At 48.7% G+C, this 244,879-nt stretch overlaps 11 protein-coding genes across 41 annotated transcripts; 5 read left to right on the forward strand and 6 right to left on the reverse strand.

Annotated features, from left to right (window-relative positions):
- Positions 1-543: 543 nt before the first annotated feature.
- On the reverse strand, positions 544-3,119 carry LOC105479762 (proline rich 30). Its single transcript, XM_011737997.2, has 3 exons — positions 2,982-3,119; positions 2,669-2,721; positions 544-2,394 (listed from the first exon to the last, which is right to left on the reverse strand). Exon 3 carries the CDS (start codon positions 2,027-2,029, stop codon positions 791-793), a length of 1,239 nt encoding a protein of 412 aa, XP_011736299.2. The 5' UTR covers positions 2,030-2,394; positions 2,669-2,721; positions 2,982-3,119; the 3' UTR covers positions 544-790.
- An 18,040-nt stretch (positions 3,120-21,159) lies between these two features.
- Positions 21,160-29,178, forward strand: LOC105479761 (transcription factor 23). 2 transcript variants are annotated; one of them, XM_011737996.3, is made up of 4 exons: positions 21,160-22,007; positions 22,747-22,989; positions 25,302-25,403; positions 25,507-29,178. In XM_011737996.3, the coding sequence occupies exons 1-4, from the start codon at positions 21,786-21,788 to the stop codon at positions 25,522-25,524; spliced, it is 585 nt and encodes a 194-aa protein (XP_011736298.1). In that variant the 5' UTR covers positions 21,160-21,785; the 3' UTR covers positions 25,525-29,178. The 2 variants fall into 2 exon arrangements, with proteins under 2 accessions (XP_011736298.1, XP_011736297.1); XM_011737995.3 differs by having other exon boundaries at positions 21,173-22,007; positions 25,302-29,177.
- A 48,138-nt stretch (positions 29,179-77,316) lies between these two features.
- On the reverse strand, positions 77,317-90,612 carry LOC105479758 (solute carrier family 5 member 6). 5 transcript variants are annotated; one of them, XM_011737987.3, is made up of 17 exons: positions 90,588-90,612; positions 89,195-89,261; positions 84,952-85,484; positions 84,569-84,634; positions 84,178-84,229; positions 83,721-83,788; positions 83,068-83,222; positions 82,514-82,654; positions 82,184-82,313; positions 81,506-81,594; positions 80,951-81,063; positions 80,531-80,598; positions 79,719-79,805; positions 79,397-79,578; positions 79,072-79,175; positions 78,713-78,828; positions 77,317-78,300 (listed from the first exon to the last, which is right to left on the reverse strand). In XM_011737987.3, the coding sequence occupies exons 3-17, from the start codon at positions 85,342-85,344 to the stop codon at positions 78,154-78,156; spliced, it is 1,911 nt and encodes a 636-aa protein (XP_011736289.2). In that variant the 5' UTR covers positions 85,345-85,484; positions 89,195-89,261; positions 90,588-90,612; the 3' UTR covers positions 77,317-78,153. The 5 variants fall into 5 exon arrangements, with proteins under 5 accessions (XP_011736289.2, XP_011736287.2, XP_011736288.2 ...); XM_011737985.3 differs by lacking the exon at positions 90,588-90,612 and adding an exon at positions 89,774-89,908; XM_011737986.3 differs by lacking the exon at positions 90,588-90,612 and adding an exon at positions 89,653-89,719.
- On the forward strand, positions 89,957-95,270 carry LOC105479759 (all-trans retinoic acid induced differentiation factor). 2 transcript variants are annotated; one of them, XM_011737988.2, is made up of 7 exons: positions 89,957-90,220; positions 90,928-91,049; positions 93,069-93,140; positions 93,222-93,293; positions 93,381-93,502; positions 94,635-94,732; positions 94,956-95,270. In XM_011737988.2, exons 1-7 carry the CDS (start codon positions 89,957-89,959, stop codon positions 95,058-95,060), a joined length of 855 nt encoding a protein of 284 aa, XP_011736290.1. In that variant the 3' UTR covers positions 95,061-95,270. The 2 variants fall into 2 exon arrangements, with proteins under 2 accessions (XP_011736290.1, XP_011736291.1); XM_011737989.3 differs by lacking the exon at positions 89,957-90,220 and adding an exon at positions 90,243-90,784.
- Positions 95,271-95,399: 129 nt separating this feature from the next.
- Positions 95,400-124,603, forward strand: LOC105479760 (carbamoyl-phosphate synthetase 2, aspartate transcarbamylase, and dihydroorotase). 2 transcript variants are annotated; one of them, XM_011737992.3, is made up of 45 exons: positions 95,400-95,737; positions 95,981-96,120; positions 99,320-99,449; positions 100,270-100,412; positions 100,595-100,736; positions 100,930-101,101; positions 101,624-101,809; positions 101,969-102,081; positions 102,389-102,534; positions 102,789-102,920; positions 103,056-103,289; positions 104,048-104,269; positions 104,474-104,662; positions 104,924-105,048; positions 105,231-105,361; positions 111,765-111,877; positions 112,277-112,521; positions 112,744-112,990; positions 113,319-113,417; positions 113,590-113,814; positions 113,904-114,086; positions 114,286-114,504; positions 114,771-114,938; positions 115,526-115,708; positions 115,817-115,921; positions 116,571-116,810; positions 117,029-117,110; positions 117,624-117,790; positions 117,966-118,130; positions 118,599-118,730; positions 118,974-119,175; positions 119,584-119,774; positions 119,873-120,013; positions 120,239-120,340; positions 121,056-121,152; positions 121,357-121,407; positions 121,710-121,754; positions 121,857-122,026; positions 122,121-122,195; positions 122,706-122,918; positions 123,110-123,235; positions 123,438-123,593; positions 123,690-123,791; positions 124,016-124,110; positions 124,224-124,603. In XM_011737992.3, exons 1-45 carry the CDS (start codon positions 95,656-95,658, stop codon positions 124,324-124,326), a joined length of 6,729 nt encoding a protein of 2,242 aa, XP_011736294.2. In that variant the 5' UTR covers positions 95,400-95,655; the 3' UTR covers positions 124,327-124,603. The 2 variants fall into 2 exon arrangements, with proteins under 2 accessions (XP_011736294.2, XP_011736296.2); XM_011737994.3 differs by lacking the exon at positions 121,357-121,407.
- An 11,067-nt stretch (positions 124,604-135,670) lies between these two features.
- On the reverse strand, positions 135,671-157,992 carry LOC105479757 (solute carrier family 30 member 3). Of its 10 annotated transcripts, XM_011737980.3 has the most exons (9): positions 157,814-157,982; positions 146,420-146,492; positions 140,206-140,387; positions 139,604-139,750; positions 139,348-139,501; positions 138,589-138,787; positions 138,222-138,327; positions 137,821-137,955; positions 135,671-136,556 (listed from the first exon to the last, which is right to left on the reverse strand). In XM_011737980.3, exons 1-9 carry the CDS (start codon positions 157,818-157,820, stop codon positions 136,408-136,410), a joined length of 1,152 nt encoding a protein of 383 aa, XP_011736282.1. In that variant the 5' UTR covers positions 157,821-157,982; the 3' UTR covers positions 135,671-136,407. The 10 variants fall into 10 exon arrangements, with proteins under 10 accessions (XP_011736282.1, XP_024647983.1, XP_011736279.2 ...); XM_024792215.2 differs by lacking the exon at positions 146,420-146,492 and having other exon boundaries at positions 157,814-157,988; XM_011737977.2 differs by lacking the exon at positions 139,348-139,501 and having other exon boundaries at positions 157,814-157,952.
- A 48-nt stretch (positions 157,993-158,040) lies between these two features.
- LOC105479756 (DnaJ heat shock protein family (Hsp40) member C5 gamma) lies at positions 158,041-164,005 on the forward strand. Of its 11 annotated transcripts, none has more exons than XM_011737970.2 (6): positions 158,043-158,184; positions 159,301-159,439; positions 160,282-160,543; positions 160,716-160,860; positions 162,739-162,806; positions 163,000-164,005. In XM_011737970.2, the coding sequence occupies exons 2-5, from the start codon at positions 159,327-159,329 to the stop codon at positions 162,786-162,788; spliced, it is 570 nt and encodes a 189-aa protein (XP_011736272.1). In that variant the 5' UTR covers positions 158,043-158,184; positions 159,301-159,326; the 3' UTR covers positions 162,789-162,806; positions 163,000-164,005. The 11 variants fall into 11 exon arrangements, with proteins under 11 accessions (XP_011736268.1, XP_011736272.1, XP_011736273.1 ...); XM_011737972.2 differs by having other exon boundaries at positions 158,045-158,184; positions 160,330-160,543; XM_011737966.2 differs by lacking the exon at positions 162,739-162,806 and having other exon boundaries at positions 158,041-158,184.
- Positions 164,006-164,921: 916 nt separating this feature from the next.
- Positions 164,922-190,268, forward strand: LOC105479754 (tripartite motif containing 54). The gene is made up of 9 exons (XM_011737963.3): positions 164,922-165,487; positions 180,422-180,594; positions 181,098-181,269; positions 187,823-187,918; positions 188,449-188,682; positions 188,944-188,966; positions 189,078-189,202; positions 189,323-189,415; positions 189,719-190,268. Exons 1-8 carry the CDS (start codon positions 165,320-165,322, stop codon positions 189,412-189,414), a joined length of 1,083 nt encoding a protein of 360 aa, XP_011736265.1. The 5' UTR covers positions 164,922-165,319; the 3' UTR covers position 189,415; positions 189,719-190,268.
- Positions 190,233-192,204, reverse strand: LOC105479755 (urocortin). The gene is made up of 2 exons (XM_011737965.3): positions 190,991-192,204; positions 190,233-190,740 (listed from the first exon to the last, which is right to left on the reverse strand). Exon 2 carries the CDS (start codon positions 190,725-190,727, stop codon positions 190,353-190,355), a length of 375 nt encoding a protein of 124 aa, XP_011736267.2. The 5' UTR covers positions 190,728-190,740; positions 190,991-192,204; the 3' UTR covers positions 190,233-190,352.
- An 87-nt stretch (positions 192,205-192,291) lies between these two features.
- On the reverse strand, positions 192,292-206,793 carry LOC105479753 (mitochondrial inner membrane protein MPV17). Its single transcript, XM_011737960.2, has 8 exons — positions 206,692-206,793; positions 206,095-206,169; positions 196,082-196,197; positions 195,765-195,857; positions 195,579-195,674; positions 195,305-195,337; positions 194,991-195,043; positions 192,292-192,776 (listed from the first exon to the last, which is right to left on the reverse strand). The coding sequence occupies exons 2-8, from the start codon at positions 206,162-206,164 to the stop codon at positions 192,707-192,709; spliced, it is 531 nt and encodes a 176-aa protein (XP_011736262.1). The 5' UTR covers positions 206,165-206,169; positions 206,692-206,793; the 3' UTR covers positions 192,292-192,706.
- Positions 206,794-209,423: 2,630 nt separating this feature from the next.
- LOC105479752 (general transcription factor IIIC subunit 2) lies at positions 209,424-238,417 on the reverse strand. Of its 5 annotated transcripts, XM_011737957.3 has the most exons (20): positions 238,146-238,417; positions 233,488-233,802; positions 226,502-226,772; positions 226,018-226,339; positions 225,135-225,420; positions 221,451-221,545; positions 221,005-221,082; positions 220,768-220,866; positions 219,751-219,978; positions 219,470-219,581; positions 219,150-219,258; positions 217,554-217,579; positions 217,242-217,371; positions 212,950-213,094; positions 212,690-212,851; positions 212,412-212,499; positions 212,028-212,156; positions 211,598-211,750; positions 210,733-210,840; positions 209,424-210,461 (listed from the first exon to the last, which is right to left on the reverse strand). In XM_011737957.3, the coding sequence occupies exons 3-20, from the start codon at positions 226,746-226,748 to the stop codon at positions 210,243-210,245; spliced, it is 2,736 nt and encodes a 911-aa protein (XP_011736259.1). In that variant the 5' UTR covers positions 226,749-226,772; positions 233,488-233,802; positions 238,146-238,417; the 3' UTR covers positions 209,424-210,242. The 5 variants fall into 5 exon arrangements, with proteins under 5 accessions (XP_011736259.1, XP_011736258.1, XP_011736257.1 ...); XM_011737956.3 differs by lacking the exon at positions 233,488-233,802 and having other exon boundaries at positions 237,739-238,417; XM_011737955.3 differs by lacking the exon at positions 233,488-233,802 and having other exon boundaries at positions 237,491-238,417.
- Between the last annotated feature and the right edge of the window lie 6,462 nt (positions 238,418-244,879).

Here is a 244,879-nt window from a genome sequence, read left to right on the forward strand (position 1 = left end):
CGCCCGGCTAATTTTTGTATTTTTAGTGGAGACGGAGTTTTACCATGTTGGCCAGGCTGGTCTCGTACTCCTGACCTTAAATGATATGCCCACCTTGGCCTCCCAAAGTGCTGGGATTACAGGCTTGAGCCACCACACCCTGCCCTTTTTTTTTTTTTTTTTTTTTTTTTTTTTGAGATAGGGTCTCTGTCACCCAGGCTGGAGTGCAATGACATGATATAGCTCATTGTAACCTCGAACTCCTGGACTCAAGTGATCCTCCCACTTCAGCCTCTTGAGTAGCTTGAGTAGCTGATAGTACAGGCACACCCCACCATACTCAGCTGATTTTTTTATATTTTTATTTTTGGAGAGACAGGGTCTTGCTATGTTGCCCAGGCTGGTCTCAAACTCCTGGCTTCAAGCGATCCTCCTACCTCAGCCTCCCAGTGTGTTGGGATTATAGGCGTGAACCACCCCCTCCCCGCCACCAAGGGTCTTGTTGGAGACTGGCACTCCTGTAGTTATAGCTACCTATTCTGTGGACTCAGCAGGACACAAACACAAGTTTCACAGGGTCAGATTTTATTAGCTACACGGAGGGCTGAATGGGGTCTTGGTGCCCTTGGTCCTCTTCAGCCTGGAGACAGCAGACTCCACAAGGGGCTCCCAGGGTTCAGAGCAGGAGAACACACCTGACTTCCTGCCAGCCAGCCCTTCAGGGTGTCTCGGGGACTCCCCGAGATCTGGGGCCTGGTTGGGAGGGTGGGGTTTGGAGGGGGTGTTCCAGGGGGCCTCCGTGGCTCTGGAACTAAACTGATGACTTTTGGAGAATGAGCTCCAGAGAAACTGGCCTCTTTGGGGCAGGGCAAGGCCTGGGCTTCGGGGAGGTAGTGGCCTGTTTTGGTGCCCGAGGTGGAGGCCCGGAGAAACATCGTGGAGAGTTTGGTGATTGAAGGCCTGCAGACCTGAAGCTCCTGGTCTGGGAGGGTGTGCCTGGGGCTGGGTCGGCCCGGGCCTGAGCTGCTGGAGGCTGAAATGCTGGCGATGGATGCCCACAGGCCTGAGGATCCTTGCCCTGAGGCCCTACTTCCTTCGGCCTTTTTTCTGGCAGCAGATGCAAGGCCCTGGCCTGGCCCTGGGGGAGGCGGAGGCCGAAGCCGATGCCTATCCGGAGTGGCCCAGATTCCTGGCCTTCCACACAGGGCAGTAGTTGGGGGAAGGCAAGCAGCCGGGGTCCAGTCCTGTACTTGGGGAGGGGGCAGGAGGGGCTGCGGGGCCGGAGGCACACCAGGCATATAGGATACTCCACGACTGGGGCCTGGCCGGTTCTGCCTAGCCACAGGTGCTGCAAAAGCAGGAGCCGCAGGTCGTGTGCGATGCGGCGGTGCCCCAGCTGGACCACCAGGGCCTGGGCCAGGGCCCCTGGGTCCCTGAACTGTGCAGGATCCTTCTCGCTTGGCACGCATCTCTCCACTACCCCAGGGGACCCGGACCCGGTGTCCCTGTACTGATGCCAGCGCCATGTCTGCCTGTTAGAGTGGAGCCTTTGAGAAGGTGGACTTGGGCCTGGGGAAGTGAGCGTGGAGCTATGCAGGTCCTCGGGGTGGGAAGGAGACTGGCAAGGTGAGTGGGGAAGGGAGGAGTTCTGGGGCTGGGAGGGACAGAAGGAAGGGGTCAGAGAAGGAGAGGGGTACAGCCAGTGGTTGGAGGGAGACGATGCACGTGGATTGGGGAGAGAGAGGTAGTTCTGGTGAAAGAAAGTGGGGGAACTTGGGAGAGAGGGAGAACAGGGATGTGGCACAAAGTCAGAATTTGGGTCACAAGAGCCAAATTGGAAGCCAGGAGAGGGGGATGCTGGTGGAGAGAAGGAAGGATGATGGGACTGAGTGGAAAAGAACGGTGGGTGAGAGGGACGGAGGGACTGATGGGCAGAGAGAGGCTGTAGGTTGTGAGGAGAGGAGTCTACAAGTTGTGAGAAGCCCCAAGGGGGGCACCCGGGGAGCACTGAGGTCTGTGGCAGAACCTGGTCCTTGTTTTGAGGCAACATCGCCTTGAATCCAGAAGGAACTGGGGCAACAAGACTAGGTATGAGAGAACTGGCAGAGTCAGGACCAGTATCTCTGAGGTCAGCTGTGCCTGAGAAATCAAGGCCACCTTCTGTGCGCAGAGCTTGGCTCCAGCCTGGTGTGGTTGCAGGTGCTAGTGGCAGGCCAAGGGGACACCCAGACCTCCAGCACCAGGCTCTCTGGGTGTTCAGGCATGAGCATGAACCTAAGCTTGGCTTCTCACTTCTTTGCAGTCAGCCATTGATGAGGGATGTGTGGGGATGGAGAATCACAGCTGCCTCTTGAGAGCGGAGGGGCAACAGCGATTATCTGGGCGGGGCAGAGAGGAAGACAAAGCCCATAGGACCTGGAGAGAAAAGACAGAACCCAAGACACTGAGAGAATTGGTCCATTTCTGGCTCTGCCTCATGTCCCTAGTTCCAAGCTGAACTCACCAAGACTTTAAATCCATGTCACCTTTGGGATCAAAAGAGCTGGCAAAATGCTCCAGGGAAGGTGAGAAGTGGGGAGGAGAGGAATAAGGAGGAAGGGAGGGTAGGATGGATTGGAGGAGGGGTTTGGGGGCTAGGGGCTGAGATAGAAACAAGAATTAAGGGTGTTCTGGTGCCGGGAGCTCTTACCAATGAGAATTCCTCTGGGCTGTGTTTCACAGGCACTTCAGCATTGAGCAGACCTGGGAGAGAGGAGCAGAGTCACCAAATGGTGGATATACCTTTCTCTGTCCCCAGCATCTAACACTAAACGCACTGTGAGCCGGGTTTCTGTCTGAGCCGTGAGTTTTGCCCTCAGTCCTCCTTCAGTCATTTGGAGGCCTGTGGTACAGGTTTTCATTCTCCTAATCCTGACTCGGGGGTTCTGCAAGCATCCTAGTGTCCTGCCACTCTGGTTCCTCTGACCCCTTGTTGCCCCTAGTGCTGATATCCTCTAGCTCACCCTGGCCCAGACAGAGATGGCTCATTACACCCAGCAGCAGAAGGAATGGGGCCAGCTGGTAAAAGCCTCTGGGAGACTGGGACTTTGTCTAAGAGGTGGCACCAGGGTTGCCGCCCCCAATGGGAGCTGGGGTCCCCATTCCCTGAGTTCAGTTCTCCCTGGCAGCATGTGGGTATGTCACAAAGGTCAGGTGCTGACATCATAGAATCTCCTCCTTGAGGCTCTGGGACCTTCTTCCAGAGATCATCCAAAGGCTGGCCCTTGATAATGCTGTGAAGCAGGCAGAATTCTTCAGTGCACTCAGTTTCTCCTTCAAGACCCAGCCCCCACCTCTACTCTTGGCCTATGCACTTTACAGCTCCAACCAGCTCCTTCATCCATTGCTCTCCCCACTCAACACAGCCTGTCTGGGCTGAGCTCATGCACCACACCTTTCTCCCCCTTGGGATATACCTATTATATGTTTTAATAACTATTTTCTTAACTGCTTTATTGGGATATAATTCACATACCATACAATCTACCCATTTAAAATGTACCATTCAATGTCTTCTAGTATATTCACAGGGGTGTAGAACCATCTCCACAATCTAGTTGTAGAATATTTTTGTCCCCCCAAAAATAAGTACTGTACCCATTAGCAGTTGGTCCCCACTTTTCCCCCAGCCTCTGGAAACCACCAATCTACTCTGTTTCTATAGGTTTTCATATTCTAGACATTTCATATAAGTGGAATTATACAATATATGGTCTTTTGTTGACTTCTTTTAACATGTTTGCAAAGTTCATTCATGTTGTAGCATGTATCATTGCTTTATTTTTATTGCCAGATAATATTCCTTTGTATGGATATGCCATATTTTGTTTATCCATTAATTAATTGGTGGACATTTTGGTTCTTTCTACTTATTTATTTTTATTATTATTATTTTTTTTGAGACGAATTCTCACTCTGTTGCTCAAGCTGGAGTGAAGTGGCGCAATCTTGGTTCACTGCAACCTCCACCTCCTGGGTTCAAGCAATTCTCCTGCCTCAGTCTCCCGAGTAGCTGGGGCTACAGGCACAGGCCACCATGCCCAGCTAATTTTTGTATTTTTAGTAGAGATAGGGTTTTGTCATGTTGGCCAGGCTGGTCTCAAACTCCTAACCTCTGGTGATCCGCCCACCTCAGCTTCCCAAAGTGCTGGGATTACAGGCATGAGCCACTGCGCCTGGCATGGTTCTTTCTACTTTTTAGCAATTATGAATAGTGCTATGAACATTCTTTTTTTTTTTTTTTTTTTTTTTTTTTGAGACGGAGTCTTGCTCTGTCGCCCAGGCTGGAGTGCAGTGGCGCGATCTCCGCTCACTGCAAGCTCCGGCCCCCCGGGTTCACGCCATTCTCCTGCTTCAGCCTCCCGAGTAGCTGGGACTACAGGCGCCCGCCACCTCGCCCGGCTAGTTTTTTTGTATTTTTTAGTAGAGACGGGGTTTCACCGTGTTAGCCAGGATGGTCTCGATCTCCTGGCCTCGTGATCCGCCCGCCTCGGCCTCCCAAAGTGCTGGGATTACAGGCTTGAGCCACCGCGCCCGGCCGCTATGAACATTCTTCTACAAGTTTTATGTGGACATATGGTTTCATTTATCTTTAGATACATAGGAGCAGAATTACTGAGTTACATGGTAAATCTATATTTAACATTTTGAGGAACTACCAAACTGTCTTCCAAGTTGGCTGTACCAATTTTCAATCCCATCAGCGAGGTATAAGGGTTCCAATGTTTCTTTAATCCTTACCAACACATGTTGTTGCCTGTCTTTTTTATTTTAGCAATCCTAGTGGGTGTGAAACAGTATGATATTGTGGTTTTTATTTACATTTTCCTAATGATTGATGATGTTGAGCATCTTTTCATGTGCTATGGGATATTTATCTTCTTTGAAGAACTGTATATTCAAATCCTTAGCCTATCTTTTTTTTTTTTTTTTTTTTTTTTTTTTTGAGACGGAGTCTCGCTCTGTCGCCCGGGCTGGAGTGCAGTGGCCGGATCTCAGCTCACTGCAAGCTCCGCCTCCCGGGTTTACGCCATTCTCCTGCCTCAGCCTCCCGAATAGCTGGGACTACAGGCGCCCGCCACCTCGCCCGGCTAGTTTTTTGTATTTTTTTTAGTAGAGACGGGGTTTCACCGTGTTAGCCAGGATGGTCTCGATCTCCTGACCTCGTGATCCGCCCGCCTCGGCCTCCCAGAGTGCTGGGATTACAGGCTTGAGCCACCGCGCCCGGCCCTTAGCCTATCTTTTTAAAAGCCAGTCAAATTTAGCAGTGGGGTGTTGTATACCAACTTAGGGACCTATCTTTTTTTTGAGATGGAGTTTTGCTCTTGTGGCCCAGGCTGGAGTGCAATGGCACGATCTTAGCTCGCCGCAACCTCTGCCTCCCGAGTTCAAGCGATTCTCCTGCCTCAGCCTCCCAAGTAGCTGGGATTACAGGTGCCCGCCACCACACTCAGCTAATTTTGTGTTTTTAGTAGAGATGGGGTTTTTCCCTGTTGGCCAGGCTGGTCTCAAACTCCTGACCTCAGGTGATCCGCCTGCCTTGGCCTTCCAAAGTACTGGGATTACAGGCATGAGCCACCAACCTACAGGCACCTGATCAACCTATCTTTTAATTAGGTTCTTGTCTTCATATCATTGAATTATAAAAGTTGTTATATATTCTGGATGTAGGTCCCTTATCAGATACATGTTTTACAAATATTTTCCCTGATTCTGTGGGTTATTTTTTTTACTTTCTTGATGGTTTCCTTTGATGCACAAAAGCTTCCAAATTTGATAAAGTCCAATTTACCTGTTTTGTCTTTTCTTGCTTGCTTTTTGTGTCTTATCTAAGAAACCATTGCCTAACCCAAGGTCACAGAGATTTGCTCTGTGTTTTCTTCTTAGACTTTTATAGTTTTTGCTCTTACATTTAAGTTTGTTATCTATTTTGAGAGGTTTTATTTTGTTTTGTTTTAGAGGCAGTGTCTCACTTTGTCACCCAGGCTGGAATGCAGTGGTGTAATCATAGCTCACTGCCACTTTGAACTCCCAAGCTCAAGGAATCCTCCTGCCTTGGCCTTCCCAAGTGCTGGGATTATAGTCATGAACCACCACACCTGGTCTATTTCAAGTTAATTTTTATATATGGTGAGAGGTGGAAGTTCAACTTAATTCTTTTGTATGTGGATATCCAGTTGTCCCAACACCATTTGTTGAAAAGACTTTTCCACTAGCCTGGGCAACATAGTGAGGCCCATCTTTCCCAAAAAACAAGAAAGAAAGAAATTAGCCTGGCGTTGTGGTGCATGTCTGTAGTCTCAGCTACTTGAGAGGCTGAGGCGGGAGGATGGGTTGAGCCTAGGAGTTGGAGGATGCAGTGAGCCAAGATCACACCACTGCACTCCAGCCTGGGCAACAGAAGGAGACCCTCTTTCAAAAACAAACAAACAAAAAGGCTATTCCTTCCCCCCATGGAATTGTCTTGGCACTCGTGTGAAAAATCAGTTGACTAGTGTTATTAGTTTGCTGTTGCTCCCATAACAAATTACCTCATACTTAGCAGCTTAAAACAACACAAATTCATTATTTTACACTTCTCTAGATTAGAAGTCCAACATGGGTCTCACTGGGCTAACAATCCAGATGTCGGCAGGCTGCCTTCCTTTCTGGAGGCTGTAAGGGAGAGTACATTTCCTTACCTCTTCCATCTTCTGGTGGTTTGTGGTCCCTGGTTTGTGGTCCCCCTCTTACAGCTTCAAAGCCAGTATCCTTGTATCTCTATGACCATTCCGCCATAGTCACATCTCCCTCTGACTCTGAACTATTCTGCCTCCCTCTCCAACTTTTAGGGACCTTTGTGATTACATTGGGCCCAGCCAGATAATCTGGGATAATCTCTCTATTTTTTTTTTTTTTTTGGAGACGGAGTCTTGCTTTGTCACCCAGGCTAGAGTGCAGTGCCCGGATCTCAGCTCACTGCAAGCTCCGCCTCCCAGGTTCACGCCATTCTCCTGGCTCAGCCTCCCGCGTAGCTGGGACTACAGGCGCCCGCCACCTCGCCCGGCTAGTTTTTTGTATGTTTTAGTAGAGACGGCGTTTCACCATGTTAGCCAGGATGGTCTCGATCTCCTGACCTCGTGATCCGCCCGTCTCGGCCTCCCAAAGTGCTGGGATTACAGGCTTGAGCCACCGCGCCCGGCCTTAATCTCTCTATTTTTAAGTCAGCTGAGCAGAGCACAGTGGCTCACACTTGTAATCCTAGCAATTCAGGAGGGGGAGGTGGAAGAATCCCTTGAGCACAGGAGTTTGAGGCTACACTGAGCCATGATTATGCCACCTCACTGCAGCCTGAGTAACAGAGCAAGACTCTGACTTTCTTTTTTGTTTGTTTGTTTGTTTGTTTGTTTTGAGATGGAGTCTCGCTTTGTCGCCCAGGTTGGAGTGCAGTGGCACAATCTTGGCTCAGTGCAACTTCCACCTCTGTAGTTCAAGTGATTCTCCTGCCTCAGCCTCCCCAGTAGCTGGGACTACAGGCACTCACTACCATGCCCAGATAATTTTTGTAGTTTTAGTAGAGACGAGGTTTCACCATGTGGGCCAGGCTGATCTCGAACTCCTGACCTCCTGGTCTACCCCCGCCACCGGCCTTCCAAAGTGCTGAGATTACAAGCATGAGTCACCGCGTCTATTATGGACTGTTTCAAACACATACAAAAGTAAAGACTAAAATAAAATGAACTCCCATGTGCCTGTCACCCAGCTTCAACAGTTACCAGTCATGGAAAATTTTTCTCTATGTCCCGCCTACTTTCCTTGTGGGTAATTTCCAAACAAATCCCAGCCATCACACCATTTTATTCATAACTGTTGCAGAATATATCTCAAAAATTTAATTCTTTTTTTCTTTTGAGTCGGAGTTTTGCCCAGGCTGGAGCGCAATGGCAGGATCTCAGCTCACCACAACCTCCGCCTCCCAGGTTCAAGCAATTCTCCTGCCTTAGCCTCCTGAGTAGCTGGGATTATAGGCATGAGACATCACGCCCGGCTAATTTTTGTATTTTTAGTAGACACAGGGTTTCTCCATGTTGGTCAGGCTGGTTTCGAACTCCTGACCTCAGGTGATCTGCCTGCCTCGGTCTCCCAAAGTGCGGGGATTACAGGCGTGAGCCACTGCACCCAGCCAGAAATGTAAGTTATTTTAAATCATAAGCACAATTTTTTCACACCTAAAATAAATATAAATTTCTAGTCAATGTTTAAATATCCTATATTGTCTTACAAATGCTTACCAATTTGTTTGAATCAAGAGCCAAATGTAGGCCAGGTAGGGTGGCTCATGCCTATAATCCCAGCACTTTGGGAGGCCAAGGCAGGATGATTGTTTGAGCCCAGGAGTTCAAGACCAGCCCAGGCAACATGGTAATACCCCATCTCAATTTAATATTATTTCAGCATTTTAAAACAAAACAAGTCAAATGTGCCCCATGCATTTTGTGAATCCTTGATAAATCCCTTAACTTTATTTTAATGGATAGGTGCCACCTCGGTCTTTTTCCTTGGAGCCATTCTGTGGACGGACTTGCTCATTTGTCTTTGTAGAGTTTGCCACTGTCTACATCACCATATTCTTACTTATCCTTGTAAACCAAAAAGTGATGCCGGCAGATCTCAATCAATTAGAGGTTTATTTTGCTGAAGATGAGGACCTACTAGGGGAAAAGAAACACAAGTCACAGTAGGATCTGAGACCTGTGCACAGTGGGATCTGAGGGTTTGGGGAACTTCAATATTTACAAGAGAAAGAACAAGCAGAAGCTGGGTACTGTAGCTCACGCCTGTAATCCCAGCACTTTGGGAGGCCAAGGCAAGATCATTGCTTGAACCCAGGAGTTCAGGCAACAAAACAAGACCCTGTCTTAAAAAAGAAAGAGAGACAGAGGCGGAGAGAGACAGAGAGGGGGAGGCCAAAAACAAAAAAAAAAAAAAAGAAAAACAAAAAAAACAAAGGAGGCTGGGTAGGCAATGAGGCAAGTGGTTGCATTGTTTTGAAGTTCTGATTAGCACTCAGTGAAGGACCAGGGAAGTAAATCAGTAAATCTACATTTTTAGTAAATCTACATACCAGTAAATCTACATTTTTACATAAGTTAAAGTATGTGAAATTACAGCTATCTGTTTGGGAACAAAAGGAAGGCAGTTTTTTGCAGACTCAGTTCTCATGCTTAACTTCCCCTTAGTTTCACTCGAATCTGTGTGAAGAGACACCAAACAGGGTTTGTGTGAGGAACAAGGCTGTTTATTTCACCTGGGTGCAGGTGGACTGAGTCCGAAAAGAGAGTCAGCAAAGGGAGATGGGGTGGGGCCGTTTTATAAGATTTGGGTAGGTAAAGGAAAATTACAGTCAAAGGGGGTTGTTCTCTGGTGGGCAGGGGTGGGGGTCACAAGCTGCTCAGTGGGGGAGCTCTTTGAGCCAGGGTGAGCCAGGAGAAGGAATTTCACAAGGTAATGTCATCAGTTAAGGCTAGGACCGGCCATTTTTACTTATTTTGTGGTGGAATGCCATCAGTTAAGGCAGGAACAGGCCATTTAAATTTCACTTCTTTTGTGATTCTTCAGTTACTTCAGGCCATCTGGATGTATACGTGCAAGTCACAGGGGATATGATGGCTTAGCTTGGGCTCAGAGGCCTGATACTTAGGTGTTGTAAGTTTAGAGAACCAAGTTTCTGTTTTTCTTTCACATCCTTTTCCCTATCATTTTTATAATTTGGTAGTTATCTCTAGTAAGTAGATTCTGAAGACAATTTTTCCTTTCATTTTGAAAATCTGCTATTCAAAAATGTCAACATATACAAAAGTAGAAATAAGAGTATAATATAATGAAACCCCGTGTACATATCACCAGCTTCAATAATTACTAGATCGTAGTCCATTATGTTTCATCTGTATTTTCCACCCTCTCCCTCAAATTATTTGGAAACAAATTCAAGACATCAGATATCGTCTGGAAATATTTCTGTAATTATCTCTAAAAAGGGTCTTTTGAAGAAGTAAGATCACAATAACAGAATTACAATAAAACGTACAATGCCTATATTCAGTCACTGCCCATATTATTGCAATTGCTTTGTAATTGTTCTCAGTTTGTTCGTTTGAGTTAAGATTCAAAGGTCCATAACATGGAATTGCTTGTTAGGTATCAATTTTAGGAATCGCGTTAAATTTTTTTTTAAGTTACGCAAAATATTTCCATGAGTCCACGGTCAAACGTACCAGAAAGGTTCTGTGTATCCACCACCCTCCATTCTAGAAGCTGCCTCCTCCAGAGGTGATTTGTTTTTGATTTAATGGTTTCTCTTCCACACTGCACTGCAGAGCCGTCTCCTCCTCCAGGTGAGCTGGTACTTCGGGCTTTTCCCAGGTGGCTCCCTTGCTCCCTCTGCTCCTTTTGGAGAAATCACTGAGAACCCTCTTCCTCCTTCCTTTTCTTCTCTCCTTCCCCACTTCTTCCTGCCTGGGCAGACCGAACTGCGCTGACTGCACTTGCCAAGCAGGTACCTCCCATGGGTGACATTCCAGCAGGCGGGCGGCACTTCCACCTCGGCACCTGGAGACCCACGTCTGGCCACTGACCCCCCGGGTCACACGGCCCCAGACTCCCCGACCCTGGACCCTCACCTCCAGCGACCAGTCCCTGGGTGGGGCATGGACACATGGGCCCACGACCCCAGGCCTCGGCAACATGTCCCCTTACCCTGCCCCCACCCTACCCCTACCCCAGGAAGTTTTCGCTGGCAACTCTTAGCTCCTTGCTTTCCCTTTTTTTTTTCTCTGAGACAGAGTCTCCCTCTGTCACCCAGACTGGAGTGCAGTGGTACCATCTCAGCTCACTGCAGCCTCTGCCTCCCAGGTTCAAGCAATTCTCCTGCCTCAGCATCCTGAGTAACTAGGATTACAGGTGTACGCCACTGCTCCTGGCTAACTTTTGTATTTTCTGTAGAGGCTGGGTCTCCGTGTGTTGCCCAGGCTGGTCTTGAACTCCTGGACTCAAGTGATCCTCCCACCTCGGCCTCCTCAAGTGCTGGGATTACGGGCCTGCACCAAAGTGCTGGGCAGTCTCTGCATTTCTTTAGGTCTTCTTTAACTTCTCTCAACAGTGTTTGTAGTTTTCAGTGCACAAATCTTGAACTTCTTTTATTACATTTACTACACTTACTTTTAGGTATTTTATTGTTTTTGATATTATTGTTAAGTGGAATTATTTTAATTTCATTTTTGGGTTGTTTATTACTAGTGTGGAAAAATACAATCGTTATTTGTGTTCTTGTATTCTTCAACTTTGTTAAACTTGCTTATTCATGCTAATGTTTTCTTTTTTCTTTTCTTTTCTTTTTTTTTTTTACTAGATTGCTTGTGGTTTTCTATATACAAGACCATGTCATCTGTCAGTAGAGATAGTTTTACTCCTTGTGGTTTTGATTTGCATTTCTCTGATGGCCAGTGATGATGAGCATTTTTTCATGTGTCTGTTGGCTGCATAATTGTCTTCTTTCGAGAAATGTCTGTTCATATCCTTCACCCACTTTTTGATGGGGTTGTTTGGTTTCTTCTTGTAAATTTGTTTGATTCTTTGTAGATTCTGGATATTAGCCCTTTGTCAGATGAGTAGATTGCAAAAATTTTCTCCCATTCTGTAGGTTGCCTATTCACTCTGATGGTAGTTTATTTTGCTGTGCAGGAGCTCTTTAGTTTAATTAAATCCCATTTGTCAATTTTGGCTTTTGTTGCCATTGCTTTTGATGTTTTAGACATGAAGTTCTTGCACATGCCTATGTCCTGAATGGTATTGCCTAGGTTTTCTTCTAGGGTTTTTATGGTTTTAGGTCTAACATTTAAGTCTCTAATCCATCTTGAATTAATTTTTGTATAAGGTGTAAGGAAGGAATCCAATTTCAGCTTTCTACATATGGCTAGCCAGTTTTCCCAGCACCATTTATTAAATGGGGAATCCTTTCTGCATTTCTTGTTTTTGTCAGGTTTGTCAAAGATCAGATGGTTGTAGATGTGTGGTATTATTTCTGGGGCTCTGTTCTGTTCCATTGGGCTATATCTCTGTTTTGGTACAAGTATCATGCTGTTTTGGTTACTGTAGCCTTGTAGTATAGTTTGAAGTCAGGTAGCATGATGCCTCCAGCTTTGTTCTTTTGGCTTAGGATTGTCTTGGCAATGCGGGCTCTTTTTTGGTTCCATATGAACTTTAAAGTAGTTTTTTCCAATTCTGTGAAGAAAGTCATTGGTAGCTTGATGGGGATGGCACTGAATCTATAAATTACCTTGGGCAGTATGGCCATTTTCACGATATTGATTCTTCATATCCATGAGCATGGAATGTTCTTCTATTTGTTTTTGTCTTCTTTTATTTTGTTGAGCAGTGGTTTGTAATTCTCCTTGAAGAGGTCCTTCACATCCCTTGTAAGTTGGATTCCTAGGTATTTTATTCTTTTTGAAGCAATTGTGAATGGGAGTTCACTCATGATTTGGCTCTCTGTTTGTCTGTATTGGTGTATAAGAATGCTTGTGATTTTTGCACATTGATTTTGTATCCTGAGACTTTGCTGAAGTTGCTTATCAGCTTAAGGAGATTTTGGGCTGAGGAAATGGGGTTTTCTAAATATGCAATTATGTCATCTGCAAACAGGGACAATTTGACTTCCTCTTTTCCTAATTGAATACACTTTATTTCTTTCTCCTGCCTGATTGCCCTGGCCAGAACTTCCAACACTATGTTGAATAGGAGTGGTGAGAGAGGGCATCCCTGTCTTGTGTCAGTTTTCAAAGGGAATGCTTCCAGTTTTTGCCCATTCAGTATGATATTGGCTGTGGGTTTGTCATAAATAGCTCTTATTATTTTGAGATACGTTCCATCAATACCGAATTTATTGAGAGTTTTTAGCATGAAGGGCTGTTGAATTTTGTCAAAGGCCTTTTCTGCATCTATTGAGATATTCATGTGGTTTTATCATTGATTCTTTTTTTTTTTTTTTTTTTTTTTTTTGAGACGGAGTCTCGCTCTGTAGCCCAGGCTAGAGTGCAGTGGCCGGATCTCAGCTCACTGCAAGCTCCGCCTCCCGGGTTCACGCCATTCTCCGGCCTCACGCCATTCTCCGGCCTCAGCCTCCCGAGTAGCTGGGACTACAGGCGCCTGCCACCTCGCCCGGCTAGTTTTTTGTATTTCTTAGTAGAGACGGGGTTTCACCATGTTAGCCAGGATGGTCTCGATCTCCTGACCTTGTGATCCGCCCGTCTCGGCCTCCCAAAGTGCTGGGATTACAGGCTTGAGCCACCGCGCCCGGCCTATCATTGGTTCTTTTTATATGCTGGATTACGTTTATTGATTTGTGTATGTTGAATCAGCCTTGCATCCCAGGGATGAAGCCCACTTGATCATGGTGGATAAGCTTTTTGATGTGCTGCTGGATTCGGTTTGCCAGTATTTTATTGAGGATTTTTGCATCGATGTTCATCAGGGATATTGGTCTAAACTTCTCTTTTTTGTTGTATCTCTGACAGGCTTTGGTATCAGAATGATGCTGGCCTCATAAAATGAGTTAGGGAGAATTCCCCCTTTTTCTATTGATTGGAATAGTTTCAGAAGGAATGTTACCAGCTCCTCCTTGTACCTCTGGTAGAATTTGGCTGTGAATCCATCTAGTCCTGGACTTTTTTTGGTTGGTAGACTATTAATTATTGCCTCAATTTCAGACCCTGTTATTGGTCTATACAGGGATTCAACTTCTTCCTGATTTAGTCTTGGGAGGGTGTTCGTGTCCAGGAATTTATCCATTTCTTCTAGATTTTCTAGTTTATTTGCATAGAGGTGTTTGTAGTATTCTCTGATGGTAGTTTGTATTTCTGTGGGATCGGTGGTGATATCCCCTTTATCATTTTTTATTGCATCTATTTGATTCTTCTCTCTTTTCTTCTTTATTAGTCTTGCTAGTGGTCTATCAATTTTGTTGATCTTTTCAAAAAACCAGCTCCTTGATTCATTGATTTTTTTGAAGGGTTTTTTGTGTCTGTATCTCCTGGGTTCAATCAATTCTCCTGCCTCAGCCTCCTGAGTAGCTGGGAACTGCATCAGGCAAAACTGCTTCCCATTTTATTCCTAAATAAGATAGCTACAAAGATTTTTAAAAAGTGGCCAGGCGCAGTGGCTTACACCTGTAATCCTAGCACTTTGGGAGGCTGAGGCGGGTGGGTTACTTGAGTCCAGGAGTTCGAGATCAGCCTGGCCAACATGGTGAAACCCCATCTCTACAAAAAAAAAAAAAAAAATTAGCTGGGCATGGTGTCGTGAGCCTGTAATTCCAGCTACTTGGGAGGCTGAGGCAGGAGAATCGCTTGAACCTGGGAGGCAGAGGTTGCAGTGAGCCGAGATCACGCCACTGTACTCCAAGCTGGGCAACAGAGCAAGACTCCATCTCAAAAAGAAAAACGAAAGAAAAAGATTTTTAAAAAGCTACCTACCTCCTTCACAGTTTGCCCGCAAGGAAATTCCTTGTAGGTCAAACATTTCTGTTGAATTTCACCTTGGCAATGTAAATCCATAGCTTATCTTCACAGGTGCAGGCTAAAGGACAGAACTCAAAGTCATCATCCCTCTGCTCACCTGATACTAACACATACCTGATTTGCTTCCTCTGTCCTATTGTTTATGTAAAAATGCAGATTCACTGATCCAGACTAAGGCTTAAGTGACTGTTCCTTTAGCCCCCTCTCACATGTAAATTGTATATTCAGTGAAAGGCTGATCAAAGATTCAAAAGTGGCTGGGCATGGGTGCTCACACCTATACTCCTAGCACTTTGGGAGACCAAGACAGGCAGATCACTTGAGCTCAGGAGCTCGGGACCAACTGGCCAACATGGCAAAAACCTGTCTTTACAAAAAATACAAAAAAAGTAACTGAGCATGGTGGCACACATCTGTAGTCCCAGCTAGTTGGGGGCTGAGGCAGGAGGCTTACTTGAACCCTGGAGGTGGAGGCTGCAGTGAGCCAAGATTGCACCACTGCACTTCAGCCTAGGTGACAAAGTGATACCCTGTCTAAAAAAAAAAAAAACAAAAAACAAAAAACCACTCAAAAGAATGCAGCTGTTTGTCTCATCTACCTATAAACTGAAAGCCCCCACTTCAAGTTGTCTCGACTTTCTGGACAAAAGCAATGTGCATCTTACACTATTGATTGATGTCTCATGTCTCCCTAATATGTATAAAATCAAGCTGTACTCCAACCACCTTGGACACATGTCATTAGGACCTCCTAGGCTGTGTCACAAGCATGTCCTTAACCTTGGTAAAATAAATTTTTCTAAATTGATTGACACCTGTCTTAGATACTTTTGGGCTCACATCAAATTGAGAAAGTTCTCTTCTGTTTCTGGTTTGCTGAATGATTTTATCATTAAGGGGTATTGAATTTTGTCAAACAACTTTTTCTGCGTCCGTTGAGATAATTATGTAGTTGTTGTCCTTTATTCTAGCAATATAGTGTATAAATTAGTTGATTTTGGGGTATTAAGCCAACCCTGCATTCCTGGTATAAATCCCACTCAGACATGGTGTATAGTTCTTTCGATATGTTGCTGGATTCTGTTTGTTAGTGTTTTGTTTAGGATTTTTGTGTAAATATTCATAAGGGATATTGGTCTGTAGTTTTCTTGTGAGGTCTTTGATTTTTGTGTAAAACTGACATTATTGTGGGGACAAGAGTGACTTTATTTTAAATGCTAATCTGTCATGTAACTTCTGACTAACCCTGAGTCTGGGAATGACTCCAAAATATCTAATTGATGTATTACTCTTTATGTAGGAACACCTATTCTTTGTAAATTTTGCCTTTTCTCCAAAACAACCCTTGGTGCTGTGGCATCTGTCATAGGGTGTGATGCCTGCAGCCTTCTCTGAGCCACCTACACATTCCTTCCAGACTATGTGTCTATTTTCCCCCATGATATAAGCCCTGGGTCTTGGGGGTTGAGGTTCAGAGATCTACTTGTCTTGCAGCCACCCAAGACCATGCTTCCATCTGTAAGTTCCTCCTAATTAATCACCCTATACTGACAAACTGGATTTGTCTGCCTTCTTTGGCTTCTCGGCTCCTTCAGCATTTGAGGGTCACTTTACATATACAGTTTTTTTCAGGGAACAATCATAGAATGAGTTGGAAGTGTTCTTTCCTATTTGTTGGTAGAGTTTGTGAAGGGTTGGTATTAATTCTTTATTATTTCAATATTTGGTGGAATTCACCAGTGAAGCCATCTGGTTCTGGGCTTTTCTTTGTGGAAAGTTTTAAAGTTACTAATTTGATCTCTTGTTTTATTTCTTTTCAGATTTTTTATATCTTCTTGAGTCAGTTTTCGTACTTTATATCTCTCTAGGAAATTGTTTCATGTAAATTATCTGTTGGCCTATACTGTTGATCATAGTATTTCCTTGAAATCCTTTTCATTGGCCGGGCGCGGTGGCTCAAGCCTGTAATCCCAGCACTTTGGGAGGCCGAGACGGGCGGATCACGAGGTCAGGAGATCGAGACCATCCTGGCTAACACCGTGAAACCCCGTCTCTACTAAAAATACAAAAAACTAGCCGGGCGAGGTGGCGGGCGCCTGTGGTCCCAGCTACTCCGGAGGCTGAGGCAGGAGAATGGCCTGAACCCGGGAGGCGGAGCTTGCAGTGAGCTGAGATCCGGCCACTGCACTCCAGCCCGGGCTACAGAGCAAGACTCCGTCTCAAAAAAAAAAAAAAAAAAAAAAGAAATCCTTTTCATTTATGTATGGTCAGTAGTGATTTCCCCTCTTTAATTCTTTATTTTAATAATTTAAGGCCGGGCAGGGTAGCTCACGCCTGTAATCCCAGCACTTCGGGAGGCCGAGGCAGGCAGATCACAAGGTCAGGAGTCAAGACTGGCCTGGCCAATATGGTGAAACCCCATCTCTACTAAAAATACAAAAATTAGCCGGGCGTGGTAGTGTGCGCCTGTAGTCCCAGCTACTCGGGAGGCTGAGGCAGGAGAATCGCCTGAACCTGGGAGGCGGAGGTTGCAGTGAACCAAGATCATGCCACTGCACTGCAGCCTGGGCGACAGAATGAGGCTCTGTCTCCAAAAAAAAAAAAAAAAAAAAAAATTTATTTAAGTCTCCTCTCCTTTATTCCTTGTCAATCTAGCTAAAGTTTTATCAATTCTGTTGATCTTTCCAAAGAACCAATTTGTGGTTTTGCTCATTTTCTCTATTGTTTTTCTTTTTCTTTTTTTTTTTCTGAGACAGAGTTTTGCTCTTGTTGCCCAGACTGGAATGCAACAGCACTATCTCAGCTCACTGCAACCTCCGCATCCCGGATTCAAGCAATTCTGTCTCAGTCTCCAAAGTAGCTGGGATTACAGGCATGCACCACCACACCTGGCTAACTTTTTTTTTTTTTTTTTGAGACAGAGTTTCGCTCTTGTCAGTGGCGCAATCTTGGCTGGAGTGCAGTGGTGCAATCTCAGCTCATTGCAAGTGATTCTTCTGCCTCAGCCTCCCGAGTAGCTGAGATTACAGGTGCCTGACACCACACCCAGCTAATTTTTTTGTATTTTTAGTAGAGATGGGGTTTTGCCATGTTGGGCAGGCTGGTCTCAAACTCCTGACCTCAGGTGATCTGCCCGCCTCGGCCTCCCAAAGTCCTGGGATTACAGGCGTGAGCCACTGTGCCTGGCCTTTTTTTTTTTTTTTTTTTTTAATATAAGCATTTACAGCTATAAATTTTCCTTCTTTTTCACTGCTTTAGCTGTATCTCATAATTTTGGTATGTTGTGTTTTTGTTTACATTCATCTCAAAGTATTTTCTAATTTTCCTTGCAATATCTTCTTTAACTTACTGATTATTTAAGGATGTGTTGTTTAATTTCTGTATATTTGTGAATTTCCAAAAGTTAGTTCTGTTATTGGTTTCTAATTTAATTCTATTGTGGTTGGAGAATATTCTTTGTATGACTTCAGTCCTTTTAAATCTACTGAGGCTTGTTTTATTCATTTTATTTTATTTTGAGATGGAGTTTCACTCTTGTTGCCCAGGCTGGAGTGCAATGGAGCTATCTCGGCTCACTGCAACCTCCGCCTCCCGGGTACAAGCGATTCTCCTGCCTCAGCCTCTCAAGTAGCTAGGATTAAAGGCATGTGCCACCACGCCTGGTTAATTTTGTATTTTTAGTAGAGATGAGGTTTCTCCATGTTGGTCAGGCTGGTCTTGAACTCCCAACCTCAGGTGATCTGCACACCTCGGCCTCCCAAAGTGCTGGGATTACAGGCATGAGCCACCATGCCCGTTGAGGATTGTTTTATGATCCATTCTGGAGACTCTAACATGTGATCCATTCTGGAGAATCTTCCATGTGCAATTTAGAAGAATGTGTAGTATTGTGTTGTTGAGTGTTATTTGATGTCTGTTAGGTTTAGTAGGTTTATAATGTTTCCCATGTCTTTTTTTTTTTTTTTTTTTTTTTTGAGGCAGAGTCTCGCTCTGTCCCCCAGGCTGGAGTGCAGTGGCCGGATCTCGGCTCACTGCAAGCTCCGCCTCCCGGGTTCACGCCATTCTCCTGCCTCAGCCTCCTGAGTAGCTGGGACTACAGGCGCCCGCCACCGCGCCCGGCTAATTTTTGTATTTTTTTAGTAGAGACGGGGTTTCACCGTGTTAGCCAGGATGGTTTCCCATGTCTTCTATATCCTTATTGATTTTCTACCTAATTGCTTGAAACCTGTAATTTTAAGATAGGTGGGAGGATTGCTTGAGTCAGATTCTATCTCTGTTGCCCAGGCTGGAGTGCAGTGGCGCGATCATAGCTCACTATAACCTGGAACTCCTGGGCTCAAGTGATCTTCCCCTCTGCCCCAACAACCTCTTGAGAAGCTAGGATCACAGGCATGCACCCCTGCACCTGGCTAATACAATTATCATTTGTGTAAATTTAAAATTTATTCATACAACAATGCACAGGTTTCAGTAACACATATTACATTAGTTATCTATAGCTGCTTCCAAATTACCCCCAAACTTAAACAGCAATAAACATTTATTATCTTCTATGGCTTCTATAAATCAGGAATTCTACGGGCGAGAACAATTTAGCTGGGTGTTCTTGGCTCAGGGTCTCTCATGGGTTGTACTCAAACCGATAGCCAGGGCTGCAGTCATCTGGACGTCAAACTGGAGCTGGAGGATCCATTTCCGAGGTGGCTCACTCCCATGGGTGGCAAGTTGTGGTGGCTGTCAGTGAGAGGCCTCAGTTCCTCACTATATGAGCCTCTCCACAGGGCTGCTTGGATATCATCACGACAGCAGCTGGCTTCCCCCAGAGTGAGCGATCCAAGAGGGAGCAAAGGGGTAGCTGCACTGCTTTTATTTTATTTTATTTTATTTTGAGACAGTCTCACTTTGTCACCCAGGCTGAAGTGCAGTGGCACGATCTCAGCCTACTGTAACCTCTACCTCCTGGGTTCAAGTGATTCCTGCCTCAACCTCCCGAGTATCTGGGAGTACACGCATGCATCACCATGCCCGGATAATTTTTGGGTTTTGTTGTTGTTGTTGTTGTTGTTGTTTGTTTGTTTTTTGAGATGGAGTTTCGCTCTTCTGCCCAGTCTGGAGTGAAGTGGCGTGATCTCGGTTCATTGCAATCTCCGCCCCCTGGTTCAAGCAATTCTTCTGCCTCAGCATCCCGAGTAACTGGGATTATAGGCACCTGCCACCACACCTGGCTAATTTGTGTATTTTTAGTAGAGACAGGGGTTCGCCATGTTGGCCAGGCTAGTTTTGAACTCCTGACCACAGGTGATCCACCTGCCTCGGCCTCCCAAAGTGCTGGAATTATGGGCGTGAGCCACCGCACCCGGCCTGATGCACATCTTTTCCATCTCCTTTTTCATATGTTCACATAAGCACAAAAAACTTTACATTTCTATTTTTTATTTTTTGGTGTGTTTTTTTTTATGCGGCTGGGATCTTACTGTATATATTGATCTACAACTAGCTTTTTTCACAACTCTATGTTTTGAAGAGTTTTTCATGTCATTTAAGAAAGGTCTGTCATTATTTTTATTCCTGTACATTATTTCATAGTATGGAGATGCCAGAATTTATTTAATGACTTCCCTACTGATGGACATGCAGGTTGTTTCTACTGATCTTTCTTTTTTCTCTTCTCTTCTCTTCTCTTTTCTTTCGATGTCTTGTTCTGTCACCCAGGCTGGAATGTGGTTGCGCGATCTCAGCTCACTGCAACCTCTGCCTCTCCGGTTCAAGCAATTCTCTGGCCTCAGCCTCCCAAGTAGCTGGGACTACAGGCACGCGCCACCACAGCCAGCTAATTTTTTGTATTTTTAGTAAAGACAGAGTTTCATCAAGTTGGCCAGGATGGTCTCCATCTCTTGACCTCATGATCTGCCTGCCTCCGCTTCCCAAAGTGCTGGGATTATAGGCGTGAGCCACCACACCTGGCCTCTTTTTCCCTTTCTCTGTGATGGGCTGCATATCTTTCTCACTGTTCATCCACCTTTTTACTTTCTCTTCACTTATTTGATCTCCCCTGGGGTTCAAGAATGGGGGACAAGGGACATGCAGACTGGATTCTGCTACAGGCAGAGGTCCTTGAAAGACAGAAGGGGCTGCTGTGGCAGATTCGCGATTCCTTCAGCCCACCTTCTCCTAGCTAGCTCTTGGAGGATGTGATGCAACTCAGGAACGCCATGGTCCTTGCCTTCAGAGACCTCATGTCTAGCACAGGGACAGACATGTGAGTAACCTATGGGAGGCAGGCTAGCATCAGGTGAGGGGCAGCCTTCCAAGTCCAACTGACGGCTTGGGTTTTCATCCCACCCCACCACTTAACAGATATTTGACAATGGGCAAGTTATTTCACTTCCCAATATCTCAGTTCCCACACATCTAAACTGAGTCTCTTTTTTTATTAAAAGGTTGCTCTGATAAATAAATAAGATGCTTAGCACAGTGCCTGGCACACAGTAATCTACGAACATTGAACTGTTGGGAAACTAGCCAGGCTGTGATCCTACCAATCACAAAGGAACCCATGGACTCTGGGCCTGCGGGATTTGAAGAGGTCTTCATGAATGAAAGGCGGAGACCTGAAGAATGGGCAGTACCTCCTGGTGGAGCTGGAGGAAGGTATTCTGGGGCATGGAAAGGTAAATGTAAACGCACAGTAGAAATCGGAGGCATATTTAGGGCATGGCAAATCGCACCCTGTGGCTGGAATGTCACGTTCATTGGCGGGGGAGGAAAGGCCTTTCAGGGATGTATGCAGGCAGCCTTCTGACAGAGGAAGGAGGTTCAAGTCTTCTCCATGGACCAGAGCTCCAAAGCTGAAGTCACAGGTCCACCATAGGACCACTGTTGAGGTTAGGCATGGCCGGAAAGGAGCTCCCTTCCCCACTATCCTCCTGCCTTCTTCAGCATGGGCCTCCTCCCAAGGCTTGGCCACTCCCAGCATCCAGCACCCCCACCTCTCAGCCGGGTTGGGAGGCAGGCGGAGGCTTTTCGCGGGGGCTGTGCCTGGTGGGCGGTTTTCCCAGAGCAGGGAGCACACAGGACTGAGTTGGCGCCTGCTTCCTCGGATGTAGACATTACTGGCTGGATGACCAGCCTAAGCCAGCTAGCTTGAGTCCAGGGCCTCCTCAGGCACTGTGTTTCTGCTCTGTGGGCTGCAGCCCCATAACCCAGTGGGGTGGCATGTCACAGAGGAAGGCCAGAGGGCCGCCAGCCATGCCAGGGGTGGGCCACAGCCAGACTCAGGCCAAAGCACGGTTGCTGCCAGGCGCTGACAGGAAGAGGAGCCGCCTCAGCAGGACAAGGCAGGACCCGTGGGAAGAAAGAAGCTGGAGCAATCAGAGATGGAGCAGAGCTACCCCTGGCCCTCGAGGGACCAGGGCTGGGGGCCTGGCTCTTGGCAGGGTAAGGAAATCCTGGACCTGCAGAGGGGTCCAAGGGAGGAAGGGGTTGGAGGGTGGGGAGATGCCACCTCCGATGGCAGAGCCTCACTCAGTATTACCGTTCCTGCCCAAGAGAGGGGACACTGGCCCCTTAGACTCCAAGGTGTCATGCTTTGGGTGGATGGGATAGATCAGAGCTCTCTGAGCTGCACTCACTCACTTCTCTTGAGGAAACTGAGGCCAGGAAGAGGGACGTGAATTTCCCAAGGTCACTGAGCAGCAGCCAGTGGTAGGACTGGGACTTCAGCCTTGTGCTTTGACCCCGGTTCTGTGTCTTTCCTCTTTCCCACAGCAGCCTCGTCGTCTCAGGACCTGGCTAGGTCAAGGGTCAGCCCTCCCAAACAGGGTGTGCCTCTGAACTGCCCCTGGCCCCAGCGCACTCTGATAAGCAGGATTCAGATTGGGCTTAGGACAAAGGCTCTGAGGAGGCATGAGTGGAGTAGTAGAGAGAACACAGGACTCTGGGTTCTGAGCCAAGCTCTGCCATCCTGCAGCCATCTGACCCCTGCCCAGGCCTTCTCTCAACTTCCTCGGCTGTGAAACAGGGCAGGGCTGAAGATGACAAAGGAGGGCAGAGGCCCTCTGGCGCCTGCTGTTAGACACCCTCCTACTCTGGCAGGAGACCTTTCACTCAAATGCTCTCAGAAGTCAGGGCAGTTGGGAGTCCAAGTCACACACACTCACTGGGGCCCTTTGTGCAGAGTGAGGCCTGTCCTGAGAACGCCGCGCGGGAGCGGAGCCGGGTCAGGACGCTGCGCCAGGCCTTCTTGGCCTTGCAGGCTGCTCTGCCTGCCGTGCCGCCCGACACCAAGCTCTCCAAGTTGGATGTGCTGGTGCTCGCCGCCAGCTACATAGCCCACCTCACCCGCACGCTCGGCCACGAGTTGCCTGGCCCCGCCTGGCCACCCTTCCTGCGTGGACTCCGCTACTTGCACCCTCTCAAGGTAGGTCACAAGCCCTGGGACTTGAGAGGCAGATCTTAATGCCCAGGGCCTTGGAGAAAGGGATTGGAATGAGGGGGACTTTGGTCTTGGGCTCCCTGCCTTGCGCAGAACTGACATCGGGGCCAATTTCTTCTGCTGTCTCAGAGAGAGAGGAGCCAAGGCTGGCCCTTGGGGCTGCGCTGACCCTGGGTTTCTCATGGGGTGGTGGCTGGAAATGACTTCATGGGAATGTACCTCCTTGAAGAGGAGGGAAAGACTCTGGGGTTCTTAGAGTCATGGGGAAAAAAAGAGCAGGTTCCAAGTCTGGGTCCTAGGAAAGGAAATTGTACCAAGGAGAGTCCTAGATCCCCATGCAGCTTCACCCCATTGTGCCTGCCTTGGTGCTTTCTGGGCTTCTGTTGCAGGAGAGATCTGCCCTCCAGGAGAACAATGGTCTGAGGGACCATCATTCTAGAAGCAACCAAGCTGGGGGAGTTAGCAGGGAGCAGTACAGGGAAGGTGTGCACTGCTTGCCAGACTGCAACCTAGCTTTTCTCAACCTCAGTTTTGTTACACGTAAAATAGAAGCTAACATGAGCCTTACTTCTCTTCCAAGGTACAAAATGGAAAGTCTAATGAACATTAATCATCTTTGCAATAACAGCTAACAGTTGAGTGCTAAAGATAGGCCAGGAGCTGGGTTAAGTACGTTAGTGTATTTTTGTCTTTTAATCCATGCAAAAGCCAAATGAGGATTACTTTACAGATGAGGAAACTGAGCTTAGGGAGGTTATGAGGCTGAACGCTGTTTGAACCCAGGGGTGTCTGACTTCAGACCCCATGCTCATAGCCACTAAACAGACTACAGGGACAGCGCCATAAGGAGGTGAAGAGTGCACTGTGTTAAAAAGGAAGGGTCATCTTTGCCCTCTGAGGATAACATTGCAGTGGTATCAACTTATTTATTTATTTATTTATTTACTATTATTTTTTTGAGACAGAGTTTCACTCTGTTGCTAAGGCTGGAGTGCAGTGGTGCAATCTCGGCTTACTGCAACCTCAGCCTCCCGGTTCAAGTGATTCTCCTGCCTCAGCCTCCTGAGTAGGTGGGATTATAGGCATGTACCACCACACCCAGCTAATTTTTGTATTTTCAGTAGAGACAGCATTTCACCACGTTTCCCAGGTTGGTCTCAAACTCCCGACCTCAGGTGATCCACCCACTTCGGCCTCCCAAAGTGCTGGGATTACAGGTGTGAGCCACCACACCCAGCTATTTATTTATTTACTTACTTATTTTTGGGACAGGGTCTCACTGTCACCCATGCTAGAGTGCAGTAGTGCAATCATAGCTTACTGTAACCTCAAACTCCTGGGCTCAAGGAATCCTCCCACCTCAGCTTCCCCAGTAGCTGGGACTACAAGCGCATGCCACCACACCTGGCCTTCTTTTTTTTTTTTTTTTTTTGTAGAGACGGTGTCTCACTTTGTTCCACAGGCTGGTCTCAAACTCTAAGCTCAAGTGATCCTCTCACCTCTCAACTTTATTTTTATGATACTTTTCACCATCTCTTTCCCCTAAATGTCATAGTTCTGAAATGTCTTGCAACTTGATTTTTTTTCTTCAATGCAAATATAGCTAAAATGTGCGAATTTGAGACTAAGTGGGGGAACTCTGAAATGTCAGTGGTGGTGCAGGGTCCTGGCGTGGTATAGTAGTTTCCTTAGCTGTAAAATAGTGACCAAGGCAAGGCCCTTGCTTGTAGTAGGTGATCAACAGCTAAGCTGAAGGATGAACCAAGGAGGGCCCGGTTAGGTCCAGCACTCCAGCACATCCACAGGGTGGAGCAGTTGGCCAGGAAGTAGCTCCCTCAGCCCCCAGGTGGAGAGGTTGTGAAGAGGAGAGCGACCTCAGGGCAGTCAACCTGGTACATTCTGGGACTGCTCATGCTTCTGCTGGAAAGATGGGCAATCCTTGGAGGGCCCAGCTTGGAGTTTTTCCTGGCTCTGCTGCTCTGCCCATTGCCCAGCCTCTGGCTGTTGCCAGCTCTGCCCAGGCCACCTGATCTTCTGTTCACCTCCCTCCCAACAGAGGGCTGCTATTTTTGGGGCCCTCTCCCTCAGATGGCTCCTCCTGTGTCTCTCATCCAGGCTCTGGGTGATCAGGAAAACGTGTGGGGCTGTACATGAGGATGACCCTGATCAGAGCAGTGATGGCTGGGGAAGGTATCAGGGAGGGATGCTGGAGAAGGCTGGGTTTTGGGTGTCAAGGATCCTGGACTACGACGGGCTGCAAGAGCAGCATTTCTCACTTCTCAATCTCTGTCTTGCAGAAGTGGCCGATGCGATCTCGTCTCTATGCTGGAGGCCTGGGGTACTCTGATCTTGACTCCACCACAGCAAGCACCCCCAGCCAAAGAACAAGAGACGTAGAGGTGGGATCCCAAGTCCCTGGAGAGGCAGATGCTCTCTTTTCTGCCATGCCACTCTCACCAGCTCTTGGTGACAAATAATTATCACACTTGCCTTTTCTCCTAGACTGTGATTCATGCTTAGGGACCTGGATTTTCTGCCAGCCCCCACCTGTCTTCACTCTGATTCTCAGCCATCAGACTTGATTCAGACTCAGCTCCCAAGTTCCAGCATGCAGACCAAGAGAAACAGTAACACTTCTGTGACGGACAGTACCCAGAGGGGCATAGGATGGAGAGCCTCCTCCTTGGTCCCCAAGAGGGGACTTCCCTATGGCTCTTCTGTGACAGCTACTGGGAAGTGGGAGAGAAAGAGGTATAATTGGGCTCAAAGTTGAGCTAGGGAACCATCCTAACTTTCTTCCCCTAAGGTTTCTACAAACCCTCTGCAGATAGCGAAGACAGGTGCAGAGGGAGGGGCCTGGGATGGCACCAGCCCCAGGTGCTGATGGGAAAGCCAGGTGACCAGATAGGCTCTTGGTAGCTGCAAGTGTAAACAGATCTGGGCTGGGTCACACAGCCAGAAGAAAACTGAAGAAGGGAATGTGCTTTCTAACGGCATCATGAGATGCTTACCTGATGTTAGAGAGATAGTGGGGAATTCAGGATTCTTGCCTCTGTAGTATCTGTAGTATGGGCCTCTCTAGAAGCTGCCCCTCACCACTACATTTTCTCTCTCTCTTGGCTCCTGCACTCTTCCACTCTTTTCTTCTTCTTTTTATGTAGAGATGGGGTCTTGATATGTTGCCTAGGCTGGCCTTGAACCCCTGGCCTCAAGTGATCCTCCCACCTCAGCCTCCTAAAGTGCTGGGATTGCAGGCATCATCTCTGGCCCTAAAGAAATAACTTGAGAACTAATCATAGAATCTACACACACTGAAAATAATTTTCCAGATCAGATATAGCCTCAAACCTTGCACCTGAAGTCCAGACAGGGAACAAATTACCTTTCGGTTAAATTTCAGCCCTTCAGAGTGAGAGGGAATGGGCATGACCAACTAGAGTCCCAACAAGGTTATCCTTAGACACACACCATTGTTGTCATCATGAATGTAAGTGAGCTCTAGGCAGGCTGGGAATGGTTGGGGTCTGGGTTCTGGCATGACAGGACCCTGTACCTCCATAGGGCTGGCCAGGGCAGAGCTGAAATAGGGCTGGGGGTGCAACTGAGCCACTTGTGGTAGAGGTAGAAAAAGAGACACAGAACATTCCAGCCCCGAGCTGCCTGGGATGTGGGAGAACAGCTGGAATGTGGCCGGGAGCCATGGGGAGAAGGCCTCGGCCAAGGCTGAACTCATAAATCTGCCTTGAACCAAATCTCCACAGAGGGACCCTGGAAAACTTGTGCAGAGCTGATGTGGGCAGCTGCACAGGGCCAGGCAGGGGCAGAGGCCAGGTGTGGGAGGGCGTGAGCACAGTGTTCTTCACAAGACCATAAAAGTCCAGCTAGAATGTACTATTTTTAAAGCCAAACAGCAGTATCTCCCTGGTTGAGTTCACAGAGGTGGTAGGATGAGAAGCAGATACATTTCCTCCTCAGTTGGTGGCACACTGTTGTCCTGGGGATGAAGGGAAATTGGCTTGGGGGGTGTGTCGGGGTTCTTCGGATAGCATAGAACTTCCCCTGATGATAGAGTAGACTTTGGGTTGGAGCTTGCCCCACCCTGCCCTGCTCAGACTCAGGCCTTTGCTTAGTAACATTAGAGCCCTCTGGAGCGACTGCATGGCCCTGGTGGAGACAAGGAGGGCACAGGAAGGATGACGCAGGTGGAGGGCTGCAGGAGGCGGGTCCCATCACAACAAGTGTCTCAGGCTGTCTTGGGCCCTTTCCAGGCAAAGCTGTTCTCATTTGTGCCCAGGACAGTCGTGGGGGGCAGGGCAGAGGCCATCTCCTCCAGCCACAGAGACCCAGCCCCATCAGGCCAGCAAGCAAAGAGGCCTGGAAGAGGGCAGGGTGAGCCAAGGGGATGAATGGGTATAACCAGAGGATGGACTGGGCCCTCCCTCCCTGACAAGCACAGTAATGCCCTTGAGACATGTCAGGACTTGGATTCGCCAATGAACCAGAACCAGGAGTAGCCCCTTTGTCTCTGCAGCGAGAAAGAAAAACACGGCCCAGTTCGGTGGCTCATGCCTGTAATCCCAGCACTTTGGGAGGCCGAGGCGGGCAGATCATGAGGTCAGGAGTTCGAGACCAGCCTTGCCAACATGATGAAAACCCTTCTCTACTAAAAATACAAAAATTTGCCAGATGTCATGGTGGGCACCCGTAATCCTAGCTACTTGGGAGGCTGAGGCAGGAGAATTGCTTGAACCCGGGAGGCAGATTGCAGTGAGCCAAGATCGCGCCACTGCACTCCAGCCTGGGCGAAGAGAAAGACTCCATCTAGGAAAAAAAAGAAAACAAAAAAAAGAAGTAAAATAAAATATGGATGAAAACATTTGAGTATGGATGACAAATGACACTAGGGTGGCCTGGCTCAGGAGTTGGAGGCTCAGCTGCTCCACAGGGGACTGGCCTGGCCCACTTGGTCTTCCTGTACCACCTGCCCCATCCCCAGGACTTGGGACTGGGATGGAGGTAGAGGTGGGGAACAAGACTTCCCTGCTGGCTCCCTCCACAGAGCATGTGCTTTCTGAGGAACAGGATGGCAGGGTGGAGGCTTCGATGGGGCTGTGGGGCTGAGTGTGGTGGCTGATGCCTGTAATCCCAGCACTTTGGGAGGCCAAGGGGGCGGATCATCTGAGGTCAGGAGTTCAAGACCAGCCTGACCAACGTGGTGAAACCCTGTCTCTACTAAAAATATGAAATTAGCTGGGCATGGAAATATGTCTCTACTAAAAATATGAAATTAGCTGGGCATGGTGGCACATACCTATAATCCCAGCTGCTCGGGAGGCTGAGGCAGGAGAATCGCTTGATCCCAGGAGGTGGAGGTTGCATTGAGCTGAGATCATGCCATTGCACTCCAGCCTGGGTGACAAGAGTGAAACTCCATCTAAAAAAAAAAAAAAGATGGGGCTGTGGGAGAAGCAGAGCTGGCCCGGTGATTTCTAAGTAATACAGTGGACACTGGATTTTACCAAATTGGGAACTGGAGAAGTAGAGGATCTAGCTTTCTCTGAGACTCTTTTTCTCTTCCTCTGGGAGGAGCCTGGCTAGGGTGAGTCAGGTGGCACTGTCCTCTCCCTTTGGTGGCATGAGCTCTAAACCTAGGGCCCCTAAACGCTTATTGTATTCTAGATCAAGGTAGGCAAACTATGGCCAGTAGGCCAAACCCAGCCCCCCGTGTACTTTTGTAAATAAAGTTTTATTGGAACGCATCCACACCCAAGTGTTTACATGTTATTTATGGCTGCCTTTCTGATAGCATTGCAGAGTCAAATAGCTGCACTAGAGACTGAAAAGCCTAAAATATTTACTTTCTGGCCCTTAATAGAAGTTTGCTAACTCCTGCTCCAGCTCAGAGGTATTCAAAGTATGGTCTAGGAACCCTGGGAGTCTCTGAGGCCCTTAAGGTGGTCTAAGTGGCCAAAACTACTTTGATAGTTTTATATTTTTAGGCCGCACACGGTGGCTTGCACCTGTAATCCAGCACTTTGGAAGGCGGAGGCGAGTGGATCTCTTGAACCCAGGAGTTCAAAACCAGCCTGGGCAACGTGGCAAAACCCTGTCTCTACTAAAAATAGAAAAATTGGCCAGATGTGGTGGTAGCTGTAATCCCAGCTACTGGGAGGCTGAGGCATGAGAATCGCTTGAACCCAGGAGGCAGAGGTTGCAGTGAGCCAAGATCGCACCACTGCACTCTGGCCTGGGTGACAGAGCGAGACTCCATCTCAAAAAAACAAAACAAGGTGGGCATGGTGGCTCACGCCTGTAATCCCAACACTTTGGGAGGCTGAGGAGGGCAGATCGCTTGAGGTCAGGAGTTTGAGCCCAGCCTGGGCAATAGGTGAAACCCCGTCTCTACCAAAAATACAGAACAATTAGCCGGGCATGGTGGTGGGCATCTGTAGTTCCAGCTACTCAGGAGGCTGAGGCAGGAGAATCGCTTGAACCCCGGAGGCAAAGGTTGCGGTGAGCCGAGATCGTACCACTGCACTCCAGCCTAGGTGAAAGAGAAAGACTCCATCTCAAAAAATAAAAACAAAATGAAACAAAAAATTAGCTGGGCTTGGTGGTGCACACATGTAGTCCCAGCTACTCGAGAAGCTGAGATGGAGAATCACCTGAGCCTGGGAGGTCAAGGCTGCAGTGAATGGTGTTCTTACCACTTCTCACCACAGCACTCCAGCTTGGGCAACAGGAGTGAGACCCTCTCTCAAACAAACAAACAAAAAATAAGTTACTTATATTTTTTACTCGCACTCTCTCAAGAGTGTAGTGGAATTTTCCAGGAGCCACATGACATGTGATATTGCAACGAATGGAGTGAAGAAGCAGATAAGAGACTCCAGCTGTCTACTACAACAGACATTAAAGATATTTTCAAAAACTGTAAAGCACTGCCATTCTCACTAAATATTTTCTTCTTATATGGAAAACAATAATATTGCATAAAAATTTTATATATGTTCACATAAAATGGGTTCATCAATTAGTGTTATTTTAAAATAAATATTTTTAAAATTCTCTATTTTAATTTATAATGTGATGGTTATGGATAGATATAACCCACATAAGCAAAAGCTCTTCAGGGTCGTACTTTTTTTAAGAATGTAAAGGGGTCCTGAGAACAAAAATTATGAGAACATCAACTCTAGAATAGCTTGTCGATGGTCTAGGAAAGCCCCTGGCCTGCCCGCCGGCTCACCCCTGTACTGAGACAGCTCTACTTGGTCCAGAGACAGAGGACTTGGGTTGAGGGGGAGTGCCTGGCACAGTGAGGACAGAGGCGGAGTCCTGAGTCAATATCACAGGGAGGTCTCCTGGAGGACACAGGGTGGGCTGCTCCCCTGATGGGCTGTGCCAGCCAGAGTTATGGCCTCCTTGTCTCTGCTGTACTCCAGCACACCATTCCTCAGCTTCTCAGGAAACAGGCCGGTGTCCACAAGGTGGTCCTGCAAACACAGAGCTGGTGAAGGTGAACGACAGGTGGTGATAGGATTCATGCAGAAAAGGTCCCTGCTTGGCCGGGCGCGGTGGCTCAAGCCTGTAATCCCAGCACTTTGGGAGGCCGAGATGGGCGGATCACGAGGTCAGGAGATCGAGACCATCCTGGCTAACACGGTGAAACCCCGTCTCTACTAAAAAATACAAAAAACTAGCCGGGCGCGGTGGCGGGCGCCTGTAGTCCCAGCTACTCGGGAGGCTGAGGCAGGAGAATGGCGTGAACCCGGGAGGCGGAGCTTGCAGTGAGCTGAGATCCGGCCACTGCACTCCAGCCTGGGCGGCAGAGCGAGACTCCGTCTCAAAAAAAAAAAAAAAAAAAAAAAAGAAAAGGTCCCCGCTAGAAGGAAGCCCAGCAAGGCTGGGTGCAGGAGGGAGAGCACAGCCTAGTGGGGAGCACAGGGTGGGTTGGGGAGGGGAGTTGACCAGCCCAGGCCGGGACTGAGCTCCTCTGAGCCCTGAGATCCTTCTGCCCCTCAAGCCAGTGCAGCCCTGTGGGTAGAACCTGAGACAGCCGTGTGGGACACATGCTTAGCTGATCCTGAGAGAGAGAAAGAGGCACTAGGGGCAGGGGGAGAGAAAAGGGGTGGAAGGGAACCTGAAGAGTCGGTGGCATCTGCGGAGAAAGGCAGGGAGGCGCCACTTGGACAGCAGGTACTACCTGGCCGTAGCTCCTGCCGTGGAGCCTCTTCTGACACGACAAGGGAAGGAGGAACAGGAGCTTCGGCAACACTGGGTTCCCAGTGTTCGGCAACACTGGGAGTGCGAGGCAACACCGGCCTCGCATTCCCCCTGAAGGCAGAGGTGCTTCTGAGTCTCTGCGTGGAACCATCCACAGCAGTGAGCCCCATGTCCTCCCTTGGGCCCCAGAAGCCCCAGCCCCCGACCCCCTCCTAAATCCCAGCAGAAAAGCCTGACAGCTACTGACACCCAAGAGCTGAGGGCAGGAGCCTTTCCCCCCAGGCGACAGAGTCCCTTAAAGCCCTCTTTCAGCCCCTTGGTAGTCCTCTGCACTGCAATCCCACACCCTCACCCACACCCTCACCCACACCCTCATCGGTGAGCTGATTCCAGGTCCTCCGACCCCCACAAGGCTGCCTATCAGCTGCAGCTCCACAGGCCCTGGCTGGCAAGTGGCCTCCAAAAAACCTCCACCTTCCCAGCTTTGTGGATGGGCAGCCCCAGGGTGAGGATCTGTGGCCTCTTGGTAGACTCTAGGTTTCCTACTTTCCCTACTTCCCCCAACTCTGTGCTCCAGGCTGCCTTGGGAATGTGGTAGGCGCCTCCCCTCTCCTGGGTTCTACCTCCCACACTTTGCCACGGGAGAGAAAGTTTGATCCCCAACACAGCAAGAGGGTCAGCTGCTGAGCAGCGGAACAGAGGGCAAGGGCCCACTCCAGGGTTCTGAGTAACCCCAGGAGATACTCAAAAGAGGTAGGAGCTGAGCTCTGGTGAGACGATGGGGAGAGAAGAAGGAACTAAGAACCTCTGCCATTAAATACGCCAGAAGTTACGTAGGGCCAAAGACAATTGCTTTTTCTTTAAACTTGGAAAAGTTACCAAAAAGTACGATCCAGTAATCAGAACAGAAACAACCCTCCACATTGATGATGGTGAAAGCAGAAAAGCAAGTTGAGTATATCGAGTCGGCCTAAATCACTTGACAGTTGTATCATGCTTTAGTGCCTCAGCAGCTCTGGGTCCAGGGCCAGTTGGATGAAAATGGATTGTATTAGTCTGTACTTATGCTGCTAATAAAGACATACCCGAGACTGGGTAATTTAGTAAGGAAAGAGGTTTAATTGACTCACAGTTCCACAGGGCTGGGAGGCCTTGGGAAACTTACAATCATGTTGGAAGGGGAAGCAAACACGTCCTTCTGCACAAGGTGGCAGCAAGGAGAAGTACAGAGCAAAAGCGGGAAAGCCCCTTATAAAACCATCAGATCTCATGAGAACTCACTCACTATCACAAGAACAGCCTGAGGGTAAACACTCCCATGATTAAATTACCTCCTGCCGGGTCCCTCCCACGACACGTGGGGATTATGAGAACTACAATTGAGGATGATATTTGGGTGGGGAGAGAGCCAAACCATGTCACAGATTCTGTGTCACATATCAGCTAACTGCATAATGGCTGACTGGGCCCCTGGAGCTCTGGGGTCCTTGAGAAGGAACAGGTACATTCTTTTTTTTTTTTTTTTTTGAGATGGAGTCTTTTGTCACCCAGGCTGGAATGCAGTGGCATGACCCTGGCTCACTGCAACCTCCATCTCCTGGGTTCATGCAATTCTCCTGCCTCAGCTTCCCAAGTAGCTGGGATTACAGGCATGTGCCAGTATGCCTGGCTAATTTTTGTATTTTCAGTAGAGACAGTTTCACCATATCGGTCAGGCTGGTCTTGAACTCCTGACCTCAAGTGATCCACCCACCTTAGCCTCCCAAAGTGCTGGGATTACAGGTGTGAGCCACCATGCCCAGTCTTTTTTTTTTTTTCTGAGACGGAGTTACTCTCTTGTCACCCAGGCTGGACTACAATGGTGCAATCTTGGCTCACTGCAACCTCTGCCTCCCAGGTTCAAGCGATTCTCCTGCCTCAACCTCCTGAGTAGCTGGGATTACAGGTGCCCAGCACCATGCCTGGCTAATTTTTTTTTTTTTTTTTTTTTTTTGAGGTGGAGTTTTGCTCTTGTTGCCCAGGCATGATCTGGGCTCACCACAACCTCTGCCTCACAGGTTCAAGCGATTCTCCTACCTCAGCCTCTCGAGTAGCTGGGACTACAGGGATGTGACACCACGCCTGGCTAATTTTTTTGTATTTTTAGTAGAGACAGGGTTTCACCATGTTGTCTAGGCTGGTTTCGAGCTGCTGACTTCAGGTGATCCACCTGCCTCAGCCTCCCAAAGTGCTGGGATTACAGGCGTGAGCCACTACACCCGGCCCTTTGTTTTTTTTTGTTTGTTTGTTTTGTTTTGTTTTGTTTTTGAGATGGGAGTCTCACTATGTTGCCCAGGCTAGCTTCAAACTGCTAGGCTCCAGCAATTCCCCTGCCTTCCAAAAGCAGAGTAGCTGAGACTATAGGCCTGTGCCACCATGCTTGGCTTTGTTGAAATATCCTCTTTGGCTTCTTTACCAGAACCTTTTCTGCTTAAATTTACATCCCAAGCCAAGGAGATCATCTAGTCTGAAAGAACTCATAGCTCTTCCTAAATTGCAAAATTGTGAAAAAAAAAAGTCTTAACAGAAGAGTATTGGTAAGATTGCTCAGTTCTCTCAAAGCCTTTATTTTTCCCAATTTGACATGGTCCTGGGCAATGGTCGCATTACCTAATGCAATAACTGCCATTCTTTCTGCAGAGCTTTCATTCAATTTGTGCTCAGTTATGGCAACCATGAAATCTATAGGTGTTTCCCCAGAGACAGTCTAAGCAGACATGAAGAAACAGTGCAGGAAAGAGAACACTCAGGGTTTGTAAAGCATACTTGACCAACTGCTGGAGTAAAAATGACTTTTGCACAAATGACATTTGGTTTTTGTATGATTTTTTATTTTTTTATTTTTGTGTTTTGAGACAGGGTCTCCCTTTGTTGCCCAGGCTGGAGTGGAGTAGCATTATCTCAGCCCACTGCAGCCTTGACCTCCCAGGCTCAAGTGATACTCCTACCTCCTCAGCCTCCTGAGTAGCTGGGACTACAGGTGTGTGCCACCACTCCTGGCTAATTTTTTAAAAAATTTTTTTGTAGAAACGGGGTCTAACTATGTTACCTAGGCTGGTCTCAAACTCTAAGACTCAAGTGATCCTCCCTCCTCAGCTTCCCAAAGTGCTGAGATTACAGGCGTGAGCCACCACTCCTGGCCTACAAATGACATATTTTTTGGAAATATTGAGGAAAAAATTGAGGCAAAATTAATACAAGTAGAGAGTTTATTTGGGCCAAGTTTGAGGACTGCAACCTGGGACATTGGATTCAAATTGCCCTGAATACACACTCCCGGGTTGCCTTCCTCAAACTTGGTCCCACAAAACTCTCTACTTATGTAATTTTGCCTCAGTTTTTTCCTTTGGATCAACATATCTGACACAGTAGGATTTGGAGTGACTCAGCCCTGACCACCTGCTGTTTCTCTCTGGAAGTGGTGCTCAGTACCTGCACAAATCCACTGTGGTCTCAGTCTTCAGAAGTCCCATCTGGCATTGCAAGTGAGTTCTGAATCTGGACCTCCCTTTCTTTGGTTAAGTCCAAATTTTAATTTGGGCTGTTTCTCTTTTGACTCTCTCAGAATGAAAGTCTCTGTCTCCGACTTTCCGATTGAAGACAGGGGATCAAGATTTTGTTTTCTGCCAACACATAGAACTGTGGTTTGCTTTCATTTTCAGTTGAGGTCTTGTTGCATTGTGACCTTTCATTTTGGAAATTGGACGTGTTTCACCTATGACCAACTTCTTTTGAAGCTATTTTTCCTAATTAACGAGAGTGAATGGATTCTTCACTCTAAAGATGAAAGGTTCTTGTTCCCTCTGAACTGTGAGAGTGCTCTAAATAATTAGAGACCTGGTGGAGGTGTTGGACTCTTGTCCATGATATCTAGTGGCCTTACAGGGTTTCCTCTCTCAGAGGAACATCTGCAATCTCTTGCTCTGCCAGCAAATGCACGTGAAGCCTGGTCACCTAGCACTAGTGAGCCCTCTGTGACCTTCCAGGGACTCCAAGTTTCTAAGACACATAAAGAGTGGACCCAACTCATTGGTGACATGTTGAGGAGCTACACTCACAAGCAGCATGTTTTGAACCACAACATTCCCCAGAGCTTAGTCCTGAGTGATTCAGCTCTCTAAATTATGGGTGTTAAAGCAAACTAAATATGGCCTGAGAAGGACTCCATACTTCTACATTTGAGTCCTTGTGGACGAACTGTAACCTAGCCTAATAGGCAGACAAGGCTGGTTTGCAGTGGCTCACGCCTGTAACCCCAGCACTTTGGGAGGCCAAGGCCAGTGAATCATTTGAGGTCAGGAGTTTGAGACCAGCTTGGCCAATATGGTGAGACCCCATCTCTACTAAAAGTACAAAAATTAGCTAGGCATGGTGGCACACACCTGTAATCTCAGCTACTCGGGAGGCTGAGGCAGAAGAATCGCTTGAGCCTGGGAGGCGGAGGTTGTGGTGAGCCGAGATCGTGTCACTGCACTCCAGTCTAGGCAACAGAGTGAGACTCTGTCTCAAAAAAAAAAAAAAAAAAAAATGCAGACAAGATTGAAAATCTAACTTCGGAGTATGTGCCTGTAACAATAGCTGAGTCTTGGCCAATCCCAGCAGCCATACTTCAACCACTCATAGACTGCTAAGTGTTCAAACTGTGTTCAAATAAGGTAAACACCAACCTGCAACCAATCCAGCTGTTTCTGTACCTCACTGTGATTTCTGTATGTCACTTCCCTTTTTTTGTCTATAAATTTGTTCTGACCACAAGGCATCCCTGGAGTCTTTCTGAATCTGCTGTGATTCTGGGGATTGCCTGATTCACAAACCGTTCCTCGCTCAATTAAACTCCTTAAAATTTAATTCGGCTGAAGTTTTTCTTTTGACGTGGGGTAACAAATCATCCAACTCCAAAGACTCTCTAAGGAGGCAGCCTTTCTTGGAGACACCAACTGGGTTTATGTACAACACCTAATGGGGTGTCCTCTTGTAAATATCTAGGAAAATGGACCCATAACCCAGGATAGTCATAAGCAACAGTGATCAAAATGCGGGTCCTTCGAAACGCCTAAAATAATTCATTTGCATGCACTATTGGAAAAAGCTGGTTTTAAAACCATGCAAATTAAATGACAGACCTACTTTCTCTTTGTCCTGGATGAAATCTAGTAATAATAGATTTGAAAAAAAATGTTTTAAGAGCTCCGTGGTCAGAAGTCAGCCTAACTAGAAGTTTGTAAACGAAAAATAAAATCCTAAGTCCCCCAACTGACTGAATAGATCCCCTCTTGGCCAAGGGGACCCCAGAGAAACCTGAAAAACTGAATTCCCAGCCATAATGATGTTGAGGAATAGAGTCAAACTCTGTAAAATATTTGAAGAGATTTATTCTGAGCCAAATATGAGTGACCTGTGCCTGTGGCACAGCCCTCAGGAGATCCTGAGAATATGGTGGTTGGGCCACAACTTGGCTTTACACATTTTAGGGAGACATGAGACATCACTCAATACATGTAAGATGTACACTGGTTTAGTCCAGAAAGGCGGGGCAACTAGAAGCTGGTGGAGGGCTTCTAGGTCATAGGTAGATTTAAAGATTTTCTGATTGGCAATTGGTTGAAAGAGTTAAGTTACTGTCTAAAGGCTTAGAAATGTCCAGGTTAAGATAAGGGGTTGTAGAGACCAAGGTTTTATGATGCAGGTGAAGCCTCCAGGTTTGGAGAGAATAGATTATAAATGTTTCTTATCAAACTTAAAGATCCTGTTCTATCAGTAAATCCAAAAGGGAGGAGGGTACCATGAGGCATGTCTGAACCCCCTTCCCATCATGGCCTGAACTAGTGTTTCAGGTTAACTTTGGAATGCCCTTTACAGACAGGAGGAGTCCATTCAGATGGCTGGGGGTTTAGACTTTTATTTTTGGTTTACAGTGGGACGTGAGGTCAGATGCAACTTGTTATACCCCTCTCCCTTTTGGTGTTTAGACAAAACTGACAAGCATTGTGGTTAAAATAGGGATTATAAGACTGGCAAAAGAGAGTTTTTGTGGCAATAAGATACCAATTTTTTTTTTTTGAGACGGAGTCTAGCTCTGTTGCTCAGGCTGGAGTGCAGTGGCACGATCTCAGCTCACTGCAAGCCTCACCTCCCAGGTTCATGCCATTCTCCTGCCTCAGCCTCCTGAGTAGCTGGGACTAGAGGCACCCGCCACCAGGCCCGGCTAATTTTTTTTGTATTTTTAGTAGAGACAGGGTTTCACCATGTTAGCCAGGATGGTCTCAATCTCCTGACCTGGTGATCTGCCCACCTCAGCCTCCCAAAGTGCTGGGATTACAGGTGTGAGCCACCACGCCTGGCCTAAGATACCAAATTTTGAACAAGAATCTGTTAGGTACAAACAGTTTCTCTTCAAAGGTTTCGGTTCCTGATTCTTTGCTCTTTTTCTTTTCTTTTTTTTTTTTTTTTTTTGAGACGGAGTCTTGCTCTGTCGCCCAGGCTGGAGTGCAGTGGCGCGATCTCGGCTCACTGCAAGCTCCGCCTCCTGGGTTCACGCCATTCTCCTGCCTCAGCCTCCCGAGTAGCTGGGACTACAGGCGCCCACAACCGCGCCCGGCTAATTTTTTGTATTTTTAGTAGAGACGGGGTTTCACCGTGGTCTCGATCTCCTGACCTTGTGATCCGCCCGCCTCGGCCTCCCAAAGCGCTGGGATTACAGGCGTGAGCCACCACCCCCGGCAATTCTTTGTTCTATTCTGAAAGTAACCTTACCCGTCTATTCATCAGCCCTCCCTATCTCTGTTGCACCCAAACACATCCAAGCATGTCCTGTCACCTATGTACCGTCCTTCCCGTCAAGTGGCCACTCTTTCCTCCTTCGATGAGGTCAATACTAGCCAATTGGAATTAGCTTAGATTGTGTGGTCTGACCCCAGACAATGCGGGGAGGACACAGGAACAGGGTCTGCGTTAGGGATAAAAACGCCTGCTTTCCTTTGTTCAGTGTGCTCCCTTGCCTCTGCCTTGCATGCAGTAGCACCCTTCTATAGAAGTAAAATTTTGCCTTGACTGGGTGCGGTGGCTCATGCCTGTAATCCCAGCACTTTGGGAGGCCGAGGCAGCTGGATCACAAGGTCAGGAGATCGAGACCATCCTGGCTAACACAGTGAAACTGTGTCTCTACTAAAAATACAAAAAATTAGTTGGGTGCGGTGGCGGGCACCTGTAGTCCCAGCTACTCAGGAGGCTGAGGCAGGAGAATGGCATGAACCTGGGAGGTGGAGTTTGCAGTGAGCCGAGATCACGCCACTGCACTCCAGCCTGGGCAATAGAACGAGACTCTATCTGCAAAAAAAAAAAAAAAAAAAACGAAGTAAAATTTGCCTTGCTGAGAAGTTCTCTGAGTGCTCATTTCCTTTGTGACTTGAGCTTTATTTCCAACAAATCTAATAACCAGGCAGAACTAGGGGAAAAATAGAATTTCCAGAAATTAAAAATATGATATATATATATATATATATATATATATATTTTTTTTTTTTTTGAGACGGAGTCTCGCTCTGTCGCCCAGGCTGGAGTGCAGTGGCCGGATCTCAGCTCACTGCAAGCTCCGCCTCCCGGGTTCACGCCATTCTCCTGCCTCAGCCTCCCAAGTAGCTGGGACTACAGGCGCCCGCCACCTCGCCCGGCTAGTTTTTTGTAGTTTTAGTAGAGACGGGGTTTCACTGTGTTCACCAGGATGGTCTCGATCTCCTGACCTCGTGATCCACCCGTCTCGGCCTCCCAAAGTGCTGGGATTACAGGCTTGAGCCACCGTGCCCGGCCAAAATTTGATATTTTAATTAAAGACTCAGTGAAGGATTAGAAACTGCTAGAGGCCAGGAAAGGTAAGGGTTAAATCATACCCAGCAAACCATAAAATCTCATTAACTGAGTTTTTTAAATTAATGCAGTATACTATGGCATACTTTCCAACCTGACTGTGGCTTAGCACCACATGGCAGATAACAGGCCCTGAAGGAAATAAAAATATTTTACTCCAAAATATATTTGTTTGGCATATTTTGAAATGGCCCTGCAAAGCTGTCTTTTGTGGGGAAAATTTGTATCTGTAGAGAATCTCCATCACTGCAACTAGGTCTTTCTTTTCTAGGCCTTTCCAAAATCTAGGAGAGATTAACTGAGAGGCTGACACTTTTAAAAATCTGAAAAGAGACATTTACCATCTATTCTTTCTGAGGACTGCTCCCTGTGAGGCTTCATCTCCATAATAAGGGCCTGGGCACCAATGACTCCCTTTTTTATTTGTTGTTGTTGTTTTTAGACAGAGTCTCACTCTGTTGCCCAAGTTAGAGTGCAGCGGCATGATCTCAGCTCACTGCAACCTCCACCTTTCAGGTTCAAGGGATTCTCATGCATCAGCCTCCCAAGTAGCTGGGATTACAGGCGTGCACCACCAGGCCTGGCTAATTTTTGTATTTTTAGTAGAGAGGGTGCTTCACCGTGTTGGCCAAGCTGGTCTTGAACTCCTGACCTCAAGTGATTCACCCACCTCAGCCTGCAAAAGTGCTGGGATTACAGGTGTGAGCCACCAAGCTGGTCTGACCCTTTTCCCTTAACTCAAGTATTCTTTTCTACTGACTTCAAGTCTTTAAGCAATAGCTTAACTCTCTCAACCATCAACTAAAGAATTTCTAAAACCCATCCATGACTTGCAAGCTCCCACTTCAAGATGTCCCAACTTTTCAGGCCAAATCAATGTACACCTTTTATGTATTGATTTATATCTTTGCCTGTAACTCCTGTCCCTCAAAAATGTATAAAGCCAAAGTGTAACCTGACTCCTCAGGCACACTTTCTCAGGACCTCTTGAGACTATTCCCCTGGCCATGGTCACTCATGTCGGCTCAGAATCAACCTCTTTAATATATTTCAGAGTTTGGTTTTTCTGTTTACAAGCCAATACCCAGGCTATATTTGGGGCTGGGGGCTTTTTGCTTTTTCTGTTTTGGATTCTGTTTCTGGGAATTTTTTTCAGTCGATTGACACCCCTTTTAAAAAAAACGTTCGATCCCTGTTTGCTTTCTTGTTGGCATGATTTTGCTGATGAAAATGTAAAACTTAACTGGCTTTTTAGAAAGCTTAAAATCTCCCCAAATTGGCTCCTCTAAGATTTGTTCTTCCATTTCCTGCCACTTCTGGTCCTCTATAACCCACATGCTATAGCTCAACACTGTACAGCCAATCATTAATCAATGTTATTTCTGTAAACCAATGAGAATTCCTGACAAACAACTTTGTATCAGCCCACTCCTTGTCCCCTTTTTTGCCTTTAAAAACTGCTTGTAACAAAGCCCAAGCCTACACCCATTTCTGACACTATGGCAGACTAGATGTTCAGAGAAACCCTCCTGGTACAGAACACTCAAAGTGATGGCTAAAATCGTAAAAACATATTTTTAAATGTGTTGCTGGGCTGGCAGAAAAGTAAAGGAAAAGAATAAGAGAAAGAATAAGGAGGTCAGGCGCGGTGGCTCACGCCTGTAATCCCAGCACTTTGGGAGGCCGAGGCGGGCAGATCATGAGGTCAGGAGATCGAGACCATCCTGGCTAACACGGTGAAACCCCATCTCTACTAGAAAAAAAAAAAATAGCCGGGCGTGGTGGCTGGCACCTGTAGTCCCAGTTAATTGGGAGACTGAGGGAGGAGAATGTCACGAACTCGGGAGGCGGAGCTTGCAGTGAGCCAAGATAGCGCCACTGCACTCCAGCCTGGGTGACAGAGCGAGACTCCATCTCAAAAAAAAAAAAAAAAAGAAAAGAAAAGAAAAAGGAGGCATATAGCCAAAAATGGTAAGCCAGCACTCAAGTCAGTGCTGCCTTTGCGATATCTGCAAATTCCTGGTGCCCAAGGCCTGGGTCTTAACAGGCCACACATGGGGACAGGAGACAATGCCTAGGGCCCATTCAAAATGGGAAGTTGGATCAGAGACTGTCACAAAGTTGGGATTCTCAAAAGGCAACACTCTCAGTGAGGCAAAGACGGATGGGGATAATTGCTCAGAGAGGTCTTGACTCTGGGTAGGGAGGAGAAAAGTCTCCAAACCCTTACATTTTTTGTTGTTGGGGAGGCCAAAAATTTAAAGTGGGCTCGCTTTAGTAGTGTTTCCAGGCACAAGCAGGTGCAAACCTTCTCTGGAGGAACACGTTTTAAACCCATGCAGTGGCCAGGCACGGCCACTCACGCCTTAATTCCAGCACTTTGGGAGGCTGAAACAGACCGATGATGGCTTGAGCCCAGGAGTCTAAGACCAGCCTGGGCAACATGGTGAAACCTTACCTCTACAAGAAATACAAAAATTTGCCGGGCGTGGTGGCACATGCCTGTAGTCCCAGCTACCCAGGGGGCTGAGGCAGGATGACTGCTTGAGCCGCGGGGGTTAAGATTGCAGTGACCCATGATCACGCCACTGCACTCCAGCCTGGGTGACAGAGTGAGACCTTGGCTCAAAACAATAAAAATAAGTAATAAATACATCCATGCTTTGGAGGATTCCCATGGATACAATTCCAACAAACTCGAGCTTACAGCAAACAATTATAAGTCAGAAGGAGGCACGCCACTCTAAATGAGCCATAGCCGTACTACTGAACTCTAGAATCACACTTGAGAGGACTGCAAATCATGTAATGTTTTGGCATGGAATATACAGTAAAGATGTTTAACAGGTTTAAGGAAAGAGAATTTTGAAAATACAATTCAGGAATAAGAGGCTGTCAAAAATAACCCAGCAGAATTGGGAAAAAATAGAATTTCTAGGAATTAAAAATATGATATTTTAATTAGAGACTCGGTGGATGATTAGAAACTACTAGAAATAGATCTAGCAGCCTGTGCACAGTGGCTCACGCCTGTAATCCCAGCACTTTGGGAGGCTGAAGAGGGCGGATCACTTGAGGTCAAGAGTTCAAGCCCAGCCTGGGCAATATGGTGAAACCCTGTCTCTACCAAAAATACAGAAAAATTAGCCGGGCATGGTGGCACACACCTGTAGTCCCAGCTATTCTGGAGGCTCAGGCAGGAGGATCACTTGAGCCTAGGAAATAGAAGTTGCAGTTAGCCAAGATCATGCCACTGCACTCCAGCCTGGGTGACAGAAAAGAAAAAAAGAAAAAAGAAATAGATCTAGCAAATCAGAAGACGAATCTTTAGAAAGTAACCAGAATTCAGTTCATAGGGAGAAGGAGATGAAAAATATAACAAGAAGAATAGATTATAAGCAAGACCTTCATGTCCTTGGAATACGGAAATTTTTTTTAGAGAAGACACAAAAAGCATTAACTCTAAAGGACAAGAGTGATAAATTATACTACATAAAGTTAGGAGCACCTTTTTTTTTTTTTTTTTTGAGATGGAATCTTGCTCTGTCACCCAGGCTGGAGTGCAGTGGCGATCTCAGCTCACTGCAAGTTCTGCCTCCTGGGTTCACGCCATTCTCCTGCCTCAGCCTTCTGAGTAGCTGGGACTACAGGCGCCTGCCACCAAACCCAGCTAATTTTTTGTATTTTTAGTAGAGATGGGGTTTCACAGTGTTAGCCAAGATGGTCTCCATATGCTGACCTCGTGATCCGCGCACCTTGGCCTCCCAAAGTGCTGGGATTACAGGCATGAGTCACTGCGCCTGGCCAAGGAGCACCTATTCATCACAAGATACCATTGAGAGAGTGAAAAAGACAAGTTCACAGACTGGGAGAAGATACTATTTGCCATATAATTCACATATTTAAAAGGGCTTCTATCAAGAATGTATTAAAAATCCCCACAGAGCAATAAGGCAGAGACTGGTAATTCAATAGTAAATAGCTAAATGGGCTAGAAACACAGTTTTTTGTTTGCTTGTTTGTTTGTTTTTGAAGAGACAGAGTCTCTCTTTGTCACCCAGGTTGGAGTGCAGTAGCACCTTCATAGCTCACTGCAACCTCGACCTCCTGGGCTCAAGGGATCCTCCTGCCTCAGTCTCCCAAAGTGCAGGGATTACAGGCGGGAGCCACCGCATCCGGCCTTAGGCACCTTTCTAAAGAGGATATCCAAATGGCTGAACATACTCAACTTCATTAGTTATTAGAAAAATGCAAACTGAAACCTTGAGATACTACGACACACCCACCAAAATGGTTAATATCTGTATCTGTTAAATCCAGGGTATAAACACGCCTAGGGCCGGGCGCTGTGGTTCACACCTATAATCCCAGCATTTTGGGAGGCCTAGGCGGGCGGATCACTTGAGGTCAGGAGTTCTAGACCAGCCTGGCCAACATGAAGAAACCCCATCTCTACTAAAAAATACAAAAAATAAGGCCGGGCGCGGTGGCTCACGCCTGTAATCCCAGCGCTTTGGGAGGCCGAGGCGGGCGGATCACAAGGTCAGGAGATCGAGACCACGGTGAAACCCCGTCTCTACTAAAAATACAAAAAATTAGCCGGGCGCGGTTGTGGGCGCCTGTAGTCCCAGCTACTCGGGAGGCTGAGGCAGGAGAATGGCGTGAACCCGGGAGGCGGAGCTTGCAGTGAGCCGAGATCGCGCCACTGCACTCCAGCCTGGGCTGGGCGACAGAGCGAGACTCCGTCTCAAAAAAAAAAAAAAAAAAAAATACAAAAAATAAGCCAAGCGTGGTGATGCACACCTTTAGTCCCAGCTACCCAGGAGACTGAGGCAGGAGAATCGCTTGAGTCCCGGAGGCACAGGTTGCAGTGAGCTGAGATTGCGCCACCACCGCACTCCAACCTGGTCGACAGTGAGACTCTGTCTCAAACAAAAAAAAAAAAAAAAGGAAAAAAAAAAGAAAGAAAAAGATATGCATGACAGCACTCATAACAGCGTTATTTCTGATAGCCCCAAGCTGGAACCCTGCTTTTATTTCCTGTGGTGCTGGGGCTGAGGTTCTGCTAACCACTTTCTGCTTTGCCAGCCGGCACTTCGCTGGGCTCCACCAATAGAGGGTGCTAGAGGAAGCCCGCAAGACGGGAGGGGGGAGCGGGGATTTGCTTCTTGCATTTTCCTTCTGCCACTGTCGAAGTGGCAACAGTTCTTTAACCCGGCAGCCTCACTTGGTTTAAGTTTTCAACTTTTTCCCCATTCTCAGAACCAGCCTTGGCTGGGAGCGGTGGCTCACGCCTGTAATCCCAGCACTTTGGGAGGCCGAGTCGGGTGGATCACTTGAGGTCAGGAGTTGGAGACCAGCCTGGCGACCACGACGAAACCCTGTCTCTACTAAAAATACAAAAATTAGCAGGACATGGTAGCACGTGTCTGTAATCCCAGCTACTCAGGTAACTGAGGCAGGAGAATCGCTTGAACCTAGGAGGTGGAGGTCGCAGTGAGCCAAGATCGTACCAAAGCACTCCAACCTGGGTGACAGAGCGAAATTCCGTCTCAAAAAAAAAAAAAAAAAAAAAGTACAAGCCTTTAGTCTGCCCCCTCAAAGATGCCAGCACCAGTTATACAGCATTCTGTGCTCTAAAGCCTGTGTCCGCTTCTGCAGGGCTCCTCCAAGCTTCTAGCTTCCCGTAACTCCCTCCTTTTTCTTTCGTTAACTCCCACCGCTCTGGGGAGGTCACTACGTCCTTCAGTTGCCGCCTCTGCGTTCCTTGGAATTTCTCTTTTGCCTTTGCAGTCCTTATCATTAAATTCCCTTTGTTATAATAACTGGTGTGGTTTTTATGTTCATAATTGGACCTTGACTCATACAACAGCCCAGATAAGATTCTTTTGGCATCTGACCTGCTTCTGGACTGGATGCACAATCGGCTCACTGCAGCCTCAAACTGCTAGACTCAAGGGATCCTCCCACCTCAGCCTCCCAAGTAGCTGGTATTACAGGCGCGTGCCACCATGCCCAGTTATTTCCCTTTTAAGTAGGGAAGCTGAGGGCTGCAATAGTTTGCAGATCCTCACAGTCTCGCTTGGTTGATTGTCCGTGGCATCTTGGCATGGTTACAGAAACAAATCAGAGCCAAAGAGAGCTGAGAGTCTTGGGTGTGACTATTTGCCATGGGACAGCTAGGGTCAGGCCAATCTTTATGAACACGGTACCTGCTGGACTTTTTTTCTCTCCTATGAATGTGCATGGGAACAGTAGTGTCTTTCCTAGAGTCTTCATGACCCTCCCCAGTTGCTGGGGCAACTGAACTTGAAAATTTCCAGCTCCAGAGGCACTTTTTTTTTTTTTTGAGACGGGGTGTTGCTCTGTTGTCCCTAAGGCACAATCACAGCTCACTGCACCCTCAACCTCCCAGGCTCAAGTGATCCTCCCACGTTAACCTCCTGAGTAGCTGGAACTACAGGGACACCACCGTGCCCAGCTGATTTTTTATTTTTTTGTAGAGACGGAATCTCACTATATTGCTTAGGCTGGTCTCGAACTCCTAGGCTCAAGGAATTCTCCTTCCTCGGTCTCCCAAAGTGTTGGGACTACAGGCGTGAGCCACTGCACCTGGCTCAGAGACACCTTGTTGTTACTATGGCACCATTGTGTATGTGTGCATTTAATGACACCATTCCAAGAGCTGATTCTTTAACCAGATTGTAAACATGCGTAGAGAAGTTGCCCAGCAAATTAACAGGAAAGTTGTGCAATTTGCAAGCAGAGCAGCATGACCTAAGGCCTTGATGGGCCATGATCTTTCAGTGTCCTTCGCCTGACAGGTGGGTAGCAAACATTATGTTATCACAAACCCAGTCCATCCTCCCCAACCCAAAAAAACGCCTCATGATGTAAATTTTCCTAACCAGGTTAAATACATGATTCCTACCATTTAAATCTATGTCTAAATAAAGCAGAAGAATACAAGCTGCTTATTTTAAAGTCTATTTTTATTTATTCTTAGAGCCAGAATATTTTCTTAAGATTTTCCTAGTGTATAAATTCTAGATTTTGCCAGGTTTTTTGTTCTGCTCAGAGGCACTAGATTGGGCAGAAATGGATAGAAATTTCCTCTATCTCCATTCAGATGCATGTTTTATCACCCCAGTTGTATTCTGTGAGCTTGTTTTCTGATTGATTGATTGATTGGTTGATTGATTGATTTTTTTGAGACAGACTCTCGCTTTCTTGCCCAGGCTGGAGTGCAGTGGTGCTATCTCGGCTCACTGCAAGCTCTGCCTCCTGGGTTCACGCCATTCTCCTGCCTCGGCCTCCCCAATAGCTGGGACTACAGGTGCCTGCAACCGCGCCCAGCTAATTTTTTGTAGTTTTAGTAGAGACGGGGTTTCACCGTGTTAGCCAGGATGGTCTCGATCTCCTGACCTCGTGATCCGCCCGCCTCAGCCTCCCAAAGTGCTGGGATTACAGGTGTGAGCCACTGTTCCTGGCCTGATTTATCTTTTTAAGTGGGACCCATTCAGTTCCATTAAGACCCTCAGGAACACTATCTGGGCTGGGGCTTGGCTGTGCCTATCTTGGGGCAGAGTAGGCTCTATTAACCGGAAGAGCTCCTGGCTTGATGTCTTATCTTTGCATTGTCAAATGTATTCAGCAGGCATTCATGTTATACCTGTGACAGTGGTACATCATGTCACCTCCAGATCTGGACCAGATATCTCCTGGGATCCTGTTTGTATAGCCTGGCTATCATATCTCCCTCAGGAAAAACGAGTGTTATCAGCTCCCTTTCTTGCTTCTTTTAAGGACCTACATGGATTTTTCTGAAGTGCCACTGCACAATGCTTCCTCTTTCCAACACCTGTTAGATCCGAAAGGGGAATTGAGTCTTCTGTGGGTGCTGGGGTATGGCTGAGGGGTAGGTGTGGTCTGCTGGGCACCACGTGCAGCTTGTCTGTAGGCTCCATTAAAGACCAGCCAGGGCCGAGCACGGTGGCTCACGCCTGTAATCCTAGCACTTTGGGAGGCCAAGGTGGGCAGATCACGAGGTCAGGAGTTCGAGACCAGCCTGGCCAACATGGTGAAATGTTGTCTCTACTAAAAATACAAAATAAGCCAAGCGTGGTGGCACGTGCCTGTAGTCCCAGCTATTAGGGAGGCTGAGGCAGGAGAATCGCTTGAAACTGGAAGGCAGAAGTTGCAGTGAGCCAAGATCACGCCACTGCACTCTAGCCTGGGTGAAAAAGTGAAACTCCAACTCAAAAAAAAAAAAAAACAAACAAAACCAGTCAGATGTGCAGGGATGGGAAGATGCTGGCCTGCATGTACTCTTCATCCCCTACCTTTCCCGACATCCTCCCAGGAGCCATGGGAGAGCCAAAGTGAACATTCTAGCAGTGCCTCAGGCCACGCCTTCTCTCAAGATCCATATGCCACTTTCCTTTTTATGCCCCTGAGCATGAACACAAGGATCACAGTGGAGACAAGTTTTCTTCTCCTAGAAGCCTGGGACAAAGGCTGCAAGCCTCAGGTTCCCTGAGGGAACTCACCTGGCAGGCCTCCGTGGATCCCCTTGGAGAGGGAACTCCAAAGGTCTGCCCCACCACCAGCTGTATCATGGGGGAGTCCCCCATGCTGCCACACAGACATGAGGAGGGACTGCTCTGACTGATTCATGAGCCCCCCAATGCATGCACTAAGGGAGACCCCTTCCTTGCCCCCTCCCCACACAGTGGAGGGTCATGACGGGGCAGCTTTTTAACTGTGTCCCACCAGGATGAAACATTCATCTTCCAATTCCTGGTGTTTCACCCTGGTCCAAGAGACCCTGGCTGCCTGTTCTGAATGGGAATATCCCATCATTAGTAAGTTAGAGAAAAATGACTCAATAATCTGCAGAAGGAAAACTAAACCGAACAACTCAAACAAGTGGTTTTTAATGAGACCGAACCAAAAGAAGTAATGGAAATGATTCTTAGCATCAACACAAAACTGTACAAGAAATTAACATACTGTAAGACTTCCCTCCCCTTCCAGCAATAATACCTCAACGTCCTCTCCCAGCTAAGTCCGCGTGGTTTCAGAGGGACGAACCGCACCCCAGATCTCGATTTAGACATGATCCCATTTATGCCAAGGAGAGTCAAACCCAGGATTTTGTGGGCATGGAAGTGAGTAAGTGTCCATCTGACTCCTCGTTGCTGCTTTTCAATGATTTCTTCTCCCTCCTATTTCAAAAACACCAGGGGCTTTAGAGTTTGTACCCTCTGGTTTGTCCCCCAATATCCTTTGTTGGTGGCAACTTCTACTAAATTCTGAGTCATTCCCTATCTTTCACTGAAGATTTTTTTTTTTTTTTTTTTTTTTTTTTTTTTTTTTTTTTTTAAGACGGAGTCTCGCTCCATCGCCCAGGCTGGAGTGCAGTGGCTGGATCTCAGCTCACTGCAAGCTCCGCCTCCCGGGTTTACGCCATTCTCCTGCCTCAGCCTCCCGAGTAGCTGGGACTACAGGCGCCCACCACCTCGCCTGGCTAGTTTTTTTGTATTTTTTAGTAGAGACGGGGTTTCACCGTGTTAGCCAGGATGGTCTCAATCTCCTGACCTCGTGATGCGCCCGTCTCGGCCTCCCAAAGTGCTGGGATTACAGGCTTGAGCCACCGCGCCCAGCCATTTCACTGAAGATTTTAGCATCTGACTGTCTTTCTCTCTATCCTATTCTTGTCATCATTTTTTAGTTTCAACACCCAAATGGATGATTTATCCAATATCTTGGGATCTTAGATTCTGACCTCCTCAAATGTAATTTTCTATTTTCTTCAGCCACCCATTTCTATGGTCATACCCTTAACCTTGTCAAAACCAATAATACACCATTTTCAGAATCCCTATTTTAAGCATTCTGATTTGATATTGTGATCCCTATCTCTTACCCTTCCATCTCAGGCTCATGCCTGCAGTCCAGTATTTCTTCAGTCTTCTTGAGGCCCTTTAATTCATTTACTTCTTTCTGTCTTTCTACCATCTTCCCTGTGTCCTTACTTCCTCTTTATTCATCCCAGATTCTATGTTCATTGTTGTAATTGCTCCTTTGCAAATATCCTTATCCCTTACCCCTCCTCTCCCACTGTTTTTGCATCGCAACGTCCGGACGCTGCACGGTCTTCCCAGTCTACGCTTCCACTGAACGCTGCTGGAAATGAACGCACGATTGTGTTCACTGGCCTGACTCAAAATTCTCAACCAAAAATCTCAAATAGGCACTCAACACTCTGTGACAATCTTCCCTGATATGTTTTCTTTCTTACATTCTAACACATTTATTTCTCGCCGTCTTTTCTCTCCTCAGAACCTCTCAGCTTGCCATCACCACGTACTTCATGACGAAAACAAGAGCAGTCAGGCAGGAATCCCCCGTTTTCAGACCAGGCTGCAGTGAGCTGTGGTCGCACAAGGCTGCAGTGAGCTATGATTTCACCAAGGTGCAGTGTGGCTGCTACCACAGCTGCCCATTTCCCAGCTGGCATGTCCAGGCTCATCATGGGTGATGCATCCCTTCCCACCAGAGGCCTGTTTTCTTCCAGGGCCAGAATTCCACCCCCTCTTGCTCTTCCAAAGGGTCTCACTCCTAAAATTATTCCCTCTGCCTTCCGTATCCTCAGCTTCTCTCCCTCCACTGGATCATTTCTCCATGTATATTAGCATGCAAACACTCTCGAGTATGGTATCTCCCATTAAACAAAACTCCTGACCCCCCTTCCCCAGCTTAACTACCACCACATTTCCCTGGCCTGCTGCATAGCAAGAAAATTTTAAGTGTTCTCTATTGTTGCTGTCTCCATTGTCTTTCCTCACTCACTCACTCCAATCAAGAGCCCATCTCCAGCTCACTCCTAAAACAGCACTGGTAAGGTTATTGGTGGTCTCCCTTTTGCCAAAGCTGACGTCGATTTCTGTGGTCCCGTGTCACTGTTTTTGTGTTTTTAGCATCATTTGATTTGACTACTCCATCTTTTCTTTCCTTTCTTTCTTTCTTTCTTTCTTTCTTTTTTTTTTTTTTTTTTTGAGAGGCGGGGCCTCACTCTGTTGCCCAGGCTGGAGCGCAGTGGTGTGATCATAGCTCACTCCAGCCTGGCAGCTCACTCCTGGCCTCAAGCGATCCTTCCACTTTGGCCTCTGGCATTACTCCCAGCTCCATCCTTCTTGAAACACTTCTTCTCTAGGTTTCCTAATCAACTGTTTTTTCTCAGTCTTTTTCCTGGCTCCTTCTTCCTGTTCTACTTCTTTGTTTTTTGTTTTTGTTTTGAGGTGGAGTTACACTCTCTTTACCCAGGCTGGAGTGCAACGGTGCGATCTTGGCTCGCCAAAACGTCCACCTTCCGAGTTCAAGCGATTCTCCTGCCTAAGCCTCCTGAGTAGCTGGGATTACAGGCATGTGCTACCATGCCCGACTGATTTTCTATTTTTAGTAGAGATGGGGTTTCTCAATGTTGGTCAGGCTGGTCTCAAACTCCCAACCTCAGGTGATCGACCTGCCTTGGCCTCCAAAAGTGTTGTGATTACAGGCATGAGCCACTGCGCCCAGCCCTCCCTGTTCTACTTCTAAACCTAAAAATAGTGTGAGGAAAATCAGCAAGGCAAAAATCACTATCCGCATAATCAAAAGGCAAGTGTCAGACTGGACAAGAGTATTTGAGCTCAGGTCATAAACATAGGGATAATCTTGCTAATATTTAAAGAGCTCCTAGAAATCATTAAGAAAAAGACCAATAACCCCATAGAAAAATGGAGAAAGAATATAAACAGACAGATCTCAGAAAGGGAATACAAATGGCCAGTTAGCAACACAGGGAGAGAGGCCAGCTCATTAATAATAAAGGGAAGTGTAGATTAAAGCTACACTGAAATACCATCTTATAGCCAGGTGCAGTGGCTTACACCTGTAATCCCAGGACGTTGGGAGGCCGAGACGGGTGTATGACTTGAGGTCAGGAGTTCAAGACCAGCCTGGTGACCACAACAAAACCCTGTCTCTACTAAAAATACAAAAATTAGCTGGGCACAGTGGCGCATGCCTGTAGCCCCAGCTACTTGGGAGGCTGAGGCAGGAGAATCACTTGAACCTGGGAGGTGGAGATTGCAGTGAGCTGTGATAGTGCCACTGCACTCCAGCCTGGGCGACAGAGTGAGACTCCTTCTAAAAAAAAACCCATCTCCCTTATTATATGGATAAAAACTCAAAGTTTCACAACATGCTCTATGGGAAACAATTCTTTCTCATATTTTGCTGTGAGAGTAATGTGAAAGATTTTAAATGGGTAAGAAGAAAAGTACAAAGCTGTGTGTATTTTATGCTACCAGACCATACGTCATTTCTGTTTTATTTGCATAGGATACACACACACACACAAACAACAAACAATAAAAAGCAGTTACTTGTTCTAGTGGAAACTGGAGCAGATGGGGGATAGGTGAAAGTGAGTCTTGTTTTTTATTTTTTTGAGATGGAGTCTTACTGTGTTGCCCAGGCTAGAGTGCAGTGGCATGATCACAGCTCTCTGCAGCCTTGAACTCCTGGGCTCAAGCAGTCCTTCTGTCTCAGTCTCCCAAGTAGCTGGGACTATAGGCGCTATGCACCACCAAGAGAGTGAATCTTTCTTTCTTTTTTTTTTTTTTTAGACGGAGTCTCGCTCTGCCACCCAGGCTGGAGTGCAGTGGCCGGATCTCAGCTCACTGCAAGCTCCGCCTCCCGGGTTCACGCCATTCTCCTGCCTCAGCCTCCCAAGTAGCTGGGACTACAGGCGCCCGCCACCTCGCCCGGCTAGTTTTTTGTATTTTTTAGTGGAGACGGGGTTTCACCGTGTCAGCCAGGATGGTCTCGATCTCCTGACCTCGTGATCCGCCCGTCTCGGCCTCCCAAAGTGCTGGGATTACAGGCTTGAGCCACCGCGCCCGGCCGAGAGTGAATCTTTCAAGTGTATGCCTTTTTAGGTTATTTGACTTGTAAACTATATGAAATGTATTAAAATTTTTTTTTTTTTTTTTTTTTTTTGAGACAGAGTCTCGTCCTGTCGCCCAGGCTGGAATGCAGTGGCCGGATCTCAGCTCACTGCAAGTTCTGCCTCCCGGGTTTACGCCATTCTCCTGCTTCAGCCTCTCGAGTAGCTGGGACTACAGGCGCCCGCCACCTCGCCCGGCTAGTTTTTTGTATTTTTTAGTAGAGATGGGGTTTCACCGGGTTAGCCAGGATGGTCTCGATCTCCTGACCTCATGATCCGCCCATCTCGGCCTCCCAAAGTGCTGGGATTACAGGCTTGAGCCACCACGCCTGGCCAGTTTTTGTATTTTCAGTAAGACAGGGGTTCACCATGTTGGCCAGGCTGGTCTCAAACTCCTGACCTCAGGCGATCTGCCCACATCAGCCTTCCAAAGTGGTAGGGTTACAGACATGAGCCACCATGCCTGGCCGGTTTTTAAATTTTTTATCTTTATGAGACAGTCTCACTCTGTTGCACAGGCTGGAGTGCAGTGGTGCGATCTCAGCTCACTGCAACGTCTGACTCCTGGGCTCAAGTGATCCTCTCACCTCAGCCTCCTGTAGCCTCCCTCCTATACCTAGTACTACAGGCACATGCCACCACACCCAGCTAATTTTTGTATTTTTTGTAGAAACAGTGTTTCATCATGTTGCCCCGGCTGGCCTTGAACTCCTGGGCTCAAGCAATCCGCCCACCTCAGCCGCCCAAAGTGCTGGGATTACAGGCATGAACAACCGCACACAGCCAGTTTTTCTGTTTGTTTGTTTAATGAGAAGCAAACAAATATGAGTTCAAAGAGTTTCCTGGGGAAGTTTTTCTGTACAGTAGTTGAAAGAACACAGAGAAATGTGTTTCATCTTCAAAGGAAGTTAGGGCATTATTATAAGCAGGGTGTGTAGATCCTGAGTTGGACTTCAGTCCTGTACCATTCGGAGATGATCATGATGGCCTGGATGGATGTTTTTGATGACAGGCACCAGCATCACCAAGCATGCATTGATCTATTTGAATACTTTCCACCAGAACCATGACTTGGCTATGTACTGATTCCAATTTTATCAGCACGTCAGCTAACACCATTATCTGCTTTAATCACGACTTTTACCAGAAGCATTGGCATCAGTTGGATGCTTCTAGCTGCTAGGCAGAACATACTCAAACCAAATAGCTTACACAATAAGGACAGCCATCGTTTCACACAAGATGATGTCTGGAGGCTAGGTGGTCCACAATTGGCTCAGAGCCTTGATGAGGCAATCACAGATCCAGGTCCACTGATGAGTTTGTCTTTCTGCCTTGCTATCCTCAGCAGGTTGGATGACTTGATCTAGCAAAGGAGAACAGGAGAAAAGGGGGTGCTTCTTCTCATGCATCTGTTTTTATTGGAATAGAAATAAAAACTTCAGGCCGGGCGCAGTGGGTCAAGCCTGTAATCCCAGCACTTTGGGAGGCCGAGACAGGCGCATCACGAGGTCAGGAGATCGAGACCATCCTGGCTAACCCGGTGAAACCCCGTCTCTACTAAAAAATACAAAAAACTAGCTGGGCGAGGTGGCGAGCGCCTGTAGTCCCAGCTACTCGGGAGGCTGAAGCAGGAGAATGGCGTAAACCCGGGAGGCAGAGCTTGCAGTGAGCTGAGATCCAGCCACTGCACTCCAGCCTGGGCGACAGAGCGAGACTCCATCTCAAAAAAAAAAAAAAAAAAAAAAAAAAACTTCCTAACGTGATTTTAAGACAAAAATATGCTATATGAGTAATTGTATTACTAATTTTTATTTCTTCTTTTTTTGTCTTTTGAGACAGGATACCCCTTTGTCACCCAGATTGGAATGCAATAGAGTGATCTCAGCTCACTGCAGCGTCCACCTTATAGGCTCAAGCAATCCTCCCATCTCAGCCTCCAGAGCAGCTGGGATTACAGGTGTGCACCACTATGCCCAGCTAATTTTCAAAAAATTTTTTGTAGAAATGGGGTCTTGCTTGTTGCCCAGGCTGGTCTCAAACTCCTGATCTCAAGTTATCCACCCATTTCCACCTCTCAAAGTGTTGGGATTACAGGTGTGAGCTACCTGCCTGGCCTGTTTCTTAGTTTTAATAGTCTTTTTGGTGTATTCTTTGGGATTTTCTATGTACAAAATCATGTTGTATGCAAATGCAGGTGGTTTTACTTCTTCCTTTCCAATTTGGATGACTTCTCTATATATTTTTCTTGCCTAATTGTTCTGGCTAGAACTGCCAGTACAAGGTTGAATAAAAGTGACAGTAACAGGCATCTTTGTTTTATTCCTGATCTTAGGAAGAAAACTTCAGTCTTTCATCATTAATTATAATAGTGTTAACTGTGAGTTTTTCCTAAGTGCCTTTCATCAGGTTGAGGAATGTCCCTTCTATTCTTAGTTTGTTGAGTGTTTTTATCATGAAAGGGTGTTGGATTTTGTAAAATGCTTTACTGCATCTATTAGGATGATCATATGGTTTTCCCCCTTCATTTCATTAATGTGGCATAGCACATAAATTGATTTTCATAGGCCGAACCACAGTTGCAATCCTGGGATAAATCCCACTCAGTCATGGTGTAAAATCCTTTTTGTGTGCTGCTAGTGTTTTGTTGTTGTTGTTGTTGTTTTGTTTGTTTTTAGAACCTGTGTTCAGTCAAGCTGCTAATTTTTGTTTACTAACATTTTTTGAAGATTTTTGCACTGTATTCACAGGGGATGATGTTCTGTAGATTTCTTTTCTCGTGATGTCTTTGTCTGGTTTGGGGCAGGGGGCAGGGAACTCACAAATGTCAGCAGGGGAACACCTTCAGATTTGTTTCTGTTGCCCTAAGTCATAGAATAATAAATCACAGCTGGTAAGATCAATATACAATAATTATTTTTTTGGTTTAATTTCTTTTTCTTTTTTCTTTGTTTTGTTTTGTTTTTGGTTTTTTTTTGAGACAGAAATCTCGCTCTGTCACCCAGGCTGGAGTGTAGTGGTATAATCACGGTTCACTGCAGCCTTGACCTGTTCTGCCCTAGCCTCCCAAGTGGCTGGGACTACAGGCACATGCCACCATGCCTGGATACATTTTTTGCTGAATTTCTAGTAGAGATGAGGTCTCACTATGTTGCCCAGGCTGGTCTCAAACTCCTGGGCTCAAGCGAACTTCCCACCTCAGCCTCCCAAAGTGCTGGGATTACAGGCATGAGCCATCTTGCCCAGCCAGTACAAGGATTCTTATTTGAATGTTGGATATGACATCAAATGTCAATTTGGACAGCTTGAAAGACCCTGCAATTAACCACTGCTCAGTTTGAGAAGCTGAACCAACAAAGATAGTTATGTACAAAGGAACATTACATATGAAAAGAGACAAAGTGGCTAAAAAAACAGAGTACTGTTTTTAAAAAGTATCCAAAAGTTTTGAAATGCACCCTTATGGCTACTGAGTCCTTATATGTTCAACTGAAGCAATATTTTGTGTGTGTCCATATCCTGGCATGACTATCAATTTTGGAGAAAAACTAATTTGAAGAGAATTTTTTTTACATTGGAAAGGTGATTAAAGAGTATTTAGCTGGGCTTGGGGGCTCACCCCTATAATCCCAGCACTTTGGGAGGCCAAGGCAGGCGAATCACCTGAGGTCAGGCATTCGAGACCAGTCTGCCCAACATGGTGAAACCCTGTCTCTATTAAAATTACAAAATTTAACCACGCATGGTGGCAGGTACCTGTAATCCCAGCTAGTTGGGAGGCTGAGGCAGGAGAATCACTTGAGCCCGGGAAATGGAGGTTGCAGTGAGCCGAGATTGCACCACTGCACTCCAGCCTAGGTGACAGAGTGAAACTCTGTCTCAAAAAAAAAAAAAAAAAAAAAGTATCTAAAGTGCCAGAAAAAATAATCTGGCGCAATGGCTGTTTGGCAACCCTCGTTCAGAATGTTACCACACATTTCCCAAATATTCTGCTAATGGGAATCTTCCTGGCAATACAGACAATGAGTTTATCTCATGCAAAATATATGAGCATGGTTGTTGTGGATGACCTGCAAGGCACAGAGGGGATGGAGGTGAAAGAAAAATACTCTCACTAAACATTTCCAGCATCAGAATTTAATGTCCTTTCCATCACTTAAAACATGTTCTGGCCAAGCCAGTGACACCACATGATCAATGAAGGAATCCCAAATACGTGGTTTGTAAAATCAAAACAAGACCTTTAGACCCACCACAGTTGACTCTGATTTGTCCTTTGTGCCCCCTGGACCAATCTGCAGATGCATTTCTACTGTTCCATGATGCCTGAAAGAACCTAAAGACGCTAGTGGGCAGACATGAACTCGGCCACATCTGACAGACACTCCCCAAGAACCATCTTTCCTACTTGGAAGAGTCAACTGTCTCTGCCTCAAGAACAGGCTTCCGTCAGGAAGTCAACCCATGGGAAACTGACTTTTTTTTTTTTTTGAGACAGAGTCTCACTCTTTCGCCCAGTCTAGAGTGCAGAGGTGTGATCTCAGTGCACTGCAACCTCCACCTCCCAGATTCAAGCAATTCTCTTGCCTCAGCCTCCCAAGTAGCTGGGATTACAGGCACGTTCCACCATGCCCAACTAATTTGTATATTTCCATTAGAGGTGAGATTTCACCAGGTTGGCCAGGCAGGTCTCAGGCTCCTGACCTCAGGTGATCTGCCTACCTCAGCCTCCCAAAGTGCTGGGATTACAGGCGTGAGCCCCCATGCCCAGCCTGACACTGACTTCTAATGGTGCTGAAAACTTGTCCCTGTGTGTCCTAGGAACTTTGAACTGTTGCAGCTGCTTGTCTAGTCCAGCCTTGCTAGGAGAAAGAGCTTGTGGCAACCTCATCTCCACAGGTGTGGAGCTTCATGCATGCCCCTGACCTTTAAAGAATAATATACTTCTCCTGTCACAAAGATCCCTGTCTTTAAAAGATGTTTCAAGACCAGCACAGTGACCGAGCATGGTGGCTAATGCCTATAATCCCAACACTTTGGGAGGCCAAGGCAGGCAGATCACCTGAGGTCAGGACTTCGAGACCAGCCTGACCAACATGGTGAAACCCTGTCTCTACTAAAAATACAAAAATTAACCAGGCATGGTGGTGGGAACCTGTAATCCCAGCTACTCCAGAGGCTGAAGCAGGAGAATCATTTGAACTCGGGAGGCGGAGGTTGCAGTGAGCTGAGATCACGCCATTGCACTCCAGCCTGGGTGACAGAATAAGACCCTCAAAAAATATATATATTTTTCCATTAAGCATTATTTCATTTATCTATTTGCTTTGTTTCCAGCCTTGGCATGAATTTAAATGCTACCTTGTCAGATACTCATTCTCTCTCCATGTTTACATCTGTTTCTGGACTTCCCTGTGTGCTACTCATCTGTCTGTTCTACCATAGAGTAAGGCAAAGACCACCTCACTATTCTTCTATAAAATGTGTCCATCTATTCTCAGACTTATTCTTCCATGTGAGTCTTCAAAACACTTCGTTCAGTTCTCTCTCCCTCTCCCCAAAACCTGTTGGGTATTATTTGAAATGTTATTCTATTCATTTGTTTATTTGTGATGTGGAAATCCCGGACATGAGACAGATGGAGAAGAGTATCTCAAATTCTGTGTACAAACTAATCTAAGTTCCAAGGTTCACCCCTAAACTATGCATGTGCAGAACATGCCCAAAGACGCATAGCAAAGGCTCTGAGAATGAAACTAAAATGTAAATATAAATCAACATCCAAGTCCCAGACCAACCCCTGAGTGGTGCACGGAGGGACAGACCCAAACAGCAGAGCAAAGTCTTCCAAAACTGAACTGACTGATGTGGGAATCCATAGAACTTGTGGTCTGAATCTCACTGTGTGGGTGGCCTGTTAAAACAAAGAAACAAACGAAAATCAACATTAACCAGCTCAGCGCTGTGGCTCACGCCTGTAATCCCAACATTTTGGGACACTGAGGTGGGTGGATGGCTTAGGCCCAGGAGTTAGAGACCAGCTTGGGCAACAAAGTGAGACTCCCATCTCTACCAAAAGATAAAAAATTTAAAAAAATTAGACAGGAGTGGTGGCTTGCACCTGTGGTCCCAGCTACTCAGGAGGCTGAGGAGGGAGAACTGTTTGTAGCCAAGGAGGCAGAGGTTGCAATGAGCCAAGATCTCGCCACTGCTCTCTAGCTCTGACAACAGAGCTAGACCCTGTGTAAGAAAAAAAAAGAGGCCGGGCGCGGTGGCTCAAGCCTGTAATCCCAGCACTTTGGGAGGCCGAGACGGGCGGATCCCGAGGTCCCGAGATTGAGACCATCCTGGCTAACACAGTGAAATCCCGTCTCTACTAAAAAATACAAAAAACTAGCCGGGCGAGGTGGCGGCGCCTGTAGTCCCAGCTACTCGGGAGGCTGAGGCAGGAGAATGGCGTAAACCCGGGAGGTGGAGCTTGCAGTGAGCTGAGATGCTGAGATCCGGCCACTGCACTCCAGCCCGGGCAGCAGAGCGAGACTCCGTCTCAAAAAAAAAAAAAAAAAAAAAACAAGGAAGAAGAAAAGAAAAGAAAAAGGAAAATCAACACTATCCAGAAGGTATAACAGAACTCAGAGCCTCAGAACAAAATATTCAGAATATAAAGAACCAGGAAAATCTGATCAGTTCTATCAGTTCTCAAGGGGAAAGACAATCAACAGATGCCAGCCCCAATGTTGGGATTACCAAAGACTTTAAAGCTGCTATTAAAATCATTCTCCAAGGAGAAAAGGTGAACATTCTTGAAATGAATGAAAAGGTAGACATTTAAGAGATGATTAGGTCATGACAGTCTGCCCTCATGAATAGATTAATGTCACTATCATGGGAGTGGGTTCATTATCCCAAGAGTGGGTTTGTTATAAAAGTGAGTTCAGGGCTGGGTGCGGTGGCTTATGCCTGTAATCCCAGCACTTTGGAAGGCTGAGGTCAGCGAGGATCACCTGAGATCAGGGGTTTGAGACCACCCTGGCCAACATGGAGAAACCTCGTCTCTACTAAAAATACAAAATTAACCAGGCGTGATGGTGCACACCTGTAATCCCAGCTACTCAGGAGGCTGAGGCACAAGAATTGCTTGAGCCTGGGAGGCAGAGGTTGCAGTGAGCCGATATCGTACCACAGCACGCCAGCCTGCGACAGGGTGAGACTCTGTCTCAAAAAAAAAAAAAAAAAAGAGTTCAACGAGTTCAGCCCTCTCTTGGCTCCTTCCCTCCCTCCCCAACCATACACAAACATGCAACCACAAACTCTCTTGCCCTTCTGCCTTCCACCACAGGATGACAAAGCCAAAAAAGAGAAGGCCTTCACCAGAGGTGGCCCCTCAATCTTAGACTTCCCAGCCTCCAGAACCATGAGCCAAATAAATTTCTTCTTTTGATAAATCATGCAGTCACTGGTATTCTGTTATAGTAATTCAAAACAGACTAAGACAGCCCATATGCTTTCATTTTCCAAAATTGTGTTGACATATTTTGACTCCTGTCATAATTTTTCCCTTCTCTTTAACCCTGTGAGTTTATGGTCCTTTTATTTCTTTACTGTTATTACAGTGGGGATTTGGGAGGGAACAGATAAATGTATATTCAGTCTTTCGTGTTCACTTACACAAGCTCTTCTTTAATCAAGTCTACAACATAAATATAGTTTAGGAAATGAATACTACTTTTTCATGAATGCATATAAGTCTATCTCTGGGGCCAGGTTCTCTGACAGAAAATATAGGTGTTTACCAGTCACGTTCCCAATAATTGTCTCCATGAAAGCCATTGGATTTTTCGGTTCCAAGGGAGACACACTTAAAAGGACTGCCACATGGTTTCCCGTCCGGCTGCCAGAATTGCCAGTGCTACTTGGGCTGTGATGAAACAGAGTTCACACAGTCTGACAGACAAGTGGTTTTACGTGGGGGCTGTGAGAGCTGGGGCAGCCCACTGACAGTGGTAAGCTGGAGATCTGGCAAAAGGGTTGTGGGTTTCTGTATGTCTATGAGTAGCATCCCAGTATTCACACATATAATCAGCACCCAAAAAGGCCTTTTCATTACCTACATTGTAATCACCCCCTTATGGAAGCTCATAAAAATAGTGTTGAAATAGCATTGACTCCCATAGGAAACATTGCCTTTCCTCCTCATCATTTCTACAGCACCTTGATCTTCAGTCCCAAGGGGTCTTTGAAAAGGCAGTCATACTCAATTAAGTGTCTTCCAAACAGAGATAACTCCAGGGTCTCAGGAAGCAGCTGGCCTGTGTTTCACTCTCTTCTGGGTGCTGCAGCAAAGCTACAGAACACTAGGTGGTGGTTTTTAAAATTTTGGATGGCACAAATGTAAACTGGTAACATGCCCTATACACATCTTAGTTTTAAAAACACTGTCCCTGTTCATCTTAGTCAGCCGACTCTGAGCATTTTTATTTTATTCTGTAATATTATAAAACTGTGATCTTTGATCTCCCCCTGCTGCCTCCCTTCCAACCCCACCCCCAACCACTGCCTCCAAAAAGCACACACACACACAAACACACCCCCACACGCACACGATACTAGCCACCCTTATGCTTATGTGAAAATGCTGGGCTGTGTAAACTGGAACTCCCTTGAAAAGATGGAGGTGTTGTCCCCCTGTAGGGTTGGCCAGATTTAGAAATAAAAATATAGGATGTTGGCCGGGCGCGGCGGCTCACGCCTGTAATCCCAGCACTTTGGGAGGCCGAGGCGGGCAGATCACGAGGTCAGGAGATCGAGACCATCCTGGCTAACACGGTGAAATCCTGTCTCTACTAAAAATACAAAAAATTAGCCGGGTGCGGTGGCGGGCGCCTGTAGTCCCAGCTACTCAGGAGACTGAGGCGGAGAATGGTGTGAACCCGGGAGGCGGAGCATGCGGGATCGCGCCACTGCACTCTGGCCTGGGTGACAGAGCGAGACTCTGTCTCAAAAAACAAAAACAAAACAAAACAAAACAACAACAAAAAAAATACAGGATGCCCAATTGAAACTGAATTTCAGATAAACAATGAATAGGCAACCCCAGGCACTGAGGATGAACTTCGATTGAGCAGAGTGTTAATCCTCTCCTCGTTGCTAGTGATTGGTTTGGGGGTGGGCTCATAACAGAGTTCTGACCAATTGGAGTAGAGGAGAAATCTTCCAAGGGCTTCTGAGAAAGATTTTCCTCCCTAATTAAAAACAGAGAGAGTGTGTGTTCCTTATGCTTCCTGCCTTCAGTGATCATCACGTGAAGATATGGTGCTGGGAACAGCGGAGATCATCTTGTCACCGGGAAGGGAAAGTCACGAGAAAGTCAGAGAGACTGAGCCAGAACTCTGACATTGTGGAACTTCTGAATTAGGCAGCTCGGGGATTCTCTTTTCCAGGCCTTTTATGGGAAATAATGAATGTCCTCAGTTTGAGTCACTTTTAGTTGGGTGTTCTGTTTGTGCTGCTGAAAGCACCCTCAATGATTTAGCTGAAAGTTTTTGAAGCTCACTCAACAAGTATTAAATTGCTGTGGTTAGTAGACCCAGAACTCGGCTAAAGAAACTTATCTCACTCAAATAAACAAAATTATATTATTAGAAGATCCACTGGTCCAAAAGTGTTGCACGGGTCTGTCTCAACTTCTCACAGTTTAGGAATCACAGAAACCCTCCCACAGACTTTGAGAAGTGGGCAGGAGACAGGATGAATTGGCTGTTCTTGCTAACAGTTCTCTGTGTCCTCGCTGTCATTAACAGCTTCAGAGATCTGAACTGGCTTCATGAGGAAGTGCTAGCCAGGCAGGCCAATTCTGTGGGACAGATGGCTGCTGTTTCACAATTGTAGACATTAGAAGGGCAACCTTTAGCCCAGAAGCTGGGGTTGGTGATCCTGAGATATCATTAGCATCTATGGCATCTGTGCTGTCACTTTTGATCACAGTGTGGATAGTACCCACTGTTCATTTGTTTTATTTCTAAACACTCTAAAATGAATGCAATTTATCGAATGTTTAACAGCACAATTCTGACATATGGCAAACTTTTTTTTTTTTTTTTTTTGAGGAGTTTTTGCTTTGTCGCTCCGGCTGAAGTGCAATGGCGCCATATTGGCTCCCTGCAATCTCTGCCTACTGGGTTCAAGTGATTCTCCTGCCTCAGGCTCCCGAGTAGTTAGGATTACAGGCACCCGTCACCATGCCCAGCTAATTTTTGTATTTTTAGTAGAGATGAGGTTTCACCATGTTGGCCAGGCTGGTCTCCAACTCTTGACCTCAGGTGATCCACTCCCCTTGGCCTCCCAAAGTGCTAGGATTACATGTGTGAGCCACTAAGCCCGGCCACAAACATTTTATTTTAAAAAATTTTGCATAGATTATATATATACACAGCATATATAGAATTCACACCAATAAGTCTCCCTTCCCTTCTAGTCTCCCTTTTTCTTCTCTAGAAACAACCATTATTATCAGATTCTTGCATATCCTTCTAGGGTTTTGTATACGTGGACAACCATATAAATATGTATAGCTCCCTTTTTAATACCAATGGTAGAACATAATACGCATTGGCCAAACCTTGGAGATTCTCACACATCATCACTTTTAAAACTATCTCATTCTGTTCAAGGGCTGCCTGGGGTTCTGATGCATGGATGTGCGACAAGGTATTAGCCAATATCCTATTGAGAGACAGTGTGATGGACATGCGTCATGTTTCTTGCCTCACCAGCTCCTTTGGAATGCTTCTAATGTTTTTAGAAAAACTCACTCTCCAGTCTCCTTTGAAGCTCCCCAGATCTGTCCAGTTGCACCCTTGCCAGTCTCCAAATCAGAAGTAGTCCCTAGGAGGAAATGGGCTGTGGGAAGGGCATCCATTTTGCTGGCAAGAATGCACCACAAGCTATAGCTTTGAGAGCAGTAGGGGCTATAAAGCAAGTTCCTGCTGCAGAAGGGATATTGGTAGCCCCAGCATGAGTTACAGTTGTGGCTACAGTCAAGTTCTTGTCAGCAGTCCAAATTGCAGCTTGGAGTTCTTGGTGGCAGCTCAACATTCCGGGTGTTTTCTTCATCTGGCTATTTCTATGTGTGGTTTGCGGCTTTATTTCTTGAGGTTTAGCATCAAGTCTATGCTTCATCCCTCTCAACACTTGTCTTTATAGCAAGTCACTTTTAGCTCACCAACCAGAGTCACATCTGCCACTTGCAACCAAGAATACAGTCTGAGACAGACATGTCATTTTCCTCCCAATTTGTTATTTTTTTAGGACAAAAAGAACCTTGTCATAATTACCCTTCCATATACACCTTTGTGCCTGTGTGTGGGTAAGTCTGTGGCATAAAAATGCTAAAAACAGAATTGCCATATCTGAAGTACTGGGATATTGGGCCAGGCACGGTGGCTCATGCCTGTAATCCCAGCACTCTGGGAGGCCAAGACAGGGAAATCACCTGAGGTCAGGAGTTCAAGATCACCCTGGTCAACATGGTGAAACCCTGTCTCTACTAAAAATAGAAAAATTTGCCAGGCGTGGTGGTGCCCATCTGTAATCCCAGGTTGCAGCAGGAAAATTGCTTGAACCTGGGAGGCAGAAGTTGCAGTGATTTGAGATTGTGCCACTGTACTCCAGCCTGGGTGACAGAGCAAGACTCTGCCTCAAAAAAAAAAATACTGGGATGTTGATGGCTACTGCCAAATTGACCTCAATGCAATTTTACCAATTTGCACTCCTGCCAAAAATGCATTGCCACACCCTGGTCAGCAGTGTATTATCAAAATTTTTTTAACTTTGCCATTCTGAGAGGTGAAAGGAATATCTCATAGTAGTATGCTTTTCACTTGTCTTACTAGGGGATGAAGTTTTTATATACTAAAAGACATTTGTATTTTCTTTTCTGTGAACTGTCTACATTTTTGCCTATTATTTTATTAACTATAGGCCTTTTACTTGCTGATTTGTTGGAATTCTTTATATACTAAAATAATTAGTCTGATGTTTAATTTTTATATAGTGAAATTTAGAAATCACTTATTTTATGACTTCTGAGCTTCAAGCTGAGAAAGGACTTCCTGGCTGGGTGCAGTAGCTCACACCTATAATCCCAGCACTTTGGGAGGCTGAGGCCACTGGATGGCTTGAGCCCAGGAGTTTGAAAGCAGCCTGGGCAACAGAGGGGGAGTCATTTCTACTAAAAATAAAAAATTAGCCAGACATGGTGGCACTTGCCTGTGGTCCCAGCTACCGGGGAGGCTGAGGTGGGAGGATCGCTTGAGCCTAGGAGGTCAAAGCTGCAGTAAGTCATGATCATGCCACTGTACTACAGCTTAGGAGACGAAGTGATATCCTGTCTCAAAATAAAGAAAGGAAGGAAGGAAGGAAAGAAAGAAGGAAAGGAATGGCCAGGATGATGACTCACACCTGTAATCCCAGCACTTTGTGAGGTGGAGGCAGGCAGATGACCTGAAGTCAGGAATTTGAGACCAGCCTGGGCAACATAGCAAGACCTTGACTCTACAAAAATTAAATAAGCAAATTAGCCAGGTGTAGTGGTGTGCACCTGTAGTTCCCGCTACTTGGGAGGTTGGGGCAGGAGGATCTCTTGAGCCCAGGAGTTTGAGGCTACAGTGAGCTATGTTCTTGCCACTGCACTCCAGCCTGGGCAACAGAGAAAAACCCTGTCTTAAAAAAAAAAAAAAGACACAAGATTTAAATATAAAGACAAAGTGGCATTAAACGTTAGAAAAAACAGGGCCGGTGGTGGTGGCTCACGCCTGTAATCCTAGCACTTTGGGAGCCCAAGGCAAGCAGATCACAAGGTCAAGAGTTCAAGACCAGCCTGACCAACATAGAGAAATTCCATCTCTACTAAAAGTACAAAATTAGCCTGGCACGGTGGCGCATGCCTGCAATCCCAGTTACTCGGGAGGCTGAGGCAGGAGAATCTCTTGAACCTGGGAGGTGGAGGTTGTGGTGAGCTGAGATTGTGCCATTGCACTCCAGCCTGAGCAACAAGAGAGAAAACTCTGTCTCAAAAAAAGAAGAAGAAGAAGAAGAAGAGGAGGAGGAGGAAGAAGTAGTTAGAAAAACATACCAGGTAAACAACTAACCAAAGGGAAACATGTTACATTGATATTCAAAAATAAATCTTATCATCCCCTTTTCCTCTCTACCACAGAATAGAATTGAAAGTTCAGAAAGCAACCTTTTTGTGTATGGTCTACTGATTTTCAGTGAGGGTGCCAAGACTATTGAATGGGGAAAAATGGTCCCTTCAACAAATGGTTTTGGGACTGCCTTATACATGCTGGCCAAGAAATGAAGTTAGGTCACTACCTCACATCATATACAAAAATTAATTCAAAATAGGCCACAGGCAAGTGGATGGCTTGAATCCAGAAGTTCATGACCAGCGTAGGCAACATGGTGAACTATCTCCAAAAAATTTAAAAATTAGCCAGGCATGGTGGCATGCACTTGTGGTCCCAGCTACTCAGGAAGCTAAGGTGGGAAGATCACCTGAGCCCAGGAGGTTGAGGCTGCAGTGAGCCATGATCACATCACTGCACCCCAGCCGGAGCAACAGAGTGAAACTCTGTCTCAAAAAAAAAAAAAAAAAAAAAAAAAAAGGTCAGGCCCGGTGGCTCACGCCCGTAATCCTAGAACTTCGGGAGGCCGAGGCAGGAGGATCACAAGTTAAGGAGATTGAGACCAGCCTGACCAACATGGTGAAACCCCGTCTCTACTGAAAATACAAAAATTAGCTGGGTGTGGTGGCACATGCCTGTAGTCCCAGCTACTCAGGAGCTGAGGCAGGAGAATTGCTTAAACCCGTGAGGTGGAGGTTGCAGTGAGCTGAGATCACGCCAGTGCACTCCAGCCTGGGTGACAGAGTGAGACTCCACCTCAAAAAAACAAAAAAACAAACCAAAAAAAAAAAACAGTAAGGGAAATTGTGTGCCCAGGGAGAGAAGGTATATGGGAACTCCCTGTACTCTCCTATCAATTAAAAAAAAAACCAAAAAACTAAAACTGCTCTAAAATTAAAAATAAAATACAAGAAAGAAAACCTCTGCAATGAGAACAACTTCATACCTACTAAGATTAAAAAAAAAAAAAAAAAAAAAAAAAAAAAAAGATGGACACTAACAAGAGTTGACAAGAATTTGGAGAAATAGAAACTTTTTTTTTTTTTTTGAGACAGAGTCTCGGCCGGGCGCGGTGGCTCAAGCCTGTAATCCCAGCACTTTGGGAGGCCGAGACGGGCGGATCACGAGGTCAGGAGATCGAGACCATCCTGGCTAACACGGTGAAACCCCGTCTCTACTAAAAATACAAAAACTTAGCCGGGCGAGGTGGCAGGCGCCTGTAGTCCCAGCTACTCGGGAGGCTGAGGCAGGAGAATGGCGTGAACCCGGGAGGCGGAGCTTGCAGTGAGCTGAGATCCGGCCACTGCACTCCAGCCTGGGGGACAGGGCGAGACTCCATCTCAAAAAAAAAAAAAAAAAAAAAAAAGAGACAGAGTCTCGTTTTTTCGCCCAGGCTGGAGTGCAGTGGCGGGATCTCCGCTCACTGCAATCTCCGCCTCCCGGGTTCACACCATTCTCTTGCCTCAGACTCCCGAGTTGCTGGGACTACAAGCACCCGCCACCACGCCCAGCTAATTTTTTGTATTTTTAGTAGAGACAGAGTTTCACCATGTTAGCCAGGATGGTCTCGATCTCCTGACCTCGTGTTCCACCCACCTAGGCCTCCCAAAGGAAATAGGAACACTTGTAAGTTTGCTGCTGGGAATATAAAGTTTGCAACCACTCTGGAAAACAGTCTGCTAATTCCTTAAAAGGCTAAATGTAATTACCATATATCCCAGCAATTCCACTCCTAGGTATATAACTAAAAGAAATGAAAACATGTCCACACAAAAACTGGTACATGAATGTTCATTTTGGCATTATTCGTAACAGCCAAAAATGGAAACAATCCAAATGTCCATGAACTGATGAATAGATAAACAAAATGTAGTACATCCATGAACGGAAAATTATCAGTCAGGCGCAGTGGCTCACGCCTGTAATTCCAGCACTTTGGGAGGCCAAGGCAGGTGGATCATGAGGTCAAGAGATTGAGATCATCCTGGCCAACATGGTGAAACCCTGTCCCTACTAAAAATACAAAAATTAGCCGGGCGTGGTGGCACATGCCTATAATCCCAGCTACTCAGGAGCCTGAGACAGGAGAATCACTTGAACTCGAGAAGCAGAGGTTGCAGTGAGCCGAGATCACGCCATTGCACTCCAGCCTGGGTGACAGAGTGAGAATCCATCTCAAAAAAAAAGAAAACAGAAAAAAGAAAATTATCAAAATGTAGTACACCTTTTTTTTTTTTTTTTTTTTTTGAGATGGAGTCTTGCTCTTGTTGCCCAGGCTGGAGTGTGGTGGCATGCTCTCGGCTCACTGCAACCTCCACCTCTCAGGTTCAAGTGATTCTCCTGCCCCAGCCTCCCAAGTAGCTGGGATTACAGGCATCCACCACCACCTCTGGCTAATTTTTTGCATTTTTAGTAGAGACAGGGTTTCACCATGTTGGTCAGGCTGGTCTTGAACTCCTGACTTCAGGTGATCCACCCACCTCGGCCTCCCAAAGTGCTGGGATTACAGGCGTGAGCCACCACACCCGGCCCAAAATGTAGTACATCTACATTGTAAAGGAATGAAGTCCTGATGTATGCTACAACATGGATAAACCTTGAAAACATTATGGTAAGTGAAGAAGTCAGGCACAAAAGGCCACATATTTTATGATTCCATTTACATAAAATGTTCAGAATAGAAATCCCTAGCATCAGAAAGTACAGTCCCACACCACAGTGTCACTGGAGGCCACGTAGGAAGCACTCTTCCCCAGCCAGGGTGTGTCAGCAGAGACTAGTGGGGAGCCTGAACTTAACACCCCTGCCCAAACGTAATGAGGTGCTCTTCCCAGGGTGTTAACGGGGGCTCTGTGGGGAACCCGGCCTTCTGCTCCCACCTCATAACAAGGTGATTAGAATATCTGTACAATCAGCAAACCCAGATTTGAGAAAAAAACACAACTGATTCTTGGCAACACGGTAGGAGAGTCATGTGTGTGCGATTGCTTCAGAGTAGCCACTAGCTGTGGGATTTCAGTGGGCTTTGCCCACTAGTCAGTATGTTTTGCAGAGTAAATGCAAAGCTTCTTTCAATCTGTCAAGGTGATTAAACCAGGTTGGTTAGGATCACTACTGCATTTCTACGTGCAAATAATGCAAGTTAATTGAGCCTTAATAATCCAAGCCTGCTTGCCACTTTGAAATAACAGTGCCTATGCAAAGACAGAGGGGAGCTCACTATAAGCACCATCCATACTTTGGATATTGGGGACCCCTTGTGGACAATTCAGACAGAGCGAGGGCTCTCTGAGATTGCCTGTCAAAACTAAGCAACAAAAATTCACACATAAAAAACTGAATGGAAAGCCACACAGATGTGGCACTCACGTCGTCCAGGAAAAGCAGTTTCTCTGCTTTTGTCATGCAAGACAATCAGATTAGTCTGTAAGTTTAATACAATCCTAATAAAATCTTAATAGGGTTTTAAAATTAGAATTGGAGAATTCTGATTCTCTTTTGGAAGAGAAATGTTCAATAACAGCCAAAAAAAAAAAAAATCTTTAAAAAGATTATGAGTGGGAATTTTCCCTGCCATATATGAAAATGTAGATCTAAATATACAGAAAGTTTATAAATATAACTCGATTTTGCAATATAAATGTAGCTTATGATAGTGGTGGCATTTAAGGCCTTGAAGGAAAACTGGCTTTTTCAATAAATTGTGTGAGATAATTGGCTATCCACGGAAGGGGAAAAAAACATTAGATTGAATCTTATACCCCATCACATCAAACACAGGTGGTAAAATGATTAAACATTTAAAGACAAAAGTTTAAATATTAAATATTTAAACTGTATTTTAGTAATATTGGGGTGGCAAACGCCTTCCTCAACAAAATACAAAACCCAGGAGCTGGGTTGGGCACGGTGGCTGGGCCAGGCACAGTGGCTTACGCCTGTAATCCCAGCACTTTGGGAGGCCGAGGTGGGTGGATCACGAGGTCAGGAGATGGAGACCAGCCTGACCAACATGGTGAAATCTTGTCTCTACTAAAAATACAAAATTTAGCCAGGCATGGTGGTGTGTGCCTGTAATCCCAGCTACTCCAGACGCTGAGGCAGGAGAATCACTTGAACCCGGAAGGCAGAGGTTGCAGTGAGCCGAGATCGCTCCACTGCACTACAGCCTGAGCAACAGGGCAAGTCTCCATCTCAAAAACAAACAAACAACAGGAGCTATAAAAGACTGAGAGATTTGCGTTCATAAAATTTAAAAGTTACATTAAAAGAAACACTAAAATAATCAAATTTAAAGGAAAAGGGAGTGAGGGGAAAAAACTGTTGCACAAAATTACTATTCAGAACATACACAGAGTTCTGACAATGTTTTAAATTGATGAAGGATGTGATCAGGAAGTTCACAGAAAAATCTAAATCAAAAAAGAAGCAAAAGGAAGAGGAGAAAAGAAAGAGAAAAAGAGTGAAAGGTGCTCAAACTCAATACTAATCAAACAAAGCAAATTAAATGAGATTTTCTTTTTTGCCCATCAGATTATTCAACATTTAAGATAGTCCATCTAAAGCTACAGTTTTTGCTATGTGATGCTCTAGCTGTAGTACATTTTTTTTTTTTTTTTTTTTTTTTTGAGACGGAGTTTCTCTCTTTTTACCCAGGCTGGAGTGCAATGGTACAATCTCGGCTCACCGCAACCTCCGCCTCCCGGGTTCAAGCGATTCTCCTGCCTCAGCCTCCTGAGTAGCTGGGATTACAGGCACGTGCCACCGCGCCTGGCTAATTTTGTATTTTTAGTAGAGACGGGGTTTCTCCATGTTGGTCAGGCTGGTCTTGAACTCCCTACCTTAGGTGATCCACCTACCTCAGCCTCCCAAAGTGCTGGGATTACAGGCTGCTGCAGTACATTTTTAAAGGATTTATAATTTCCAGTGTGATTTTCTCTTTAATGCAGATGTTATTTAGGAGTATTTTTAAACTTCCAGATGTATAGGGCTTTAAGAAATACTTTGGCCGGGTGCAATGGCTCACACCTGTAATCCCGGCACGTTGGGAGGCCAAGGCGGGCAGATTGTTTGAGCCTAGGAGTCTGAGACCAGCCTGGGCAACATGGTAAGATAAGACCCGCATCTCTGCAAAGAAAATTCAAAAGAATTGGCCAAGAGTGGTGGTGTGCACCTGTAGTCCCAGGTACTCAGGAGGCTGAGGTATGAGGATCACTAGAGCCCAGGAGGTTGAGGCTGCAGTGAGTGATGATTTTTTTTTTTTTTTTTTTTTTTGAGACGGAGTCTCGCTCTGTCGCCCAGGCTGGAGTGCAATGGCCAGATCTCAGCTCACTGCAAGCTCTGCCTCCCGGGTTTACGCCATTCTCCTGCCTCAGCCTCCAGAGTAGCTGGGACTACAGGCGCCCGCCACCTCGCCCGGCGAGGTATTTTTTTTTTTAGTAGAGACAGGGTTTCACCGAGTTAGCCAGGATGGTCTCGATCTCCTGACCTCGTGATCCGCCCGTCTCGGCCTCCCATAGTGCTGGGATTACAGGCTTGAGCCACCGCGCCCGGCCCAAGTGATGATTGCACCATTGCACTCCAGTCTGGGCGACACAGTGAGACCCCGTCTCAGGAAAAAAGGAAAGATGGAAGGAGGGAAAGAAGGAAGGAAGGAAGGGAGGGAGGGAGGGAAGGATTTTAGTATTAGTAATACAGGAATTGTTCCTGTATTATTAATACTAAAATATTATCCTTTATAAATTGTATAAAAAGGCATAGAAATTCTGTGATAGCCATGTCTAAATCAAAAAGATTTAAAAAAAAAAAAAAAAGCATACAGAGATAAGAGATCAGGCCCCTCTTACCCCTGTCTCCCTTCCTGTTGGCCCCTCTCTCAGCCAGCCATCATTGTTAGTTTCTTCCATAGTACTCTAGAGATAGTTTATGCATATGCAAACAAGTACTGACATATTCTTTTGCTCATCATTTTTACTAGAAATGGTGGCATATTACATGTTATTCTGCATCTTGCTTTTTCTCCTTAATAATATATTGAAAATAGACAGCAATGCCAATGATCATCATATGATATCAATAGATTAAAAATATTTACCATGAGATACACGCATTTAATACATACACATTTGTAATGTTTAAAGTGAACCTCTAGGCTGGGCGCAGTGACTCATGCCTAAAATCCCAGCACTTTGGGAGGCTGAGGTAGGTGGATCACCTGAGGTCAGGAGTTCAAGACCAGCCTGGACAACGTGGTGAAACTCCGTCTGTACGAAAAACACAAAAATTAGCCTGGCATGGTGGCAGGTGCCTGTAATCCCAGCTACTCGGGAGGCTGAGGCCGAAGAATTGCTTGAACCCGGGAGGCAGAGGTTGCAGTAAACAGAGGTCGCGCCACTGCACTCCAGCCTGGGTGACAAGAGCGAAACTCTGTCTCAAAGAGAAAATAAATAAATAAATAAAGTGAACCGCTATGATGTCCACTACAATAGTGCTGGTACTTTTAAAGCAAATCCCTGACCACATCATCAACCCTCTTCCCTCAAGGAGCCACTATCCTGACCTTGGGGTTAATCATTGCCTTGCCTTTTTTCATGGTTTTACCACCTTCCTATGGGGCCAAGAATAATAGAACTTAATTTTTTCCATGTTGAACTTTAACGAAGAGAATCAGTGTTTCCTTCTGTGACTTGCTCTCTTTTGATCAACATTGTTCTGTCAATGTGTGTGGTTGTGGTTAATTTGTTTGCCATTGCTACATAGCACCCCTGTAAGCATGTAATACTACATTGTATGGACTTTTGGGTTGTCTCCAACTTGGAGTTGTTTTTGTTTTGTTTCTTTTTTCCTTTTTTTTTTTTTTTTTTTGGCAGAGTCTTGCTCTGTTGCTCAGCCTGGAGTGTAGTGGCGCGATCTCAGCTCACGCTGGGATCACAGACGTGCACCACCACCACGTGTGTTAATTTTTGTTGTTGTTGTAGTAGAAATGGGGTTTCTTCATGTTGGCCAGGCTGGTCTGGAACTCCTGAGCTCAAGTGATCTGCCCACCTCAGCCTCTCAAAGTGCTAGGATTACAGACGTGAGTTATGGTGCCTGGCCTGAGGTTAACATGTTATTATGACAGTTCTTGTATGTCTCCTGGTTTAGGGTGACAGTTCCCAAAGTGTGGTCCACAAAACCCTAGGGGTCCTTGAGATCTTTTTTTTTTTTTTTTGAGACAGAGTCTCGCTCTGTCGCCCAGGCTGGAGTGCAGTGGCCGGATCTCAGCTCACTGCAAGCTCCGCCTCCCGGGTTCACGCCATTCTCCTGCCTCAGCCTCCCGAGTAGTTGGGACTACAGGCACCCGCCACCTCGCCCGGCTAGTTTTTTGTATTTTTTAGTAGAGACAGGGTTTCACCGGGTTAGCCAGGATGGTCTCGATCTCCTGGCCTCGTGATCCGCCCGTCTCGGCCTCCCAAAGTGCTGGGATTACAGGCTTGAGCCACCGCGCCCGGCGGGGTCCTTGAGATCTTATCAGGGGGTCGCTAAAGTTAACACAGTTTTCTTATACAATAATACTAAAATGTAATTTGCCATTTTCATTCTATGGATATTTGCACTGATATTAGAAAAGCAATCTGGGTAAAACTGCAGCCGTCTTAGCATGAATCAAGTCAGTGGCTCCAAACTGTACCTTGTTTGTAACTGATGTGAGTTCTTCACATCATGTTATGGGTTGTTCCCTGGCTAACTACCTCCCCATGTAGTCCTGGCTGAGGTGAGAGGATGCTTGAGTTGAGCCTGGGAGACAGAAGTTGTGGTGAGCCAAGATGGTACCACTGCACTACAGCCAGGCCCTGTCTCAAAAAAGAGAAAAAAACATATGCAGTTCATGTGTGCGTTGGATCATGATGTAAAATGTATTTCTTACTGTGGGTCTCAGTCAAAAAAGTTTTCAAGCCACTGCTCCAGAAAGATTCTAGAATGATATAGTACCGTTGCCACCAACTTAATGCCTCACTGTACTAGGGACTGATGTCCCAGAAAACACTCTGTGAACACAGATAACAATATCCTATCCAAAAGGACATTGTTTTCATGATAACACAAATACAACTTGGTAGGCTACTGGGAGTCATAGACCCTCATTTTAGCTCTGCCTCAAGCACTTACCAGTCAAGCAATCCAGTTATTTTATATATTAAAAATGCAGATGATATGGGAAGTATTTCTTTCCCAAGGAATATTAGGTAGTATATGAAAAGTGCTTTAAAAACTACAAAGAATAATTATTACAATAACTGATATTTAAGGAATGCATATATATGTACATATATGCATGCAACATAGTTTTGAGTCCTTAACCCTGTGAATTTCACATTTAACAGATGAAGAAACTGAAGCTTAAGGTTAAATGTGTACCAGTATTTGAACCCAAGCCTTAGACTACACCCTCATAACTATCAAACAGTACTTTTTAAATGCTGCACTGCACGCAGAAAAAGGTTTACTATGTTAGAAATGAAAGAGCATCTTTGCTCTCTGTTACAAGGTTTGAAAGTTATACAGAGAATTGGACCTTTTTGCCACACTTAAATTATCGTAACTCCTGAAAATTTTTAATCCTGTGGCATTCTTAGTTCCTCTTCTATGCAAATATAGTTAAAATAAGAATTTCAGATTGACACCTCGTAGAGTCCTGGGGTGGCACAGCAGTTTCTTTAGCTGTATAAAAGGTGAGGCCTGGCTAGGCGCAGTGGCTCACACCTGTAACCCCAGCACTTTGGGAGGCCAAGGCAGGTGGACCACGAGGTCGAGTTCAAGACCAGCCTGGCCAAGATGGTGAAACCCTGTCCCTACCAAAAATACAAAAAATTAGTCAGGCATGGTGGTGGGCGCCTGTAATCCCAGCTACTCGGGAGGCTGAGGCAGAGAATTACTTGAACCCAGGAGGCGGAGGTTACAGTGAGCTGAGATTGCACCACTGCACTCCGGCCTAAGCAACAGAGTAACTCTTGTGGGGAAAAGAAAGAGATCAGCCTGTTACTGTGTCTATATAGAAAGAAGTAGACATAAGAGACTCCATTTTGTTCTGTATTTGAGATGCTGTTAATCTGTGACCCTACCCCCAACCTTGTCCTTGCAAGAGACACGTGCTGTGGTAACTCAAGGTTTAATGGATTTTGGGCGTGCAGGGTGTGTCTTTATTCCTAGAAAAGCTAGATATTGTCCAAGGTTTATCCCCATGTGATAGGATGAAACAATGCTGCTAAAAGGTTTATCTCAAGGCACAGGATTTTCCTTTAAACTTATTCATGTCACAGAGATCCTTGTTCTTATGTCTTACTGCTGATTTCCTCCCTAAAAACGATCCTATTGCCCTGCCACTCCCTTATCTTTAAGATGGTAAAGATAATTATCTATAAATACTAAGGGAACTCAGAGACTGGTGCTGGCGTGGGTCCTCTGTAAGTTGAGCGCCGGTCCCCTGGGCCCCCGCTTTTCTTTCTCTATACTTTGTCTCTGTGTCTTCTTTTCTCAAGTCTCTCGTTCCACCTAACGAGAAACACCCACAGGTGTGGAGGGGCAGGCCACCCCTTCAAACTCTGTCTCAAAAACAAAAAAAAAAGCTGAGGCCCTTGCATGTAGCAGGTGATTGATACATATACTGAACAAAGAGGGCCCCCTTTGGCAGATTGGTAGGATAAGGTAGTTAATAAGGAACAGTGCCCTTGGGTCCCAGGGGGAGGGACTACGGAGAATAGGGCAGACCTCGGGGCAGAGTCAACCTGGCACGTTCGGGGACTGTCTTCACTTCTACTGGAAGGATGGACAATTCTTGGAGGACTTAGAGAGAGTGCAGTTCTGGGGCCGGGCGCGGTGGCTCAAGCCTGTAATCCCAGCACTTTGGGAGGCCAAGACAGGTGGATCACAAGGTCAGGAGATCGAGACCATCCTGGCTAACACAGTGAAACCCCGTCTCTACTAAAAAATGCAAAAAAACTAGCCGAGCGAGGTGGCGGGCGCCTGTAGTCCCAGCTACTCGGGAGGCTGAGGCAGGAGAATGGCGTAAACCCGGGAGGCGGAGCTTGCAGTGAGCTGAGATCCGGCCCCTGCACCCCAGCCTGGGCGACAGAGCAAGACTCCGTCTCAAAAAAAAAAAAAAAAAAAAAAGAGAGAGTGCAGTTCTGGGCATTACTCACTTTACAATCCCCATGTTTGCAGATATGACCAATGTGGTTTTTTTTTTAATGTAAAGCCCTGGACCAAGGGCAGCAATGAGGGGCATCCTGCTCTCAACTCTCCCATAGACACTGGCTTGGCCAGAAAATGGGTTCAGAGGTCAGGCCCTAAGAATCCAGAGATGATCCCATTCCCTCAACAGTTCTTGGTGCCGTACAATCACCAGTCTCTCCTTCTTGTAGGGCTTGAGCTATAAATTGCCCACTTCTAGTTTTTACAGACATTCTTAGTTTCTGTTGCCTCCGTTGGTAAGACCTTGTCCTAGAAGCAGCTCTACCAGGGCACCTGAACCGGGAAACAAATAAGGCTTGAATTTGGGAGTCTGGCATGATAGATTCAATTACATTCCCCAAAAACAATCTATGAAGGAAAAGGGATTTTGTTTTGTTTTAGAGACAAGATCTTGCTCTGTTGCCCAGGCTGGAGTGCAGTGGTACAATCTTGGCTCACTGCAATCTCAAGCTCCTGGGCTCAAGCAATCCTCCCACCTCAGCCTCCCAAGTGGCTGGAACTACAGGCACATGACACCATGCTGGCTAGTTTGTTTGTTTTTGTAGAGACAGGCTCTGATTATGTTGCCCAGGCTGGTCTGGAACTCCTAGCCTCAAGCAACCCCCTTACCTCAGTCTCCCAAAGGAATCTTTTCTAAATAATAATTATAGGCTTCTTATCTTTCCATCATTGAAGTTTTAATTCACAAGACAAAACAAAATAGGCCTGAGTCCAAGGGCCCCTAGTAAAATGTCTCCATATCTTCTTACATAGACTCACTTCTACCCTACCTAATTCAGCTAATGAAACCCTGGGGATCATTCTCCCCAGCTCTCCCTGGAATACCACTCAGGCACGTCTGAAATATGGTAGATTCAGTGGACACACCTTTGGCCTGTCAAAGTACTTTCCCAGACAGAAAATAGATCATGACCAGATACCTAAGGTTCATACTGGAAGGAATGTTTATGTTCAAGACCAGAGCCTTGTGGAATGGAAAAAAAAAAAAAAAAATCCAGGGCAGCAGGTTTAAGACCCATTAAGGAGCCATTATTGTCATCATGAATATAAATGAGGCCTAGGCAGGTTAGGAGTGGCTAGGGTCTGGGCTCTGGCACAACCGGGCCCTGTTCTTCCACAGGGCTGGCCAGGGCAGAAGTGAAAGGGGCTGGGGCGTGACCGAGTGAGCTGGGGTAGAGGTAGAAAAAGGGACACAGAACATCCCAGGCCCGAGCTGCATGGAATGTGAGAGAACAGCTGGAATGTGCTCTAGAAGCCCCGGGAGGCCTCAGTTGAGGCTGAACTCAGATATGCCTGGGACCCGGTCTCTGTGAAGAGACCCCGGAGAGCTTGTGCAGAGCTGATGTGGGCAGCTGCACAGGGCCAGGCAGGGGCAGAGGCCAGGTGTGGGAGGGTGTGAGCACAGTGTTCTTCACAAGACCATAAAAGTCCAGCTAGAATGTTCCGTTTCTAAAATCAGATGGGAACATTCTTCCTCCAGTTCCAAAAGTAAAAATCTGAGAGCAAAAGGTTCTGGCAAAGGGAAAGTGGGGCCGGAGAAGGGAGTGACTAAGTAAGCCCCAGGGGATGAGAAGCCTTAGGAGAGGGTGTGTATCTTCCACCCTGGTGAGCACAACGCTGTCCCCTGCAGACACGGGGACAGCAGAGACTTGAAGCCGCAGCCCCCCTCCTGAGCACAGGAAGGTGACCTGTACATAGGATGGGACTCCTTATCCTCACCAGGGGATGCAGTGGGGTGGACAAGAGCAGGTGGAGACAGTACAGGAGCCCAAATTCTAGGTCCAATGGTAGTTTTTATTCCCCAGGAATAGATATGTGGGGAAGAAACTCCAAAAGGAAACGGAGCACAGATGACAGAAATGACACCACGGCAGCCTGGCTCAGGAGTCGGGTAGATAGATGGCTGCTCCACAGTGGACCCGGTCATGGCCCTGGTTTCTTGGACCCACATTTGCCCTGTCTCTAAGTGTCCATCTCAGAGGTGGAGGACGGAGAAAGTGAGGCAGAAAACTTGCTTGCTCTACACAAAGGAGACAAATGGACCTTCTATTCCCAGAGGCCCAGGGACACCAAAACCTCCCTCTTCAGAATGGAGGTAGACAGATAAAAATGAGAGGGGCTTGAGTGTCACAGACAATGTGAAAGTAGTAACGGGCTCACTGTGGCTGGCAGAACTGGTACTGAGATGCAGACTGACTACAAGGGAAGCAGCTTTCAGTTTTATGGTGGAGAGTCAGTCCTGAATCGGGCCCTGGGGCAGTTATAACCAGAGTGCTGTTTCTAGCCATTTACTTCAAAGGACTCTGGCTATGTTGAATCAGAAGTCATTATCTTTTTCCCAGAGGATGCACTTCTATCTCTATTTCTGGCATGATCCTGCTCCCTACGAGCCTCATCCTTTAAAAAAAGATTGGCAAGCGAGAGAGAAACGGTGCCTCACAGCTCGAGATGTGACAGCTTCTCCTGCAGGGAAGAACAAGGTCCTTTGGTACGAGCTAGATCATCCAGACCTGTCCCTGCAGAACACATCAAGACTCATCGCTGTGCTACAGGGTGGCCTCTGGCTATGGCCTGGCACAGTGAGGACAGAGGCAGGGTCCTGAGTCAACATCACAGGGAGGTCTCCTGGAGGATGCAGGTGGAGCTGCTCCCCTGATAAGCTGTGTCATCCAGGGCCATGGGCTCCTTGTCTCTGCTGTCCCCCAGCACACCATTCCTCGGCTTCTCAGGAAACACGCCGGTGTCCACGAGGTGGTCCTACAAACACAAAGCCAAAGGGGTGGAACTGGTGAAGATGGACGACAGGTGGTGACAGGATTCACACAGAAAACATCCCCGCTAGAAGGCAGCCCAGCAAGGCTGGGTGTGGGAGGGAGAATGGGGGGAAAAGAGGGAGAGCACAGCACAGTGGGGAGCGCAGAGTGGGCTGGGGAGGGGAGCTGACCAGCCCAGGCTGGGGCTGAGCTCCCCTGAGCCCTGAGATCCTTCTGCCCCACCAAGGGAGGGCAGCCCTGTGGGTAGAACCTGAGACAGCTGTGTGGGGACAGCCTAGGCTTAGCTGATCCTGAGAGGGGCACCGGGGGCAGGAGCAGAGAAAAGGGGTAGAAGGGGTAGAAGTCAGTGGCATCTGCAGAGGGATGGGAGGGGTCACTTGGACATTAGGTGCTACCTGGCCATAGCTCCTGCAGTGGAGCCGCTTCTGCCAGGACAAGGGCAAGAGGGCCAGGAGCTTCGGCAACACTGGGTAAATGGTCGCAGGGTTCAGGGACCGGCCTTGCATTCTCCCTGAAGGGAAACGTGCTTCTGAGTCTCTGCGTGGAACCATCCACAGCAGCGGGCCCCATGTCCTCCCTTGGCCCCCAGATACCCCAGCCCCCACCCACATCCTACATCCCAGTGGAAAAGCCTGACAGCTACTGACACCCAAAAGCTCAGAGGGCAGGAACATTTCTCCCTAGATGGTAGAGTCCCTTAGGGCCCTCTGTTAACCCCTCGGTGCTCGTCTGCACCACAATCCCACACCCTCACCAGTGAGTAGACTGACAATCAGGCCCACCACAATGACTGTGGTGGAGTTGTGAGCGCTGTACCATAAGTAGGACAAGGAATAGAACCGCCGCAGCCCTGTAGGCCTGGGAAGAGCAGAGGGGAAGACAATTAGCAATTCATTGGCAGGGCATTCCTTGGGCACCAGTTTCTCCTTGCCCGCATGGTCCCAGGGTCTTGGGACCCAATACCCAACATTTCCCTGGAGCCTCTGGTGGCCCATCCCTTAGAAGACCCCTGTGAAAGCCCTCAAACTCAAAGGAGGGCTTTGAGAAAACAAGGGGAAAGACAGCAAGCCCTGCCTTACTTGGAGACGGTAGTCAAGGGCATCAGTGTGGTCGCAGTGGCAACGGTTAGATTGGTGGGCAGGGAGAAGTTGGACCCATTAGTGGAAGAGGGTGGCATGCTGGAGCCCATGCTGGTCACGATGCTCCCGATGCCAATCCAGAAGGCCATGACAAGTCCAGACAACAGGCCCACGATAGCACCCTGACGAGACATGGTGCACACCTGTCACAAGGCCAGCCCTGCCAGCCCTCGCAGCAGTCCTCAGGTCTCCTGGTGAGAGCCCTGCCAACCCACAGGCCCATCCCGCTACACATGACTGTGGGTCCAGATGCATCACTCACAGGAGGGTTGGCACACGGAAAGAACATTCCAAGGCAAAACAGTCCCAGCAGCGGTCCCCCAACCATGCCAAAGATGCTGATTGCTGCCTAGGAGGACCGGGCAAGAAGAAAATAAAAAAGAATACAGACTCAGAAATGCCCATACTCACCATAGAGCACAGCCACCCGCCATGGCCTTGGAGCCCCACTCATCAGATCTATCTCTTCTATGGGAACAATCAGAACTCCAGAGGTTGCCGGGCAGTGGCTCACGCCTATCATTCCAGCAGTTTGGGAGGCCGAGGCGGGAGGATCACCTAAGGTCAGGAGTTCGAGACTAGCCTGGCCAACATGGTAAAACCCCATCTCTACTAAAAATACAAAAATTATACAGACATGCTGGCACATGTCTATAGTCCCTCAGCTACTTGGGAGGCTGAGACAGGAGAATCACTTGAACCCAGGAGGCGGAGGTTGCAGTCAGCCGAGATCGCACCACTGCACTCCAGCCTGAGCAACAGAATGAGACTCCATCTCAAAAAAAAAAAAAAAAAAGACTCTAGAGGGCAGGAAAGGCTGATGGGGGGCTGATGGAGAGGGATGTGTTTTGGGTTCTCCTCTGAGGCTCTCTCTTGGCCTACAATATCCCAGGAATGACCCTGGGTCCTCTGGCTGCTTGGAAGTCTGTTCACAGTAAAGATGGTCCATCAAAGGGGAATCTCTTACACCTGGCCCCCGGTCATTCCCCTCAATATAGCTGCCCTTCTCAACTTCCTGTTTCAATCAATCCCTTCTCTCCCTTAAAATCGCTTCCTACCCTCTACAGTTATTACCTGCAGCACAGGTCCCATCTGGGAGGAAATATAGGCCATTCCTAGACAAAGTAGCCCATAGCCAAAGGCTGGGGGTAAAGGAGAGGAGAGGAAACAAGAAGGTGTGAGTTAACACAAGCAATGGAATAAAGCAAGGCTCCCTGCGCAGCCAAACTACCATCTCTGTCTCCTTTGACACAAAAGGCATATTACATCATGCTGCAGCTTCCTCCCACCAAGTCCTCACTCCTATGTGACTCAGAAACCTCCCTAGGACATGCCTTGAGATGTAAACAACCATGCATGCAGGGAAGGTTGTGTGCCTCGTTAGGCAAGTGCTGAGCCCCGAATAAAGTGGGTGTTTTACAGCAGACTGATGACAGTGGTCAGGGTGTAGCTTAGAAAGACCCAGACTGAAGAGATGAGGAAGCATAACCCCACCGAGGCCTCTGGAAAGCATGATGGCCCGGGCTTCAGAGAACTCAGGGAACCAAGGTCGAATCAGGTCTTCCATCGTAACAGTTGCCAATGAATTAAAAGCAGAGGATATAGTGCTGAAAAAGAAGAGGATGAGAAGTTGAGCGAGGCAAAATTGTCAGCTCTGTGGGACTCTGTGGAGGAAATGGTATCCTAAAGGGGAGATGACAGGTACCACCAAGAAACCTCCTCATAGTTGGACTTGACACCACCTCAGAGCGGGCCTGGAAGGCAAGGACACAGTCCTTTTTTGAATGTGGATATGGGTTTCATTTGAGCAGATCAATTTCTGGTACCATAAAAGAACTCTTAACCAAAACAGGGGTATCTCTTAAGAGAAAATGTGCTCTGGCCTACAAAGATGAGCTATCCCTTGTCATCCACACAGATGGGACAGACACAGTGAGAGACTCACTGTGACTGGGACTCCCCGTCCGCCACCACCCCGCTCCACCCATCACCTTGTACCCAACAGGGGTCAGGTGCACCAGGTCTGAGGGAAATGGTCAAAGGGGGTACCTGAGGGAGCCGCTGAAGAGGCAGGCAATGAAGAGCCCTGGCAGGCCCGGCAGGCCTTTCAGGATATCCATCACAAAGTACAGGACGAACTGCAAGCAGAGCGGAGGTGCAGAGCAGTCATCAGAGAGGGGCCTTCCCAGGGCCGGCTCTGCAGAGAAGCTCCCTTTGCATGTGCACCAGCGAGTCTATTGAGACTGGGTGCGTTAGAAGGGAAGCCAGGGCCTGGGGCATCTCTGCTGACCCAAGTGTCTACACATTAAGTGGAGAGAAAATGGGCTCTACAGAGGGAATGACACAATTCGCCCGCAGCTCTGTTTCTGGCTACCAGTGTAACTTCTGCTTACTGACTACCTCATTGAGTCTGTTTTCTCCTCTGTGAAATGAGGCTGTTAGAGGTTAGGTGAGACCAAGTATGTGACAGCTCCCAGCAGATCACATGGAGCCCAGTGGGGAGTCAGTAAGGGTAGGTCCTCACCCCAGTAGGATGAGCACTGTGGTTAGATGCTAGGGACCAGGATCCTCACATGCTAGATTCCTAGCATCTTAGAGTGGGAAAGGATTTTACAATCATTTCCCACCCAGGGTGGGAGTCCTTTCTATAGTCAGTCCTTTCCTACCTAGACACTCCCATTGTGGGGCCGGGCCTGCCCTCAAGGGAACAGGACAGGGCCTTCTCACCTGGTCTGGGGCTGCCTGAGCCTGCTGAATGCTCATGGGATACTCCTGGTAATACGTGAACATGACCAGGCCAATGAGGCTGCCCACGCAGAGGGACACCTGCTGGAAGGGGAACACTGCATAACAGGAGCTGCAAAAGATGTCGGTGCCAGGAGGAGAGCCGGCATTAACAGACGCCCTCAGGCATGTGCCCCTGACCTCCAGAAAGGAGACCCACATCCTGAACACAGTGGATATGTATGTACTCTGGCATCCTGCCCCACCCCAATTATCTCTGGGGAACCCCTTCCCCTAGACCTTGCTCTGCTCCCTTCCTGTCGCTGCACTCACAGCATAGCAGCCTTCTCCGTGCGGGAACTGAGGTACCGCTGCACCTGAGCCTGGTTCACCCCGTATAAGGAGAGCATCATGAAGACACCCCCAATGGCCAAGGTCCAGAAGGTGTGCCGCACAAAGGGGTCCGGATTCAACCTGTAACAGACACCACCCAGTCATTGTGCAAAGCCCCAGAGATATAGCCTTCCTGCCCTCTTGGCAACAGGAGTCAGTGACAGGAGAGGAGACACCACTGCTAGGGCCAAGGGGATGACTGAAGGCAAGAAGCTGGGTGCACTCAAGAGACAGCACAGCCAGTTAGAGGGAGGCTCCATTCTTCCACCCCAGCCTCGTTCCAGGTACTCATCCCAGGTAATGTCCTGACTCTCCATAAACACTAGCCGAGCACCTGTAATCACCCTCCCTCTCTGCAGGACCAGTTTCCCGCTGTCTGCTGTTACACCTTAGGCTTCCCAGTTTGCACTCTGCTTACTATAGCCCTGAGCCCTCTAGGATGGGCTCAGCGCCCAGGCACTGCAGACCCCAGCCAGGAGTAGGGGTATACTTACTCAAACCCAGAGATGCGGCCGTGCTGGGAAGCCACAGCCCACACATGCCCCAAGCCGCCCACCTTGGCTGACCCCACGGTGATAACTGCCAGCTGCCCAAGGAACATGACCACTGTCTGGAACACATCTGTCCAGATGACGGCCTTCAGCCCACCCTGCAAGGAAAGCACAGCAAACCTGCCAGAGGCCTTCTAAACCCAGCTCGTCCAACCCGCCTTATTGTTGTTCCATTTTGTTTTGTTTTAGGCTTTTTGCAGCCGGAAGCCAGTTTTTAGTTTCTATCTCTGGTGTTAAGTATAAAAGAGAGATGAGGAAGGGGCTTTACTGACCCAATCAGAAACAGAAACTAAGAACCCATGACTATATTCTCTCCCTTGGACACTCCTGAAACCATCCGCTCTAAGGACATGCTACCAGTGAGGGGACTCTCCTGCCGTTAGGCACGTAATTGCTGTGACCCTGTTGACATCATTCCCATCCCATCCTCTACCTTCACATACCACCCCCACTGCTAAATCCTATTTCTTACCACCCTAGAATTTCACCTATATTCTCACCTATATTCTCAGCTTATCTCTTCTTTTCCTTCTCTTCCCATCTCCCCTCCTTACTTCATCCCTTCCCCTCCCCTCACCAGGGCTTACTGCACTTACCAGAGCTGTATAGATGGTACAGACAATGCCTAGGGCCAGCACGGACAGCCACAGATCAAAGCCAGTCACTGTAAGCATAGAAGCCACATTTTTATCCCTGGAAAAGGGTTCCCCAGGGGAGAAGCCCTGGTAGGGCAATCGTGTCATGCCACAGAGATAAAGCATTTGGTCATTAACAATGAAATAAATCATTCACCACAATGGAAAAAATTGTTTGCAGAGCTCCATCAAAAGGTGCTGATTAACCAGTTCGGATAGGCATGGTAACACGTTACTAGCTTTCAATAGAGGTGGACCAAGCCTTCCCCTGGTAGAGACCCACCCAAGGGCCCAAGCAGTGAATTAATTCCCCATCCAAGGTCAGATTCTTTTCCGTACACGCTCCTCCATCTGCCTCTCCCAAAGGTGCTTTCCTAGCCTGCCATGGCTGAAAGCCAGGGGCGCTGTGACTCCTCACCTGCATTGAGAGCCAATGACGGAGCATAGAGCACAACTCCCATGTAGATCACCTGTTGCATGTGGAAAAAATGTGAGGGGGCAGGAGGAGGGTGGGAAGAGAGAGGAAGAAAGATGGGCCTCAGTGCCAATATGCCCATGGCTTCCCCTCACCTAGGCGCACTTCCCTCTTCCTTCTCTCAAATTCTGGCTTGCTGCCACCATAGTATCTGTGCTGGAATTAGAAGGCATGGGCAGCAGGATGCCTCTGGGGGCCTCATAGATGCTGACCCTCTAGCAGGAATTTCAATCCTGCCAGTCTGAGAGCAGGGGAGACTCCAATTCCCGCAGCACACTTGGGTTCAGGTCCCCCAACATGCCCCAGGCTCGGTTCCTAGCCTCATTCTGCTTACCATCTGAAAGATGAAAGTCACAGTTCCACACACTCGAACAGTTTTATTGAATCGAAGCTCCAGGTACTGGGTATACAGAAAAAAGATTTTCCTCCTGACTTCACCCCGACAACTCACACACAACTTCCCTCAAGACGCTCAGGAACACGAGGGAATATCCAACCCACACCCACTCTGAGTCCCACTCGGCACAGCACCCTCCTCTCCAATCCTGCCCCTACTCCTGACATCACTGAGAAAGAATTACAAACACACAACTGAGTTTTCTGTCCCTCTCATTAGGTGGAGGAGGTCTAGGGTCCCAGGTCCTTCCTATGTCCCTGTTCCTCCTCTCCACTCCAACCCCAGTGTCCCACGTGCTTCTCCCTTCCGTCCCTGCTCACCTCATAGGCACTGGTGAGATGCAGGCGGTAGAAAACGGGGATGAAGATGTGTGCAGGTATGAGCAGCCCCAGAAAGTAGCAGCAGCCCAGGAACCAATACTGGGTCCCAAATCGGTAGATCTCTGACGGCACACCCAGGATGGCCACGGCTGACTGGAAGGTGGCCAGCAGGGACAGTGCCACCGGAAGGCAGCCCATTTTGCGGTTCGCCATCAGCAGCTCACCAACAGTATGCCGGCCCCAGCCACGACAAGCATGGTAGAGCCCAATGGCAAGAGAGAGAACCAGCAGCAGGACGAACACCACGTAGTCCACGAGGGAGAAGGCGGGCATGCTCACGCTTGTGCCCGAGGTTGGGGAAACGGGGGCTGAGGTGCTCACCCCTACACTCATATCCTCACTGTGTCTGTGATCTGCAGCCAGCTGCTGCTCCAGGGCTCTGGGGCAGGGCAGGGGCGGATGGGTGGCTACAATCTGGCTCCCAGCCACAGTCTCACAGTCTTCCTCCACGGAACGATACTGTCCAGGGTGAGCTGCAAAGGAATTAGCTCTTAGTGAGGCCTATCTTGCCTTGGTAGCCATTCACCCTTGGGCCTTGTACATCACATGCCATCAGAAGTGGACCAGTCAGCATAGGGGTAGCCCTTCAAGGTCTGGAGGCCCTGGTATGGGTTTGGTAGGGGACAGAAGTGAGGGAGAAGCATCAGAGTGAGACAGCCAGGAGACAATATAACTTGGCCAGGACCTTGGAGTATGCAGAGCTGTGAAATTCAAGAACCTTCTTAGGTCTCCACCCGAGTACCAAAAGAAAAATAAACTCTAGCCTAAGTTTCTTTGCAAAATTTCCTGACCCCACTTGAAGGCACAGACCCAGTCACTACAATACACTAAGCCAGCAGAGCCCAGCCTGGCGCCACAGCCCAGCAGGAAACACAACATGGAGACTAATGGCAGCAGGGCTTCCCCTACTGACCCTGGCCTCAGCCCTCGCTTCCTGAGATCCCCAGTGTCACCCTTCTAACTGATCATCAGTGAGACTGCCTCTGTGGCAGCCACAGACTCCATTTCAGGCATCCCTAGGCCAACCACTCCAAACCCCTTTCTTAAGGTTCTCCCCAACACCACTAGATAAGCACTCGCTGCCACCCACCTCTCAGCCCCTCTACCTGCAACACCACAGTCAACAGCAGATGCAGCAAGAGCGGCTGGATTCAAAAGTGAGACGGGAAAGGTGAGAGGACATCATGCTGGAGTCAGGGTTTCAGAGTTACGATTCTCCGTTTTGGAGAGAAGCAACCCAGCCAGGGAGCTGAGAGGCAAAGGGACCAGCCAAAGAGAGTGGTTGCATCCTGCTGGGGACAGACACCTACCTGGAGAAGCAATCCCTGTTCTGAGGCAGAGTTGCCTGGAGCTGCAGAGGCTGAGGATCTGGCTCTATGAGTAGCTGAGGTGAGAGATCAGGAACTGGGGGTGGGGTGAAGCTCAGCAGTCATTTGTTCTGGCCCCTTCAGGGAACCAATCGCTATGTTCCAAATGGCCCTATCACCCTATGGCCCCAAACTCCAACTCAGCCCTAGAGGCTCCAGAACAGGGAAGAGGGAGCTCACATTCAACAGCATTCCTAGATGGATTAGGCTTTCAGCCTAAAGTACTCTTGGCACTCTGTGCGGAAGGGAGTTGGAATGAAGGAACTGAAAAGATGGGAAAGTTGAAAGTTGATTTTCTAACTCCTACACAAGAAATGTTAATCCTCCAAGAATACACCATAATCCTCAGAGAAAGAGGGAAGGGATCATAGTATTTAAAATCTTAAATCTTTGGATACCACTATTACAACCAACTCCCCACCACTGACTATTTCACAGATAAACACACTAAGGCTCAGATGGTTCGAGTGACCTTTCCAAACAAAAGCACAGAGCCTACTATTGTTAGAGTGTAAATTAGAACCCAGGTCTAGGGATTCACCATCCACCCTGTCTGTTCTCCATGTGTATCGCATTATCTTCAGAGGCAATCCTCCGGGGTACTTACTGGTATGGGGGAAAAACACCAGAGAATGCCATGTAGTTAGACAGCCTAACATGACAACAGTTAACATTTGTTGAACACCTGCTATGTAACCCAGCAGTGTGTGAGGTGCTTTATAAACATTAGTAGTAACACATAATGAAGCTAACGCTTTCAAAACAGCATGTCTCAGGTTAAGACATGAATACTCTACAGTTATCACAAGAAAACTGAGAGATTAAATAACTTGCTCAAGGTTATGCAGCATGGTACAAAACAAGAGAGAAAGAAACAGTGCCGTCTGCAGCTATGACAGGTGTTCACCAACGGCCCTGTCCTCACTATTCCCAGAACCAGGGCAGGAGCACAGTGTTGTAGTCAGTCATTCACAGGACATAGTTTAGATTTCAGCTAATCAAGAGACAGACTAACATAAAGTGTGTCTTCTGCTTTTGCCCACTAGGAGAAAGATTAGGCTCTCTTTCGGCTCTCCCACAGTGTGTTCTTGGGCAGACACTGTCTGGCTGGCAAGATATGGCCTCATGCAGACTAAACCTGAACTCTGAACCTCTTGGGGCCAATAAAGAGGGAAAATAAGAGCTGGCAACTCTTGGATCACATGTCTACAAGATTCCCAACAGGCTTAAACTCTGGTTTAACCTAAACATGCCTTGGGCCTTTGCACATTGCAACACCCTGAGTTTTCTCATTGTCCTTGGCAAGTTTTTGCTGCTATGATAGAGATGATGGGAACCACTGGGGAGTAAGAGAAAACATGTCTGCTGTGTGCAAAGAACACAGAACACTATAGGGTTAGTGGTATAGATAGGTAGGTGGCCAGAGACAGGAAGGAAAGTCCCAGTGTGGGAAACGGAGGTACAGAAATAAAGACACTCTGCTGATGGGACTTCCTGATAAAATTCTATTTGCATGATGTATGGAGAATTCTCATGGATGGCCTGAGAGAGCCCCAGGGAAGACAGGAAAAACCTGACCTAGCAACAGACCAGATTCTGAGAACAGATCTATGGTTTTCTAAAAACTCTACATTGATCCAAACCTATGGACTTACATTTCTCCAGAAAGAGGGGGGCCAAGAGGAAGAGCTAGCTGTTGTTTCACTACAACTATAACACACTAAGGCACAAACAGCAGATTGTGGGAATGCCCCTTTTTTTTTGGAGACGGAGTCTCACTCTGTCACCCAGGCTGGAGTGCAGTGACACGATCTCGGCTCACTGCATACTCTTCATACTGAGTTCTTCAGTATGTTACTCTTCATACTGAGTTCAAGTGATTCTTCTGGCTCAGTCTCCTGAGTAGCTAGGACTACAGGCATGTGCTACCGCACCCAGCTAATTTTTTTTTTTTTTTTTTTTTTTGGTATTTTTAGTAGAGACGGGACTTCACCATATTGGCCAGGCTGATCTCAAACTCCTGACCTCACGATCCGCCTGCCTCGGCCTCCCGAAGTGCTGGGATTACACGCGTGATGTGGGACCCCTTTTAAAAACCCGAACTCGGCCAGGCGCCGTGGCTCACACTTGTAATCCTAGCACTTTGGGAGGCAAGGCGGGCGGATCACGAGGTCAGGAGATCAAGACCATCCTGGCTAACACGGTGAAACCCCATCTCTACTAAAAATACAATTTAGCCGGGCGCGGTGGCGGGCACCTGTAATCCCAGCTACTCGGGAGGTTGAGGCAGGAGAATGGCGTGAACCCGGGACGCGGAGCTTGCAGTGAGCCAAGATCGTGCCCCTGCACTCCAGCCTGGGCGACAGAGTGAGGCTCCTTCTCCAAAAAAAAAAAAAAAAAAAAACCTGAACTCACTTTGGTCACACACTGCAGTGGATCATACTGACTCCTACAAAACGCAATGAGACCACTGCAAGACTAACTGTTCCAAAAAGATTCCCTCAAAATCTATCCTGGAGCTTATAATTCCTCAAGGTGTGAAAGGCTTTAGGGGCCCTCAAAATGCTACTAGCTACTAACACCTTAGAAAACTTGCCAGTGAGCTAAACGTAAACCTTTCAGGAACTTCCAGGCAGACACCATGGGGGGAATGTGGAAGGGAAGCATGGGTCGGCTACTCGAGATGATCGCTTGGGTTGGCATTAAGGAGCTTTTTGGCTGGCCCTAACCAACACTGTCACTCCGGGAGCAGGGATCCCCTGGCGTCCTTCAGTCAGGGCGCTGGCCCACCCTGGGGCAGCGACGCACTCCCTTACCTCCGTGGTTTAGTCCGGGCTAGGAAGATCCCTTTGTGCTTCCTGAGATCAACATCGCACCCTTTTCCTGGGAAGGCAAAGAAAATGAATTAGGGAAGCGTCTATCCCGCTCCTACCTCCTCGCCAGGCTCCGGGACGCTACGCGCTATCAGGATTGAGGTGAAGGGGACTACGTGCCCGGGGCGATCCAGGCTCCTGCCCTCCCGCCGGAGTCTGCGATTTGCCCTTCCCTCCTCCATCACCCTCACCCTCGTTCTTTCCTGGTTTCCTGCTTCCCTCTACGCGGCGGAGACCACCACCTTACCGCGCACACTTCGTATCTTCTCAGTCCCACGCCGGAGGCCGGCTCGCTCCGCCCCTCCCCGCCCCTCCCCGCCCCCTTGCCCCTTTGCCCCCGCCCCAGCTCAGACGCCGCTCCCTGGGGCCTCTCTGCACCGTCTCACGCTCTGCAGGCCCACCTGCCCGGTCTCCACACGTGGGTAGCCAGAGCCGGGCCGCTGCGCCCTGGCCGGGAACCCGCGGGGGCCCCGCCCCCTGCCCGCCCCCTGCCCGCCCCGCTCGCTGCGCCGCCATGTTTACTGAGGGCGGATGGAGGAACCCGAGTCTCTTCGAAGGCGCGACCTTGGCTTCCGGACGCGGGGAACACCCGGCTGAGGGAGCCTGCAGTCGGCTCTGGGAAGCCGCGCGGCGACAGGGGTCGCCTTCATTAAAGGGGAAAAGGAATAAGGGGTAGCCAGTGTCCCCGAAAGAGGGCTGGGGCGCATGAAGACCAGCGCAGAGCTCCGCGAGCAGGAGAAACCCCCAGCCAGCCCCAGGGCGAATGGACCGGGTCGCTTAGGCCACGCCCGGGGAAGAGGGCCTGACCCGCTGCGGGGCGGGGCCGCGGGGCCGGGTCGCGTGAGCACGGGAGAACTAAGGGAGCGGAAAATGGCGCCTCACGGCCCGGGTAGTCTTACGACTCTGGTGCGCTGGGCTGCCGCCCTGCTCCTCGCTCTGGGCGTGGAAAGGGCTCTGGCGCTACCCGAGGTACAGAAGCAAGTTTGAGGTCGGGCTGAAGCAGGGTCGCTCGCCAGCCGTGCGTCTCGCTCGCCCGCGGCTCCCCCTTCCCCTCGGCCGGCCTGCGGCTCTCATTTCGTCCCTGACCCTTTCCGACCCTGCCCAGCCGGGTCCTGTTCCCGAGTGCTCACGTCGTGCAGGCCTTCGGCGCCCCAGTCCTGCCAACTTCCAAAGATCTGTGAAACTTGATCTCGTCCTTAATTTTTGAGTAACTTTAAGTTATTTCTACAGACGGGTCCTCTGGCTCTTGTGAAAGCTCTCTACGCCCGAACACCATATATCGTGCAGTGGTAGGGCTGTACTTTGTTTTGTAATGCTTGATGAGTTATTTACCTACCTCCGGTCCTTTTAAACCAGGCCAAACTGGGACTTGAGAAGTCTTTGCAGAGAGCATAATAAATATGTTTGAATAGTGATCTTCAGAGATGAGGACCTTCCCTGGCTGATGTCTGGTACTGAAAGTGTCTGGAGAGCTGATTCGGCGCCGGACTCTAGGGGAAGACATGGCATCTCCTAGCCTAGCCTGTTACAAGGGTAGGACACGAGCCATTTATCCATTTATCGGCCCCATGTTAGAGGAATTCTGGAAACGTGTACTGGCAGTTAATTCTTGATAGCCGTTTGTTCTTTTCTTGGCTTTTCTTTCAGGAGTTCTAATGTTTCTTTCTCTTCTGCAGATATGCACTCAATGTCCAGGGAGTGTGCAAAATTTGTCAAAAGTGGCTCTTTATTGTAAAACGACACGAGAACTAATGCTGCATGCCCGTTGCTGCCTGAATCAGAAGGGCACCATCTTGGGGTGAGGGGAAGACATCCCTAGATACTGGATACAGGCCATTCCTTAGTCTGGCTGCTTTTCTACCCTTATATTATTTTAAGAATCCACCTATTATGGTTTCAGCTGTAACCATCACGCAAATGTCTACCAAAACTAGATCTCTTTAGTGTCTTTTTACCTTTCCACACTCCAGGTACATGTGAGTACCTGTAGCTTCCTATTAAGCATTTCCTACTGAGTGCACCCTTACTTCAAACTCAAAATGTTTTGCTTCCATTCTCTTCTTTCCTTCATCTACCTAAATACCTCTCTATATTAAGCTTTCAGAAAACCGACATTTTTCATTATCACTCTCTTGCTTTAATACCACAGTTAGTAACTGTTGCTCTCAGGACAAAATTCAAACCATTAACTACCATACACTAGTCCCAACCCCCTTTTCCAACATTATTTCCAATTACTTGTCCACTGAAACCTCCATAATGGTCCGCACCAGCCAGATTTGCCTACCCTCAATGGCATTCCATCTTTGTTCAGGCCTCTCTCCATACCTGAAATTGCCTTCCTCCACCAAATTAGGACATATCCATCCTTCATTTCCAACATCTTTTGTGACTGTTTCCTACTACTATTAAGTTCCAGAGTAATACCTTTTTTTAATTATTATTTATTCATTTTTTTGAGATGGAGTTTCGCTTTTGTTGCCCAGACTGGAGTGCAGTGGCGTGATCTTGGCTCGCTGCACCCTCTGCCTCCTGGGTTCAAGCGATTCAGTAATACCTTCTTAAAAAACTTTCTGTAATCTTTAGTGTCCACTCAAATATATTTATACACTATCCTGTGGTTTCTTTTATATTGTAATGTTTACAGTGCTTTTATTTTGGGCAGCGGTCTTGTTCCTCTAACTACATTGTAAGCCACTCAAAGGCTAAGATACTGTGTTATATATTTTTTAACATTCTCCCAGTGTTTGCAGTTTGTAGGGACTCAGTAAATATTTGCAGAATAAAGGAATGGATAGCAGTTGATATTGAAGAAAAAAAATAATATGGCATGATCCAGCAGTTTACAACCAATCTGTGGTAGAAAATACATGTGGAAAAAACTTTCATTTATGTGACTTGCATTTTTTTTTTTTAATTTAAAGGCTTTCTGTGGATCTGAAAATCGTAATATGAGATTCACTAATGTAGACAAGAAACACAGATTTCTCCCAATAGATGCATAACCGATTAGAACAGTGCTGGCCAATAGAACTTTCTGTGATTATGAAAATGTTCTGGGCCAGGCGTGGTGGCTCACGCCTGTAATCCCAGCACTTTGGGAGCCAAGGCAGGCGGATCATGAGGTCAGGAGTTCGAGACCAACGTGACCAACATGGTGAAACCCCGTCTCTACTAAAAATACAAAAATTAGCCAGGCGTGGTGGCACGTGCCTGTAATCCCAGCTACTCAGGAGGCCGAGGCAGGAGAATTGCTTGAAACTGGGAATCAGAGGTTGCAGGGAGCCGAGATCATGCCACTGCACTCTAGCTTGGGCAACAGAGCAAGACTCCGTCTGAAGAAAGAAAAAAGAAAATGTTCCATATCTGTACTAACCAGTACAGTAGCTACTAACGTGGTTATTCCATTTGCACTTGAAATATGGCTAGTGCAAATGAGACACTGAATTTTTTGGTTAAATTAATTTTTCTCTATAGAGTGAGGGTCTCACTCATATTGCCCAGGCTGGTCTCAAATTCCTAGGTTCAAATGATCCTCCCCGCTTGGCCTCCCTAAGTGCTGGGATTACAGGAGTGAGCCACTACACCCAGCCTAAGGTATATTAACTTAAATTTAAGTAGTTACACGTGGCAAATGGTGATTCTATTGGATAATGCAGAATTAAAATGTCTACCACAGCTCCTAGTGTGTGACTCTGAACACAGCTGTGTTCAATTATTATTAGCTGAAAAGGGGGTTGTGTAGTCAAATACAAACCGTGCTGTGGTTGAAGAAAAAGAGGAACACACAGTTATATTGATTACTTTATTTCCTCAGGCTGGATCTCCAGAACTGTTCTCTGGAGGACCCTGGTCCAAACTTTCATCAGGCATATACCACTGTCATCATGTAAGTAGTTAGGTGCCTCCCACCCAAAAGGCTAACATAGTGTAGGTTGATGGGAAGGTGCTAATATTGTGTGCTTTGCAGAGACCTGCAAGCAAACCCCCTCAAAGGTGACTTGGCCAACACTTTCCATGGCTTTACTCAGCTCCAGACTCTGTGAGTAAGGGTATGGGGAAGAGAATCAAAGAAGGGTGATGCTGTGAGTTTAGCAACTTTGCATGTTATGACCACATTTCTCTTTAGGATACTGCCACAAGATGTCAACTGTCCTGGAGGAATTAATGCCTGGAATACTATCACCTCTTATATAGACAACCAAATCTGTCAAGGGCAAAAGAACCTTTGCAATAACACTGGGGACCCAGGTATGCTGTCTTACCTCCAAACTTCTGGGAATTGTCTTTTCTCCCTTGTGTTTTCCACTTTAGATCAGAAAGACAAAGTTACTTAAGTGCCTTTCATTCAGAGTTCTGGGGGTCTAACCCCTTTGAAAGAAAAGATATCTTAAGATATATTATTTGTCTCACACGTGTCCGTGTAAAGAGACCACCAAACAGGCTCGTGTGAGCAACAAGGCTTTATTTCACCTGGGCGCAGACTCACAGGGCTGAGTCTGAAAAGAGAGTCAGCAAAGGGTGGTGGGATTATCATTAGTTTTTTTTTTTTTTTTTTTTTTTTTTTTTTTTTTTTTTTTGAGACGGAGTCTCACTCTGCTGCCCAGGCTAGAGTGCAGTGGCCGGATCTCAGCTCACTGCAAGCTCCGCCTCCCGGGTTTACGCCATTCTCCTGCCTCAGCCTCCCGAGTAGCTGGGACTACAGGCGCCCGCCACGTCGCCCGGCTAGTTTTTTGTATTTTTTTTTTTAGTAGAGACGGGGTTTCACCGTGTTAGCCAGGATGGTCTCGATCTCCCGACCTCGTGATCCGCCCGTCTCGGCCTCCCAAAGTGCTGGGATTACAGGCTTGAGCCACCGCGCCCGGCCCTTATCATTAGTTCTTACAGGTTTTGGGATAGGCGGTGGAGTTAGGAGCAATGTTTTGCAGGCAGGAGGTGGATCTCCCAAAGTACATTCTCAAGGGTGGGGAGAATTACAAAGAAGCTTCTTAAGGGTCGGGGAGATTACAAAGAACCTTCTTCAGGGTAGGGAGAATTATAAAGAACCTTCTTAAGGGTGGGGGAGATTACAAAGTACATTGATCAGTTAGGGTGGGGCAGAAACAAATCAATGGTGGAATGTCATCAGTTAAGGCTATTTTCACCTTTGTGGATCTTCAGTTGCTTCAGGCCATCTGGATGTTTACGTGCAGGTCACAGGGGATATGATGGCTTAGCTTGGGCTCAGAGGCCTGACATTATTGTTACTGTTTTTATCTGTAATCTTCTTTCCTCTTCCTTTATCCTAGCAATGATTGAGAGACTCTAAGTTGAAATAGATATTTGAGAAATATGCCTAATGAGATGTATGCAGTGATGTTCTCTCTTTCTCTCTGGCTCACAGAAATGTGTCCTGAGAATGGATCTTGTGTACCTGATGGTCCAGGTCTTTTGCAGTGTGTTTGTGCTGATGGTTTCCACGGATACAAGTGTATGCGCCAGGTGAGGAATTAGGCCTTCTAACTAGGGATACAAGGAATGCATAGAGCAAGTCTTCTCAGAAAGGAGATCCACAAGACCAGGAGCTAATACAAATTACCTATAGGGGGAAAACTATAGAATTGCCCTAGACGAGGTGATAGGTATATTAGGAAAGAATTAGGTGTGAGGATGTGGCCCTCCGTGTAACGTTGTATGGGGATGTTTTTTGGTCTGTTGTTCACAGGGCTCGTTCTCACTGCTTATGTTCTTTGGGATTCTGGGATCCACCACTCTATCCATCTCCATTCTGCTTTGGGGGACCCAACGCCGAAAAGCCAAGACTTCATGAACCACATAGGTCTTACCATTGACCTAAGATCGATCTGATCTATCTTAGCCCAGACAGGGAGCTCTGCTTCCTAGAAAGGCATCTTTGGCCAGTGGATTCACCTCAAGGTTGAGGCCGCCATTGGAAGAGGAAAAATTGCACTCACCTGGTGTAGACAAATACCAGTTCCCATTTGTGTTGTTGCCTATAATAAACACTTTTTTTTCCCTCTCTCTTTCTTTTTAAGGAAAGGCGCCCTGCCTTTACGTGTTTCTTGCTTGGGGTGGGAGGGACTGCTTTATGGCAGCCGGTTTTTTCAGGTTCCCCCTGGTTTTGCAGTGCGGAGACCACGAGGGCTCACTCCCGGTGGCTTCGCCGACCCCGCCCCTTACGTGCCCGGCGCCGCCCCTCACGCCGCTTGTGTCCGCGCCGCCGCAGTCTCTGCCGCCGCCAAGCGCGCCGGAGGCTCTTGGGCTGCCGCGCCCGGCTTCTCCCCAGCGCCGCGCGCCGTTAGCCACGTGGACCGACTCCGGCGCGCCGTCCTCACGTGGTTCCAGTGGAGTTTGCAGTCCTTCCCGCTTCTCCGTACTCGCCCCCGCCTCTGAGCTCCCTTCCCATGGCGGCCCTAGTGTTGGAAGACGGGTCGGTCCTGCGGGGCCAGCCCTTTGGGGCCGCCGTGTCGACTGCCGGGGAAGTGGGTAAGCAAGCCCGGTTAGGCTGCAGACCTTATCCCACGCTCTGATGCGCCTCTCCTCCCAACCTTCCCCGTCCAGACCCCGCCATTTTCCCGCCAGCACACCCCCTCCCCCGATTCGGTGCCCATGGGCCCCAGCGCCGTAAACCCCTCGCGACCAAGGCAGCCTCCACTGGGGTGTGCTCGTCGCGCGGGGAGTGTTCCGAAGGGTGCCCTGCCGGAGCCCAGCCCTGCCTCTTTCTTGCAGTGTTTCAAACCGGCATGGTCGGCTACCCTGAGGCCCTCACTGACCCCTCCTACAAGGCACAGATCTTAGTGCTCACGTATCCTCTGATCGGCAACTATGGCATCCCCCCAGATGAAATGGATGAGTTCGGTCTCTGCAAGGTAGCCACACCCAGTGCTTTCTCTACATTCCTTTCAAATCAGTAATTGTTAACTATTAGAGAAGTAGGAGATGTTGACACCCCGCTGGGCATCGTGCAGAAAACATACCCACTGAAGTAATAAGTCAAGGACTGAGACTACTACTAATTGTAGTTAGGCAGGGGTTGTTAAGTACCTTGGGAGGCACAGAGTGTTGGAGGCCTCAGAGGGAAAAGCTATCGTCTTTGTTAAGGGCATCAAGGCTCTAGGCGTAGTTGAAAGCATTCTGTATGTAGTGAAGGCGTGGATCAAGGAATGTAAAAGAGGTGTAAGAGAAACAGCCTTGTCCAATTTGTTAGGAATGCAGAAGTCATGAGAAAAAAGCCTGCAGATAAGTTAGATACAGTAGGCATGGAGGGACTTGAAGCCAAAGCAGAGTCAGCTTAATTTGGTAAAGGATCCATTGAAGGTTTTTTTTAGCAGCAGAGTCAGACGGGAGCAGTGCTTTTTAGGACTACATAAATCAGTGGAAAGAGACTGGAAATTAGGGTCACATTCTTCGCAGTGACATTAAGTGCCAGTTTACCTACAAAACCAGTGATATTATCATTTTCTAGACCTACTGACATGGCCTTGCCTGATTTTCTGCTTTTCAGTTGTGTTCTTACCTCTAGGTGAGAAAACTGAGTTTCTTCCTACATTGAGATTTCCCCTATTCCTTCACCTCTGAAATTTGGAAACTAAGTTGCCCTCTGACAGTTCAAGCATTAAAAAAACCCAACATATAGTACTTAAGTTAATAGAGGAAGTCAATCTGGCCTAGAGTAGTAGTTCTCAAAATTTGTTTGGCCTCGTTGCAGGTGTCTAAGCCTTTAATTCTTAATTTGCCTTCCCATCCACCCTGACACTGGGGAAAGAGAGCTCCGGATAGAGGACATACATATTATTCTTCCTGGAAAGGAATTTATAGGTTCATCACAAACCTATAAATACACTGCATTCTAGTTGATAGTGCAGTGTCTTGTGAATTTGGTTAACCTATGTCAGTCATCACCTTTGTCAACTCTAGGCACACTGACAAAATTTGAGTTTATAAAACTACAAAATTGAGGCCCTATTAGTACCAGGATGGGAAAGGCCTCTTGGAGCCACTCACAGATATAAATGGATTACTCCACCTGGCCAGGGAGGGTTCTGCCAAACTATCCTTCAGATCCCTGGACAGTCTCAGAATGCAGGTTCCTTAAACTCTTCATCACCCAGCTGAATGCAGTTTAAATATGCTGATCCCTCCCACTTAAACTTTCTGTTTCTGTGTAGCTATTAAACGCTTATCTATTGAGTTTATTGAGTAACATGTTTTTGTTTTTTTGGGTGGGGGGGCGGACAAGGTCTCACTTTGTCACCCAGGCTGGAGTGCAGCGGCATAATCATGGCTCACTGCAGCCTCTGTCGCCTGAGCTCAAGCAGTCCTCCCACCTCAACCTCCCAAGTAGCTGGGACTACAGGCACCTGGCACCATGCCTGGCTACTTTTTTTGTATTTTTTGTAGAGACAAGGTTTCGTCACATTGCCCAGGCTGGTATATTATCTTTTTTTATTTAATTTTTTAAATTTGTATTTTTTTTTGAGATAGAGTTTTGCTCTTATTGCCCAGATTGGAGTGCAATGGCGCAATCTCGGCTCACTGCAACCTCCGCCTCCCGGGTTCAAGCTATTCTCCTGCCTCAACCTCCCGAGTAGCTGGGATTACAGGCGTGGGACACCACGCCCAGCTAATTTTGTATTTTTATTAGAGACAGGGTTTCTCCACGTTGATCAGGCTGGTCTTGAACTCCCGACCTCAGGTGATCCGCCCACCTTGGCCTCCCAAAGTGCTGGGATTACAGGCGTGAGCCACCATGCCCCGCCTTTTTTAAAAGTAATCCCAAATGAAGTTTGGGGGGCATGCTTAGTATTGTGCCCTGAACCTTTGTTTTTCATTTGGTATTGTATTTTGTACCTCCCTATCTTATTCAGTTTTTAATCACACTATATAATGAATATTTATATGGGTGTTACCTTGTTTTCTGGCTCCCTACATCAGAAATAAACATGAAGACAGGAACCTCATCTTTTTTTGTTCATTGCTCTTTTCTCAGCATCTTCTGCAATGCCTGCACCTCAATAAATGTCTGACTGACACCATGTGCCTTGCTCTTGAGTTCTGTTTCGTGACAAAGACACATACATATTCATAATACCATGTAAATAGCAAGAGAGGAAATAAAATATTAAGAGAGCTCTAAGATGGAGGCATAAGCTGTATTGGGTGAGTGGGAGGGGCTTCACAGAGAAGGGATTTGTGATTTCAGTTTTAGATAAAGGAAGAAAGAGGTGGGGCGTGTAGCTCATGACTTGTAATCCCAGCACTTTGGGAGGCTGAGGTGGGAGGATCACTTGAGCCCAGGAATTTGAGAGCAACCTGGCACCATGGTGAGATCCTATCACTACAAAAAAATACAAAAAATTAGCCAGATGCGATGATCCACACCTGTTTTCCCAGCTACTCGGGAGTCTGAGGTGGGAGAATCACTTGAGCCCAGGAGATTGAGGCTGCAGTGAACTGTGTGTTTGCACCACTGCACTCTGCACTCCAGCCTGGGTAACAGCAAGACCCTGTCTCAAAAAGGAAAAAAGGAATGGCTAGGTGTGGTGGCTCACTCCTGTAATCCCAGCACTTTGGGAGGCGGAGGCGGGCAGATCACAAGATCAGGAGATCTGAGACCGTCCTGGCTGACATGGTGAAACCCTCGTCTCTATTAAAAATACAAAAAATTAGCCGGGCATGGTGGCGGGCGCCTGTAGTCCCACCTACTTGGGAGGCTGAAACAGGAGAATTGCTTGAATCTGGGCGGCAGAGGTTGCAGTGAACTGAGATCTCACCACTGCACTCCAGCCTGGGCAACAAGTGAGACTCCATCTCAAAAAAACTAAATAAATAAATAGAAAGGAAAGTGTCATTTTCAGTGACCAACTGGGTACCCTGGGCCTGTGGGTTGTGTTTCATATAGAAGAGAGCATTGTTGGTAAATGGAAATATCTATGCAAAAGCACCAAAAGCTTGGTATATTGAAGGCCATTCAGTGTGGCTGAATATAGGGTCTGTGGCCACACAATGGGGAAAATGCTGTAAAAAAATAACTTGGCCTGAGGCTTCTCACAATCTTTCCATCTACAGTGGTTTGAATCCTCGGGCATCCACGTAGCAGGACTGGTGGTGGGAGAGTGCTGTCCTACTCCCAGCCACTGGAGTGCCACGTGCACCCTGCATGAGTGGCTGCAGCAGCATGGCATCCCTGGTTTGCAAGGTATGGTGGCAAGCATGGGCATATCTGGACAGAGCACAGCATGCCTGGATGGAAAGAATCAAGTTTCTGTAGTCTGCTGGGACCTGACTAAGACTATGATAGTTGGAAGATTTAGATTGGAGTTGGGCTGGGGGAAAGAATTGAACTGTCACTCAGAAGGAAAATTTCCAACACAGAAAGGATCTCCCAGCTTCCATAATCATCAGGTCAGGGCTAATCTTATTTCATCACCACCACTGGATTATTTTGAAGCAAATCTCAGACATCATATCATTTCATCTACAAATAGTTCAACATCTATGCAAAAGGAATCTTTAAAAAACATGACCATAATAACATCATACACTAAAAAAAATAATTTCTCAATACAAGTGTCCAATGTTTAAAATTTCCGCTAATTTTTTTTTTCTGTTTATTTGAATCTTGCTGTAAACAGGATTCATGCGTTGCATTTGGTTGATAAGTCTCTTAATCTGTGGACCTTGTAAGCTATTTGAAAACAAGTCTTTTTCCTGTATCTAGTATCCCATAGTCTGCACTTACTTGGTTACATTCCTGTAGTGTTACTTGGCGTATTCTTTTTTTCCCTTGATTTTATTTTCTATAAATGGATATATTTAGAGTTGTCCAATTCCGATGTGATATTTTCGGCAGGAATGCTTCATGGTAGTATACTTCTGTCACAATAGCCCAGGATTTTGATGCACATAGAACAGCTGTGTGTGACTAGGGCTCTGGAATGGAAGTGCTTCTGGAAGTCTGACCTCACAGATGACTGAGTTGGGGGAGTGTGATCCCTAAGACTGTGCTATTTTGACAGGAGTAGACACTCGGGAGCTGACCAAGAAGTTGCGGGAACAAGGGTCTCTGCTGGGGAAGCTGGTCCAGAATGGAACAGAACCTTCATCCCTGCCATTCTTGGACCCCAATGCCCGCCCCCTGGTACCAGAGGTCTCCATTAAGGTACAGAGGTAGAGTGGGAGAGTGTTGCAAGCTCTAGCACAGTAGTTATATTCTGCCCACAACTGGGGGGTAAACACAGGAGAGAATCAAAGGAGGCTTTGAAGGTAAGAGTTGGTGCAGGCATATCTTACACCCACTGAGCACAGCTGCTAACTGTTGCCCTTTATTCCTTTATTTCTCAGACTCCACGGGTATTCAATACAGGGGGTGCCCCTCGGATCCTTGCTTTGGACTGTGGCCTCAAGTATAATCAGATCCGATGCCTCTGCCGGCGTGGGGCTGAGGTCACTGTGGTACCCTGGGACCATGCACTAGACAGCCAAGGTGAGTAGCTGGGGCCTGTTCAGGGCCTCAGACAAACAGCTTGGGTGGAAGATCTATCCCTTGGTCCAATGAGTATGAGTTGCAGTGAAGAAGGTAGACATTGGGACTTACACTCTCATGGGTTGAGGGGCCACAGGTGTGCCTCCTGTAACTGAAATACTGATTTTGATGTCATCTTTTCTGCCCACTCCAGAGTATGAGGGTCTCTTCTTAAGTAATGGGCCTGGTGACCCTGCCTCCTATCCCAGTGTCGTATCCACGCTGAGCTGTGTTTTATCTGAGCCTAATCCTCGACCTGTCTTTGGGATCTGCCTGGGACACCAACTATTGGCCTTAGCCATTGGGGCCAAGACTTACAAGATGAGGTGGGACTTGTGGGGAGCAGAAGGGGCCCATACTTGTGGTATGAGGGGTGGGCTGTCTCAGGAATGAGAAGAGAGTTGGCGTTTATTCTTGTTGAAATAGGAGCGGGAGGTTGCAGGTGAGGTGGCTCATGCCTGTAATCCCAGCACTTTGGGAGGCCAAGGTGGGCGGATCACCTGAGGTCAGGAGTTCAAGACCAGCCTAGCCAACATGGTGAAACCCTGTCTCTACTGAAAATACAAAAATTGGCCGGGCATGGTGGCATGCACCTGTAATTCCAGCTACTCTGGAGGCTGAGGCAGGAGAATTGCTTGAACCTGGGAGGTGGAGGTTGCAGTGAGCCGAGATTGTGCCATTGCCCTCCGGCCTGGGCAACAGAGGGAGACTCCGTCTCAAAAAAACAAAAAAAAAAACAGAAACAGGAGCGGGGCTACTGAGAACAGGAGATCAGTGAGAGCTGGGATAGGTTCAGTAGTGAAGAGAGGGTGAGTGAGGCCTGTGACTCAGCATGCTTCTACCTCCAGATATGGGAACCGAGGCCATAACCAGCCCTGCTTGTTGGTGGGCTCTGGGCGCTGCTTTCTGACATCCCAGAACCATGGGTTTGCTGTGGAGACAGACTCACTGCCAGCAGACTGGGCTCCTCTCTTCACCAACGCCAATGATGGTTCCAATGAAGGCATTGTACACAACAGCTTGCCCTTCTTCAGGTGAGCCTAGTTGACTAGTTCTTTGCAACTTTGAAGCCCTGTGGCGCTTGATGATGGAAAAGTAAAGCACGGCAGTCCTCCTTCCCACTACCCACCTCCGAGGTTGCCAGTGTCATGCCAGGGACCATGATGGCTTTCATGATGCAATCTCTTTAACAGTGTCCAGTTTCACCCAGAGCACCAAGCTGGCCCTTCAGATATGGAACTGCTTTTCGATATCTTTCTGGAAACTGTGAAAGAGGCCACAGCTGGGAATCCTGGGGGCCAGACAGGTAAGATCCTGAGTAGAACTGGGTTGTGGACCTAAGAACAGGGTTGGCTCCAGGATGGGCATAAGGTGGACATACCCTGGGCAACTCCTAGATGTCTGGGACGTTAAGGGGATTGGGGGTGGGTGGCAGCCAACCCAAGATACCGTTTAAGCTTCTGTTGAAAGGAACTCCAGGGTCCTGGATTCTGGTCCTCCCTCTGCTACTCATTAGATGCGTAATTTGCTCTGGACTCTTCTGAACGTGAGGGAGCTAATCCAGTTGACCTCTTGGGTCCAGCTCAGCTCTATGACCTTCTTTGCTTCCACAGTTAGAGAGCGGCTGACTGAGCGCCTCTGTCCCCCTGGGATTCCCACTCCCAGCTCTGGGCTTCCACCACCACGAAAGGTTCTCATCCTGGGCTCAGGGGGCCTCTCCATTGGCCAAGCTGGAGAGTTTGACTACTCGGGCTCTCAGGTGAGGCATCCCCCTCCCCACCCTTCTGGGTGTGTGAGCCTCAAGAATGGAAACAGTCTTAAGGAGAAGGGCTGAGGTTGTAGGGAGGAAATGAATCAGATTTGGGGAATGTACAGAGAGATGTGGTAAGAAATAGAAGTCAATTATTAGGGGCCAAGAGTACAGGGAGGGAAAGAAGAGGAGAATGCTGCCCTGAGGCTGTTTGCATTCTTGCTTCTTCAGCAGAGGCTGAGATGCCATTCTTGTCCTTTTAGGCAATTAAGGCCCTGAAGGAGGAAAACATCCAGACATTGCTGATCAACCCCAATATTGCCACAGTGCAGACCTCCCAGGGGCTGGCCGACAAGGTCTATTTTCTTCCTATAACACCTCACTATGTAACCCAGGTATGACTGGGGCAAGGCTGGAATGAAAAGAGGACTGGGCAGGGGGCCCAGTGGTCACGCTGCATTATTAAACTTCTTTGATTGCCTCTCTACCCACAAGGTTCTGATGCCTGTAACTCCCCTCTCTGTTCTCAGGTGATACGTAATGAACGCCCTGATGGTGTGTTACTGACTTTTGGGGGCCAGACTGCTCTGAACTGTGGTGTAGAGCTGACCAAGGCCGGGGTGCTGGCTCGGTATGGGGTCCGGGTCCTGGGCACACCAGTAGAGACCATTGAGCTGACTGAGGATCGACGGGCCTTTGCTGCCAGAATGGCAGAGATCGGAGAGCATGTGGCCCCCAGCGAGGCAGCAAATTCTCTTGAACAGGTTGGAGGGGTGTTTGGGTAAAGGAAGAATGGTGGTGTTTTCTTTGGTAGTGTTATTTACTTTTTTTTTGAGACAGAGTTTCACTCTTGTTGCCCAGGCTGGAGTACAGTGGTGCGATCTCGGCTCACTGCAACCTCTGCCTCCCAGATTCAAGCGACTCTTCTGCCTCAGCCTCCTGAGTAGCTGGGATTACAGGCATGCGCCACTGTGCCTGGCTAATTTTGTATTTTTAGTAGAGATGGGGTTTCTCCATGTTGGTCAGGCTGGTCTCGAACTCCTGACCTCAGGTGATCCACCCTCCTCGGCCTCCCAAAGTGCTGGGATTATAGGCGTGAGCCACTGTGCCTGGCTGTGTTATTTTCTTTTTTTTTTTTTTTTTTTTTTTGAGACGGAGTCTCGCTATGTCGCCCAGGGTGGAGTGCAGTGGCCGGATCTCAGCTCACTGCAAGCTCCGCCTCCCGGGTTTTTGCGCCATTCTCCTGCCTCAGCCTCCCGAGTAGCCAGGACTACAGGCGCCCACCACCTCGCCCGGCTAGTTTTTTGTATTTTTTAGTAGAGACGGGGTTTCACCGTGTTAGCCAGGATGGTCTCGAACTCCTGACCTCGTGATCCGCCCGTCTCGGCCTCCCAAAGTGCTGGGATTACAGGCTTGAGCCACCGCGCCCGGCCTATTTTCTTCATATCGTTTTTTCTGTGGGTCAGGCACACCTTGGGCAGCGGGGAATAACCTGTTTGTTCATCTCTTCCACTCCTTGCAGGCCCAGGCAGCTGCTGAACGGCTGGGGTACCCTGTGCTGGTGCGTTCAGCCTTTGCCCTGGGTGGCCTGGGCTCTGGCTTTGCCTCTAACAGGGAGGAGCTCTCTGGTCTCGTGGCCTCAGCTTTTGCCCATACCAGCCAAGTGCTAGTAGACAAGTCTCTGAAGGGATGGAAGGAGATTGAGTACGAGGTGGTGAGAGATGCCTATGGAAACTGTGTCACGGTGAGTAAATGGGGGAAGGGTGGGAGTCATGTCAGGCAGGATGAGCTTTTGGAAGAGCAGAGGCCTGGGCTAAGGTCTTTGAGAGTTCTATGTCCCTCAGACCCAGGTTAGGTGCAGCCCCAGAGGTAACAGGACCCTGGAGTGCAGCCTTCTGCCTCTCCTGACTCTGCTTGGCAGTGACCTCCATGGCACCCTCCTTCACAGGTGTGTAACATGGAGAACTTGGACCCATTGGGCATCCACACCGGTGAGTCCATAGTGGTGGCCCCTAGCCAGACACTGAATGACAGGGAGTACCAGCTCCTCAGGCAGACGGCTATCAAGGTGACCCAGCACCTGGGAATTGTTGGGGAGTGCAATGTGCAGTATGCCTTGAACCCTGAGTCTGAGCAGGTAAGCTTTAGGCTCTGGAGCTGATAGTGTGGTTGTTACCCCCTCTGCTTGCATAATTTTTGGCACTTGAAGTTGAGGTCTTTTGGCCTTACAGTCCCTGGAGTAGAAGCTGGAATCTCCTTTACTGGGGTTGGGCCTTAGGGAGGGTGCTTTTGCTAGCCATCCCTCTGGAGAGGGCTTATTTTCTCTCCTTTCTGAGACCTCTGCTAGACAGGGGCTTCTAGGCCGGTGACTTTTTTTCTTTATTCTCCTTCTTTGCAGTATTACATCATTGAAGTGAATGCCAGGCTCTCTCGCAGCTCTGCCCTGGCCAGTAAGGCCACAGGTTATCCACTGGCTTATGTGGCAGCCAAGCTAGCATTGGGCATCCCTTTGCCTGAGCTCAGGTACGAGGATGAGGGAGAAATCACAGTGGGGAAGTGGGTCGGGGGCTGAAGAAAATATTGATGGCACAGGAAAGATGAAAAGGACATTGGCCTATATTTGTGGGAATGGAGAGAGCTATCTGGAAGCTCACCCTTTACACTTCCTTCACTGTCCTTCTGGCATCCCACCTGCTGGACCCCAGGAACTCTGTGACAGGGGGCACAGCAGCCTTTGAACCCAGCCTGGATTATTGTGTGGTGAAGATTCCTCGATGGGACCTTAGCAAGTTCCTGCGAGTCAGCACAAAGATCGGGAGCTGCATGAAGAGCGTTGGTGAGACTCATTCCCCGGGCACCCCCATGGGGCCCCCCATGACCAGTAATCTCAAATGTCCGAGTTCCCTGGCGTGGTCTTTTAGCCCCTATAGGAGCAGGTGCTTGAGACATTTCAAACTAAGATTATAGCCCTCGTCAGGAGTTGGGGAGGCATCTGGAAATCTGTGTTGGAATACAGAATCTCCGGGATAGGTGCAAGCCACCAGCCTACCTCATCTCATTTTTACAGTATCTCCTCCTCTGGTACTTTCTGCTTTGGCCACTAAATGACATTTTTTTTATTATGATGTTTACATCAGAGCAGGGCATTATAGACCTTTTTGGTAACAAGGAAATTTATTAGTGAATGATGAATGGCTGTAACAGTACCCAGCAGTGGCAGAGCATGTTGGAATTGAGTTAGTATGTTTCTTTGTGGTATCCCTTTAGTTGCCTAAGACCATACTCTAACACATTTCAACCAAAACAAAAATATACATGTATAGGCCGGGCGCGGTGGCTCAAGCCTGTAATCCCAGCACTTTGGGAGGCCGAGACGGGCGGATCACGAGGTCAGGAGATCGAGACCATCCTGGCTAACACGGTGAAACCCCATCTCTACTAAAAAATACAAAAAACTAGCCGGGCGAGGTGGCGGGCGCCTGTGGTCCCAGCTACTCGGGAGGCTGAGGCAGGAGAATGGCGTAAACCCGGGAGGCAGAGCTTGCAGTGAGCTGAGATCTGGCCACTGCACTCCAGCCTGGGCGACAGAGCCAGACTCAGTCTCAAAAAAAAAAAAAAAAAATATATATATATATATATATATATATACATGTACCAGACAGAGTGCCACCAGCCTGATAGATAAGAGCATTTTGTGGTGCTCCAGCTTTCCATTTAGAGCAGTAGTGGCCTTTAAACAAGTCTAAGCTCAGATATTATTTCAGAATTTTTAGAAATTCTGCAAGACTGCCAATTTGTTCCTTCTGGAGATGAATCTCTGTTATATGAAAATTAGAATAAACATGGGAATGAAGCCATAATTAAATTGTGGCAAAAAGAAGTGGATTGAAAATAGGCCAATGAAAGATTGGTTCCTAGATGAGACATTTAATTGTTTTGTATCTATTCAAGTATTCTTGGAATGTGGTCTTTGATAACTTTTTGTAACTTTTATTATACAAGTAAGTAAGAAACATGAATCATGGAAAACAAGAAAAGATAGTTTAACCAAAGAACAATAGTCACCTGTAATCTTGCCTTACAGAGATTGATTAATTCGGCCATGTGTCTATGACTGCATACATTTCTAGGCGTATGTGTATGCATGTGTTAGGTTTCTCTTTTTTTTTTTTTTTTTTTTTTTGAGACGGAGTCTCGCTCTGTCACCCAGGCTGGAGTGCAGTGGCCGGATCTCAGCTCACTGCAAGCTCCGCCTCCCGGGTTCACGCCATTCTCCTGCCTCAGCCTCCCGAGTAGCTGGGACTACAGGCGCCTGCCACCTCGCCCGGCTAAGTTTTTGTATTTTTAGTAGAGACGGGGTTTCACTGTGTTAGCCAGGATGGTCTCGATCTCCTGACCTCATGATCCGCCCGTCTCGGCCTCCCAAAGTGCTGGGATTACAGGCTTGAGCCACCTCGCCCGGCCTGGTTTCTCTTTTTTAACAAATCTCAAAATAAAAGGTCTTATAACCACAGTTACAAAGAAATCGAACAAAATAAGTCACAATCTGCTTTCTTTTTTTTTTTTTTTTTTTTGAGGCGGAGTCTTCACTCTGTCGCCCAGGCTGGAGTGCAGTGGCACCATCTCGGCTCACTGCAAGCTCCGCCTCCCGGGTTCGCGCCATTCTCCTGCCTCAGCCTCCCGAGTAGCTGGGACTACAGGCGCCCGCCACCTCGCCCGGCTAATTTTTTGTATTTTAGTAGAGACGGGGTTTCACCGTGTTAGCCAGGATGGTCTCGATCTCCTGACCTCGTGATCCGCCCGCCTCGGCCTCCCAAAGTGCAGGGATTACAGGCGTGAGCCACCGCGCCCGGCCTCAATCTGCTTTCTTAACACTGCTGTTAGCATCGTAGTGTTCTTAAAACTTTTTTAAAGAAACATAAATGTTAGAATTGTAAATAGAAAAATACAGTTGGTAAGAAATACTTAAGCCCCTAGAGTAAATGGTCAGAGGAGATGAACAAAACTTTACAGAAGAAGAAATCAATAAGCAAACCTGGAGAAAAGATGGTTCCTGTCATTAGTAAAAAGAAATTTAGTTAAATGAGATACTGTTTATGCCCACTTCTTAGAAGGTTGATTAAACTTTGTATGATAAAGCACAGACTTCTGTAAAGTTATTTGTACTTATCAAAGGCTGTAAAATTTGTGTTACCTATTGCCTCTACATTTCTAGAAATGTATCCTAAGGAGATTATCCAAAACAGAAAACATCATACCCAGTCCAGGCACGGTGGCTATAATTAATCCCAGCACTTTGGAAAGCTCAGGTGGGAGGATCACTTGAGCCCACGAGTTCAAGGTTGCAGTGAGCCGTAACTGTACCACTGCACTCCAGCCTGGGCAACAGGGTCTTTTTTGTTTGTTTTTGTTTTTGTTTGAAACGGAGTTTCGCTCTTGTTGCCCAGGCTGGAGTGCAATGGTGTGATCTCAGCTCACCACAACCTCTGCCTCCCGGGTTCAAGCGATTCTCCTGTCTCAGCCTCCCGAGTCACTGGGATTACAAGCATGTGCCACTATGCATGGCTAATTTTGTATTTTTAATAGAGACAGGGTTTCTCCCTGTTGGTCAGGCTGGTCTTGAATGCCCATGCTCAGGTTGATCTGCCTACCTCGGCCTCCCAAAGTGCTGGGATTATAGGCATGAGCCACTGTGCCTGGCCGAGACCCTGTCTCTTTTATCTTTTTTTTTTTTTTTTTTTTTGAGACGAAATCTTGCTCTGTCACCCAGGCTGGAGTGCAGTGGCACGATCTCGGCTCACTGCAAGCTCCGCCTCCTGGGTTCACGCCATTCTCCTGCCTCAGTGTCCTGAGTAGCTGGGACTACAGGCGTCCATCACCATGCCTGGCTAATTTTTTGTATTTTTAGTGGAGACAGGATTTCACCATGTTAGCCAGGATGGTCTCGATCTCCTGACCTCATAATCCGCCCGCCTCGGCCTCCCAAAGTGCTGGAATTACAGGCGTGAGCCACTGTGTCTGGCTTTTTTTTTTTTCTTTTATTAGACGGAGTCTTCCTCTGTCGCCAGGCAGGAGTGCAATGGCGCGATCTCGGCTCACTGCAACCTCCGCCTCCTGGGTTAAAATGATTCTCCTGCCTCAGCCTCCTGAGTAGCTAGGACTACAGGAACGCACCACCATGCCCAGCTAATTTTTGTATTTTTAGTAGAGATAGGGTTTCACCACATTGATGGTTTTGATCTCTTGATCTCGTGATCTGCCTGCCTTGGCCTCTCAAAGTGCTGGGATTACAGGCATGTGCCACCATGCCCAGCCAACCCTGTCTGTTTAAAAAATAAAGAATACATCACAGCCGGCCGGGCGCGGTGGCTCAAGCCTGTAATCCCAGCATTTTGGGAGGCCGAGACGGGCGGATCACGAGGTCAGGAGATCGAGACCATCCTGGCTAACACGGTGAAACCCCGTCTCTACTAAAAATTACAAAAAACTAGCCGGGCGAGGTGGCGGGTGCCTGTAGTCCCAGCTACTCGGGAGGCTGAGGCAGGAGAATGGCGTGAACCCAGGAGGCGGAGCTTGCAGTGAGCCGAGATCTGGCCACTGCACTCCAGCCTGGGTGACAGAGCAAGACTCCGTCTCAAAAAAAAAAATAAATAAATAAAGAATACATCACAGCCTAACTTATAATTATGAAAACTTTTTGTTTTGTTTTGTTTTGTTTTTGTTTTTGTTTTTTTTTTTGAGACGGAGTCTCGCTCTGTCGCCCGGGCTGGAGTGCAGTTGCCGGATCTCAGCTCACTGCAAGCTCCGCCTCCCGGGTTTACGCCATTCTCCTGCCTCAGCCTCCCAAATAGCTGGGACTACAGGCGCCCGCCACCTCGTCCGGCTAGTTTTTTTGTATTTTTTTTAGTAGAGACGGGGTTTCACCGTGTTAGCCAGGATGGTCTCGATCTCCTGACCTCGTGATCCGCCCGCCTCGGCCTCCCAGAGTGCTGGGATTACAGGCTTGAGCCACCGCGCCCAGCCGAAAACTTTTTTTTTAAATACAGAGTTTTATTCTGTCAGGGTGGAGTGCACTGGTGTGATTGTAGCTCACTGCTGCTTGCATCTCCTAGGCTTAAGTAATCTCCCACCCCATCCTCATGAGGAGTGAGACTACAGGTGTATACCACCACACCCTGCTAATTTTTTTTTTTTTTTAATTATTTTTTGTAGAGAGGGAGGTCTCACTATATTGTGCAAGCTGGTCTCAATCTGCCTCAAGTGATCCTTCTGCCTCAGCCTCCCAAAGTGTTGGATTACAGGTGTGAGCCACCAGGACTGCCTAATTGTAAACACTTAAAAGCTAAATGAGCCAAGTGCAGTGCCTCACGCCTGTAATCCCAGCACTTTGGGAGGCTGAGGTGGGCATATCCTGAGGTCAGGAGTTTGAGACCACCCTGGCCAATATGGTAAAACCCCATCTCTAAAAAATATACAAAACTTAGCCAGGCATGGTGGCACACACCTGTAGTCCCAGCTACTCAGGAGGCTGAGGCAGGAGAATCGCTTGAACCTGGGAGGCAGAGGTTGCAGTGAGCTGAGATTGCACCACAGACTCCAGCCTGGGTGACACAGTGAGACTACGTCTCAGGAAAAAAAAAAAAATGCTAAATGTCCTTCAGTTAGCAGTTAAATTATGGCAAATCATATAAGAATTAAGTTGGTGTTGGCCGGGCACAGTGGTGCACGCCTATAATCCCAGCACTTTGGGAGGCCAAGATGGGTGGATCACCTGAGGTTGGGAGTTCGAGACCAGCCTGGCCAACATGGTGAAACCCTGTCTGTACTAAAAATACAAAAATTAGCCGGGCATGGTGGTGGATGCCTGTAATCCCAGTTATTTGGGAGGTTGAGGCAGGAGAATCACTTGAACCCAGGAGGCGTTACACTGAGCTGAGATCACCATTGCACTCCAGCCTGGGTGACAAGAGCGAAACTCCATCTCATAAAAGAATTAAGTTGGTGTTTATAAGGCCATGTGGCAATGTGGGAAAATGTATGATGAAAAAACACAGGATGGAAATTATATGTATGCTGTGATCATATGTAAAACATACCTATGAAGGGCCCGGCACGGTGGCTCACGCCTATAATCCCAGCATTTTGGGAGGCCGAAGCGGGTGGGTCACGAGGTCAGGAGTTCGAGACCAGTTTGTCCAACATGGTGAAATCCCGTCTCTACTAAAAATACAAAAATTAGCCGGGCGTGGTGACATGCACCTGTAATCCCAGCTACTCAGGAGGCTGAGGCAGGAGAATCGCTTGAACCCGGGAGGCAGAGGTTGCAGTGAGTTGAGACTGCGCCATTGCATTCCAGCCTGTGCAACAAGAGTGAAACTCCATCTTACAAAAAAAAAAAAAAAAACCTACGAAGAAAAGTCCAGAAAGAGAAACTCTAAAATGATGGTTGTAAATGTGATTTACTTTGCGTGGATGAGTAGTAGGACTCATCTTCCTATTATCTACACTTTTTTAAAAAGTTTTAAAGAATTCCAGATGGTGTTATCATTATGTGAATAAATCAAGCCCAATAACTGGACAGCCATCAGTGGTTTGGGCCACTGTGATAAACTTCCAGTATCCAGTATATGGGGTATATTCCAGTATCCCCATGCCCGTTTTAGGCATATTGATTCTATATTGATTAATAAGCATAAAACCTGAGCTTATCCATGAAAATGGCAGGGAAAAGAGCTATAAGTGAAGATTTCTTTTTTTGTTTGTTTTATTTTGTTTTGTTTTGTTTTGTTTTGTTTGAGAGGGAGTCTCACTTTGTTCCCCAGGCTGGAGTGCAGTGGTGCGATCTCTGTTCACTGCAAACTCTGCCTCCTAGGTTCACACCATTCTCTTGCCGCAGCCTCCCGAGTAGCTGGGACTACAGGTGCCCGCCACCACGCCCAGCTAATTTCTTTGTGTTTTTAGTAGATTTGGGATTTCACCATGTTAGCCAGGATGGTCTCAACCTCCTGACCTTGTGATCCGCCTGCCTTGGCCTCCCAAAGTGCTGGGATTACAGGCGGGAGCCACCGCGCCCGGCCATTAAGATTTCTTAATCGTGAAACACCATGAATCCCACCATCATGTGATTTGCCTTGGGAATCTCCCAGAGTCTTGACTATAAACCATAGACATTATGGGCAGTGCCCTCCTTCCACCCTTTCCACCTCCACACCTTCAGTCCTTCCATTCTGTTCTTCCAGGTGAAGTCATGGGCATTGGGCGTTCATTTGAGGAGGCCTTCCAGAAGGCCCTGCGCATGGTGGATGAGAACTGTGTGGGCTTTGATCACACAGTGAAACCAGTCAGCGATGTGGTAAGTTGCTCCCCTCCCCTGGTAACACCCCTAAAATAGACCCTGCTTCTCATTGCCCCCAGACCATGAGCTTGTTACCAGTAACACTAGCAGCAGTTATCATTGGACATTTGCTTTGTTTTCACTTTGCTGAGAATTTTGAGATGTCTCATTATCACGCAAGGATGTATTATTAGATTTGTTTTTACAGATGAGGAAACTGAGACTTAGGTTCTAGAAATTACTCAAAGCCACATAGCCAGTGAGAGGTAGACCCAGGATTGGTATCCAGGTTTTTGCAATTATACAGCCTATGCTCTGGTGTACAGTTTCCCCTTCCTGAGACAATGGCAGCTACGCATGCTCAGGCTTTTAGATGGGCTGGCGGTAGCTTCCCTCTGTCTACCCTCTTTCTATCAGGAGTTGGAGACTCCAACAGATAAGCGGATTTTTGTGGTGGCAGCTGCTCTGTGGTCTGGTTATTCGGTGGACCGCCTGTATGAGCTCACACGCATCGACCGCTGGTTCCTGCACCGAATGAAGCGTATCATCACACATGCCCAGCTGCTAGAACAACACCGTGGACAGCCTTTGCCCCCAGACCTGCTGCAACAGGCCAAGTGTCTTGGCTTCTCAGACAAGCAGATTGCCCTTGCAGTTCTGAGGTCAGAGATGGCAATGAGAGCTTCCGGCTGAGAAATGTGGGGCAGAACCTTTGTATCAGTGAGGGACCCTTGGGAAGGAGGAAGGAGAGTGTGGGGAGCTTTAGAGGCTTCTGACCTTGGTTCCAAGGACATTTTCTCTCATCCCTGCCCTGGGGTCTCAACCGTCTATCAGTCTGTACCCTACTCCCTGGGCCTGTGTTTCAGACCCTTCTTCTATTTTAGCACAGAGCTGGCTGTTCGCAAGCTGCGTCAGGAACTGGGGATCTGTCCGGCAGTGAAACAGATTGACACAGTTGCAGCTGAATGGCCAGCCCAGACAAATTACCTGTACCTAACATACTGGGGCACCACCCACGACCTCACCTTTCGAACACCTCATGTCTTAGTCCTTGGCTCTGGCGTCTACCGTATTGGCTCCAGTGTTGAATTTGACTGGTGTGCTGTAGGCTGCATCCAGCAGCTCCGAAAGGTCAGAGAGTTCATTTTCATTCCAGTTTCTTTGCTGTTTTGTTTATCTCTAGCAATTGCTTGGCACTGATCCTGGCATTTCCTATTAATTGCCATCACTTACTTTGGTCATAGAGCTTTGGGGCGGGGGTCCTTTTAGGCCATCTCTCATGCCCCACATGGTGCATGAATCTCTTCCCCAACACTTTGTACCTCCTTCCCTCCCAAGGCAGGGGTCCTGTACAGCTCTTTCAGAGGAAGCTGTGCTGGCACTCTCTGAAGTAGGGGCTTTGGCTTAGTTTCTCCATGATTTTCCTGACTGCTAAGTACCCTTCCCCTCCCTCTTGCAGATGGGGTATAAGACCATCATGGTGAACTATAACCCAGAGACAGTCAGCACCGACTATGACATGTGTGATCGACTCTACTTTGATGAGATCTCTTTTGAGGTGAGGGGGAATGGGGGCTTCCTGGTAGCTTGGGTGGCCAGGGTCGAGTCGAACAGCTGGCTGACCTAAGATTCTTTTAAACTTGGTGGGGGCTGAGGGAAGCAGTGAGCAGGAAGGCTCAGATTCCTGCCCTCTTTTGCTGCCACCGCTTGTTTCTTCCCCTGCACTGTAGGTGGTGATGGACATCTATGAGCTCGAGAACCCTGAAGGTGTGATCCTATCCATGGGTGGACAGCTGCCCAACAACATGGCCATGGCTTTGCATCGGCAGCAGTGCCGGGTGCTGGGTACCTCCCCTGAAGCCATCGACTCAGCTGAGAACCGTTTCAAGTTTTCCCGGCTCCTTGACACCATTGGTATCAGCCAGCCTCAGTGGAGGGAGCTCAGTGACCTTGAGGTGGGCTGGGACCTGGTGGGATACCTGGAGGCTGGATGATTCTTGGGGGTGAGTGTGAACAACCCAGCTAAGCTCCCTGCCTCCTGTAGTCTGCTCGCCAGTTCTGCCAGACCGTGGGGTACCCCTGTGTGGTGCGCCCCTCCTATGTGCTGAGTGGTGCTGCTATGAATGTGGCCTACACGGATGGGGACCTGGAGCGCTTTCTGAGCAGCGCAGCAGCCGTCTCCAAAGAGCATCCTGTGGTCATCTCCAAGTTCATCCAGGAGGCTAAGGTGGGAGGCTGCAGACAGCGAAGTCTCTCAGGGCATGCTGCCAGCCCTGGAGGAGACTTCCTTCTCTGGTCCAGCAGAATCATAGGCACCAGGGCTGGGAACAGTGGGCTCTGTGGGGCTTGGTAAAGGAAGAGACAATCCTAGAGTAAGTGGGAGAAGAAAGTGGCCGTACATCACACTGTCTGTGTCCCCCCACTAGGAGATTGACGTGGATGCTGTGGCCTCTGATGGTGTGGTGGCAGCCATCGCCATCTCTGAGCATGTGGAGAATGCAGGTGTGCATTCAGGTGATGCCACGCTGGTGACCCCCCCACAAGATATCACTGCCAAAACCCTGGAGCGGATCAAAGCCATTGTGCATGCTGTGGGCCAGGAGCTACAGGTCACAGGACCCTTCAATCTGCAGCTCATTGCCAAGGTAATAAGGCTAAAGGAAAGAATTAAAGGGCCACAGTGCCATGAAACCCTGTACTGTCTCCTACCTTCATCTAAGTAGGCAGGGAAGCTTGAGGGAAGGGGCTATAGCTGGAGCTAATGGTGTTGGGGCTTATGACAGTTAGTCACCCTGAACCCTGCTCAGTCTGATTCCCCCAGAGACTGGTGACTGAGAGGAAGAGTCTAGGCCTATAGATAGTGTCAGCAAGGCCATCCTGCAGAAGGCCTGACCAGTCTTCTCTGCCCCAGGATGACCAGCTGAAAGTTATTGAATGCAACGTACGGGTCTCTCGCTCATTCCCCTTCGTTTCCAAGACACTGGGCGTGGACCTAGTAGCGTTGGCCACGCGGGTCATCATGGGGGAAGAAGTGGAACCTGTGGGGCTAATGACTGGTTCTGGAGTCGTGGGAGTAAAGGTAAGGAATATTGAAACCCTTGGGGTTAGCAGAAGAATAGCGGGAGAGAGGTCACTCACCACACAGAGCTGTCAATCAGCATGTAAACCAGGCACCGACCGCAAGGCGTTGCCGGATCATGGGGGTAATCAGGTGGTCATTGTCCCTTAGGAGCTTACTTTATGGTAATAGGAGGGAAGAGAAGTTGCATCCCCAAAAAAACTTTGGTATAGAACAGGCTGTGATAAAACTACATATTCGACCTATAAACAGAATGCTGCAGGAGTTCAGAGACAGGAGGTGCTGCTTCCAAAACGGGTGATCTGGGAAGACTTGAGAGAAGGGGTGCTATTTGAATTGAGTTTTGAAGGATGGTTAAGGTTTTTTATTTGCAGAGCTTGTAAGGTTTTTTATTTGCAAGGGCACATCCTAAGCAGAACCTGAGGGACAACCCCAAGTATGTTTGGAAAGCAGTAGGGCACACAGAGAGGGCAAGCTAACCCTGCCATTCAGATGAGCTCAAGAACAGGGGACCGTGTCCGTCTCTGCTGGTGAGGGAGGAGGTCCCCTCACACGTTGGCCCTCTCTCTTCCCTCCTGCTCCTTTAGGTGCCTCAGTTCTCCTTCTCCCGCTTGGCGGGTGCTGACGTGGTGTTGGGTGTGGAAATGACCAGTACTGGCGAGGTAGCCGGCTTTGGGGAGAGCCGCTGCGAGGCATACCTCAAGGCCATGCTAAGCACTGGCTTTAAGATCCCCAAGAAGAATATCCTGCTGACCATTGGCAGCTATAAGGTACCAGAATCCATGTGGACTTCCCGAGGGCCGTGGCTCCCCGAGCCAGGGCTGACCTTGAAATGGAAGACAGGAAGAAAACAATTTCATCCTTCTGTTTGGTTTCAGAACAAAAGTGAGCTACTCCCAACTGTGCGACTACTGGAGAGCCTGGGCTACAGCCTCTATGCCAGTCTCGGCACAGCTGACTTCTACACTGAGCATGGAGTCAAGGTACAGGAACTCTGGCAACCTACCCCACTGTTGCCCTTCCCCAAGGGGGTGAAAATACTGCACCAAAGAATTATCTGGGCTGAGCATGGTGGCATATGCCTGTAGTCCCAGATACTCAGGAGGTTAAGGCAGGAGACTTTCTTGAGCCCAGGAGGTAGAGGCTGCAGTGAGCTGTGAGTGTGCAGTGAATGCACCATTGCACTCCAGCCTGGGAAACAGTGAGATGCTGTCTCAAAAAAAAAAAAAAAAAAAAAAAAGGATTATCTCCTATTCCCCTGCTTTTATTATTACCATTATACTAATAAGCTATATTCCATGTAGAAAGCAGAATACACAGGAAGCAAAGAGAAAAGTCTCTTATAGTCTCTCTACCACTATTCTGATATTTTTCCTTCCAGAATTTTCTGTGTACACATGTGTGAGCTCATATTGCACCTAGTCCTTGGTAACCTATTTACTTAGTGTAGATATCTTTCCCGTTAAGAAATATACTTTGCCAATATCAAATAGTGGCAGCCCTCGGTCCCCACCCTATGGATCCTCAGTCTCCTCATCATGGGCTCCTCGGCCAGCTCCTCTCCCTTAAGGTTAGCTTTCCTGACCCCTGGCCAGGCTCAGCTTGGCCTTGACCTTGACTCCTGGTTGGCAGGTAACAGCTGTGGACTGGCACTTTGAGGAGGCCGTGGATGGTGAGTGCCCACCACAGCGGAGCATCCTGGAGCAGCTAGCTGAGAAAAACTTTGAGCTGGTGATTAACCTGTCCATGCGTGGAGCTGGGGGCCGGCGTCTGTCTTCCTTTGTCACCAAGGGCTACCGCACCCGGCGCTTGGCCGCTGACTTCTCTGTGCCCCTAATCATCGATATCAAGTGCACCAAACTCTTCGTGGAGGTAACTTAGACCCACGTGCTGGGAGGGAGAGACTGCCGGTGTTGATGGAGGAGTGAGTATGGAACAGTCATGCTAGTAATAAAGCTTCGTGGCTACAGAGGGAGAGACGGTGGGTATAGAGAGTACAGAGCCTGGTTTATGGGAAAACCTACGTCTCTCCCTACAACTCCCAGAATCACCCTTCCCTTAAATCAAAGCTGACTGCTTTCCACTTGCAGGCCCTAGGCCAGATCGGGCCAGCCCCTCCTTTGAAGGTGCATGTTGACTGTATGACCTCCCAAAAGCTTGTGCGACTGCCGGGTAAGTCTTTGGGGAGAACTTGGCTTTTGGACACTGGCAGCCGCTGGCATAGAGGCCCTCAGTGTGGTGAAGGATGGCTAGGGGGTCCACACTCTGTCCTGGACTGCACAGACTGTGAAGACCCCAAAATCTTTCTCAGTCTTTCATTCCTTGATCCACAGTGGCCTGTCTGAGGATCCCTTTTTGTTTGTTTGTTTGTTTGTTTGTTTGAGAGGGAGTGGTGTGCGATATCAGCTCACTGCAACTTCTGCCCCCCAGGTTCAAGCGATTCTCCTGCCTCAGCCTCCCAAGTAGATTACAGGCGCGTGCTACCATGCCAGGCTAATTTTTGTATTTTTGGTAGAGACGGGGTTTCACCATGTTGGTCAGGTTGGTCTCGAACTCCTGACCTCAGGTGATCCACCTGCCGCGGCTTCCCAAAGTGCTAGGATTATAGGCGTGAGCCACCGCGTCCAGCTTATCCTTCCTATTTCTGAATCTTCCTGTAATCTTGCTGCTTCCATTTTATCCTAGGATTGATTGATGTCCATGTGCACCTGCGGGAACCAGGTGGGACACATAAGGAGGACTTTGCCTCAGGCACAGCTGCTGCCCTGGCTGGGGGTATCACCATGGTGTGTGCTATGCCTAATACCCGGCCCCCCATCATTGACGCCCCTGCTCTGGCCCTGGCCCAGAAGGTGAGCCACTGCACCTCTCTTCCTGGTATTGGAGACCCACATGCCCCCACCAGCCACCCTTGCTTCCCTGAGCCCTTTTCATTCTGCCTCTCCCCATGGGCCCAGGCCACTGGTGCCAGACTAGCCTGTGTGGGCATGGGTGCCAATGAGCCTTACCTCTGTGTATCCTCTCCAGCTGGCAGAGGCTAGCGCCCGCTGCGACTTTGCCTTATTCCTTGGGGCCTCGTCTGAAAATGCAGGAATGTTGGGCACCGTGGCCGGGTCTGCAGCTGGGCTGAAGCTTTACCTCAATGAGACCTTCTCTGAGCTGCGGCTGGACAGCGTGGTCCAGTGGATGGAGGTAGGGAGTGTGCATGTGGCAGGAGGCCACCACCCAGTGTCTCCTGGCTTGTGGGCCCCTAGCAGTGAGGATTCAGGGTATCTCCTGGAGGTTCTGGGCTCTGATGAGCACAGTAAAAAGTTCTGCACCGGCCGGGCGCGGTGGCTCACGCCTGTAATCCCAGCACTTTGGGAGGCCGAGGCGGGCGGATCACAAGGTCAGGAGATCGAGACCATCCTGGCTAACACTGTGAAACCCCGTCTCTACTAAAAATGCAAAAAATTAGCCGGGCGAGGTGGCGGGCGCCTGTAGTCCCAGCTACTCGGGAGGCTGAGGCAGGAGAATGGCGTGAACCCGGGAGGCGGAGCTTGCAGTGAGCCGAGATCGCGCCACTGCACTCCAGCCTGGGCGACTAAGCGAGACTCTGTCTCAAAAAAAAAAAAAAAAAAAAGTTCTGCACACTTCCTCATCAGTTCTTTCTGCTCCCAGCATTTCGAGACGTGGCCCTCTCACCTCCCCATTGTGGCTCACGCAGAGCAGCAAACTCTGGCTGCTGTCCTCATGGTGGCTCAGCTCACTCAGCGCTCAGTGCACATATGTCACGTGGCACGGAAGGAGGAGGTAAGAGTATACCAGAGTTCCTGCTGTCTCTGTTGCTTTCCTAGTAACACCAAAGGTCAGGGTAGTCCTTGGGGGCAGGAGACAGCTGGAGGAGAGTCTCGAGCCAGTGGGAGGAGGGTCTCGAGCCAGCGCCCTTGCAGGTCTACATCATCATTTTTTAAGCAGGGATGTTGGCCAATGGGACTTTGTGTAGGGCAGGGCATATGGATGGTGCCTCTTCTGAATCTTCCCATTGTTCCTCAGATCCTGCTAATTAAAGCTGCAAAGGCACGGGGCTTGCCGGTGACCTGCGAGGTGGCTCCCCACCACCTGTTCCTAAGCCATGATGACCTGGAGCGCCTGGGGCCTGGGAAGGGGGAGGTCCGGCCTGAGCTTGGCTCCCACCAGGATGTGGAAGCCCTGTGGGAGAACATGGCTGTCATTGACTGCTTTGCCTCAGACCATGGTGAGAGAATCCAGCATGTACCTCCTCTGCCCAGTGGGGCTTGTGGAACAGCCCTAGCAAGAAAATGGGAACCAGGCCAGGCCTCAGGACTCTACAAGGACAGGGTCTTGATCTGTATGAGACCCTAGCCTCTAGGGTGCCTGGTCTGTGATAGGTGCCTGATAAATACTTGTTGAAATAATCAATGAGCCAGTGAGTAAAACTGCAAATGAAAGAATACATGGGTAAAAGTGGGGGTTCCAGAAGATGGCAGCAGTCCTATTGCCCTCATTTCCAGTTCCCAGAAAAAATGAGCATCGGGAGTGGTAGTGAGTGTAAGGAGGTTGTTGAAGTGCAGTCCTGGGGTGTGGGTGACTTCCCAGACGTGGAGGTGATTGGTCCTGAGGGTAATGGCTTTCTTTCTCCCAGCTCCCCATACCTTGGAGGAGAAGTGTGGGTCCAGGCCCCCACCTGGGTTCCCAGGGTTAGAGACCATGCTGCCACTACTGCTGACAGCTGTAAGCGAGGGCCGGCTCAGCCTGGACGACCTACTGCAGCGATTGCACCACAATCCTCGGCGCATCTTTCACCTGCCGCCACAGGAGGACACCTATGTGGAGGTGTGGGGATGAGGCCCAGAGCAGGAGGGGAGCTCTCCAGCCCTAGGATCTGTTCTCTGGGGAGCCTTTCCCTAGCATAACCCATGTCCTCTGGGCAGGTGGATCTGGAGCATGAGTGGACAATCCCCAGCCACATGCCCTTCTCCAAGGCCCACTGGACACCTTTCGAAGGGCAGAAGGTGAAGGGCACCATCCGCCGTGTGGTCCTACGAGGGGAGGTTGCCTATATCGACGGGCAGGTACGCAAGTAGCCCCTGCCTGATCTCAGTAGTGCCCTCTTCCACAGCACATTCATCTCTTCCCTACCCAGCACATCTACACTGTCCCACTATGTGCACCACTGCCCTGGACCAGGGGTTGGGGGCACAGCTCCCTCAAGGCGCTTTTTGTCCTTGCTGACATCTACCCCTTTAGGACCTGAGTTCTCTCTGCTCCCTCCTGAGTGCCCTGCCTTCTGCCTGCAGGTTCTGGTGCCCCCGGGCTATGGACAGGATGTACGGAAGTGGCCACAGGGGGCTGTTCCTCAGCTCCCACCCTCAGCCCCTACCACCAGTGAGATGACCACGGTATCCACACTTCTGGGCTAGGGGGCTGGGAGGTGTTAGTCCCAGGGCAGGATAAACAACTTGAACATTTTTGTTGGTGGTTCAGGAACAGTTGGGGTTTTCTTGAGGGACTGAATTTGAAGTGGGGTTGGGTCAATTACTTTTTTTTTTTTTTCTTTTTGAGACAGAGTCTTGCTCTGTCTCCCAGGCTGGAGTGCAGTGGCACGATCTCAGCTTGCTGCAACCTCCGCCTCTTGGGTTCAGGTGATTCTCCTGCCTCAGCCTCCTGAGTAGCTGGGACTATAGGTGTGTGCCACCACACCCGGCTAATTTTTTGTATTTTTAGTAGAGATGGGGTTTCACCGTTTTAGCCAGGATGGTCCGATCTCTTAACCCGGCTGGGCCAATTACTTTTTAAAAACGCTGGGCCTGGCCAGATGCAGTGGCTCATGCCTCTAATCTCAGCACTTTGGGAGGCCAAGGCAGCGGATCACCTGAGGTCAGGAGTTTAAGACCAGCCTAGCCAACATGGTGAAATCCCATCTCTACTAAAAATACAAAATTTAGCCAGGCGTGGTGGTGCACGTCTGTAATCCCAGCTACTTGGGAGGCTGAGGTAGGAGAATTGTTTGAACCCAGAAGGTCACGCCACTGCACTCCAGCCTGAGCGACAGAGCGAGACTCCATCTCAAAAGAAAAAGAAAAAAAAAACTCTAGGCCATTGTTATCCCTCCAGACACCTGAAAGGCCCCGCCGTGGCATCCCAGGGCTTCCTGATGGCCGCTTCCATCTGCCGCCCCGAATCCATCGAGCCTCCGACCCAGGTTTGCCAGGTAAGAGTGGGCTTCCGGTGACTCAGAGGCTGTGTAGGGACAGGATCCACTTCTTCCCAGCGCCTCACCTTTCTCTACTTACACGTCCTCCTCTCCATCCCTTTATCCTTGTCTGATCTGCTGTGCCATCCTTTGCCTAAACAAGTCTCCCAGTGTGAGCAGGCATCTCACAACTTCTCACATGCCCTTTTTTGTTGTGGGCAGCTGTGTTCCTCCGCCCAGGAGCTGGGATCCCACGGGGCAGCAGAGCGTGGGGTAAATCCAGGTTGTTGGTTGGTGTGAGTCTGGCCGTTCCTCTTGCCTAGGATGCCTTTGCCAACTGGGAGAGCCCCGGGAGGGCACCACTGCTCCCATACAACACAGCCCCATGGAAGCCACCTGTCTGTCCCCAGAGCTGCTGCAGTCCCCTGCCCTCCCCTAACCTGCTATATTACTGTGTTGTGAATTGGTTTAACACATACACTGTGATTCAGAGTTCCTGGGAATATGGGATTTCTTTCCAAACCTCAGCCATAAATATATATAAATATATATCTGTCCCCTTGTCCTGTTTGCAGCTGAGGAGCCAAAGGAGAAGTCCTCTCGGAAGGTGGCTGAGCCAGGTGAGACTCCACCCTGACACACACTCACCTCGGGGACCTCTGATCTGGCCTTGGTAGGAGGAACCCTCTGACCAGCTTCTTCTGCCCCATCCCTCACTGCAGAGCTGATGGGAACCCCTGATGGCACCTGCTACCCTCCACCACCAGTACCTAGACAGGCATCTCCCCAGAACCTGGGGACCCCTGGCCTGCTGCACCCCCAGACCTCACCCCTGCTGCACTCATTAGTGGGCCAACATATCCTGTCCGTCCAGCAGTTCACCAAGGATCAGGTGCCTGGGGCAGGGAGGATGGGACCACCCAGAGCTTTGAGGATTTGGAAAACTGGGGCTAGGACCTTTCTAGCTAACTTGGGCTCTTTTTTAGATGTCTCACCTGTTCAATGTGGCACACACACTGCGTATGATGGTGCAGAAGGAGCGGAGCCTCGACATCCTGAAGGTCAGGATCAGGGCCGGGGCTAGGGTCCAAGCCATTGCCTGCCCTTGGGCAGCATCAGGGCAGGGCTGCACAGTGGTCAGAGTGGGTCTTACCCCTGCCATCCTGTTCCCTTATGTTAGTCCATCCCTCTGCTGCTGTAGATCTTCCCCCCACGTTTTCCCTCCCCAAAGCAGGATTTAGCTGGCTTGGGAGGCCCTGAGCATGAGACCATCACCCCACTAGTGGGGTCTTCTGGTCTGGGCTGCTGCAATCACAGGAGAGAGCTAGGGTATGTCCTCCTTCCCCGGCTCATTCAAACACTTAATGATGTGGTTTTCTGGAGGCAGAGCCTTTAGCTCAGAGTGACACCAGTGTTGGAAATGTCAAGGCTCTGACAGGTCACAGGGAAGGTTTAGGTGCAGAAGGGTCCTCACAGCGTCCCTCAAATATCACTTGGGGTGGTGGTGCCCACCTGTGGTTCCCCCAGGGTGGACACACATACGTGCACCTTCCACCTTGCTCTCTCCCCAGGGGAAGGTCATGGCCTCCATGTTCTATGAAGTGAGCACACGGACCAGCAGCTCCTTTGCAGCAGCCATGGCCCGGCTGGGAGGTGCTGTGCTCAGCTTCTCGGAAGCCACATCGTCTGTCCAGAAGGGCGAATCCCTGGCTGACTCCGTGCAGACCATGAGCTGCTATGCTGATGTCGTCGTGCTCCGGCACCCCCAGCCTGGAGCAGTGGAGGTGAGGCCAGCCTGGGTACTGAGATGGGGTTAAGAAGGCTGGACCCAGGGACTTGAGAACCCTTCTACCCACATTTTCTGTGACTGCAAGTCTCAGGTTGGGCCAGATGAGTGAGGGGACCCCGGAAGAGTGGGACTGACAGTTGGGGGGCCTCTGAGCTGCAAAAGACAGGATTTTCCCCTTTTTTCCAGCTGGCCGCCAAGCACTGCCGGAGGCCAGTGATCAATGCTGGGGATGGGGTCGGAGAGCACCCCACCCAGGCCCTGCTGGACATCTTCACCATCCGTGAGGAGCTGGGAACTGTCAATGGCATGACGGTGAGGGTGGTGGCAGGGGTTGGGGCCCTGCCAGGGGACGATCTAGAGAGGGAGGCAGGAAGTGGTTACCCTGCTCCAGGACAGCTGCATCAAGGAGGCCTTCATTCTGCTCCAGGGACTTTTAAAAGCTTGGAAATGATGTAGCGGGGGGCGGGGGGGAACCCAGTCTGGGATCCCTGTGGTGACTGGGTTCCTCCCCTAGATCACAATGGTGGGTGACCTGAAGCACGGACGCACAGTACATTCCCTGGCCTGCCTGCTCACCCAGTATCGTGTCAGCCTGCGCTACGTGGCACCTCCCAGCCTGCGCATGCCACCCACTGTGCGGGCCTTTGTGGCCTCCCGCGGCACCAAGCAGGTGAGACCCTCACAACCCAGCCTGGAGGCCATGGAGACGTGGGTTGGGCAGTCAGAGCCCAGTGCTGCATCCACCATGGCTCTCCTCACCCTCCAGGAGGAATTCGAGAGCATTGAGGAGGCACTGCCTGACACTGATGTGCTTTACATGACTCGAATCCAGAAGGAACGATTTGGCTCTACCCAGGAGTATGAAGCTGTGAGTGCTGGGCTTGAGGAAGAAGCCAGGGCTGCTGCCATAGGGCATCAGATATGAGGACAGAAAGGCTGGGCTGAGGGCTGGGTCAGAGCTATTAAACCTCATGTCCGTTAGTTGCCATAGCTGCATGTGGGTGTGGAGGGGGCCACAGTGGAGTCCAGACTTGTGTCCTCTGTAGCCACTCCTACCCCAAGGCACTAACGGGGACCCCATCTGCCTTGCAGTGCTTTGGCCAGTTCATCCTCACTCCCCACATCATGACCCGGGCCAAGAAGAAGATGGTGGTGATGCACCCGATGCCCCGTGTCAACGAGATAAGGTGGTGCAGCATCAGAGTTGGAGACTGCCTCGGGTCTGGTGGAGGGGAGGAGACTTAGTCCTGGACAAGCCATCCGTGGCCTGCACGATAACTTCCTTTTTTTTTTTTTGCAGCGTGGAAGTGGACTCGGACCCCCGCGCAGCCTACTTCCGCCAGGCTGAGAATGGCATGTACATCCGCATGGCTCTGTTAGCCACCGTGCTGGGCCGTTTCTAGGGCCTGGCTTCCTCAGCCTCTTCTCTTTAGGCCCAGCTGCTGGGCAAGGAATTCCAGTGCCCCCTACGGGGGCAGCACACTTAGATCCTATTCTTGGACATCCAGATAGCTCACATGTGCTGACCACACTTCAGGCTCTGGATTGGAGCTCTCTGGCATGGGGGTGGGGCCTCAGATGCTGGGGCCCAGTCTGCCCTATCTTCATTCCTGCACCTTAAACCTGTACAGTCATTTTTCTACTGACTTAATAAACAGCTGAGCTGCCCCTTGATGCTGAGTGTCGTAGAACGGAGCTTTCTTTTAGAAAAATTGGCCGGGCGCAGTGGCTCAAGCCTGTAATCCCAGCACTTTGGGAGGCCGAGATGGGCGGATCACGAGGTCAGGAGATCGAGACCATCCTGGCTAACACAGTGAAACCCCGTCTCTACTAAAAAAATACAAAAAACTAGCTGGGCGAGGTGGCGGGCACCTGTAGTCCCAGCTACTCGGGAGGCTGAGGCAGGAGAATGGTGTGAACCCGGGAAGCGGAGCTTGCAGTGAGCTGAGATCTGGCCACTGTACTCCAACCCGGGTGACAGAGTGAGACTCCGTCTCAAAAAAAAAAAAAAAAAGAAAAATTGCGCAGATTCCCAAATGATAAGAGCAGCCTCACCAGGCAGGGCTCTGGCTAGGGCTGTGTGCCCACACTCGGCATTTTCACACTCGTGGCTCTTTGGGACTCAGCGGGAGCATGTTACTCTGTGCTGAGTCCTGTGTCATGCTAATGCCAGAGCTTACCTGGAGGCTCTGGCTGGTGTCCCAGTCCTTCTTCCTCAATTCTGTTGACTCAAAGACTTGACAGAGTTCTGCCCTCTTTCTGACACTGGGAGAACACTCATCAGGGTGAAAGGAAGGCTGAGCACTGCGGCCTGTCTGAAGCCGGGCCTTGACTCTTCCCCATTCTTAGTGGTTAGTCCTCCTCCAGTGGCTAAGGCTGCCATTGCATTCTCAAAACCACCCTAGAGTTCCCCAGCCACTGTCACTATTAGGAGCCCCTCCTACTTCCCAACCCTGGGAGCCTCTGCCTGACATTGGACAGAGGGGCAGATGCCATGGAGGGCTGAGGAGCAGTTTGGCTTGGAGACCCCAGGGCAGGGGCCTAAGGGGAGTAGCTTATGTGTCTGTGGTTGAGGGCTTCTGAGGAGCGGCTGTGCCATCCGGTGAACTTGAGTAGCATTGGAGAAATCTCGTTTCTTGTTCCAACAAAACAGCACGCTGTGGGTACAAAGCACCATGTGCAGTGGGAGTATGAGGACGAACAAGGCAATTCTAACCCTCAGTTTTCAGCCTCAGGTCATGAGGCTTCCAGTGGCTTCTACAGATTAAACTGCTGCACACTGGCACATGATAATGCAAACTGCTCTGACACCATTCAGGAAGCACCTACTTCATCCAGAGAATATCAGCGTATTCTAGAGATGAGAAAAGGAGAAGGACCTCGTTTTTTGAGAACTTAGTGTGAAAGGAACTTGATGCGTATTCTCACTTCTCACACCAGCCTTCCACCCATTTCACAGCTGTGGACGCTGGCTCAGAGAAGTGGGGGCCAGGCACAGTGGCTCATGCCTGTAATCCCAGCATTTTGGGAGGCTGAGGCAGGTGGATCACCTGAGGTCAGGAGTTTGAGACCAGCCTGGCCAACATGGTGAAACCCTGTCTGCTAAAAATACAAAAATTAGCTGTGTTTGGTGGCGTGCGCCTGTAATCACAGCTACTTGGGAGGCTGAGGCAGGGGAATCGCTGGAACCCAGGAGGTAGAGGTTGCAGTGAGCCGAGATGGTACCATTACACTCCAGCCTGAGCAATAAGAGTGACACTGTATCTCAAAAAAAAAAAAAAAAAAGTGGTAGCTTGCTGGGCCACTCACCTTGAGACACATACAAAGGACTTCTTGACTTAACAACTCACCTTTCTGTTAAAAAGGGAAAGGTCATCTCTGGCTTTAAGGGCGTCCAAAAACCAGTGGGAAAGACAAGCCACAAATCTAAGCAGCCAGAGAACAAACCTAAGGTGTCCTGGAGGGAACCAATTTTCAGAAGAGGTCAGCACAGATAATGGAGTCGGAAAAGCCTGTGCCATGGGGGGTGAGCTGTGTCGTGAGGAAGGACGAAGAATCTTTACAGTACGGTTCGAGAGGAATGGAAATTGTCTGTGGTACAGTGAGGAGACACTGAACGCAGCAGAAGATTCCTACTCAGTATTGTGAGGGTTGAGAGTCTGACAGACCAGACCAGGGGGTTTGGATGTCAATTCCAATAGAAATGTTAATTTACAACCATAGGTACTATTTGAAGGAGGATACCAAGTATAATGCCAAGTCCTAGAGTGTGGAGGCCTCCGGTCCTGCTAATGTTAACCCTTTCCAGTCTTTGCAAACCCAGATTCCTGCCTGACGAGGTCTCCCTCAGGTACCTGGAGGACTTTGTTGGTTGGAAAATAGTGTCATTTCCAGAACCCTTCCTCTTCTTTCTAGAGACTCCACTTCCTTGCTTAAACTCTTCGAACAAGTCAGAGATTAGTTTCCCAATTGTACTCATGGGTACTTGGGACTCACACACAGATTCCCACAGAACTTTGATAGCCTCACCCTCAAGTAGAAGCGGTGTTTGCTGCCAAGTAGCGAACGCATTTTACTCAGTTGCTAAGTGGTGGGAGGTGTTCCTGTCCTGAGCCTTTCTTTGGCTCTCCGAATCATAACACAGCTCTGAGTTGAATAAACTTTTTTCCCAAATGACCAGAAAGTAGATCTTATTATATTGGGAAATAAAATGAAAAAACTTAACCAGCAAAAACCAAAATTAGTGCCTTTTAAAAAAATTTTTATCTTTTTGAGATGGCATCTCACTTTGTCGCCCAGGCTGGAGTGCAGTTGTGTGATCTTGGCTCACTACAACCTCCGCCTCCCAGGTTCAAGTGATTCTCCTGCCTCAGCTTCCCAAGTAAGTGGGACTACAGGCACGTGCTACCACGCCCAGCTAACTTTTTATATTTTTAGTAGAGGTTTTGCCATGTTGACCAGGCTGGTGTTGAACTCCTGACCTCAAGTGATCCACCCGCCTCGGTCTTCCAAAGTGCTAGGATTACAGGCGTGAGCCACCGCATCCAGCCAAAATTAGCCCTTTAATACAATACCTTTGACTGAGCCTGTTCCACATTCACTGAGAAACAACTTCATATGTGCCATGTAATTGTCACAAAGCATAAAAAGTTACTTTCCTTCCTGAGGTACTTAAGAGGTTTGATCTATTTCTTTTATAAGAAACATTTATATGCCAAGCACTGTTCTAAGCGCTTTACAGATACATCCCTTTGACACTTGCATGAATCCTTTGACTCTATCCCCCGCCTTGAAAGAAGTCTGGCTAACGTTGGGTTGCTATTACAGCCATTTTCTCCCACCTCTTCACTGTCCACCCTAGTGAAGGAGACAACCCCCTCAACATAGGTAGTCCACCTGGAGCTTTGTCAGCTGCACTCTAGTCCTCACCTTACAACTACCTACCTGAAACCATGGGCAAGTCAGTATGCCTGTAGGCTTTTAGTTTTTATATTTAAAAAATTTTTTTGAGATAGGGTCTCATTCTGTCACCTAGGCTGGAGTGCAGTGGCGCGATCTCAGCTCACTGCAGCCTTGACCTCGTGGGCTCAAGTGATCCTCCCACTTAAGCCTCCCAAGTAGCTGGGACCACAATGGCCATACCACCATGCCCGGCTAATTTTTTGTGTTTTTTTTTGTAGGGATGGGGTTTTGCCATGTTGCCCAGGCTGGTCTCAAACTCCTGGACTCAAGCAATCCTCCCCACTTAGCCTCCAGAAAAGCTGGGACTACAGGCACATGCCACCATGCCTGGCTAATTTTTGTTCTTTGTTTTGTTTTGTAGAGATGGGGATTCGCCATGTTGCCCAGGCTGGTCTATTCCTGGGCTCAAGTGATCCTCCCGCATCAGCCTCCTAAAGTGCTGGGATTACAGCCATGAGCCACCATGCCCAGCCCACCTATAGGCTTTAAAAGGGTAGTTGGCAATTCCCAGTGTAAAACTGCAAAGTGTCTATAGTTCTGCAATAATATCCCCAGAGACAATAAGGGGGCATTGACCAGTGGAGGTGAGGAGCAGAAAATGAGGGTCAGGATGGGATGAGTGCTTACGGAAGACTCATCTGGCAGCAGTGCCTAGAAGAGGGAAAGGAGCCATTCCACCATCTGGAAGCCAATTAGGAAGTTGTTGCAGTAAACACAGCATGGATGACAAGGGTCTGGATTCAGAGACAGGAATAGATGTTATACGACTGAGGAGAGAGGAGAGTGAAGAATGACCGCACAGTGTGGGACCTCAAGACTGGAAGAATGAAGACTGATGAAGGTAGACCAGATAGCCAGTTTGGGGGAGGGGAGGGTTGATTCCCTTTGGGTGTGATACCTAGCTGCCATGGGCCATCTATATGGAGATGTTATGGAGGTAATGGAGCTGGGGAGTTGGAGCAAGCACAACAGAGACAGGTGGCATTTATATGTGACAACACAAGTGCCATGAGAGCAGGGACTTTATTCACTGATGTATCCCAAACACCCAGAACAAGGTTGAGCACATAGTAGGTGCTCAATAAACGTGTTGACTGAAGCATCAACATAAAGGTAATTGAAGCTTTTAAAATACGCATATTTGTAGAATGGGGGCAAGCCTCAATTTCAGCAAGGGCAGCAAGAGAACTCAGAAGAAAGCCCTCAAGAGGGCCAGGCGCTGTGGCTCACGCCTGTAATCCCAGCACTTTGGGAGGCCGAGGTGGGAGGATCACGAGGTCAGGAGATTGAGACCATCCTGGTCAACACGGTGAAACCCCGTCTCTACTAAAAATACAAAAAATTAGCCGGGCGCGGTGGCGGGCGCCTGTAGTCCCAGCTACTCCGGAGGCTGAGGCAGGAGAATGGCGTGAACCCGGGAGGCGGAGCTTGCAGTGAGCCGAGATCACGCCACTGCACTCCAGCCTGGGAGACAGAGTGAGACTCCGTCTCAGAGAAAAAAGAAAAAAAAAAAAAAAAAAGAAGAAAGCCCTCAAGAGGCCCAGAATTCCAAGTGTGTGAGGGACAGGACACGTATTGGCAGATTCAAATCCTGTAGCAGGCCAAAGAGAAGGAAATTTGAGGCAAGGACATTGTCACAATAGTTGTTAGGCTGATGCTCTGTGGTGGTAAGCAGGTTTCACGAGGTTACTGAGGCACTGGTTTAGAAGCTGAGGTCATTTACCAAGTGGCAAGGAAAAAAATGGGTATTGAGATTGGGCGCTCAAAGGCTCTAGAGAAGGTCGGGGAAGCTGTGATGAATCTGCAGGAGATTAATAGAGTCACAAGCAAGACTTGAGGGAAAGCTAAACACTGAATTTGTGGTGGGGCTGGGGGAAGCCATGTCCAGGGCAGGGGTGTGGAAGGGCTTGTACTCCCTGGAGAACCCAAGAAATAGAAATGATTGCCTGCTTGAGAGCACCTGGATTGCTACCATCACATGCTCCCATCAGACACAGATTTATACCTCGGGAATCAGCATGTATGAAACCTGCTTGTTGGCCCATTGGTAGGAGCTGGGGATTAGAGGGTATGTTATGGACTTTGCATTGGCCTGATGTTTATCTGTTCACCATCCTTCCACCCATTCCTTCCATCACCAGCAGTCACACTGAGCATGTACTTGGTGTCTGGCTGTGAGTTAGATGCTGGGTGAGCATGCCTTCCTTTAAGGAGTGTGCAGTCAGTAGCCACTCCCCGTGTTACTGTGCCTCCCAGCAGTCCTGTGTGACCACGTCCTGGTCCAGCAGGATGGAGGGAAGCAGGGAGGCCATGCTTGGGCAGACTCCATGGTCAGGAAAAAGCAAGTCTGTTGTTTTAGGGTCTGAACCCTGCTTATTTTGGTAAGCTTTCTTATCTTTTTAATATTCTGGGTTCAGTTCCCTTCTATTTCTCCCCAGGTTTTTGGCTACAGTCCTTTAAATTAAATTTATAGCCATCATTGTTGAGCCAAAACAAACAAGAGAATGGAATTGGAGGTTAAGGTTGTTTGGGTCATGTCCTCTGAGTGAGCTTCACCAGGCCCGGACTTCTTCCTGTCCCCAGGATGCTGTAGCCAGAGAGCAGGTGAGGGTGTCTGGGGTACTGCATGGGGAATGGCAAGAGCAGAGAGAGGCTAGGGCCAGGGCTGAAGGAGGGAGGCACCGGCTCTGGCAACCTGGGCCTTCCTGCCTATCCACCCTCCCCACGTTCTTTCTCTTGCCAGTTAAGGAAACAGGGCCTGCTTTGTGTATGGGGTTGCTGGTGATCACAGCTGCATCTGGGGGTGTGGTGGTGTACACGTGGAGTCCCAGCTGCTTAGGAAGCTGAGGCAGGAGGATTGTTTGAACCCAGGAGTTTGAGGCTAGCCTGAGCAGCATAGCAAGACCCCATCTCAAAAAAGAAAAAAGAAAAAGCCCACACACAGCTGCATCTGGGGCCTCAGGCTTTGCCCTGTTGGGGCCTGGGAACTGCCCCTCCAAGCACCCCTTGGAAGGTACTTACCAGGTACTGACGAGGTGGCCCTGGGAACTGCCAGAGTTGGGGGAAGGGAGGTTGGAGAGTTGAGAAGAGTACTCCAACTGTAAAAGGAACACCCTGAATACAGTTCTCCACAGTGAGGGGCTCTGCCTGGCGGAGGGGAAAAGGGTCTTCCCATCCTGACCCCAGTCCTGAGACTCACTGCAGAGACTTCCGGCTGCCTCTGCCGCTACCGTGGTGCAGGCCCCTGTAGGGGGCGCTGCTCCCCAGTCAGCGGGGTTCTAGGCAGCGGGAGGGCCAAATGCCTCCTTCAAGCTGGCTGCACTGGGGCCCTGACCGGGCGGGAGGGCCGATAGAGGGTGGTGCTTATCACCCGGGCTTCCTCTTGACCCTGCCCCCTGGGTCCTGGACCTTGGCCTTCACCTCTCAGACGTGGTGCAGGACTCACCCTGGGCTACTCCAGGTGGGCAGCCTGGGGAGAAGGGCAGGACCTGCCCATGTGCCCATGCTACCCCGCCCAGTCACTGCAGCACGAGGCTTCTAAGGTTCGCAACCTGCATTCTGGCCCCTTGGTCTCCAGTCTCTCCTTTGAACAGCCCTGCAGCTCGCAGCAGGGAAATCCAGCCTGCCTCTTTCCCTCCGCTCTCCATTTCACCCCTTCCCTAGCTGTCCCTCTTCTCTGGTTCCTTCCTCTCTGACCTGAAAGCCCTCCCCTCCCCGAGTTAATCAGCCATGTAAAGAGCTGGGGCTGGCTGAGGGATGGGCCCTCCCCCCTCCCCCACCTGCGTTGCTCTCCCCTGCCTTCCCCTCACCCCTCCCAGGCCCAGTCCCTTCCCCTCGACGTTCCCTCCTCCATCTATCATCAAGGAAGGGCACCCAGGGGAAAGGGACTTCTGGATAAGCAAGTGGAGGAGGAGGGGGATTGGAGGATAATGGGGGAGTGCAGGCAGCTCTGTAGATAAGGATTTCCTGGGCTCCCAGGGATGGCGACCCAGTGTGAAGGTGGGAGAATGCTCCAGAGACCTGTCTCCTCATCCTCCCAATGCCTGAAGGTGGGTTGAAAGGCAGGGTGGCATGGAGAAAGGGCTGGGGACTTCCAGGGGCCAGAACCCAGAACCGTGGGAATCTCAGCCCTGACGGTCACCAGCTGCACGACCAAGGGCAGGTGAGCCTGCTTCTCCATCTGTCAGGTGCACAGGATACTGTTCGCGCCGCAGGGCCTTGTACAAAGTAAGCTCAATGACTGCTGCTTCCTTTCCCTGCTGTTAGGGTGCTGGGCCACTCTGTTACCCTGAAATCTCTCCCCTACATCCTGGGTTCAACCCAAAAGCTAACTCTTGTACACACCTTCTATATACCAGGCATGTTCACGCCCATGATATCATGTAATCCCTATTTTACAATTGAGAAAGCTGAGATGCAGAGAAGTGAACTGTGACTAGAATCATAGTAGAAGGCAGAACAGAACCAGACGGCCTGACCCCAGAGCCCCAGGACAGGAGTGCCAGTGGCAGCAGGCTGCTGGAGGAGCTGGGGAAAGGTTTGCTGAGAAACTCAACTAGGCAAGAGCTTCAGAGGGGCCTAGAGTGGGAGTGAGAGCTTGGGCGTGCGCTGGCTGACCCAGGGGAAGTATTTTTCCCTCCCTGAGTCTCCTTCTTCTATGGACAGAAGATGGACTGGATGCCTGGTGAAGGCATGGCACAGATAGGACAGGCTGTGGCTTAAAGCATTTCATAGGGTGAAAATTGAGTCCTCCTCTTCCCCACCCTCCTTCCCTCTCCTCGATTTCCTCACTCTTCCCCACCCCCATCCTGTCACTTGGGGCCTATAATCAATGAGACGTAAAATGAGAAAGTATCAGGAACCAGCAAAGCATGGCGAGCAGCTGGGGCGGCCTTGCCGCCGGGTGTGATGGACTGCCAGCCTTTTGCCTCGCCAGCCTCCCACGCCCTGACGTGGGCAGTGGCATCTCACCCAGCCTGGGCTAAGGCCCCTGGCTGGACATCAGGCAGGGGGCTAGCTCTGATGAGTCCAAAAGCCTCACCTTTAAAAAGGAATGAAATCTATGGTCTTGACATGGAAAGATGAGTCCAGGCTGCATGGTTGTCATAAACACAGGTTATATGATCTCACCTATAAGATGACGCCATTTTTTGTTATTATGTAGAAATACTGACCCCATACTGGGATTAGCAGTTTTTTCAGGAAGTAAGATTACAGGAGAAACATTCACTTTCTACTTTATATACTTTTCCTTTGTTGTACCCTTAAAACAAGTATATATTGCTTTTATAATAAAAATAATCTGATAATAAATGTATTTCCATTATGAGGAAGGCTCACAGAAATATGCATGGGCTATTGAAAATGCTCAATGTCCTTGCTTTGGGCTGGGATTTTATCAACATGGTGGGAAGGCCTAAAGCACCAGATCTAAAATCAAAGCACAGAGTCTAATTTTTTTTTTTTTTTTTTGAGACAGAGTCTCCCTCTGTTGCCCAGGCTGGAGTGCAGTGGCGCGATCTCAGCTCACTGCAACCTCTGCCTCCCGGGTTCAAGTGATTCTTCCTGCCTCAACCTCCTGAGTAGCTGGGTTTACTGGCACACGCCACCACACCCAGCTTTTTTTTTTTTTTTTTTTGAGACAGAATTTCAGTCTTGTTGCCCAAACTGGACTACAATGACATGATCTTAGCTCACCGCAACCTCTGCCTCCCCCGGGTTCAAGCAATTCTCCTGCCTCAGCCTCCTGAGTAGCTGGGATTATAGGCATGCACCACCACGCCTGGCTAATTTTGTATTTTTAGTAGAGACAGGGTTTCTCCATGTCGGTCATGCTGGTCTTGAACTCCTGACCTCAGGTGATCCACCCACCTCGGCCTCCCAAAGTGCTGGGATTACAGCACTGAGCCACTGCACCCAACCAAATTTTTGTATTTTTTAGTAGAGATAGGGTTTCATCATGTTTGAGACACAGTCTCACTCTGTTGCCCAGACTGGAGTGCAGTGGCACAATCATGGCTCACTGCAGCCTCAATGACCTGAGCTCAAGTGATTCTCCCCAGTTAGCCTCCCAAGTAACTGGGACTACAGGTACACACTACCATGCACAGCTAATTTTTGTATTTCTTGTACAGACAGAGTTTCACCATGTTGCCCAGGCTGATCTTGAACTCCTGGGGTCAAGTGATCTGCCTGCCTTAGCCTCCCAAAGTGCTGGGATTACAGGCGTGAGCCATCTTGCCTAGCTGATTTTTTTTTTTTTTTTTTTTAGATTCTCGCTCTGTCGCTCAGGCTAGAGTGCAGTGGCATGATCATAGTTCATTGCAGCCTCAACCTCTTGGGCTCAAGTGATCCTCCCACCTCAGCCTCCTGAATAGCTGGGACCACATACATGCACCACCACACATAGCTAATTTATTTATATATATATATATATATATATATTTTTTTTTTTTTTTTTTTTTTTTTTTTGAGACGGAGTCTCGCTCTGTCGCCCAGGCTGGAGTGCAGTGGCCGGATCTCAGCTCACTGCAAGCTCCGCTTCCCGGGTTCCTGCCATTCTCCTGCCTCAGCCTCCCAAGTAGCTGGGACTACAGGCGCCCGCCACCTCGCCCGGCTAGTTTTTTTTGTAGTTTTAGTAGAGACGGAGTTTCACTGTGTTCGCCAGGATGGTCTCGATCTCCTGACCTCGTGATCCACCCGTCTCGGCCTCCCAAAGTGCTGGGATTACAGGCTTGAGCCACCGCGCCCGGCCATTTATTTATATTTTTAATTTTTTTGTAGAGACAGGGTCTCACTATGTTGACCAGGCTGGTCTTGAACTCCTGGCCTCAAGTGATCCTCCTGCCTCAGCCTCTCAAAGTGCTGGCATGACAGAGGAGAGCCACTGAACCCAGTGAGTTTGATTTTTTTTGAAACAAGGTCTTGCTCTGTTGCCCAGGTTGAAGTGCAGTGGCATGATCATGGCTGACTGCCGCCTTGACCTCCTGGGCTCAGGCAATCATCCTGCCTCAGCCTCCTGAATAGCTGGGACTACAGGTGTGCACCACCACACCCAGCTAATTTTAAAATTATCTGTAGAGACAGGGGTTTCCCTAGGTTGCCCAGTCTTGAACTCCTGGGCTCAAACAATCCTCCCACCTCAGCCTCCAAAGGGCTGGGATTACAGGCATAGGCCACTATGTTCAGCTTGAGTTTGCTTTTTTTAAAAGAGAAAATCAACAATCCCTTAATGAGCCTGATTTTAAGACTTAATGTGTCAAAATATGCAGTTCTTAAGACAAAGGGAGAATAGGTGTAAAAGAGGTCCTTGGTGTTCACAGCCTAAACCTGGACTCAGGGTTGGCTGCTATCAGGGTTGAGGGGTCCCTACTGCTGGACTCCTTAGACGGCCTGAGAACCAAGCCCACATCAATGCTATTCTCCCTCAAAGGGACCCAGCCTCCCTCCAGCCAGCCTGAGGCCCACTGGCATGCAGGGACCTCTGAGAATGAGTGACTCCCAGGGATTCCTTGGCTCCTTACCTTCCAGCCTTCTCCTGCAACCAAGCCTAGGACACATGGGATTCTCCCTGAGCCAAGGACCCAGGCATGCTGTGAGCCAGGGGAAGGGGAGTAAAGAGGCTGGTGGCTTTTACCTTACATCTGAGGGTGGAGGGGCTGGGAAAGTACAGGAGGTCTGTGGGAGGTCACTCTAGAGGCTGGGAAGGGACAGGAGGGATTTGGTTGTTCTCAAGTGACCTATTTGATTTCCCCCTCCTGAGGAGTCAGCACACAGGCTGAAAGATGCAGTGAGACACGAGTTTATTGGTGGAGCTGCAGCAGAGTCCTCCCTCTTTCAGGGATAGCCAAGGGCACAGCACCAACAGAGGGATGGAGAGACAGACCCCCAAACAGACACAAGGATGGAGCAGACTCACAGAGACCATAGCACAGCCACATAGGCACAGAGACACACAGGCCACAGCACCAAGAACAGACACACACACACACACACACACACACACAGACAAAACCACAGGGCTAAGACACACGGACAAAGTGCAGGCTTGGGGCCCCTGCATAGACAGAGCGAGGGCCATGTGGGGAGGGGGCCCCTACTGACCTCCCCCAGGCATAGGCACACGAACAGCACATAGACAGGCAGATGCCCCCAGCCAGCCAGCCGGCCGGCCTGCCACACAGACAAATGGACGGCAGGGAAAGGATGTTCGTGGCTCTCCAGACCATGTGGAGAGGGCACCACATGCCTTCGACACACCCTGCCACACTGAGGCCCGGGAGTCCCTGCCCCTGAACTAGTCACATCTATCCCCCTGACTCCCAACCCACTCTCCGCCACACTTTGGTCTTGCCCACTGGGGCTGGGGCTGGGGCTGGGGCTGGGGAAACTGGCAGGTGGAAGGAGGGAGAGAGGAAGGGGTATGGACTTGGCTCGGTCCCGTCTCTGTGATCAGGGCAGCAGATGCTGAGAGTCCGGGGCTGAGCCTCGGCCTGGCAGTGGGGTGAGGGCAGGGCCATGGCTCAGGCTTGTGGGGGCTCCTGGCAGCGCAGGCACTGGGCCATCTCCGGCTGGTACTGCTCGACCTGCAGGGTGCAGCTGGAGAATCCAAACCGGGAGTAGAGCCGGGATGAGGCTTCAGCCAGGACAGCTTCAGGGTCAGCAGTGGAGTCTGTGGGAGAGTGATAAGAGGCGGCATCAATCCCAGGGGAGTCAGGAACAGGCAGGGACTGAGATAAGGACAGGGAAAGGGGCTGCACAGCATTAAAGCCAGGCGTGAATGGGAGCCTGCTTTTCTTTCTGTGTTGTATGAACAGCATAAAAGTGTCAAATCAAATGTTGGAGAGACTCACCCTAATCAACCGTGCTAACACACTAAACTCTTCCCAGTCTCCTATTCTCTCCTGTCACTGAGTGTCAACAAACAGCTCAACGTTTCAACAGCCATATCACCCGATTTCCCAGGACAATCCAGATGTTAAATATCTGTCTCATTGTCCCTCTAGAGTTTCCATCAAATATCCTACAAATTATAATATTTTTGGCATCCAAATTGCATGACTCTGATTGCTTCTTGCATCTGGAAGAAACTCAAAAATCCTTTGTCAGCTCATGACTCACCATATATATTTTTAATAGTTGAATCATAATGTAGATGCAATTTTATATTCAGCTTTTTTTCTCAGCATTATACCATAAACATTTTTCCTAGTTGCTGTACAGTCTTCATATGCATCATTTTTAACAGTTACATGATACCTCAGGGTGGAGGTGCCGTAATTTACCTAACTGTGCCCCATCACTAGACCTGTAGGTACTAATGATCTTTTTTTTTATTTTTATTTTTTTAATAAAGAGCATCAGGACTCTCTCTTTTTTTTTTTGAGACAGAGTCTTGCTCTGTCGCCCAGGCTGGAGTGCAGTCGCACCATCTCGGCTCACTGCAAGCTCCACCTCCCAGGTTCAAGCGATTCTCCTGCCTCAGCCTCCTGAGTAGCTGGGACTACACGCATCCGCCACCACGCTGGGTTAATTTTTTGTATTTTTCAGTAGAGACGGGGTTTCACTCTAAAACCCAGATGGTCTCGATCTCCTGACCTTGTGATCCACCTGCCTTGGCCTCCCAAAGTGCTGGGATTACAGGCATGAGCCACCGCACCTGGCCACTAATGATCTTTTAAAGGGTTGTTGGTTCCCTGTGCTACTTCAAAGAGGGTGAAACCTCCCCCAGAACACTGCATCCAGTGGATGGAGACTCCTTGTGTCCAACATGCACGAGCGTGTGTGCGTGTGTGTGTGTGTATGTGAGAGAGAGACACAGACAAACAGAGACAGATCAAGAAAGACTGAAACAATCCTAGTAACTCAAGCTATTGTCCCATGTTTGGGGTGGGGTATGTTCTAGGTAGTGACTAGCTGGGGCCAGTGAGACTCACCGATGGCCAGGTGTGCAGAGGCAACGTGGTAAGTGAGCGTAAGGGCCCACAGGTGCAGCTCATGGGTAGCCCGGACTCCTGGCACCGACAACAGCGTATCCCGCACAGGTTCGAACCCCACATTGCGGGGGGTACCTGCAACCAGCACCAGTCATGCCTTACTGCCAGGGCCACTCCTGCCCAGAAGCAGCACCCCCACCACGGGACTCCACCTCCCCTATCCTGTATCCACTCTCCTTTTACCCCTACAATTCACCCTATGCCCAAATCCTTGTTCCAGCAGCAGACCCCATGAGCCAAGCCTTCTTCCCGTACTCTCTTCAAAGCAAAAAGTGGTGGCCCAGTGCGAGAGTAAAGTCAGAGACAGCCGCAGGGGTGGGGAGCAGTGGTGCCCAACTCACCTTCCATGAGGATTCGAAGAACATCTCGGAGGGTGGGAGCCGTGGATCCAAGGGCACAGATGGAGAAGAGGAAGGTGCTGATGGGGTCGGCTGCCTTGTACTGAGGCTGCAGAGAAAGAGACCCCTAAGCCCAACAACCAGCGAGCTTCCAGGGGAAGATCTAGGGGTGTCTTGAACAAACAGGACCTGAGAGGCCCCTCAAAACCCTGCAGAGAGGACAGGGAACATGACTCATGTCTGGGAGAGTCCTGGGAGGTGGGAGGGAGGAGCTGGAGGGAGGGGAAGGAAGCTTTGGGACCTGGGAAGGAGGGGGCTGGGATGTGGAGTTGTGGGGAGGAAGGCTGGGGCAGGTCTCCAACAATGGTACCTTGAAGTAGATGAGGATGGAGGCAGCCAGTACCCCAAAGCTCTGCAGGAGGTCCCCCAACACGTGCACAAATGCTGCCCGGACGCTGGTGTTCCCCAGGGGCAGGGGCTCTTCAGGCCCCTCCTCCAGCGGTGCATACTCTGCTCCCCTAGACCCGTGGCTGTGGGGGGGCCCAGCCTGGTGCAGCACAAAGGCCATTCTGAGGGGGAAGCAAAGCAGCTCAGCCCAGGGGCCTGCTCCTGGCCTCCTATGCCCCCATCTCCACGCCCCATTCTCTCACCTCCCCAGGAGCCCTTTCCCAGCCCCTGGAAGAAAACAGCGTTTTGCAAGAGAGACAAACAATGCAGCCTGGGGGAAAGAATACCAGACTTGGTGCCACACACGTGGATTTGGATGCTGGCTCTGTTACCTAAATAGATATATGACTGGGGCAAGTTACCTGTCAGGACTGACTGCATTAATGGTAAACTAGGGGTAATACTACCTACCTCATGGGGTGGCCACGAGGTTCAAATGCAATCATGTTGATGAAAGCCCTCATCAGAGTGGCTGGCCCATGGCAGGCCCTTAACAGAGATCTGCTGACTGAATTTTAGGTCTCTATCCCAGACCCTTCTCAGGCACACCCAGGGCAGCCCATGGAAAGCTGTGTGTGCATGTCTGTGTGTCTGGTGGGGAAGAGAAAGCTAGCTCTCCCATCCTGGAGGAAGACCCCTTGCCCTGGGCCCCACAAGGTGCCTGCTCCATACTGGGACGTACAACAGGTTGGCACAGACTGCGATGCTGGCGGTCAGCAGCATGGCACCCCCCTCGATGTGGTAGTCGCTGTGCAGCAGGCGGACGAAGGCCAGGTACAGGAGGATGCCAGTGACCATCCAGAGGGAGACCACAGAGGCCAAAGCCCCCAGAGTCTCTGCAGGGTAGGGGGGAGACAAGCTGTCAGAGACCTGCTTGGGACCCTGAGAGGTGCCCTCTGGCAAGACTGGAGAGTCACTGGGCCATGCAAGGGCCTTACCTGAACGGTGCCAGCCAAAGGTCATGGTGCGGGTGGCTGGACGGGTGGAAAGCCAGAGGGAGAAGAGGCTGCCCATCATGCTGCCCACATCTGCCAGCAAGTGGGCTGCGTCGGTCATGATGGCCAGGCTGTGTGCCAGATACCCGCCTGCCAGGGTGAAATGATGGAGTCTGCTTCCATTTAGAAAATATCATGTAGTGTGTATAGGCATGGAAAATAAATTGGGGGATATACACCAAAAATGTGAATTGGGGTTTTCTCAGGTGATGGGACTACAGGTATAATTAACTACTGTTATGGTCTTCTTTTCATTCATCTGTATTTTCTAACTTTTTCTACAATGATATATTTTATTTTAATAACAAGAAAATAAGGTTTTTAAAAGAAGCCAGCCCTGACCCATTGGCCCCAGACCTCGACTGGAATTCCCTTTGGTGCTCTGTCCCTCACCTCTCCCACTTCCTGAGTCCCGGGCACCCAGCTCCCCTATCCCAGCCATCCCCATCTCTGCATCTGCACCCAGGAACATCCCTGGGACTCTGGGTGGAGTGGCTTGCGCAGGTGTTGGGAGGATGGGGTTGAAGGGCTGCTCCCCAACTTACCGACCACCTCCCCAGCCATGAAGACAAAGCACACGGCACAGGCAGCATACAGCTGCTTCCGTGCATGCAGCCTCTCTGGGGTGAGACCCGGCGGCGGCAGGGGGTCCCTGTGGCAGTGGTGGAAGGGCATCTCCACAGGTTTGGACTCCTCAGGAAGGGGCTCTGATGGCTCTGTGAAGAGACTGAGGCAAGCGACATGGTTCAACCTGGGCCTGGCCCACAGGCTGGCCTGCTCACTCCACGTCCTCAGTCCCCCATGCTGGCCTCATCAGACCATCTCTCGCTCCTTCCCCAGGCCTGGTCGTATCCGGGAGCTGTGTCAGCAGAGGGCCACATGAGAGATGGGGGCTAAATGAACAGGTCAGACCCCAGCCTCCCTTTTCCTTCCATACACAGAGTCACAGAATTTCACAGCTGGAAAGCACCTTACAGATGGTCTAGTCTAACTTTTTTAACAGATGGGGTTGGCCAGGAGTGGTAGCTCACACCTGTAATCCCAGCACTTTGGGAGGCCAAGGCAGGCAGATCACGAGGTCAGGAGATTGAGACCATCCTGGCCAACATGGTGAAACACCACCTCTACTAAAAATACAAAAATTAGCTGGGTGTGGTGGCACGTGCCTGTAATCCCAGCTACTCGGGAGGCTGAGGCAGGAGAATCGCTTGAACCTGGGAGATGGAGGTTGCGGTGAGCCGAGATCGCATCACTGCATTCCAGCCTGGTGACAGAGTGAGACTCTGTCTCAAAAAAAAAAAAAAAAAAAAAAAGAGAGAGAGAGAGATGGGGTCTTGCTCTGTTGCCCAGGCTGGAGTACAGTGGTGTGATCAGAACTCACCACACACTTGAGCTCCTGGCCTCAAGTGATCCTCCCACCTCAGTTTACTGAGTTTCTGGGATTATGGGCGTGAGCCACCGCACCCGGCTCTAGTCTAACATTTTATTTATTTTTATTTATTTATTTATTTATTTTTATTGAGACGGAGTCTCGCTCTGTCGCCCAGGCTGGAGTGCAGTGGCCAGATCTCAGCTCACTGCAAGCTCCGCCTCCCGGGTTTATGCCATTCTCCTGCCTCAGCCTCCCGAGTAGCTGGGACTACAGGCGCCCGCCACCTCGCCTGGCTAGTTTTTTTGTATTTTTTAGTAGAGACGGGGTTTCACTGTGTTAGCCAGGATGGTCTCAATCTCCTGACCTCGTGATCCGCCCGTCTCGGCCTCCCAAAGTGCTGGGATTACAGGCTTGAGCCACCGTGCCCGGCCTACATTTTATTAAATAAGAAGCATGAGGCTCACAGAGTTGGGGGACACATGGAGGCCAACCCAGCTAGTTGCTAGAGCTGAGACTAGACCCCAACCAAATCAATTTCTTATGCTAGGCACCCCAAAATGAGCAGGATTCCTGCTGATCTCTGAGAGCTTTTGGTGAACAGAGCAAGTATGTACCTACACAATGATATAGAGCGAAGGTGGCCACTGTCATTAGGGCGCTTAGAGTGCTATTAGGGTTCTAAGGATGGAGGGCCAGACTAATTATAATGAGGAAATCAGGGAAACAGATGAAAGAGGTAACATGAGAAGGGCCTTGAAGAATGGAAAGGATTTTGATAAAGGCAGATGAATGCTATGCCATGCACACCAAGGCAGTATGAAGGGAAGGTGGAATGAAGTATAGAATGGGACTCACCATGTGTTCCTGGCCTTTGTGTGCCTCCTTTCCAGGCCCACCTCCCAGAGCCTCCACTCTTGGATCCTGCCCCCGCCCTCTCTAGACGTGCAGCTGAAGTGTGGCCCTTTAAGAGACGAGCGGGGACAGTCAGGCGCCCTGGCTCAAGCCTGTAATCCCAGCACTTTGGGAGGCCGAGATGGGCGGATCACGAGGTCAGGAGATTGAGACCATCCTGGCTAACACGGTGAAACCTGTCTCTACTAAAAATACAAAAAAAATTAGCCAGGCGTGGTGGTGGGCGCCTGTAGTCCCAGCTACTCTGGAGGCTGAGGCAGGAGAATGGCGTGAACCCGGGAGGCGGAGCTTACAGTGAGCCAAGATGGCACCACTGCACTCCAGCCTGGGCAACAGAGGGAGACTCCGTCTCAAAAAAAAAAAAAAGAAGGCCGGGCGCGGTGGCTCAAGCCTGTAATCCCAGCACTTTGGGAGGCCGAGACGGGCGGATCACGAGGTCAGGAGTTCGAGACCATCCTGGCTAACACGGTGAAACCCCGTCTCTACTAAAAAATACACAAAACTATCCGGGCGCCGTGGCGGGCGCCTGTAGTCCCAGCTACTCGGGAGGCTGAGGCAGGAGAATGGCGGGAACCCGGGAGGCGGAGCTTGCAGTGAGCTGAGATCCGGCCACTGCACTCCAGCCTGGGCCACAGAGCGAGACTCCGTCTCAAAAAAAAAAAAAAAAAAAAAAAAGAGACGAGCGGGACGTTGGGGCCAAAAAGTCTGATTCCTGGCACAGAGAACTGATGGCTAGATTCCAGAGCTGGTGTTGTCATGGGGAAGAAGGGGTGCAGTCTGCTATGGCTGAGGATGGCAGTGAGAGCAGCATGTTAATTGGACTTCAGTCTGACTATAAGCACCCAGCAGCGCCTACCTTAACTGCATGGTACCATAAGCCTCCCTTGACAAATGAATGGGGCTTGGGACCTCACCTAGGGCTGCCAGAGGCTGAGTGAGCTCAGGCTGAGTGCTAAGTCCATTCTGGTTCAATTCTCACCCTTGCCACTACCCAACCTGAACCCAGCAAGGACAGAATCTTCCACAGAATTCAGGACCTAAATAGAAAATACAGTACTAGAAATACTCATGGAGGTGTGACAAGAATACCCATGAGTAAAAACGAGGGCTCCAGATAGAAACGTGATCATAGCAGCAAAGTGGAGCGGGATGTCTGGGGCCTTCTGGCTGAAGACAATTCTGCCAAGTGGGTGAACTGAGTTTTGAGGGAGGTAGGGGGAACATCTGGTGCTTGTACAGAAAACTGAAATACTGGTAGATTAATTTCTTGAATTTCCAAAGCCCCATCCAAGACTTAGAATCTGGGCGTGTATGATTCTGGGTGTGTTTCCAGAGGAGATGGGGTAGTGAAGGAGGCTGTGAAACCATTCCTCATTCGTTCAATGAGGTGCACCAGGCAGAGCACACATAATGAAGCCTGGTCTGGTGGGAGAGACAGATTGTAACAAATGGCTTACTACACAAGGACAGGCTGATGTTAGGAGGGTTACAAACAAAGCAGTTTGGGGTACAGGGAAGGCAGCACCCCCTCACAGGGGGCTCGGAGAACTTCACAGAGAAAGGCATGTTTAAGGAGATGAGACCTAGGTGGAGAAGGGTATTCCAGACATGTAGAATGACAAAGACAAGGTTTGTGGCATGGAGTCTAAGTGTGAAGTGTCAGGGGAGGGCTGAGGAGGAAAGTGATGGGCTCAAAGGAATATAAAGGAAGATACACTGACTGCTTGAACAAATATGTCCTAAGCACTGAGATGACCTTGTTAATGGGAGGAAGAGAAGAGAGGAGAGGAGATGGAGGAGTCTAGAATAGACCAGGCCAGAGCTTCCCTGGAGGGTCAGGTAGGTTAGGAAACGCCTTTCAGAAAATGCTGCAGGATTGGGTGACTAATGGCCATATGAGAGTGAAGATGGACTGGAGCTGGAGATGCGAGTCTGAAGAGCAGAGGCTGGGTGGCTCTGGGGGCAGTGGGCAACATTCATTCCCTGGCCTTGTAAAGCACAGCACAGCCAGTCATCAAGGTGGCCACCCATCAACAGGCAGCTCCCTTTTGTTCTGCATAAATTGGGCACTAAGGAAGCCTGGCTGTTGGTGTGTGGGGGTGTGTGCATGTGGGGTGGCTACATGCTGTTTAGAGATGAGGAAAGGCTGTTTCCTCTCCCTGGCCCTCCGAAACCCCCAACAAACAACCAATATGGAGTGGGGAAGAGGGGTGACGTAGCAGGGGCTGAACCAAAGTCAAAAGGACACCTGAAGAGATGCCAGGCCTACGGCAGAGCCCTCACTGCGTCTCTGCAGGCCCCTGCAGGAAGGGGTCCAGCTCCCTTCTGCTCGCCCCCGCCCCCAACCCGGCTTGAAGGCCCCCACCCAAGGAAAGAACGAGAAGCACACAGAAGCACCACGTCAGAGACAAAGGGAGAGGGACTAGGAGAGAAGCAGAAAGATTGAGAGAGATGGGGTAGAGAAAAAGCCAGAGACCCTGCCAAATTCCCGAGACAAACGGACGGTCAGCCGACCAACAAGATGGCCCGCGGGGGTGAGCAGGAAGGCCCGGCGGCCGCTCAGAGGGGCAGGCGGATGGCGGCGGCGGCGGGCGCGGGGGCCGGCGGGGCGCGTTGGCGGTTCTCCTACCGCCCCCGGCCCGCTGTCCTGGCCGCTCTGCGCGCCTCATTTCACACCTCGCCGCCCCCGGCCCCGTCTGTGCGGAGCCGGGAATACCCCCGCTGCCCAGACCGCACCTGCTCCTTCCTCGCCGCCCCCTCGCTTCCCGGCGGCCGCCCGCCCCCCAGGGGCCCGCAGGACCTGCATGGAGCCCGGCCCATCATCGGGCCCTGGCGTCCACAGCTGGCCGCGGCTGGAGGGGGCGCGCGGAGGAAAGCCCCTGGGCCTCCAGAGGGAGCTCTGAAGTCTGGGCAGCTAGGGGCTCCCGCCCTGGGCCCGAGGCAATGAGGACCTCGAGGCACCTGGCAAGGGCTCCGGCCCGACGGAGCGGCAGCCGCTCCCAGGGAAGGCAGGCGCGGCGGGGGCGGCGGATGGGTCCGGCGACTTGGGACGCCGGCAGGAGGGGGGTGGGAGGCCGCTTCACCCAAGGAAATCAGGCAGCCGGGAGGAGGCGTAGTCGGCTGTGTAGGGCCGGGCGCTCCGTGCTGCCAGAGGGGACTAAGCGGGGTGCAGCGGGGACCAGGGACCCGCGGGGCGCCGGGACGGCCGCCGGGGCCCGCGCCGAGAGAGACAACGAAATGGACGGAGGGTAGTAGGGTGGCGCCCCCAGGCCGAGGGCCAGCCCAGGTCTGTCCTACCTCTTCAAACGCAGGCTGCCGCCGGCGCCACCGCGGTCCAGGTGGCTCACCAGGCGAGTGGTCTCCGAGCCCCCGGCGGCGGGAGAGGGCTCCATTTTCCCGGTGCCCCGACCGTCGAGGCCCCACCGAGGGAGGGATAGGCCGGGCTGGCCCCGCGCCAAGTCCAAGCAGCCCGCCGACCCCCAGGATCCCCGCAGGGCGGCGGGGCCACTAGAGTGGAGCGAACTGCAGCGACTGTGGCGCGCGGAGTCCGAACTGCAGATCCCGCTGCCGCTGGAGCCCCGCCTCGCGTGGGGCGAGCTCCCCAAGCCCCGCCTCCAGGCTCCCCAGCCTCTCCCCACCCTTAAGCCCCGCCCCACTGCCAAAGCCCCATTTCCCCGCGCCAGAGCCCGGTGAAGGCGGCGGGAGCGCCCCGCCACCCGAGTTCTGGAGAACTCCTCATCTCCGCAGCCCCGTCCCCCAGGCGAGCTAGCCCCTCCTCTGCACAAAGTCCCGCCCACCGGTTCCAAGCCTCGCTCCTCAAGCCCAGGGAACTCACGACCAACCTTCGCCCAACGACCATCACTCTGTGCATGCCTGCACGGGGGGGTGTCGCCCACCACGCGGAGGCAGAAACAGGGGCGGACCCATTACCTATCTCCAGAGAACCAGAAAGAACGTGAGATGAGCGGTGACACACGGAGATTCCAGGGACTCCAGAAACCCCTCTACGGAGAATCTGGGGTCGGAATTCACTAGCCAAATCTGCTGCCAATCACTGTACCGCGAATGATCATTTATTTTTATACAGAAACATTGGGTGACAAGCTTCCTGCTCTCCTTCAACCCATTGTTATCCCTGCTTTTCAACTGAGTAAACTGAGACCCAGAGGAAGAAGAGTCCAAGGTCACGAAGGCTGTGAATGAAGGGCCCGGCCTGGACCCCCAACCTCTTTCCCTCCCCGGCTCTGGACGCCGGACTGGCAACTGGAGAGCGCGCACAGTCCTCTTACCGGCGGGGGCGGCCAGTGGAGTCGAGCCGCCTTTTTGGTGTCACGGCCACTGTTTATGGAGAGGGGGCTGAGGGGCAGCGTGTCAGCCAGTGATTCCCATCCTCCACACCTGCAGCGCCCTTCCGGACATTACCGCATTCTGCCTCATTTGGGGGAAACTAAAACCCAGGGGCGGGAGCGACTTACAGCAAAGTCGGTGGCCGAGCCTCAAGTCGAAGCTTCAAATGCTCAATGTTCTCTCCCCTCGCACCTGCCGCCACTGTAGAATGGGAGGGGGTGGGAAGAGGATTGTGCACTGGAAGCTATGACAGTCTGTGAAGAGGAGGGTCCGTAGGAGGAGGGGAGAGAGCGAGCAGGGATGGGGAAGCGTGGAGGGTGGGAATGGTTAGTAAGCCCAGGCAAGAAACTCATCAGCCGCATCCTTCAGAACACACTGGGCGTCCTGAACTTAGGCTTCTGGGGACAGACACCTACCCTCGACAGTGTTATTCCAACGAGACCGCGAGTGCACTTTCAAAAAACAAAACAAAACAAAACAAAAAAACGGGAGCACGTGCCAGATACAGTGGTTGGAAGTGAGGGGGTTAACCCGGGAGAGCTTCGCGGAGGAGGTGAGGCTTAAATGGATTAGGCAAGCTGGGCGGCGGGCTGGCTGTTCCGGCAGGGGAGAGTGTGGCTTGGCTCGTGCCAAGGTGTGCGGGCGGCGCGTGCGAAGGGACTGTCCTGTGCGGCGGCTGCGGAGCCGCACGGGAGAGCCACAGGGGCTGCGCGCGCCCTCCGCGCCATCCCCGCCCCCGGCTGCGCCAGCCTTTCCTCGGCACCCGCCCCCGGCCTCCCCAGTCCAAAGCCCACGCTGGGTGAGGGGGCAAGGGAGAGAGGGGGTCTTTCTCCCTCCAACCTCCCCTTAAGGCGCGGAACTTGAGGGACCTCTGTTTCTCCTCGGGTCACAGGGAGGCAAATTGAGGCGGCCAGAGGGGGAAACCACCGGACAAGGTCACCTTGTCGGGCTACTTATCAGAGTCAAGGTGGAACCCAAGTCCCTGCCTAGCTATGCCAGGGCTCTGGGTACGTCGGGCCCGGCGCCGTCGGTTTTCTAAGCGCTGCACCCATCCTAGGGCTCTCCCCAATTCTGAGAACCCTGGAGCTGGGATGCGCAGGGGCCACCGTGCACTCCGTGGCTCGGATGCGGCAGCCTGGCCCGTAGAGACCTGGGCGGGTGAGCTCGAGAATGGGGAAAAACTGTGGGGCCCTATGCGGGGAACGGGATTCTTGGCACGGCTCAGCCGATGACGACAACAGGGGACATAACAACAATGGCTTCCTCCGGGATTTCCCTTCCCGGGCAGCCGGCGCGGCCAGCAGCCTCGAGTGCCGGGAGGGGGCGCAGACGCCCTCACGTGCCCTGCCCGCCCCCACCAGGAGCCAGCAGGCGAGGAAGGCAGGGGCGCCTCGCAGCGCGTGGCCAAACGTGCCGCCTCCAGAAGCCGAGGGCGCCGGCGGTGGGAATACCAACCTTCACTTGAAAATTTATGTAAGGAAAGCTTGGCAGCGAAACAGGGTGCTTGCACCTGTTCCTCAAAGAGCTATCAAATGGCCCTGTGAAAATCTTTGCAAAGGGCCCTCGCGAATGCCAGGCCTCAAGTGCGATTCTCTGCACTGAGGTCAGGATTTAAGCTGGGCTAGAGATTTCAGGCAAAATTTAAAATGTAAGCATGTGGACAAGAGTGAACACCTGACAAGTCCAAGCCAAGCTGAAGAGCATGGACAGAGGAGGCAACTGGAGGTCCAACTTCTACTCCATTCTCCACTCATAAGTCACCTCCAGGAAGCCTTTCCTTTCTTTTCCCAGACAGGGTATGTGTCCCTCCCTGCTTCTCTCAAGGCTCGCACTGTGCTTATCTGATCCCAGCACTCACCTCATGGTGATGAAGTCCTTTGCTTGTCTGTCTGCCTGCTACAGGGCAAGCTCCCTGAAGGCAGGAATTGTGTCTTTCTCATCTGTGTTCCAAAACCCCACTCATGGCTGGCACACAGTCCTCAATTAAGCCATCCCAGAAAGGAGGAGCTAGCTGAGTGGAAGCAGGATGGAGGAGGGAGGATTTTAGCTGGTCACAGGGAGAATGAGGGAGGGCGGTAGCTTAAATGTCACTGCCTCGGAGAGGCCTTCCCTGGCCCCCACACTAGGTTAATTCTCATGTCATACACTCTCATCACACAATACTTTTTCTGTCTTTTTTTTTTTTTTTTCTTTTTGGAAACAGGGTCTCACTCTGTTGCTCAGGCTGGAGTGCAGTGGTACAAACAAGGCGCACCACAGCCTCGACCTCCTGGACTCAAGTGATCCTCCTGCCTCAGCCTCCCAAAGTGCTGATACTACAGGTGTGAGCCACTGTGCTGCATCAACACACTATTTTTTTCTTTCAGCACTGATCATACTGTAAGTAAATTGTTACCTGGGAATTATTTGTTTCATCATTTGGCTTCCAGGCTACCATAATCTGGTTTTCCTCCTACTTCACTGGCTGTTTATTTTCAGTCCCCTTTGCTGGTTCCTCCCCACCTTCTCAATATTTTCTTGCTGAATTAGACTAGGCCTTGGTCACTGTCTTCTCTTCTTTCCACACTCACTCCCATGGAGTTATCATCCAGTTTCCGGTCTTTAAATACTATCCAATAACAGCAGAAAGTAATGATTGTTGAAGCTAGATGTTGGGTACATAGAGAGTCACTGTATCATTCTCTCTATTTTTGTATGGGTTTGAATTTTTCTATTAAAAATGATTAAAAATAGCCTGGCGTGGTGGCTCACACCTGTAATTCCAGCATTTTGGGAGGCTGAGGCAGGCAGATCACTTGAAGTCAGGAGTTCGAGACTATCCTGGCCAACATGGTGAAACCCCATCTCTACTAAAAAATACAAAAATTAGCTGGGTGTGGTGGCATGCAACTATAGTCCCAGCTACTTGGGAGGCTGAGGCAGAAGAATCACTTGAATCCGGGAGGCGGAGGTTGCAGTGAGATGAGATCGTGCCGCTGCACTACAGCCTGGATGACAGAGTGAAACTCCATCTCATAAATAAATAATAAATGGCATCTGTGCGGTGGTGACTCTCAGATCTCTCACTTGGACTCCAAACTCATATATCCACATGTCAGCTTGACATCTCTTCCTTCTTGTCTGGTAGGCAGGCCTATCAAGCTCCATAAGTCCAAAACTGAGCCCCTGATTGTCACCTCATCCTGAACCTTCTGTTTCTGCAGTCTTCCCATGTCAGAATATGGTAACTCCATCCTCCCATCTGCTCAGGCCAGACATCCTAGGGTCATCCTCGACAACTCTATTTTCACTCTACATCCAAGCTGTCAGCAAATCCTGATCCTGCCTTTTCCAAACCACCATCATCTGTCTTCTTGATACTGCAGTAGCTTCCTCCATGGTCTCCACGTTTCCATCCTTACTGCCCTCTAGTCTGTTCTCAACCAAGCAGCTAGGTAAACATAGGTCAGATTTGTCACTCGCCATCATACTCAGAGTACCAGCCAGAGTCCTTCTAATGGCCTGTAAGGGGTCCTACAGAATTTAGCTCCAATGATCTCATTTCACACTTCTCCCACCTCACTCCCCAGCCATCCTGGCCTTCTTGTGAGTCCTACAACACACCAGGTATGCTCCCACTCCAGGGCCTTCACATTTGCTTATCTCACCAGCTGTAACGTACTCTGCCAGATGTACTCATGACCTACCTCCTCACATGCTTCAGGTCTTGACTCAGATATGATCTGGCCAGGCCCTCTCTGTTTGTTCTTTTAAAAACTGCAACCTGGCTGGATGCAGTGGCTCACACCTGTAATCCCAGCACTTTGGGAGGCCGAGGTGGGTGGATCACCTGAGGTCAGGAGTTTGAGACCAGCCTGGCCAATATGGGGAAACCCCGTCTGTACTAAAAATACAAAAATAAGCCGGGCGTGGTGACACGTGCCTGTAATCCCAGCTACTCTAGAGGCTGAGGCAGGAGAATCACTCAAACCTGGGAGGCGGAGGTTGCAGTGAGCCGAGATCTTGCCACTGCACTCCAGCCTGGGCAACAGAACAAGACTCCATCTCGAAAAACAACAACAACAACAACAACACTGAAACCTCTCCCCCAACATTCTATTTCTATTCCTTGCTTTATTTTTCTCCATAGCCATCATTACCATCTAACACACTGCATATTTTACTCATTTTGGGTTTTTTTTTTTTTTTTTTGAGACGGAGTCTCGCTCTGTCACCCAGGCTGGAGTGCAGTGGCTGGATCTCACTGCAAGCTCCGCCTCCCGGGTTTACGCCATTCTCCTGCCTCAGCCTCCCGAGTAGCTGGGACTACAGGTGCCCGCCACCTCGCCCGGCTAGTTTTTTTGTATTTTTTAGTAGAGACGGGGTTTCACCGTATTAGCCAGGATAGAACTCATTTTGTTTATTGTCTGCCCCTCTCGCCAGAATGTAAGCCCCATGATGGCAGAAATTCTGTCTGTTTTGCATGCTGCTGTATCCCCAGAACAGGGTCTGGTACATAATAGCACCCAGTAAATATTTGTTGAAGGTCTTAATGAACTCTGTCTCCCATATTAGGCTCTAATCTATGAGGGAAGAAAAAGAGTTTGACCACTTATTGTTGTATCCAAGGTACTAGGCATATATCAGTGCTTGGTTGATATTTGTTGAGTAAGTGAATTGATTAAGGAAAAGAATAGTTTATGGGGAGAAATGGTGTGAGAGCAATGGTACAGAGGTGAAGAAAAACAGAAATATTTAGTGAGGAGACCCATTTGATTGCTGTGAAAGGTTCACCTTAGGACAACAGTAGACAATGAGTTTGAAGGGGTAAATTGGCATAAGGTCAGAGTTCACTGCCAGATTTCAAAAGTGGTTTTGCATCTTGTGTGATGCTGTGAGCAAAGTAGTAAGATGGAAGCATGCTTTAAGAACAGTGATCCTAGGCCGGGCACGGTGGCTCAAGCCTGTAATCCCAGCACTTTGGGAGGCCGAGACAGGCGGATCACGAGGTCACGAGATCGAGACCATCCTGGCTAACACAGTGAAACCCCGTCTCTACTAAAAAGAATACAAAAAACTATCCGGGCGAGGTGGCGGGCGCCTGTAGTCCCAGCTACTCGGGAGGCTGAGGCAGGAGAATGGCGTAAACCCGGGAGGCGAAGCTTGCAGTGAGCCCAGATCACGCCACTGCACTCCAGCCTGGGCGACAAAGCAAGACTCTGTCTCAAAAAAAAAAAAAAAAAAGGCCGGGCGCGGTGGCTCAAGCCTGTAATCCTAGCACTTTGGGAGGCCGAGACGGGCGGATCACAAGGTCAGCAGATCGAGACCATCCTGGTTAACACGGTGAAACCCTGTCTCTACTAAAAAATACAAAAAACTAGCCGGGCGAGGTGGCAGGCGCCTGTAGTCCCAGCTACTCGGGAGGCTGAGCCAGGAGAATGGCGTAAACCCGGGAGGCGGAGCTTGCAGTGAGCTGAGATCTGGCCACTGCACTCCAGCCTGGGCGACAGAGCTAGACTCCGTCTCAAAAAAAAAAAAAAAAAAAAAAAAAAGAAAAGAACAGTGATCTGGGAGCAGTATCCAGGATGAAGCCAGCAATGGGGAGAAAAGTTAGGAGGCTAGGACACCAGCCAGTGTGATATGGAAATCCTTTAACTGGGGTGCATCAAGGCTGTGGGAGCTGAGAAGAGACAAATGAAACAGAGATTTTGAAAAAAAAAAAATTATCAAGCTTTTTTAACCTAAATTTGGGGAAAAGAATGAGTCTCCAGTCTTACAAATAGTCATAACATTAACAGAAATGGAGAAACAAACAAACAAACAAAAAACAGTCCAGGGGGAAAATGATGAATTCAGATTTTAGAGTGCGGTTTTTCTTTTTCTTTTTTTAATTTTTCTTTTTTTTTTTTTTGAGACGGAGTCTCGCTCTGTCGCCCAGGCTGGAGTGCAGTGGCACAATCTCGGCTCACTGCAACCTCAGTCTCCCTGGTTCAAGTGGTTCTCCTGCTCAGCCTCCCGAGTAACTGGGATTACAGGTGTGTACCACCATGCCTGGCTAATTCTGACTGTGGATTTTCTCTGCAGTTTGGTCCTTAAGCTTCTGCTTGTGCTCCTCTCTTCTTTAGAGAGTCAGTCTACACCCATGATGGGTTAAACAGAAAGAAGTGATTTAAGGTCCAAAGTCTCTTCCCAAAACATAACCTGATGTTTTTCACTCCATTTAATCATTCTGCCTGAAATTCTATCTGTTATTTCTTTTGCATTAATGACAATTAAGAGGGTGAGGTATTAACTGTCTTTTCACTATCATCTAAATTACAGTGTTGTAATAAGATTGCTTTCTATCTACCCTGAGGGATGAGATCATTCTATGAAAGCAGTAGTTTTTATTAGAAGTATTGAAACAGAGGAAATGAGAGTGGTAATTTTGGAGTTCTGGCTGCTTGGGAGGACTGGGAGCAGTGTTTTGGATAGCCAGAGGGCAACAAGGTGGCACTGGGTAGGAGAACAAGAAAATGGGGTTCTTTTTTTTTTTTTTTTTTTTTTTTGAGACGGAGTCTCGCTCTGTCGCCCAGCCCAGGCTGGAGTGCAGTGGCGCGATCTCGGCTCACTGCAAGCTCCGCCTCCCGGGTTCACGCCATTCTCCTGCCTCAGCCTCCCGAGTAGCTGGGACTACAGGCGCCCACAACCGCGCCCGGCTAATTTTTTGTATTTTTAGTAGAGACGGGGTTTCACCGTGGTCTCGATCTCCTGACCTTGTGATCCGCCCGCCTCGGCCTCCCAAAGTGCTGGGATTACAGGCGTGAGCCACCGCGCCCGGCCGAAAATGGGGTTCTAAGAGGCTCAGAAGAAGGATGGAAAGACACAAATAACAATTTGCAAATCTTAGGGGAGGGGAGGGACCCTGATTTTTCCTTTCTTGCCAGAGACAAAATGAAATGCAACCTTATAAAATCAGGAGATAGGATACAAATAGCTAGTATAATAATAATAGTCATAATAATAAAGCATGTGCCTTGTGCTTTATTCACATTTAATCCTCATAACAACCCAAAGACACAGACACTATTATCTCCAGTTTTCAGGTGAGACAGGTGCTGTTAGCCTAGTGTTGGGTCTGCAGAGTTTGGGGTTGCAGGTCAGAGAGGACAGGGACATGAAGCAGTCTCCTTTCTAGCTGAAAGCCTTCCACCTCCCATCCTGAGGTGTTTGGCCTGGGAAGCAGAGGCAAACACGATTGGGCGGGTGGTGGTGGTTTTGGTCACATGTAGTATACATGCCTTCTGCTGGGGGAGGGGAAAGAGGAACATTACCTGACATCACCCATGAGAGGATGTGAATATCCCCCACAGCTGTGGTCTGTCTATAGACTTGGATTTTAAAGTAGGAAGGAACAGTCACCGTGTAGATTCTGAACTTGGAGTCAGAAAACTCAGGTCAGATCTCACTGGATAACCTTAAGCAGATCAATCCGTCTATCTGGGCTGCACTTTCTTCAATTATAAATTGAAGGTGTTGGACTCAAGTTAAATCTCTGAGGTCCCTTCCAGCTCAAAAACTGTATAATTTGCGAACCTGGTGGTTGAATGTGACAAATTATGATCTCTCTCTCTCCCACTGCATATGTTCCAGAGCGTGGTATTTTGGGTATAAATATGCCAATGTCTGCTGTCTTTATGTGTGTGTATTCCAGCTATATGACTAAAACTTTAGTTGTTTGTGGGTAAACAAGGGATGCTTCTTGGTTTTCTCCATGAGAGACCAAATGGCTCTGGGTGGTAGTAAACGAAACAATCACTGACTCAAGGTATGATGGGAGGGCAAATGATCCAAGAAATGGTTTTAGTCTGTAATCATTCTTTGGCAGTTATTTTTGGTTTTTTATTTTCATTCTTTTAAAAACCAAATCCAATTAAGTCTTGACATCAACCCTGTGAAATGGCACAGGTTTTTATAGAAGCAGAAAAATAGACACAGAGATGAAATGATTTGTCTAAAATCACACAGCCTGTGAGGGCCAGAGCCAGAGCTAAGATCTAGGGCTTCTGACCCTGGCTTGTGTGTTCTTCCTAGGACTGAGCCAGGTGTGAGAAGAGACCCCAGCATAGAACACTCAGTCAAAGAGGTTCTGGTTTCTAGGTAAAGGCAAAGACGAGAGCCACTGGCCAAAGAAGGCCAGGCCGACTGGGCCACGCTACTCCCATCTCTGCAGTTTCCTGGCTGAAGTGACATTCTATTCAGAGCAGAGCCTCACAAGACTTACAGATAATGGCTATTTCAAGAGCTATGAACTGTGATTAGTTAGAATGTCAGAGGGCCATGATAAGAAGTGAAAACAGGCTGGGCGCGGTGGCTCAAGCCTGTAATCCCAGCACTTTGGGAGGCCGAGGCGGGCGGATCACAAGGTCAGGAGATCGAGACCACAGTGAAACCCCGTCTCTACTAAAAATACAAAAAATTAACCGGGCGCGGTGGCGGGCGCCTGTAGTCCCAGCTACTCAGGAGGCTGAGGCAGGAGAATGGCGGGAACCCGGGAGGCGGAGCTTGCAGTGAGCCGAGATTGCGCCACTGCACTCCAGCCTGGGCAACAGCGTGAGACTCCGTCTCAAAAAAAAAAAAAAAAAAAAAAAAAAAAAGTGAAAACATTCTGTAGCCTCTGGCAAGATGCGAAAGGTGTTTACTAACTCTTCTCAGAACCGAATTTGCCTTCTTTCTCAGGGCTCACCTCTGTGAAGCAGGGATGCAATTTCCTCTCGGGTTGTTATGAGGATCCAAGGAGATAATTAGGTAAGAGCATCTTAGAAAAGCCTCACTCACTTTTGCCTGTTCATTCAACCAACCAACATTTATTGAACACAAGAAGTGTGTTAGGAACTGGAGGGAATACTAAGACAAATAAGAAACGGAGTTCAGAATCACGTTATTATCTCCTCTCTTGCCTTCTTTCTGTATCATGGTTTCTTCTTGTCTAGGACCATATGAGGGAAGATGGGCCCTGTAGTCTTGTCCAGTTCCCTAGCTAAGTGCTTCTGCCCCAGGGAATTCTGAGCCCAACCTCCAGGTTACATTGGATCAGCAGAGTGCCCTCAGCTATAGCTCATTCAACAAATCATTCATTCACTTACGTGAGCCAGGCATGGCTCTAGGTGCTGGGGATACAAGGTCCCTGCCCTCATGGAGCTGTCACCTGGGAAAGGCAGCTTTTTTTTTTTTTTGCCCAGGCTGGAGTGTAGTGGCATGATCTCAGCTCACTGCAACCTCCACCTCCCAGGTTCAAGTGATTCTCCTGCCTCAGCCTCCTGAGTAGCTGGGATTACAGGCATGCACCACCACACCCAGCTAATTTTTGTATTTTTAGTAGAGATGGGGTTTCACCATGTTGGCCAGGCTGGTGTCGAACTCCTGACCTTGTGACCCACCTCTGTGCCTGGCTAACAGCAGCTTTTAAATCAATATGCAAATAAATATATGTTCACCAGCTGGGCATGGCGGCTTATGCCTGTAATCCCTGCAATAAGGCAGGCAGATCACTTGAGCTCAGGAGTTCAAGACCAGCCTGGGCAACATGATGAAACCTTGCCTCTACCAAAAATATGAAAATTAGCTGGACATGGGAGTGCATGCCTTTAGTCCCAGCTACTTGGGAGGCTGAGGTAGGAAGATGGCTTGAGCCCAGGAAGTTGAGGCTACTGAGCTGTGATTGTGTCACTGCACTCCAGACTAAGACCCAGTCTCAAAAAAAAAAAAAAAAAAAAAAAAATTATATATATATATATATATATATAGGTGGTAAGGAGAGAGGAGTAGAACCTAGTTTAGAAGGCCTCCCTGAGGAGGCCTGAAGCTGACACCCCTGAAGGATGAGAGGTTAAGCCCTCCAGGCAGAGGGAACAACATGGTCAAAGGCTCTTGAAATGGGAGGAAACACAATGTTTTCAAATAACTAACAGGAAAGAGGAAAGTGGTGGAGCAGAGCCCAGAGCAAGCAGGACAGTGGTTCCAGAAAAGATTGGAGAGGCAGAGGCAGGACCATGCTGGGTCTTACAGACTGAGGCAAGGAATTCGTTACAAGTGTACCTCTAATGCCTTCTGCTCTCTCTACCCAGTGCTGGGGAAGAAATGCGCTGGTTTGTTCTGCTAGTTCTGTCCTCCCATGATAGTCATGAAAGCTTGGGGGTTAAAGAAATTTGGCATGAGACAAACCACCAAAAAAATTATCAGCTTCAGCTTCTTTTTAGGTGAGTAACCTCTATGGACTGGGTGGGTGATGCAAAGGTCTTCATCCCCTCTCCCAGCACTGATCACAGGCCTACAGAAATAAATTCATTAATTCAGCAGTCATCATGTCTGCTGCAGATGGACTCCTTAGTTCATTTGCTTAGATGGTTCTTGAGGTGGAATACTGATTTACTACTTAAAACCTTCAAGGGGGCCGGCGCAATGGCTTACGCCTATAATCCCAGCACTTTGGGAGGCCAAGGCGGGAAGATCGCTGAGGTCAGGAGTTCGAAACCAGCCTGGCCAACATGGTGAAACCCCGTCTCTACTAAAAATACAAAAAAATTAGCCAGGCATGGTGGCGCACGCCTGTAATCCCAGCTACTTGGAAGGCTGAAGCAGGAGGCTCACTTGAATCTGGAAAGCAGAGGTTCCAGTGAGCTGACATTGTGCCACTGCACTCCAGCCTGGGTGACAGAGGGAGACTCCAGCTCAAAAAAAAAAAAAAAAAAAAAACCTATAAGGGGAGGGAAATGTGCACAAATAACTGTAATAAAAGGAAGACAGTGATAAAAAGCTACAAAAGGGTTAACAGATAAGCATTTTCCAACTAATAAAGCTTTTTCTACTACATGTTACAGGAGCCATTCAGTGCTATTGTAAAGAAACCCAGCACTACAAAGTAGTAAATTATAAGTGATGCAAACACTACCTCCTGTAGAAACTCATGGGAAGGGAGGCCAGGTAGAGGCATGCTCCCACACCTGCAGGTGGGCATACAAATCCTCCTTCTGCTACCTTTCCGGAAGAAATTTAGCAATAGAGATCAACAGCGTAAAAAAGAAAAAAAAAAATCATTTCGATCCAATAATTCCACTTCCAAGAATGTATCCTTAGGAAAAAAATAGAGATTTGTTCAAGGATTCCTGTTGAATTTTCCTCATAAGGTTATTACACTATCAAATAGAAATAACTGAAACACCCAAGTTGGGTTACATTATGGGACATGCTCATGATGGCATCATATTTAACTTAAGTTTTTGAAGCACGGTAGTGACTTTTGGAAAAGGCTCGAGACATCGTTTTAATGAGATGTGCAAACTCATCATTACAATATACTAGAAGAAATGCTTTGACAAACTAAGTGGGAACAACTGGGAGAGTGAAGGATGGAGTATCAGGAACAGGGGCATACGAGTTGGGTCTTACAGGTTGTGGAGGTGTTTCCAGGTGGAAGGGAAGGAGGGACGGAGCGGAGAGCCCTAAGTCTTGAGGACAACTGGGAAGGTAACACACCTCTTGAGAAGGGCATGCAGCAGCCATACCTCTCATCCGCCACGGTCAGCAAACCCATTGTGTTTCCTGGAGTGAGGTGGGCCATCAAGATGGGTGGTGCCCTCCTGCTGGAGAAGAGGGGCTCGTAGGGAATCCCTGCCCCAAAGCCTGGCAGCAACGCTCCTCCGCTGCCCTGGGCCGCAGGCTGCTGAGCCGTCTCGCTTCCCTGCGCGCGAAATAAGTCCCAGGGCCAGTGTGGCCTCCCCACCCAGTGCTTCCGGGGGCGCCAAAAAACGACTTGCCCTGACCCGCAGCGTCGGCGCTGCGCGCAAGCGCAGTCAGCTACTGGACCCGGCCGGTGTGAAGTTTCACACCCAAGAGGATGAAGGGCACCTACCTGGCTTAACAGAACGACTCCCAGGTAAAGGGCCAGACCCGGGTGAGGAGTCGGCACAGGGCCAGAGGTGCCCTGCACACTCAGAGCTCTCCCTTTGAGCTCCTTGCCTTGCTTGGTTCTCCTGGGCCGCAGGCCTCTACCCTGCGCTCTGGGGTTCTGCTGCCTGTTCCTTGCCAGGTCTTTCCCACAGCAACGCCTTTTCTCTTCCTTCTCGAGCCCCTGAGTCCTCCTCCTCCTCTCCCCAGTGCCTCACCTCTGAGGGACAGAAGTGGGGTGGTTTGAGAGCAGGAGACTGAAGGGAAGAAGCAAGTCCGGGCCTAGCTGCAAGCACTCCCCGCCCCCGCCAGGCTCTTGGACACTTGACTTCTGTTAGGCCGCACACGGTTTGGTCTGAAGTGTTTTTCTCTTAATAGTTGTGGATCAGCCAGGCTCGATGGCTCACGCCTGTAATCTCAGCACTTTGGGAGGCTGAGGTGGGTGGATCACCTGAGGTCAGGAGTTCAAGAACAGCCTGACCAACATGGTGAAACTCTGACTCTACTAAAAATACAGAAAATTAGCCGGGCATGGTGGCGGGTGCCTGTAAGCCCAGCTACTCGGGAGGCTGAGGCAGGAGAATCGCTTTAATCCAGGAGGCAGAGGTTGCAGTGAGCCCAGATCACGCCATTACACTCCAGCCTGGGCGACAAGAGCAAAAAACTCTGTCAAAAAAAAAAAAGAAGTTGTGGATCTTTCTGATTCCTGATCCAATCTGTTCAGGCTGGGGCCGCCCTGGTCTTTCAAACCCGGCAGTGAGCTTGGACAGACCCAGAGGTGTTTACTCCAGGTAGTAGAAGCGCTAGACAAAATCAGGCTCTTTTCCTGGTTTAGACCTCTCCTAGCTTACAGCACCTTAGGATGTGGGATGTCTGGAGGTCTGTGTAGCTGGAGGACGCTGGGAAATGTGAGGAGAAGATGTTTCCTCCTTAAAATCTGAATGTTTCTGATCACCTGAATTCTCCTGCTAGCCACAGATCCCACTCACTGTTATCTTATCCTTGTCCTTCTGTCATCATTTACCTGCCTAATCCCTGAAGGTAGTGAGTTTCCTGTTACTGGAAGTGCACTTCTCCGGGCCCTTACTTGTAGAAGTTCTCACAGATGCGGCTTCTCCTCTGGCTCAGATCATGTCTACCATGAACGAAGCAGCCCACCGGCTATCCAAAAGTGGGACGAGCCTCTATGCAGTGCTGGAGCTTAAGAAGGGTGCCTCACCTGAAGACGTCAAAAAATCCTACAGGTTCAGACCTCAGTCCTTTATGGATCCTTGGAATTTCCCCCTTAAAGCCTTTTTCTTTCTGTATCTGTTTTGCTATCTGACTCTTCTTCTTCTTTTTTTTTTTTTTTTTTTTTTGAGAGAAAGTCTCACCCTGTCCCAAAGCAGAGACAGAGACTGTTGAGCCTTCTGAGAAGCTGGGACTACAGGCGTGCACCACCACGCCTGGCTAATTTTTGTATTTTTAGTAGAGACAAGGTTTTGCCATGTTGGCCAGGCTGTTCTCAAACTCCTGACCTCAGGTGATCTACCCACCTCGGCCTCCCAAAGTGCTGAGATTATAGGCGTGAACCACTGTGCCCGGCCTACGACCGTTTTTTTGTTTGTTTGTTTGGAGACAGAGTCTCGCTCTGTTGCCCAAGCTGTAGTGCAGTGGTGCAGTCTCGGCTCACTGCAGCCTCCGCCTTCCTGGTTCAAGTGATTCTCCTGCCTCAACCTCCCGAGTAACTGGGATTACAGGTGCCTGCCACCACGCCTAGCTAATTTTTTGTGTTTTTGGTAGAGACAGGGTTTCACCATGTTGGCCAGGCTGGTCTCAAACTCCTGTCCTCATGATCCACTCACCTCAGCCTCCCAAAGCGCTGGGATTACAGGTGTGAGCCAATGCACCTGGCCCTATGACCCATTTTTAAGTTCCAACAAGCCCTCACTTTGGGGCCAAATGGGGCCATCACCCTCTTCATTATAGTATGGGAAGGAGTTTAAACCTTGGATGCTTGCCTCCATCCTTGTACCACATCTCATGCATTCCTTCTGCACTCTCTAGAGACTAATCCCTGTCATTGATCCTAAGCCTCCTTCCCCAGCCATTCCCCATTGCTTCCCCACCCTCCTTTTGGGTATCGCCTGGGTAGGAAACTGGCCTTGCAGTATCATCCCGACAAGAATCCAGGGAATACTCAAGCAGCAGAAATATTCAAAGAGATCAACGCAGCTCATGCCATACTGAGCGACCCTAAGAAGCGGAAAATTTACGACCAGCATGGCTCATTGGGAATATATCTGTATGATCACTTTGGTGAAGAAGGCGTCAGATACTATTTTATTCTGAATAGTTGTTGGTTCAAGGTACACAATTCTCTAGGTCCCTTAAGAATAAGGAAAGAAGGGTGACCTTCCTCTCCTTATGACAAATGCTTCTGTTGTCTCATTTTCTGGGTGCCAGGAGGATTGAGGGAGGGAAGCTTGAGCAGTCATATAGAAAACTGCTGGACTGAGGCCATTCTCGCCTACCTTTTAGACACTTGTCATCCTGTGTACACTGCTCACTTGTTGCTGTTTCTGTTGTTGCTGCTGTTTTTGCTGTGGAACACTTAAACCACCACCTGAGCAGGATAGTGGGAGAAAATATCAGCAGAACGTCCAGAGTCAGCCTCCCAGGTCAGGTGAGAACTGTAAGCAGGGGCTGTGAGGTAAGAAATGCCTGGATTGGGAATGAAAGAAATGATTGGGGTCAGGTGTGTTGGCTCATGCCTGTAATCCCAGCACTTTGGGAGGGCGAGGCGGATTACCTGAGGTCAGGAGTTTGAGACCAGCCTGGTCAACATGGAAAAACCCTGTCTCTACTAAAAATACAAAAATTAGCTGGGCATGGTGGCACCTGCCTGTAGTCCCAGCTACTTGGGAGGCTGAGGCAGGAAAATCGCTTGAACCTGGGAGGCAGAGGTTGCAGTGAGCCGAGATTGCGCCGTTGCACTCCAGCCTGGGTGACAGAGCAAGACTCCATCTCAAAAAAAAAAAAAAAAAACAAGAAAGAAAGAAAAGAAAGAGTCTGGGCACGGTGGCTCAAACCTGTAATCCCAGCAGTTTGGGAGGCTGAGGCAGGCGGATCACTAGGTCAGGAGGTTGAGACCAGCCTGACCAACATGGTGAAACCCTGTCTCTACTAAAAATACAAAAATTAGCTGGGTGTGGTGGCGGGTGCCTGTAAACCCAGCTACTTAGGAGGCTGAGGCAGAAGAATTGCTTAAACCCAGGAGGCAGAAGTTGCAGTGAGCCAAGATCGTGCCACTGCACTCTAGCCTGGGTGACAGGGTGACAGAGTGAGACTCTGTCTCAAAAAAAAAAAAGAAAGAAAGAAAGAAATGGTTGGTGATGAGAAAGACCTGTGAAAATGGCAGGTTAACCCCTAAATATGACAATTTCAAGTCTGGCACTGGGACAAAGTGAAGAAAAAAAAAAGATCGATACGTTTCTGTTCACCTTACATGACTGACTGACAGTTTGAATGTAGTGTCAGCTCCTGTTAAGCTAAGGAATGGGGTGGGAGAGTGCATCTAGAAAGGACAGTAGGTGAAGACAGATTTGAGGATGCAATGTTTGTTGTTGTTGTTTAGTTGTTGGTGGTAGTGTTGTTGTTGAGACGTAGTCTCAGTCTGTCATCCAGGCTGGAGTGCAGTGGCACCATCTCAGCTCATTGCAACCTCCGCCTCCCGGGTTTAAGCGATTCTCCTGCCTCAGCCTCCCGAGTAGCTGGGATTACAGATGTGTGCCACCATGCCTGGCTAATTTTTTATTTTTAGTAGAGTCGGGGTTTCGCCATGTTGGCCAGGCTGGTCTCCAACTCCTGACCTCAGGTGATCCACCTGCCTTGGCCTTCCAAAGTGCTGGGATTATAGGCGTGAGCCACTGTGCCTGGCGGGATGCAATTTTTTCCATCTACTCAAAGGAAAGGGCCAGTTGCAGTGGCTTGTGCCTGTAATCCCAGCACTTTGTGAATCCAAGGTGGGCAGATCACTTGAGCTCAGAAGTTTGAGACCAGCCTTGGCAACATCATGAAACCCAGTATCTACAAAAAAAAAAAAAAAAAAGTCAGCCGGGCATGGTGGTGCACACCTGTAGTCTCAGCTACTGGGGAGGCTGAGGTGGGAGGATCACTTGAGTCCGGGAGGTTGAGGTTGAGGTTACAGTGAGCTGTGATCATGCCACTGTACTCCAGCCTGGGTGACAGAGTGCCACCCTGTATCAGAAAAAAAAAAAAAAAGAAGAAGAAGGAAAGAAGGGGAGGAGGGGAAGGAGATAGGGAGAAGGAAGAAGAACAAGAAGAGGAGGAGGAGGAGGGGAAGAGGAAGAGGAAGAAAAGAAAAAAGAAAAGTCTGAGATCATTCCCACCCCAAATAAATTTTTACAAGTGGATTGAACTTCACACCAGTGCCACCTGGTGATGCTAATGAGTAACTGCAAGGTAATGGTTTTCTCATCAGTACGCCACAAAAAGTTACTAAACGTTTATATATGTAAACATATATATAATTCCATCATAGGAGCCAAAGGTGATTTTAGAAGAGAGGAAAATAGCGAAGATGATTTTTAAGAGATAAAGAAGGATGAGGTATGTAAACCGAAAGGCAGCAATAGTTATCAGATAAGAAAAGCATGTAAGCTAACTTCAGATGAGTCATTAGTAGAAAGTTTACATCTTTACAGTATGGTCTATGTGTTTATAGCCTTACATGTGGGGGTTTGCTTTAAGTTCTAGGTAGTTATTCCTTCTGATTAAAAGGGCCACCTTCTTCCGCCACTAGGTGCTGACCCAGTGAGAGTGCCTTCTGCTGCCCAGTCCCCTGGACACATTGAAGAGAGGAGCACGTAGCCCTGTCCTGACATTGACCCTGATTTGACCCCTCTTCTTTTAAGAATCTCAAGAATCTCTTCAGAAGCATTGATGACGTTGGTCCCAGTAAGGACATCACCTCTGCCCTTGGCACCACAACTGTGTATAGATTTTGCCCAGCTACTCTTCCTTTTTAGTTGCAGTCCCAATTTTACTCCATCAGAAAGCTGCCCTCCCATGCCTTCCCTTATGAGGTCTCAGGCAGTGGTGGCAGATTTTTCCTGAAGAGACTTTTTCCTGTGCCTGCCTTGTTATTGGAACCAGTGCCAGCTGGTAGGGTCCCTGAGCCCCTTGTAATATCACCACCAAGAGCCTGATAACTGAGCAGGGCGGATCCTGTCCCTGGAGCCGCGGCACCAGTTAACTCTCCCTTGTTGCAACTCCGTGTACCAAGAACCCCTAGCATCAGCCTCATTCCTAAGCCAATAACGCCTTTATGGAGCTGGTCTCACCTTCTGGTGCCCACGGCCGTTGGCATTGCCAGCCTCATTCCATGCCACTATGAGTCAACTCAGGAAAACTGCGAGTGCATTTGAGGCTTAGGGGTAGTCATTCCATCTTTAGATTCTCCTTGGACTTCAGCTACCAGAACAGCATGCATTAGCCTTGGTCCTGTGGGTTAACTGAAGTTCAGACATCAGTGCCAGCTTGCCTCCATCCTTTTCACATCTTATGCAGGCCAATTGACATATAATTTGTTCTCAAAAATAGGGGCATGAAATATGTGATCCGGAGAAGATTGCACTTTCTGGACTCTTTTCCCACTCTTGCCTCTTTGTGGGGCTGTTTCGTATCCTCCTCACACCGTGTATTTCCTACCCACTCAGGGTCACTACCTACTAACTCCTCAGACTTCTCTTCCTGGACTGGGAGAAGGGCTAAAGAATGGCGGTAAATAAAAGAGCTTTTGTCCAATCCCAAGGCATATTTTGGACCCAGAAAAGACAAATTGTGTCTGGGGTGGAGGAAAAAGGCCTAAAGAAATTGCTTCTTGGCTTTTTGGCTAATATCAAGTGGAGAAAAAGACCTGTAGGAGAAAAAGAAGACCAGTGCTCACAACTGGGGCGAGCCTGGCTTGGAGAGGAGGAGTCCTGGACAACTGTGGAGCTGGGGCAGAGGCTTCCTGGAGCCTTATGATTATGACTTTGTCAGTGCTCTAAAATTTCCCTGGAGGTTGACTCCCTGGGTGCCCAAAATAGGTCCCTGGCATTCATGTCCTTTCTGCCCAGCTCACCTTCTCCCAATTTCCTAACAAATTTGAAGTCCTTGGAGTGGCTCCAGGGATGTGTTCACGAACCAGAATCCCACATTTCCTCGGGCGCATGCTCATAGGTAGGTCCAGGCCTTGGCACAATACTCATTTCTAACCTCTTGAGCTTCATTTCCTAGGGTGATATAAGAAAAGGCAGGCAAGAACAAAAATGAGCCAGAGGTATTGGACAAGAGGCTTGATGGAGTCTCTGGAGCTGCTGTTCTGAATCACACAGTCTTGAGGAGGAGGACCAGGGTCACTGGCTGAGCCTGTGGAGGAGGCAACTGCTACTGACTCTAAGTCTGGCAAGATCTTTCCTCCCACCCTGAGCTATGTATGGGTGCTTCTCACACAGGCAGATTTAGATTCTGTGTCACTGTCCTGGAAGAAGGGCCCAAGCCAGAGCAGGGGTCCTGGGCTCAGAGGAGCCTTCAGAGGGAGAGGGCAGCACCTTTGCTGACCCACCTTTCACCGTAAGCAGTGGTGCTTGCCCCTGCCCTTGCTCAGGGGAGTCACCCATTCCTGAGTGAGTCAGGGTCACTCACTCCGTGACAGCTGTGGCTCGCCTTACATGAGCTAAATTGGGAATTGGAATGTCATGCAGATGCCCCTTGTCTCCCCACCCCCACAGTAAAATTAATCTCCTCTCTGGGGAGTAAGGGACAAACAGTGCTACCCACAGAGTGAACAAGAGAGAGTCATTTGGGAAACAAAAGGAGGACTTTACAGAGAGAGAGGGATAGCTAAAACTACGTGAGCCTGCCGAGGGTGCAGAGCAGAAAGTAGAGACAGAGAAGTGTCTGAAGACTGCTATCTGGGACGAGACAAGTTGTTAAAGGGACAGGAGAGATAGCAGAGCTATTTCAAGAGTGAGCCACAGAAGGGAATCCACAGGCCGTCTGAGTGAGGAAGGGTCTACAGACAGTGAGTGAAGGCCAGGAGCAGGACCCAAGCCAGGGTAGGCACAACCACCGAGGGGATGAACTTCACCGTGGGTTTCAAGCCGCTGCTAGGGGATGCACACAGCATGGACAACCTGGAGAAGCAGCTCATCTGCCCCATCTGCCTGGAGATGTTCTCCAAACCAGTGGTGATCCTGCCCTGCCAACACAACCTGTGCCGCAAGTGTGCCAACGACGTCTTCCAGGTGGGCGCCAGGGATGGGGCAGGGCCAGGTAAAGCAATGCAGACCTGTGGGGGACTGATCAGGTCAGAGCTAAGACCCCAGAAAGTGATGGATAGAGTGCTCTCTGAGGTAGGTGGTGGCTGTTGTGGCTGGAGAGCAGAAGGGCTGGGGTCCAAGCAAATCCCAGAGCAAGCATGAGTCAGCAGCTGCCCTGCAGGCTGGCAGGTACAGCCTGTCCATAGACGGCAGCTGGAGTGCTGGGATCTGCTGAGGAAAGGAGACCCTGTGGAAACTGGGAGGGAGGGGATCCTACACCGGCCTTTTAAGAGCCTGTGCCAGACTCTGCATTCCAGTTTGGAGTTTCACACTTTGAGAGCATTGCGGAAAATACGGAGAAAAGATTAATGAGATAATGAAACATTAAAAAACAAACAGAAAAAACCCAACCCTGTGAGAAAGCTCCATAATGGCAGTAAAACGATTCGTGTTTAAGGAAAGTTCAGGGCATCCGTTGTGGGGGACAGAGTTAGACGCAGTGGGCAGGAGACTGGGAACTCTCCCCAACTTGAGTTCATACCTGTTACCTCCAGATTGTTGAGTAAAGAGGCCTACTGGTTCAAAGCTATTGAGGTCACTTGACAAGCAGAGAGAAGGCAAAGAAATTTACTTTTAGAAGTCTAGCCGGTTTTGGTTTATTTGTGGTCATGGAGCCAAGCATAGCTAATCAAATTCACAGATACCATTTTAGCCACTGGTTTAGAAATAAAAGCTGCATATACCAGAATGGATTATAAGTGGGCTTTTTTTTCTTTTCCTGTGCTACCGGGGAGGTTCTAGTAGGCTATGAAATGGAACAGAGATCAGGGAGAGTGAGGGGCAAAGGCACACAAACACACACACACACACACACGCGCGGCCTTGCCGATTAAGCAAAAGCCCTGAATGTGGCCGGGCGTGGTGGCTCACGCCTGTAATCCCAGCACTTTGGGAGGCAAGGCTGGCGGATCACGAGGTCAGGAGTTCGAGACCGGCCTGGCCAATATGGTGAAACCCCATCTCTACCAAAAATACAAAAATTAGCTAGGCGTGGTGGCAGGTGCCTGTAGTCCCAGCTCCTCAGGAGGCTGAGGCAGGAGAATCACTTGAACCCAGGAGGCGGAGGTTGCCATGAGTCGAGATCATGCCATTGTACTCTGACCTGGGTGACAGAGCAAGACTCTGTCTCAAAAACACAAAAACAAACCCTGAATAGACCAGAGCTGGCTTAGTATGTGTGTCAGTGATACGGAACATCCCAAACAAGTATTCTTCAGTGTCAGAAATGATGAGGAAATGTGTTAAACACAAGGGATTTTTAACCTAACCAAGAAAATACTTCCCTCTTAAGTTCCTCGGGGCAGCTTGTTTGGGAAAGGAATGGACTGGCTAGGTCCCGCCATCCCACGATGTACCCTGTGACCCGCCCCTTGTATGTCTGCTGTGTGTCATCTTCACTGAAGACCAGCACTCTGTGGTCTCTCCTGCCATCTTCCCATTGAGGCCCATTCCCTCTCCTATTCTTTTATGTGTCCAAACCTGCCATTATTCAGCTCCAGAGTATCTCAGAGGCAGTAGATTTTCCGTCTCGGGGGACCCAGACCAAATGCTATGCCTCCTCATCCTGGGCATGAAGTCCTGCATGAGAGGCAATGCTTTGCCCACCATCTTGGTGTTTCCTTGGTCTGAGGAATTCCGAACATCCTTCAGGCTGAGATGCCTAGGAGGAAATGGCGGAAAGATTTTGCCATCATTTCTCATGAACTGACAGTGAAACATCCTCTCACTGGAACTTGAAATGTGTGAAAACAAAGAGAAGTTTTGAAAGTTAAGGTGACGTGTCCTATAGAAAAGTGGTCAGAATGTCCAAGAGCATTCCTGGGTGCCTCTGTCGTCTGGCAGAGGGGCCCAGGAGCAGTCCCCATACATGGAGGCTAGAATGTGTTCAAGTGACATGCTTGTTGAAGTCAACCCTTTCTACCCAAGCACACTGTTTCAGTTCCAGAAAGCTCTGGAATACTGATCTGGGCTCAGAGAGACCTTGGAATGGCTTGGGGCAAACCCTGTACAGAATATTTGGAGATAACGTGATACCCAGGGCTTTGGGGTGGCCCTGTGGGTCTGGAGTGATGTGTGTCGTTTGAGGTGCAGAGCAGCCCTGGCCCCTCCAAGGAGGAAGAGTGAAGAGCTCATCCCTTGCTGCTTATTTGGGAGGGCCTGGTGGGAGGCTGACCCAGTTCTTCAGCTGCACTCAAGTCTGTATATCTCAATATATCTCAGTAGATCTCCCTCGGAAAGATGAGCAGATTTAGTTTTTTCACACATTGCCTCCACATTTTGACAACTGTAGGCATAATCAGATTGTCTGTTTTCTAAGTATGGGGCAAGAATAGGACTTTTGGAAAGAATAGGACTTTTCCTCTATCTTCAAACCACTTAGGAAGAATACCCTTAGAGTGTTGCCTAGAAAGTTAACGGTTATCAAAGCGATACCAGTATATCATTTAGAATTTGTAACATGTAAACATACTGTTTTCAAGCAGTGTAGGGGTTCATATCATGAAAAGCAAATCTGCTATTCACCTCAGACCCTCAACTGTCTTCACCAGATAGAAGCAACTATTACCAACTTTCTTGGGAATACTTCCAGAAAATTTCCACAAATCGGCACATGTTTGCATGTGTATATGTTCTCAGGCGAGACCCATCGCCCCCCACCTGCCTTTGTTCACGTGCTCCCTGTGGGTGATTGTCCGTATCCACCATTCAGATTTATGTCTTCCTTTTTAAATAGCTGTGTAGTTTTCATTGTTATGTCTGGACCACAGTCTACTTAATCTGTCCTCTAAAACATTTAGATGGTTTCCCGTGTTTTATTGTCCTAAAAACTGCCGTGATGGACAGCAAACAAGAGTTTTTGGGAATTGCGATTTTATAAGACCGAGTTAACTAGAGAGCCAGGAAGCAAAATTTGAAAACAATTTATTTTAAAATAGTGGCTACATGAGATGGCTCACGCCTGTAATCCCAACTCTTTGGGAGGATGAGCCCAGGAATTCGACAGCAGCCTGGGCAACATAGTGAGACCTCATCTCTACAAAAAAGAAAATACTGTTAGTTGAACAGTATCAAGGGGTTGGGAGGAAATCCATAATCTTACCTCCCCAATACAGTTATTTTTATTTTTGTATATTACTTTGTTTTTTGTTTTTGAGATGGTGTCACACTATGTTACCCAGGCTGACCTTGAACTCCTGGGCTCAAGTTATCTTCCTGCCTCAGCCTCTGGAGTGCATACCACCAAGCCCAGCAATTTTTGCATATTACATTCAAGCCCATATCCCCAAACATTTTTACATAGTGGCCATCTTAATGTAATTCTTTTTAGAGCTGTAACAATTCTTTCTCTCTGAATTGAAACAGAATGAAACACCAAGACACCACATTAACCCCCTCTAATTTCTTCCTCCTCCTTTCCCCACACTTGCACCCACTCAGCTACCAAGAACTTCCACTAAAGGAAAGCTGTTGGTGTGGGAATTTGACACAAACATCTTCCCATGTGTTTCTGTATTTGTAAATTCTATTCACTCCTAAACGGCTTTAAAGCAAGCCTTCAGTTTATTTTTATACCTGCCTCCACTTCACTGTGGGCACTTGTTTTTGAGCCTGCAACCTGTTGTAATTGAACAGACGACCAAAAGGCCTTGTAAGAAGGTTGTTCTGGAACAGCTTTTCTGGAGGATGTCTGTCTACAGAGGGACTTGCAGAGGGGGATTGTCAAGAAAGGAGCCTCCTTCTCTAACAAGGGGCAGTCTAAGAGAGATGACTTTTGTTTTGCGCCACCCAAATTCCATTTCTTTATCCGCTAGTTGTTAGGACCAGGTGTCATCAGTTACAGGCCTGCCAGAGAAGATTCTACCCAGCCTGCCTCCTCCACCACTTCTACCCATTCTGAAGGCGCCAGGACTTCTTCAGTCCAACTTTGGGCCGGTCTCCCTGATGCGAAATCGGTTCACCAAAATTTTGTGAATTGCATTAAATTTGTAGCAGGGTTAGGGCTCTTCTGTAGGGAAGAATCTTGATTTAGTGAGAACGGAAACCTAGATTGAGGCTTAGCACTCCTGGATTCTCCTCTGATGGGTTTCTTTGTTAATTTGCCACACAGTGTAGTCAGGCTATTTCATCACTTCAAGCCTGTTTACATGACTATAAATGAAAAGGGTGTTTATTTATTTATTTATTTTTATTATTTTTATTTTTTTTGAGACGGAGTCTCACTCTGTCACCCAGGCTGGAGTGCGGTGGTGCAATCTCGGCTCACTGCAAGCTCCACCTCCCGGATTCACACCATTCTCCTGCCTCAGCCTCCTGAGTAGCTGGGACTACAGGCGCCCGCCACCACGCCCGGGTAATTTTTTGTATTTTTAGTAGAGACGGGGTTTCACCATGTTAGCCAGGATGGTCTCGATCTCCTGACCTCGTGATCCGCCTGCCTCGGCCTCCCAAAGTGCTGGGATTACAGGCGTGAGCCACCGCGCCTGGCCTATTTATTTATTTTTGAGACAGGATCTCATTCTATCATCCAGGTTAAGTGCAGTGGTGTGATGATGGCTCACTGCAGCCTCGAGTTCTCAGGCTCTAGCCATCCCTCCCACCTCAGCCTCGTAAGTAGCTGGGACAGCAGGCATGCACCACTATGCCTGGCTAATTTTTTTGTAATTTTTTGTAGAGAAAAGGGTCTATGTTGCCCAGGTTGTTCTCCAGCTCCTGGACTCAAGGGATCCTCACACCTCAGCCTCCCAGAGTGCCGGGATGAGCCACTGTGCCTGGCAGAAAAGGGTGTTTTAAACTGATTTTTTTTTTTCCCCCAGAGACAGGGTCTCAGTCTGTCGCCCAGGCTGGAGTGCAGTGGCACGATCATAGCCCACTGTAACCTTGAACTCCTGGGCTCAAACAATCCTCCTGCCTCAGCCTCTCAAGTAGCTAGGACTACAGACGTGCTCCCCCACACCCAGCCAATTAAAAAAAAAATGTTTTTGTAGAGACAGAATCTTACTATGTTGCCCAGGCTGGTCTCAAACTCCTGGCCTCAAGCGATCCTCTCAGTTCAGCCTCCAAAAGCTCTGGGGTTATAGGCGTGAGCCACTGCACCTGGCCTTAAACTGACCTTTAACATCTCTTGCAATTCTAATGATTTGGTTTCACAAAGTCAAAGATATTTTTGTGGCTTTCCATTTTTTGAGGGCTTTCCATTCTGTGCCCACTGCCCTAATTTGGCCCACTCTTCTGCTCATCGCTCCTCCTTCCAAGCAGTAGGGCTTGGTTTACCAGCCCCTTGGGCCAGACTCTTCCCTAGGTTCTGCCGCCCATAGCTAGCCCTCCGTTTACAGTCCCTCTTATACCTGCAGCTCAGCTTTTACCAAAACCTGGATTCTTCTCAGGCTCTTCGGCTTTTCTCCAAATGTCTGGTCTTCTGCCCGCCGTTTTCCCAAGGTTTTTCCAGCATATTCTGAGTGTCTGGCTCACAGAACTTACACGGTCCATCATTCATCATTGGCCAGGCCTTCAGGTTGGGGGAAATAGCCTCCAAAAAGCCCCCTTTGCATCCAGAACCTGTGTCCCAAATTAGCACCTCTCTGGATAGCCAGGGAGGAGAGAAAACATTCTGACATAAGTATGGATTTGCTAGACTAGCTGCATTTACAGAGCATCTTTCGAGACGGAACATTTCTATTAGATGCTATGGAACATTACAAAGGAAATAGCAGGCATCGTAAAGCCTAAAAGAGAGAAAGAGAGCTCGTGGCATATATTCCACACAACAGCCTTGAACATAGCCTAGAATTAAATTCCACTTATTTGTTCCACTCCATCTTATCCTTCACAGTGGAGAAAGAACAGTCATTTCATACCCTGTGGTTCTGTGTGGTCATTTCTTTTTAAGGTCTAGATTAGGATTGTTAACAGTCCTCTGTGTTTGTGCAGTGCCTTATAATTTATAGAATACTTTCACAAACATGATTCCATTTGAGTTAGATCGAATGGACATTATCTCCGTTTTACAGAAGAGAACACAGGAAACAGGTCACAGTCACACAAACAAAGGGACAGACTAGGGACATAAATCTAGGTGTTCTGTTACATTTCCTAGAGTGATGGAATTTCCTCTACACACCACATCATTGGCACATGAAATTTTACTTTATGGGGCTGGTTTCCCTGCATAAATGTAAGATTGAAAGAAAGAACAAGACATTTATGTGTATAATAGAACCAATCAGTTATCTCTTAGTCTCGAAATTGAAAAATAAACAGAAGCAGAAGATAGGATTTTTCTAACTGGATATTAGTCAGCTGAAAGATCTTTAGCCTAATGTAGAGACTGTCAGCTATGAAGATGTATTAAGGAAGTTATCATGTATCCCTTAGAGTATAAAATCCTTATTTGTGATGAGAAAATTGAGGGACTTATAATCAGGGTAAGAAGTAATTTTTTGTGTGTGCCATGGACCAATTTGTCAGTGTGTGAAACCTATGGATCCTTTCTAATAACAATATTTTTAAATGCGTACCATATAATACATATGATTATAAAGGAAACTGATGGCATTAGAATACAGCATATATTCTCAATGGGAGCGATATTGCTCTCAAGGGGAAAAAAATTGATTCTTGGAAGGGGGCTCTTGTTGCCCAGGCTGGAGTGCAATGGCGCGATCTCAGCTCTCCGCAACCTCCACCTCCCTGGTTCAAGCGATTCTCCTGCCTCAGCCTCCCAAGTCTCTGGGATTACAGGCACATGCCTGGCTAATTTTGTATTTTTAGTAGAGACGGGGTTTCTCCATGTTGGTCGGGCTGGTCTCAAAACTGCCGACCTCAGGTGATCCGCCCGCCTCGGCCACCCAAAGTGTTGGGATTACAGGTGTGAGCCACCACACATGGCCAAATTTTACTCTTTTTATGTGTAAAGGGTAGATAAGCATGTGGTACATAAACAGATACACAGTATATCTATGGTGTTAATATTTAATGGGGGGAATGGGAGCTATTGGGAGGAAATGTCTAAAAAGGATCCTGAGCAGTGGGACACACCTACAGTCCCAGGTACTCAGGAGGCTGAAGCAGGAGGATTGCTTGAGCCTAGGAGTTTGAGGCCAGCCTGAGCAACATAGCAAGATCCTATCTCTCTCTCTCTCTCTTTTTTTTTTTTTTTTCTGAGGCAGAATCTCACTCAGTAGCCCAGGCTGGAGTGAGGTGGCTTCATTTCGGCTCACTGCAAACTCCACCTCCCAGGTTCAAGCGATTCTCATACCTCAGCTTCCTGAGTAGCTGGGATTACAGGTGCATGCCACCATGCCCGGCTAATTTTTGTATTTTTAGTACAGACAGGGTCTCACCATGTTGGCCAGGCTGGTCTCAAACTCCTGACCTCAAGTGATCTGCCCGCCTTCCTGATTTTTGCCATAGCTATGTACCACCTGTACTATAATTTAATAGTTCTATTTTAAAACACTCACTTTTAGGCTGGGCGCAGTGGCTCACATCTATAACCCCAGCACTTTGGGAGGCCAAGGCAGGTGGATCACTTGAGCTCAGGAGTTTGAGACCAGCCTAGACAACATGGTGAAACCCTGTCTCTACTAAAATATAAAGAAATTAGCCAGGTGTGGTGGTGAACGCCTGTGGTCCCAGCTACTCAAGAGGCTGAGGCTGGAGAATCACTTTAGCCTGGAAGGCGGAGGTCGCAGTGAGCCGAGATTGTGCCACTGCATTTTAGCCTGGGCTGCAGGAGTGAAACCCTGTCTCAAAAACAGACAAAAAAAAATGACTTTTAAACCTTAAATATTTACTTTATCCGTATTCTACACAATGAAATCCATGAAAAATTGTCAGTTTTGTGGGCTTTTTTCCTAATATGCATTAGAATTAATACATAAAAAATCTTGAACATCCATCCCCATACCACCTCCAATCTTCATGCTTATCATCAGTATCATGCCATATTTTGGGAAATACAATGAGGGCCTCTAAGCAATATGAGCCAGAGGCCCTGGAAAGTCCGAAGGATAAACTTTACTATTTTATTACAAGTCAAATGTAGTCTTAATGCCAAAAAGCACACGTATGTAAATATTGGCCAGAGAGACTAGCAAAGGAAATGGGGTTAGGATTTGGCTGGGGGCTAGCATTGCTGAAGCAATCACAGAAGGGAAGGGCTGCCCTGGAGGTTAAGAAGAAAGCCAGCCAGGCCCCACAGAGGATATGGCCGGAGGAACTGGACTTATGAATCAGGAGGGAACTCTGGGACTAGGGGATGAAAGGCTACATGCAAAATACTGGACTGTGGTGTCCGCAGCAGGGAGTGGCACCAGCCCTGAGCCAGACGGTGAGGAAGGCAGAGGTGCAGCCTCTCCCCACCGCCCTGCCCTCTGAGCTCATACACTCCCAATTTCTCTCTCCCAAGAAAGAAACTCTTCAAAGGACTTAGGGTTGGACTGCCTGAGTACTGATGCCTCTTAGCCCTCTGGGCTCCAGAAGAAATGCAATGACTAACCAATGAGATGAGCTGCTAAAGAAATTGCTTTGGCAGGCAGGAGAGTGGTGAAGAGGTAGTGTCAGTGTGCCTCCTTCAGTTCTGGCTGTCAGGAGTTTGAAGGAAGACATTGGCCAAAATAACCCAAGTCCTGATTACTTTTTTCTTTCTAAAAATTGTAAACCTGGCATGGGGGCTCACCCCTGAAATCGCAGCACTTTGGAAGGCTGAGGTGGGAGGATCGCTTGAGGCCAGGAATTTGACATCAGCCTGGGCAGCCTAGCAAGACCCTATCTCTGCAGAAATATTTTTTAAAAATTAGCTGGGCTTGGTGGCACACCTGCAGTCCCTGCTACTCAGGAGGCTGAGCTGAGAAGATCCCTTGAGCCCAGGAAGTTGAGATGACAGAGAGAGAGATCTTGTCTCAAAAAATTTTTTTTTATTTTTGTAAAATGCACATGAAGTGAAATGTACCATCTTAACCATTTTTTAAATGCACAGTTCAATGGCATTAAGTACATTTACATTGTTGTAAAACCGTCGCCACTATCCATCTCCAGAACTTCATCACCACCCCAAACTGAAACCCCACACCCCTTAAACAATACCTTCCTACTCCGCCTCCTTCCAGCAACCAGCAAACACCATCCATCCTATGCCAGGTGCCTCATTTAAGAGGAATCATACAATACTTGTCCTTTTGTATCTGGCTTATTTTGCTTAGCATAATGTCTTCAGGGTTTATCCATGTTACAGGCTGCAGATCTAGTTACTTTTAGCTGATAATTTCTGTTGTAATCTATGTGACTTTTATCAGCATCATCCATTCTACTGTGTCAAATGTGTATTTTTTTCTTTGTTGATAGGTACATGATTTCTTTCCTTAATTCTGCCAGCTCTCTTTCATTCTCCAGCTTTCATCACTTATATCTCTTTGTTTTTGTTATTTCTTTTAAAATGGTATATCAAAATGGCATTGATTCTTGGAGTATCTGTCCCTTGTTTGTCAAGTTTTCTTTTTTCTTTTATTTTTGTATTATCTGGTTTGCATCTTCTGTTGGATTCTGTCTGCTTATCACTCCTCTTTCATCAGGGGACTTTTATCTGGAGCTGAAGGTGAATTCTTGACTCAACCCACTGTGTTTATCTTGGCTTTCTTTCACTGACCTCTTAAATATAAGCTGCCTGGTTGGATGTTGTCATTGGTTTGCAATCTCTCTTTAGTTCTGTGCCTTCTTTGGTGAATAGAGGGGTATGACCTGAATTAACAGGTAGTTGAGTGTCTCAGTTTGGTTATGTTGTCTCGGAATATTTTTCACGCAGAATCCGGTGACTTATCTACCATAGAGGCACACACAGGTCCATGGGAGGAGGTCTCCCCTGAGACTTGAGCTATTTCCTCTCCATTTCACAGACAAACAGGTCATTCTGGTTGAAAGCAACCATGGCACACAGTGTTTTAATTTGATGAGTCATCTTTTGTTGATCTTTGCTTAAATAGCTTTAGCCTACCGTTGCATAGTTGGTTTTCAGGCTGTAGTTTCTTTCCTCTGTGAAGGTTTGAGGTTTGTTCCTTCATTACCCTTTTACTTGTTTTACTTTAAAAAATTTTAAAAAAACAAAAACAAACAAACAAACAAACACCAGCCAGGCGTGGTGGCTCACACTTGTAATCCCAGCACTTTGGGAGTCTGAGGTGGGCGGATCACCTGAGGTCAGGATTTCGAGACCAGCTTGGCCAACATGGGGAAACCCGGTCTTTACTAAAAATACAAAAAATTAGCTGGGCATGGTGGCGGTCACCTGTAATCCCAGCTACTCAGGAGGCTGAGGCAGGAGAATCACTTGAACCCGGGAGGTGGAAGTGGCAGTGAGCCGAGATCCTGCCACTGCACTCCAGCCCGGCAACAGAGTGAGACTCTGTCTCAAAAACAACAACAACAACAAACTGCCTCTGCCTGAGACTCAGAGAAATGAATATTAGCTCTAAGGGATTTTTTGTTTTGTTTTTTGTTTGTTTGTTTTGTTTTTGAGACAGGTCTCACTCTGTCACCCACGCTGTGTGATCACAGCTCACTGCAGCCTTGACTTCCTGGGCTCAAGTGATCCTCCCACCTCAGTCTCCCACGTGCCTGGGACTAAAGGCATGAGCCACCTTACTTTTTCTATTTTTGTGAAGATGGGGTTTCACTGTACTGCCCAGGCTAGTCTTGAACTCCTGCACTCAAGCCATCCTGCTGCCTTGACCTCCCAAAGTGTTGGGATTACAGGCGTGAGCCACCATGCACAGCCTGGCCTAAGTTGTATTGTGTCTGACAATGGAACACAATGATGATTAGGACAGGCTCTGGAGTCAAGAGTGCCTAAGTTCCAGTATTGGCTTTGCCACCTATTAGCTCACGACCATGTACAATTTATTTAATTTCACTGGGACACAATTTCCTCATCCTTGAAATGGGGCTAAGAGTATTACCTACTTCAGGGTCAGGCACAGTGGCTCACGCCTGTAATCCCAGCACTTTGGGAGGCCAAAGCGGGTGGATCACGAGGTCAGGAGATTGAGACCATCCTGGCTAACATGGTGAAACCCTGTCTCCACTAAAATACAAAAAAATTAGCCGGGCATGGTGGCAGGTGCCTGTAGTCCCAGCTACTCGGGAGGCTGAGGAAGGGGAATTGCTTAAACCTGGGAGATGGAGGTTGAAGTGAGCTGAGATTGCACCACTGCACTCCGGCCTGGGCGACAGAGCAAGACTCTGACTCAAAAAAAAAAAAAAAAAAAAAAGAGTACTACCTTCTTCAGGGTTGATATGATTAAATGAACTAATATAAATGAAAGACTTAGAGCAAAGCCTGGCTCAATAGTTGTTAGCCCTTATTATTCTATTTCTTGTAGTCTAAGTTAGGGATGATTGTTCATCTCCTTGACCATCTTTTTTTTTTTTTTGAGACAGAGCCCTGCTCTGTTGCCCAGGCTGGAGTGCAGTGGTGCAATCTCAGCTCATTGCAACCTCTGCCTGCTGGGTTCGACTCTCGGGTTTGAGCAATTCTCCTGCCTCAGCCTCTCGAGTAGCTGGGATCCTGGAGGGATCCTCAACCGTCTTTACTAGAAGTTCTGGAGGAATAAATTCAATAATGTCTGGAAAACCCGTGACACAATGCTTTACACATAATAAGCCCTCAAAACATTTTTTTTTTTTTTGAGATGCAGTTTCACTCTTGTCGCCCAGGCTGGAGTACAATGGCACGATCTCGGCTCACTGCAACCTGCACCTCCCGGGTTCAAGTGATTCTCTTGCCTCAGCCTCCCGAGTAGCTGGGATAACAGGTGTCTGCCACTGCACCCAGCTAATTTTTGTATTTTTAGTAGAGATGGGATTTCACCATGTTGGCCAGGCTGGTCTCGAACTCTTGACCTCATGATCCACCCGCCTCGGCCTCCCAAAGTGCTGGGATTACAGGCGTGAGCCAGCGCGCCTGGCCTCAGAACATTTGTTGCATGTTAAGTAATGAGTATTCCTGCCTTTGTGGCTCAGGAAGAGGAAGGGTGCAGTGAGGGATGGAGGTTGGGGAGAGAGGCTGCCCACGAGTTTATCTTTGCTGTGGGATATAGGTCCCCCTTCCTCCCATTCAAGTACCTCTATATGCTTACCATCAGCAAATCAAAGATAAGAAAGACAGGAGCCTACAGCCTTAGAGTTCTCCCAACACCTCTTTCCTCACTTGGATTCTAAATATTGAAAAGTAATTGTATTAAGCAAACAAAAGGCAAGTGATTACACACTTTAACGCACTCCCTAAACTAAACTCAACAATATTCATACATTTCTAGCTACTGACAAGGCAGATGTACAAACATGCCTTGAATTATCTCAAACTAATCTGCCCAGGTTTATGATGGGCTAAAGGTTAACATGATTCTCAAGAAATCCCAAGAAAGATGTGGTATTTATGGCACATACCTGTTACTCTCCCCAAGATAAGCTGCTCACTTCACAATGGGTCCACATTTCCTGCCTTGCCTACAGCCCTTGCTACCAAAGGATCAAATAAGACCCTTGACTTGGCTGACTCTGTGCGTGGTGGGGTGTTGCTGCACACATGCAAGGGGCCTTCCAAACTGTCTTCTGGTTGGTGTGTGGTATAAGGGTTTGGAGAATTTCATGCATCCCAGTTGTAGGAAGTGCATCTCAATATGCTAGGTCATAGGTGACCACTGTCTCCATTATTCTCTAGGAATGCATGGTCTTCCAGCCAGTTAGGATTAGGTTCTGTTATGAGTGGCAGAAACACCAAAATAACAGTGGCTTAAAGAGGGTAAAAATTTGCTTTATTCTCAAGCGAAAGTATGGGTGGACAGTCCAGGACTGCCCCATCAGAGACCTGCTCCTTTCATCTCATTACCATTTTCAACATGTGGCTACCACTTCATGACTCAAGATGGCTGCTTCAACTTGAGCCATCCCATCTTCTTTCCAGTCAGCAGGCAGGAGAAAAGGGGAGGAGCAGGGCATGCCCCTCCCTTGAAAGACGGTTTATGCAATTTCCTACAAATTACACGAAACATTTGCATATACATTCCAGAGCACAGCCAACTGGCCACACCCAGTTGGAAGGGAGGCTTAGATTCACGGTTTTCGTTTGTTTGTTTTTTTGAGATGGAGTCTGCCTCTGTTGCTCAGACTGGAGTGCAGTGGTACTATCTCAGCTCACTGCAGCCTCCGTCTTCTGGTTTCAAGCAATTCTCCTGCCTCAGCCTCCTGAGTGGCTGGGACTACAGGTGTGCACCACTGTGCCCAGCTAATTTTTTTATTTTTAGTAAAGATGAGTTCTTGCTATGTTGCCCAGGCTGGTCTCAAACTCCTGAGCTCAAGTGATCTGCCCACCTCGGCCTCCCAAAGTGCTGGGACTACAGGTGTGAGCCACCACACCCAGCCCTTTATACCATGTGTCTTGTTAAAACTCAGCGCCCTTATTATTAAAGAAGAAAAGGTGGTGAACGTCCGGGAACAATAAGCAGTGTCTGCCAGTCTTTCATCTCTGCATCTCCCCACGCATAGACTCTTTTCTCTGTAGACCAGCCTTCTCTGTTCAGAGTTTATGACCCCTCACACTTTCCAGGGTGGCCATGATGTCAGCTCTTAGCCCAATTCCACAGGTCTGTTCAGTTCGTAAGCAGCACATGGTGCAGCCAGCTAAGCCCCTGAGTCTCAAGTGCAGATTCTTAGGAGAGAACATTTAATTGGTTCTGCTTGGGTCAGGTGATCACCTCCTTAGCTCTGAATCAGTCATCTGTGGCACGGATCTGTCTTCTAGGAGAGGATGGAGCAACTTCTCTAGGAAAGAGATGTAAGCGGGAGGAAGTGATGGGTGTCTGTTAAGTCCTCCTTCTGAACTTACCCCTGTCACAACACCCATCCTGCTGGATGCAGTTGTTGGGTGTTTGTCCTTAGAGCAGGATGCATTTTCCTTGTATCTTTAACTCGAAGTCTAGCAACTACCTGGCACACTATAAATGAATAATCTAATTTTATCCTCAGCTTTACAGAGGTTGAATACCTGCCTAAATTTATATAGTTAAGAGGTTGGGCATGGTGGCTCATGCCTATAATCTCAGCAATTTGGGAGGCCAAGGCGGGAGGGTCGCTTGAGGTCAGGAGTTTAAGACCAGCCTGGGCAACATAGTGATACTTCATCTCTACTAAAAATTTAAAAAATTATCTGAGCATGGTGGTACATACCTGTAGTCCCAGCTACTCAAAAGGCTGAGATGGGAGGATTGCTTGAGCCCAGGAGGTTGAGGCTGCAGTGAGCTGTGATCCCACCACTGTACTCCAGTCTGGGCATCAGAGAGAGACCCTGTCTCAAAAAAAAAAAAAAAAAGGCATCAGAGAATTACCTGGCTAGTTACTGTTTGTGAGCCCCATTGTTGAGCACTTGTGTCTGCTGTACCCCTCCCCAGGACTGCAGAGAATCTCCCCCCAGATGTGGCTCAAGAGGGCCCCAGACTGGAAGACACTGGCCGCACCACTCAGAGTCCATTTCCTGCCTCAGCCTTATTGCCAAGGCCAATGTCTCCCCACAGCTCCAAGCTGGGCCCCTTTGGAGAGATCCCAGCCTGACTACACCTTTACCAAAGCTGGTCTCTAGATGCAGGGGCACTCTAGGAGGTGGGCTGAGTAATGAGGCAAAGGTGGGAAGCAGGGTCTCCATAGCCGTACACCCTGCGCTGCTCTCAGAGGTGGATCCAGCCACAGAGAAGAGCTGACATCTTCCCCTCTATCATATTCCTACTCCCTAGCCCCCAATCCCTTTCCCCTTGCCTCCTCCGAGTCCCTTCATGCCTCCCCGTGCCTGTTCTCTCAAGCCATCTGTCCCTGCAGGCCTCGAATCCTCTGTGGCAGTCCCGGGGCTCCACCACTGTGTCTTCAGGAGGCCGTTTCCGCTGCCCATCTTGCAGGCATGAGGTTGTCCTGGACAGACACGGTGTCTACGGCCTGCAGCGAAACCTGCTAGTGGAGAACATTATTGACATTTACAAGCAGGAGTCGTCCAGGTGAGCCGCCAGGGTCTCTTGCCTCTCTAAATGTCAGGGCTTGGGACACAGCCAAGGAACCCATCAGAGCCAGAAGGGAGAGACTGAAACCGTCAACCCACCTGTTCTGTCTAGAGACAATAGGACTGGATCCGGAGAGGGATTGCCTCAGGCCTCCCAGAGAGGGCAGTCCCTGATTCCCTAGCCAGTACTTCACTCCTACCCTCTCCTTCTGGGAGAGGCTGGCAGTCCACCAGCAAGATCCTCGCCAACCCTCCAAGACTTCCTGTCCTGTGGGACTTCCCTGCCCCCTGAAATACAGACTATTCTTGGATCCAGGCCTTCTCTATCTCTTAGCTCCTTCTATTCCCCAAACTCAGAGCTCTGTGGAAGTACTCACCAGTTCAGCCATAGCACTAGCTGCAGGGGTGGAGAAGGGGTGGTAGTTGGTGGAGGCTGAAGAGAAGGTGTTCCTAGGACCCTTCATGCTTAAGGTCCACCTCCCCCTGCCCACTCCTCTCTAGGCCGCTGCACTCCAAGGCTGAGCAGCACCTCATGTGCGAGGAGCATGAAGAGGAGAAGATCAATATCTACTGCCTGAGCTGTGAGGTGCCCACCTGCTCTCTCTGCAAGGTCTTCGGTGCCCACAAGGACTGTGAGGTGGCCCCACTGCCCACCATTTACAAACGCCAGAAGGTATCAAACAGGGGAGGGAGTAGATGTGTGGGAGATGGGGGCTTAGGACAGGGTCTCAATGTCAGCCTCTTATTCCACTTATCTTTTGTTTATTTCTTTATTTATTTAGAGACAGGATCTCACTCTGTTGCCCAGGCTGGAGTGCAGTGGCACAAACACAACTTACTGCAGCCTTGATCTCCTGAGCTCAAGTGATCCTCCCATCTTAGCCTCCCAGAGCACTAAGATTATAGATGTGAGCCACTGCACTCAGCCCTATCTATTATCTATCTATCTATCTATCTATCTATCTATCTATCTATCTATCTATTTTGAGATGGAGTCTCGCACTGTCACCCAGGCTGGAGTGCAGTGGTGCAATCTTGGCTCATAGCAACCTCAGCCTCCCGGGTTCAAGCCGTTCTTATGCCTCAGCCTTCCATGTACCTGGGATTACAGGTGTGTGCCACCACGCCCAGTTTTTTTGTTTTTTTGTTTTTTTTTGTTTTTTTTTTTTTTTTTATTCCTGGCTTCATGTGATCTGCCCACCTTGGCCTCCCAAAGTGCTGGAATTACAGGCGTGAGCCACTGTGCCCAGTTCCATTCATTTATTTTTGAAGAGATGTGGGGATCTCTGTCGCCCAGGCTGGGATGCACTGCTATGATTGTGATTCACTGCAGCAGCCTTGAACTCCTGGGCTCACGTGATCCCTACCACCTCAGTCTCCCGAGTAGCTGGAACTACAGGCATGTGCCGCCATGCCCAGCTTATTTATTTATTTATTTGAGACAGAGTTTCACTCTTGTTGCCCAGGCTGGAGTGCAGTGGCGCAATCTCGGCTCACTGTAACCTCTGCCTCCTGGGTTCAAGCGATTCTCCTGCCTCAGCCTCCTGAATAGCTGGGATTATAGGTGTCTACCACCATGTTCAGCTAATTTTTTGTATTTTTTGTAGAGATGGGGCTTCACCATGTTGGCCAGGCTGGTCTGGAACTCCTGACCTCAGGTGATCGAACCACCTTGGCCCCCCAAATGCTGGGATTCCAGGCGTGAACGCCCACGCCCGACCCTAATTTTTTCATTTTTACATAGAGACAGGGTCTCAGGCAGGGCACAGTGGCTCACACTTGTAATCCTTTAGGAGGATACTACAAGTAATAAATAGTAGTAGTAGTAGTGGTACTAATAATACTTTCGAAGAAGGAGGCAGGGGATTGTTTGAGTCCAGGAGTTCGAGACCAGCCTGGGCTGTGTAACACAGTGAGACCCTTGTCTCTACAAAAAATTAGCTGGGCATGGTAGCATGCCTGTAGTCCCAGCTACTCAGGAGGCTGAGGTGAGAGGATCACTTGAGCCCAGGAGGTTGAGGCTGCAGTGAGCCGTGATTGAACCACTGCACTCCAGCCTGGGTGGTAGAGTGAGACCTTGTCTCAGAAACAAAAATAAAATATTAAAAAGAGACAAGATCTCACTGTGTTGCCCAGGCTTGTTTTGAATTCCTGGGCTCAAGCCATCCTCCTGCCTCTGTTAGAGGAAAGAGGTCTTGATTCAGACCCCAAGACAGGGTTATTGGATCTCGTGCAAGAAAGAATTCAGGGCTAGTCCATAGAGTAAAATGAAAGCAAGTTTATTAGGAAAGTAAAGGAATAATGGCCGGGCGCGGTGGCTCAAGCCTGTAATCCCAGCACTTTGGGAGGCCGAGACCGGTGGATCACGAGATCAGGAGATCGAGACCATCCTGGCTAACATGGTGAAACCCCGTCTCTACTAAAAAAAATACAAAAAACTAGCCGGGCGAGGTGGCGGGCGCCTGTTGTCCCAGCTACTCGGGAGGCTGAGGCAGGAGAATGCCGTAAACCCGGGAGGCGGAGCTTGCAGTGAGCTGAGATCTGGCCACTGCACTCCAGCCTGGGCGACAGAGCGAGACTCCGTCTCAAAAAAAAAAAAAAAAAAAAAAAAAAAAAGGAATAAGACAATGGCCACTCCATAGACAGACCAGCCCCTAGGGCTGCTGGTTGCCCTTTTTTTTTAGACAGAGTTTCACTCTTGTCACCCAGGCTGGAGTGCAATGGTGCAATCTCAGCTCACTACAACCTCCGCCTCCCAGGTTCAAGTGATTCTCCTGCTTCAGCCTCCTGAGTAGCTGGGATTACAGGCACCCGCCACCATGCCTGGCTAATTTTTGTATTTTTAGTAGCGACAGGGTTTTACCATGTTGGCCAGGCTGGTCTCAAACTCCTGAACTCAGGTGATCCACCCTCCTCGGCTTCCCAAAGTGCTGGGATTATAGGCATGAGCTACCGGGTCCAGCCTGTTTGCCCATTTTTGTGGTTATTTCTTGATGATATGCTAAACAAGAGGTACATTATTCATGCCTTCCCTTTTTAGAATATATAGGGTAACTTCCTGACATTGCCTTGGCATTAGTAAATTGTCATGGCGCTAATGGGAGTGTAGCAGTGAGGACCCTCAGAGGTCACTCTCATTGGCGTCTTGGTTTTGGTGGGTTTTGGCTGGCTTCCTTACTGCAACCTGTTTTATCAGCAAGGTCTGTATGACCTGTATCTTGTGCCGATCTCCTATCTCATCCTATGACTTAGAATGCCTTAACCATTTGGGAATGCAGCCCAGTAGGTCTCAGCCTCATTTTACCCAGCCCCTATTCAAGATGGAGTTGCTCTGGTTCAAATGCCCCTGACACCTCAGCCTCCCAAAGTGTTGCTCCACTTAGTTTTAAAGTCAAGCAGGCTGGGCGCGGTGGCTCACGCCTGTAATCACAGCACTTTGAGAGGCGGAGGCGGGCGGATCACCTGCGGTCGAGAGTTAGAGACCAGCCTGACCAACATGATGAAACCCCGTCTCTACTAAAAATACAAAAATTAGCCAGGCGTGGTGGCATGTGCCTGTAATCTCAGCTACTTGGGAGGCTGAGACAGGAGAATTGCTTGAACCTGGGAGGTGGAGGTTGCAGTAAGCTGAGATCACGCTATTGCATTCCGGCCTGGGCAACAAGAGCAAAACTCCGTCTAAAAATAAATAAATAGCCCAGGCGCGGTGGCTCACGCCTGTAATCCCAGCACTTTGGGAGGCCGAAGCGGGTGGATCACGAGGTCAGGAGATCGGGACCATCCTGGTTAACGTGGTGAAACCCCGTCTCTACTAAAAATACAAAAAATTAGCCAGGTGTGGTGGTGGGTGCCTGTAGTCCCAGCTACTCGGGAGGCTGAGGCAGAAGAATTGTTTGAACCTGGGAGGTGGAGCTTGCAGTGAGCCGAGATCGCGCCACTGCACTCCAGTCTGGGCGACAGAGCAAGACTCTGTCTAAAAATAATAATAATAATAATAAATAAAATAAATAAATAAATAAAAATAAGATCAAGTGGATTAAGCCAGGCGCGGTGGCTCATGCCTGTAATACCAGCACTTTGGGAGGCCAAGGTGAGTGGATCACCTGAGGTCAGGAGTTCCAGACCAGCCTGGCCAACATGGTGAAACCCTTTCTCTAGTAAAAATACAAAATTAGCTGGCATGGTGGCAGGCGCCTGTAATCCCAGCTACTCGGGAGGCTGAGGCAGGAGAATCACTTGAACTCTGGAGGCGGAGGTTACAGTGAGCCGAGATTGCGCCATTGCACTCCAGCCTAGGCAAAAAGAGCGAAACTCTGTCTCGAAAATAAAATAAAATAATAAAAGTCAAGCAGATTGGGGTGAAAGTCCTAGCTCTGTGCTTGACTCGGTATGTGACCTAGGTATGATACTGGACCTTTGTGGCCCTCACTTTCCTCATGTGTAAAATGAGGGTGAAAATGCCTACTTGTGAAAGTAGCTATAAGGATAAAATTCGATAATGGATGAAAGCACAGACTTCAGTATGGTGGGCTAGATACTCGCAGGGTCCTCTCACTATCACACAACTAGATTCTGTGTAAAACAGAATTTTCAAATTATATTGCTTGGTACATAGAAGCAAAGGAAATCAGTGGGGGTGGGGAGGGGCGAAAAGAAAAGGCTGAGCTGAAAGCAGAACGCTGAGTGGCAAGCACAGAAAAGGCAGCATTTCCCAGAGGACCAGTGCTGGCAATGTCACTGAGCTAGAGACCAGACTATTCCTCCAAACCCCTAAAAGAGGGGTACCTGCAGCTAAGATTCCAGAGACCTGGCTGGGTGCTGTGGCTCACGCCTGTAATCTCAACACTTTGGGAGGCTGAGGCGGGCAGATCACTAGGTCAGGAGTTTGAGACCAGCCTGGCCAACGTGGTGAAACCCTGTCTCTACCAAAGATACCAAAAATTAGCTGGGCGTGGTTGCAGGCCCTGTAATCCCAGCTACTCAGGAGGCTGAGGCAGGAGAATCGCTTGAACCTGGGAAGTGGAGGTTGCAGTGAGCTGAGATAACGTCATTGCACTCCAGCCTGGGCAACAGGGCAAAAAGTTCCGGAGACTGCTGGTTAAACAAGGATCCTAGGAGCTAAAGCAGTAAATTGCGCCACCTGGCTTTCAACAGAGGCAAATGCAAATACTGCCTGGAGGAGAATATGCTCAGTTTAGGCCTGTAGGTATTCCCTAGATTAATTAATATCAACAAAATATTGGCTCACAATTGAAGGTGCACAGAGAAACGTAATCCATGAGTGAAGTCAGCAGACATAAAAATTACAGATTTAGGATACCCCCCAAAAGGAACTGAGATATTGGAATTATTAAATAATTGGAAGTCACTATGAATCAAATGCTTTTTAAAACAAGATGAAAAATTTAAAAAACCAAACAATAATAGAATACCAAAAAACAACCATGTAGCTGGGTGTGGTGGCTCACGCCAGTAATCCCGACACTTTGGGAGGCTGAGGTGGGAGGATCACTTGAGCCCAGGAGCTGGAGACCAGCCTGGGGAAATGTTGAAACCCCGTCTACAAAAAAAATGCAAAAAATTAGCTGGACGTGGTGGCATGCACCTGTAGTCCCAGCTACCTGGGAGGCTGAGGTGGGAGGATCACCTGAGCCTGGAAGGTCGAGGATGCAGTGAGCTGAGATTGAGCCACTGCACTCCAGCCTGGGAGACAGAGTGAGACCTTATCTCAAATATATATATATATAAAATATATATAACATATATAAAATATGTTATATATATTATATATATATAAAATAGAACATTTAACAGATGGCTGGGCATGGTGGCTGGAACCTGTAAACCCAGTGACTAGGGAGGCTGAGGCAGGAGGATAAGGCCTGGAGTTTGAGACTAGCCTGGGTGACAGTGAGACCTCCATCTCTAAAAAAAATTTTTTTTTTTTTGAGACGGAGGTCTCACTCTGTCATCCAGGCTGGAGTGCAGTGGCAGGATCTCGGCTCACTGCAAGCTCCGCCTCCTAGGTTCACACTATTCTCCTGCCTCAGCCTCTGGAGTAGCTGGGACTACAGGTGTCCACCACCACACCTGGCTAACTTTTTATATTTTTAGTAGAGACGGGTTTTCACTGTGTTAGCCAGGATGGTCTTGATCTCCTGACCTCGTGTTGGCCTCCCATAGTGCTGAGATTATAGGTGTGAGCCACTGCACCCGGCCTAAAAAATTTTTTTGTTGTAATTAGTTGGGAGTGGTGTCATGTGCCTGTAATCCCAGCAACTCGGGAGGCTGAAGCAGGAGGATCGCCTGAGTGCAGGAGTTCGAGGATCCAGTGAACAATGATCATACTACTGCACTCCAGCCTGAGTGACAGAGTGAGACTGTCTCTTACAAAAAAAAATTCGGCCGGGCGAAGTGGCTCACACCTGTAATTCCAGCACTTTGGGTGGCTGAGGCAGGCGAATCACAAGGTCAGGAGATCAAGACCATTCTGGCTAACACGGTGAAACCCTGTCTCTACTAAAAATACAAAAAATCAGCCGGGTGTGGTGGCGGGTGCCTGTAGTCCCAGCTACTCTGGAGGCTGAGGCAGGAGAATGGCGAGAACCCAGGAGGCGGAGCTTGCAGTGAGCTGAGATCACGCAACTGCACTCCAGCCTGGGTGACAGCAAGAATTCGTCTCAAAAAAAAAAAAAAAAAAACAAAAAACTCAACAGGTGAATTAAATGATAGATTTGTCTGAAAACAGAACTAGTGAATAGCATGAGAGGACTAAAAGAAAAACAGAATGTGCAGTTCTAGGAGATGAGAAGGCTGAGAGTGAGAAGGTCTAACAGGTCTAATCAGATTCCCAGAATGAGAGGATAAAGAGAATAGAGAAAAGGCAATATTATGCAGATGGATAATCGTGAAGAATTTCTCAGAATTTATGCAGGAAATGAATCTACAGATAAAGCATCTAGCCCAGTGCCTACTATCTGGTGGATGTTTGGAGACTGTCTGTTCCTTCCCCACTTAGTGGTGGAGGGCTTCTCTCCACCTCCTTCCAGAATCCCTAGAATGTGCTTCTGTACCTTTTGATGGTTCAAACCTTCTAGATTGCTGTAGATGCCCTCATGGGGGGTGGGGTGGAGGGGCCAGCCCTCTCCTAGGCAACCCTGGCTGGGGTGAGGGGTATAGCTCTAGGTGAGGTCCCAGCTCTAAGTGCTAACCTGTGTGTGTATCAGAGCGAGCTCAGCGATGGCATCGCGATGCTAGTGGCAGGCAATGACCGTGTGCAAGCAGTCATCACGCAGATGGAGGAGGTGTGCCAGACCATTGAGGTGAGCCTGGGCTGGAGGGCGGGGGGAACAGCAACTGGCTGGCCTGCGGACCCCGGGCTCCCAAGAGAACTGCTCCTCTCTGACCTCTGGCCAAACTGGTCCAAAAGTTTCTGGGGTCCTGGGAGTGGTGGGAGGTGCTTTTGCCAGGCTGCTGGGTGCTCATTCCAGCTTTTCCGCAAAACTTTAATCCAATTATTTAACTTCTCTGTGCTTTGGTTTTGTTTAACCTCATAAAACAGTGATGATGATAAATGGTACACCAGCTACCTCATGGGTTCTTTTTGAGAATTATATGGAATAATGCAAATAAAAACCAGGGCTAGGGATATAGACAACACTCAGTGAAGCTACTTTAAAGTATTGTGTTTTTATTATGGAAAAGATCTGGGCTGGATTCTGGCTCAGCCACTAACGCACAGTGTCATTATGGGTGGGTCACTTTCTGTGTTGGTTCTCTGTGAGTATCCTGTGCTTTCCCAGACACCGGGTCTCAGCCACGCCTTCCCTCATCCTTGCTCCCCATCTTTTAGGACAATAGCCGGAGGCAGAAGCAGTTGTTAAACCAGAGGTTTGAGAGCCTGTGCGCAGTGCTGGAGGAGCGCAAGGGCGAGCTGCTGCAGGCGCTGGCCCGGGAGCAAGAGGAGAAGCTGCAGCGCGTCCGCGGCCTCATCCGTCAGTATGGCGACCACCTGGAGGCCTCCTCTAAGCTGGTGGAGTCCGCCATTCAGTCCATGGAAGAGCCACAGATGGCGCTCTACCTCCAGGTGGGCCCTAGGGGAGGGTAGCAGTGCCGCACAGTGGCTAGAGTCGGGGCCTTGGTACCTGGAGACCCAGGTTCAAGTCTTGTCTCTTGCACCTGTTTGCCACTACGACCATAGGCAAGTCACCCCCTCTGAGTTCATTTTCTACTTAACGATTGGGATGTGCCTTCCCACCTACCCCACAGGACTGTGGTGAGACTCAGAAATGGGACTTTGCCCGGGTTGGCCCGGTGCTTACTCTCACCCTCCTTTTCTTCCCTGCAGCAGGCCAAGGAGCTGATCAATAAGTGAGTAGGCACAGCGGGAAGGGAAAGGAGGGGGCTGCGCTGCTCCACTGGCTGGGGGCGGGGCTTGAGGGTGCTGGGGCATTGCCAGCTGAGTCCGTGTGGCCACCGCAGGGTCGGGGCCATGTCGAAGGTGGAGCTGGCAGGGCGGCCGGAGCCAGGCTATGAGAGCATGGAGCAATTCACCGTGAGCGTGGAACACGTGGCCGAAATGCTGCGGACCATCGACTTCCAGCCGGGTGAGGGAGGTGGCCGAGGGCCGCTGGGACTGGGGTTCGGACCCTCTGTGTGGGAGGTGAGGAGGGCACGATGGCCGGAAAGGCAGGGACTCCACCTCACCAGGCCTTCCTTGGGCCCAGGCGCTTCCGGGGAGGAAGAAGATGAGGAGGTGGCCCTGGACGGAGACGAGGGCAGCGCGGGGCCGGAGGAAGAGCGGCCGGATGGGCCTTAAGGTGAGAGCGGCCCGAGGGGCTTGGGGTGGGGCCTGGCTGGTGTGCTCGCGTCCCCTCCCCCAGTGATTGTCCTCCCTGCGGGTCGCATGAAGCCCCCATTCGTCGGTGCCACCCAACCCCGGAGCCACAAAGGGCGGAAAAATACACTTTCCTCCTCACCCGCCGTTCCTCGGGGTGCTGGGAGGCAGGCAAGGCAGGCTGAGTAGAGGAGAAACCCACGTGGCGGAGGACGGAGTGAGCGGGGCTCGAGCTGCCTGGCGCCTTCGCAGCACCAGCCCACCGAGCCTTCTTTCCCGGGTACAGGCCTGCGCCAACCCGACCCTGCTCGAGCGCCCGCGCTAGGGTCGGGGAGGATCTGCGCAGAGACCGCGGCGTCGCCCAAATCGGCGCCCGCCCCAGGAGGATCTCAATAAAGAACTCGAGCGTCCCCGATCCGTATCTCCTTTCGCTGCCCAATGCCGCAGCCTCGGCTTCGGAGGCGACCCGCCCACCATCCTGCCCTTCCCAGAACCTGAGACTATCCGGGGGGCGGAAGCCAAATGAACCCCTATTGGGCACCTCTGTGATGCCAGGAGCGAAATGGTGAGCCCAGCGCCCTGGGAAAAGGGTCGAGGGCGGGGCGGTGGTGCTGGGACCTCTGAGGTCCTAGGGATTTGGGGACCCCTGGGGTTCAAAGGCACCTGGCTGACCTGGCTGAAAGCCGCTCTCCTGGAGCCCCCCACAGCATTTTGTTCCCCCCCCGCTGGCCCGGGGGCCCCACCTTCCCACGGGCTCCCACGCTGCTGTGACTGCCCTGCCCCCACGACAGAAGCCAACGGGTCTTCAGTACTTTTATTAAAAAATAGTCAAGCAGAGAGTGCCCTGGTGGCTCTGCCCCGCATCCCAACCCTCCGGTGGGGGAAAGGGGTCAAAGTTTTCGCGGCCACAAACCGGGCCGTCACTTGCCCACCGAGTCGAATATGATGCGGTTCTGCTCGGCGCGCTCCCGCTGGCTCTGCGTCCGCGCCAGCTCCAGCAGGGTCCGCAGCAGGTGAAAGGTGAGGTCAATGGACAGAGGAGGGTTGTCCCGCCGCGGCCGCTCGCCTGCCGTCCCGGGTTCCCATCGGCTGGACCCTGCGCGGCGCGGGAAGCGCTCTGCCAGCAGCAAGAGGAGCGCGCGGGCCCCGCCGCCCTGGTTCCGTGCCCCGGGGCTCCAGCGCAGACTCGGGTCCTGGACCCCGGCCGCCTCGGGGCTCCTCTGGCTGTTCCCAGGGCACAGCTGTAGCAGGAGCAGCAGCGCGGCCAGCAGCGCCGCGCGCCCCGCCTGCCTCATGGTGCCGCCGGCCCTGGACACACAGGGGCAGCGCAGGGTGAGGTGCGCCTGGGGCAGCTGCAGGAGGCCGCTCCCCTCCCTGCGCTCGCCCGGCGACCCTTCCGGTAGCCGCCCAATGCCCGCAGCCTGCCCTCCAGCCCCGGCCACTGCGCCAGTGCTGTTCCATCCCTTCCACCCAGCTTCCCTCCCGAAGGAGCGCGGTGGCTGAGCTGAGTGGAGTCCTGGTGCTGGGGGAGGCTGGGTGGACGCTCTGAGCCACTCACAGGTTGTCGGCGAATGTTTGTACGGTCCAAGATTGAGCTCCAGTCTCTGTCCCTCGGGGCGGGCCGAAGGCGCCTTGGGGAACACAGGGTCTGTCCCGGGACTGCCGCCAGCCTTATATAGCGACAGGACAGCTCCGACTGACGTCAGCGAAGAACATGCACTGATTGTAGAAGCAATGACAGCCACAGCTTCGAGTCTGGCGGCTGGCGGGCCCCGGAAGGGCGCACCTCCCGACATGAGCCTTCGTCTCCCTGGGGCTAGCGCTGGAAGCAGCACTGGACGCAGGAGAGCGAGAAGCTGGCTGGGGCGAAAGGACTGCTCTGGGACCCACGGGAGTCCCTCGCCCTGCTTAGAACCGCCAGCAGTGACTAGGGCCGTCACCAGACCAGACTAGTCCGGGTCGCGTGTTCTGACACACGAAAGGGAGGCGGGACCGTGGGGGCTGTCCATGGTGCTGACCCCGTCCTGCGCCTCTAGAAGTGGCTAGAGATGATGTGAGAACGCTGTACTGCTGCAAACCACTGCCTCGTGGCAGCTATCAGTTCTGCAAATGCAGGTATCAGGAGTCCACCGCTGGCACTCAGCCAACACAGTGGGTCCCATTGAGAGGCAGTCTTCCACAACCAAAGTCTCCCAGCATTCTCATCTTTTTCCAGCCCCAGGATCCAAATTCTAGGGCTGTCTGACACAGGCACCATGTAGCAGAGGGTCTCTGGCCTCCAAGTGCGTTCAGACCACAAATATGGCCCATCTGCTTTTGAGTTTGTCCAAAGTGGTAGTTTAGCAAAGTTCCGTTTCTCTCCTGGGAATCATAGCAGCAGTATTACTCTGCCCATGAGTAGTAAAGAAATATGGGTTCAAGTTTCTGCTAACTCCTGGTGTGGGCAGGTCACCTCCCTTCTACCAACCTCAGGGTTCTCAGTTGTAGAAGACTGGGCTTGGCCAGGCGTGGTGGCTCACGCCTGTAATCCCAACACTTTGGGAGGCCGAGGCAGGTAGATCACGAGGTCAGTAGTTCGAGATCAGCCTGGCCAATATGGCAAAACCCCATCTCTACTAAAAATACAAAAATTAGCTGGGCATGGCGGTGCGCACCTATAGTCCCAGCTCCTCAGAAGAATCAGCTGAACCCAGGAGGCGGAAGCTGCAGTAAGCCGAGATAGCGCCATTGCACTCCAGCCTGGGAGACAGAGCGAGACTCCATCTCAAAAAAAAAAAAAAAAAAAAAAAAAAAGATTGGGCTTGGTGGTCTCTTGGCTTCTTTCCAGCTCTAGAAATGACTCCCCATTACCACTGCAGATTCCGGATTACACATTTAATAACATATTTACTGAGGCATCATATAAAGGGTTCCAGGGGTCTCTGAAGAGCTGGAGCTACAAGGCTAGGCAGGGTTAGAGTAACAAATGTGTCTATGAAGAGTGGGGATGAGTGGCATTTGCTGGGATATGTGTGTAAAGTTGATAAGGTCATGAAAGTTCAACAGATATTTATGGAGTGCCTAGTATGTGGTGGGAATAAGACTATTATCAAGGGCTCTAAAGCAGTCAGTGCACATTTTAGAGTGAAGGGAGCATTGCAGGGTGCTAGTCCTCTTAAGTTCTGACTGGCAACCCAACCCTGTGGAAACTAGTGTGCCCACTTTAGGAAGTTGTCTGACCGTTCCAGGGCCAAGCTGCATCACTGCAAGGTGGAAACGATGAAGTGAGGCCGGCTTAGAGCCGATGTGCCTTCCAGGACAGGTAGGAGTTCCAGATAACAGCAACACATTGGACAACGGCCAACCTAAGGAACAAGAATAACACGGTGAAGAGGAGGAAAGCTAAGCAGTGAGCAAGGGCTGGAGATGAGAGTGTGAAATGGAAAAGGAGGGATCATGTCAGAAGATTGGCAGGTTTAGGTCTCTTTCCTTCAGCGCCTTTTTTTTTTTTTTTTTGAGATGGAGTCTCCTCTGTCGCCCAGGCTGGAGTGCAGTAGTGCGATCTTGGCTCACTGTCTCCCGGGTTCAATCAATTCTCCTACCTCAGCCTCCCAAGTAGCTGGGACTACAGGTGTGCTCCACCACACCTGGCTAATTTTTGTATTTTTAGTAGAGACAGGGTTTCACCATGCTGGCCAGGCTGGTCTCAAACTCCTGACCTCAAGTGATCTACCCACCTCGGCCTCCCAAAGTGCTGGGATTACAGGTGTGAGCCACCGCACCCAGCCCCTTCAGTGATCTGTGAAGGGCCTGTGTGGCTTGGACTAAAGGACAACTGGCTCAAATTCTAGTGCCATCCCAGAGCTCTGTTTCCTGGCTGAGAGCCTCAAAGGCTAAATATTTAGCGGCTCTCTTGCCACATGTAGCTCTGTTTATCACAGAAAGGGCCCCTATCTGTCCTGTACCAGCTGAGATTTCATCTTCCAAAATGTACGGACTACCATACAAAGTAGCATCTTTTTGTTTTAAATTAACCTTGCTCTGGTTTCAAAGAGTGTTGCAAAGGACCCTAATGTTTAAGATTTGGTTCATAAGTCTGTATTCCTTTTTTGTTTTCTGTTTTTTTTTTTTTTTTTTTTTGGAAATGGAGTCTCACTCTGTTGCCCAGGCTGGAGTGTGGTGGTGCGATCTTGGCTCACTGCAACCTCTGCCTCCCAGGTTCAAGCAATTCTCCTGCCTCAGCCTCCCGAGTAGCTGGGACTACAGGCACCTGCTACCACGCCCAGCTAATTTTTGTATTTTTAGTAGAGACAGGGTTTCACCATATTGGTCAGGCTGGTCTCGAATTCCTGACCTTGTGATCCGCCCGCCCCAGCCTCCCAAAGTGTTGGGATTACAGGCGTGAGCCACTGCGCCCAGCCTTTTTTTTTTTTTTTTTTTTTTTTGAGACAGGGTCTCACTCTGTCACCAGGCTTTGAAATGCAGTGGCACAATCTTGGCTCACAGCAACCTCCATCTCTCGGACTCAAGTGATCCTCCCACCTCAGCCTCCCGAGTAGCTGGGACTACAGGCATATGTTACCATGTGCCTGGCTAATTTTTTGTATTTTCTTTTTTTTTTTTTTTTTTTTTTTTGAGACGGAGTCTCGCTCTGTCACCCAGGCTGGAGTGCTGTGGCCGGATCTCAGCTCACTGCAAGCTCCGCCTCCCGGGTTCACGCCATTCTCCTGCCTCAGCCTCCTGAGTAGCTGGGACTACAGGCGCCCGCCACCTCACCCGGCTAGTTTTTTTGTATTTTTTAGTAGAGACAGGGTTTCACCGTGTTAGCCAGGATGGTCTCGATCTCCTGACCTCGTGATCCGCCCGTCTCGGCCTCCCAAAGTGCTGGGATTACAGGCTTGAGCCACCGCGCCCGGCCATTTTTTGTATTTTCTGTAGAGATGAGGTCTCACTATATTGCCTAGGCTGGTGTCAAACTCCTAGACCCTAGCAAACCTCTCGCCTCAGCCTCCCAAAGTGCTAGAATTGCAGGTGTGAGCCACCATGCCCAGCCAGTCTGTATTCATTTTAGCTATGTTATTCATGTACATTTTGGCCATGTTCCCCCTTATTTTCCCCTGTTCCCACAATCCCTCACCTCCAAGCATTTGAACCACACATCTTCAGTTCCACTATTTTTTTGGGTGCAGTTCAGCAACTATCTTTATCATGAGTGTCTGGCCAGGCTTCTACTTGGCTTTCTGGTCTACCTCTCTGTCTAACCTAGGCTGCAGCACCCCAGCCACTGTCCCTCCAGATACGCCATCAAAGGCGGAGCCCCAGGTGGGATGGAGACAAGGGTGGTATAAGCAGGATCCTCCCTAGGGAGATGAAGAAGGTCAGTGGGCAGACACTCTGGACGGTTTCTGGAAATGGCTAGACATCTGAATAACACGCTTGGGAATCTGAGAAACTCTGATCAGGGCTCAGTGTTCCAGTTGGGGGTCTAAGGTAGCTCAAGGTTGAAATGAGAATCATTTTGTCTCCAACTGTTGGTAACGTGGGTATTCCTTGATGGGTGGGGTAGGGGTGCAACATACCTGTAATGAAGGGGGACCAGGTAGAAGTTGGCTAACTGCACAGCAGGCCATAGCTGCAAGAGAGAAGGTAAAGGTTGGATGGCTGCCCCACCACCTGACCCCAGACTCACTGTCTTGCCTGGCCCTACCCCAACTTCTGCACATAAGAGAAAGGTGAACAATTGGGTGATGGCTTCCCTATTTATGGTGCCCATCCTGGGAATGAAAGAGTAATCCCAACGGAAGGGCTTCCCATGTCAGGAGGACCCCCAATCCCAGGACAGTTCTAGACTTAAGGAAGCAGAAGAACAAGCAGTTGAGGTGTCAGCTCTTACATAGTAGTTGGTGATAAGGGCATCAGGATAATCCTGGGGAGACAGAGAAGGAACAAATTAACACTTGCACCTCCAAGCAGCTCCCACTTCCCAGTGTGAATGACAAACTTGGGTTCAAAGAGCACATTCCTGCACCATAACCCTCAGCTCCTCTCCTTCATGGTCTGAGACTCAACCTGCACTTACCCCCTTTTTTATCCCTGTAAAACCTGTCTCCTTCCCCTGGGCTGTCAGTCTGCTAGCCAGAGACATTCTCCACACCTGCCCAGCTCACCCGCTGTAGTTTGGCCCAGTTGTCCTTGGCTGACAGTCCATTGAGTGCCCCTACCAGTGGGAGAAAGCAGCCTAGAAAACACGGGGCAAAGCCCCCCTAGGGAAGAGAAATTAAAGTCCTATGAGTGCTGAAATCCCCACCTACCCCCAACACAGCTCACCCTCCCCACTCCGTTCTCCTGCTCACCTGATCCAACATCATCTTCTTCAGTGCATCCACCTTGGTGGTGCCAGGGATGAACCGATCCAAAACCTTGTACCAGCCTCCTACCACAGGGCCCTGGAAGTAAACCCCACATAGCAGCAGGCTGCAGTGAGGGAGCACTAGGCCTCTACCTCACTAAGCTCCCCGCCCCAAGTATCAGAAACCCTTAGGGGAAGTGGACACTAAGAAAAGAGGGCAGCAGGTTGGCTTAGGTGTGACAGTCCAAGGGAAGCCAAAGGATGACAAAGAACTAAGGCTACTGTTGAGTCCACTGAAGCCCTGCTGAGGGGAGAACTTACCACAAAGCCACAGCCCAGGGACATCATAGTCAGAGTCCGGCCTCTCTGGTGTTCCTGCAGACCCCGCCTCTCCACCAGCTGCTGTGAGATAATGTCACCCAGGCCCATCAGGGACCCTATGCAGGGTACACAGGTGTTGTCAGGACATCTCCTGGGATGGGCTGCCATTCCAAGGAAGGAGGGACATCTGCTGACCTCCACTGAGACTCTGGTACTCTCATCCCCAGGGCTTCATTCTGGAAACAAATGACTAGTCCCTTCCTGCTGCCTCAAAGCCCTCATCTCCCCAAGGATGGTGACACCTCATGTGTATCCTGTCAGAACTGGGATGAGCAGACCCAGGAACTTTGCATTGAGCAGTAAAGGGAAGTCAGAGTCAGTAAGTAAAGAGAGAAAGGAGAATTTAAGGCCACAGGGCTGAGAACCACAGACCGTCAGAATCAAAAGGGGCTTTAAGATAATTTAATGCAAACCGCTTATTTTAGAGGTATGGAAACGAAGTCCAGGATCCCACATAACCAGTAAGTGCAGGGCCAATGCAAGAACCAGGTGGCTGGATTCCTAGACACTTCTTTCTAGGACACAGCACAATGAATAAATCATGTGTAGAATGGTAGGAAACCCTGTTTTCTCCCCCGAGCCCAATGCAAGACCCTGCCAACAGCTTTCACCTTGGTCTAAGAGATCTCTATTTGTGGAGAACAGCAAAAATAACTTTTTTTTTTTTTTTTTTAGACTGAGTCTCGCTCTGTTGTCCAGGCTGGAGTGCAGTGGCATGATCTTGGCTCACTGCAACCTCTGCCTCCCGGATTCAAACGATTCCCCTGCTTCAGCCTCTCAAGTGGCTAGGACTACAGGCACCCACCACCATGCCTGCCTATTTTTTGTATTTTTAGTCGAGATGGGGTTTCGCCATGTTGGCCAGGCTGATCTTGAACCCCTGACCTCAGGTGATCTGCTCGCCTTGGCTTCTCAAAGGGCTGAGATTACAGGCATGAGCCACTGTGCCTGGCCAGAATAACTCTTTTTCTAAAACAAGAGTGCTGGTCTGGAATTGTGGCTCACACCTGTAATTCCAGCACTCTGGGAGGCTGAGGCAGGAGGATTGCTTGAGCCCAGGAGTTTGAGTTCAGCCTGGACAATATAGCAAGACCCAACTTCTACAAATTTTTTTTTAAAATAATTAGCTGGGCATGGTGGCACGTGCCTGTAGTCCCAGCTACTCAGGAGGCTGAGGTGGGAGGATCGCTTGACCCCAGGAGGTCAAGGCTGCAGTGATCACGCCATCACACTGCTGCCTGAGCGACAGAGCAAGACCCTATCTCAAAAAGAAAAAAAAAAATAAAAGAAGAGTGCTCAAATGGTCATAAACAGGAAGATGACTGGTTGAGCTGATAAGAGTCCCCACAAGAAAGAGTCTTGGCCACCTCTTAGCACAATCAATCAGCTAAACCGAGATTTCCTCCATTCACAACCTTAGATCAAGTTGGCAATGAATATAGTGGCCATTTCCCCCCCAGAACTCTGCACCTGCTTCCCTTTCCCTAACTGCACAGATACCCAGCTCCAAGCAGCCCTATTTAGACACCCACACCCAGAAACTATGACAGAAATCATCACTGTTTACAGAGCCCCCACTCCGTTATGGTGGCGTGATGATTTCTAGCAAATACACACTTACCAGGCCACTTGGGAGTGACCGTATGATTTCCGGCTCGCCTGTCTATCTCACTGAGTAATGAGAGCCCCCTATCCAAACCCGTAGTCACACTGTCCCTGTGCCCTCAATTAGCACTGGGCAAACACATCCTTCTGCCCCATTCCTTGGCCCGGAGCTGGCTCTGACGTCCATGCTGGCTGCACACTCACTGCTGCGCTCCTCCTCCACACCCTCTGCCCGGCCCTGCCCCTGAGCAGCCTAGTCAGTGACAGCTGGGTATGGCTGAGAGCTGGGGCTGGGGCTGGGGCTGGGCACCCATGCCTCACCTGGGCTACTGGACATGGAGTAGCTCTGGGTACCCCCAATCCTGTCTTGTCTCTCCCTGAAACTCCCAAAGTGGTGGGGGTCTTCCAGAACACTGCGAGACATGACCTCCCAGAGTCAAGGATAGAATCCCAGACACCTTTGTTATCCCATTCCCCCACCATACAGCTAAGCAAGCCCCTGGTAAGCGCTCAGAAAATAAAGGGAAAACGTCAAATGTACTGCTCCAAACAGCAGGACGACTCTGAGAAAGGGCTTAAAGAACTCTTAAGTCTCCCAAAGGTCCAGGTCGGGTAGAAGGTGCGAGGACGTCTAGGGGAACTGCAGGTTTGCTCCCACCCCCAAGCAATCAGCACTGGGTTCCCTATCCCTCCAGTCAGGGATAAGAGGGAGCTGCTGCAGCCCTGAAGAAAGGGAAGAGTGCTGCCGAGAAGACCAGGGGATGGTGAGGCAGAAAAGGCAGTTCTTTCTGAAATGAAGGGACCAACAGTGTAATGGTCTACTTTGGTAAGGTGTTTACAAAGGGCTCTTACACATTTAATCCTCACAAAAGATCTGGGAGGTAGGTGGTCACACCCCCATTCATTCATTCATTCACTTATTTTTGAGATGGAGTCTCGTTCTGTCGCCCAGGCTGGAGTGCAGTGGTACGATCTCGGCTCACTGCAACCTCCGCCTTCCTGGTTCAAGTGATTCTCCTGCCTCAGCCTCCTGAGTAGCTGGGATTACAGGTGCCCACCACCACACCTGGCTGATTTTTGTAGTTTTAGTAGAGATGGGGTTTCACCATTTCACCATGTTGGCCAGGTTGGTCTCGAACTCCTGACCCCAAGTGATCTGCCCGCCTCGGCCTCCCAAAAGTGTTGGGATTACAGGTGTGAGCCACTGCACCCGGCCTACACCCCCATTTAATGATGAGTCTTTGAGAGATGAGGTGGCTTGGTAAAGAGTGCAGTTGGAACTGAACCCAGTCCTTCTCCCAAGGAGGACCAAGGAGGCCAGGGTATTCCCAGCATGGGCTGAGATGGGCTCAGAGGTCAGTAGCACCAGGAGGCCCCTGTGGCTGCTCCCCTGCTAGGTGTTCCTGCCCACGTGAGGCCCCAAAGGGCTTGCATATCAAAGACATTCCCTAGACTAATGCACTTCCTCTCTGTCTTTACTCCCCCAAATTCCATCACTCTGCTCCTTGTCACCTCGTGGGGATGGCAGGCAGCAATATTCCTGGGAAAGAAACAGAGAAGTGTGTGTGTTTTCACTCTTCATGACTTGCCAACAGTCACACAACAAGCTAGAGGCAGAGCTTGAATGAAAAGCCAGGTCCCTGACTTCTAGCCCCATAGTTTAGAAGCCTGCAGCCTTGGAGAAAGATGGATTCAAGTCCCCCAAACTGTGCCCATCAAGCCTGAGGGACTACCAAGTGACAGGGCAGCAGTAGGGGTGAGTAGGTGGTGTGTAGATATGCAGTCCCTGACAGTTTATTTCAGAAGAGTGGCGCCCAGGGATTCCTTTGCCCACAGATGATCAGGCCTCCAGTGCCTGCAGCAACTCCAAGGTGGTATAAGGCTTTAGAGCAAGCATAGAGCAGGCGTGCTTTTCCAGCCCAAGTGACCCTTTGGGCAGGAAGGACAGACATTCAGATTCCTCACCCCATCTTCCCCAACCCAGAGCCCAAAGAGATCCAAACCACCCCAGCCTCTGGGAGATCTCCTGGATATGTTTGGTTGGTCTGGACTCTCCAGTACTCTGGGCCCACTCCCCTTGGACTTGTTTCTAGGGAGCTGGGACTGGAGGCCTGCAAACATAATGACCAGAGGCCTGATGGGCAGGGCGAGGGGCTATTGGGCAGTGATGCCCAATGACAGGCTGGGCATGGAGCCCAGTGAGCAGATGCTGGCGCAGGTGTGACATCATGCCCCTGGGTAGGTGCCAGTTCTCATGCCGTCACTCCCCACCAGATCCAGAGGCCGGGGGAAGGGAGCCTGCCACTGAGCAGATTGATTTGGGACCACTTCCTGTCCACTAGAGGAAAAGCCCCAACTTCCACACCCTCTTCCCAGGCATGGGTGGCGTAAATTCCCTACTTCTCCTATTTTGTTCCTCTGCTTACTTTTGTGGCTTTTGAGTCTCATGCGCAGAAGGCAGAGGGGCAAGAAGTGGTTTCTTGGAATGAGGAGCAGGAAGCGTGTCCTTCAGTCCAGGAGGGCTGGGTCAGCAGGTATAGCTACTGGCATGAGGCCAGCAGTGCTGCCTTCCTCCTCAGAAGTCTCCAAATATTAGTCAGCTGCCTAGGGTAGGGGCTCAGTCTGGCACAGAGCCCAGAGGGAGTGGAAGCCCAGCAGTGGGAAGGGAGAGTGGATCCTCTGGGATTATTCTGAATGCTCTCTCATTTCTGGCCTGAACCCATCCTACTGCTAGAAAATGAGACAAAATGGGTAGTTTTGCAGCTTGTCACGTATCTAAGCTCAGATCAGCTGGGGTTGCACTCAGCATCTGGAGGCTCCAGTAGTCTCAAGGGCATGGCAGTGTGGCGGGCAGTGCCCTAGGTTATAACGCCAGCTCAACCACTGACTGAGACCTCAGTGCATGACACGCCCACTCCTGCCTCAGTTTCCTTCTCTGCAGTCTCACAGGCTGGACTAGATGGTCTGTAAGTTCTATTGAGCTCTCACACCCTAGCTTAATTCAGACCCCAGGGAAACCAGTATCTGTAGGAGCTCAGCTGCTCCCACAGCAGGACCGAGTAGACTAAGATGGATGCAGCTCGGCCCTGGGCCCACTGGAGAGTGGAAAGGCCCTCAAAAAAGGAAGGGATAAGGCTGACTCAAACTCTGTAGAACATGCAGCAACCCTTTCCCCAGGCTACCCTGTTCCGGACTCTGGCTTGGCGAAAACTGGTATACCAGACATTTCTTTTGAATCATTTCAAATGTTCTTGATTCACCTATTTCTTACTCCAGACATTACTGTAGTAATGACAGATTCTTGCTTCAGGCCTATGCCACACCTGGACCTTTGCTACTGATGGCTTCAGTGACTATGCATGTACAAACTAGTAGCGGAGGGGAGTTATCCCATGAGGTGAATTTTTTTTTTTTTTTTTTTTTTTTTTTTTTGAGACAGAGTCTCGCTCTGTTGCCTAGGCTGGAGTGCAGTGGCACGATCTCAGCTCACTGCAACCTCTGCCTTGCGGGTTCAAGCAATTATCCTGTCTTGGCCTCCTGAGTAGCTGGGACTACAGGCACCTGCCACCACACCCAGCTAATTTTTGTATTTTTAGTAGAGATGGGGTTTCACCTTGTTGGTCAGGCTGGTCTTGAACTCTTGACCTCAGGTGATCTACCCATCTCAGCCTTCCAAAGTGCAGGGATTATAGGATTACAGGCATGAGCCACTGTGCCTGGCCTTTTTTTTTTTTTTTTTGAGATGGAGTCTCACTCTGTCACCCAGGCTGGAGTGCAGTGGCGTGATCTTGGTTCATTGCAACCTCTACCTCCTGGGTTCAAGCAATTCTCCTGCCTCAGCCTCCTGAGTAGCTGGGATTATACCACCATGCCCACCATGCCCAGCTAATTTTTGTATTTTTAGTAGAGATGGGACTTCACCATGTTGGCCAGGCTGGTCTCGAACTCCTGACCTCAAGTGATTTGCCTGTCTTGGCCTCCCAAAGTGCTGGCGAGCCACCATACCCAGCCTGGGGTAAGTCTTTGGAATCTTTGACCAATGTGGGATGGGAGTGGTAGAAAAAGGTTTCTTCTTTTCTCTAGAAATAGCTATTCATCCAGACAGTCCTAAGGAGTATTTCTTTTCTTTCCTTTTTTTTTTTTTTTTTTTTTTTTTTGAGATGGAGTCTCACTCTGTCACCCAGGCTGGAGTGCAGTGGTGCGATCTCAGCTCACTGCAACCTCCACCTCCCAGGCTCAAGCAATTCTCCTGCCTCAGCCTCCTGAGTAGCTGGGATTACAGGGGCCCGCCACCATGCCCAGCTAATTTTTGCATTTCTAGTGGAGATGGGGTTTCACCATATTGGCCAGGTTGGTCTCAAACTTCTGACCTCAGGTGATCCGCCCACCTCAGCCTCCCAAAGTGCTGGGATTACAGGCGTGAGCCACCACGCTCAGCCACTTTAAGGAGTATTTCAAAAAGCTTCTCAGTTCCAAGGGACTGAGCAACAGCTGCCCTTAGCAGGGGCTTGTTCAATAATACATCCTTATAGTGGCTCTCCATCTTTCCCTCAATGGGATCATTTCCTACTCCCTAACAAGGTATCTGCACATAAGCTTCAGGCTCTGCTTTCTGGAACCCAAGGCTAAGATGGTTATCCATGTTCAGATTATAGTAAGTGGAACAAACCTAACCCAAACACCACTATAAAAAGAATACAGCTTAGGCAATATGGCAAAACCCCATCTCTACCAAAAAACAAAAGAAATTAGCTGGGCATGGTGGTGCAAGCCTGCAGTCCCAACCACTCAGGAGGCTAAGGCAGAGGATCCTCTGTTTCCCAGGCTGGAGTGCAGTGGCACAGTCACAGTTCAGGATGGGATCATGCCACTGCACTCCAGCCTGGGCAAAAGAGCAAGACCCTGTCTCAAATAATAATAATAATAATAACAATAATAATAATATAGTTTATTGTGCCTGGGTTGCCAACACTTACAGAAAGAACCAACCTGTTGAGTCTTTAAGTTTATGGAGCATTTAAAAACATTTCCAGGTGGGGCACAGTGGCTCACACCTGTAATCCTAGCACTCTGGGAGGCCGAGGTAGGTGGATCACTTGAGGTCAGGAATTCAAGACTAGCCTGGCCAACATGGAGAAAGCCCGTTTCTACTAAAAATACAAAGAAGTAGCCTGGTGTGGTGGTGTGCACCTGTAGTCCCAGCTACCCAGGAGGCTGAAGCATGAGAACTGCTTAAACCCAGGAGGTGGAGGTTGCAGTGAGCAGTGAGCACCACTGCTCTCCAACCTGGGCAACAGGGTGAAACTTTGTCTCAAAAAAAAAAAAGAAAGAAAGAAAGAAAAAGGCCGGGCTCAGTGGCTCACGCCTGTAATCCCAGGACTTTGGGAGGCCGAGGTGGGCGAATCACGAGGTAAAGTGTTTGAGACCAGCCTGGCCAACATGGTGAAACCCCATCTCTACTAAAAACACAAAAACTTAGCTGGGCGTGGTGACAGGCGCCTATAATCCCAGTTACTCGGGAGGATGAGGCAGGAGAATCGCTTGAACCTGGGAGGTGGAGGTTGCAGAGTGAGTCGAGATCACACCACCGCACTCCAGCATGGGCAACAGTGTAAGACACTGTCTCAAAAAAAAAAAAAAAAAAAATTTCCAAAACCTTTTCACAGTGATAATCCTATACTGACCCTGTGAGGTCATATAACTAAACTCAAGAATTTTTTGTTGATTTTTTTTTTTTTGAGATGGAGTTTTGCTCTTGTTGCCCATGCTGGAGTGCAATGGCACGATCTTGGCTCACTGCAACCTCTGCCTCGTGAGTTCAAGTGATTCTCCTGCCTCAGCCTCCCAAGTAGCTGGGATTACGGGCATGCGCCACCACGCCCCGCTAATTTTGTATTTTTAGTAGAGATGGGGTTTCACCATGTTGGTCAGGCTGGTCTCGAACTCCCGACCTCAGGTAATCTGCCCACCTTGGCCTCCCAAAGTGCTGGGATTACAGGCATGAGCCACCGTGCCTGGCCCTTTGCCCATTTTAAAAATTGGATTTTTTTTTTTTTTTTTTTTTTTTGGGATGGAGTCTCGCTCTGTTGCCAAGGCTAGAGTGCAATGGCATGATCTCGGCTCATTGCACCCTCTACCTCCTGGGTTCAAGCAATTCTCCTGCCTCAGCCTCCCGAGTAGCTGGGATTACAGGCATGTACCACTATACCAGGCTAATATATATATATATGTATATTTTTTTGAGTTGGAGTCTTGCTCTGTTGCCCAGGCTGGAGTGCAGTGGCACGATCTTGGCTCACTGCAAGCTCTGCCTCCTGGGTTCACGCCATTCTCCTGGCTCTGCCTCCCAAGTAGCTGGGACTACAGGTGCCCGCCACCATGCCTGGCTAATTTTTTTTTTTGTATTTTTAGTAGATGGGGTTTCACCGTGTTAGCCAGGTTGGTCTCGATCTCCTGACCTCGTGATCCTCTCACCTCAGTCTCCCAAAGTGCTTGGATTACAGGCATGAGCCACCACGCCCAGCCCCTAAACTCAAGTTTTAAAAGAGGAAACTGAGGCTCAAAGAAGTTTACTGACTTGTCCTGATTAATGCACCTACTAGGTGCTATGGCTTTAAGATTCACATCCTGGTCTTCTAAGTCTGAAATCTCTGTACTGTTTTCCAGTGTGATGAGCTATCCCATGGGACCTTAGGAGCTACTGTGCTGGCGTCCAAAAATGGCTCAACTAAAGCCACTTTCACCTTTTATTTGTAGTTTAATCCAAATACACTGAACAGCAGGGAAGGAATAGTCTGAATGGTCTGAAACAGTCTGGGAAAAGTGCTGAGAGGCTACATTTTGCTTCAGGTCTGAGCTGGGACGTCAGCATAGCCTCAGTCGCTGTGGAGGTGAAGGGCTCCAGCACCGAGAGCCTGGAACTCCAGCCACATGTCGGCACCTAGGCCTCCTTGGAGCTCTAGCTCCTGCCATTGTCAGCTGCAGATGCCTTGGGTAGGGAAATATAAGGACTCTTTCCCTCCCTATTCTTGATGACCACAAGGGGGAACCTTCCATCTGGCAGTTATGGGCCCTGAGGGAATCTGAGCCTGGGCAAAGGGCCCAGCGTGTCAGTTCCCATCACAGCCACACTGTCCAGCATGAGTCACCACACACGCAGCCAGGTGAGTCATACAGGCTGACGGACACTGAGGACAGGACGAGAGGTGGTTGGGCACCGGAGACTGGAGAGGGGCCCAGGGAAGGGCCAAAGAATCCATATCCTGGCCATTCATGCAGTTAACTTTCTGTGCTGATGTAGGGCTATTCTGGTTACAGGATCCCTGTTCCACTCTGGCTTTCAGTAGCCCCCAATCCCTTCCAACAGTCCTCTTCTTAGAAGCCCAGTCATCACTAGAATCCTGTTCCCCTCCTCTAAACATGGGCAAGACCTCATCTTAATGTGATCACTCTTTGTACCCCAAATGTTCTAAGGCCTTCTGTCATTCCCCCTATAAGACTTACTTATCTTCGTGCCATCCTCTTACATTAGTTAACTTGCAAAATGAAGATGGTAACAAATGCAGGTAGGTCACTGCATTACCTCTGTGAGGTTAGTACTCAATCACTGCATTTGGAGTGACTGGTATCTGATCACTCCAAATGGATCAGGATGGAGTGATCAGATACCAATATACTAACCTTGGTTAGTATATTGTTTGGAGATACATATTTAGGCAGTAAATGATAAGAAAAGCAAATGAATGATATAAACAAAACTCTGGAAATTTTGGGTGAATTAGGGAGAGGCGCTCAAGAGGTCTCAAAGCTGATTACTGACACAGAAGTGTTCAGTATTAATGCCATTTAAACTGTACATACACGTCTTAATCATTCTTTTGCATGTTTCACAATAAAAAATACCACGAAAAACTGGGGTAAGAGTCTTGATTCAGCACTTATTAGGTGTGATCTAATATGGACTCAAGTAACTCTCCTAACTCACACACCTTTGTGGGGGCCCTATGCCATAATGTATATGAAAGTGTTTTGCGTACAGTAAAATGTTAGTTTTCCAAGTTGAGGCCTCCTGGGGCAATGCCTTTATCCTTCAGGATTGACTGTTCAGCTTTTTGAGGACTTTGAAATCCTAAAACCCCGCTGCACAGCTTGGCCAACTACGTATACCCCTTAAAAACAGCCTTGGGCGCCACCCTCCAAAACAGACTGGGGACAGTGTGGGATGAAAGACAGCCAACCCTTCAAGAGAGCTGAACAGAAACAGGAAGTGAGGGTGGTGCAGTGGGGCAAGCCTCTGGCTTCCAAATCAGTCTGCCCTGGTCCCACTCAAGTCCTAGAGGGACACTCACCAGCTGTCAGGACCTGTACTTTCCACGGGTGAGCAGCCAGGGCCCGCTGGTATGCCCGCCAGAGTGCCATGCTTCCTGTCAAGCCAAGAGGAGAGGGGGTCACCCCTACTGTCCCTCTCCACGACTAAGAAGTCGCCTGACATTCCCTTGTGCCCACTCCCTTCCCCTTCCCACTTCCAGTGTGACTTAAAGTGACAGAGGTCACATGAGGGATGCTTCCCAGACAGCTTCCTGTGGCAGGAGTCGGCTTAGACAACTGGGGAAGAGAGAAAGGCTGTGGGAAGCTATGGCCTCCTGGTAGCAGCCACAAGCCACCTCAGTCCTGAAGCCGGACCACCTGGAGGCCTCCGTTCCCGACCGAGACAAGCATGAGGACAGCTTTGCTCTAGCTTCTACCCAGAGCTTGGGTGCCTCAAAAGATAGCTTGGTCCGTCTCAGATTCAGACTTGGTTGGAAACAGTTTGTAACCTTCCTGAGTCCAGCTCCAGACCGAAAACGGGGCCCGTCACTGCCCGGATATAGGATGACCACACGCTTTGTGGACACTCATGGCTTGCGACGCTTCGAGCCAGAGACCGCAGATCACCCGCCACTCACCTGAGCGCGAGCTGGGCGCGGAGACTCCCTCCAACCTGACAGGCTGGCCTAGGAACTTCCGCCACAAGCCCCGCCCCTTCCGCCCAGCGTCCTTCGGGTTTTGCAGCCAGGGTAGAAATGAGTGGACCGAGCCGTGAATGAATACCCGTGGAGAGCGACCCCTTTTCCAGCGGGACTGTGCCGGACCCTGGTGTGGGGCCCGCCAGCCATATTTCTCACCTGAGTTGGACCCTCTGCCTCCTCCTGCCCCTTCTCTCCCCTCGAGGCCCGGGCCTCTCTGAATCCGGTAGTCTCATTGTTCAGCCCACCCTCCGCCCATAACTGGCCATAACTACGATCCTTATCTCAGCAATCGTAGTTAGGGAACTGTAAGTTATGGTTAAATGCGTGTTTTGTCTCTAGGTTCTTCATTGGCCTCAACTGTGAGCTCATGAGCAGGTACAACTTGGGTCGTTTATATTTGTCGTCCTCATAGCAACTATTTCAGTGCTTTGCCGCAAACAGCCACTTAAGAAATACTGCATATGAATGATTCTTCCACAGAAAGCATTGGAATTAGAACTTCAGAAGACATTAGGTATTGGCTCCCAAACTAACGGGCTGCATGTGCAGCCTTAGTCATGACTAGACTTGATCTGCATCTAATGAGGGAGGTTACACTATTGACTTTCAAAACTCGGCTCCTCAGTTCTAGAGATTTTTCAGATGTTTGTGTGTGGAAATGAGGGGCAGCATTATTACAGCTGCTTCTCCAACTTTTTTTTTAAGTATATACTTCTCAAAAGACCCATTTTTAACAATGGGCCCCACAACTGCATATTTGAAAACCAAAGCTAGGTGATTTCTTAATCCCCTTCCAGCTCTAACAGAGTCTGTGAATATAGAGCAATATCCTTTCTAGAGCGTTGGAAATGTCTACAATATCCCTGGCAATGGACTTGTCAGGCTGCAGACTTTACTTATCTCCAGGGAGCCCACACGTCAGGAGGCACACTCTTTCAGGCTCTCCACCTGCCCAGCTCCACCCCCAATTTACTCAATTCCTTTATGATTAAGGCAGGGAGACTCCTGCCACAAATCCTGGAGAAACAGAGTAGGGAAGCAAGAGAAGTCAGTGTCACAAACATTTAACTAAAACACTACTTGCAAAACAGCATGCTAGAGGAGTTAATTGGCACAAGTAAATGTAATAGGAGACCAAATGTGGCAGGCTGTAAAGTTATATTCTGAAGTTATACTGAGTTCAAATCCCCAGCACCACCACTTACTAGTTATGTGACCTTGACCTTTTACAGACAGCCTACCCTCTCCAACTCTTTTATCATTAAAATGGCAATACCTACCTCACAAAAGTGACATATGCAAAGTGCTTAAAATGGATCAAGTGCTTAATGCTTGTTTATCCTTTTTCCTTCCTTCCCCCTTGGGAACACAAGGAAGGGAGGCTATTTTTTACTGGAGAAAACTGGGAAGCTCTTTGGTGAAGGTGGAATTTGAGCTGGGACCTTTCTGAAGGATGAATTGAACTCAGATGAAGATGGTGGAAAAAGACACTGGCGAAGGGAGGAGTATGAGAAGAGGAATAAAGGTAGAGAAGTGTATGAACAATGGATAGTATGCAGTGCATATATTGGCAGGTAGGGTTAGAAAGAGAAAAAGCTTCTGGTAGAGAAAAAGAACAAGGTCAAGATCAGGGCTGAGACTCAGTTGCAGAAGCAGGGCTGCCAGCAACAACCTACAGCCTCAAGTGCGGATCCCCAGGTCTCATCTTTTCTACCACTGAAAATAGGAAGGGGGCTGCCCTGTAGAATTGAGTAAAGCTTCTCTTCAACAGAAGGCACTTGCCTAACAGCTCAAAAAACAAAACTGGCTCAATGTGAGCTGGATCCCAATAGGGTTGCGCAACACTTGGCTTCTTTGCACTGACATAGGTTGTGGTTTCTCTGCTGTTGATGGACTTGGGTTTCCTCCAGGTCTGTTTTCTCATCTGTACAGGATGGGGTCTCGCTCCATCACCCAGGCTGGAGTGCAGTGGCAGGATCTCTGCTCACTGCAACCTCCACCTCCCAGGTTCAAGTGATTCTTCTGCCTCAGCCTCCCGAGTAGCTGGGATTACAGGTGTGCACCACTACACCTGGCTAATTTTTTATATTTTTGGTAGAGACAGGGTTTCACCATGTGTTGGCCAGGCTGGTCTCTAACTCCTGACCCTAAGTGATCTGCCTGCCTTATCTCCCAAAGTGTTGGGATTACAGGCATGAGCCACCACACCTGACCGGGACTTAACTTGATCCCTTCTTAAAGGAGGTTTTCTGATAGATGAAGTCCCTACACTACTTATTTGGCCAGTCTAGAATGCCAGAGTGTTTTGTTCCAGGTAGGCACTGATCTCATCTCCCCTCTCTCCAAAAAGCAGCTGCCTGTTTTTTTTCTATTTCCTGAGGTCATCCAACTATTTCCCTCCAAACCCCAGCCTACACTCCTAGGCATTTCAAGACCATGGTTTGCCTATTTCTCATCACTGGGGTGTGTCCTTGCTTAGGAGGCAGTATCATAGTCACTGTGAGTCTGCAGCATCCCACAAGAAGCCTCTAACAAGATGAGATACAACATTACTGTACTTGGGTTCTGAACACCTCCTACACACAGAACTGAAGTAGGTAAACATTCTAGTAAGTCAACAATGTGACAGTATAATGAAGGATCAAAAATCATGACGTGTAAAAGAATGGTTGAAGTAACTGAAGATATTTAATCTAGAGAAGATTTGGGAAACACATGATAGGTATGGTTAAATACTTAACAGGGCAATCACAGGGAAGATGACTGGATTTCCTTACACCCATGAGTGAAATTTATAGAAGTATACTCTGACTTGATATAAAGGAAGATTTTAAAAAACATGACTGTTCAGGAGTGTTCAAGTAGGGTCAGATGACCAGTGATTGGGAATACTTCGTAAGCAGGAGCAAGTAAGATCTGAGCCACTGTTCTATCAGTAGGGTGTCTGTGGTGTTCCTTGGTCAAAGAAGTACTCTAAGCAACTTCAGTCTCACAGATTACTATCACCCTTGTGGGCATACATGATGGTTACCCTAAAGAGGAAGTTTCAGAAGGCAGTAATATTGGATCCTGGAATAGTCAGACAGGAGCCTTCATGCATACACCCTTTTCAATTCTCCATACACCCATTCACAAGTGGTCGCAAAAACACCCAGTACCTTTACTTGGCTTTACCCACTTAACAATATGCTCAATATGAGCAGTTTGACTCCCAAGCCTAGGTCAGGCCTGAGTGTTTCTCATGAGCCATAGTCTTAGGCTAAGGAGCCTTGAGAGTTGGTGGAGGGAGAGCCCCCCTGCCCGCAGGGGGCTGTGATCACAGAAGTCTGTAGAAAGAGTGGGATCTAAGGAGTCCTGGGGAGGCAGGCCTAAAGGTCCAGGCCTGGCATGATCACTGTCCAGGGAAGGCCCCCAGTTCCTATGGCTCTGTGCATAGGGGCCATTTGTTCTTGACCGACTTCACTCCAAGGATCAGGTGTGGGCCAAGGCTAGGGAGTGGGCAGAAGGCGATGGCTGGTTGGAGAGAAGCCAGGCCGTCTAGTGGGGGAGGATGGTTGGAACATAGCATTGAAGTGGGCTCGGCTTTCAAGCTGCATACGGTGGCCCAGTGGGGAGGCGAGTCCACGGACAAAATGGATTCGAACCAGCCCTGACTGCCCCCCAGATACCAGCCATCCATAGGAGTCCAGGTTTGGGCTGAAACGTACCTGTGAAGAGAACAGAAAGAGAGAGATCCTTATGGGTGGTGCTTTAGGGTGACTCTAGCTATATGAACAAAAAAAATGAGCCACAATCTGAAAGGACAGGACCATGAGGGGTGAGACAGGTAAGAATGAGAAGCCAGTGAATGAGGTACATCTGTCATGCTCTGGAGGAGGAGGAGGCTGTCATCTGTGTAACCTTTTCATCTCCCATTTCATCAGCCCCAGGCCCAGAACTGGGGGAAAAGAGTGGAGGGTGGAGAGGATGAAAGACTACCTTATGAATAGCCTCCAGCTGCAGCCTGTCCAGGCAGAGTTGAGAATGCCCCTCTCCCTCCTGCATGCGCAGCATTGGTTCTCTACGGAGCAGATCATGGAATGAACCCTGGGGAAGGGAAATGGAAGAGGAGGGAGAAAGTGAGAGGCTCCTTTTTTTATTTTTATTTACTTATTTTTTTTGAGACAGAGTCTTGCTCTGTTGCCCAGGCTGGAGTACAGTGGCATGATCTCGGCAGTTCACTACAATCTCCGCTTCCCGGGTTCAAGCGATTCTCCTGCCTCAGCCTCCTGAGTAGCTGGGATTACAGGTGCCCGCCACCATGCCCGGCTAATTTTTTGTATTTTTAGTACAGACATGGTTTTGCCATGTTGGTCAGGCTGGTCTTGAACTGCCCATCTCAGCCTCCCAAAGTGCTAGGATTACAGGCATGAGCCACCACGCCTGGCCCTTTTTTTTTTTTTTTTTTTTTTTGAGACGGAGTCTTGCTGTGTTGCCAGGCTGGAGTGCAGTGGTGCGATCTCAGCTCACTGCAACCTCCACCTCCTGGGTTCAAGCGATTCACCTGCCTCAGCCTCCTGAACAGCTGGGACTACAGGCATGCACCACCACACCCAGCTAATTTTTGTATTTTTAGTAGAGACGGGGGTTTCACCATGTTGGCCAGGATGGTCTCAATCTCTTGACCTCGTGATCTGCCCGCCCTGGCCCCCCAAAGTGCTGGGATTACAGGCATGAGCCACCATGCCTGGCCGAGGCTCCTTAGTTTTATATCTTTGTGCTGAACTCAGGATTACGTAATATACAAAGACTAAAGTTTTCTACCTTTTCTAACACCACACCCATTCTCCTGGCCTCAGCTTACCAAATCTGTGTCTTGAAAGAGCAAGTAGTGATGGTTGACAGTTTCAGTATAAGTTCGAGCCTTGGGAGGGTTGGGGACCCCAGATGAAGCAGAAGAATGGTCGGGACCTTCAGGACTGTCCTGATACGGTATCAGATCTGCTTTATATATAGGCTGGAAAGGAGACCATGAAATTAGGTTCTATAATATTAAAGACAGAATAAAAGCAGAGGAAAGTGGTTTGGGCAGGAAAGGCTTAAAGATGGAAGAAAGTAGTATCTTTATGTGCTCAGATGCAGTAGGATAGGGAATATTATACACAAGTCTGTGCTAAGACTTTCTGGGATAATATCAGGGCTGGGAGACCTAGCACTAATTTGTACTCTACCAGAATTTGGGAGGGCATGTGGGTTAGGACCCAATAGCTGCTGTTAGATGTTCATATACGTACAAATCTTCGCTCTACAGGTCGCTTGACATTTATTGGATTCAGTGCCATATCTGGCAATATAGCAGCAATGAGCTCCCCGGATATATCTCCTGCAGCTATCGTCCCAAGCCAGTCGGATCCTGAAAGACTCTAATAGAAAGAGACAGATTTCATTCATTCATTCATTCATTCATATATTCATTCAGAGCTATGAACTGGTAACAACTGCACAGTCTGAGACACACACAAACAAAAATGAGTTTATCGTAACTGACAGCCCTGATGATAGAGTTACCACATAGCTATCTTCTCCTACCCAAAACTACTGCCTCTTTCTGACACTAATAGTGCATAAATGAGCCATTTTCCTGTGTAATGAAGACTGCAAAAGAAAGGGGGGCTCACCCAAACAGTGCCTTTTCTAGGAGCAGTGAAGTAGGCCTTGAAACCAAGATAACCAGCGTCAATATAATGAATCCCACAGAGTCCATAACTGTTAAAAGAGAAATAAATTTAAACCTTCCTTTTCTTTAGATTCATTTCTTCTCCTTAACCTCTTCCAGAATTTAAACCACCTCAGTGAACCAACTCTCTACCCTCCTCTCCCCACAACAATCTGGCATGCTTTGCACTCCAACCCTTAGGGCCTGTCCCTAGATGTCCCTATCTCCATCTTGCCGTACGAGGCATAGCAGTTGTCCTGAGCCACGGTGACACCGTTGTAGGGGAGCAGCCAGGCCAGTTCTGTACTCAAGAAGCGCTTGATAGAGTTTATGGGTTCGTAAGGTCGTCGAAGGTCCCAGAATTTGATTTTCCGGTCACTCCCCGCAGAGACAAGGAAATGGCTGTAAAAAGATGGGAGAAGGTCAAATCCGAACAAATGTGGAAGAGTCAGCCAGTCCCAGTCTTCACCTTCCCCCTCCACACATCTCCTATTCCATACCTGTTAGCTTTGCACCATTGAAGGGTACGTACAGCCTGGTCATGGGCTAGGAAACACTGGAAGGGGTAGAGCTTTAAGGAGCCATCAGAGAGCCGTATCCGCTGCAGGGGTGAGTTAGTGGGAAGGTTCCAGAAAACCACCATGCCTGAAATAGGGACAGAATGTGTAAGCATTAAAAGCAAGTTCTCTCTTCCTTGCTCTAATTTCTTTCTCTGAGCACCTAGGACCTTTGTCTTCTACCCTCAGATCCAAACCACTATGAAAGGATATGGGGATCCTGATTAGCTATCCAGCATTCCCTCCAGGGCTTAAAGACTCAACATGATATTTTAACCCCAATTCTCTTCAACAAAAAAGTAATAGCTTTGTCTGGAATCTACAGTTGAAAAATGATAGGGTGAACACACCTAGTACACAGGGTAGAATGCACCTCTCTCTACTCTCCCTATAAATGAAAGTCAAGAAACTTTTAAAAAGCATAGGCTGGGCACACAGTGGCTCACGCCTATAATCTTAACACTTTGGGAGGCCAGTGCAGGTGGTGGATCACCTGAGGTCAGGAGTTCGAGACCAGCCTGGTCAACACGGTGAAACCCTGTCTGTACTAAAAATACAAAAAATTGGCCAGATGTGGTGGTGGGTGCCTGTAATCCCAGCTACTCAGGAGGCTGAGGCAGGAGAATTGCTTGAACCGGGAGGCGGAGGTTGCAGTGAGATGAAATTGTACCACTGCACTCCAGCCTGGGTGACGAGAATAAGACTCCGTCTCAAAAAAAAAAAAAAAAAGCATAAAAACTCTAGGAAGCCAGGCGCAGTGGCTCACACCTGTAATCTCAACATTTTGGGAGGCCAATGTGGGTGGATCACTTGACGTCAGGAGTTCAAGACCAACCTGGAGAACATGGTAAAACCCCCATCACTAATAAAAATACAAAAAAAATTAGCCAGTGTAGTGGTGCGTGCTTGTAATCCCAGATGCTTGGCAGGGTGAGACATGAGAATCACTTGAACCCAGGAAGGAGAGGTTGCAGTGAGCCGAGATCACGCCACTGCACTCCAGCCTGGGAGACAGAGCAAGACTCCATCTCAAAAAAAAAAAAGAAAAAGAAAATGTTCGCTAACTGCCCCAAGACAAAGAGAACAGGCAAAAAGTCAAAAGCAACACAATGTTGCTAGGTGCAGTGGCTCATGTCTATAATCCTAGCACTTTGGTAGGTAAAGGCAGGAAGAACACTTGCACCCAAGAGTTTGAGACCAGCCTGGGCAATATACTGAGACCCCGTCTCTAAAAAATAAAATAAGGCCAGGTACGATGGCTCACGCCTGTAATCTCAGCACTTTAGGAGGCCAGGGTGGCCATACCACCTGAGGTCAGGAGTTTGAGACCAGCCTGAACAATATGGTGAAACCCCATCTCTACTAAAAATATAATTAGCTGGCCTTTGGTGGCATGCGCCTGTAATCCCAGCTACTCAAGAAGCTGAGGTGGGAGAATCGCTTGAACTCGGGAGGTGGAGGTTGCAGTGAGCTGAGATCGTGCCACTGCACTCCAGCGTGGACCCCAGAGACCCTGTCTCAAAAAAAAATAAAATAGCCGGGTGTGGTGGTGCATGCCCGTAGTCTCAGCTACTCAGAAGGCTGAGCCGCTGAGGGAATGAATGCAGTACCTATGAACCTTTCTTGAAAAAAATTTGTTGATGATGAATTATAGCCATGCAATATAAATAATTCAGCAATTGGGGGGGAGACTAAGATAAATGGACTGGTAGAGGCACTCAATCAAGTTTAGGAATTAAGAAAGCAGAACAGCATGAAGAATCATGTACCCTGACAACGTAAGAATAATACCACCAAAAGAAAAAGAACATGGAGAAAGGGACAATAAAAAGACATGTAAGAGTGTTAATTTCCTTTCCTTCCTAGCAGAAAGTCTACTTTCCTAAAAATAACACTGTCATTTTGTTTTTGAAATGGAGTCTCACTCTGTCGCCAGGCTGGAGTGCAGTGGCACGATCTTGGCTCACTGCAACATTCACCTTCCAGGTTCGAGCCTCCCGAGTAGCTGGGACTACAGGCACGTGCCATCCTGCCCAGCTATTTTTCTATTTTTTAGTAGAGACAGGGTTTCACCATGTTGGCTAGGATGGTCTCGATGTCTTGACCTCGTGATCTGCCCGCCTCGGCCTCCCAAAATGCTGGGATTACAGACATGAGCCACCGCACCTGGCCAATAACACTGTCATTTAAAAATAACAATCTAGGCCAGGCACAGTAGCTCACATTTGTAATCCCAGCAGCTGGCTGAGGGAGGTGATCACTTTGAGCTCAGGAGGTCAAGACCAGCCTGGGCAACATGGCAAAACCCCATCTCTACAAAAAACACAAAAAATTAGCCGGGCATTGTAACTTGTTCCTGTAGTTCCAACTACTCCAGAGGCTGAGGTTAGAGGATTGCTTGAGCCCAGGAAGTCCAGGATGCAGTGAGCCAAGATCTTGCCACTGCACTCCAGCCTGGGTGACACAATGAGACCCTATCTCAAAATAAAACAAAACAAAACAAAAAACAAAACAAAACCTAGTAACTCCAACTACTTAATGTTGGAGTTATTATAAAGTAATATTTATTATAAATATATATAAGTGTCGCTTATAGTGAAGAAACATTCAGCAGGAGCTTAGCCAATATTTCAGTCTGACTTTACTGTCTTTTTCTTCTATAAAATTAAGATATAATTAAATTTAATACATTTTATTTTAGAATACCTTACACAGTATGATCCCATTTTTATTCATTTAGTTAGTTAGCTAGTTAGTTAGAGACAGGGTTTCACCATGTTGCCCAGTCTCCAACTCCTGGGCTGCGATTCTCCTGCCTCAGCCTCCCAATTACAGGTGTGAGCCACCATGCCTGGCTGATCCCATTTTTATAAAACTCTTTCTTTCCTCTGATCTTTTTATTTGTATATATACATAAAGAACTGCGTGAAGGCCGGGCGCGGTGGCTCAAGCCTGTAATCCCAGCACTTTGGGAGGCCGAGACGGGCAGATCACGAGGTCAGGAGATCGAGACCATCCTGGCTAACACGGTGAAACCCCGTCTCTACTAAAAGTACAAAAAACTAGCCGGGCGAGGTGGCGGGTGCCTGTAGTCCCAGCTACTCGGGAGGCTGAGGCAGGAGAATGGCATAAACCTGGGAGACGGAGCTTGCAGTGAGCTGAGATCCGGCCACTGTACTCCAGCCTGGGTGACAGAGCGAGACTCCGTCTCAAAAAAAAAAAAAAAAAAAAAAAAAAAAAAGAACTGCGTGAAAGGATGTTCCTCCTCACTTTTTTAATTTTTAAAAAATGTTATTATTTTTAGTATATATATATATATGTTTTTTAAGACAGAGTCTCGCTCCGTTCTCCAGGCTGGAGTGCAGTGGTGCGATCTCAGCTCACTGCAGACTCCACTTCCTGGGTTCATGCCATTCTCCTGCCCTAGCCTCCCGGGTAGCTGGAACTACAGGCGCCTGCCACCGTGCCCAGCTAATTTTTTGTATTTTTAGTAGAGGCAGGGTTTCACTGTGTTAGCCAGGATGGTCTCGATCTCCTGACCTCATAATCCGCCCGCCTTGGCCTCCCAAAGTGCTGGGATTACAGGCGTGAGCCACCACGCCCAGCCTAAAAATGTTATTTTTAATGATGAGGTCTCACTATGTTGTCCAGCTGGTCTTGAAGTCCCAGCCTCAAGTGATTCCCTCCCACTTCAGCCACCCAAAGTACTGGGATTATAGGCATGAGCCACCACATCTGGCAGGCATCTACTTTTTTTTTTCCCCCAGACAGGATCTCACTCTGTTGCCTAGGCTGGAGTGCAGGGGTGTGATCTTGGCTCACTGAAACCTCTGCCTCCCGGGTTCTCATGCCTCAGCCTCCCAAGTAGCTGGGATTACAGGCGTGTGCCCCCACGCTGAGCTAATTTTTTGTATTTTTTGGTAGAGACAGGGTTTCACTATGTTGACCAGGCTGGTCTCGAACTCCTGACTTGAAGTGATCTGCCTGCTTCAGCTCCTCAATGTGCTGGGATTATAAGCATGAGCCACCATGCCTGGCCCAGCATCTATCTACTCTTAAATTTTTTTCTGAGTAGAAACAGTCTAGTGACTTACTTCTTTCTAGTTTTTTCACATTGCCTGAATATTTCTAACTATATATCCAGTACTGAACCACCAAAGAAACCACCAAAAAACAAGCATATATAAAAAATGTAAAGAGCAATAGTTCCTTATGTTTTATTTTGGTATTTTTACCATTATAATATCCAGCAGCTAGGTGTTGGTGGGGCCTGGTAGGCATCCAGGCCAGGCTAAGGCACTGACCACACTCAGAGGGGTCTGTAGCTTGCATAGACCCTACCTGCAGAGTTGCCACACATTGTACCTGCAGGGAAAGAGATGGGACCAGGGTTACGGACACCTACACTGGAATGAAAGCTCACATCAATGTTTAATCCAGCAGGATGAGGGTATTTTTCAGAAGTATAAGGAGACTCACTGTGGAATCAGCAAGGTGAGGCTCTAAGAAGATGGAGCCTCAGCTAAGGTAGCAGGTTCCTCACTCACCTTATATATGGCAGGCTTCACTGCATCTGTGAGGGAAAAAGAGCAGTAACTAACTCTATGGATCCCGAGGACTCAGCGGGTCTTACTCTGTCACTCAGGCCCGAGTGCAGTGGCATGATCATGGCTCACTGCAGCCTCCAACTCCTAGGCTCAAGCAATCCTCCTGCCTCAGCCTCCCAAAGTGCTGGGATTATAAGTGTGAGCCACCATGCCTAGCCAGGCCTCGCTTTTTTTTTCCCTGTAGACCTCCTCTGCGGACACAGGCCTTGCTCTTAAATCAGCAACCAATCCTTTAAATAGTGACGTTCCCTTATCCTTTGTTGAGAAAGTCCTTATCTTTCCATCACCAAATTTATGAACCTACCTCTATCTGCTCCCATCTTCTTTCCTTCTGTTACACCTGATAGTATCCTTCCTCCTATCAGAAGAGCAATCCCTTCACTCCACTCTCTCCTCATCCTCTAGCACCTTTTCCAGAACACTGCTCATTCTGTTATCCTCCTTCCTCCTGTATCATCCACTTGTTCCCTCCCTAGTCTGTCACTCCCATGTTGCCATGTGAACATGCCCTACTGTCTCCTATCCAAATAAAGGGACAAAACCTTTCTTTACTGACCACACTCAGGCAATCCACCACCCTCAATTACTGGCTCCCCTTCACAGCCAATTTTTTTTTTTTTTTTTTTGAGACAGGGTCTCACTAAGCCACCCAGGCTACAGTGCAGTGGCACAATCTCAGTTCACTGCAGCCTCAACCTCCTGGGCATAAGTGATCCTCCCACCTAGGCCTCCCAAGTAGCTGGGACTACAGGCACGCATCACTATGCTCGGCTACTTTTTAAAATTTTTTTTGTAGAGACGACATCTCATTATATTGCCCCAGCTGGTCTCAAACTCCTAGGCTCAAGCAATCCTACCACCTAGGCCTTGCAAAGTACTGGAATTAAGGCATGGGCCACCATGCCCAGTCCCACAGCGAAACTTCTTGAAAGAACTGTCTGTATTTACTATCTTTATTTTCTGACCTCCTATTACCTCCTCAACCCACTCCGCAAGACCACCACATATGGGACTTCTCAGGGCTCCAACCTTTGTGCCCTCTTCTTTAAATACTCAGTACTAATGAAAAATAAATTCAACATATAGGAGCTGCCTTTTCCTGACTCCTTCTTCCTCTTGCTCACCTTCAGCTCTCTATTCTATCCCTCTCTTCAGAACAAGGGATTGTGTTTGTGTGATGGTGAGGGCAGGAGGGGCTAAGAACAGGATTAGGGGAACAAGAGTATGGCAGGGGAGATGGGCCCTATCCATCAGCCCAAGCCCTCAGCAGCTCTTTACACAGCCAGTTACCTGTGGCAGCAACAGGGGGAAAGTCCTGAGAGCACAGAAGAGGGAAGGAGAGATAGAGAGTACAGCTGCAAGACTGCAGAAGAGAGAGGGCTCGAGAACAAACCAGAGTCACAACGCAGGGTATGTGTGTGGCTGAGTAAGGCTTTGTGCTAGAGAGACTGGCCCAGGGGAGCTTCCAGGGAGATAGGTCCTGCTATGCTCTGGCCACCACGACAGCAGCCCCATTCTCCTTGCTGTGCTACTCACCTGGGGGTTGCTGAGCCAGCAGGGCCTCTGGATGGGGTAGACTGAACAGCAGTACTTTCCCGTCTGAGCAGGCCAGAGCCAAGAGACCCAACCGGGGCAGGAGAGGAGCCTAAAGGGTAAAAGATGTGCTGAGGCTTGCTGCCTTCAACTGACTCACAGAAAACCTTTGAGGTTCTAGTCCCTGAAAATACTGTATGGAGTTGCTGGAAAAACTCCATCCACCACACTCCAACTTTCCTTCCTTAAACTCTAAGAATTCCCAGTGCCTCTTTGTCCTGGCTTTGAGTCCTAGGGCCATCCCACAGTCGACTGCGAAGTACCTTCCGAGGGGTGCCTGGAAGTTCCCATGCTCCACTAGGGCAGAACTTGAGGTCCCAGATGCAGCCGTTGTCACAAGCAATCCCATAGACAAAGTGGGCCCTGTTGCCAGGACTGGAGAGAGACAGCATGTGGGGATGGTGGGTAGGAAGAAGGGACGTAGGGCTGCCAGAGGTAAGCTCCCCTTGTCTCAGCCCAATCCAATCCCTTCCCCCTATCCTGTCCAGACCCCATCCTGCTGTCCTCAACCACCCTCCCATGGCAGTGTCCAACCCCACCTCACCAGCTTTCTTGCTGCAAGGTCCCAAGGCCCCAGAGCTGGAGCAGCCCAGGACCCGAATGAAGCTGGCTCAGTGGGTGTGTCTCATTCATGTCAGGGCTGGAGAAAAGAGCCACATATTGCGAGGCTCCTGCCCCCTCTGGCACTGGGCACCAGTCCAGAGCCCAGAGCGGTCCCCCCGTGAAGAAGGACACATCCCAGCGCTCTGGATGTGCTGTGATCGAGCTAAATCTAGAGAAAAATCAAAGATGGGATGAAGAAAGGAATTAATGAAAGGTAATGAGGACTGTATGGGAGCTCCACCCAGAGCCAGTATGAACTGGCTCAAGCAAGAGCCTGAATATCAAAAACAGTTTACAAGTGAGAAGAGTCCTTGGCTACCATTTGTATCTTCCTGCTTTCCTTCCCAAAGTCTGTCTTATATTATTTGAGATGGGGTCTGTCACCTAGGATGGAGTGCAGTGGCATGATCTGCAGCCTTGACCTCTCAGGCTCAAGTGGTTATCCCACCTCAGCCTCTGGAGTAGCACATGCCACCATACCCCACTAACTTTAAAATTTTTTGTAGAGATAGGGGTCTTGCTATGTTGCCTAGGCTGGTCTCGAACTCGTGGGCTCAAGTAATCCTCCCTTTTTGGCCTCCCAAAGTGCTGGGATTACAGGTGTGAGCCACCATGCCCAGCCTCCAAAGTCTGTCTAGCTCCAGCTCATCTTCAGGGCTGTTCATTCTGGAATACTATAGTATTTTCCCTAAGGCTAGTCTGTCCAGGTCTATCTGAGTACATGTAACCTTGTGAACTGCTTTGGCCCCTAAATCTCTCTAGCTTCCCTCAGCGGGCCAGCAGTAATGAACACTACAAATCAGAGAGGACTGACCAGCTCTAGCCAGCACTCTTATTCTTGGGACCAACTTGACCAGCATCAAGGGAAGGACAGGACTTATCTGTCATCTCTTTCAACATTCATTTTTCTTGTTTCTGGCTCCAGAATCAGAAAAAAGGGCGGATGTGCAATCTTCACCTGTTTATTCGGTAGAGGGTGCCATCTTCAGGTAGCCCTTCACGTTGTACAGAAAACAATGGAGACTTCTCCTCCTGGGGCAGGTAGGGAGCGGCCTCACTGGGGGAAGGCAAAGGGAACAGTTTAAATTTGGAAGGGTTTCACCCATCCCAGGGTTCCCATTATAGAGCCTCTGTCACCCTTTCGTCTCCAGTGGTGTCACCCTTCCTAAGCTTCAGAGATGCTGCTTCAACTTACAGCTCAGATAACAAGTGCCACTTCCAGGCTAAAGGAATCCATTCAGCAAACTCCCAGTATGAATGTTTCTGCTCTCGGCTGGAGAAAAAGCAGCAGCATTAATGGAGGAGGAGAGGGATTCTAGAGCAGCACAGTCCAATAAAACTTTCTGTGGGGATGGAAATGATCTATTATCTGTGCTGCCCAATATGCCAGCTGCTAGCTCCAATTAGCTACTGGGCACCTAAAATGTGGCTAGTGCAGCTGAGAAACACAGCCTTTCATTTTATTTCATCTCAGTTAAAGCGTTCTAGAGCTCTTGCCTCTAGAGCAGTGCTTTTTAGTAATGAGTGTCATCACAGTATCCCCCATGACTGCTTGTCTTTCTCACAGCCCCACTTCAATACCATCCTTGCACTCCTCTACCACCCCTTCATTATCCCCAGCCCCCAGTTCCCAAGTCTCACAAGTCCTTGGTGAGATGGAGGCACTTCCAAACAGGAGCCATGATGTGATTTGGTAAGCCATTGGGAGCCATTCCCCGGCAGTGTGGCTTCTGCTTCTGAGGATCAAATTGAAGAAAATATAAGGAAGCGAATTCTACAGGTTGGACAAAGTCCCAGAGACAGTTCTTTTCCAGTTTTTATCTTCTTTGGCAATACCTCCCCTTCCAATCACTGCCCTATCAGCATCTTAAAAGATTTGTGTTTCAACCATTATAATGACTTCTTTACCTTCTGCACTACTCCTCCATCGAAAATGCAAAATCCGTTACCTATTTTCTGTTCAGCTTCCTCAACATCTCCATGGCATTTGATTCAGAGGACTTCCCTTATGCCTCTTGAAACTCCCACCCTATGGAACAGTCTCCCTTACTCCTCTCCCCTCTCTAATATTCCTTCACATGCTCTCCCTTCTTGACAGGTCTCCTCAATGATGGTATTCCCCAGAGTTCCTGTCGTCTTCTCGCCCCTCTACACAGACAGACAGACACTGACACACTCCTAGTAATCTCATCTCATGTCCCAAAGCTTTGCCTACTATCTGTTTATTTGGTTGTTTTTTTTGTTTTTGTTTTTGAGACAGGGTCTCACTCTGTCGCCCAGGCTGGAGTGCAGTGGCGCGATCTTGGCTCACTGCAGCCCCAGCCTCTGCCTCCTGGGCTCAAGCAATCCTCTCACCTCTGCCTCCTGAGTAGCTGGGACTACAGGCACAGAGCACCACACCTGGCTAATATTTTTGTATTATTTTGTAGAGACAAGGTTTCTCCATGGCCCAGACTGATTTTGAACTCCTGGGCTCAAGTGATCCTTCCCCCTCAGCCTCCCAAAGTGCTGGAATTACAGGTGTGAGCCACCACACCTGGCCTTTTTAAAAATTTAGAGACAGGGTCTTGCTATGTTGCCCATGCCAGACATCAACTCCTGGGCTCAAAAACTCCTTCTGCCTCAGCCTCCTGAGTAGCTCAAAGTACAAATGCATACCACTGAACCCAGTTTGACTACCATCTTTATGCCTGATTATCAAGTTTACATCTCTGTAATGTAAACCTGACTCGGTCTCAACTTCTCTACAAGTTCTAGACAGTGTTGTGGCAAGTCATATTAGAGCATGAGGCAAATGGAAAAAAAAATAATCAGTTAAAAAAAACATCAGTAAAGTTCCTGTCTTTATTTAAAATTTTGATATTTTGTTCATCATGGAACAAAATACCCATGATTTGTTGCATTGATTTGATTTTTTTAAATGTTGCATCAAAATAGCATTTATCTCTATTACTGAGGGTTTCTGTTGTCCCTTAAATGTTGCACATGAGGCAAGTAAGGCACTGGTCTCATATATGCAACTGGTGATCAGACATCTCCAGCAGAATGGCCCATGGCCCATGGGCATCTCAAACTCAACATGTCAGAAAGTGAATTCTGCCAGGTGTGGTGGCTCGCACCTGTAATCCCAGCACTTTGGGAGGCCAAGGCGGGCAGATCACCTGAGGTCAAGAATTCAAGACCAGCCTGGCCAACATGGCAAAACCCCATCTCTACTAAAAATACAAGTTAGCTGAGTGTGGTGGCGCGTGCCTGTAATCCCAGCTACTTGGGAAGCTGAGGCAGGAGAATCGCTTGAACCCAGGAGGCGGAGGTTGCAGTGAGCTGAGATCGCTCCACTGCACTCCAGCCTGGGTAACAGAGCAAGACTCTGTTTCAAAAAAAAAAAAAAAAGGAAAAAAAAAGTGAATTCATCTTCTTCCCTCCCCACCTTTGCCCCTCCCACATCCTTCGCCCTTTCCATGTTCCCAGGATCAGTGCATGATGCCACCATTTAAGCTGGAAGCTGCTATTCAACTTCCTCCCTCCCTTCAATTCCTAAATACTGTTAATTCTCTTACATATTCCATTCTGTGAGAGAACACAAACAAAAGAATTTAAAAAAATTTTTTTTTAATTATCTTACATATCTTTTTTTTTTTTTTTAAAGACAGAGTCTGGCTGGAGTGCAATGACGTGATCTCAGCTCATCGCATCCTTTGCCTCCTGGGTTCAAGTGATTCTCCTGCCTCAGCCTCCCAAGTAGCTGGGACTACAGGTGCACGCCACCACACCCAGCTAATTATTTTTGTATTTCTAGTAGAGACAGAGTTTCACTATGTTGGTCAAGCTGGTCTCAAACCCCTGGCCTCAAGTGATCCACCTGCCTTGGCCTCCCAAAGTGCTTGGATTACAGGTGTGAGCCACCACACCTGGCCTTTTACATATCTCTTGAATCTGCCCCCTCCCTGCTCTTCTCTTCCTTCACTGCTTGATTTAGGACCTCAATATCTCTTAGCTGAATAATGGAAACTGTTTTTTTTTCTTTTCTTTTTTTTTTTTTTTGAGAAGGAGTTTCACACTGTTACCCGGGCTGGAGTGCAATGGTGCAATCTCGGCTCACTGCAACCTCTACCTCCTGGGTTCAAGCAATTCTCCTGCCTTAGCCTCTTGAGTAGCTGGGATTACAGGCATGCATCACCACACCCAGCTAATTTATTTTTATTTTTAGTAGAAACGGGGTTTCACTACGTCGGCCAAGCTGGTCTTGAACTCTTGACCTTGTGATCTGCCTGCCTTGGCCTCCCAAAGTGCTGGGATTACAAGGCATGAGCCACCATGCCTGGCAAAACTGTCCTCTTGTCAACTATAATTTGACCTATTTTCCTAACTGATGTTATTTTTCTACTTAAAAACATTCGTTGTACAGTTTCTGTACAACTGAACTGTGCATGTTTTTTTTTTTCTGAGATGGAGTCTCGCTGTCTTACCCAGGTTGGAGTGCAGTAGTCGATCTCAGCTCACTGCAACCCTCTGCCTCCTGGGTTCAAGTGATTCTCCTTTCTCAGTCTCCCAAGTAGCGGGGACTACAGGTGCGCACCACCATGCCTGGCTAATTTTTGTATTTTTAGTAGAGACCGGGTTTCACTACATTGGTCAGGCTGGTTTCAAACTCCTGACCCCGGGTGATCCACCCGCCTCGGCCTCCCAAAGTGCTGGGATTACAGGCATTAGCCACCGCGCCCGGAATGGTTAAAATGGCAAATTTTATGTTACATACATTTTACCACACACACACACACAAAAAACCTATAAACAAAAACAATCTTTGTTGGTTCCTATTGGTCTATGTCCTTTCATCTTCTCCAGTTTAATCTCGCCTACAACTTTACTCCAGGCCCTGTGCTCCAGCCATAACCAATTTCTGGGAAAACCATCCCCTCTGGCAAACTTCTACTTATCCTTCAAGAAGCAATTCAACCATCATTCCTCTGTGAGGCCTAAGCAGTTAATTGCCCTTCCTCTATATGCCTAAATCATTTTGTTCACTCCTGGGGTAGTGCTGATTGCACTGTGAACTTGTAAGGCAGGACACTGTCTTATTTATATTTGTGTTTCCTAACAGAGAATAGACACTCAATATATGAATGAATAATCTTGTTTACCGTACCCCTTCTTCTGCGCTCTCCCTAATATGCCAACTGTTTTTGAAATTGACCCTTTTTTCTTTAACCCGTTTTGTCTATTAGAGTTACCAGGTCAAAGCTATCTTTCCTTTCTCAGTACCTTGCTGGTCCCCTAAAATCCTACTATGTCCCCATTCACTTTCTTGTCCATTGAGGTTACCCCTGAAGTAGATCCTCGTGGGGTGCTTCGGGGCACTGCAGGCTCAGGTTCAGACGAGCTCTCACTTGGGCCCTCACTTTCTTCCACATCTTCAGCCTCAACCTGGAGAAAAAAGTCTTCATCCCGTGGAGCACCATCCACCTCTTCTCCACCTGGACAGGCTGCTGGCTGCCGGATCTTCTTCGGTTTGGTGGGGCTGCTCACCTTGGGGCCCTCAGGACATGACACAGGAGCAGGCAAGGCTGTTGAGAGCTCTTCAGCCAGTTCCTGAAGATACAGAAGTGCCCTGTGGGATAGGGCAGAGTCAGAGCCATTCTCACATATAACTGAGAACCCACGTTTCCAGACATGGTTATTTTTATCTCAATGGATCCTCCCAATAACCCCATGATTAACCAATTAACTCTATTAATTTCCCCTTCCCCCTTGGAAGATGAAAAACCAGAAATCTAAGTTATGTGACTTGGCCGAGATGATTCAGATAACAAATGTGGAATCTGAACCCAGGTCTTCTCACTCCAAGTTCAATGCATTTTTCATTCCACCACAGTCAAAGAACACAGAGGGCAAGAGAAAGAATGGAACAGCACATATATATTGACATATACTGGACAGTAAAACAGCAATAAAGAACTGGGTAGTTTGTGAAAAATGGCATTGGACATAAAGTACAGAAAGTAATTCTCAGATAAACCAAGTTAGCAATATGTACCATTAATAGTGCTGTGGTAAGAGCCTAATGGACTGCTGAAGTCCCTAGAATCCAGACACCACCCCTGCTTACCTAATACCTCATCACAGTCTTCTCATCCCTCCAACATCTGCCCCACCCTGATCCCTTCACCCAACCCCCCTCTACCAAGCTGTGCCCCACAATCCTTACACTTGGGCAGCCCTTCGGCGGGGTCGTTCCCCAGAAGGGGTCTCAAAGTCCTCAGGGGGCCTCTTTGGAGATGGAGATTCTGGCCGTTCTAGGTCTTTTGACAACTTCAGCAGTAGCAGCTCTGCCTTGGACTTTCGACCTCGTTTCTTAGGCATGGGGGTGGACAGAGGGTTGGACTGATCTAAGAGACCAGGAACCAGAGGGGCTGATGGAGGATTAGGCTGTTGGGGCCTTTTGGGGCCTTTTCGTGTCCTACCACCTCTCTTCCGGCCAGGCTTTGAGGCCCTAGGCTTTGAAACCTTTGACATCTCTGAAGAAAGATCTGTAGAGAAGAATATGGGTCTGTGAGATGGGACCAGAACTCAAACCTCTTCGGAAAAGATTACCCTGTATCCAGGTTTGTAAGATCCTATGAGCTCAACCTGCTCTCTTTCATCTTAAGCTCGGCATGGGGAATAAAAAGATAAGAGGACAAGGTACATACCTTGCTGTTCCAGTCTGGAGAGGCTTTCCTGCTCTGAAGGGAGCCTCCTCTGATCAGGAGAATCCTCAAATCCAGGCAAAGGGGTAGGTAATGACATCTCTATGGAAGCCTCTGCACTGGTCATTTCTGAAGAGGTCTTGACATCAAGCTGATTTAGCACATCTTGTCCAGGAGAGTCTACCACAGTCATGTTCCCCACGGGGCCGGCCTCCCCCAGGGCAACATAGCCGACCCCGCAGGTATCCATCAGCACCCCCCAAAATGGCTGCCCCTGCATACAGAGACATACAAATGAGTAGAAGACAGAAACTATTTGTACTAGCTCAGATTTTTGTTTCCCCATCTTTTCTCCCCTCATTCTCACACCCATACCCAAGTTCTCTGATTATTCACTCATTCAACAATATTTACTAAGCACCTTCTATATGTTAGGCACTGTTCTGGAAACTGGTAAGGAGCCAGGTGCAGTGGCTCACACCTGCAATCCCAACACTTTGGGAAGCTGAGGCAGGAAGGCAGCTTGAGCTTAGGAGTTTGAGGCTAGCCTGGGCAACACAGCAAGACCCCTTCTCTAGCGAAAAAAAAAATTTTTTTTTTAATTTAAAAATCAAAAACAAAAAAAGAAACTGGTGATATGACAATAAGCAAGACAGATAAGGTCCCTGCCCTCATGGAACTTACATTTTGGTGAAGCAGACAAACAAGTAAACAAAGTTTTCTTTTTCTTTTTTTTTTTTTGACAGTTTCGCTCTTGTCACCCAGGCTGGAGTGTAATGGCGTGATCTTAGCTAACTGCAACCTCCACCTCCTGGGTTCAAGCAATTCTCCTGCCTCAGCCTCCCGAGTAGCTGGAATTACAGGCACGTGCCACCATGCCCAGCTAATTTTTGTATTTTTAGTAGAGATGAGGTTTCACCATGTGGGCCAGGCTGGTCTCAAACTCCTGACCTCAGGTGATCCACCCACCTCAGCTTCCCAAAGTGCTGGGATTACAGGTGTGAGCCACCGTGCCTGGCCATAAAGCTTCCATTTATTAAATGCTATGTGCCAAGCACTATACTAAATGCTACATATAATTATCTAATTTAAAGCTCATATATTTTCTTGTAAGGATGAAGCAGTGAATGCACAATTATTTAACCTCTGTCTCTGAAACCCAATGAAATGAAACATACACACAGACATACACACACCCCAAAAAAGGAGAGAGAGAAAAATTTGTTTATCATGAATCTAGGAAAGGGACACAACTTCCTTAGAATATCCTACAAAAAAGAGCTGCCAGATACTACAAAATTTAGACCAAAGTGAAGAGGCATACTTAATGTTAACATCTATTTTTGTAAGGATTAGTCAAGGAATAAGTTTATTTAAGAATAAAAGACCAGGCAGGATGGCTTATGCCTGCAATTCCAACACTTTGAGAGGCCAAGGAAGAAGGACTGCTTGAGGCCAGGAGTTCAACACCAGTCTGGGCAACATAGGGAGAACTCATCTCTACAAAAAATTTTAAAAGTTAGCTGGGCATGGTGGTGCGCACCTGTAGTCCCAGCTACATGTAAGGCTGAAACAGGAGGATTGCTTGAGCCTAGGAGTTCGAGGTTACAGTGAGCTATGATGGTGTTATCATACTCCAGCCTAGGCAACCATAAGACCCCATCTCTAAAAATATTTAAAAATAATTTTCTGGCCAGGCACGATAGCTTATGCCTGTAATTCCAGCACTTTGGGAGGACAGGGCAGAAGGATGGCTTGAGTCCAGGAATTTAAGACTATCCTGGGCAACAGAGTGAGACCCCTTTGCTACAAAAAAACATGGTGGTGCACACCTGTAGTCCCAGCTACTTGGGAGGTTGAAGTGGAAGAACCACTTGAGCCCAGGAGTTCAAGGCTGCAGTGAGCTGTAATCACATCACTGCACTACAGCCAGGGCAACAAAGCAACACCCTATCTCAAGTAAATAAATAAATGAATTTATTTTTTAAAAAGAATGAGTTGGCCGGGCACAGTGGCTCACACCTGTAATCCCAGCTGAGGCAGGCAGATCACCTGAGGTCAGGAGTTCGAGACCAGCCTGGCCAATATGGTGAAACCTCGTCTCCACTAAAAAGACAAAAATTAGCCAGGCACGGTGGAAGGCGCTTGTAATCCCAGCTACTCAGGAGGCTGAGGCAAGAGAATCAACTGAACCCGTGGGGCGGACGTTGCAGTGAGCTGAGATCATGCCACTGTACTCCAGCCTGCATGGAGTGAGACTCTGTCTTTAAAAAAAAGAATGAGCCAAAGAGTTCTTTGGTGCCCTGCCATCAATATTTCACCTGGATGGGGGTGGTGGGTAGGCTATGAAATAATCAAGGAACACCCTATTACATTAAGAAAGCTTTTCTTTTTTTTATTTTTTTGAGATGGAGTTTCACTCTTGTTGTCCAGGCTGGAGTGCAGTGGTGTGATCTCGGCTCACTGCAACCTCTGCCTCCCAGGTTCAAGTGATTCTCCTGCCTTGGCCTCCCGAGTAGCTGGGACAACAGGTGCCCGCCACCACACCCAGCTAATTTTTTGTATTTTTAGTAGAGATGGGGTTTCACCATGTTGGCCAGGCTGGTCTTGACTCCTGACCTCAGGTGATATGCCCGCCTTGGCCTCCCAAAGTGCTAGGATTACAGACTTGAGCCACCGTGAATGACCACTTTTCTTTTTTTTTTTGAGACAGGCTCTTGTTCTATCATTCAGGCTGCAGTGGTACAGTGGTGTGATCACAGCTCACTGCAGCCCTGTCCTCCAGGGCTCAAGCAATCTTTCTGCCTCAGCCTCCCAAGTAGCTAGGACTACAGGCATGTATCACCATGCCTGGCTAATTTTTAAAATTTTCGTAGAGATGAGGTCTCACTATGTTGCCCAGGATGGTATTGAATTCCTGGGCTCAAGCAATCTTTCCACCTGTCTCCCAAAATGTTGGGATTATAGATGTTAGCCATCGTGCCCATCCTGAAACTTTTTTTTTTTTTTTTTTTTTTTTTTTTTTTTTTTTTTTTTTTTTTGAGACAGGGTCTCGTTCTGTAACCCAGGCTGGAAGGCAGTGGTGCAATCACAGCTCACTGCAGCCGGGACCTCCCAGGCTCAGGTGATCCTCCCACCTCAGTCAACTGAGTAGTTGGTACTACAGGCATGTACCACCATGTCTGAATAATTTTTGTATTTTTTGTAGAGACTAAGTTGCACCATGTTGCCCAGGCTGGAGTGCAATGGCGTGACTACATACTCGAAATCCTGGACTCAAGCAATTCTCTCCACTTCATCTCCCAAAATGCTGGGATTACTGGCATAAACCACTATGCCTTGCCTTTTTTACTTTTTAAAATTAATTTTTTTTTTTTTTCTGAGTCAGGATCTCGCTCTGTCACCCAGGCAGGTGTGGTGGTGTGATCATAGCTCACTGCAGCCACTAACTCCCGGGCTCAAACAATCCTCCCTTCCCAGCTTCCCAAGTAGCCGAGACTTCAAATGTGCAGCAATACGCCCAGATAAGTTTTTAATTTTTTTTTGTGCAGATTGGGTCTTGCTATTTTGCCCAGGCTTGTCTTGAGTTCCTAACCTCAAGAGATCCTCCCACCTTGGCTTCCCAAAGTGCTGTGATTACAGGCATAAGCCACCACGCCTGGCCAAGAAACCTTTCCACATTGAAGAATTAACTAAAATTGTCACGAGTCTTCATTTTCTTCAAACCCCAAAAAATTAGCTGTATAACCATGGGCCAAAGTAAACTGAGATAAAACACTGACCACCAAACCCGAAACCTAAGCAACACAGAACTCTCCAAGGGTCCAGTTTTTGGCCAGAATAACCTGCCTGTCTGTGATACAGCGGGAGACACAGTTCAAATCCCAGGATGGGACACCCCCTCCCACCACAGATCTATATACGCCTTAAGGATAAAGGATAAACAGTTCATCAGTCTCAGTGGAAAAGTGTGCTAATACAAATTCCATAAGAAATATAAAATAAAAGCTTCCAACTGTCTCACATGAAGAAGCTACAGATTATAAACTATAACCATGGCCAACCTTCTGAGGCAGGTGCTGAGGACACAAGAAAACACATGTGCCAAAGATACATTATAACACTGTCAAGGTAAATAAAGGTCAGTGAAAATCCATCTATATTGTTCTTTTGATAAATAAGAAGCCCTGACAGAACTGCCCCATTCAAAATTAGTCACAAGCAAAAAGGACCGATGCATAGATTACTTAAAGAATAAAAAGGATAGAAAGATGAAGAGTACCCTTTTGAAGAAGTGATTCAGAAAACAGAAGCAAATTTCCAACAAAAATTCCTGCACTTTCAAAAACACCAAAGGGATTGTGAAATCCAAGAACTGGGGTTTGAACATCCCCTCCAAAACTCATGTTGAAATTTAATTGCCATTTGTAACAGTATTAAGAGGTGGGACCTTCAAGAGATGATTAGGCTACAAGGGCTCCACCCTGACCAGTCAGATCAGCATCATTATAAAAGGGTGAGTTTAGCGCAGGACTTAATCCCTGTAATCCCTGCACTTATGGAGTCGGAGGTGGGAGGATCCCTTGAGCCCAGGAGTTTGAGACCAGCCTGGGCAACATGGCAAAACTCTGTCTCTACAGAAAAATACCAAAACAGGGCCAGGTGCAGTGGCTCATGCCTGTAATGCCAGCACTTTAGGAGGCTGGGGCAGGCGAATCATGAGGTGAAGAGTTCAAGACCACTCTGGCCAACATGGTGAAATCCTCTCTATACTAAGCATACAAAAATCAGCTGGGTGTGGTGCTGCATGCCTGTAATCCCAGCTACTTGGGAGGCTGAGGCAGGAGAATTGCTTGAACTCGGGAAGCGGAGGTTGCAGTGAGCCAAGATTGCGCCACTGCACTCCAGCCTGGGCAACAGAGCAAGACTCCATTTGGAAAAAAAAAAAAAAAAAAAAAACTAGCTAGGCATGGTGGACAACAGGGACCTGTAGTCCCAGCTACTCAGGAATTGGAGGTGGGAAGATCACCTGAGCCTGGGAGGTGGAGGTTGCAGTGAGCAGAGATCATAGTGAGCAGAGATCGCGCCCCTGCACTCTAGCCTGGGTAATAAAGCGAGACTCTGTCTCAAAAAACAAAAAACAAAAAAAATAAAAAACATGTATCATAACAATAAACACATATCATTTAAATTCATCCATTAAAAGAAACAATAGGGGCAGATACAGGCTCATGCCTGTATTCCCAGCATGTTGGGAGGCCGAGGCAGGCAGATTGAGGCCAGGAATTTGAGACCAGCCTGGCCAACAAAGCGAAACTCCATCTCTACTAAAAATACAAAAATTAGCTGGACATGGTGGCACACGCCTGTGATCCCAGCTACTCAGGAGATTGAGGCATGAGAATCACTTGAGCCTGGGAGGTGGAGCCGAGATCACACCACTGCATCCCAGCCTGGGCAGACAGAGCAAGACGCTATCTCAAAAGTAAAAAGAATAAAGATTTGGTTTGAGGGCCGGGCGCGGTGGCTCCAGCCTGTAATCCCAGCACTTTGGGAGGCTGAGGCGGGCGGATCACAAGGTCAGGAGTCCCTGCACTCCAGCCTGGCCAACACTGTGAAACCCCGTCTCTACTAAAAATACAAAAATTAGCCAGGAGTGGTGGCGGATGCCTGTAGTCCCAGCTATTCGTGAGGCTGAGGCAGAAGAATCGCTTGAACCTGGGAGGCGGAGGTTGTAGTGAGCAGAGATCGGGCAACTGCACTCCAGCCTGGGGCAACAGAGAGAGACTCGGTCTCAAAAACAAAACAAAAAACAAAACAAGGTCTGCTTTGATTTTAATTTTGTATTTATTTTTTTTGAAATGGAGTCTTGCTCTTGTCACCTAGGCTGGAGTGCAGTGGCCTGATCTCAGCTCACCGCAACCTCTGCCTCCCAGGTTCAAGTGACTCTCCTGCTTTAGCCTCCCCAGTAGCTAGGATTACAGGCGGCTGCCACCGCACCCAGCTAATTTTTGTATTTTTAGTAGAGATGGGGTTTCACCATGTTGGCCAGGCTGGTCTCGAACGCCTGACCTCAAGTGATCTGCCCCTCGGCCTCCCAAAGTGCTGGGATTACAGGCGTGAGTCACTGTGCCCAGCCTGATTTGATTTTAAAAGACAAGTAACTATATGCTTTTCAAGAGATGCCTTTGTATTTTCAAAAAACAAAGATGAATTAAAATGTACAGGGCAAAATCTAAGCAAAAATAAAGGAGGAGTTCTGATGACAATAGCAAAGTCGAACTTAGGGGGAAAATACTAAATAGGAATAAAAGGAGTAGTAGTATTTTTGAGACGGAGCCTTGCTCTGTTGCCCAGGCTGGAGTGCAGTGGCGCGATCTTGGCTTACTGCAACCTCTGCCTCCTGGGTTCAAGCAACTCTCCTGCCTCAGCCTCCCGAGTAGCTGGGATTACAGGCATGTGCCACAATGCACCACTAACTTTTGTATTTTTTAGTAGAGATGGTGTCTGGCTGTGTTGGCCAGGTTGGTCTTGAACTCCCGACCTCAAATGATTTCCCCTGTCTCAGTCTCCCAAAAAGCTGGGATTACAGGCATGAGCCACTGTGCCCAGCCCAAAAGGGAGTAGTTTATAATGAATAAAACTTCAAATCATATAAAAGATACAAATGTCATGGACATTTAAACATCAAACAACAGCATCAAAAGATATAAAGCAAAATGTTCATGACATAGAACAACAATAACTTCTTTTAATCATTGACAAAGTCGATAAGAACAAAGATATAACTAAAATAAATATTCTCCCCTACATTGGTTCAGTTGCACAGAACAGAAACCTCTCCAATCAGTTCAAGCAGAAAGGAATTCACTACAGGGTATTAAACAGTTCATATCAGTGGTTCACAAAGTGTGGCCCCAGAAACAGCAGCATCAGTATCACCTGCAAATTTGTTAAAATGCAAATTTCTAGTCCTACCCCAGGCCTACCTAATCAGCAATTCTGGATGGGGCCAGCACTTTGTGTTTTAACAAGCCCTTCAGGGGATTCTGACGCACACTCAAGCTGAAAAACACTTGCATAAATGATCACGAGGAGCGCTGAGGGAAAAACAGTTGGTAAGAACAAGTGCTTATCAAACTGGGAAGTTGCTCTTATTTACAGCTGCTGGCTCAAGAATCATATGCTAGGCTGGGCGCAGTGGCTCATGCCTGTAATCCCAACACTTTGGGAGGCCAAGCTGGGAGGATCACTTGAGGCCAGGAGTTCGAGATCAGCCTGGGCAACACAGCAAGACTTTGTCTCTGCAAAAAAAAAAAATTTTTTTTTTAATTAGCTGAGGCTGGGTGTGGTGGCTCATGCCTGTAATCCCAGCACTCTGCGAGGCTGAGGCGGGTGGATCACCTAAGGTCAGGAGTTCCAGACCAGCCTGGCCAAAAGTGGTGTAGCTCCAACACTACTTTCTTGAAACATTCACTTTTCTTGAGAAGCAATTCACAAGCAGTAAACTTCCAGAGTTTTACAAAATTTCCTCAGTTTTTTACAGTTGTCTCATTCACACCTATTTGGCAACTTTTCTGTTTGCAAACTCACCTCTTTTGTCTTTCTAAAGCATTCAATTTAGTTTTAGTTTGCTTCTTTTACTTTTTTAGAATTGTTTTCACAAAACTTTTACTTAATATAAAATACTATAAAGATAGCAGCAAAAGGCCAGGTGCGGTGGCTCACGCCTATAATCCCAGCACGTTGGGAGGCCGAGGCGGCCAGATTATGAGGTCAGGAGATGAGACCACGGTGAAATCCCGTCTCTACTAAAAAATACAAAAAATTAGCCGGGCGCAGTGGCAGGCGCCTGTTAAGTCCCAGCTACTCGGGAGGCTGAGGCAGGAGAATGGCATGAACCTGGGAGGGGGAGTTTGCAGTAAGCCGAGATCGTGCCACTGCACTCCAGCCTGGGTGACAGAGTGAGACTCCGTCTCAAAAAAAAAAACAACACACACACAATTTAGCTGGGCATGGCAGCACATCCCTGTAATCCCAGCTACTCAGGAGGCGGAGGCAGAATTGCTTGCAGGAGGTTGCAGTAGCCAAGATTGCACCACTGCACTCCAGCCTGGCAACAGAGCTAGATTCCACCTCAAAACAAAACAAAACAAAACAAAACAAAACAAAACAAAAAAGATAGCATCAACAAACATCTATGTTCAACTTAGTTTTTTGTTTTTGTTTTCATTTTTTTTTGAGACAGAGTCTCGCTCTGTCTCCCAGGCTGGAGCGCAGTGGCACGATCTCAGCTCACTGCAGCCTCCGCCTCCGGGGTTCAAGCGATTCTCTGCCTCAGCCTCTTGAGTAGCTGGGATTATAGGCATGTGCCACCATGCCCAGCTAATTTTTGTATTTCTAGTAGAGATGGGGTTTCACCATGTTGGCCAGGCTGTTCTCAAACTCCCAACCTCAGATGATCCACCCACCTCCGCCTCCCAATCAAATTAGTTTTAATAGAAACAATAACTCTTTTATATTAAAATTTCTTTTCCCTGTCACCCAAGATGGAGCCCAGTGTTGTGATCAGGGCTCACTGCCACCTTGACCTCCTGGGCCCAAGTGATCCTCCCATCTCAGCCTCTCAGGCCACTGGGACCACATGCACACACCACCAGGTCTAGCTAAATTTTTGTGGTTTTTTTGTAGAGACAGGGTCTCAACTATCTTACTCAGATTGGTCTCAAACTCCTGGGCTCAAGTGATCTTCTTGCTTCAACTTTCAAAGTACTAGGATTACAGGTTTGAGTCACCATGCCCAGCCTATAACATATGTATAAAAACAAAGCAACTAACATTAAAAAAAAAAAAAAAAAAAAAAAAGGTGGGAGCCTGGACAACATAACAAAACTCTGTCTCTACCAAAAAAAAAAAAATTTTAATTAGCTGGGTGTGGTGGCACAGGCCTGTAGCTCTAGCTACTCGAGAGGCTGAGGCCAGAGGATCGCTTGAGCCCAGAAGTTCTAGGTTACAGTGAGCTGTGATCATGCCACTCCACTCCAGCCTGGGTGACAGAGCAAGACCTTGTCTCAAAAAAAAAAAAAAAGTGGAAATCAATATAATGACTCTTGGCAAGCATTCAACTCAACTAGTGGAAGCAGACTGACCAGGTCTACAGGAGAAAAACCTTCAAGCTTCAAGCATTTAGAGAGGAAACAGGGTATGTCAGTTAACGTAAGGAGCTAAATGGAAATCATTTAAGAGAGCTTCTATACACGTCTTAAGGATTTTCTAGGCCAAGTGCTGTGACTCAGGCCTGTAATCCCAGCACTTTGGGAGGCCAAGGCAGATGGATCACTTGAGGTCAGGACACTAGCCTGGCCAACATGGTGAAACCCCATCTCTACTAAAAATACAAAAATTAGCCAGGCGTGGTGGCAGGCTCCTGTAATCCCATCTACTCGGGAGGCTGAGACATGAGAATCACTTGAACCCAGGAGGCAGAGGCAGAGGTTGCATTGAGCTGAGATCACGCCACTGCACTCCAACCTGGGTGAGAAAAGGAAGATTCCGTTTTGTTTTGTTTTTTGTCTTTTTTTTAAAGATTTTCTACATCAGTATACATATATTTATCTCATTCTTCCTAACTGCTGTACAGCATTCCACAGACTTAGTTATTTAGACAATCTTCATTTAATGAACAATCGAGTTAAAATACTATTGCAAAAAATACTACAATAAACATCCTAGTACAAATCTCTTCATTAATTCATCAATAAGAGATTATTTTTCTCGAATAATCATCTGAACATGGAATTACTGTACTACACTGAATATGCATATTTTCAAAATTTGATACTACCAAACAGCTCACCAAAATTAAAACCATTTATGTATATTGGTACCCATTTTATCACACCTTTACTGTTTTTAATTTTCACCAATCTGATAGGTGAAAGAATTCTTCCCCACTCTATTTATTTACACTGATAATAATTGGTGTTAGCAACTTCTTTCTATATATTGGACACCCATATGTCTTTTATGAATTGCCTGTACATACAATTTGCCTGGCCGGGCACAGTGGCTCACGCCTGTAATCTCAGCATTTTGGGAGGCTGAGGCGGGCGGATCACGACGTCAGGAGTTCGAGACCAGCCTAACCAATATCGTGAAACCCCGTCTCTACTAAAAATACAAAATTAGCCAGGCGTGGTGGCACGCGCCTATAATCCCAGCTACTCAGGAGGCTGAGACAGGAGAATCGCTTGAACCCGGGAGGCGGAGGCTGCAGTGAACCGAGATCGTGCTACTGCGCTCCAGCCTGGGAGACAGAGCGAGACTCTGTCCCGGGAGGTGGAGGTTGTGGTGAGCCGAGATCACGCCACTGCACTCCAGCCTGGGCAACAAGAGCAAAACTCCGTCTCAAAAAAAAAAAAAAAAAAATACACTTCTCATGGAAGGCAGCAACAGGATGTGTGATGGTACAAATTTTGGCTACACAGAAAAGGAATAGATGATCAGTAAATAATTCGTACTAGAGTTTCTAAAATCTTCCACTGCACCCCAATCTGTCTGGTTCCCTTGCTGCTCCACGATGCCAGCCTGACCTCCCCAGCCAAGAAAAAGTAATGACACAACACTGCACCTCCAGTATGAAATTACTTTATACACACTGCTTGGCTTAATATATTGTTTCCTAAAGTGTTCCTAAGGTACAACTGGCGGTATGCAAGATGTTTTTAATGGTACGAAAACGAACATTTTAGTAACTAGTGCTTTTATTTCAACTTTCATAAACAATTATAAATAGCCCATGAAACTCACGGTTTCATTTATATTGCTTAGGTCGAGACTAACGCATTTAAACTTTTTAAGTAAGTCAATTTAAAGAGAACTATTCAGAAAACAACAGTACAGCTGATAAAAAGAGATTGCAAAAATTGTGACGATGACACGGGATTGACTTAAAATTGTGTATGCCTCTGGAACAAAGAGGTTTGTCCATACCCTATATAGACCTTCAACAAAGTGAGTTGCCTCCGGCGGAGTTGAAGTCGCCACCTCTGACTTCCCCAACAGACAGCCAACTTGCCACGGGACAAAAGAACTAGACAAGGAAACACAACTGGCCCTTGGCTACGCCAATGGCGTTGCAGCGCGCGGGGCACAACCTTCGGGGTTAAAGAGCCTCCTCGAGGAAGAGGTTGGAACACAGCTAAAACATATTGACCCACAACCACTCTAGGGACCATCACCTGCCCTTCTTCAGTCCTGGGCGTGAAGGCAGATTTCTCCACTGGCCTGTGCGGGAGAGGAGCCCTGGTATTTCTAAGACCAAGGACTACTGCAGGTTCGCCGAGTTCGAGGGACGCTATGTATGCCGCGCCTAGGCCCAGACACAGGCTTCCGCGTTACCGACACCGGGTGGGGGAGGAGGGCAAGACCCGAGGCTTGCAGAGATGGGGGGTGCACGGTGGCCACAGTAGGGAAGGTGCGGAGCATGATGGTGCTCTGTAGGAGCGCAGACGCTGAAAGGCGCGCTGCTGTGGCTGGGAGAAGAGTGGAGCCAGGAGTTTGTTCCCAATATCTCAGTGCTACGGCAAAAGAAGGGGGAGGAGTAATCGTGGGGCCCCCCACACACCCGCTGCGGCGGTACACTCACCCTCGCCAAAGTCCTTCCGGAAGTCTAAGTTCGAAGATGGCGCCGCCTGTCTGGTCGCGGTCTTATGACGAAATCTTGTTAGCTGCTCTTCACTGACGCCCCCACCCCAGTGCACTAGGTAAACACGTGTACTTGGTCGGGAGTCGGTGCCGGGCTAGTTTTCTCTTAGACTCTGTATTCCATAATGCAGCGCGGCCACAGTCACCGAGCCCTCCGGAGCCGGTCGAGTTCCAGGGCGTCTTCAGCGGCGCCAGGGACGCTGCACGGCCTCATGGGAGTTGCAGTGTCAAAAAGGGCAGATCGACGCCTGCGCGGCCAACGGGTTCCCACGCGGCCTCGACGGGAGCCGGGAGGAGGCGGACTCCCAGGCCGGGCTCGCGCTTTGGATCGCTGAACCCTGCCTTTCCGGCCAGACTGCCGCGCCTGTAGCCGGAAGAGCCAGCTAGACCTGAGAGTCTGTACCTGCAACCCGTGCGGCGTCCGAGCCCAAGACGGAGTCTGGGAGACAAAGAAGTCTAGCCGCGGGCCGCTGTAGCGAAGTCAAGGATGGGCCCGAGAGAGCTTGGAAAGAGGACAAGGAAGGGAAGGAGTAGGAATAGAAAAGCATGGCTTTGGCTGGGCATGGTGGCTCGTGCCTGTAATCCCAGCACTTTGGGAGGCCAACGCGGGGGAGGATCACTTGAGCCCAGGAACTCGAGACCAGCCTGGGCAACATAGACCCCGTTTTATTTTTATTTCTTCCTGAGACGGAGCCTTGCTCTGTCCCCAGGCTGGAGTGCAGTGACGCGATCTCCTCTCACTGCAAACTTCCCCTCCCGGGTTCAAGGAATTGTCCTGCCTCAGCCTCCCGAGTAGCTGGGATTACAGGCGCCTGCCACCACACCTGGATAATTTTTGTCTTTTTAGTAGAGAAGGGATTTCACTATGTTGGTCAGGCTGGTCTCGAACTCCTGACCTCGTGATACGCCTGCCTCAGTCTCCCAAAGTGCTGGGATTACAGGCGTGGCCACCGCGCCCGGCGAGACCCCGACTCTTTAAAAAAAAAAAAAAAAAGAAAGAAAGCCGGGCGCGGTGGCTCACGCCTGTAATCCCAACGCTTTGGAAGGCCGAAGTGGGCAGATCACTTGAGATCAGGAGTTCGAGACCAGCCTGGCCAACTTGGTGAAACCCTTGTCTCTACTAAAAATACAAAATTAGCCGGGCATGGTCATGTGCCTGTAGTCAGGAGGCTGAAGCAGGAGAATCGCTTGAACCTGGGAGGTGAAAGTTGCAATGAGCCCAGATCACGCCATTGCGCCCTGGCCTGGGTGACAAGGCGAAACTTTATTTCAAAAAAGAAAATAAAAAAGAACAGTGTGGCCTGAGTGGGGCAGGCTGTACTATCTATGAGAGTGGGCCCTGGCCTTGGTCCCTGACTTTGGTCAGAGGGTTTGCCCCATTCCCTCAAAGGGAGGTGAGATTTGGTGGAGAAGGAACGAATGCAACAGGTTTCTGTGTTTTCCTGAGGCATGTAAAGCCATATAAATGTCACAGGTCTCTTTTGCTGTTACCAAGATACGAAAAAGAAAAAAATAAATTTCACAAGTCTCCCCATACCTGGAGGAGAGAGTGCAGGATGTATAAATATGGAGAACGAAGGGGTGGAGTAAACAAACCTTTCTCTGCCCGGGTAATCTCATTAAATTCCCTTGGTTGGAGGCCGGGCGCGGTGGCTCAAGCCTGTAATCCCAGCACTTTGGGAGGCCGAGACGGGCGGATCACGAGGTCAGGAGATCGAGAGACGATCCCGGCTAACACGGTGAAACCCCGTGTCTACTAAAAAATACAAAAAAAAATAGCCGGGCGAGGTGGCGGGCGCCTGTAGTCCCAGCTACTCGGGAGGCTGAGGCAGGAGAATGGCGTAAACCCGGGAGGCGGAGCTTGCAGTGAGCTGAGATAGGGCCACTGCACTCCAGCCTGGGTGACAGAGCAAGACTCCGTCTCAAAAAAAATAAATAAATAAATAAATAAAATAAATTCCCTTGGTTGGACAAAATATATAAGAAAACTATCGGAGGAGAGAGCTAAGACCTAAAAGAGGGAGGAAGAGGACACCCAGTCCCATGAGTCGTCCTCTTTCTTTGTCTCAGCTAGCAATGCTTGTGTGATGGACAGCTCTCAGTTTCAAGCATTTACTTCTGTACTGAACAAATCTGTCTCTTCATTCTTGCTGCTTCAGATTAGGCTGTCTTTGACTTAAACTATTGCAAGATTGTTTTTTTTTTCTTTTTTGAGTCGGAGACTTGCTTTGTCTCCCAGGCTGGAGTGCAGTGGCATGATCTCGGCTCACTGCAACCTCTGTCTCCTGGATTCAAGCAATTCTTCTGCCTCAGCCTCTGGAGTAGCTGGGATTACAGGCATATGCCACCACACTCGGCTAATTTTTGTATTTTTAGTAGAAATGGTGTTTCACCATATTGGCCAGGCTAGTCTCGAACTCCTGATCTCAAGTGATCCGTCTGCCTCGGCCTCCCAAAGTGGGATTACAGGCATGGGCCACCATGTGAGCCACCATGCCCGGCTGCCAGTCTCTTAAAATAAATAATTCTATTTATTCTGGAATAAGGCATTCACATGGCTCAAAATACAAAAGATACCAAGGGTATTTGTAAAGTGAAGACTCCCTTCCACCTCTATCTCCAGCCACCCAGGCAATTAATAAGTCTCTTGTTTTCAGTCCAAGAAATTTTATGTATTTATACCCAAATGTAAATACAGTTGTCTCTCAGTATGCATTTGTTGAGATTTTCTCCTGGACTGGCGGATACTAGTATCTGTGGATGCTTAAGTCCTTTATATAAAATGGCATAGTATGGCCAGGCACGGTGGCTCACACCTATAATCCCAGCACTTTGGGAGGCTGAGGCGGGTGGATCACTTCAGGTCAGGAGTTCAAGACCAGCCTGACCAATGTGGCATAGTATTTGCAAATTGTTGAACTCATCTCTAGATTTATTTTCTTTTTTTTCAGACAGAGTTTTGCTCTTGTACCCCAGGCTGAAGTGTAATGGCACGATCTGAGCTCACCGCAACCTCTGCCTCCTGAATTGCTGAGGAGCAATTCAGCAATTCTCCTGTTATAAACGACGGTCCCTTGCACTCCAGCCTGAGCGACAGAGCAAGACTTTCAAAAAAATTAAAAAATTAGCCAAATGTGGTGGCTCACACCTGTAGTCTCAGCTACTTGGGAGGCTGAGGCAGGGAGATTGTTTGCGCCTGGGTTCAAGCAATTGAACTGCCTCAGCCTCCTGAGTAGCTGGGATTACAGGCATGCGCCACCACACCCGGCTAATTTTTGTATTTTCAGTAGAGATGGGTTTTTGCCACGTTGGCCAGGGTGGTCTCGAACTCCTGACATCAGGTGATCCACCTGCCTCAGCCTCTGGAGGTGTTAGGATTACAGGCGTGAGCCACCTTGCCCAGCCATAGATTTCTTATAATACCTAATACAATGTAAATGCTATGTAAATAGCATTGTGTTGTGTTGTTTAGGGAATAATGAGGAGAAAGTCTATACATGTTCAGTAAAAATGAAATTTTTTTCCTGAATATTTTCAATTTGTGGTTGGTTAAATCCAGATACAGAACCCACAGATTCAGAGGGGCAAATGTATGTATATATCTTTCCCTCTTTTTAATTCAAACAGCAACTACATACACTGTCTTCTACCTTCTTTTAACTAAGTGTACCTTGGAGGTTGTTCCATTTCTTTTACTTTTTTTTTTTTTTTTTGAACTAGATGGAGTCTTGCTCTATCACCCATGCTGGAATGCAGTGGAGTACAACTTACTGCAGCCTCCACCTCCTGTGCTCAAACGATCTCCCTGCCTCAGCCTCCACCTCCTGGGCACAAACAATCTCCCTGCCTCAGCCTCCACCTCCTGGGCGCAAACAATGTCCCTGCCTCAGCCTCCCAAGTAGCTGAGACTACAGGTGTGAGCCACCACACTTGGCTAATTTTTTAATTTTTTTTTTTTTTTTTTTGAAAGAGTCTTGCTCTGTCGCCCAGGCTGGAGTGCAGTGGTGCAATCTCAGCTCACTGCAACCTCTGCCTCCCGTTCAAGCGATTCTCCTGCCTCAGCCTCCTGAGTAGCTGGGATTACAGACACACGCCACCACGTCTGGCTAATTTTTGTATTTTTAGTAGAGAGAGGTTTCACCATGTTGGTCAGGCTCGTCTCGAACTCCTGACCTCGTCATCTGTCCACCTTGGCCTCCGAAAGCACTGGAATTACAGGCATGAACCACTGCGCCCAGCCTAATTTTTAAATTTTTTCTTGAGATGTGGTCTCGTTATGTTGACCAGGCTGGTCTTGAACACCTGGCCTGAAGTGATCCTCTTGCCTCAGCCTCCCATAGTGCTGGAATCACAGGTGTAAGTCACTGAGTTTGGCCATTATTCCATTTCTGTACACAAAAACCTTTCTCATTCTGTGCTATAACTGGTTAGCATTTAATTGGATGGATGTGGTATAGCTAGTGCCTTGTTGATATTGATGCATATTTATGTGGTTTTGCTATTATAAACAACGGTCCCTTGCTATTATAAACCACACTGCTATAAGTAACCTTGCATCTAAATTACTTCAAACATGTAACTATATGGGTAGGATAATTCCTAGAAGTGGAATTGTGAACCAAAGTTTTAGATGCATTTGTAATTTTGATTTACAACCAATCTTTTCACTGATCTACTTCTCTGCCTTTAATTTCTACTAGGTTATGTATGTATTTGTTTATTTATTTATTTTGAGACAGGGTCTTGCTCTGTCACCCGGGCTGGAGTGCAGTGGTGGGATCACCGCTCCCTGCAGCCTCAACCTCCCACCTCAGCCTCCTGAAGAGTTGGGGTGTGCAGCAGGTGTATACCACCACATCCAGCTTTTTTTGTTGTTGTTTAACAGAGATGAGGTCTTGCTATATTGTCCAGGCAGGTCTTACACTACTGAGTGCAAGAGATCCTCCTGCCTATGCCTCCCAAAGTGCTGGGATTACAGGTGTGAGTTGCCATGCCTGGCCTGGTTATCTTTCTAAAGCATAAGGCAACCCTGTTGATTCTCTGCTTAATTTTGATGATTAAGTAGTATGTTCAATATATAGAAATCCATGTATTCATAATGATCTTTAAAAAAAAGTAAAAGCCGCCGGGCGCGGTGGCTCACGCCTGTAATCCCAGCACTTTGGGAGGCCGAGGCGGGCGGATCACAAGGTCAGGAGATCGAGACCACGGTGAAACCCCGTCTCTACTAAAAATACAAAAAATTAGCTGAGCGCGGTTGTGGGCGCCTGTAGTCCCAGCTACTCGGGAGGCTGAGGCAGGAGAATGGCGTGAACCCGGGAGGCGGAGCTTGCAGTGAGGCGAGATCGCGCCACTGCACTCCAGCCTGGGCTGGGCGACAGAGCGAGACTCCGTCTCAAAAAAAAAAAAGTAAAAGCCAAAATATCAGCTACTCATCCCATACCATTGAAAGTAGTGACCGATTCCTGAAAATTGGCAAAAAAAAAAAAAAGAAAAAAAGAAAGAAAAATGGGGAAAGAATAAGGTATTTATCTTGCCTTTCTAGTATAAACTGTAGTTCAGCCGGGCGCCGTGGCTCAAGCCTGTAATCCCAGCACTTTGGGAGGCTGAGACGGGCGGATCACGAGGTCAGGAGATCGAGACCATCCTGGCTAACACGGTGAAACCCCGTCTTTACTAAAAAAAATACAAAAAAACTAGCCGGGCGAGGTGGCGGGTGCCTGTAGTCCCAGCTACTGGGGAGGCTGAGGCAGGAGAATGGTGTGAACCCAGGAGGCGGAGCTTGCGGTGAGCCGAGATCGCGCCACTGCACTCCAGCCTGGGCGACAGAGCAAGACTCCGTCTCAAAAAATAAATAAATAAATAAATAAATAAATAAATAAATAAATAAATAAATAAAAATAAACTGTAGTTCAAAATAACTGATGAGAGGAAGGTTTTGTTTGTTTTTTGAGACTGAGTCTCACTCTGTCGCCCAGGCTTGGTGCGATCTTGGCTCACTGCAACCTCTGCCTCCCAGGTTCAAGCAATTCTTGTGCCTCAGCCTCCTGAGTAGCTGGAATTACAGGCACCCGCCACCACTCCCAGCTAATTTTTGTATTTTTTTTTAGTAGAGACGGGGTTTTACCATGTTGGCGAAGCTAGTCTCGAACTCCTGACCTCAGGTGTTCTGCACACCTAAGCCTCCCAATCTGCTGGGATTACAGGCATGAGCCACTGCTCAGCCCAGGAGTTGTTTTTTTTTTTTTTTTTTTTTTTAAATAGATTAACAGCTAGTAAATGTGAAAAGAATGATAGAAAAATCACCATTTTGCATGTCCCAATGAAATAATCCAGGCAACAATCACCAGTGGATGAAATCCCTAAAGAGCTTTTAGGAAACTTTGAATATGCCTGGACCCACTCATCACTGAAAATGAAACCACCAGTCATTTTTTTTTTTTTTTTTTTTTTTTTTTTTTGAGACGGAGTCTCACGTGTTGCCCAGGCTGGAGTGCAGTGGCGCGATCTCGGCTCACTGCAAGCTCCGCCTCCCGGGTACCCGCCATTCTCCTGCCTCAGCCTCCTGAGTAGCTGGGACTACAGGCGCCCGCCACCGCGCCCGGCTAATTTTTTGTATTTTTAGTAGAGACGGGGTTTCACTGTGGTCTCGATCTCCTGACCTTGTGATCCGCC

The sequence above is a fragment of the Macaca nemestrina genome, chromosome 13 (assembly GCF_043159975.1).
Source record: "Macaca nemestrina isolate mMacNem1 chromosome 13, mMacNem.hap1, whole genome shotgun sequence".
In the NCBI taxonomy this organism is placed as follows: Eukaryota; Metazoa; Chordata; class Mammalia; order Primates; family Cercopithecidae; genus Macaca; species Macaca nemestrina.

Coding starts and splice junctions, on each gene's coding strand:
- LOC105479755 (XM_011737965.3), bottom strand. CDS start 190,727: ATGAGGCAGGCGGGGCGCGCGGCGCTGCTGGCCGCGCTGCTGCTCCTG.
- LOC105479754 (XM_011737963.3), top strand. CDS start 165,320: ATGAACTTCACCGTGGGTTTCAAGCCGCTGCTAGGGGATGCACACAGC. Junction 165,488..180,421: donor GTGCCAACGACGTCTTCCAG/GTGGGCGCCAGG, acceptor CTGTCCCTGCAG/GCCTCGAATCCTCTGTGGCA. Junction 181,270..187,822: donor CCATTTACAAACGCCAGAAG/GTATCAAACAGG, acceptor TGTGTGTATCAG/AGCGAGCTCAGCGATGGCAT.
- LOC105479759 (XM_011737988.2), top strand. CDS start 89,957: ATGAAGACCAGCGCAGAGCTCCGCGAGCAGGAGAAACCCCCAGCCAGC. Junction 93,294..93,380: donor TTTACTCAGCTCCAGACTCT/GTGAGTAAGGGT, acceptor ATTTCTCTTTAG/GATACTGCCACAAGATGTCA. Junction 93,503..94,634: donor CAATAACACTGGGGACCCAG/GTATGCTGTCTT, acceptor TCTGGCTCACAG/AAATGTGTCCTGAGAATGGA.
- LOC105479758 (XM_011737987.3), bottom strand. CDS start 85,344: ATGAGTGTAGGGGTGAGCACCTCAGCCCCCGTTTCCCCAACCTCGGGC. Junction 83,223..83,720: donor GTACCATCTATACAGCTCTG/GTAAGTGCAGTA, acceptor CTTTCCTTGCAG/GGTGGGCTGAAGGCCGTCAT. Junction 82,655..83,067: donor GGCCGCATCTCTGGGTTTGA/GTAAGTATACCC, acceptor TGTCTGTTACAG/GTTGAATCCGGACCCCTTTG.
- LOC105479760 (XM_011737992.3), top strand. CDS start 95,656: ATGGCGGCCCTAGTGTTGGAAGACGGGTCGGTCCTGCGGGGCCAGCCC. Junction 105,049..105,230: donor ATCCCTTTGCCTGAGCTCAG/GTACGAGGATGA, acceptor GCTGGACCCCAG/GAACTCTGTGACAGGGGGCA. Junction 121,408..121,709: donor ACGGGGCAGCAGAGCGTGGG/GTAAATCCAGGT, acceptor TCCTGTTTGCAG/CTGAGGAGCCAAAGGAGAAG.
- LOC105479752 (XM_011737957.3), bottom strand. CDS start 226,748: ATGGATACCTGCGGGGTCGGCTATGTTGCCCTGGGGGAGGCCGGCCCC. Junction 219,582..219,750: donor ACCTTGCAGCAAGAAAGCTG/GTGAGGTGGGGT, acceptor GTCTCTCTCCAG/TCCTGGCAACAGGGCCCACT. Junction 212,500..212,689: donor CAGGACAACTGCTATGCCTC/GTACGGCAAGAT, acceptor CTCTTTTAACAG/TTATGGACTCTGTGGGATTC.
- LOC105479762 (XM_011737997.2), bottom strand. CDS start 2,029: ATGTTGCCTCAAAACAAGGACCAGGTTCTGCCACAGACCTCAGTGCTC.
- LOC105479757 (XM_011737976.2), bottom strand. CDS start 145,336: ATGGAGCCCTCTCCCGCCGCCGGGGGCTCGGAGACCACTCGCCTGGTG. Junction 139,751..140,205: donor CATGGCTGGGGAGGTGGTCG/GTAAGTTGGGGA, acceptor TCACCCTGGCAG/GCGGGTATCTGGCACACAGC. Junction 138,328..138,588: donor CCATCCTCATCTACTTCAAG/GTACCATTGTTG, acceptor CTTTCTCTGCAG/CCTCAGTACAAGGCAGCCGA.
- LOC105479753 (XM_011737960.2), bottom strand. CDS start 206,164: ATGGCACTCTGGCGGGCATACCAGCGGGCCCTGGCTGCTCACCCGTGG. Junction 195,858..196,081: donor CCCTGGGCTGTGGCTTTGTG/GTAAGTTCTCCC, acceptor GTTTACTTCCAG/GGCCCTGTGGTAGGAGGCTG. Junction 195,044..195,304: donor CCCTTATCACCAACTACTAT/GTAAGAGCTGAC, acceptor TCTCTCTTGCAG/CTATGGCCTGCTGTGCAGTT.
- LOC105479761 (XM_011737995.3), top strand. CDS start 21,786: ATGTCACAGAGGAAGGCCAGAGGGCCGCCAGCCATGCCAGGGGTGGGC. Junction 22,008..22,746: donor GGGGCCTGGCTCTTGGCAGG/GTAAGGAAATCC, acceptor CCCTTTGTGCAG/AGTGAGGCCTGTCCTGAGAA. Junction 22,990..25,301: donor GCTACTTGCACCCTCTCAAG/GTAGGTCACAAG, acceptor TCTGTCTTGCAG/AAGTGGCCGATGCGATCTCG.
- LOC105479756 (XM_011737966.2), top strand. CDS start 159,327: ATGTCTACCATGAACGAAGCAGCCCACCGGCTATCCAAAAGTGGGACG. Junction 159,440..160,281: donor GACGTCAAAAAATCCTACAG/GTTCAGACCTCA, acceptor CTCCTTCCCCAG/CCATTCCCCATTGCTTCCCC. Junction 160,544..160,715: donor TGAATAGTTGTTGGTTCAAG/GTACACAATTCT, acceptor CCTACCTTTTAG/ACACTTGTCATCCTGTGTAC.